This window comes from Lycorma delicatula, chromosome 2 (genome assembly GCF_047948215.1).
Source record: "Lycorma delicatula isolate Av1 chromosome 2, ASM4794821v1, whole genome shotgun sequence".
NCBI classification, from domain to species: Eukaryota; Metazoa; Arthropoda; class Insecta; order Hemiptera; family Fulgoridae; genus Lycorma; species Lycorma delicatula.
The window spans coordinates 15,223,577-15,467,651 of NC_134456.1; the positions used below are offsets into that span (position 1 = coordinate 15,223,577).

Here is a 244,075-nt window from a genome sequence, read left to right on the forward strand (position 1 = left end):
TGAAAGTGTATGTTTGGAGTGTCGCTTTATATGGAAGTGAAACTTGGACAATCGAAGTATCTGAGAAGAAAAGATTAGAAGCTTTTGAAATGTGGTGCTATAGGAGAGTGTTAAAAATCAGATGGGTGGATAAAGTGACAAATGAAGAGGTATTGCGGCAAATAGATGAAGAAAGAAGCATTTGGAAAAATATAGTTAAAAGAAGAGACAGACTTATAGGCCACATACTAAGGCATCCTGGAATAGTCGCTTTAATATTGGAAGGACAGGTAGAAGGGAAAAATTGTGTAGGCAGGCCACGTTTGGAAGATGTAAAACAAATTGTTAGGGATGTAGGATGTAGAGGGTATACTGAAATGAAATGACTAGCACTAGATAGGGAATCTGGGAGAGCTGCATCAAACCAGTCAAATGACTCAAGACAAAAAAAAAAAAATGCAGAAAACCTTCAAGTAGAAGATTTTCATAAAGATTTTGATTGCAGAATGACCACTTACAATACATTGTAGTAATTTACTTAGATTTGATGTAAAGTTTTACAAATTTTTCAGCTTTAAAGTCCATATTTAAATGTTGCCATTACATTTCCATATTTTTGAACATGTGGGAAAATTAGGAAAATTTTTACGTGAAATCAAAAGTTTCAGATGTGAGGTAGTAACTTCTTATGCACGCCAGAGTTATGCAATAACAATAAATATTTAAGGCAAGTTGACAAAACATTGATCTCTAAAGAGAAAACGTACAATTCAGTATTGTATTATTACCGTGGTCTAGGGGGAATGTATTTCCCCTTCCCTTATGTAGTGGAAGGGAATAAGCATGTGACCTTCACCTGCAAGATAATTTTAAATCTATAATAATATACCGTGTAATATCCAATAAGTGCTTTAATATACTTTACCCCCATCTATACTCAGTAATTAAAATTCCTTATTTGCAAAGCTACTTCTACATAGGCATAGATATGACTAATTTTTCCCATTATCTCCCATCTAACTGATTGTTAACTTCCTCCTCTTCTTCCATAATTTCTTTCTCCAACTTGATCTTACATATACTATTAAAATTTAGACACCCTCCCAGAAAACATATAATGGTACTTATTAACTCTCAAATTGCCATAAAGAGCACAACCATGACCATTCTTCTCTTCCATAATTCAGATATTAGTTCTGATATTCATTTGATAAATATCAAACTAATTTTATTCCTTCTAGACCTAGGTTTAAATACTCCCTATCTGTATCCGTATTCACTGACATATCTTCTGTGAAAACTGAACTCAATAGCTTTTCACATACCCTCCTCTTTATTCTTCTCTCTTGTATCAACTATCTCACACTCATTACCATTAATGTCAATAAATCAATAATCATTTAGCTCATTTATGCAAAATTTTTAGCTTAGAAGCAAATGAAATCAGATCATCCACATTTAACATAATATTAATATTCATATCATCCTGTTACTCCCATCCCCTGTATACTTATTAATATCATTTATAAGCAATAAAAACAGTAATAGTAAGCAAGCGATTAGCAAACATCTCCGTTTCAGACCACTTATCATTTTTTTTTTTTTTTAATTGTTATCATATTACCCCAAACCCTAGCTATAGTATCTCCATACAATTCTACAACACAGATAAAATAGTTAGACAACCCCAAGTCATAAAGTTTGTAAAAAGTCACATTTCTATTGATTTTTTTAAATGCAACTCAGATCTACAGAAAAACCTTTTTATTCCATCCCTTAATTTTTATTTTTGAATATTATATAAATTAAATATAATGTCATTAGTCAAGTGCCCTTTCTAAATCCAGCCTATAGGCTGGATTATTTCGTATAGGAAATAATGGAATTAAGCACGCAATGCATATTACCTTTACTTATGTGATTTTTCTCAACAATTCTTCCGGAAATAATCTTTCTAATGCAGAAATATTTCAATAATTTTTCACATCACGACACATTACCTTATTTTACGTATTGGGAATATCCTGGACCTTTTAAAATTCTTAAGCACTACTCCTATTACAGGTCTATTTACCACATTATATACCTACCACCTCACCACTACGTATTAAGCAGGCCGCAATCACATTTGGGGCAAGAATACAATAAGCCCCAGGTTTTGAAGATAGATGGTATTTTGTGCAAAATGCTATTTTGTTTCTCTATATAGTTCAAAAATGTTAAAAAACAAACTAAAATCACATGAAATTTAAAGCATGCGAACAAATGAATCCATTGTTGTCAAAATGGAAAAAAGTAACTTTAATGCCGATAACTCGCAACCGTTATGTTGGAGGTCCAAAAAAATTAGCCTATGTTCACTGCAGGGCTTCAAAGTTTAGATGTGCAAAATTTTAGACAAATCTGTTTGGTAGATCTCGAGTTAAGTTGGAACAGATAGACAAAGAAACATTGATTTTTATATATATATATATATATATAGATTAAATATATGACCCACTGAAACAATATGATTCTTCAAAAGAGAAATGGTTTTTATAAAATAAAAAAATAACAGTTTTTTGTTTTATTTTAGATGTTGCAGTGCATTTATAGCAGATACATTAAAATGCTGTTAGAAGGATGGGAGGACATGATGAATCCTTCTTCATTATTACAGCTTGCAGTGTGTGAAGGCCAATTGGATACTGTTCACTTGGCACTCAATCTTCATTCTCATTGTAAGGATTTTGTTTCTTTTATTATGTAATAGTTATTTATAATAATTACATTATCACAGTCACTTCCTCTAGGAAAAATTGACCAGTACAACATGTATTAAGCTTGTAAAATTATATTATGAGAAAAATTTTATAATATTGTAAACAGTATGATTCCTGATGCTATAGTTTATATGGACAGCTCTAAAAACATTAATTCTGTTGATTGTGCTTTTGTGGTTGACAGTAGAACATACATGTTTGAACTTCCCAGCATCATCAGTGTTTTCATTGTGGACCTGTATGCTATTAATAAGGCCTTAAATGTAATTAGCCAAATATTTTGACACATACTGTCTGTTCATAGTATGATTGTGTATACTTTATGGAATCTGTTCAGATTCCATGAATGCCTTAGAAGCAATTCGAGACATATACACCAGACACCCTGTTGTCTGTGAGATTCAGTGTGTTATTTCTCAAATTACTCAATGTAACACAACTGTGAGCTTCTGCTAGATGTCCAGCCATATTGGAATTTCAGATCAACAAGTGTGTTGATAGTGCGACAAAAGAGGCTTGTTCCCAGCCTCCTTTCAATAATGCTGTTTCTGCTATATTTGCTATATTGTTAGTGTTCAGTTTTATTTTGCCTTCTTGGCTTGTTTTAATAAATTTTTATTATATGATTAATATTACATTTACACCTTATAAACTTTATTATTTTGGGGTTATTATACCCTTTTATTAATAAAATTCCGGGCGATGATAACGTCCAGGCATTTTTCGCCCACAAACAAAAAAAAAAAAAAACATTTAGTTTGTTAATTCAGTCATAAATATTTAATTATGGCAGAATAAAATTTAGATGTTAATTTATGTCTTCCATTATTGGCAATATTTTTATCACCAATGTCTGGGATGTTAATCAACAACTTACTTTAAACTATAGCTCCTTTTATAGGTTTTTTGTTGTATTCTTACTGATTTAAAGAAAAGTATATGTATATGTGTATGTTTACACACACACACACACACGCGCACGCGTGCGCGAGGCATTTAATAATTAATGAGACAGATTAATGTAGAGAAAAAATGATTTATTCAATGACAGTGAGATCTTTTGAACGTCAAGTTGGCAACCTTGGGAACACATTTAATGCTGATTAAATGTGTTTCCAAGGTTGCCAACAATTAATTATAATAATGTCAACGTAATAATACCAACAGTTAATATAATTATGATCAAACAGCTGTGTTTGATCATAATTAATGTAAATATAACCTCTTTAGTAGATTTCAGAATGTCATCTTTGCACGATGTGGAATAGCAATGTTCAATTATAAGATTTTTGCCAACAATTAATTATAATAATGTCAACGTAATAATACCAACAGTTAATATAATTATGATCAAACAGCTGTGTTTCATCATAATTAATGTAAATATAACCTCTTTAGTAGATTTCAGAATGTCATCTTTGCACGATGTGGAATAGCAATGTTCAATTATAAGATTTTTGCTATCAGAAGTTGTGAAACTGGTGGAAATTTACCCAAGATTTTGAAACAGTATGGTGAAAAGTGTTTAAACCGCAGTAATGTGTATAAGTGGGTGGAACAGTTTAATTCAGACAGAACAAGTTTGACTGATCTCCATTGTTCTGGAAGATCAGCTTAAGTTTCGACTACTGCGCTGCAGAATTGCTTTAATGATCTTATGTCTCTTTTGAAGAATCATATTGTTTCAGTGGGTCATATATTTAATCTATATATATATATATATATATATATATATATAAAAATCAATGTTTCTTTGTCTATCTGTTCCAACTTAACTCGAGATCTACCAAACAGATTTGTCTAAAATTTTGCACATCTAAACTTTGAAGCCCTGCAGTGAACATAGGCTAATTTTTTTGGACCTCCAACATAACGGTTGCGAGTTATCGGCATTAAAGTTACTTTTTTCCATTTTGACAACAATGGATTCATTTGTTCGCATGCTTTAAATTTCATGTGATTTTAGTTTGTTTTTTCAATTCGAGTTCCAATTTTGATGACACTTAACGATTATGATAATAGCAAAGTACTTGAAATTTAAAACACTTTATTTCTTCCTTAAAGCTGCTTATTTAATTTTCAAAATGACTTTGATTTTCAAGAAAAATTTAATTTTTAGCTAACATTTTTTTCAACATTGAATTGATTAATTTTGAAAAGGGTTGAAGTTTTAACGTACAGTTATTTCTAAGTTTCAATTGATTTACCGCACATACATATGTAATTTTTACGATTCATTCATTTACAATTTTTTACAGCTGTTTAAAAACATGAATAGCTGCTTTTGTTTATCATGTGTGTGTTACTAATTTAAAGTGTGTAAAGTATTTAACTGCAATCCTTTAAATTCTGTGATCTTTTTTCAAAACATCATACCATGCCTAAAAGACATTCTTCAATTGGGAGAAATACAAAAAATAGCACGTATGATGAAAACTGTTCGTGCAGCAGAGACTGAAGATAAAAGACAGTCAAGATTGGAAAGTGACCGAATACGCACAGATCAATCCCGCTCGACTGAAACAGCTGAAGAACGGGAAATGCGATTAGAAGGCGATTAGAAATGCGATCTGAAATCGCGCAGTTAAACCCCGATTAACAGAAACAATGATAAAACAATGAGAGGAGCGACTACGATTGACACGATTACAAACTGCTCAATCTAGGTGGGCATCAGGCATTGAATTGAAAGAATGCGCCTATCATTACGATGCCAACTATGATTATGCCGCTCATTCAAGTGTCGCAATTGGAAAAATGGACAAAGAGTGCCCATATTGTTCTTGCAAAATTATCATATGGGATGAATGCACCATGTCTCACAAAAAGGCTTTGGAGGCACTTGATTGAACACTCAAAGACATCAGAGGCAATAACAAACATTTCGGTGGTGCTCTTATACTTTTGTCTGGTGATTTCCGTCAAACGTTGCCAGGTCATACAGCACTCAACATCATACAGTCATACAGCAATCAACAGCCGCTGATGAACTCAATGCATGTTTAAAATCATTGTATTTGTGGCAACATGTTACAAAGTTAACATTAACAACAAATATGCAAGTTAAGTTACGGAACGACCCATTAGCTGAATGTTTTGCACAACAGCTATTAGACATGATGGTTATTAGACATGATGATTAGAGATGGAAAAACGATAGTTGATGAAAGCACTAAGTGTATTGCTCTACCGTCAAAAAAAGAACTTTGGAAACCTGGAAAACCAAAGCACAAAGCGAAGCGAGGCCTGGCTGGGAGGTCCGGCAAAGCCGGGCCGAGCTTCTAGTAAACTAAAATATTAAAAGAAAAGACTAATAAAAAAAACCCACATTAACAAAAATATCAAGAAATACTTAACCATTACATATGGATGGCCAATACTATTGGAAAATGTCATTAGCCACCTAAAGAAACACATCTTCACAAACACATTATAATAAGGAGGGTAAAATAAGTTTTATTATGTTATGGGAGATTATGTTCATTCAATTCAGTAGAACTTTGAAACAAGAATAAAGCAACAAAATTCAGCATGTTCAGAATATTTAAATTTCCCTATCTGAGGACCTCCCTCCAATTCACTGGTATTCAGTGTTGAGAACTCTCCTCAACTCCTTCAGAATAATAGAGAGTAAAAAAAACAAAGCAAATAATTTTTTATAAATGATTTTTTATATGAGCAACTCATATCCATCAGATACCATATATATTTCAATTGCTATTACATTGTGTATTTATAATTTTTATCTTCTTTTCAAATCTTTATGTTAATTTATTGGATCTGCAAAATTTGTACCAAGGTTCCTACAGTTTGCTCAATCATGAGAAATTCGTCAGCCACTAAGACTCTTGAAGCTTAATTTCCTGTTCTATATAAGGACATTTTAAGAAAAATGAAAAGATCTCAACCTATGTCTTCTCAGAGTAATTCGTCTACTTTTCTTTCTACTAACCATCATGTGAACAAACACTGATATCTATGTACACATACCCAGTCTACCAGCATTCTGAATGGTCATTGTACTTAGTTGAAAATCTCCAAGTGAAAGGGACTCTGAAAATTTTACTTCAGCTGTTTTTTAGCTCATAATTTTGGAACTGACATCAGTGAAAGGTGTTTGGAAAAAAATGACTCAAAAATACACAATCACATTTAAAAATTGGAGTCATAAATGTTTCTAAACTTTTGACTGCCTTATCATATAAAGTTGGAGTTTGAAAATAAGCTTTAATTATTGACTGCTTTGTATGCTATATTCCAGAATTTGTGGATATATCGTATAACTTTCTTGAATCAGGGCTTCTAGACAGATGGATATCTTGTTAATGTTGCGAGTGTACCTGTTGTGAATGCATCTGTGTCACTCCAATGCGTAATCAACTAGATATAAAAAAAATATTTATAAATTATATATAAAGTAGTAATACAGTTAGCATACATCATTAAAATAAAATTATAGCTACCATACAGTTTATTTTATTGTAGTGATACTAATTTGAGTTTTAACTAGATTTTAGTCTGTAAATATAAGGCTTAGTTCTGGGTTAATTTGTGCAAATCTTTATAAATTTGCACTAGGTAAAATTACTCTATTTTCATACTTACAAACTTTTTATACTAATATACTTTTTTATACTTATATAATTTAATAAACAATTACATTTTACTTATGGTTGTAAGGATAAAAGAATTAATCATTGGGGAAAGGACTGAGAAACAAGAAAAAGGTCAAAAAATGTCGAAAAGAAATTTTACTTAAAATCTAAAAGTAGACAGCCACTTCAATTGTTAAACAATCATCATCAGTAAATATTGAAGAAATAGTGATTTCGAGTTTGTTTACATATATAAATTAATTATTACTAAAAAGATAAATGAAGAAATAGTATAATTAAGAAATAAGCAATACTTTACAAAACACTAAAAAGTGAGTACTTATGACTGCGTTTATAAAATAAAATTAAAAATTATAATATCTTATTTTATGAATTTATAATGTATTACATTTGTTTTATTTAAAAAAGTAAACTACAAATAAAGGAAGAAAAAATGTATTTTTATATATTAAATGAACACAATAGTAGAATATGTTTTAAAATATTCAATAATTATTGCTTATCTGTTAATTAATGCTTATTATTACTTCATTATCTTTTTATTTATTTCTTTAATAATCTTTGTATACATTATTTCCTAGTATCTGCTGATTATAATTGTGAGAATTTGATGGATTATAAAACTTTTTTGAGAATTTTCTTGTTTTCCAATTCGAATGTAAGATCGCTACGGTGAGTATGGTACCTTATGTAATAATAATTAAAAAAAAATAACTTGATATTTCACCCCTTCATTGCAAATTTAAACTGTAATAATGTAATTTGTTATTAGATATAAAATTTTAATGATCATTTTTACTTATTAACTTATTAAGGGTTTCAATGTAAAGGACCAAATTAAAAGGAGAATTTGATGAAAAAGAGATGTTTATCTTGCAATGTTTTGGCATAATCCAGTCCAAAAACATTAAAGTTTATGCTAATGTCTGCAAAGCCAAAAATGAAACGTGCTGCTAAACAAACATTGCCACCAGTCACAAGCAGGCTGGGATAAAAATAGAAAAAGACCTGTTTTGGATTGCCAATTTATTAGGGAATAACTTATAAAAAAATTAAAAAAAAATGATGAAGTAACCAAAAATATTTTGGTTGAATGACTTCATATGGATTGATTCATTATAGTAATTTGCCATAACAGTATTTCTGACTGAAAATACTACTTTATTTCTCATCAACATGTTCTACACGATACACTGATTATAATGGAAAACTAACAGAACTCATTTTTATAGTTACAATATCCTGAAACAGTAACATTTCTGCAAAGTCAATAATAACAAAACTACTTGCTTTATAAAAAAAAAAAAAAAAATTATATTGATATAACTATCTTTTTATAGTGACTTAATATATTTTTAGTAATATTTAACAAATACGCTTGTTTTTTTCTCAGTTCACTCCCCATCCTAAATCTGCATTAAGAAGCTTCGCTTCAAAAAATTATTTTTGATGTAAAATAATACGCAGTGTAATAACAAACTAAAATCATTTTATGTAAATAACATATCTAAATTGTTATTACTCTATTATTATATGTTATAAAAGCCTGTTTTACAATACTGAAAAGAAATCAAAACTACTTACCCTTTAATGAAACAGTTTTTATAAATTACGTGTTAATTTTACAACCATGAAGTATTGTATAATGAACATATCTTTTTAAAAGTATTATAAGTGGTGATTTTGTTTTTTGATGAGAAAAAAATTGTAAATTACCTCATATGTTAAAAAGTAAAATTGATGCAAATGTAAAAAAACATTCAATATACCATTAAATTACTCAGTAACTCTGAATATAATTTCCCACGATGCTCTTGGCATATTTCAGTGGCTAAGGATCTTAGCGGACAATATCATCAAAAACAAAGAAGATACTTATAAATTATAAATAAAAAAAACAAACTTATTTTAGAGTAAGTAAATACATTTTGCAAATAACATTTTTCATGGTTAATAATATTAAATGAGGGAATGGATCGGGAGACCACAGAAAACTATAAATAAAGATATAATAAATGCATACAAAAAATAACTTTACTAAAAATTACCAAATAAATCAGAAATTAAATGTTTTTGGCTAAGTATAATTATATACCAAACAAAAATTATCTGTTAAACAATAAACCATATTCAGTAATTAAATAAGAAAATTCAAATACATAAAAACAATGGAACCTGTACAGGAGTTGAAGGGAATCTTTGACATAAAATAAAAACCAAACAAAAAAGCCAATAGCTTAACAAAAATACTAATTCTAATTATTAATACTACTGTTTTGTGAAAAAGCATTTGAGAAAAACAGTATCAAAGACAACTCTCATTTGTGAACTTTACATATCTACACCGCTTTTGCTGAATCGGTGGAATTCCTAAGGATCTACCAAAATATCTGATCGGCATGGTTCTCGGCTTAATATGTTCATAAATGTTATTCACATATTATAAACCAGAGTAATAGAAAAATCTAAATTTTTTTTTTAAAGAAGTTTATAACCTAGGCTGGCCTCTGTGGTGAGAGTTCTAGTATCTCACTCTTTAATCCCAATGTCCTGGGTTCAAATTCAGTCAGGTGAGGTATAGTATTTTTAACAGTATAAAAATTGCTATTTCATCTCATCCTCTGAGGTGGTATTAATATATCAATCTTAATCAATCTTAATATATGATTTTTAATGGTCAAAACCATTCTCTAATATTGATATTTCTTTTTAAAGTGTAGCTCTCGTTAAACATTTTTGACAAACGTTACAAACAATTTTTCTCTTGGTGTGTAAATTAATATGCCTCTTTAAATTACAAAGATCTTTCAAGGTTGGTAAAAAACCTTTTGAGAGAAGTTACAGACATAATTTTTCTTTTTCATATGAAACTTATTTTTTCCTTTTTTGTATGGGTATTAAGAAGTGTCTAAAGTGTCTTTGAAGTAATGTAATTTTAAAGTAGATTAAAACTTTTCTGACAAAATTTTCATTATGAGTAGTAGGTGGGTTTTTAAATCATTATCATGAATGAGAGACTTTATTTTTTCTTTAAATAAAATTTACATCTGAATCTTTTCATCGCAACATTCACAAACCAATTTCTTTCCTTTCTGAATACGTAACTACTTATATTTTCGACTAAATTTTCTTCTGTTGTTACATCATCACCATATGCACACTTACATTTTTTTTTTTATAATTCCATCACGCACAGAATTATTTATGGATTGCAACGCTTGGTACTTCCCTTGATAGTAACCTGTAAAATTAAAAATAATTAATAATTACCAAAGGTCAATTATTAAGAAATCTGTAATAATACAGATTTTTTAATGTCTGACGGAACAATAATGGCATCATCATGGAGCTCGCTGTTACAAGGCACACGTAACATTTTCGACATTTGAAAACTTTGCTGTTCCTCAGATTCCTGCAGGATACAGTTTCCAACACCAGGGCACTGGGGCGCACAGTATGGGAATCAGTGTATTAGAGAATAATAATACATTAGCAAGACATCTTTTCATCGATATTAAAAACCTTTTAAAAGAAGGCTGTGTTCATCCTTAGCCAGATTATGAAACTCAGATTTTTAACACCAGATTATTTGACTGACTAATCCTTCCTTTTTTAATTTTTATTTATTTTTATTAAAACGTTTTATATATATATATATATATATATTTGCATACATTATCAGTCGTGTATGTTATTAATCTAATCAGTTAATAATATTACGGCTGTAAGTGTCGTTCCTCAAAGCCCTGATGGATCGACAAATGGGTTACTACAATGGAAACTAAAATCGGTATTCTGGAATCCTTTGTATGATTACTTTAGCATTGATGCATCGGCTCAACAAATGAAAAAAGGATTAAAGCGATTAAAGTCGACATTAATTGTTTATAAGAAACAAATGAAATAATGTTAATGTAAATATATAAATATACAAAAATCATCATTAAATAATTCACAATTCAGAGGGTGCTAATGAAAATTATTTTAAGCATATATTTGTGTATATTTTGTTCAGAATGCGGTTCAATTGAATCGTTAAAAACGATTCAGCAATTCAGGCCCTTACTTGTAAAATGAAGATTGTGTTGAGTTATACAAAAACAGCAGAACTGCTGTCGGGTTCAATTTAGATGGGATATTGTTATTTTATTTAAAATGTGACATTTTTTTTTGCAAAGAATTGCATATTCATAAATAAACACAAGATAAAAATAAGATATTTAATTTTCTAAATATAGGTCTACACGCATACTTATAAACACCAGAGAATGATATGAACCCTAACAGGCTAAGAACATTTCATAGCAAAGAACATTTTCTATGAGAAAGAATTTCAAAATATCTGTTTCCAAGAAAAACAAAAGAAATAACAGGACTAGGCTGAAGAATTACAGCAGACTTTTTTTAACGATAAGAAATGAATTTTGTACTGTATTATGAAATCATGCCAACCGTGATCAGGATTCAAACCTTCTCGATAAAGTTCATGATCGCTGTCACAGATGACAACTTCGATGAACTGTAGTAATACCGATAAAATCTTAGCTACTATCGTGAAAAAAAATTTTTTACATTAAAATAGAAACAGTAGTAAGTTAATAAACATAAACTTTAGAAATTATATAAATAAGAAATTTCCTGTTACCTGTTATTTGCTACAGTACAAACTAAAACTTTGCTTCATTAACATGCCAGCAAAATTTTTTAACCAGTGCTCAACAGTTTTCCATTCTTTACAATTAAAGAAAAAAAGAAACCTATACTTTGTTCATAACCACATTTATGAACAAACGAACGTATACCTTGATAAAAATTGGAGTGTGAATTTTGCTTCTATAAGTAGGAGCTTAATAAAATACATTTTTTTTAAATACAGGTTTATAAGTTAAAATTCTACTTTCAAACTATACAACAAAACTGTTTTAGGTATACAACAAAACTTTAGGATTTAGGTAGGTAAGACAGAAATCTACCTCCATATACAACACTTTGGACTGAAGAGCAATAAATAAGGATCCAATTATATTCAATTATTGGCATAATATACATTTAATCTATTTCACCTAAAGACCATAAAGTAGAACACCTTTCTCCAAATAAAATTCCATAACATTTTTGAAATACAACATAATTTTTAAATTACTTATATCAATAAATATATTACTTATAATCAATTACTTATATTTTCTATATATTACTTTTTTCTATTTCTGGAAGTAAATAATAACAGGAAAAATTTAATCGTTAATTAAAATAAAAGACCTGAATTCATTATAGAGACAGACCCTTTCACAATAAATCTAAGCAAATTTTGAAACTTTTTATTTTATTTTATAATTATATTTATATTTCATGATAACTAAGAGATCCTGTTACTACGTAAAAGTTGTAAAGCTGTAAAATAGAACACGTTCAAAATTGATTTCTCATTTGATACTGGAACTTTTTTTTTTGTAACATTTTTAACTGCTTAGAGGAACTGGTAATTTTGCCTTGCAGACATTGCCTCAGTCGACCCTAAGTGACATGGCTGTAACATTTCTCAATGTTAATTTTCTATATATTTTCAGTTAATACAACGGTAAAAGTATTATTCAGATTTGCCTGGCGGTTCATAAGTTTTATTAGAACCCGATCAATAATTAGAAACAAACACATAGGCACTGTGATTTACAAATAAATAAATAAACACTCTACAGATATATTAAAACATACCGGCAGTGAATAATCTCTCCACGATTGTTTTAAACACTCTATATAAATAAAAATGATCTGAAGAAAACTTCCAATAACTCAGAAACATCACGGTGTAATTCAATTTTCAAAATTTCCTTCTAACTGTCTGAAATATAATACAAAATATAAAAATATTTTATTGTTTTATTTTATAAAAAATATTTATAAATATGAAAAAAAAAATGTTTATACATACATCAAATAGCAAAGGAAAGTAATAGCGTTATATTTTAGAAAGCCTTTCTACAATCAACAGGTGCTTTAACCATTAGGCTTGCGTAAATACTGTATAAAATACACAATTCTTAAATTCACAAACAATATTTGCCTACAAGATTAACTTTAAACTTTAAAAACATCAGCGAAACAACAATTCCAAAAGAAGGTTAAAGAAAAGAGGGCAGTGAGAAACCATTGATGGAGAAACCACATTATGAAGTAAACACTCTAATGATAAATGTAAATAATAAATGATTTTACACTGACCGGTCATAAAATTGTACAAATGCTGCGACTAAAAAATTAAAAAATTCCAGCACTATAAAATAAAATCCTTGAGTTTTGACTGCAATGAAAAGACAAAGCATCATTTCTCTATACAGTCAAAACTCAAGGATTTTATTTTATTTCTACAAACACTTTAAAGGTTGTCTCTTGTTTTTACTATTATACTGATTATACTAAATCATGGATAGCGGTGCTCTTTGGTAGTTGGGTTACAATTAATTTGGTAGTTGGCATCTCAGGAATGTATTCACCTCATTCATACGCTTTTTTTTTAAATTTCAAGTTTTTTAATAAAAGTTTTGTATAGACTCATATAAATAAAAGGGCAGCATGGATCCCTATCCAACACAATGTTAACTAACATTGGTACACTTACCTCTTGAACGAAATAAGGTATACCTTCTTTTTTTTCATTTTATACGTTGGTATGTTTTACAAATTCTGAACGTACAAGTCTTTTGTATATTAAAATGTTTCATTTTTTCCTCAAAAAATATTTAACAATTTTAAAAACTATACATTCAGTTGAAAGAGCAAAGTCAGTTGTAGATTCACAAAAAATTTCAAGTTTTTTTATAGTAGCTGAGAAAAGTGTACCTAAATACAAAAAAAATCAATTTTTTGGTCATGCGGTCTACGTGAAAGAAATATATGAAACTGTGGAATCGATATTAAAAGCGATAAAATACAAAGTGCATATTTGCAAGTTTGCAGTCGTTTGAAAGTTGTCGCGGCACAAAAAGTCATTATTAAGTAAAGAGCCGGCCATTTTGGCAGAACTTTATGACCGGTGAAAAAAATTTAAAGCATTTATCGTTAATTATGAGCGGTAAAATCATACCGTAGCCTTTTCGCATAAAACTTGGACCGATGAAAAATTTTGTAAAGCCGCTAGACAAAATGGACGAGGATTTAATCGTTTAACAATAAGTTTTCCTAAATTGAGCGGTTGTAAGTTCACGGAGAGTACATTTATCGGTCCCCAAATCAAAACTATGCTTAAGGATATAACTTTTCAGGATAAATTTAGGGAATGTGAATTAGCTGCATGGAAGTCCTTCAAAGACATTGTTTAGGCATTTTTTTGGCAACAGAAAACATGAAAACTATGTTTTTATGGTTAATAAGCGGTTAAAAACCTACAAACATTTAGCATGTAGGATGTTATTAAAAATTCATTTCCTACACTCCCACGTAGACTTTTATCCTGAAAATTTGAGCTTTGTCAGTGATGAGAGCGTTTCCGGCAGGATATTCTGACTGTGGAGCATCATTACCAAGGAAGATGGGATCCTGAAATGACGGTTGACTATTGTTAGGTTTTATTTAGAGAAACCGATCAAACATCGTAAAAGCGAAAACATTTGTCAACGTATTTTAAAAATTCGGTTCCGATGATGTAAATGTTTAAAAACTGTATCGAATATATTTCAATTCATCTGTATTTCAATAAACAGAAATTTAGCCGATTTAAACAAATTATAAATGAATAAACACAAATAATAACTTTTTTGAAATATTGTTATCACACTGATTATGCATTAATCGGTAAATAAATAGTATGTATCTAAAAATGCGATGTATTACACAAAATTTTATTATTTTTGAATTCAGCACCCAAAATTTGTTAAAATCACCATGTACAATTCTAGATATACATATTTTTTTTTTTATGTTTTGCTGCGTTTTAAAAATTCTGTTAGACATTTACTGTACTTACTTTTGATTCAATCCGGATTTGAAACTACGGTTGATAGTCACTTTAACTAAAATTTTCTTTATCTTTCATAGTCATTTTCCACTTTCAATATTACATTTGAGAATCGGTAACCTTTTTTTTGTCACAGCTTCCGTGAGTTTGAAAGTACCTCCAGTACGGAACCTACAACTCAAAATCACTTGGCAAAATGATTAGTAATGTACATAATATGAATAGTTAATTTTTTTTTTTTTTTTTTTTTTTTTTGTTTTGCGTAGGAGGAGGGAAAAGCTCTAACAGCCACCGTCTGCGCCCGCAACAGACGGTAGTGTCGGGCTCGCACCGACTAAAAACCCTCCCCCTTTATGAAATAGGAACTGGACCTAACCACAAGGCACACGGTTGTGTGCCAAATACATTGAAAAAATTATATTCTATCGATGGGGAAACCTACTGGGACCCTATTAGGGATTGGGATCGCGGACGCGACTTAAGTAATAATAAAATAATATCTACGTTGAACCTGAAAAAACATACACAACATATACAAAATTTTACATCTATTTTCATAAAACTTAATTTATACTACTTGTCTAAGTAATTCTAATGTAAAATTTATGTCGAACCTGAAACAGAAACATACACAAAAATACACATAAAAACTTCCTACAGATAAGTTCCTATCAGGGAACCCTACTGGGACTTGGACCTACCGCGATTTTATATTAATATTATACTATCAACTTAAAAACTACACAACTTAATTGTAACATGCAAATTTATAATATTAAACAATAATAACAAAATGTAAAATTTATGATGAACCTGAAACAGAAACACATACACAAAAAATACACATAAAAAATTCCTACAGATAAGTTCCTATCAGGGAACCCTACTGGGACTTGGGACCTACCGCAATTTTATATGAATATTATACTATCAACTTAAAAACTACACAACTTATTTTTAACATGCAAATTTATAATATTAAACAATAATAACAAAAGTAAATACCTTTAGTAGAAAATTATCCTACAGTAAAAGGGAGTACCGCAATGTAAGGAGGGCCACTTACATGGCAGCTCTCCCTTAGAATATTAAATGAACCGTTGAGTTACCTGAAACAAAAGAAAATAAGACAAATTCAATTAGCGGTTGTGAAATTAATATAGTTTAAATTTAATATAGAAATAGAATCGCTAGCTAGGTAGGTACATAAGATAAGCTATACCCTCTTCCACTAGATAGATACCGAGAACACTGAATTTTTTACATCTCCGACATCGTTAGATATCCTGTGAGAAATCATTGAAAAACACCATTTTAATAGATCAAGGTGGAAGAAAATAAAGGAATAAAGTGGATGTTAGAAAGGCGTAATCCACAAGGATCGCTAAACAAGACAACTCGCTCAAAGAAATTCTAAGCCGCTTTTAAGGCAGCAGGGATTCCTCTCTTACAAGAATAGAGCGCTTTTACCAAGAATAGAAGCAAAAAAATTATTCTGAATTAAGATTCACTGATATAGATGGTAGCAGATCTATATCGCATCCAGGAATGTGTGTTATATGAACCTATTTGGACGAGCTAAAATTTTCAGCTAAGAATAATGTCGAATGGTAACAAAAATCGACACAGGATGTCGGTTCAGTACACCATCTGATCCTTTTACTAATTTTTATATATATATTATTTTTTTAAATTATACTTAATATTTTTATAGAATGAACTGCATCATTTATTTTCTTATTATTTTTACAATTTTATATAGGTTTCCACTTGTTTTGATCGCTCTGGTATTTAAAATTCATGAAATATTTATTTATGTACCGTCTAATTTGCAAGTATATTCTACAACAAGTTTTGACAATGAGGTGCGAGCACGGTTTCATTCAATTTTCAACCCGCTGCCAGGCAAGAGATTCATCGCCAAAGCAAGCAAAACAATAAAGGACTAAACAAAATTTCTATGTCAAAAAAGAAAAAAAAACTTGTGAAACCACTTCTAAATTTTCACACAGTATATTTTCTATTAAAATAATACGTTAAATGAAAATATCGCTTTGTTTCATCTATCAAAACCCCGTTCTCTATCTGTAAACGTACATAAAATTCATTTTTATTATAATTAAAAGTTTGGGGGTATCCAAGTGAAAAGATGACTGTCACGACAATAGTTTGATAATTATTTCATTCATTTTACACGATGAAATCTCTCAATATCAATGGTTTTTCATGACTATTCTTTACATTAGAAACAAATAATTGTTGTCAACAAAAAGAATAATTTAGTTAAATTATATATTGCATTTCAATTTTATTAACAACGATGAAAAAATCAAGTGATTTACTGCTAACCGATAAATACTCAAAATATTATTAGGAAGGTTAAAAATATGAATAACAGTCCCTTGAAATATAAGCCAACAAATGTACAAGATAATCTTATGAAGTTTCATTGCAGTAACTAACAAAATTCATAAAAATTTGTGTAAACACCACCTAAACACAGTAATTACATTACTTATACTTACCTTATTTATTTCCAATAACTAGTTTGTGCAGTCAGTACCTTAAACCTTCAGTTTGTATTAAATTGTAACTTATTCTTTTTAATTGAATGTATTTTTTTTTCATTATAAATATTTCCACAGCTACATTTATGTTCATAATATAATTTAAAATTTCACAAGTAACATTATAATTTATGTTAAAAAAGAGAACTCATTAAAAAGAATAAGTTTTAATGCGATAAAAACAGAATTTAATACAGACTGAAGATGCAGGGGTACTGCGAAAAACAGGCAGTGCAAACTTATATGGCAAGTTTATTTGATATAATTACTGTGTTTTGGTGGTTTATATTTCAAATAAAATATATATGAGAGACAAATTAGGCATTGACCGGATACTGGCACTTCTCTATATGTAATGCTATTAAGTTTCGTCTCTTTATTATACTGATGTTTCCTTTATTGCATTTATATTATAATTTGCCACACAAAATTTCTGTGTCCCAAATTACATTTAATATCAGATCTACCTAAAATTTTTTAAAAAAGTTAGAAATAAAAATAACTGCAGTATCACTAATGTCCTGACCTTCTCTTTTTCTGTTTAGCCTCTGGAACCACCGTAAGATATTACTTCAGAGGATGATATGTATGAAAATTTAAATGAAGTGCAGTCTTGTTCAGTCTCAGGTCAACCATTCCTGAAATGTATGGTTAATTGAAACCCTACCGTGAAAGAACACAGATATCCACAATCTAGTATTCAAATCCATTTAAAATCTTTACTAGGATTTGAACCTTACAACTCTCGACTTTGAAATCATTTGACTTGCAATGACGAGTTAACAACTAGACTAGACCGGTCGGGTAATGCCCTAACCCTGGCCCCTGGTACAAGTTAAGTGATAATGGCTGGTTGAAGCCACAGAGAAGCTCCATTACTTGGTCGTTCTAACTGAAGCTAAACATTACATAAACGGATGGAATCTTTTAATAAATACTAGTATTATTGTGAAATATATATAATGTAGTAAAGAATTAATAGTACCTTAATATTATACCATTTGGCTACACAGCTTTACATTCATCACCACGGCTAATCCAAGGATCAAATCCATCGAGCAGCTGAAAGAATCGATCGATCTGGTACTGTGAAGATGTAGGACGCAAGATGAAGTGAAATGAAGGATGAAGTGACGAAATGTTGAATATAACCTGGTAATCTGTATTATTTCAAGTCTCATTTTTATTTATAGTTTGTAAATTTTTATAGTGAGGAAGATAACGTTCACGCTTTGATCTTGATCGCACTTTAATTTCACACTTTATTTACACCAATCACTTTATTTACCCCACAATTTCAGAATATGAAAAAGATAAAATAATTACATACTAAAAACCGGGGTCAGTTCACGCCTTTTTAATATGCAAGGCAAATATATTACATATAAAAATTATTAAATTTTGAAGTAATTTGGATTACTGTTATGCTAGATGGATTTTTTCAAATAATCATTCTCCTTAGGTGTTTACCACAAAAAAATGGTAAATTTTGCAACTAAGTTAATTTTTTAAATAAAAAAATAAGCAAATAAAGTTAAATAATTTATTATGGCACCTCTAAAATCGGCTGACCCTGGTTTGAAAAAATTAAACTAACATGCAAGCATGCATCTTCTTTGAAGCAGGTGGCTGGCTGAACGCTGATTGGGGAAAGCAAAGGGGTATTCAAAATTTAAAATACTTCAAATAAAAAAAAAAATTCTTAAAATTGTAATTAGATATAAATATGCTAACCTTCAATTTGATTAACACCTACCAAAAAAATTTAAGAAAAAGCTTATGTAATATAATAAATATAAAATATATATATATATATAAATAAATATATATTATATCCTACGTGAACCAGATTTAAAAGCTACAATTAATTAAGAAATTGCTTCTATATCTTTACTTATTTTTTAAATTTCTTGAACTAAATGATTAATTTTGTCAATGAAATGAATAAAATTTAAATAATTTATAAAAAGGGTAATTTTAAAAACCTACTAATTAATATTTCAAATAAAATTTTATAAAGCAATTAAAACTACAAAAGGAATTTTTACGTGATGTAATACTAAAAAAAAAATGTAAATTGATTTATAAGGAGGACTTCAGCCACTGGTCTGGTAGTGAAGTGATGAGCTGAAAAGACAAAGAAACATAATAAACATAGAGCAAATATAAATAAACTATATCACCCCCCCAATATATAGACACATTTATATACACAGCACCCCCCAACCGAAACCCGATGAACGATATCGGGATGATGAAATACGGTCGCGACGCGGTTGACGCGGTACGAATATTTTATGTACCCAGCACTCGCGAGACCTATTCATTGCATACAACATAGATATTTAAAATGTCAATATGTAATCAAGAATAATAATTAAAAATAATTCTGTATCATATTAGGTACCTGATAAGCTAAGATGCGAATAATAGGTACCTGATAAGCTAAGATGCGAATAATACACCCGGAACTGTGCAAGAGCACATCGAATCTCCTACCCGTTAAGGAAAAAGTTGAAATAATACACCCCGAACTGTGTCAGAGCATATCAGATTTGCTATCTGTTGAGGAAAAATCTAAAATAATACACCCTGAACTGTGTCACAGCATATCAGATTTGTTATCTGTAGAGGAAAAATCTAAAATAATACACCCTGAACTGTTTCAGAGCATATCAGCTTTGCTATGTGTTGATAAAAAATTTAGAATAATACACCCTGAACTTTGTCAGAGCATACCAGATTTGCTATCTGTAGAGGAAAAATCTAAAATAATACACCCCGAACTGTGTCAGAGCATATCAGATTTGCTATCTGTAGAGAAAAATCTAAAATAATACACCCTGAACTGTGTCAGAGCATATCAGATTTGCTATCTGTAGAGGAAAAATCTAAAATAATACACCCTGAACTGTTTCAGAGCATATCAGCTTTGCTATGTGTTGATCAAAAATTTAGAATAATACACCCTGAACTTTGTCAGAGCATACCAGATTTGCTATCTGTAGAGGAAAAATCTAAAATAATACACCCCGAACTGTGTCAGAGCATATCAGATTTGTAGAGGAAAAATCTAAAATAATACACCCTGAACTGTTTCAGAGCATATCAGCTTTGCTATGTGTTGATCAAAAATTTAGAATAATACACCCCGAACTGTGTCAGAGCATATCAGATTTGCTATCTGTAGAGGAAAAATCTAAAATAATACACCCTGAACTGTTTCAGAGCATATCAGCTTTGCTATGTGTTGATCAAAAATCTAGAATAATACACCCTGAACTTTGTCAGAGCATACCAGATTTGCTATCTGTAGAGGAAAAATCTAAAATAACACACCCCGAACTGTGTCAGAGCATATCAGATTTGCTATCTGTAGAGGAAAAATCTAAAATAATACACCCCGAAGTGTGTCAGAGCATATCAGATTTGCTATGTGTTGATCAAAAATCTAAAATAATACATCCTGAACTTTGTCAGAGCACATCAGGTTTGCTGTATGTATAACACACTCTAATCTGTGTGTTTTTACAATTTCATAATTTAAAACTATTTCTGAAAATGAAACCGAATTAGAAGATTGAACTAGTGAAATATATGAGTTAACCAGAAGATTTTAGTTTTATAATTTCAACAAGAAAATATTATTGATTTGAAGAAATATAACTTAAGGGATTTTTGTATTATTTTCAATATTAAAAATAGAAGATTTTTCAAAGAAATCAATTACTCAGAGAGTTTTCAATCAATGAATTTACTTGTATTTTCCATATTTCTTTTTTCCCCTTTTGTACTTGTGTAGATGTTGCATTACTATCCAGACCTCTTAATTACCCCTTTTAAGATTCTCTTAAGAATGCATTTGCACAGCATAATATGGCCAATCCCGGTTGTAATTAAAAAAAGTCGATTTATATTATTGAAAAAAAGGTGAAGTTGCTAATGAATAGCAAATGGAATCAAATTGTGATCGATGACAATCCAAGTGAAAAGGGGGTATTAAATAATGCAAATACTAAATGTAATATTGAAGTTACCTTTATCTGTAGGATTATAGAAAAAAATTAAAACTTTATATTAAGTAATCCATAAGGAGGTCTTTTTTCATCAACGATGTAATATAAGTACAAAGGAATTCTATATGTGAACACCGGGTGGTGCAGGATTAATAGCAGGTGACAGGTACCGATTAAATCACAAATTCTAATCTTGTATAAGAAAAGAGAAGGTGCTCGATTTCAGTTTTACACGGTTTGGAAAAATGGTTTATAAAAAATATACATTTATAGAAATAAACGAATAATTTCAGTGGATCGGGCAAGATATGGCATATACTCTAGAAGACTAAAACCAGCGGGTTTATATATTTAGTTTGCTCATACAAAAGGTTTAATGTAGTGTATTTTTAGGTTTAATATTCCCGTAAAATTATCAAAGGTAATAATGATGGGTCTTTTAAATAGAACTAAAATGATTCCTGACTGATATACTGTAATAGTTCCTTGATGTTTCTGGGCCGAAGACTAGTATATGTTCAAATACTGTGTGACGGTGTCAAAAATAGATTTATGTAATGTTAGATGCTTTTAGAATAGTTAGGGCTTTTAGAATACTTAGAAGATGTTTTTAAATGAAAGCTAAAAAAATCTGATGTGTTGTATCCTTAAATTTATTTATATATAGATAATCAAAGGGCCTCCTCTATGAATCATGAGACCTTGCCGTTGGTGAGGGGGCTTGAGTGCTCAGGGATACAGAGTAGCTGGACCGAAGGTGCAACCATATCGGAGAGGTATCTGTTGAGAGCCAGACTAAGGAATGATTCCTGAAAGAGGGCAGCAGCTCTTTCAGTAGTTGTTAGGGGCGTGAGTCACAATGACTTAAACGGCCGTATCAACATCACTCAGTCCTCTGAGTACTGCGCAGCTGAAAGCAATGGAAAACTACAGCTGCTTTTTTTCCAAGAAAATGTGGCTCTCTGCATTTTCACATAGCAACAATGGAGGCGCCTTCCTTGGTAAAATATTCCGGAGGTAAAATAGTCCCCCGTTCGGATCTCCGGGTGGGGACTACTAAGGAAGGGGTCACCAGAAAATTAAAAAATAACATTCTACGAGTCGGAGCGTGGAATGTTAGAAGCTTAAAAAAGGTTGGTAGGCTAGAAAATTTAAAAAGGGAAATGGATAGGGTGAATGTGGATATAGTAGGAATTAGTGAGGTTCGGTGGGAAGAGGAAGGCGACTTTTGGTCAGGTGATTTTAGAGTAATTAACTCAGCGTCAAATAATGGGCAGGCAGGAGTAGGTTTCGTGATGAACAAGAAGATAGGGAGGAGAGTGGAGTATTTCAAAACGCATAGCGATAGAATCATTGTAATAAGGATAAAATCAAAACCTAAACCGACAACGATTGTTAACGTTTATATGCCTACAAGCGCCCATGATGATGATGAGGTAGAGTGTGTATACGAAGAGATTGATGAAGCAATTAAACACGTAAAGGGAGATGAAAATTTAATAATAGTTGGAGATTGGAATGCAAGCATTGGAAAAGGCAAGGAAGGAAATATAGTGGGTGAATATGGGCTGGGCAAAAGGAATGAAAGAGGGGACCGACTTATAGAATTTTGCACGAAGTATAATTTAGTAATTGCCAACACCCAATTTAAAAATCATAATAGAAGAATATACACTTGGAAAAAGCCAGGCGATACTGGAAGGTATCAGATAGATTATATCATGGTTAAGCAAAGATTTAGAAATCAACTCGTTGACTGCAAAACTTACCCTGGAGCAGACATTGATAGCGACCATAATTTGGTGATAATGAAATGTAGATTGGGGTTTAAAAACCTGAAGAAAAGTTGTCAGATGAATCGGTGGAATTTAGAGAAGCTTGAGGAAGAGGAGGTAAAGAAGATTTTTGAGGAGGACATCGCAAGAGGTCTGAGTAAAAAAGATATGGTAGAAAATGTAGAAGAAGAATGGGAGAATGTTAAAAAGGAAATTCTTAAATCAGCTGAAGCAAACTTAGGCGGAATAAAGAGAACTGGTAGAAAACCTTGGGTTTCAGACGATATATTGCAGCTGATGGATGAACGTAGAAAATATAAGAATGCTAATGATGAAGAAAGTAAAAGGAACTATCGGCAATTAAGAAATGCTATAAATAGGAAATGCAAACTGGCGAAAGAAGAGTGGATTAAAGAAAAGTGTTCAGAAGTGGAAAGAGAAATGAACATTGGTAAAATTGACGGAGCATACAGGAAAGTTAAGGAAAATTTTAGGGTACATAAATTAAAATCTAATAATGTGTTAAACAAAGATGGTACACCAATATATAATACGAAAGGTAAAGTCGATAGATGGGTGGAATATATTGAAGAGTTATACGGAGGAAATGAATTAGAAAATGGTGTTATAGAGGAAGAAGAGGAAGTTGAGGAGGATGAAATGGGAGAAACAATACTGAGATCTGAATTTAAGAGAGCATTAAAAGATTTAAATGGCAGAAAGGCTCCTGGAATAGACGGAATACCTGTAGAATTACTGCGCAGTGCAGGTGAGGAAGCGATTGATAGATTATACAAACTGGTGTGTAATATTTATGAAAAAGGGGAATTTCCGTCAGACTTCAAAAAAAGTGTTATAGTTATGATACCAAAGAAAGCAGGGGCAGATAAATGTGAAGAATACAGAACAATTAGTTTAACTAGTCATGCATCAAAAATCTTAACTAGAATTTTATACAGAAGAATTGAGAGGAGATTGGAAGAAGTGTTAGGAGAAGACCAATTTGGTTTCAGGAAAAGTATAGGGACAAGGGAAGCAATTTTAGGCCTCAGATTAATAGTAGAAGGAAGATTAAAGAAAAACAAACCAACATACTTGGCGTTTATAGACCTAGAAAAGGCTTTCGATAACGTAGATTGGAATAAAATGTTCAGCATTTTAAAAAAATTAGGGTTCAAATACAGAGATAGAAGAACAATTGCTAACATGTACAGGAACCAAACAGCAACAATAACAATTGAAGAACATAAGAAAGAAGCCCTAATAAGAAAGGGAGTCCGACAAGGATGTTCCCTATCTCCGTTACTTTTTAATCTTTACATGGAACTAGCAGTTAATGATATTAAAGAACAATTTAGATTCGGAGTAACAGTACAAGGTGAAAAGATAAAGATGCTACGATTTGCTGATGATATAGTAATTCTAGCCGAGAGTAAAAAGGATTTAGAAGAAACAATGAATGGCATAGATGAAGTCCTACGCAAGAACTATCGCATGAAAATAAACAAGAACAAAACAAAAGTAATGAAATGTAGTAGAAATAACAAAGATGGACCCCTGAATGTGAAAATAGGAGGAGAAAAGATTATGGAGGTAGAAGAATTTTGTTATTTGGGAAGTAAAATTACTAAAGATGGACGAAGCAGGAGCGATATAAAATGCCGAATAGCACAAGCTAAACGAGCCTTCAGTAAGAAATATAATTTGTTTACATCAAAAATGAATTTAAATGTCAGGAAAAGATTTTTGAAAGTGTATGTTTGGAGTGTCGCTTTATATGGAAGTGAAACTTGGACAATCGGAGTATCTGAGAAGAAAAGATTAGAAGCTTTTGAAATGTGGTGCTATAGGAGAATGTTAAAAATCAGATGGGTGGATAAAGTGACAAATGAAGAGGTATTGCGGCAAATAGATGAAGAAAGAAGCATTTGGAAGAATATAGTTAAAAGAAGAGACAGACTTATAGGCCACATACTAAGGCATCCTGGAATAGTCGCTTTAATATTGGAAGGACAGGTAGAAGGGAAAAATTGTGTAGGCAGGCCACGTTTGGAGTATGTAAAACAAATTGTTGGGGATGTAGGATGTAGAGGGTATACTGAAATGAAACGACTAGCACTAGATAGGGAATCTTGGAGAGCTGCATCAAACCAGTCAAATGACTGAAGACAAAAAAAAAAAAAAAAAAATCAAAGGGACATTTCGGATTTAATTTTGTTGTTAAATATGATTATTTATTTAAGAAATTACTTCATATAATTATAAAAATAAAGGCGAATCCAGAAAGAAAAATAAAATGAGAGACTGTTTTACATAAACAGATCTAATACGATTGAAAAAAGCCAATACTATGAATTAACAAATCATAAATTTCTATTTATTTTAAAAAAAATGGTAAAGTTGTATAAACAGTCTTAAGTGGTTTATAATACCCTCTTACTTAAGATCAATCATATTATAATTTAACCTCTTTGAAGACACATTTCTAATTTAATACTTGAAAATCAAATTATATTACTTTTAAACTTAGATATTCGACTCAAATACAGCAGAATGAATGATATACATAAAATACCCATCATCTAAACTTAAATTAGTGTAATTAATGTTAGTAAGTTAGTCGATGTTACCAAAACAATTTTTTATGATAAAACAGTTATATTTGTAAGCTACATAAAAAGAACATGCAATTACAAGCTATATAAAGAAACATGAAATTACTCTCTACATAACAAGTACATGCAATTACAAGCTACCTAATTATTTTATGTATATTATTAAAATTACTGTATTTGGCCAACAAAACCTGTAAACATAATTTGTATATGAAATAGTAAAAACATTTATCTCTCTCCAAAGAGGTTAAAGTTAAATATTTAATTAAAAGGTTAGGAAAATAATGCTTATTGACATTTTTGAAAAATTGTACTATTTGCATTACATTAAAAAACAGAGAATTCACATAAAGAACAAAATTACAGTGTACTACTTGTTATTATGAAAATAAATAAAACCTTTGCAGTATATGATCATTTGACTACTTGCTTAAAGCACGAATATAAACCGGGATTGTATTTTTCTTCCTGTATGAAGTTTTTCAAACAGCTATACATAATTAAATAAATTGAGTAAAACAATTGTAACTGAAAAGAAAAAGCAGAATAAAAAATTGTAAATGATTTCAACGAAGAAATTATTTGAAATAATCGGCTAACGTTTCGATATAAATGTAGCGACAAGGGAGGTACCATCAGCATCTTAACCACCAAAGTACCTGACCTAAGAGAGTTAAGAATTACATAAAAAATATATTAAAGCGTAGACAAAAATTCATTTAGAAGAATAAGTAATTAAAAAAATTATGCCCTTATTTTTTCTTTCTACCTAGTCACCTGTATAAACAGAAAAATAAAAAATTTGCACCTGCTTGAAAATAATTAAAGAATACGATTAAACTTTTTCATTGTATTACATACAGTATTCAGAAATTTGCGTGCCTGTTGGCAATTCACTAAACACGGTAATAGATCAAATGAAAATGGACGGGGAAAATATTGAAAATGGATTAGAGCAAGTTTTGTTTGGATTAGTGTATTCTGTTGGTATTTATTTGTGAACTGAAGGAATTAGAATAAATTTTGGCAAAAAATCTGAAACAGTATTGGTTGATTACACTGTGAAACAGCTTTACAAAAGATTTCTTTATCAGGTTACAATCAAGAGACCCAGAAATGAATGCGGTTAACTACAACTGACGTCCAGGAAAAATTTAGAAATATAGGAAACAAAAATAAATTTAAAACTATGTTTAATTAACATAAAAGATAATTTCTTATTAATATAAACTCTTGAGAAATAAATGAAGAATACCTCTGCAATAATGGAAAATATTTGTAGATGTGATAATTGGCTTTTATTTCTAGAGAATTACAGAAAAAATAAATTGAACATCGTAGATGTGAAAATGTGTGGATGTCCGATAAGATTTAGTTCAATGATTTTGTATGAAAGAAGATTCTGATCGTTCTAACGGGAAGATAACACAATTATTATCGTCTGAAAAAACTAAAAAAGAATAACTGCATTTTAAATATGATATAAAACTGCACATTGTTATTTTCCTAATTCAAAATACAAACTGTTTCTTAATATAGTTTCTAAACAATATTTCCTGTTTCAGCAATAATAATTAAAGTGTTCGATACATCAAACAATAAAATTTGATAGTTCCTTCAAGATATTCATCGTACTAAGGTATTTGTACTTATTTTCAGTACACATTAAAGGTAGCCAATCGCAATAAAAAACATGTCTATTCAGTTCATATAAATTACACTTAACTATTTATACAAGTAATGTATCCAGATGTAATATAAAAATTAGGCAATTCCTATAAAATTATTTAAAATATTAATACATTTTATAGCATTTTCTTGAATAAAATTCATTTTAGTTCCTACATAAAATTCATCGGTAATTAATTTTATAAAAATTTTGCCACGTTGATGTATCCATTTCAAAAAAAGGTTACATCACCCCTGTTTTTTTTAATAAAACAAATTTTGTAAAATGGAAGATAATTATTAATCTAGAATAGATTTTAAATTAAAAAACAAAATTTCATGTAAATAAGATCATCATATAAACTGTAGCAACGTGCTTTAAAAAATCTACGTTAAATTTGAATCATCATTAAACTGTAAATTAAGAAAAAAAAATGTTTAATTTAAAACAGATATATTAAAAAAAAATAATAAATCTATGTTGCATACAATAAAATAAATGTCCCTCACTTTAAAATAATGTCCTAAATTGTATGGTTTTTCTTTCTAGAAGATTGTTCATAGTTACCATACGAGATGTTCACTTTTAGACGGTAACGACGCAACTAAAATATGTCTTACTTCGTATAAGGTTACAAGATTGAAAAACAAGTTTCTGCGTCTCTGATTGGTCAATGATATCGGAGTGTTTCGTTATAGACCCGAGCGACTACCTCGTGACATCTCTTAATCCGTTCAACGTTAAAAGAATAGACCAACTCTGTGATAAGAATTGAAAAACAAGTTAATTACATTTCTGCGTCTCTGATTGGTCAATAATATCGGAGTGTTTCGTTACAGACCCGAGCGACGTCTCTTAATCCGTTCAACGTTAAAAGAATAGACCAACTCTGTTATAAGAATTGAAAAACAAGTTAATTACTTTTCTGCGTCTCTGATTGGTGAATAGTATTAAAAATTGTTTAATCGTTCTAATGAATCCATCCTGTCGTAACTTGTAATCTTCAACACATAATAGCATTAAAATATATATTTGAATTTAAAATAAAAAGAAGGAACTAATTTCAAAATGATTTTTTTACTTTAACCTGTATTAATATATTTATTAATAAAAACAAATTACGTCATCAAAATTACCGATCTAATTGAAAATTAAACAGACATTTTTTTGAATAGTAATTTACAGAACTGAACTTTTGTTTTTTGCATCGGTATTTATTTTTTCAGTTAAGAAAAAAAAATTTTTTTAATTAATTTGTTTAATTTAATTAACAAATTAATACCGATGAAATTTGATAAATAAAAAATGAATTTGGTTATAAATTAATTTCCAGACATAATATTTTTTATTAAAAGGGATATATTAGGTTTGCGCCTTTCCTAACACTGAAGTTTCACATAAAATTCTCCCTATATCTAACTTCAATTAGACTATGCGCCAAATCGTTTTTGATTACGTCTTTAAACGCCAAAAATACTATGCTAAGAAAGCAAGTGTTGATTTCAACAACGACAGTTTTGTTGTACAATTCAATTTACTCAGAGTCCTCTTGGTTTACTTAAAAATCAAGAAACAGATTTACAAATTTAATAAGCCTGTAATAAAAACATACCCTTCTCTCTTTGCTTTGATCCGCTTTCGGGAGCGAGGTCAACACCTCATCATAGTTACTCGAGGCCTCCTTTTACGTTTCTGAAGCACTTTGACCTCCAGCCTTTTACTAACGACAGATTCTGAAATGACTCTAACTGTCTCTTTATCATCCGCTAAGACAACCAGACCTTTCCTACTGTGTTTTATGTTCCTAATTTTCAAATTTCCTTGAAATATAGCTTTCAAATTTCCTTAATAGTTTTGTGGAGCTTTCCTTCCTGTTTATGAATGTGACTTCTGGTTGCTTGTGGGTTAAGCTGGCCTCTCGCTTGCCTTTAAGCACCTAGGCGTAGAGTTTCCGCTTCGCCCTAATAAGTACAGGCGCTGGGCGCTGGTACCGGGACGGAATTTGCCTCTTTTCTTTAACTATAACCTCCTTGACTTCAGTTGGCTTAGAGACAAGCGCCTCAAATCCGTTCGCCAAAGCACAGTTCCCTAAACTCATGTTTAGGAAACATTTATGTTAAGAGAACATTTCCCTAAACTCATTATGCCTAGGGATCACTCGTCTTCAAGAAATCCAACAACTGCTCACATAGTTACTCAAATTGTGTACCAGAGATACAGAACTACCAGCCTTAACTAAATCACTATTCAGACTAATTTTTGGTATCCCTAATTAGTCTCTGTCATCTACTACTTTGTCGGGCAAGCCGACATATTTGAAATACGAGCAGCCGGTGGCCTGATTCCCTCACGTCACTTTTTGCACGTCTTAACCGCTGCTGAATAGTTTAAGCGAGTGCAAGCAATTACGAAAATACTAATTTCGGTCCCTGCTCTGAAAAGAGCGTATACAGGAGTAATCGCCTTAATTCGCCCAGGTAGACTGTCCGCCCTACCTGGGCGAACCTTTGCTCGTTACAGGGTATTTATACCAAAACCCACCGGGTTGGTCTAGTGGTTAACGCGTCTTCCCAAATCAGCTGATTTGGAAGTCGAGAGTTACAGCGTTCAAGTCCTAGTAAAGCCAGTTATTTTTACACGGATTTGAATACTAGATCGCGGATACCGGTGTTCTTTGGCGGTTGGGTTTCAATTAACCACACATCTCAGGAACGGTCGAACTGAGAATGTACAAGACTACACTTCATTTACACTCATACCCTTCTCATTCATCCTCTGAAGAATTATCTAAACGGTAGTTACCGGAGGCTAAACAGGAAAAAGAAAGACATAAAAAGGGTATTTACACCAGCAGTCGTTGCCACTTCTTCGCCACGTGCCTTGTAAAACAAAAAGTCGATCGCTTTACAAGGCTCTCTTGAGGCAGATGCATGTCTAAATCAAACACCAGATACCAAAAAGGAACTCGGTGAAAACGGTCAAATCATGAACGATCCACCCCTTTTTATGCAGATGCTGTTAAAACATTAGTCAGTAAGAATTAAAAACCCGGGGAACGTAACCGCTTGACACCGGTTTAAAAAAACACCAAAGCTAACCTAAGTCACGGTAACAACTTTGATTATACGCATCAGAAGGACCAAAGTATAGGATAAGGTTGCGACAATATTTTAAAGGTGATTGCAGAACAACAATTTTTTCATTAAAAAAATTCAGGTTATGTTACCCCTTACTATTCCAGCTATTAACCATTTTTTACATTACGTAGTATTTTACAGCTGTTTAGTATTTTTTACCACTAGTTTCAAAGATTGTCACAGGACTTCTGAAGTAGTTCTGTACCGTCATATAAAATAAATGTTGTTTTTCGGTGTTTAATGATAGAAAAATTATTTAACATTCCCCGTACTTTATTAACATTTTTTCTGATGTCTTTCATTTAAAACCAAATGAAAGATATGCAGCTTAAAAATAATTTTACTGCACTTTAATTAAGAAAGTAAACTATTTTCATTGCCTACTAATTTAATTTATAATATTGCCGTGATTGGTTAGGTTATTTTTTTTATTTTTTTTTTTTTTTGTCTTCAGTCATTTGACTGGTTTGATGCAGCTCTCCAAGATTCCCTATCTAGTGCTAGTCGTTTCATTTCAGTATACCCTCTACATCCTACATCCCCAACAATTTGTTTTACATACTCCAAACGTGGCCTGCCTACACAATTTTTCCCTTCTACCTGTCCTTCCAATATTAAAGCGACTATTCCAGGATGCCTTAGTATGTGGCCTATAAGTCTGTCTCTTCTTTTAACTATATTTTTCCAAATGCTTCTTTCTTCATCTATTTGCCGCAATACCTCTTCATTTGTCGCTTTATCCACCCATCTGATTTTTAACATTCTCCTATAGCACCGCATTTCAAAAGCTTCTAATCTTTTCTTCTCAGATACTCCGATCGTCCAAGTTTCACTTCCATATAAAGCGACACTCCAAACATACACTTTCAAAAATCTTTTCCTGACATTTAAATTCATTTTTGATGTAAACAAATTATATTTCTTACTGAAGGCTCGTTTAGCTTGTGCTATTCGGCATTTTATATCGCTCCTGCTTCGTCCATCTTTAGTAATTTTACTTCCCAAATAACAAAATTCTTCTACCTCCATAATCTTTTCTCCTCCTATTTTCACATTCAGCGGTCCATCTTTGTTATTTCTACTACATTTCATTAATTTTGTTTTGTTCTGGTTTATTTTCACGCGATAGTTCTTGCGTAGGACTTCATCTATGCCGTTCATTGTTTCTTCTAAATCCTTTTTACTCTCGGCTACAATTACTATATCATCGGCATATCGTAGCATCTTTATCTTTTCACCTTGTACTGTTACTCCGAATCTAAATTGTTCTTTAACATCATTAACTGCTAGTTCCATGTAAAAATTAAAAAGTAACGGGGATTGGGAACTTCCTCGTCGTAGTCCCTTTCTTATTACGGCTTCTTTCTTATGTTCTTCAATTGTTACTGTTGCTGTTTGGTTCCTGTAAATGTCAGCAATTATTCTTCTATCTCTATTCTTGAACCGTAAACTTTTTAAAATGCTGAACATAGCAATTATACCTGGCGATAATGTTGAGTACTCTTTCGTTATATGTTACCCAAAAATTCTTGCCCAAATCACTCAAAAATAATTATCATGTTAAAAAACCAATTTTAGATCGACAAAAAATGGGAAAAATGTTTTTCAATTTTTGCAAAAAATTTTTTCGATTTTTTCTATATATTTTTTTTTAAATTATCGGAACGTAAAATTATAATTTTACATTTAGACCGTATATTGTAAAAATCGGTGGGGCTCTGCCCCCCCCCCAAATCCCCTTCAACAATCATTATACAGAGTGATTCAGGAGGATAGGGCAATACTTTGACAACACATTCTAGAGGCTAAAAATAAGAAAAAAGTTCATATAAACATAGGTCCGAAAACGCGTCGTTAGCGAGTTATACAGGGTGAAAGATTTCACCCGACTTTCAGTTGCTCCGGTAAATTAAGGCTTTCTGAAAAACTGGGAAGGTCAATTAAGGGGAAAATTGTTTCTTACGGTTTTTGAGCTGGGAAATCGAAAAAAATAGGTCCCAGAACTGTATCTCTCTTAGTTTCCATGATATCCCGTGTAAAAAGCCAAAAATAGGGTCAAAAAACACATTTTTTGCGTTTGACGAACAATAACGTTTTTAAATTGGCGATAAATCATACATTTTTAAAACGTAAATTGTAGAGAATTTAATTATAAGAAGATTGAGATGTAAATAATGTCGACAGAAAACAAATAAAATTTTAAACACGTCGACTCTTATTAACAACAAAACTGATTAATTTTTAACAGATTAAAAAACTTTTTCGTTTTACAGTAAAAAATAACTGGAGGAAGAAAGAATACTTACTGTTTTTTTTTATGATAATGATAAAATGCTGCTTATAAGTAGTATTTCATGTGGTTTAATAATTTTCAAAAATGTCACCGTTGTGTTCAATCCACTTTTCAACGCGTTGTACTAGATTTTGTGTTGCCAGTCTAACGGTATCTTTGCGTTCTTTGATTATAGTTGCAGCGTTGAGAACGGGAGCGATCAGTTCATCGCGTGCGTCTGCTTTTTGCTTGTAAACTTCATTTTTCAACCGTCCCCACAAACAATAATCCAACGGACTTTACTTTTCGATTTGGTACAACACGACCAGGATACCTATTTCGATATTCCGTAACCGCTGCCGCAGCACTTCCATTGCAAAATCCATAGATGAAAATCACGTCGGAATATTCGGCATTAGTGAAGATAGGCAGCATTTTTCAAAACAAAAATGAACAGAATTTCCCTTTTTTTAACAGACTGGATTTTTATGCGCTGTAAAACGAATACAATATTACACTTCTTAACAGTTTCTGAAAATTTTACGATACGAATTAAATATTTTTTGGCGTTTTACACGGGATATCATAGAAACTAAGATAGATACAGTTCTGGGAGTTACTTTTTTCGATTTCCCAGCTCAAAAACCATAAGAAACAATTGAATTTGTCCCTTAATTGATCTTCCCAGAATTTCAGAAAGTCTTAATTTACCCGGAGGAACTGAAACTCGGGCGTAATCTTTCATCCTGTATAACTCGCTAACGAAGCATTTTCGGACCTATGTTTACGTGAACTTGTTTCTTATTTTTAGCCTTAAGAATGAGTTGTCAAAGTTTGCCCTGTATTTCCTTGATTTTGGGCATAAAAATAATTTTAAAATGAAAAAAACATATTTTTCCTCGCTAATCAAGTATGAACATATTAGGAATTCACTCGATATAACCATTTATAGTTATTTATTTTATAAATATAATTTAATCAAACTTAACCTACGCTCGCTAACGTTCCCTAATTAACACGGTAATGGTTTGAGTATTTAAATAATAAATTCAGTAATTCTAACAATTATTTATTATTTAAATAATGAAAACATTATTGTTAATTTGTCGATGTCAACGAGCGTAGGTAAAAAAATATTTTTTTTCCTTAATTCTCGCCTAAAAATTGTTATTTGTAACAAAAAAAAAAAAAAAAAAAAAAAAAGGTGCTTAGGACCGCACGGCCGAAGTGAAAACTTGTATGGGATCGCAATCGTTTCGAATTAATATATATATATTACAAGTAGCGTATAACGATTACATTCAATAGCCGCTTTAACCTTTCACCCCTAGAACCAATTTAAACGTGTTTTTTCCACGATTATCCCGTGTTTGTAGTAAAATTTTCCCGCTGGAAGACTGGATTTGCTGCAAAATACATAATAAAACACTGGTTTCAGACGCCCAGAAAATAGTATATTACTATACTTACAGTGTATTAATATACGTTTAATTTTTCTTCTGCGCAACTTATATACAACATTTTTCACCCGATGCCTCAAATTGCCGTTGTAGCCGATTGGTATAACGCGTCTTTCCGCTGTGTTGCTCGTAACACAGTTGGAGTCTTAGGGGGCTAGATTTTTTTTCACTTTAAATATTATTTATTTATTTAATTCAAACCAACCTTTATAATTAATTATTATAAATAATATTTAAAACGAAAATATTAACCAAATTGACGCCCCTGCGTAATTTCAAACATCCAGCTGGGATTAAGGGAATTTCCCACCGGGACTTCCTATTAAATTACATATATACATTTTTAAAAGTACATAAAATTTTGTTTCATTATTAACTTGACTTATTATTTAGTATTTACAATCAGAGGTTAATAATTATTAATAAATCAATATATTTAAATTGAAAAAAAAGGAGATGAAGTCTGATTCGAACCGATATCCCTTCCTCTTGTAAGGTCCAAATATTTCATTAATTAAAATTTTATTGAGCTATAACACTGGAACCGATGAAAATAAGTACAGCTTATAATATATAGTCGAAAAGCTCTCGATAAAATTGATCGTGGATCGTGTTTTATTACCGACATGATTTTTCCATCGTTCCAAATTTGAACGTTTAAAACTCGATAACGAAGGCGTTAACAGAAAAACGGCGTTCACCGTTGTTTTTATCATAAAATTTTAAACCGAAATCACGTATCGTACGTCAACCTTTCTATTTAAAAAATTAAATTTGATTCAATACGGCGGAAAAAATTAAAAGCCCACCGTAATGCCGATTTTTGAACTTTCCTGAACCCCATTTCTTTCTGCGCCCGTACCCGCTTTTTTCGAATTACAATATATTTACACGTTTTTTTTTTTATGAAGGATTCGGCGATTATATTTCTTCTTAGCTTCCGTCGCCCTATTTTGCGCATATACTAACTGCAGAGGCGTGCCTGTGGCACGCCCTCCGCAGCTAGACCCTGTAGACCGGCAATTGCTAGCGCACAGATTTCAGCGTATTTAGCGAAAGATCAGATCTGTAGGTATTACGTCGGGTGAGTGCGATCAAAACAGAGGGCTAAACGAATTAATTTCCGGATAACCGAGATCCGGTCGATCGAGAGTGTACCAGATGAGTTAAACGATTAGCGCTCGACCTGCCGATACTTACGCCGTTTGAATAGTAAAAATCGGACGACCGGTTGCCGAGATATCACGGCGGCACCCCCTCCCCAATTTCCGAACGGCACCCCGGGGGCGCTTGAAAACATTATCGTCTGTCGGGAAACGCTGGGAGGGGATGGGGTTGCGTCGAGGTGAGTTGAGAAAATTTTTCAGAGCGCTAGGACCGACCGTTTTCGAGATATTTGCGATTTTCTTTCAAAAATTCGGATCCTATTAAAAAGTACTACATTTTTCCCAAGCCACGATATATATATATATATATGTGTGTGTGTGTGTGTTCGGTATATAGATATATAATAATAATATAACAATAAATGTTTATAATAATAAAAGCATAGATATATAATAATAATATAACAATAAATGTTTATAATAATAAAAGCAATTGTAAAAATTAAAAAAAAAAGGAAAAATTAAAAATATCTTTTTAAAAGAATTAAATCTGACTAAAGAAAATAATAAATTAAAAAAAAAAGAAATCAAGGTAATTAAATGAAGGATTAAACATAGTTACGAGGGATTTAAATATTAAATCAACTTTGAGAGAGATTTAATTTTTAAATGGATTATGACGTTGTAGAAATAGCAGAGGTATTTAAAAATTAAAAGTTCTCACCTGTCTTATATCGATTTATCCTCCAACGAAAATTTTTAAAATTTAAAGAGTTCTTTAATTCGATTAATCGAAAAAATCGATTTTCAGAGAGGTTTAATTTTTAAATGAATTATGTCGTTGTAGAAATAGTAGACATTTAAAGATAGTAATTTAAAATTTAAAGAGATCTTTAATACGATTAATCCAAACATTCAATTTTCATAGATATTCAATTTTTAAATAGGCACGATTACGTATGTGTATACAGAGTGTTTCTAAAGTACTGGGCTGGCAATATTTTTTCGAATTCTACTTGTAAAACTAAACAAAAAATATCCCAAACGAATAAACCATAGAGCTTTAATTTTTAAATTGCACGATTACGTATGTGTATACAGAATGTTTCTAAAATACTGGGCTGGCAATACTTTTTCGGATTCTACTGGTAAAACTAAACGAAAAATATCCTTAGTTACAGCAATTTCTCCTTTGTTCTCCCCCTGTCCGCCATTTTCTTATTTTTATATAAAACTTTATATCTCGAGATCGGATAGAGGAATAAGATTAATATTTGGTAAGCGTCTCGGTAATAAAGTTTTAAAATCAGGAATTAAATACCTTCCTAAATTACAAAACATCGGCGATGTTTATTTTTCAATCCGTTATATCTCCGTAAATGTTGGTTTTATCTTTGCTAAAATATTACGCCTTTAATTTTGAACAAAATGTCATTTTATTTTTTAAATCGGGTAACAAATAGTCGAGTTACAGGAAAAAATCGACGTTGTAATTTTATGATGTAATTACTACGCGAGTAAATTATTACTTAATTTGATACATACTACAATCGACTGTAAATAAAAACAGTTAATTGAACTGAATGTAAAGTGGAGGATATAAAAATTAGATATCCGTGTTTTAATTACATGTGCTGATGAAACACAGTCGTGCTGTCCCAGATTAAAATAACGGCGAAATTCTCTATGCGCTCCCTCCACACTGTCATTGATTTTGTAAAACGCTTTGATAGCAAATGCACGTTGCACACCACTCCAAGGATCCATGACAACTAAATGGCAGGTTAGGTTAGAGAGACTCACCGGGTTGGTCTAGTGGTGTTCGCGTCTTCCCAAATCAGATGATTTGGAAGCCGAGAGTTCTAGCATTGAAGTCCTAGTAAAGCTAGTTATTTTTACACGGATTTGAATACTAGGTCATGGATATCGGTGTTCTTTGGTGGTTGGGTTTCAATTAACCTCACATCTAAGGAATAGTCGAACTGAGAATGTACAAGACTACACTTCATTTACTCTCATACATATCATCCTCTGAAGTATTATCTAAACGATAGTTTCCGGAGGCTAAACAGGAAAAGAGAGGTTAGGTTAGAGAGGCTGGCGCCACTTATCAAGTGGTAATCGCCCACGGCTACCAACACAACTTTCAAAATTTCCCGTTTCTTTGAATCACCTGTATATATACAAATATATATATTTGTGTAGAGAGAGAGAGAGTGAGGGGGGAGAGAGATAGATAGATAGATAGACAGACAGATAGATATAGAGAAGGGGAGAGGGGGGATAATACGTGAGTAAGCAAGCTCTGTAATATAAATGATTTATTAGAAATAATGAACAAATCTGTTCATCTTTTATCTCACTTTTGGTTTTTTGTCTAAGCGATCTAAGTGTGCGTCCATTATGTTTCAATAAACATGCACGCAATGATATTTGGAATGATTCAAATCCCATATTTGGGGGGGGGGGGGAGTAAAATCCATTTTCCTTTTTATTGTTTCTGTATTGAAACTCCAATACATTCTTGTACTAATTAGATGACTCCACTACGTCACCATAGTTAAGTATTTGGGCAATTTCATGCAGGGAAGAAAGATAATAAGCCTAAATTTTCTTCATTTTTTTGTCAATTATCATTTTAATTTATATATTCAGAATGGATTAACCTTTTTCCATCACGATGATCCGCGGTTGATTAGCGCTCCGTGAAAATATGTTGGTATTTAATTGCCTCCCTTCATAGTCTTATGCTGCTACCCTCTTGTGAAAAAAATTTTTAAAAATTAAGTATATTAAAGAGATTTAACAGATTCTGACAAAAAAAAACCGTTACGATTGGATATTTTTTATGCCTGTAACAACAAAAAATTTGTCAGAAAAGATATTTATAGACCTCAAGTAAAAGTGACGTATTTATGATCACAAGTCCTTTTTTTTTTTTGTGTGCCGTATAACATAATTTATTATGTGTTTCAATACATCGATATATTGCTAATATAATAAGCTATTTTTGTAAATAATAAATAAATCAGTAATCCTCATAGCAATTATAATACACAAGTCATAGACACACGCACAAGCACATTTCTGATAAAAAAATGGTCATATTCTTTCTAGTCTAAATAAAACATTTTACATCGTATAAAAGTCGTTCAAATTGTGTAATAAAACAGATTCCTTTGTGAAAAAAAAAACCGACTTAGATGCCATATAAAATGATTTTGTAACAGCGTTTTAAAACTGACGCCGTGCGTCACCAGTTCCAAGGCTACATGATCGAAAAAGGTTAATAGATTATGAAATTTTGTAAAATTATTTCAGATTATAATTGACCGATGCTAAAAATACTGCTTATAATTCATCAAGAAGGTAGTAAGAAAACGGTCACCGTGGATGCTGTATCTGAAATTTTTACTCGAAGACTACAATAATTTTTTTAACATAATACTTTATTTGAATACTTTAAAATTCTCTTTCTAAGTAGTAGTCTGTTGAGGGCAAAGAAACCTAAAACCACAACGTAACTTTCCTAGCTTTGATGGAAAAAATTATATAAACCATTTTTTTTTCAGAAGTCAATGTGACATTTCAGAATGTTAAATTGCTCCATCGGGTTTCAAAATTTAGTAAAATAACAATTTTTTTTTATCAACTGTTTTAATGGATTTTCAATAAACCACATAATACACTATCCAAAATGTAAACACAATATTCCACTTACTGAATCCAGATACATAATCAGGATCGCATCAAAACTAAAAAAAAATATTAACAAAGCAAAAAAAAAATAAATTTCACAAAAAAGAAACATATATATAAAACTCCACAATAATGATCATAATAATAAAAAATAATAACAATGTAACAAAACAGAACAATACGACGAGGTTACTGTACACATTTATTTAATAATCAGTTCCACGGCTAATAACCTCTTTGCATGTAGGTCGTAACACGATTGTATGTTCAAACTGAGCAGTATAACAACCCTTTATGTCGCACAATGGCGGATACGCTTCAACAATATCTGAAAAAATAAATAAAATTTATAAACAACACAATAACACACTTGCAAAGAAATATTCAACAGGGGAGAGATCAATTTAAAATCTTTCTGTTTTTTAATTCCACAGTCAAACCAGGTTTCAGTTTACATCATCCTCTGAAAAGATTTTTTCACACGCTTTCTTATGAAGGGTGTCTGATTACTTCCATGCACACTACATTACTGAAGTTGTTCTTTGTTCTTAGTTTACCGCATCTCCACTAGAGCATACACCGACTTTCTGGCAGGTACATTCATAAATCTGTTGCTGGCAATCATTTGAGTCGATTGAGTATTTTAATTTGTAAAAAACGAATGAAAGAGAATTATGTGTGGTGATCAATCATTACTTTTTGAAAGTGAAAACCACAAAGAAATTAAAACCGGGGGAGATAATTATTGCGAGTTAGCTTTATCGATTAGAACCGGTTTTGAATATTCTGGATAACGATCTATAGAGATTAAACAGCAAAATATTAAATAAAAATTCATATGATGACTGAGAATAGAAATAGAAACCGATCACAAAGACTAATGACATCTTAAATGATTAAGTACATCATATTTTGGATAAATATCCAAAATAGTTTTCAAGATGGATGCCATAATTATATCACAATCTATCAAAAGTGTCAGCGAGTAAACATTTTAAAACACAGTTTAGAGCTGTTTCAACATATTCAAGAGGAAATTTTGTGCAATTTCATATTGGGAAACACTCGTATATTGCTACTGACCTGCTGAAAACAAACAGTCAAAAACAGCAGTCAAAGTACAGGAATTCATTCCACAGAAGAGAAAAACCATTGACATCAACAGCAAAGATAATCGATGGCCACTATCTTTTGGAATGCTCACGGATCTTAATTGACTTTCTGAAAAAGCTCTCCTAGTTTCTGAAAAAACTAGGCGATCGTGTCATCTTTTCTGTATAGTGTAAATGCGAAAGTAAAGGAAAAAATCTGCTGTGCACACCAGATGACTTCCTCCTTGTACGCCTATTAAATTACATATACATTTTAAATAGTAAGATAATGTTTAAAGTAATGTTTCTTTCTGTCACACTTCATTTCCTTTTTTTACCCTATTTATTTTCAGACAGAAATTCTCTCCTAGGAATAAATACATGACATCTAGTATTTCTTCTAATTTATCTTTGATTTTCTTTTGAAAAGATAACATCACAGGATAATTTTTACATTTTAAGTTTTTCCTTGAATAGTTGTTACTTCAATGTCAAATTTCAATGTATTACTTCTTCTGTACCAGATTTTGAATGATGGACATAGATTGCCCGTACTTTATAAATATTATCTCCTGGTACAAATATCACAGTATTATGATATATTACTGAACTGATATATCACAGAACTGTGATATATTGTCATAATATGGCTGTAGTGTAGAATGCTATTTCTATCGATAAACAAAAAGGAACGATTCATCAGAATGATAATTAGCAGGAAAGTTATTGTCCAACCCAAATAAAAACAGATCATTTTACACGCTTCAAATTACTTCTCTGATACTTTTAATTTCAATCAAAACTTTAAAGTTATAAATATGTATACTGCATAAATAAATTTTTGAAAATTCAAATAATTCATTAACATATTGACCACTCCATAATAAAATTTAATATTATACAAAATATAAATCACCAAAACACAGTATCAGAAAAATTATACTTACCATGTTAATTCCAATAATTGATTTTCACAGGATCCCACATCTTCAGTCGGTATTGAATTCTATTCCACAAAAATTAATTCTTGGAATTAATATTCTAAGTATAACTTATCTAATTATTGTGTTTTGGTTGTTTATATTTCATATATTAAATAATATATAATAAAGGAAAAACGTATAACTTAGCTTTCTACCAAGAGTACAAAATCTAATGATGTTGCTTACCTTATCTTATTGCTCTTTCAATTTTTATCATAAAAGCGCTGTCAAGAGTTTTCCTCATCATCAGTTAATAAAAATGTTTTTGAAAATTACACGTTAAAATTAAAACATTAAAAATTGTTGCATATTGTAAAATATGTAGTCAAGAAATAAAGACAAACGTCAGTTCTTGTATTGTTGTTGCGATGAGTTTAGCGAGTTACTACGTTCTCAGATAAAGACAAAGCAAAGTGTGTTTTATTGATGGCCGAATTAAAATCTGTAATTTTAGTTCAACGTGTGTTTTGACGTGATTTCGGAAGAGATCCACCGCACAAAAATAACATAACGCGTCGGTTCAAACGATTCGAAGAAACCGGATCGGTTAAGAAACAGAAATCAACCGGCAGACCGAGTGTACCGGACGAAACGGGTGAATAATTAGACGATCGGCAATTAGAAGTGCTGGGAAGTCCATCCCCCGTTGAAGCGTCGAATTAGGTATTCCAAAATCAACAGTTCACAAAGTTTTAAGTAAAAAACAAAATTTACATGGTTATAAAATCCAGATACTGCAGGAATTGAAACCCGATAATGGTGTAAAACGTTCCAATTTCGCTGTTCAAATGTCGTACAAGAATGATTGAAAACGAACCATTTTTAGACGATATAATTTTTACAGACGAAGCTACATTCCACGTGAATGGATGTGTTAACAGACACAATCCACAAATACGAAGCTCTGAAAACCCACACGCAATTATCGAGAAACAACGTGATTTGCCTAAAGTTAATGTTTGGTGTGGTGTGATGAAAATCATGTAATAGGGCCTTTCTTCTTTGCCGAAAAAACAGTTAATGGAGTCGTGTACCATGACATGTTAACAGATTATTGCTTTCCTCAGCCGGGTGAACTCGAAAACATTCATCGACTTCATTTCCAACAAGATGGTGCTTCCCCCGCACTTCAATGCACCGGTTATGGACACTTTGAACGAAAGAGATCGATGGATAGGCTGGCAAGGACCCGTACTTTGGCTTCCAGACCTGACACCTTGCGATTTTCTCTTGCGGGGGTACATCTTGCGTTGTTTATACACAAAAAAATTTGCGACCTAAACCGCTTAAAAAACAGGATTAATGAAGCGATGACAACCGTTAACGAAGAAATGTTAACTAATGTTTGGAGAGAAGTCGAGTATAGTTTGGACATTTGTCAAGCGACTAAGGGTGCACATATTGAAATTTATTAATTATGTAAAAAAATGTTTGAGACGACAAATTTGAAAAATAAAAAACAAACTGTAATTTAGTTTTAATTTAAACCATGTTCAAAACTGCACCATTCTTTTATGATAACCCTGTATAAAAAAAAAGAAATACCTTTTTCGCAAAGATATTTAAGTGCCATCTGATATTTAGTACATCCGACTCTGTCCAACCATCTTTTACAAAATGCTAAAGTACCAAAATGAGTATTGATGGTATTCAGTAAACTTCTTGATGATCCCAATCTAGAACAAATAAAAAAAAAGTAACGATAAATAAATTAAGTCCCTAAATACAAAAAATGGAAAAATCAACAAAGTCAATAAACTTAAATATCTTGGGGAAATAATCTAAATCATGGTTTAGAGAAAGAAGCTGAACAAAGAATGAGAAAAAAGAATTTGGCCTACCAACAAAAGATATTTACATAAAAAAGGCATCTCAATAAAAACCGATATCAGGCATTGCAATATAATAATCAAGCTGGAAGGCCTAAAACACATAAGAACATACCTTTAGTTTGAAATCAGGTGAAATAAATCCAATATTAATAAAGAAAGGAAAATCTTGGGACCAATAAAAATAGATGAAAACAAATATTTAGAAGTAATAAATATGAGTATTTACACGTATTTATGCATTTACAAATACAATCAAACTGAGAAAACATCAGATTCCATCAGAAAAAAAGAACCAAATTCTTTGGCCACTTAATAAGAACGAATAGCAGGTTCACAAAACAAATCTTCAATCATATTTACAACAAAAAGAACAGAATTCAATAAACTTCAGTGCAAAAAGGCCTAAAAGAAATGAAAAAACCTGAAGAAATAGTATAAGATTACGATCAGAAAACTGTTACAATATTTCGAGGATTTCCAAGAGGAAAAAAGAAAACGTCTGATCAGAAAAAAGAATGCAAAATGTTGCTTCATGTGGTTGTCGGCCAAATTCATTAAAAAAAAGAAGTTAAATAAATAAATAAAAATATGCAAAACTATAAAATGAAATAAAGAATAACATAAATTTTCTTAATTTATTGGAACAACAGAATTAAGTTGTTTTTAACAGAATTTAAATTCTGATAAAAGACATATACAAACAATGAAATTAATTTCACAAGAACTACCGGTGAAATATACAAATAGATATTTTATTCTGATGTTTACATAATAATATATTATTTAGCTCACATTAGGAATGAGTATACGAGATCCGTTCAGAAAATAACCAACCATTTTAATTATGCGCCAACAGATATTTAGTGACTGTGGTTGGCAGCATTGTTATTCTGCATAACCTCCTCTGCAACCACATGTTCTTGGATTATTGGTGTCTCATTTAATTTTCACGTTATTATTATTTGAGTGCAACGTGTTTAAGTGTTAGTAAAACGATTTTTGTAATGTGCAATTTTTGGGAGCAATGGATACAATATAAAATTTTGCATGAAACTGGGGAAAACTTTTACAGAAAAGTTTCAACTTTCGAAACAAGCTTACAGAGATGACACTTTGGGTGTACACAATGTTACGAACAGTTTTCACGATTAAAAATGGTCATCAGTCAATTGAAGGTGGTCATCGACCAAGAAGGCCTTGGACTTCAACTGATGATGACACCTGCATTCAGAAAATCAACTACCTGGTGCGTGCAAATCGCCGATTGACTGTCAGAGAACTTGCACAAGAGGTTAAAGCATCTTGATTGGATAATGCCATAACATTATGAGTGAAAAATTTAACACCCATCGAGTTGCAGTACAGTTTGTTCATTTGATGACAACAAAAAAGGACATCGAGTAGATGTTTGGCAGCAACTTCTTGAACAAGCAGATGACGATGAAATATTCATGCAATGGATCATAACAGGAGATGAAAGCTGGGTTTACAGCTACGATATTGAGACAAAAAGTTCAATCATCACAATGGATTGACAAAGAATCTCCACGCCCTAAGAAAGCATGTCAATTTCGATCCAATGTCAAAGTAATGCTCTCTGTTTTTTTGATTTTAACGGAACTGTGCATTTTGAATTCTTGCCTCAAGGTGAAACAGTGAACCGGGCATGGGCATACTATCAAAGTGTTTTACAATGGTTACGTGAAAAAAATCCGCAGAAAGGGACCAGAGCTGTGGTAAGACAACTCATGGTTCCTTCAACACAATGCGCGCCCGCACACTCAGTTTTGTGCCAAAAATCAGACAACTGTCCTCCATCTGCCTCCCTGCTGGTCAAATTATTTTTCTCTTATTTCTGAAATTAAAATCGGCGAAAGGTTTAAGACTATTGATGACATTACAGCAAATTCGTCATGGACCTTAAAGGCCAATTAAAATGAAGCTATCCAGAACTGCTTGGCGAAGTGGAAACACCGCTGGAAAAAGTGTATTAGTAAGAGAGATGAATACTTTGAAGAAGACAAAAACCAATCATCTGTAAAATTAATAATAAAGATTAAAAACATTAAATTGGGTTACTTTCTGAACAGACCTCGTAGAAATACTACTCCACAGATAAAAAAAGAAACCTTGATTTATTCGGCATTTGCTTGATATATATATATATCTTTATATATATAAAAATGTTAAGTTCATTTGTGTACGCTTCAAAAACTCAAAATGTTCTGCACCGATTGAGCTCAAATTTTATCACAATATATAACCCACATCAAAGATTGTTTTCATCTATTTTTAATTTGGAAATGTAAACAAAGGAAAACCAATCAGATCAATGCAAGATGGCCGATGTCAAACACAACGACCAATCACAAAGAGCCCGCATGGTCGTTGCCAATGTAAACAAAATCACAACTGATTAAGTATCAAATTTCTTTGAATTATTGTTTTAGCTGTTAAATAAAGCTAAAACATCAGTATTTTATTAAAAAAAAAAAAAACACCAAAACAAAAAGAAAAAGCCACCAAGAAGGATGACTTACAGTAAATAAATTAAAACGCCCAACTTTCTTCATCCTGTATGGGAAAAGATCTGCGTCCGTATTGAATACTCAAAAAATACTTATCATTTTTCAACTCAAGTCACATTCTCAAACTGATTAGTTGATTTCATTACATTACTATTTCTCTTCAATTGTGCATTTGGGCAATTTCATTTAGTTCTGAGGGCCAGTATAAAATATCTATTATAAATATCTGATTTTTTTGCTTGATTCTGATTACATATCATTGATGTTTATTAATTTTGGTTACAATGTATGGGTTTACAACTGCCATGGGTCATTCCATACTTCAAACTTTTACTCAAAGAGTACAATGATTTACTTACATAATTCTTTACTTGCATGCTTGCATTCTCTAATGTTCTATTTAATTTTCTCAGGAAAGTTATGAAGCTCTGCTAGCTTTTTTTAAAGATTCTCATATCTCCAATTTTCATTTTAGATCATCAATATAATTTTTACTTTTTTTTACACTACCGATTCTATTTTAATCAATCTTCCTCTCATAATTTGTCTCAGCCAGTTTTTTCTGAATTGCTTTGAATGAGTTTCTACTCTTGTTAATTCTTCACGTTACCTTTTCATTTTGTCTGCCCATTTGTTAATTTTCTTTTCACCTCTTCCTGGCCCATATTAAAATCGTTCAATTTTTTTTCTTAGTGTCCATATTTCACATCCATTTAGAAGTACATTTCTTCTTATTTTGAAATGTTAACTCCATTTTATGGTGTGATAACCATTTCTTTCTATCAAATGCTTTAGGCACTACTATTCTTTGATTCGTTCTCTCTTTTTTCCTTTTTTCACTGTTGTAATTTTCTATTAACAGTATATGTATGTTTTATTTATTCAATTTACCATTTTTTGTCCTGAGATTCATCGTCTTATTATTGCCTTTTATTTTTCATTAATTTTCTTTTCTCGATATTATTTTTATTCCTTATTATATTATAAATCTTGTAATTTTAAAATCATGTGTTTGAATATTTTTGATCATATCTTTAACAATGTGTGTATCAAATAAAATCTGTTACAGGCAGTACTATTTCTTACTCTTTTTCATTTGTTAAACCATTCAGTTTGAGCTGCTTTTTTCCTTTGTCAAACCACTTGGTTTGAGCATCCTTTACTCTTATTACTTTCTTATTCGGGTATAATCTGTAAATAATCTTCACAACAGTTCTGTTTTTTCGGTGTGAAATGCTTTAATAAAATTCTAAGCTTGTCACCATTTTTAAATACATAACATTATTATGCTTATGTACATTCCCTTCTTAAGTGTATCATCCCTTGAGTCTTTCTCAAAAGGTAGAACAAGTTTTCAAAATACAAAAATTGGCTGTTTGGTGCCCATAAATCTTTGAATTATGTAGACTGTATTTTGTAAAATGGTAATTTATCTGTTTTTTTACGTTCATGAATGTGCAATTTTTGCTAAAAAGAATAGTCGTAGCTGGGAAAGTCATGCAACACTTTGCCATCTTTTATATATATACTAGCTGTACCCGCCACGCTTCGCTGTGGCACATTGTGGTTGCATGGATGAGAAATGAGAAACAAAAAAAGCATACGTTTCCTAGAAGTTAAATTTTGCAATACTTGTGGATATACAATATTTTTTTGTTTTTCCACTGTCTGCGTAGATATAAAGGTTATCTGGTTTGCCGACTCAAGAACACGCACATACAGTTGTCCATGTGAGAAGCAATCCGCATCTAAATTTAAACCACACAATTCTAAAGATTGACCTTGAGCTTTATTGATTGTGATTGCAAATGCCAATCGAATTGGGAATTGCAATCTTTTAAATTCAAATGGTGTATCGGTCGGGATCATGGGTATTTGAGGAATGAGGACATCTTCACCTTTGAAAGGTCCCGTTAAAATCGTTGCTTCCACTACGTTATTCATCAATTTCTTAACTGCAAGTCGCGTGCCGTTGCAGAGTTTTGGCTGATTAATATTCCGCAACAGGATAATTGGTACACCTATTTTCAATTTTAATATGTGTGGTGGCATCCCTGGCAGATCAAGTGAGTTTAAAAGTTCCGTTAGATAATTAACTACTTCATCTGCTTCCACAACGATGTCTATCGACTTATATGCAATTTCCTCACTTTGAATGCTGGATTGAAAAACATTATTAAGTTGATAGACATCTTTATTCTTTGCGGCAAGGATAGCTCGTTCACTGAGCCGATCGTGATTTCTATGATTAGTTTGAATATCAGGAAATACTTTTTCGATCAGTTCTTCTTTCGATGTTACTAAATTACAAAAATTATCAGGAAATGATATTCGTCTAGACGTCTCATCGACTGGCAGTTGTCCGTTTCCAATGCCCAGTAACTGTCGTGAGAATACCTCAGCTGATGGATCGTTCTGCAACTGGACACGCATATTCGTTGTTGACTGCAATGTACATACGTGTCGCCACAGTGTTGAATATTTCAGGCAAGCATTTATTTCGTCTACTGGTGTCGATCGAGAAATTACAGGCAATCTTTGCCTAAAATCTCCTGTGAGCAATATCAAAGCATTCCCGAACGGTTGAACGATTCCACACAAATCTCGTAACGATCAAGAGCTTTAAGCGATTTTTTATGTGCCATCGTGCATTCATCCCAAACAGTGAGTTTACATTTTTGTAATACTTTTCCCATACAGGATGCTTTGGAAATATTGCATGCAGGAGTCTCGATGATTTGCATGTTTAATGGCAACTTCAGAGCTGAATGCGCAGTCCTTCCACCTGGTAACAATGTTGCAGCTATTCCAGACGAAGCAAGAGCTAAGGCTATGCCATTTTTTGATCGAACCATTGCTAGAATCAATCTAATGAGGAATGATTTCCCAGTTCCTCCTGGCGCATCCAAGAAGAAGGTCCCCCCAGCTCCGTCATTTATCATTTGCATTATGCGATCGTAAATGCCTATCTGTTCACGCGTTAATTTGGGAATGTTTGATCGGACATATGACTGAAGATCACCGATGTTGTAACTCTGTTCACGGCGTAAATCCACATCAAATGAAGCAATCTCAGCTCGGGTGGGTGCTGGCATTCCCATTGACTAAGAACTTTATTTGCATTAGCTAAGCACTTGTCTTCAATATTTATCAATGCTTTGTTGTAAGTGCCTTCTGTAAATTCAGACAAAAGTGAATATTTAACCTAACAAAGGATTTTTTGGTCATTATGTAGGGATATTATTTTCTGTGTATTAGGTTATTTTGACTTTTTTTGTTTGCATAGTCCTTAGTCTATCTGGGCTATAAGAAAGTTGGGCGTTTTAATTTATTTACTGTAAGTCATCCTTCTTGGTGGCTTTTTCTTTTTGTTTTGGTGTTTTTTTTTTTTTTAATAAAATACTGATGTTTCAGCTTTATTTAACAGCTAAAACAATAATTCAAAGAAATTTGATACTTAATCAGTTGTGATTTTGTTTACATTGGCAACGACCATGCGGGCTTTTGTGATTGGTCGTTGTGTTTGACATCGGCCATCTTGCATTGATCTGATTGGTTTTCCTTTGTTTACATTTCCAAATTAAAAATAGATGAAAACAATCTTTGATGTGGGTTATATATTGTGATAAAATTTGAGCTCAATCGTGCAGAACATTTTCAGTTTTTGAAGCGTACACAAATGAACTTAACATTTTTATATATATAAAGATATATATATATATATCAAGCAAATGCCGAATAAATCAAGGTTTCTTTTTTTATCTGTGGAGTAGTATTTCTACGAGGTCTGTTCAGAAAGTAACCCAATTTAATGTTTTTAATCTTTATTATTAATTTTACAGATGATTGGTTTTTGTCTTCTTCAAAGTATTCATCTCTCTTACTAATACACTTTTTCCAGCGGTGTTTCCACTTCGCCAAGCAGTTCTGGATAGCTTCATTTTAATTGGCCTTTAAGGTCCATGACGAATTTGCTGTAATGTCATCAATAGTCTTAAACCTTTCGCCGATTTTAATTTCAGAAATAAGAGAAAAATAATTTGACCAGCAGGGAGGCAGATGGAGGACAGTTGTCTGATTTTTGGCACAAAACTGAGTGTGCGGGCGCGCATTGTGTTGAAGGAACCATGAGTTGTCTTACCACAGCTCTGGTCCCTTTCTGCGGATTTTTTTCACGTAACCATTGTAAAACACTTTGATAGTATGCCCATGCCCGGTTCACTGTTTCACCTTGAGGCAAGAATTCAAAATGCACAGTTCCGTTAAAATCAAAAAAACAGAGAGCATTACTTTGACATTGGATCGAAATTGACATGCTTTCTTAGGGCGTGGAGATTCTTTGTCAATCCATTGTGATGATTGAACTTTTTGTCTCAATATCGTAGCTGTAAACCCAGCTTTCATCTCCTGTTATGATCCATTGCATGAATATTTCATCGTCATCTGCTTGTTCAAGAAGTTGCTGCCAAACATCTACTCGATGTCCTTTTTTGTTGTCATCAAATGAACAAACTGTACTGCAACTCGATGGGTGTTAAATTTTTCACTCATAATGTTATGGCATTATCCAATCAAGATGCTTTAACCTCTTGTGCAAGTTCTCTGACAGTCAATCGGCGATTTGCACGCACCAGGTAGTTGATTTTCTGAATGCAGGTGTCATCATCAGTTGAAGTCCAAGGCCTTCTTGGTCGATGACCACCTTCAATTGACTGATGACCATTTTTAATCGTGAAAACTGTTCGTAACATTGTGTACACCCAAAGTGTCATCTCTGTAAGCTTGTTTCGAAAGTTGAAACTTTTCTGTAAAAGTTTTCCCCAGTTTCATGCAAAATTTTATATTGTATCCATTGCTCCCAAAAATTGCACATTACAAAAATTGTTTTACTAACACTTAAACACGTTGCACTCAAATAATAATAACGTGAAAATTAAATGAGACACCAATAATCCAAGAACATGTGGTTGCAGAGGTGGAATAAGCATGTCACATTAAAGCTTAATATTGTCATGGAAACCATTAGTGTGAGACAAACTATGAAGTATTACTATATTATATAAACTGTGTGTTGGGACACTAAATATTCATATGGATTCCTTATATCATCTGGTAATGCTTCCCTATGTTCATTAGATAACCAACTGCCATATGACAATTCATATCATTCTTATTGAATGTGTTTACTTATAAGGCATTACATCATGATATTATGGATTCTAAATAGCACACTGACTCAGTGATAATATTTCAAATAATGATGTGACTAAAATTTATATATCTTTTAGATTCCTTGAATGAACAATGTATGTGGTTATTTGTCTTTATAAAACATATCTCACAATCTGCAATTATATTTTTGTTATATTATTTGTAATTGGGAAAAGAGTTATGTAAAACATTGAAAGTTTTAAGTAATACTTAAATATTTATATAAAATAAAATTTAAATAAATATTATTTATGATTATATATATATTACTTATTTCAGTTGCCAGAAGGTACACTAGTACATTTGTAGGTACACATACACTAGTCGATTATGTGGGATATATTAGATCATTACCTGTAAATGACTCACCCAGTTTGTTTGGTTTACATCCAAATGCTGATATAACATGTGCTCAATCAGAAACTTTTTCATGTCTAAGTGTTTTATTATCACTGCAGCCACGTAGTGTAGGTTCTGCAGCAGCCAGTCAAGAAGATGTCACCTTCCACTTGGCAGAAAATATTATCAGTCAGGTTCCTAAACCAAAAGGAAAAGAAGCCATTGAACAAATACAAAACAAGTATGAAATTCAAACTAATTTTTATCTACTTATATTTATGTTAGCTAGATAAATAGTGTTTATTATATTTTTATATTTTATATTTATTATATCAACACATTTAATCATAAAATTTCAGATCACTCTGCTAATAAGGAGCAATAGGTGTTTTTAATAAATCATTATATTAATTTTCAGTAATCTTATTAAAATAATTCTCTGAGAATACTTTTACAGAAGAAATTTAAAAAAAAAGTTGTTTACAAATTTATATTTATTAACTTGGATGCTTTGTTAATAGAGTAAAATTAATGAAATCAGAGTCATTTAAAAAACTTTTAGTTTTTTAAACTAAGCTAACTTATTATATATTATACTTATTATTATATAACTTATTATATTAATAGCATTCTGATGAAGAAAATACAGATCACTCCAAATTATAAAAATACTAATTCTTTTATATTTTCATAATCCATTTATAATTAAAATAATTTTATTTCCTTAAAAATGTATCATTTTTATCTAATTTATTAAATATAAAGTATAACACTATATTTTTATGTGATTTGTGTATAATATATACCTACTTTGATTTATTTTGTAATGTTTAATTATAGAAAATTAATATTTGGTTGAAATTTTTTTTGAAAATTATTTGCCACCACTATCAAGTAATTTGTAACTGCAATTTATTGCAATTACTATTAAATGAATCATTAAGTATTTATGTTTTTTTAAAAGCAGAGCATTTATTGCTTCAAATTTAGTTGGTTATTGCCTTAGACTGTAAATATTTACAGACTGTAATTTATATTACTACAAAATGTACTTGATTCACTCCTTCATGTGAACAATCATTAGAATGTAAACAAAAACTTTCTTTTTGAGTTTATTGATAAATATGATTCCGATTTCACAAAGAACTAATTCTTGCATTTCTACTTTAACTATTTATGTCAAAAGATCTGCAAATCGATACAATTTTTTTAAAAGACCCACTGTAACTGAAATAATCACTGAGATGAACTCAAATTTTCTGTGAGTGCGGTATAAGTCCATATTTTAATATTTATTGTCTACATATTATACTGATTTTTTTTTTGTCAGTGTTATGATACTAAAAAATTGATATATATATGTAAAACAAATAAAATGAATCGTATTTTTTCATGAGATATTTCTATCTCATGGATCTCAATATATGAGATGTTTCTTGTTATTTAAATGAGTTGTTAAAAATATAATGAGCAAACTTTAGTTTCGTATATGTTATGTCTTTTATGAGCTTGGTTACCAGATTATATCAACTAAAATTTCAAGTGCCTACTCTCATTAACCACTCTATCATGACAGAGATGCTTATAAGATAATCTGTGGTTTTGTACTCCAGCTATAACTTAAAGAACTATAAATAGAAAGACTTCTATTTAAAATGGAAAAATTGGAAACAACTGTTTATCAGTTTCAAAATTTTAAAAATATTTTTACCTGTTGTTATACGGTGGATAAGAGTGTACATCTATTCAGAAAATAACTGAACATTTTTAATTACGCGCCAACAGAAATATTCAGTGATGTACAATTGGCAGCATTATGTTCTGCATAACTTCCTTTCTAACCACATGTTCTTGAATTGTTGGTATTTCGTCAAGTTTTCATGTTATTGTCATTTAAGTGTAATGTGTTTAAGTATTAGTAGCGATTTTTGTAATGTGCAATTTTTGGATGCTTGAACTTTTCTCTCAATGTATAGCCATAAACTCAGTTTTCGTCTCCCTATATGATCCTTTGCATGAATGTTTCATCATTATTGACTTGTTCAAGAAGTTGCCGATAAATACTCACTCGATGTTCTTTCTGCTGTTAGTTTAATAATCATTTCATCAAACGGGGAACAAACTTTGCTTCAACTTGATGCATGTTCAATTTTTCAGTCAAAATGTCAGGGTATTATCTAATTGAGATGCTAATCTCATCTGCATGTTCTCTGACAGTCAATTTGAGATTTGCACACACCAGATTGTTGATTTTTTGAATGCGGGTGTCATCAGTTGAAGTCAAGGCCTTCCTGGAGGAGGGTCATCTTCAATGGACTGATGATCACTTTTAAGTCGTGAAAACTATTCGTAACATTGCACATGACCCAGAGGATCATCTCTGTAAGCTTGTTTCAAAAGTTGAAATGCTTCACGCAAAATTTTACGTTGTATCATCATTTCTCCTGAAAATCGAACATTATGAAAATCGCTACTAACACTTGAATATATTGCACGCAAATAACAATAACATGAAAACTAAAAATCAACAATCCAAGAAATGTGGTTACAGAGGAGGTTATGAGGAACACAATGTTGCCATCCATACTTCATTGAATATCTTCATTGGTGCGTAATTAAAAATGTTTGGTTATTTTCTGAACAAACCTCATATATCATTTAAAATAGTTTTTTTTTTTTTAAATTTAAACCACTCAATTACAATCAGAATAGTGTATCAGAATGTGTACATACATTAGTGATGTTGAACCTCTGTATAATAAGGAAAATAAATAAATACATATAAATTGAAAACAGCCAGTTATTAGTTAGTCCAGGACAAACTACTTCCAGCAAAACCATACCACTACTTCTAAAATACTACTACTACTAAATAAAATTAAGTGGTACATTCAAGTATACAAGTAAAAAAATTACTCTACTCTTCCAGTAAAATTTTACAATACATGATCCTAGATGACTCTATCTCCCTACCCCCTGGAATAATTTTAACCAAAATTAAATGGGATCAATGATCCATATTCAGAAGTCAATCTACAAAATTTCATAAATATTATTTAATTCAGTCTAAAGTTATTAGAAAAACAATAACTGATGGATACAAAATTGGGCTGTTATCCTTTCCCCTAAATGAAATTGCTTGAATACACAACCAACACACATATTAGTGTAATGGAATCATCTAATTAGAACAAGAATGTAATTTTGAATCCAAAAATGACAAAAGAGAAAAACATTTTTTCGCCTCTGCCCCTTTAATGGGGGTTTGAATAAGATCAGGTATCTTAGATACTTAAGAGACATTTAAATTATATGAAAAAAATTATCTATCTTTTCAGTAAAATTTTGAGTTAGAGACCCATAAGGTTTATATTTCCAACTTAACAGATTGTGAGCAAAATTCAATGGCATCAATGCTGCTATACAGAAAATGTGCCTCATCCAAGGCACAATTGATAATAAATTAGGTAAGTGTAGCAGTACTGTTATGACCAACTGACAAAGAAAAGAACTGCTAAAATTTTACACACAAAGAAACAAGGGCAGCAAAGAGTAGCATTAAAATATGACAACAAAAAAATTAATACTTAACTTTATTAAAGAATAATTTATTGATTATCATTATAGCAGTAGAATTATTATAACTATTAATTAGAAAAAAATGCTTTTTCCCTAAAAAAAGGTAAAAAACAAAGCCTTTTTCTTTAATGTTAAATACAATTATCTTTTAATTGCATATTTTTGTATGTTTGAACATTATTCTCTGTATATGTTGAGTGTTTCAAAAATTTTCAGGTTGCAATTATGTTGTTTAATTAATAAAATTCTAGATCAGCTGTTCAATTATTATTCTCTCAATGTCTAATGTTAATTTATTAATAATGGTGTAACATAAAGGTTTAGAAAAACATGAAAATTTTTAATGGCTGAATTATAAAAAAATAATTACAAATTTATAAAAAATATTTTAAAATAAACAGATTTTATAAACTGACTGGCAATTCGTTAACTATTTAATGACAATCAACTGCAGCCAAGACCAAACTTTGCAAGAAGTAGCAGTTTAATGTGTTTACCTTAGGCAGCTGTATATAATATCTTATCTAATAGTGTGTCTTGAATATACAATAACGGACATAACAACAAAAAAAATATTTAAAAATAGTTCCTCTTTCCGAGTATACCAGTATCACACATGACAAATAGCTTCTGCGAGTGGTGTTGGACTAGTGACAGTGAATGGTAATTTAAAACAATTTAAAGAAATTGGTTTTCTAAAGAAATTGGTTTTCTCACCTCAAAGGAAAGGTAAATGTGGCTGTAAAAGAAAAACTAATCCAACAGAAAATTGGTTATTAGTAAGAAAAATAAAAATTGATCCAAAATTGCCTGCTGTGGACTTAAATCGAGAACTAGTTGTCAGTGGAACAGATTTACAAGTGACAACTTAGACACCAATTTCTTGCAGCTGGAAGAAAAGCTCGTAGCCAGCTAAAAAACAGTTTTTAACACCAGCAACTTGAAAAAAAAAAGACTCTTGTGGATCAAAGAAGACTACAAATGTTTTCAGATGAGTCACATTTTTATGATCAGAGAAAAACGGTTCCATATGTTAGAACATCAGATAGCATCACTGGCTCATATCCAACAATCAGTTAAACATCGCCAGAAAAAAATTTTTGGGTTGTTTCAAATTTGAAGGCCCACAGCAGTAGATGAACCAGCAGTGGATATATAAGATTCTGAAGGAAAGTCTTATGAAATACCTTCAAAACAAATTTAAACAAAACAATGGAGTGTTTCAACAAGATTTGCGCCGTGCCATACTGCCAAAAAAGTGGATAAACATTTTGAAGAATGAAATTAAAAGTTCTTCCACAGCCACTTAACTCCCCAAACTTAAATCCAATTGAAAATCCTTGGGCAATTGTCAAAGAATGACTCTCAAAAATGGATTGTCACAAAAATCAATTTCATTAAAGCAATATTGTTGGTATCGTTAAATAATGAAGAAATTAAAAAAAAATGTGTTGTACACTTGAACTGATGCTAAATCGTGTATGTGAAGTGATTAAGAATTAAGGACATATGAATTACTAGATATTTATAAATTGTAATTGTTCATGTAAATATCTTTTATCTAAATAAAGTTACTTTTTATTAAATAACATCTGTAATCAGATTAATTTTCATGCTACTGTAGCAAGTTAACAAATTAAAAAATGTAAAAGTTAAAAATTCAAAAAAACAAATAATATGCAGAAAAACAAAGTATTTTTAACTGAACAATGAAATTGAAACTAACTATTATTAAAATATTTTTTATAACCACGATTGTAAAATAATTCTCTTTTTCTTTTGGCTTGATAATATTGCAACATAAGCTTGAAGCTTGTGTGTGGAATATGGAAATTTTGAAACATATGAAAAATTCCATGCCTGACCGGGATAATATTATTTGTTAATAAGAGATGGAAAAATTTCACTCTTCTTTTGATTATATTTTTTTAGATCTTGCTGCATTTTATTTTTTCTTTTTCTCTTCTTTCCATTGCTTCCAGTACTTTCTAATTCTTTCCAAGAGTGCTTGTTTTTGCTCTTCTATAAATTTTCTAGAGGCGTTCTTTAGTTTTTCTTGTTCATTTAGTTAGAAAAACTCAGTTGTTTTACAAATTCTAATCTACCTTTTATTATTTTTTTCAAATCTTTATTTAGTTTTTCTAGGTCTTGGTTTACTTCCTGATGCCAGCTATTTTTTTTTCTGTAAAAGTTAAATAATTGTTTCGTAAATCTATTGTCACTCATTCTATAAATATGGCCAAAAACCTCATTCTTCTTTTCTGTATTTCCATTTATAAATCTTTTATTTCTCGGTAAATTTCTTTGTTAAATTTTAGCCTATAACCTTCATTAGTTCTTTTGGGTTCAAAAATATTCCTTAAGATTCTTCTTTTTTCTTATAAAAGATTTCTTACATTAAACTTTCCAATCACTTGCATATAAGGCTTCTGGACAAATTACTGTTTTTTTAGTATCACAATTTGGATTTATAGCTTAAAGATTTCTTATTATAAATATCCACTGTCAGTCTATAAGTTGTTTCAATTTTACGAATTCTACTTTTCTTTCTTTTCAAGTACAGTCGGTGTGTTACTATCTCCCAAAGATACCTAAATTTGCCTACTTCGTGTATTTTTTGTCTCTTTTCGAAGATTACTTCATCTACATAGTTCTTATCATAGGTTATAAATTCTGTTTTTTCTTAAGATGTATCTAAACTGATTTTTTTTTCTTTTTTTTTTACTCTTTTTAATAAAAATAAATAAAAAAAATTTCATTCAGTTTGTTGCTCGATTCCTTTTTAAATTTCACTAACATACTATTATTTTACTGCTAAAAGTAGGTCAAAAAAGATTAAACAGATGGATCATTAATGAAAATGAAGACCTATTCACATTTTAAAAATACATTGGTAAATAGATGATTGACCACTTTTTACATAACATTAATACTGTGAATGAAGAAATTTTTAAAAGGGATTTTATTGTATATTTTCTCTTAATACCATCATTACTTGGGTTAAATCAGGTATTGTCACTATTGCAAAACATTCAAAATTCTAAATAGAACAGTGAAATAATTTATTCTGTAGTTTCATTTTTTTTAGAGTTAACTCTTTTATTACATATCTCTATACCCATACAGCCTCATGACATCAAAGTGTTTTTACATCAAATTTGTTAAAGAACTTTTTGTAAAAAATTATATATTCGTGTATTATGCAGGTCATACTTGGTCACAGTGGCTTACACTGTTTCTCCCCATTCCATTTCTTATTTTTATAAAAAAGTAGTAAAAAAATAAGACTTATTCCTGTATTGCTGAGAGCCTTAGCATATGATTTGTAGTGTACTACAAATTTCTTCGAGTTCCTTTTTAAGTTTTTGAAATATAAAAATATTTTATCTAAATTTTCTAGTATTAGATAATTATCAAAATTATCTAATACAAATAATTATAAAAATAAACTTTCCATTTTTAATAAGAGAGTCAATTTTACACTGAGATTGTTAAATTATTCTTTTAGTTTGAATAAATAATGATAATAATAAAAAAAGTGCCTTTTTTGTTTGAAAAAGATTAAAAAAATAAAAATTGAAAAAATTAGAATTATTTTATAAAATGTTATAAAGGAAACAGTGTTATTTTCTAGCCTTTTATTTCATTATATATCATTATTTATTATTTTATTCATATTTTACTACTTTCTCGCTACTTCTAATGTTTACATTTCTTGTCATTAGCTTTTTTCATGTAAAATATATTTTTTTTATAACTATGTAAACATTTTTAATAAAAAAACAATTTAATGTATAATAAATTTAAAACTAATAAATAATATAAATTTCAAAATTATATTAAGATGTAAAATGTAACAAGTTTTAATTCTTTTAAAATTTTAACTTTTTTAGTCAATGCTAAATTAAATTTTATTTATGCTTAGTTCAGAATAGTTATTACAGTAAATTTTTACTATTAATTTTGTGATTAGTAATATTAGTTATTAATTTCAAATTAGTAAAAGTTTTTATTTAAAATTACTTTTCCCCAAATGAACAAATATCTCTTGAAATAGAAGTTCTCTTTAAACATTCTCTTGAGAACAGAAGTTTGTACTTTTCTTCTTTTTAATGAAACTCCTGTATTACAGTTGTCCAGTTTTTACAAAAATGTGAATCCATCACTCTGTTTTTCTATTTGGAATCAATATTCTCCTTAATTATTTAAGTTATTCATTTATTTTATTAAACACCATTTTGTAAAGAGTTGTATATTAATAACAATAAACTAAAAGTAATTTTAATTAAGATTTAAAAAAAAAATTAAAATTACCTTAAATGGAACATCAGAATATTCTGTTAAGAACATATGAAGCTGTGATATACATATACGTAAATCACCATCTGTAAATTCATACGGTATGTTAAATCCAAGAGGTCAAAACTTACGCCTTTCAAGACAAACACCATGGAACAGAGATAATGAAAATAACAGCCATTTAAATTCAGATACTTTTGGTTTTTCAGAAGATATGAAATCAGAATACTCAACAACTTGACCAGTAAATGCGCGTAGCATGTTTGCCTTTATTTAGAAAAAAAAAACATAAATAAATATAAGTAAGAATTTCTTTAATATTAATCTATTTATAATCATAATTAAATTATAATTAGGATCCATGTCTGTCACTAGATACAATTATCACTCCATTTCCTGATTCTGAGATCTATCTAAATGTTCTTTACATCCTTTTCTCGCTTATATATTATTATCATTTTTCATAATTTTTTAAAATGGTATTTTGCAGTTTTGCAGTTACCGGTTTATGTTTTATACAGAACTGAAAAAACCTTTATAGTTTCCTTTGCAGTTTCTCGGTCGATCAACTTTCCTTACCTTCTTTCATTAATATAGTAGTTGGGTTTATTATTATTATTATGTCAGTATTATTATTAACCTGTTATTATTAAAACAGTATAATAAGGTGGCACAGTCTCAACGCTTGCCTTTCAGTAAAAAAAAGAAGTAAACAGATAAAGGTCCAGTGAGGTTTGTAAATTTTAATATATCTCAGATAGTGTCTTCTGACCACAATTCTGTCATCGGTTTTTAATCTCACTTCTTGGTCTCACAATCCAGAGATATAAATCCAAATGATTAAAAATTGACATAAAGTGTATTTTGACAACTTACTATCGCTTTTGTATGGCTTCTTTCCACGATCACCTAATTAAATGCAAGTGTTATTGCATCTGAACAGCAATAAACATTTAAATAAGTGAATGGAATAGTGCATGTAAATCATTTATAACAATGTCTTATAAATTTTCCAAAGAAATCTGGCGAATCTTTTCGTCAGACTTCACGCATATTGAAGCACTTGTGAACCTATTTTTATATGGACTTCTTCTCTATTTTCATCAGTAGAACATGTCCTGAAAGTCTGTTACATCCTTCATGAATCATTCTGAATATTATACAGATATAGTGTTTAAGTGAATCAATAATACTTTAAGCAATGGTACAACACTGATACAATCCATTGCTAAATACTTGCTAAATTAATTGCAATAAATGCTTTTATAAACACAAGCCAGCTATTCATCATCTCATTTGGTACAATTTAATATAGTAATGATAAACAAATGATAATAAATCTAATTTTAATAGTAAATAGGAAGATAATATTAATAGTAGGTAATAGTGCTACAGAACAGACATAAATAATAAAGTTCTTATATAAAATAGTTTATCATCATAACCTCTCTTCAAATGACTATATACAATTATATTTTTAAAAAATAGGCTAAAATATTTTTATTCTAGGAATAATTATCTAGGTTTGGTAATGATAAACTGATTAGAGAAGTTTATTATGCATAGATAATCTCTTATATATAATAATCAACAGAATTTAGGATTACATAAATAAAATTCTGAGGTAGTTTTTAGGCAACAAATGAATAAATATTAAAACTGTAGACAATCTTTTATTAATTTAAATTAATGGTTGTTCCACCATTCCTTCATTATTTACTTATGAAATAATAAATTGTAGATATACAGATTTTTAAAAGAATTTCAGACAATTATAATTACAATGGAAGATATGGAACAAATAGGTTTGTGAAAGTCCATAAAATACTGTTAGAATACAACAGTTATGTCAAGCTAAAGTTCATGGGAAATTATTATATTACATTGATACTTATAATCATAAAAAAATTTATCAAAAGACTAGAGCAGTTTTTAATAAAAAAAAAGAGTTTACTCAACTGAAGAATTTTTTCCTTCCTAATCAGAAGTCAATTAGTTGTATATTTAACATTAGGGGATTTAACTTTAGAACCCTATACTTAGTTATTAAGAGATGGTATTAAAAAAAAAACAAAACTGTATTATATAAAATAAATACTCGTGTAATAGGTAAGAGGTCAAAAAGTTAATCTTCAGTCTAAAATGTTTTTTTTTTTTAATTTTGTGACAAGATATTAATAACAACAACTTTCCTACACACAACTTCAAAATACATCGAGTTTGATATTAAAGTCAATGAAATTTTAATAATTAATTTAAGAATTTAAATTTGTACATCACGGTGGCAGAGTGGTAGCGTCTCACCCTTTCATCTGGGAGTCCTGAGTTTGAACTCTGATCAGGCATGGAATTACTCATATGCTGCAAAACTCCATGTCTATATTCCCACAAGCTTCTCTATAAGCTTCTGGTGGATTAATTCATTAAATAAAAAACAATTCATATTTGTTCTGGTGTGACAATTTTAATAACATAAATGAACAAAACAAGTCTTTGTTTAAAATATAATTGGTTTCCAATTTTATTTTAAACAAATTAAGGTATATTAATACCTTAATTCCACGAGGTGGCTCAACAATCATTTTGCTACCATTTTGTAATATTGATGCTGGGAATGATGGTGTAGGTGAAGAAGTCAACCAGATTCTAAAATCACGATGTGTTACATCAAGATCAATGTTGTCAATAAGAAATTCCAACCTTGGCATCCAACTAGGTGCTAAATGACAATTCTATAAAAATAAAAATGCAAAAAATAATCACATATTTAAATATTCAATTTAATCATCAGTATTAATAAATTTAGAAATAAAAATCCTAAAAATAGAATTAAAACCTAAAACTAAGTTCTCATCTCAATTGTTTAACAATTATCTTCTAGCTTACTCTATATATCTAAACTGTTACTATTCTAAATAAAAATCAATTTATTTTATTAAAAGTTATTTTAATAGCCATTAAAATGAAATTCATAGCTCTTTCTCTGCTCAATAATAGTCTTTCATCTTTTCTACTTTCATTAGAATTTTTTATTGAGAATTTTATAATGTGGCTCTGATCGAGATTCTACCTCAATTTCCTTTGATCCATTTTGCAGTTCCTTTTATTCTGTTCAGTAACAAATAAAATATTTATTCTTTGTTCCGATTGCATTTATAATTGTGAAAATATATTAAAACATTTCTGAGGAGGCTTATTATTATCTTTAAATAGAAAACATAGTAAAACAATTGAATGATAATTTGAAGATTCTAATTCAACAGTTAATTTAACTTGAGATGGGATTATTTCAATCAAAATTTCATCTAAAATAAAAAAAGAACCATTCTAATATTAACAAATGTAATTCAGAAACAAAAAAAATCCTAGATGCTAACCCCAAGGCTATCCAATGATGCATGTTTGTATTATTACTTAACTATAAGCAGACTGTCTTTAATGGGTCAATAGTTAAAGACTTAGCAAAAGGCAATGAATTTATATAGTTGGTAGTCACATCTTTATACATACCCATGTATGTATGCCCATGTATGTATGTGCATGTGTCAGTGGTAAGTGTGTTTAGGGCACGTTCTTTGAACGTTTATACCATAACTACCAATGTCTATAAATTATATGTAACTGCTAAAATTGTATATAACTATTAATGAAAAAAGTATAAAAAAGAAACAGCTGGTCAGATTTAAAAAAAAACTTCAAATGTTTTTTCTATGAATGAAGATAAATTCATTGGATAAGAAAACTGTTCAATATGTAATATACTGGAAAATAAAAATTTATAAACTTCTTGACTGGAAGTTAATCTAAAAACATTTCTTAAAGAATGAATGTTAGCATTTTATTGTAGGTAAAATATGTTGGTCCACTTTATTTTCCAAAATTTAAATAATACATTTTTTTTTTTTAATGTAATTGGAGTGGTTTTTTGTTTTGTCGAAAAAACTGAAGAATATAAAATAATACAATTCTTATCCATAAATAATAGAACTATTCTTCTGGATATTTTTTTTTTTTTTTGTCTTCAGTCATTTGACTGGTTTGATGCAGTTCTCCAAGATTCCCTATCTAGTGCTAGTCGTTTCATTTCAGTATACCCTATACATCCTACATCCCCAACAATTTGTTTTAAATACTCCAAACGTGGCCTGCCTACACAATTTTTCCCTTCTACCTGTCCTTCCAATATTAAAGCGACTATTCCAGGATGCCTTAGTATGTGGCCTATAAGTCTGTCTCTTCTTTTAACTATATTTTTCCAAATGCTTCTTTCTTCATCTATTTGCCGCAATACCTCTTCATTTGTCACTTTATCCACCCATCTGATTTTTAACATTCTCCTATAGCACCACATTTCAAAAGCTTCTAATCTTTTCTTCTCAGATACTCCGATTGTCCAAGTTTCACTTCCATATAAAGCGACACTCCAAACATACACTTTCAAAAATCTTTTCCTGACATTTAAATTAATTTTTGAAGTAAACAAATTATATTTCTTACTGAAGGCTCGTTTAGCTTGTGCTATTCGGCATTTTATATCGCTCCTGCTTCGTCCATCTTTAGTAATTTTACTTCCCAAATAACAAAATTCTTCTACCTCCATAATCTTTTCTCCTCCTATTTTCACATTCAGCGGTCCATCTTTGTTATTTCTACTACATTTCATTACTTTTGTTTTGTTCTTGTTTATTTTCATGCGATAGTTCTTGCGTAGGACTTCATCTATGCCGTTCATTGTTTCTTCTAAATCCTTTTTACTCTCGGCTAGAATTACTATATCATCAGCAAATCGTAGCATCTTTATCTTTTCACCTTGTACTGTTACTCCGAATCTAAATTGTTCTTTAACATCATTAACTGCTAGTTCCATGTAAAGATTAAAAAGTAACGGAGATAGGGAACATCCTTGTCGGACTCCCTTTCTTATTAGGGCTTCTTTCTTATGTTCTTCAATTGTTATTGTTGCTGTTTGGTTCCTGTACATGTTAGCAATTGTTCTTCTATCTCTGTATTTGAACCCTAATTTTTTTAAAATGCTGAACATTTTATTCCAGTCTACGTTATCGAAAGCCTTTTCTAGGTCTATAAACGCCAAGTATGTTGGTTTGTTTTTCTTTAATCTTCCTTCTACTATTAATCTGAGGCCTAAAATTGCTTCCCTTGTCCCTATACTTTTCCTGAAACCAAATTGGTCTTCTCCTAACACTTCTTCCACTCTCCTCTCAATTCTTCTGTATAAAATTCTAGTTAACATTTTTTATATTCTTCTGGATATAAATTAAGGTAATTCTAAGTATTTGCATTTCTTTAACAACTATGTAATCAGATACTGATCAAGAAATCATATCTAATTTTGATAAAGATCTATTAGAATATTAAATTATCTAATATTGATTTTAGATCTGATAATGAAATAAATCATATGCTAATTGACAGTTTTTTTAATCAGATTACTGTTTATGAAGCATAGTTATACAAACTATCATTCAGAGATCAAACACCAGCCTTTGTGATGGTGTAGCAAAAAATGTTTCACAGCTAAAAAATTGAAAACACTAAATTTAGGAAGAAAGGACTGACTAGAGTTAACTTCAGATATAATGAACAATTAATCTAAAATTCAATTTTAACTTCTTATATTGATTAAAAGATATATAAAAAAAATGGCAAAGGAAGCTGAGGAAAGTTGCCCTCTATTTGGAGGAATTTAACTGAAAAAAAAGTATTTTGAAAAATTTGGAGTTTCATGCACAGATAATCAATATTAATCATTAGGTCTTGCCCTTGACTTTCCTACTTACAAAAATTAAAGACAGTTTGAAAGGAAGGTCATTTTTGAATGACTGGAAAAGACAGTAGCAAGTAGGGAAAAATTACAGTTGGCAGGCATCAAAATTTTCTTTTTGGATGTTAAAAGAGACTATTAAGAAATGATGTGTCAGCTATGTATACTTCAGATGAATTTTTTGAACAGCATGTCAGTCAGATGGCTGAAGGTTATTCTGGAGTAAGGGTATAATCAGTTTTAATTGAGATAAGAATATTTTTAACACCTTTACTAAGACTTTTATTGGTAATTCAAAAAACATATAAAAATATAAAGCAGTATAAAATTGGAATTTTTTCAAACAAAATAATTTATGTTATGTGTCATTTATTTATGAAATAAAGTAAAGTAATTAACAGAACTACAATAAATAAAAAAAAAACTTACCTGAAAGAAAACCCAACTGCCCATTTCTATTGCTTCAATGAACATTTTTTCAGCAACTGGTCCTTCGCCTTGCCCAAGTGATATTGATAACATTCTTTTAGTCATTCTCATCTACAAAAAATATTAAATGATAAATAAAATTAATTACATTTACAAGTAAAAAAAACTCTCCACAGCCACATAAGAGACAACATTAATAATGTTCTTATAACTGTGTGTGTGTGCATGCGCGCACACACACATCTTTAATCACTTGTACAATATGAAATATGCAAACACACAATAAATTAACAAATACAATGCACCTTCAATTATGTACTAAATGTGTGTAAGTAGAAAAAAAATACCAGTAACAACTGATAATATTAAGATAAGAGTATCAGTCACTGAACATGGCTACGAAGTGATTGAAAGCATTATGACATGAAAGCTACATTTTGAAAAACTATATGATTATTTTGAATACTACAATATTTATTACACTTAGTTCAATTAATCTTAACTGTAGTGGGATAATGTTTTGCTACAATTATTTGCTTCAAAATTTTAATTTTGTTTAAAATATGATATATTATAAACCTTTGCTTGTAATCTATCAACTTATTTTCAACTTTTTTCTCAATATGATATTTTAGAAATTTGTATTTTATATACTACAATAATACTAATAAATATCTGATTAAATATTCACATAATACATAAATCCAAAGGATTCACAGAAATACAATAATCCTACAAAAAAAGTTTAAGACTGGTTTCTACCTTTTTGTAATAGCTTAATTATATCCGACAAGGACTTAAATTAAATCCTACTCCTGAGAATATGTAACACCAAAATTTTTTTATGAAGAAAGTGTTATGTCTGAAATTTTATTACTGTAATGAACTTTACAATGATATACACTTTTAATCTGTATCCTAATGCTTTAAATTGCTTTTGCAACCTAAAAATACTCTTATAAAAATATATCCATTTCAAAGAAAATTTGATTCTATATGTCATTAAAGATTTTGTATAATTAATTCTGCCCAAAGACTGTCACGGACAGTAATATAAAAAAATATATTAGATAACTGAATAAAACGGAAGAGTACTTGTATTTATGAAAAAAAAAAATGTTTCACTTAAAGATTTCTAATGAATAAAAAGGTATGAAAACAGACATTACTGATTAAAAAAAAGAAACCATTGAAAATATGCAGATAAATATGGCATCAGTATAGATTTATAAAAATTTGGAGTTGAAAAACTGTGGAGACTATAATAATTATAAAGGTAAAAAAAAAGTAGAAAATAAAATCTAAAATGTACATTATTACATACCTTATCAGCAAATTTATATAAATCAGCAGCTGGATCTGTACCAGGAGATAAAACAAAAATTAATGGTACGTTAGGTCAAGATTCTTGATACATTGCAATTAAATCTGATGTTTGTGGTTCAATAAATCTAGAACCAAGATGTTTAGTTAGGAAATCTTGCATAGCATTAGTAATTTTATCCGGTCTGAGACATTTTAATACAATAAGAAATTGAAAAGAATCTAATTTCTTATCCCAAGGCTGTGGTAAACGTTTCCTGTTTATAAACATAAAAAAAAATATTATTGGTTTTTCTTAAGTTCTAGTAATAATGATTTGTGATGAAAATACATTTTCCAGCATATATTATTATCTTGTTTGATCTCAATTAAAAACTTTCAAATTAATTCAGTTTATAATCAAAAAATATTAGAATTCTTTTCTAGTATTCAGAACTTGTATAAAATCTCCTATCATTAGCCATGAAGAGTTTAGAAAAGAATTAAATTAAACTGAGAAGATATCTTTATTGAATGAATATCAGACAAACTAACTTAAGGTTTTAAAAAAAATTAAAACATTAAAAATATTTTAGTAGTAATAAGAGTATGGTAAGATTTAGATCAATAAACAAATCTTATTTTTATATTTATACATGCAATATTTTCTCAAAAATTTATTTTATTAATGATCTAAAAACTCTCTAAAATTTTCAAATTAGTTTCTGAGTCAGGGTTGAATATGATAATCGATTTGCATCCCTTACAATCTGACAATTCGATAACAACTGGAAAATCTCAGAAAACCATGTTCAATAACCTATTCCCATAGTTTACCCAATGTTGGGAAACACAGTTTCACTCCATAACGTTGGCATTTATTAATAACTGTTTAACAAATCAATCGATGTGAATTTTTGTATTTTATGCGTTCTCCAAATTGATCACATCAATAATTAATTTTAATTAATTACTTTGCAAAAATCTCAAATACTACAAAACACTTTGTTATAATTAATTCATTTAGCCAACCCAAGAAATATTTGATTTTGATGACATCATTTTAATCTGTGGTAAATCAAACACATTTGTTCTTTAAAAAAAGTCTATTTAGATGTCTTTTGTTGTCTTTTAATAAACTGGTATACAAATAAAGAATAGACATGTTTAACATAACAAAGTGAACTGATTATTCATATGAGGAACTAAACCTGTCAGTTAATGTATATAAAAAGTGAATTGTAAAAAGGACTACAGTTCTTTTTGTTGCATTGTATATGATAGGTTATAACTATAAATCATTATTACATACTACAGATAGAGAATAATTGCAAAAAACAAAACCTTAATTTTTTACTGAAATATATTGAAAAATTATTTTTTATTTAGCTGAATTAATGATCAATAAATTGCAGTTGTTATTACTTTGTAATGAAATAAGTATACTTTTTATATAACATAGCAGTTTTAAATTAATACAGTAATAAATGCCTACATTTGACAATACAACAATCAAATTAATATGTAGTTATTCTCAAAATAACAAATATTACATAATAAATAGTAAATAAGAAATAATGAATACAAAATGAAAATAATTCTTTTGAAAGACATCACTTTTTTTATAAAAAATTCTCCAGTGGTGTACTTATTAGAATTCATTACACTAGTATTTGTACTAGCTAGTTGGCTTTGTCGAATAATGAATATATTCAACTACTTCTAATTATCATAACCCAATGTCACTGCTAAAAAACATGATGCATGTTATCTATCCTTTTATACAATGTTTATTCCTTTTATTTCATGTTTCCTCTTATTCGATTTATAGATTCCCCTTAACAAATAACAAAAAAACTGTTAGATTTTGTTGACTGTTATGCATAATTAAATATTTTCATTAATTACAGATTACAATTGTAACATTTTTAACCATGTAATACCTAGTTTTCTTGTATTATTTGTAGAAGCAGATGCATTATTTTATTTCTACCTGAATGGTTGATTTGAAAATTATTTGTAGTAATCTATATAAATGTAAGTAAAATGTCACTCATTTAAAAAATTATTCTTCTGTGTAGTGAATCTTAAAATAGTCATTAGACTAATATAATACAAAAAAAAATTGTCTACTATTATGAAAATTGATCTGTATTTACAGAAGTAATTTTGTTTAGTTTTTGCATCATATCTAAGCATGAAAAACAAGTTTCATAGAAAAAATAATTAAATAATAAAAAACTCAGAAAGTAATAAACTTCTGAACTCTCACTAAGTTTGAAATTTTTAATAATGAAATGCAAACATTTAAACAGAGAAATAAAATAATTTTAAATGCATAAATAAAAAAAAACTTAAATGACCTATGAGGCTCTTCAGAATCAAAAATTTCTTTGTAATATTCAACATTATTTTTAAATCTTTCAGAAAAACCTTGAAAGATTTCAAGTATTTCTAATGAAAGAATCTCTCTCCAAGAACGAACAGACAGCCATGTTGGAGCAGGATTTTCGAGTGCCTTAAAAAAAAAAAAAAAAAAAAAAATATTGATAAATATATATAAATAATTATACATATTAAAATTAACTAACTTTTTTAAACAAAAATTTATCTAGAAAAAAATATTACTCATTTGAACAACATTTATTCATAGGACATAACTAAATAAATAACAAATATTAAAAATGTCATCGATGCTAATAGTTTTAGAAGTAGTGAATAATATTTTTTAAATTTTCTATATCCCAAACTGTTATGGATCATTGGTAATTTATTCACTTTCTAGGGAATAATTCATGAAACTATTCACATTAATTTTGATGTCTACTTATTAATTGTTAAATGTTCTTCACATTATTTATGTTAATATTTTCGTAACAATTTAAAAAAAAAGTAATATTAATCTTAAGTTTATAATTAGTCATGTATAACATTGTTTTATCTGTTTTTAAGATAATTTTGTTTTATATTTATCTATGAATTATAAGCATATAAGTTTTTGTTTTCCAAAATTCCGTCATATTTCCAATGTTATTCCAAAGATTAAGACATGTCCTTTTTATATCCATTTTATGAAAATCAGTTCAGCTCTTCTGAAATTGTACAGGGATACCAACAAATATAACATTCTAACATGTTTATCATCTTTGGAGAATTAATTACTCTACAGCATATCCATTCCCTGGTGGAAAACAACAAAAATGTAACAAAAAAATACACTGAGAAAGCTAGAGTTTGATACCAATGCAAAGATATTGTAAAATCAATAAACGTAGTTTTTTTTAATTTACACATACATTATCTTTAGATTTACTAGTTGGTAATAATATTCCAAATATTTTTACTCCATCATTTTATACACACAAGTATAAAAGATTTCTTTAAGTCATCACATGCATATTTTAGAATTTGCAAAAAAATTTTAATCATTTTTTTCGGGGAAAAAATTTTTGCCAATTTATTAATACTGTACCAGGGCTCTCATATTTTTGTGAACCTAATATATATATATATTTTTTTGAGTGCCACTCTTTTATAGAGATGAATGTATAGAGAATAAGGAAGAGATGAGCTAACTTTAAACATTGTTGCTAGTCTTTATACATGTAATACCTCTTTCTTTCCTCCTTTCATACTGTGAAAGCAGCAAGTAACAAACAGTTTCCAAGTGATTGACAAAACAGATTGTGGTAAGTTACGATTGTGAGTGTGATGATCCAGTTCAGTGTGTGAATTCAATTGAACAGTAATGGTAGCTTGTTGTTATGACCTAGCCAATGCTATGAGGAAGATAGGTTCCCTCCCATGAAAATCTAGTATATAATTCTGAAAAATGTAGGAATAACAGCAGATAATAATTAGAATTTTTACTGCTGTACTCTAAATTACTGAACTTAAATATATTTTAAGTCGCTTAAATGAGATATTGGGCTTCAAATATTGAAACTTTTCAATTTTTATATGAGACTAATTTCTTTAGATTGACAAATAAAGATATTGACAAATAAAATTAGTTTTTATAGTCTAAAGATATAACTGCAGGTAGTGACTTACAAAATTTGCTCTATTTATAAAACTGAATGTAAAAATTGGAATATTTTAATACTTTGATATTAATTTTTTGATAATTAATTATCTCTAACTGCCAAAAGATCAGGTAATGAATATGCAAACTTAAAAAAAAAAGTCAAGTAATGGATGTCAGGCCATTTGAAATGGACTGACTTAACATGTATTTCTAAGGATAAAATATTTTCTCGTTGGACTAATATGGATATTAAAAAAAACCATAGAGGTGGGGATGATTTGCAAGTTCATCCAATCTATAGTAGGAAAAAAAAAAATTTTTATTCTGGTTGGTACATAAAAATACATTATAAAAATCACTTCAATGTGCAATAAATTGTGTTTAAAGTCTAAATTATTTATTTAAACCCAAACAATAGAAATAAAGTTGAGGTAAATACATTAGATTTAAAAGATTACTACAAAATAATTCAAAATTCAGCTGTTATTGAAAATTATTTTGAGCACTTATTTATGTACATATTGAACAGGATACATATAAAGTGAGTTTTCTGTTTTGTTTTTAATTAGTATAATTTAAAAATTCATCGACAGAATAATATTGTTCCCATAAAAGAAAATTGTTTGATTCTATTTTAAATAAATTGGTGGGAAAATTTTTCAAATGGTTCAGAAATTTATTAAAAATGGCAACACAAGCACATCAATATCCTTCCTAATAAGTCAAATTATTATGTTTAATTATATAAAAACAGTTCTATTGACTGGTTTTGGTGCTTCCGAGCAAAACAGTATGCCTTGATTTTTGTTACAAACGAAATCTATTCAATTATCCCAAGAGAACTTGTCATCTAATAACACCCGAATTCAAGTTTTACTTTGTGGGCAACAAAAATACCAGCGTTATCATTAATGGGAATTCTATCCAACTAATTAGCAATTTTATGTCTGCCTAAATGCAATGATTCTATCAGTATTTAGAGTTAGATGGTTACAGTCTATCCAGTCAATAATTTTTTGAGCTGCTATCATACAATTTTAATCCCTTTTAAATAATTATCTTCAGATATAGATACAGTTGTATTGTACATGAAAAAGAGTTACAATGAATGGCTCACTAATAAATAAATATACTAATACATAATAAAAAAAGCAAGAGATTGACATTCCCCTGAAGCATTTAAAAAAGTGCCTCTTGAAAGTGAGGACCTAAATTTTACAAGTGCAATTATTTATCAAAAGATGAAATTTCAGCTACTTAGTTTACAGTTGGTAAGGAATGACTTTAACCTATTTTAAGCAGCTTGTCTGATACCATAGTTACTAAGTCTTTTCATTAGAGAAATGTAATGTAGGAGAGGAATGCTCGATAATTCATATAATCAGTACTGTTGCATTTACGTTATTTACAAAGATATACATAGTTTCTTTAAAAAAGTAAAATACTCATTAGCAGGTGAAATATGGTTTGAACCTCATAAATGTAAAAATTAGCAACTAAAATACAAAGTCTAATCAAACTAGGATTTAATTTAAGTCCTTGTCGGATATAATTAAGCTATTACAAAAAGGTAGAAACCAGTCTTAAACTTTTTTTGTAGGATTATTGTATTTCTGTGAATCCTTTGGATTTATGTATTATGTGAATATTTAATCAGATATTTATTAGTATTATTGTAGTATATAAAATACAAATTTCTAAAATATCATATTGAGAAAAAAGTTGAAAATAAGTTGATAGATTACAAGCAAAGGTTTATAATATATCATATTTTAAACAAAATTAAAATTTTGAAGCAAATAATTGTAGCAAAACATTATCCCACTACAGTTAAGATTAATTGAACTAAGTGTAATAAATATTGTAGTATTCAAAATAATCATATAGTTTTTCAAAATGTAGCTTTCATGTCATAATGCTTTCAATCACTTCGTAGCCATGTTCAGTGACTGATACTCTTATCTTAATATTATCAGTTGTTACTGGTATTTTTTTTCTACTTACACACATTTAGTACATAATTGAAGGTGCATTGTATTTGTTAATTTATTGTGTGTTTGCATATTTCATATTGTACAAGTGATTAAAGATGTGTGTGTGCGCGCATGCACACACACACAGTTATAAGAACATTATTAATGTTGTCTCTTATGTGGCTGTGGAGAGTTTTTTTTACTTGTAAATGTAATTAATTTTATTTATCATTTAATATTTTTTGTAGATGAGAATGACTAAAAGAATGTTATCAATATCACTTGGGCAAGGCGAAGGACCAGTTGCTGAAAAAATGTTCATTGAAGCAATAGAAATGGGCAGTTGGGTTTTCTTTCAGGTAAGTTTTTTTTTTATTTATTGTAGTTCTGTTAATTACTTTACTTTATTTCATAAATAAATGACACATAACATAAATTATTTTGTTTGAAAAAATTCCAATTTTATACTGCTTTATATTTTTATATGTTTTTTGAATTACCAATAAAAGTCTTAGTAAAGGTGTTAAAAATATTCTTATCTCAATTAAAACTGATTATACCCTTACTCCAGAATAACCTTCAGCCATCTGACTGACATGCTGTTCAAAAAATTCATCTGAAGTATACATAGCTGACACATCATTTCTTAATAGTCTCTTTTAACATCCAAAAAGAAAATTTTGATGCCTGCCAACTGTAATTTTTCCCTACTTGCTACTGTCTTTTCCAGTCATTCAAAAATGACCTTCCTTTCAAACTGTCTTTAATTTTTGTAAGTAGGAAAGTCAAGGGCAAGACCTAATGATTAATATTGATTATCTGTGCATGAAACTCCAAATTTTTCAAAATACTTTTTTTTCAGTTAAATTCCTCCAAATAGAGGGCAACTTTCCTCAGCTTCCTTTGCCATTTTTTTTATATATCTTTTAATCAATATAAGAAGTTAAAATTGAATTTTAGATTAATTGTTCATTATATCTGAAGTTAACTCTAGTCAGTCCTTTCTTCCTAAATTTAGTGTTTTCAATTTTTTAGCTGTGAAACATTTTTTGCTACACCATCACAAAGGCTGGTGTTTGATCTCTGAATGATAGTTTGTATAACTATGCTTCATAAACAGTAATCTGATTAAAAAAACTGTCAATTAGCATATGATTTATTTCATTATCAGATCTAAAATCAATATTAGATAATTTAATATTCTAATAGATCTTTATCAAAATTAGATATGATTTCTTGATCAGTATCTGATTACATAGTTGTTAAAGAAATGCAAATACTTAGAATTACCTTAATTTATATCCAGAAGAATATAAAAAATGTTAACTAGAATTTTATATAGAAGAATTGAGAGGAGAGTGGAAGAAGTGTTAGGAGAAGACCAATTTGGTTTCAGGAAAAGTATAGGGACAAGGGAAGCAATTTTAGGCCTCAGATTAATAGTAGAAGGAAGATTAAAGAAAAACAAACCAACATACTTGGCGTTTATAGACCTAGAAAAGGCTTTCGATAACGTAGACTGGAATAAAATGTTCAGCATTTTAAAAAAATTAGGGTTCAAATACAGAGATAGAAGAACAATTGCTAACATGTACAGGAACCAAACAGCAACAATAACAATTGAAGAACATAAGAAAGAAGCCCTAATAAGAAAGGGAGTCCGACAAGGATGTTCCCTATCTCCGTTACTTTTTAATCTTTACATGGAACTAGCAGTTAATGATGTTAAAGAACAATTTAGATTCGGAGTAACAGTACAAGGTGAAAAGATAAAGATGCTACGATTTGCTGATGATATAGTAATTCTAGCCGAGAGTAAAAAGGATTTAGAAGAAACAATGAACGGCATAGATGAAGTCCTACGCAAGAACTATCGCATGAAAATAAACAAGAACAAAACAAAAGTAATGAAATGTAGTAGAAATAACAAAGATGGACCGCTGAATGTGAAAATAGGAGGAGAAAAGATTATGGAGGTAGAAGAATTTTGTTATTTGGGAAGTAAAATTACTAAAGATGGACGAAGCAGGAGCGATATAAAATGCCGAATAGCACAAGCTAAACGAGCCTTCAGTAAGAAATATAATTTGTTTACATCAAAAATTAATTTAAATGTCAGGAAAAGATTTTTGAAAGTGTATGTTTGGAGTGTCGCTTTATATGGAAGTGAAACTTGGACAATCGGAGTATCTGAGAAGAAAAGATTAGAAGCTTTTGAAATGTGGTGCTATAGGAGAATGTTAAAAATCAGATGGGTGGATAAAGTGACAAATGAAGAGGTATTGCGGCAAATAGATGAAGAAAGAAGCATTTGGAAAAATATAGTTAAAAGAAGAGACAGACTTATAGGCCACATACTAAGGCATCCTGGAATAGTCGCTTTAATATTGGAAGGACAGGTAGAAGGGAAAAATTGTGTAGGCAGGCCACGTTTGGAGTATTTAAAACAAATTGTTGGGGATGTAGGATGTAGAGGGTATACTGAAATGAAACGACTAGCACTAGATCGGGAATCTTGGAGAACTGCATCAAACCAGTCAAATGACTGAAGACAAAAAAAAAAAAAAAAATATCCAGAAGAATAGTTCTATTATTTATGGATAAGAATTGTATTATTTTATATTCTTCAGTTTTTTCGACAAAACAAAAAACCACTCCAATTACATTAAAAAAAAAAATGTATTATTTAAATTTTGGAAAATAAAGTGGACCAACATATTTTACCTACAATAAAATGCTAACATTCATTCTTTAAGAAATGTTTTTAGATTAACTTCCAGTCAAGAAGTTTATAAATTTTTATTTTCCAGTATATTACATATTGAACAGTTTTCTTATCCAATGAATTTATCTTCATTCATAGAAAAAACATTTGAAGTTTTTTTTTAAATCTGACCAGCTGTTTCTTTTTTATACTTTTTTCATTAATAGTTATATACAATTTTAGCAGTTACATATAATTTATAGACATTGGTAGTTATGGTATAAACGTTCAAAGAACGTGCCCTAAACACACTTACCACTGACACATGCACATACATACATACATGGGCATACATACATGGGTATGTATAAAGATGTGACTACCAACTATATAAATTCATTGCCTTTTGCTAAGTCTTTAACTATTGACCCATTAAAGACAGTCTGCTTATAGTTAAGTAATAATACAAACATGCATCATTGGATAGCCTTGGGGTTAGCATCTAGGATTTTTTTTGTTTCTGAATTACATTTGTTAATATTAGAATGGTTCTTTTTTTATTTTAGATGAAATTTTGATTGAAATAATCCCATCTCAAGTTAAATTAACTGTTGAATTAGAATCTTCAAATTATCATTCAATTGTTTTACTATGTTTTCTATTTAAAGATAATAATAAGCCTCCTCAGAAATGTTTTAATATATTTTCACAATTATAAATGCAATCGGAACAAAGAATAAATATTTTATTTGTTACTGAACAGAATAAAAGGAACTGCAAAATGGATCAAAGGAAATTGAGGTAGAATCTCGATCAGAGCCACATTATAAAATTCTCAATAAAAAATTCTAATGAAAGTAGAAAAGATGAAAGACTATTATTGAGCAGAGAAAGAGCTATGAATTTCATTTTAATGGCTATTAAAATAACTTTTAATAAAATAAATTGATTTTTATTTAGAATAGTAACAGTTTAGATATATAGAGTAAGCTAGAAGATAATTGTTAAACAATTGAGATGAGAACTTAGTTTTAGGTTTTAATTCTATTTTTAGGATTTTTATTTCTAAATTTATTAATACTGATGATTAAATTGAATATTTAAATATGTGATTATTTTTTGCATTTTTATTTTTATAGAATTGTCATTTAGCACCTAGTTGGATGCCAAGGTTGGAATTTCTTATTGACAACATTGATCTTGATGTAACACATCGTGATTTTAGAATCTGGTTGACTTCTTCACCTACACCATCATTCCCAGCATCAATATTACAAAATGGTAGCAAAATGATTGTTGAGCCACCTCGTGGAATTAAGGTATTAATATACCTTAATTTGTTTAAAATAAAATTGGAAACCAATTATATTTTAAACAAAGACTTGTTTTGTTCATTTATGTTATTAAAATTGTCACACCAGAACAAATATGAATTGTTTTTTATTTAATGAATTAATCCACCAGAAGCTTATAGAGAAGCTTGTGGGAATATAGACATGGAGTTTTGCAGCATATGAGTAATTCCATGCCTGATCAGAGTTCAAACTCAGGACTCCCAGATGAAAGGGTGAGACGCTACCACTCTGCCACCGTGATGTACAAATTTAAATTCTTAAATTAATTATTAAAATTTCATTGACTTTAATATCAAACTCGATGTATTTTGAAGTTGTGTGTAGGAAAGTTGTTGTTATTAATATCTTGTCACAAAATTAAAAAAAAAAAACATTTTAGACTGAAGATTAACTTTTTGACCTCTTACCTATTACACGAGTATTTATTTTATATAATACAGTTTTGTTTTTTTTTTAATACCATCTCTTAATAACTAAGTATAGGGTTCTAAAGTTAAATCCCCTAATGTTAAATATACAACTAATTGACTTCTGATTAGGAAGGAAAAAATTCTTCAGTTGAGTAAACTCTTTTTTTTTATTAAAAACTGCTCTAGTCTTTTGATAAATTTTTTTATGATTATAAGTATCAATGTAATATAATAATTTCCCATGAACTTTAGCTTGACATAACTGTTGTATTCTAACAGTATTTTATGGACTTTCACAAACCTATTTGTTCCATATCTTCCATTGTAATTATAATTGTCTGAAATTCTTTTAAAAATCTGTATATCTACAATTTATTATTTCATAAGTAAATAATGAAGGAATGGTGGAACAACCATTAATTTAAATTAATAAAAGATTGTCTACAGTTTTAATATTTATTCATTTGTTGCCTAAAAACTACCTCAGAATTTTATTTATGTAATCCTAAATTCTGTTGATTATTATATATAAGAGATTATCTATGCATAATAAACTTCTCTAATCAGTTTATCATTACCAAACCTAGATAATTATTCCTAGAATAAAAATATTTTAGCCTATTTTTTAAAAATATAATTGTATATAGTCATTTGAAGAGAGGTTATGATGATAAACTATTTTATATAAGAACTTTATTATTTATGTCTGTTCTGTAGCACTATTACCTACTATTAATATTATCTTCCTATTTACTATTAAAATTAGATTTATTATCATTTGTTTATCATTACTATATTAAATTGTACCAAATGAGATGATGAATAGCTGGCTTGTGTTTATAAAAGCATTTATTGCAATTAATTTAGCAAGTATTTAGCAATGGATTGTATCAGTGTTGTACCATTGCTTAAAGTATTATTGATTCACTTAAACACTATATCTGTATAATATTCAGAATGATTCATGAAGGATGTAACAGACTTTCAGGACATGTTCTACTGATGAAAATAGAGAAGAAGTCCATATAAAAATAGGTTCACAAGTGCTTCAATATGCGTGAAGTCTGACGAAAAGATTCGCCAGATTTCTTTGGAAAATTTATAAGACATTGTTATAAATGATTTACATGCACTATTCCATTCACTTATTTAAATGTTTATTGCTGTTCAGATGCAATAACACTTGCATTTAATTAGGTGATCGTGGAAAGAAGCCATACAAAAGCGATAGTAAGTTGTCAAAATACACTTTATGTCAATTTTTAATCATTTGGATTTATATCTCTGGATTGTGAGACCAAGAAGTGAGATTAAAAACCGATGACAGAATTGTGGTCAGAAGACACTATCTGAGATATATTAAAATTTACAAACCTCACTGGACCTTTATCTGTTTACTTCTTTTTTTTACTGAAAGGCAAGCGTTGAGACTGTGCCACCTTATTATACTGTTTTAATAATAACAGGTTAATAATAATATTGACATAATAATAATAATAAACCCAACTACTATATTAATGAAAGAAGGTAAGGAAAGTTGATCGACCGAGAAACTGCAAAGGAAACTATAAAGGTTTTTTCAGTTCTGTATAAAACATAAACCGGTAACTGCAAAACTGCAAAATACCATTTTAAAAAATTATGAAAAATGATAATAATATATAAGCGAGAAAAGGATGTAAAGAACATTTAGATAGATCTCAGAATCAGGAAATGGAGTGATAATTGTATCTAGTGACAGACATGGATCCTAATTATAATTTAATTATGATTATAAATAGATTAATATTAAAGAAATTCAAGTAGAAACTATGACCAAAGAGATGGGACATAGATAAATAAAATGAGAACTATGTACAGACAAAATCTGAATAAATCACAGAAACGATAGAAATTACTACAGAAGGAATTACTATAAAAATATTAATATATAACCTTAATAATGGAAATAATTAAGGAGAGAGAAGACGCAACGGGTAGAAAGAATACATGGAGAATTAATTTGCACAAATGTTAATAAAATTGGACTTAAAAATTAAACTAATTAATTTAGAAAAGTTTACATTTAGACAATTCTAATAATAATTTTTAAGATGAATTATAAACAAAAGAAAAATTATGAGCAAACTATAATACAAATATTTGCATATAAATAACAAAATAAAAATAACACTGTAGAAAACATACTAGAATGTTTTGGTTAAAAATAAATCAACTATAGCTTGTGAGTGAGTGAGTAAGCGTGAGGTGTGTGTGTGTGCTTGGGTCTTAGGTGCCATAACCACGTGATTGTAGGTGATGTAAAACAAAACACCCTAAAATGATACAGTCATTTTCAGAATAACAGTTGCCCTTTGCAGGCTTACTAAGGAAAATGAGGAGTGAACTAGTTTCTTACTGTCTTTTTAGTAAGCCAAATATAACACTGCTTATCAGCACGCCAAAGCCATTGGAATGCAATTGATATTCAGCCCTACCGATGGTGCTTTCATTTTGTTCACCACAAGGACCGGCTTTATAATTATTACTTTCAGAGAGAGCAACTTTGATTACTACTACTTGTACTTCAGTTGTACAGATAGATCATGAATTAACACACCTCTTTTGTGAGAACAATGCTTTATATTGAATACAGCGATTCCACTTTGAAGGGAATACTGTACCTTGTAAATGTAATAGTACCATTTTACAAAGCGATAGACAACAAATAATGAAATTAATTTATGTGAAATTTAAAAATTACGAATAATGATTGAAACAGTGAATATAATCACTAGAAATCTGGTTCTTTTCAGATAAAAGGCAGTTTTCAGAATAATTATTAAAATGTTATCAAATTTTCTAATGTTACACATCGTTCATAATTTTTTTTTCAAAAATGATAAACAGATTAACACTCCATGAGGATAACAAATTACTAGCATTGAGGATAATATAAAAATTATTAAATAAGTTGATATTTTAGAAAAATATTATATTTAATTACAACACCTGTATAGATAAATAAAAAAACACAGGTGGAGTTTTGTAATTAAAACAGTTTGGAAAATTCTATTAAATTATTTGTTCGAAGTAATGTTTACTTTAATAATAGTTATTATTGTATAGTTATATTCCTTTATGATACCCACAGTAATCTTTAAATACCTGTTAATTCTATCTTCATCTGAGTGTTCAAGGCAAAAAACAATGATGCTTCAAAATCTAACAGATTTTAAAAAATCTTGTAAAAATGTAAAATAAAAAATCTTAAACCTCGCAAAATATTCACAAACTAATTTTTGTGAGATACAACAGAAACATCTAACACGTTTCAGGAATGTAAGACTAATTAAAAAGAACAATATTTGCAGTCCATTGTATTTTAATGCGTTTAAAAATAATTAAAATAACAAAAACGACTAAGTTTTTCACAGAATTATTTGATGAACACAGATGAATATAGAAATATTTCTTAGGACGAATAATGGGAGTTTAAGGGGAAAAAATTCATTGTATTTCATTAGCATAGTAACAAAATTAAATATAAAAACATTAATTGTTGACCTTATAAACTTAATTCATTATAACTGTTCTTTTACCCGTATTGAATTTACAAAGAAAGTTTTTTCTTTATTGTTATCTAAATAAATAAGCAGATCAATATTGATGAAAAATTATTTTCTTTTATGTTTCTACCGTTCTTCATAACCGGTTGAAAATGATGGTGAATGAAACAAAATTGTAAATTAAATAAAAACCTTACATATTTGTTATATTGTAAATATACTAGAACTCAAAAATAATATTTCATCATAAAAAGGTATTTGTAAATTTAATTTCTGTTTATTGTTAATGAGTAGAAGACATATGTTGAAACCAAAGAATTTGATAAAAGTTGTTTCATAAGAGAGTGCAAATTGTATTTTAAAATTCATTACGTGATAAGTTTGGATACAACAAGCAAACAAAAATAATGACATTTATTTTAAACTACATTAAAATAATATATATAAGAAATCCTTACCTCGATCAACAACGAGGGTCATTTGTTTAAAATAAGCAATGTATAAATATAATAATAACAGTAGTTAAACATGAGTGAACAGAGACATCAGGATCCAAACTTAACTGGCAATCAACCCGAGATGACCGCTGGATTCCATACCGTCACATACGTAATTTCTCTGTCCCCCCACCCCTGCAACAACTGTAACTTCACGATAAAAAAAACAATTCTTCCACCTTCTGAAAATAGCACACCGTCTAACTGTGCACTAAAAATACACAGCACTGTTTCATCTCGCATAACAAGCGACCGACCGACACCTACAGTTATATTAATTTAATATTAATTTTTTTAAACATTTGATAACTTATAATTATAACAAATAATTGAAACCAAATTTTAAAACGTATATATACGTTTTAGTGTATATATACACGTTAACAAAGGAACGTAACCAAGGAATCCAAACGGTAGGAAGGTTTTCAATTATTTTTTTTTTACCTAATATAATTTACTCACGCATATCCTCTATAGTAACTAATCAGAAAAACACAATAGGATCATTTGCTTTAATACAGATGATAAAAAATATTAATGAATAGTACATAAGGGGATTATGATATAAAACTATTATTTCCAAATTTCCCTCATAAGTCGACCACCGTATTTCACAGTACAACCCAGCACTTCTATAATACAATAGCGATGTATTATAACATTAGAGATGTAAGGGCAATAACAATAATGATAATGACAATAAAGTAATGATGTTTATTAATTAGACGATCCATTTAGGGATCGTAATGAACATTTTGAATCGGTATATCGATATTTAAAATATATATTCGTCTTTTGTGAAGACAGGAAACTAATTCATTTCTTATTCTATATTCCCTAGTTAAAATCCTTTTTTCAGTACCTGAAAAAAGGATTTTTTATTGAAATTTTTTTTGTATTTGTTCGGTCAAGAGTTTTGTATATACATAAAATTATTGATGAACAAGTATAGAACTGTAAGATATGTGTAGTCTAAAATTCTTTTTATAATTACACTGCCGCTTGTGCTAAAAAAAAAATCAGTTAAAACTGACAGTAGTTAAAACAAAGACACAAACGCTATTGTATGTAACCAATTCAAGGACAAGTATATAAAAAACTATGTAACAGAAAGGCTTGTTGTACATGCCACTGTTCGTGTCGGCAAGAGAGAGAATAATCATTTATTTTAAAATTAATATTTGTTTTTGTTTTATTTGAAAAAGCGTTTATAATCGTTGAAATCAGTTTATATATTTAAAATAAAGTAACAAAAGAATCTGAATTACGTCGCTAAATTTTTTTAACTAAAGTTTTTAATTTGTCGACTTTGAATATTTTTATATTTTTTTTTTACAATTAAATTTTTTAAATATTTTTGTCAAAATGGATTATTTTTTCTCTTAAATTCACAGTTCAGTAAGAACTGAATAACAAAGATGGACCACTGAATGTAAAAATAGGAGGAGAAAAGATTATGGAGGTAGAAGAATTTTGTTATTTGGGAAGTAAAATTACTAAAGATGGACGAAGCAGGAGCGATATAAAATGCCGAATAGCACAAGCTAAACGAGCCTTCAGTAAGAAATATAATTTGTTTACATCAAAAATTAATTTAAATGTCAGGAAAATATTTTTGAAAGTGTATGTTTGGAGTGTCGCTTTATATGGAAGTGAAACTTGGACGATCGGAGTATCTGAGAAGAAAAGATTAGAAGTTTTTGAAATGCGGTGCTATAGGAGAATGTTAAAAATCAGACGGGTGGATAAAGTGACAAATGAAGAGGTATTGCGGCAAATAGATGAAGAAAGAAGCATTTGGAAAAATATAGTTAAAAGAAGAGACAGACTTATAGGCCACATACTAAGGCATCCTGGAATAGTCGCTTTAATATTAGAAGGACAGGTAGAAGGGAAAAATTGTGTAGGCAGGCCACGTTTGGAGTATGTAAAACAAATTGTTGGGGATGTAGGATGTAGTCTATTTATTCAAATCTGTTTATAAGTAACAAGATTACGGAAAATTTCTTGATGTGATCGCTCTAGATTAAAAAAAATAGTTTTCATTTCCTCCCGAATAAAATTAAACAATTCGACACACGATCTCCACCGGAATAAATTTATTAATACTATCGTATAATAAGTATTATAATACTTTAATAATATTGAAAATATTACGGTAAAGTAAAATATGAAAATCATTAAAACGTTATTATAATAAACGATATTAATATTGAAATGTATCTTGCATTAAAACATACGTTTCAATTAACAAGTCATAAATGTAAATAAAAATTAATACCCGGTTCGTCTGTTGCTATTGACCGAGTGAATGCATCGATCTGTGCTGTGCGAGTTAATTAATTACATTTTTAACCGTTACCTTACTCACCACGGCCGGTAATGCGAATCATATTTATACCGACTTAGAAATTCCTGATATGCGTTTAATGTGCGTTCGTCTCGCACGTTGCAACATCCTTGACACTGGACGGCTGTATCAGGAACACATTCCCGATCGAGTGTTACCTTTTTGTACGGTGTTTTCATCCGTTCATAGACGGTTTATAGACAGAGGAAGGTTAAAACCAGAAAAACGTGGTAAATCATGACGACCCCGTTTAATATGTACATCGGAATTCAAGGAGGGTGTGTTAAAAGAAATCGGTGACGGCTCGAAGCTAAAATTAGTGGGGGTGCTGCTTCAGAAAATTTTTATTTGGGCCTTTTCAAGACCGCGGTTCGTTTTCTGCGACGTAAAAGAACCGAAAAAAAAGAATCGAATAGGATAGCTGAAAGCAGAATAATAATCTAATTCTACACTTCGTCACATTCAAGAATACGGTACGTGGTTTTTAAGCGCGTTGTATTTGGTTTTAACAGAATAAATAATAAAATGTCAATACCGATAATATGTTTCGGTATTGTTAGATAATAAACTAATAAAATGTCCGTTTAAAAACGCTTTACTCCAACAGTGTTTAATTTAAATTTCTACGAACATAGAAACAAATACAAAATTAGATTTTAATAATTACCTTCTCTTTCTCCCTTCGAGCGTGTTTTTAAACAGATTTTCATTAACACGTGAAATTAAAAACGAAAACTTCAACGAAATTGAAATTTCAGACGTTCAATAACTTCTGCAAACTAAATACGAGGAACTCCCAAGAAAAGAACTAGAAGAGCTGTTAACGAAACCGTTCACTACCCTTTTGGAAAAGGATAACGACAACGAGGTTTCAGTTACGCCTATTAACCTAAAATCGTTGAATGTAATTTTTGGTTTATGCGGACAGTTAGCGACTAAAGGTTTTGAAATTGATACTTTTCTAGAACTTTCCATGAATTTTAGAATTTAACTAGACTTGGCACCGGCATTGTACGATGAAGAGTTTAAAGAACTCGGAAAAAATTAAAACCAAACACAAATAATGAAGTTTTTTATCAAACGAGACGGTTCAGGTTTTTAGTTTTTCCGTTTTAAAATAAAACATTGTAATGTTAATGTTACTGAACATCGAATGTTTCACAATAAAGTCGGATGCAAAAATTACTTAAAATATTTATTTAACCTGGATGTACTTACTAGAAAGTATTTATCGCGTATTACCGTTTTATTTCTGTGTAACGATCCATTTGTTTGTGATTTAAGATTTTTTTTTGTTTTAACTCCGGAACCGGGACGACCGTTAAGTATCGCTTCAAAGGATGAAATTAGTGATTTGTAACGTATGTGAAAATGCCATGCCTGATCGGGATTCCAACCCGGGACCTCCGGATGAAAGGCTAGGCCGCTACCGTTCGCGTCACGGAGGCTTACGCGGTTAATAACCCGCTCTTAAGGTTTAAAGTTAGGTTTACATGTATTGCGTTTTTGGCATTCGCGAAACGTAACCCCCGCAAGTAGTGACGGATCGTTTTATTACTGATATACCCTCCATATAATTTCTGTGTCGATTAGTTTTATTGTTAACAACAAACAACGTATTATTTCTTTATTTAGATTTGTTTAATTAGTAATAAAATTTGTCGTATTATTACTGGTAAACATGTAAAATAAAATAAAATAAATAACAAAATATTATAATTACAACTCGATGTTACTTTAGGTTTGTAATTCCTTAAATTATCGCAAGAACTTTATATGTCAGTCAGCAAACTGGGAAATATCTTATAAAGCTAACCGATTTAAAACTTATGTTCTAAAACATAATTCGGTTTATTAACGTAAATATCTTTAAGGATTGGTTGTTTGAGGAATTAGATTTCAGATGAGTTATTTATGGCGCGGCGTGTCAAAAATTGTAAAAAGATATAAAATTAGAAAATGTTATGTACGCTAAAAAAACGTTTACAGTAGAACTCGAACAATTATTGTAGATTTATTGTTCGTGTTTCTGAATAAGACCGGTTGAACATTGTAATTAAAATACCCTACATTCAACATTATTTTCTTACTTGTTCCTTATGCAAATAAAAAAGAATGTTTTTTTTTTTTGTTTTTTTTTATTAAAATTGTACATCATCTTAACTAGCGCTGAGCTCCAAACTCTCACATGTTTTAAATATAAAGATGTATATAGAGGGTTTGGAAACCCTCTATTAAAAATCATTCGATAAAAAATCTTTTGCGAAACGTTTTTTGTTTAAGTTCCCCGGTAAAAATTTGAAATTATATTTCGACCGAAGCACCTCTAACCCTTTTCTCCAATCTTTGAAAAAATTTAATACATCCTTTCTCTCCGAAGGTAATACCGGTATACAAAGTTTAAATTTCAAATTTTTACCGGGGAACTTAAACAAAAAACGTTTCGCAAAAGATTTTTTATCGAGATTATAAATTAACAAAACCCAAAATATTTTCATATTTTCCACTCCCCAAAATTGAATTATTTATACGATATAAGTATGTACATTTTTTAGCTATATTTTGCTTAAAAAAAAGGGGTATAGGAGTTTGTTGCATTTGTATTTTGTACATCAATAGGGCTTTCAGACTGTACCGTAAAAAACCTTTTACCCGTACTGTGGTAAGAAAAAATAATACTATTTTAATTAAAAAAAAAAAATTAATTTAAACTCATCTTTCGAGTTACCTAAAATTAACGAGTTACGTTTTAAATTACATTTAAAACGTAAAAATCTTAAAATTTGATCTTTGTATTTTTTTTATTCTGTAATTTTGATTGTTAACGTACAACATGAAACCAAGCTTCACGGCTGAAAAACACCTTGCCTAGAACAGAAGTGACATTTCGAATGAAACTTCTAAATCGCCGGCAATACTGCATTCGTTTCTCCTTATCCGGTTGTTGGAGCCGATGACTTACGTTAATCCGGTACGGATGCGATTTTATAATTTTAGTAGCCTTATGAACACTTCCGTAAGATAGCGCGATCCGGCTAGATAGTTCTGGAAGAAACGTTTTTGGAGAACGAACAAGTGTTTCATTTATCGTCTGCAGACTGTCGTCAGTTAAAACAGTCGGACCGCTTATACGCTTACGGTCGTGCGCGCTAGCTGTATCCCGAAAACGATTAATAAACGACGTATAGAGGATCTGTTTGGCGCATTAGCACCTGGAAAAACATTTAAAAAATCTTCTTGACGCTTCGCGTATGATACCGTTTCGCAGGAACTCCCGACAATAAAGGCGCGTTGTTCTTGCGTAAAAGAGATTGCCGCTCGGACTAAACAAACTGCTTTTTGCCACACCGACTGTTGCCCGTAGGCGTAATCTACCGGTGCTACCGTACGTTATTCTGTCGCACAAAAAATTATCCAAATTAAAATATCTTTTACATTCCTACAAAGCAGAACAATTTGGGTTGCGCGACTTTACCGTCACCTGTAGATGAAAGTTTGCTCTCTGTATTCCTTTCTGCCGACCGAAACGCTCTTTGTTACTTGATCGATTACATTTGTTACTGATTACAGGTTTGACTGCCGTCCAAAAAAAGCATCATCTTCCCGCGCCGATACAATTTTTTCAGGTCTGCGTCTATACAAAGTTTCGTCTCCTTTGGGTGATACGTCGACTCTCTTGTAATCCACCTTGCGCTTTTTTTTTACAATACGGAAGCTTATCGGTGACATTGTTATGAACTTTACCGACAATTAGTGGTACACTATTTCGGCTATAATCTGAACTGTAACTCTCGGAAATCTTAGATGAAAGAATTTTTACCGTTTTGAAGGCTGAAGTTGACCCTTCAATAGGTCGCCCGCAACGGTGGCCGTCAATCATTGAGTTCGACTGTATTTAAATTTTTCTATCCGCTTGTAAAAATTTCAGCGGTTCGTACAACTTTGACTGTATTGTTTGATCGTACGAGATTAAATTTTAACTTATTTTTCACCTAAGGAAAGTAAAAAAAAACAGATCCCTGCACTCGGTTCAACTAATTCGCAAACTTCAAGAGAATTCGCCATCGTAAAATGAGATTTTGAGGTTATAAAGAAAACAATTTTATTCAAACGGTTGGCAAACGCCATCTCAGGGTTACCGACTTTTATTCTTTTTGTGTTTAGCCTCCGGAATCACCGTCAGGATTACTTCTGAGGATGATATGTACGAGTGTAAATGAAGTGTAGTGTTGTACAGTCTCGGGTCGACCGTTTCTGAGATGTGTGGTTAATTGAAACCCGACCGTCAAAGAACACCGATATTCACGATCTAGTATTCAAACCCGGATAAAAGGAACCGCCTTTACTAGAATTTGAACACTGGAACTCTCGATCCTTCGAAATCAGCTGATTTTCTAAGACGCGTTCACCACTAAACCGACCCGGTGAGTAGGGTTACCGACTTAACTGTTCTTAAGGTATCGTAACCCTCTGACACTGTTTTGTGTCCACAGCTGTTTACGTTTTTGATAATTAAATGACCCTCGATTCTATCCGTTTTTTATATTTAAAATTTCATTGAAAAAGACAAAATGGTGGACAGAGAAGAAAATATAACGAGGTAAGCGATTTTTCCGCATTTTTTTTTTTTTTTTTAATTTGTTTTGATATTCTAAATTAGTCTCTTAAGTTTGTCCAACACCTTTCTGGGACATTTTGTATTTATATTCCTAACGTAAAAACGATAAAAAAAATTCATATAAACGTAAAACGGGGGAAAGGCGTTGCTTTTTTAAGGCTAGCAAAAAATTTCGACCGATTTCTCACTTTAAAGATCAAATAATACTCCGTAGTAAAACTTAATAAATATAAATTACCGAATAAAATAATGTAATCTTAAGATGAGAAATTGAACTTCATCGGACTTTGAATGAACGATCAAAGCAGTCCGACGGACGGACGATATTACATAAGGAGTAATTCAACTAATGTTGAGAATAAACGTCGTAACCCTTATGAGCGTGAAGTAAATTTTAAAGTGTTTTATTTATAAGTAAGTTAAAAAAAAACAAGCGTGATACAAACGATATTAAGAATAATTAATCGGCATAAAATATCATAAAAAGTAAAAAATTTATCTAAAACTTTTCCACTATAATACAACATAATTATTAAAGAAATTATTTTACAATTAGTTTTTGAAAATTAAATAAAACGTTCTACCATTAAGTTTTTTAATATTTTTTAACATCACCGCCATATTTCTTTTTTCTCTTTATTTTTAAATCCTTGTTACCTGCATATTTTAACAATAATTTTAATATTTAAATCTCACCGTTATCCTAGTTTCGATTAAAACAATTTTTATGAACGATATAATAGTTATTTAACTTTCTTTCTTTCTTTTATAAATCTTTCGAAATTTTTTAATCTTTGATTAATTTATTAATTTTAATTAGTTTTCTAATGATGACCTAATACAAAAAAATTTAAGTAAAGTTTTAAGTAAATTTGTTTGGTTCACAGTACTGTTACGTTTGAATTGCGCCTCGTTAGTCCACACAAACTTCCCTGTAAATTCCTCATCCCTGTCAACCATGTGCTGAAACCACTCCATCCTTCGATCTGGGTTGTTCTCATTCATTGCATGTAGCAGTCTTGGAATGTACACTTTCCACTTTGCACTCTTCATAATTCATCTTAAACTTGACCGGCTCACCCAACTTTCACATGCTCCCTGGTTCTCTGATTTTTGCAGTGATCAGACACCACAGCAATGGATGTTGGACTTGTACCTTTTTGTGGTCGGCCGGATCTTTCCTTGTGCACATCTTTAACAGTTCCGACGGCTTCAAATTTATCACGAATGCGAGCAATTGTTCAACATGTTGGTGGCGGTACGATAAGCAAACCTCAGCCATTGTTGCTACTCAACTGTCTTCTGCTGCACTGGCTCGTTCCACCACCCACCACCGACACATGCGTGGCATAAATTGCCAGCTTTATCTACCATGACAAATCTAATACCTTACACTACACTACACATTAGATGAGTGAGTGTAATTCATTTTATTTAGATATTATGTTATTACAAACACTTGAGTACATTTTTTTTGGACCCTTCCGTATATATCAAGTTAGTCAGTGGCTGTTAATGTCGATAAGCATTGTTAATAGGAATAGTGATTGTTAATTAACATCCATAGCACAAAACATGTTAAACCTTCTTTTCTATTCTTCATAGATTTAGTTTGTTACCTTGTCAATATCAACTACTTTGTCTAACAGCCGTTATCAAAAGCTTCAATGCTCTTTGGATCCGTTATAAAAGTTAAGTTTCACTTCCAAAAGATCAGCCCACACAATTCTTCATTATTGCTTTTCCTAGCTCCTTTTTGATAAATATATCTTCAACAGAAGAGACTTTTCTCTTTATGTAGATTCAATTTAATTTGACATATTATATTTAATCAATATTGTTTTCATTTCACCTAAATATTGTCATGTTGCTACAAAGTAAATAAATAATTCAGATGATGTGCTAATAATTTTCATATTATACTCATCACTGAAAGTCATTTCTTTTTCTTCTAATGTTGGTACAAGAAATTCTTTTCATATTCAGCATGGAATCTTTGGGGACTGGATTTGATATGTTGAAAGCTAATGTTTTAGTTTTTATAGTTATATAGTTATCACTGTTTTATAAACTTATGTAGAAAAATTTGTCCAATTTTAACATTGTATGATATTGTTGCTGGTTTTATAATAATACTTATATATACATTATTACATAGTTATTTTCTAGTATATAATTATACTAAATTATTTAGTATAATAAACTGTTTTATTATACTACATAATTATTATTTATTATATTTTATATTATTAAATTTATAAATAAGTAATGCTTCTATTTTTTTATTTTTCAGTATAATGTAAAATTGGAGAAAGGTATACATTAAAGTTACAAGTACGACATGAAAGGAAAGACCTACTAGAAAAACTGAAAGATCTTCCTATGTTGCTGAGCCAGAAACTACCCTCTCAGATATCTGTGAGCATATACATTAACTTTTTTTTCTTTTATTTTTAGAAATATTATATGTATAAATATAAGAGAAAATTCAAATTTATCTACTTGCATACAGAATATGAAGATGACACTTAAAAAGTCTGCAGCGGATGGCAGCACCTATTCAAATAAAAACAATGGTAATACATAAATCCATACAGTACTGTAATATTGGCTAGCCATGACACATTTAATTTTTATTAAAAAAAAGTTCTAAATGTGATTTTTTAAATGAAAATAAGAAAAAAAATGTTTATATTTTAATTTTTAACTTTCAATTTTAATTTTATAAAAAAATGAAATTACATATATTATCAAAAAAATTTTATATATATTTTAAATGTCTTTGAGTTTAATATGTATTTTTATATAAAAATTAAAAAAAACAAAAATTATAACTGAAGATGTGGGTTGCCACAAAAACGCTATTGTAAAGTTGCAAAAAAATAAGGTAAGTGGCATCTTATTTACTTTTTACTCTCTATATCAAATTGGATTATATGTACAGTATATTAGTACAGTGGGATATGGGTCTTGAAAAGATTGACTTTAGAAAAATCATACATAATAATATGTACAACATAAACAAAACTTCTTTTTATTTGCATGGTGGTATTATTAGTAAACTGTAGTTATCTAGATTTATTTTTGTAATTTTTTTAAGATAAGGTTTACATTCATAATAATTAAAAAAATTATTTTTTAAACGTAAATCAGATTTGTTAAATATCATTGAGATAACCCATAATATTTGTAAAATGGAAATTTCATTTTGCGTAACTTTAATTACTGCAAAAACAGGTTTTATAGAAAATGAATGGGTAAAACTAAACAAGGAAATTATCAAAGCAGGAAAAAAATTACTGATGGTTAGTGATAAGTTATAAAAGCTGAAAAGCATAGTTTGAAATGTTTTATGTGAATGAAAAAGTTCTTTCAAAAAAGTTTGACGTGGGTTAAAGAAAGTTAGTGAACATTCCAGAGAGAAGTGAAACATAAGGAAGTCGTATCGTAAGTGCAGAGAGAAAGCCACTGTTATTAGAAAGTAAAGGAGCTAAAGGTGTTTAGAATAGATAGAAGAATTATGCAGAATGTAAAAGCTACTTGATAACTTGTTAAAGGAAGAAAAAAAAAACAATTGATAATTGAAAAGAGATTCAGTTGCAAGGTCTGAATTTGATGAATGATTGAATGAATTTAAATAAAGTAGTATATGCAGATTATTTTAATTACAATTCTTTATTGGCTGTATTTAGTGCAGTTTAGGTAAAACAGGATAAAACAAGCTTAAAAGTTAGTATTCAAAGTATCAAAATGTATTAATTGTAGAAGTGATCTCAAATTTAAAAAAAAGATGACGTTAAAGAAAGCAGAAAGACATTTGCAGGAGGCTGCCCTTCCTGGTCCTGACCTACTTGGCTACAGGCATGCATTGCGCATACCCATAGGCTCGCATCCTCAGTCCACCCTTGAGGGTCCCCCATGCCTCCATTGGACACACCCCAACTCCCTGCTCTTGCATGCAGGCGAGCCCGGGCGGCCTAGGCAAGAGGCCTACCTCCCGTCACTATACGTGCCAGACTTCGAGACTCCCTTATATATATATATAAAAACTACCCCCTTAGAGTTTGTTTAACACAGCTTTAAATTTTCATTTTTATAGACTTTTAAAAAGTTCACTGGCGTGTAAATAAGCAACTATTTTTTCTTCATTTACATTTTCCAAATCAGCAGCAATATCATTTCTTAGCTGGAACCTCTTTCTGAGGTCGTCATATATAGTACACTATTCCATTAGATGCATAATTGTAAGTGTTTTATTACAAACACTGCACATTGGTCTTTCTTTGCCGGTTAACAAATATGAATTTGTTATTCGCATGTGACCGATTCTAAGTCTGGTTACAGCCACTTATTCTCAGCAAGTCAACTTCACGTCGCTTTTCCATTTATACAGAGAAGTTTTGACCGAGTTTAATTTTGTATTTAAACTCCTCCAATCAGTATTCCACTTGTTTATTATTATGTTAGACAGTTTTTAACATCTGCCACCCTTACAGGAATTGCATCCAAGTTATCGCAGACTGTTGCCTTTCTGGCAGCTTCGCTGCACTTTCATTACCTGCAATACCAGCATGCCCTGAAGTCCATATAAATGTGCATCGCTGTCATCGTTGATTTAGAACGTACAAAATGGACTGGATGTTTGCAATTAGGTCATCCTTATTGCTCTTGTTCCGAATTGCAACACGTGCACTTAGAGAATTGGAACATATTAGCACTCTCTCTTTGCAATACTGTTTTGTGTACCGAAGAGCTTGGTGAATGGCAGTAAGTTCTGCCGTATAGACACTGGCCATATCTGGCAGTTTCCAAAAGTGGGCTCCATCTACATATATGGAGCATCCAACACCATATTCAGTTTGGGAACAGTCAGTATAAATTCTAATATGTTCTTCGTAACTACTGATGGTTGATAAAAATTCCTGTTGGATGATCACTGCTGGTTTTTTTTATTTCTTCTTGAGAGAGATCCAACCTTGTATTTACTGCTGGCAAAAGCCAATGCGGTATTTCTCTAGTAGAAATTGCTAATGTCCCTGGAATAGCAATTTCGTATTTTCTTGTTAATTCGTGGTACCTAATTCCGGCTGGTCTGGAATAGGTAGCACGATGTTCGTATAATGCAGCCAAAGGATGGTTGTTAAAAAGTTTGTTATTTATATGAGCAGGAAAAGCCTATATGTTTGCTACATGTCTTAACAAAAGGAGTTCTCTTCTATTATGTAGTGGCATTATTCTGGCTTTGGACATTAGACTAGTCGCTGGACTTGTGCGGAAAGCGCCTGTCGCATATCTTATTCTGCTATTATGAATTATGTCCAACTTTCTTAAATGCGACTTCCTAGCAGATGAATATACAATACATCCGTAGTCTAGTTTCGATTGAATGAATGCCTTATATAGTCTCAATAATATTTCTTTATCTGAGCCATAATTGATGTTTGATAATGTTTAGGGCGTTTTTGCATCTATCACTCAAGTCCTGTATATGAAACCCCCACATTTAGGATTGGTATTTATCCAATACCAATCCTAAAAACTCACATTAACCTTATACTGAATTGGATTGTTGCCGATTGTCAAAATAGGACTTTGGTGAGGAATTCTCTTCCTACAGAAGTGTACACAGCACATTTTTTTTTGTGAAAATTGGAATCCATTATTCCTTGCAACTTCATTTAGAGTGTTAATCGCTCATTGTAATTTATATTTCACCATAGCTGTCTTGTTGCTGACATACACAATTGCCAAATCATCAACATAGATGCCTTTGCTGATTTCTACTTATATCAATATCTGATATCAATTTATTGAAGCAATCGTAAACAAGGTACCGCTCAACGGTGAACCTTGTGGTATGCCATTTTCCAAGCTTTTTTCAGATGAATATTCATTGTTGACACGTACTTGGAAAGTACGGTCATTCATATAGTTGAGTAAAACTCGCACATTGCCACGAATGCCCCATTCATGTATCTGGAGCTTTATTCCGTGTCGCCAGGTCATATCAAAAGCCTTCTGAAGATCAAAGAAGACTCCGATATATTGTTTCCTTGTAATAAAGCTGTTATATATAATGTTCTCTAAGTTGATCATTTGATCAGTGGTAGAATGAATGGTATTGTCGAAAACCTGCTTGATATGGTGATATCAGGTTTTCTTTTTCTAAAACCCAAACGAGTCTATTATTAATAATTTTTTCAAGTATTTTCCCATAGCGCACGGCAAAAAAATAGGATGGTAGCTATTGGGATCTGTTAAATTTTTATTTTTCTTTGGTACTGGAACAACATTTTTCCACTGCTGCGGTTACATTCCATCCCGCCATATTTGTTTATATAGTTGTAGTAATCTGCGTTTTGCAGTGGTATTCAGCTGGCTGATCATGTTATAATGGATTTCAACCGGACCAGCAGCTGTGTTGCCTGCTTTCTCCAACACTTTCATGAATTCTTCCATTTTAAAGGGTACATTGTATGAGTAATTATACTCAGTTCTGAAATTTAGTAGACCTTCAAGTTCTGCTTTTTTCGTCCGAAAATGTTCAGCCGTAGTTAGCCGTTTTGCTGGCCTTCTCGAAGTGATTGGCTAATAAATCTGCAACTAGTTTGGAGTGTCCTTAGTTTCATATTCATCTGGAAGGTTATGGTAGCAAAGTTTGTACGCCCACAAGTCGCCTTCACTTTCTTCCAAACGTCTGATGCAGTAGTAGTTCTGTCAATGGATGTCACGTATTGCTGCCAGGATCGTTTCTTTGAATTTATCATAAGTAGTTTTGCATATGCCCTGTATTTTTTAAAGGCAATTAGATTATCTGTAGTGGAACGTTTTTTAAAGGCATTGTACGCCCTTTTCTTTCTTTTTATAGCTTCACTTATTTCATTGTTCCACCACGGAACGGGTCGCTTCGTACGTTTTCCAGATGTTTTGCGAATATATTTCGATGCCGAGTAAAGTATCGCATTAGTTATAGCGTCAACATCGGCTTCGATAACTCCAGTTGTTTCGGGGAGTATCATCCTAGCTGTGAAGCTCATCCAATCTGCCATATCATACAACCATCTTTTAGAAATGGGATATCTTTTTCTTGTAATGTTAGTTACAATTTGCACATTGAAATGATCGCTTCCATGCAGATCCTCTAAAACATGGAAGGTGTACCTCAGTGTTATCGATCCACTTATGAGTACAAGATCTATACAGGATGCGTCCATTTCTGGCACTGAAAAAAGTCCCTGACCCATCGTTTAAAAGAATAAAATCAGAATTCATCAGGAACCCTTCCATTTCTCTTCCGCAGGGATCTACTCGATCCGATCCCCAAAGAGAATTATGAGCATTAAAATCACCCACCAGTAAAACAGGTGGGGCAAGCTGAGAAATTAATCGTGCTGTCATCCTCCTTCCAATCAAAATTCAGCAAGTATATGCTGCAGACAGTGACCTGAAGCAGATGCTTCATTCTAATGGTGACTGCTTGTAGGTTTTTATTTAGATCAACTGCTTCGGCGATAGCTCTAGTTGATGTTAATATGGCTACTCCACCTCTAACTCTTATATTTGGCGGTTGATTTGCTGAAATATATCATATCCTCTTAATTGAAAATTTTAATTTCGGCAGAAATGTGTTTCTTGCAGACATATACAAATTGGGTCTACATCATGTACCAAGCGTTGGACCTCATGGATGTTTGAAAAACATCCATTAATGTTCCACTGTACAATCGACTCGCTAATTTTAAATTAATTAACTTATGCCACCCTTTATTATCTTTCAGCCACCCTATTTTCTCCATATTATGAACAGCTTCGTGTTCGCGGAGAAGGTTGTCGCCCATATAGCTCCCGGCCTTCAAATCGGAGACCACCGAAGCCGCAGACGATGACATATATGGATCGGCGCCGATTGAGAGGCAGAAACCTGTCCAACCCCTGACACGGGAATTGCACCAGTCACTGCTTCTGGAAGGGGGGATACTTGCTCCCCCTGTGTAGTTTTTTGTGGCCTCTGTGGTTTAGAGGCCACCTCAGTTGCAGGAGGTTTGGGAGCCTCCATAACAGATCGCGAAGAAGTCACCTTCTTCCGATCATCATCTAATAATATCTCTCCAAGACAGAATGTTGAATGCCTTCTGGCTGGCATCTGTATTCTTCTGTTCAAGAGCAATTTTCGGTTTCAAAGATGTATCTTCAGGAGGCTGTACTATTATCTTTGGCTTGACAGGTTCTTTACTACCGAAAGGCTTCATTTTGTTTTCTATAATCCTTTCAGTCATGCTAGCCAAAGTGGGTGCAAGTTTGTTGATAAGCTGACATTCATCGACAGCAGCCGCAGCCTGAGCATAAGTTGTTTCTCTAGGTTTACAGGTGTTTACTATCTTTTAGCTTCAAGATAGCTGACTTTCTGCAGGGTTTTTACTTCCTACACAGTTATTTCATCTTTGTAGACAGGACAGTTTTTGGATCTACATAAATGCTGTCCTTTGCAATTGACACATGTAGGAGGCTACTTACATGGCTCTCCTTCATGCACCTCATCACCGTACACGCATATTTGCAGTCTTTCACATCTAAGAGCAGTGTGGCCAAAGCGTTGGCACTTGAGGCACCTCATAGGCGGTAGGACAAATGCCTGCACATCCAGTCAATGAATTTCTGCTCTTATCTTCTCCGGCAAAGTTGGCCAGTTAAAGGTGAAGACATGAGAGGCTGAAGGTAAGACCTCGCCGTTCCTTCTCATGTTCAATCTGCAACATTCTGTTACTCCCTGAGGTGCCAATTCTTTAACAATTTCTTGCTCCGTGCAATTTAGGAGATCCTGCCAGACCACAACTCCCCTTAAGGTGTTGAGCGTGCCGTGAGGATCGACGCATACAACAAAATCGGCAATCTTCTTGAGCCTAGGATCGTCTGTGACTGAGCATCATTTATAGTCTCCACATGAAGTCCAGTAAAGGCTTTCCTTATTTCCTTAACAGGGCTTCCGGTATATTTAGTTATTTTTCGAGCAATGAGAAAGGGACTCACCCTTGAGAAATTACCATCTTCCTTTGTAATAACTAAATACTTTGGTTTTGGCACATCGGTTTTGAAAAAAGCAATGTCTAGAAAGCCTAGAAAGAGCTTATTGCAAGCTCTTTCTAGGCTCAACTTCTATACGATGAGATTCTGGATTGATATTCGATCAAGGTTTGCAAGCAAGTACCCAGTTAAAAAAGTTTTTATAATAACTGTAGAATATTATTTATTGCAAAATTATAATATTTAACTCGTTTCATACAGGGTGATATTAGTTGGGACCTTGTTGTTTGACTATTTATTTAATTTTGCAAAATTAGAATTTATTTTTCACCATTCTATATAAATATTAAATGAAAGTTTAATATTTATATGGAGTTTAGAGGAAAATAGCCAAGAAAATAAAGGAATGATTGTTTAAGGAAAAAAATAGAGAAAGAAATGTCATGAATTGAGATTCCATTGAGATTAAACAACAGTAATGTAGACCCTTATTAATATTCTAGTCATACAGAGAACAGGGAGTAACATGTTACTAGTGCAAGTGGTCAGTGGCTAAGGGTGTCAAGCCATTGAGTTTTTTTTTTTGTATTTTCTCTAAGATTATCATCGGATTTGGTTAAAATTTATATGGGACCATTCCAAAAATATACCCTTTCAATTAAAAAAAAAATGATTAAAATAGGTTTACTAATGTCAGAGATATTGTATAACACACAAAAAAAAAACAGTTAATTGATAACTTCCTCTTTTTTAGAAGTCTGTTAAAAATCTTGATAAAAGAAATACGTTCGATTATTAAGAACATATGTAAATGCAATAACCAGAACACATCTCAGAAATCATAAATATTAAACATTACTACATAACAATTTCTATTCCAAAATAAATATTACACACAACCCAGTAGGCTACAAACACACATATTCTCTTATAATAAGCATGCTCATAAAATAATATATGGCACACATCCATTGATGAAACCATTTTATAATATTAATTCAGTGCATGAGAATGTGAACAACCATTCACATACATAAAAAACATTTAGCGCAAACGAGACTTTATTCCCAAATACTAACACATAAGTAAATAAACATTCTTGACTTCACCATCACAGTGACAACACCCAACAAAAATACTCCTAGAAAGTAAACAGAAAACCATTAATCACAGACTTTCCCATTCACAAAACCTCAAATCATCCTTTTTTAGATAAATTAGCTTACCTTTTAGAACTGATCTACAGACTACTCAATACACCTGTGTCACCTGAAGATGACATGAAAAATTTACATTCAAAAATACTTAACTCATCATACAAATGGTTATTAGAGCACATTCAGTGATATATTTTTACACAGCATAAATGAAAATAGATATAAATAAAACTAAAAATAATCACGTTAAAAAGAAGAAATCATTATATAGAGAAAGCAATCGTCAAGCAAAACAGTGTCTCACTACAGTGTTCTACATAGATCTAACAGGATACAGTTCCAAAGGTCCTGCATACAAAATTTAAAAAAGCCCTACCTAAAAAATTTGATTCAACATTTGCCAACCAAATAGAATAAACATCCACAAACATTGATTTGATATTCTGCATGTACATAATATAACACCACATCTTCATGTTCTTGAACATTATGAAATATATAAATATTCAAAAATGCACAACAGTAATATGCTAAATGAATACATAAAGACACTGACTTATTTTTACGGTTACTTTCACAGTCTTGTACCGCTTCAAATGAAAAATAAATACATTCACCGTATTAAACTACTGACAGTTACAAACATCTTTGAGAAATAAGCTTCTCGTTTAAGTCACATTTGAGTAAAAAATAGATTTGTTCTGAAACAGTGCTCTCATATGTTTGTGTGTAGGTGTATATATTATACATTCACTTTCAATAATTGTATTTTGGAAATGAATGATACTTTTTTTTTTCAGCTTGATGTATATGCTAGCCATTCTCAAGCTTTAAAAAATGGAAAGAAAATGTCTGGTGCTATTGTACCTGTTGGAAATTTTAGTCTCCCAGTATACATTGCTCCCCTTCCAAATGATAAGTAAGTTAATTTAATACATTTTTTTTTTTTTAGTGCATAAGTCTTGTCATTTATTACTTCCTTTTATACTTCTATACTAGAAAAGATTAAATTTTTTCTAAGCCCAATGGGATGGGATATTAAATAACAGAAAATAAATTTTCTGTTATTTAATATCATTATATTCATAGTTCACAATCAATAACATTAATTATTAGTGATTGTAAGCTTAAGTTCTTATAAAAACTATCTTTGCGGGTATATGCCTAGATCAAATTTAACCATTTTTTGTTACAGCCTTCCTTTGTGTGTTACAAAATATTTTAATTTTAATTTTTGAGAATATTTAAGTGGATCAATTGTACAAGAAAGATTTTCAATCACCAGATTCTCATTTATGGGAATATTTTGTATAACTTAGATGCGTAACACTATCTGAAGTACAAGCATATTTGAGCATAAGTCTTTACTTGTACGTGCTGTAAAACTACATGCATGGGAACGAAGACAGTCACTCATTAACCAGACAGCAGAATGAAAATCGGCTAGGTAAATCTGTGGTAAAATGTGTACACTGATAATGTTATAAAGTACATACAAGCATATGGTCTTAGTTGACATGAGTATTTTCAGTAGTACGCACGCAAAAGACAACTCATGAAAATCAAGACCGCCACTCACATTATCTTAGTGAATATAACATTATCTGCAGTACAACAAAGTCCATATCAGCACACTTTCTTGATTGTCACTCAAATGACCATTAGCTAGTTTAGTAGCTGTGCTGAAGAATGAAATTTAAAATGTTTACTTCGATAGTTTTATTGGACTTAGAATGCTGATGTGTACCAGAATATTTGCTTCCATGAATAAGTCACTGAACCAAACTTCCTTAGTAAGCGTGGCAAAAACTGAAATTCTTTCTTAAGAACAGCTAAGTCATTTTGTAGGAGTAATTTGCATCTTATATCACTCACCTACAATCACAAGATTAAGCATCTCTGTACATTGAAAAAAGAAGTACAATTCTATTAGAAAAAATAAATTAGAGAACTAATACGTTATTTATAGTGTTTGTTGAAATCCAAACATTTTTATCTTCAAAATTTCAATATAGAAAATATTTGTATTGTAGAAATGTGTAATAGCTAGCTGAATATCATGCATTTTTTATTTTTTCAAGGGTATTTTTTCTATAGGGTAAGTCTCTACTAATTCTTGTTGGAGAAACTTCTTGCGGTTTGCTTTATTATAAAAGAACCACGTTAATGAACTACTTATAAGTTTACTTGCTAAGCACACTCCTGGGTTTTCACCGCTAAATTTGAGAAGGTGTAAAAAAACTTATTTTAAAAAGCTCCCGTTAATCTCTTGATTTTGGAGATGTTTCTGTGAAAACATGATACTTTCTGTAAAATCCAAGTTTTTGAAGGTATACCTTCAATCTATTAATTCTATGCTTTCTACCTTAACTTTAATAAACTGATTGTTATACTTTTGTAACAATTTTAGTTAATTCATGAGTTTCAGTGAATTTACAATAGCAAACTAAGATGTATAATCTTTTTTAACAAGAAAGAAAGGGTTTTAAGGAGGTTTTTCTATACTAAACTTTAAGAATGTAATAATACCAATCCACTGAACAAATTTATTAAATTAAATTATCTGTTAGGTAAACATAATGGATAATTGAGCCAAACTATAGCATTAAAAAAAACCTTTTTCTAAGTTTCTCAAACGTTTGTAAGTGTCTTCATTTATACTAAAATCCAGATCCAAGGGTGTCTAAACACACACACACACACACACACACACACATACATATATATATATAAATTATATTCTTATGTTATTTATGATTATCGTGTACCTTGATTATGTAATGAGGACAGTTTAAAAATGTTTGCAACAACGAAATTTATTCCTAGTTCGAAATGTTGCAGAATGAAGATGACGAATTTCTTGATTTTATTATTTTAGCGGTAAGTCAACATATCGGCTTAAAAAATAAATGAGATTTTGAATGAGCCAAACCCCATGAACTCTTCCGGTGCGAACAGGACTCCCCAAAATTAAATGTTTTCTGTGAAATATCCCGACAGCAAATTTACGGGCCGTTATTTTTCGCTGAAGCAAGCGTAACAGGAATTGCTAATTTGGGTATGTTGCATAAACTACTCTTTCCTTAACTGGAAGATCTATCAGAGGATTTTAATCGGCAACAATATTGTGCCCACTAACTTAGTACAGGATCGGTCGAATGACTAAATCAGGTAATATTTAGTTTTTAGCAGATAAACGCGTAAACTCTACTTGGTAGTTGCTGAATACTAATTAAAAAGTATTGTCGCGGGCCACAGACAAAACCTAAAAGGACATAATTACAAAAATTATATTTCCTTGTACAACTAATAATTCACCACTGAAACAATAATACAAGACCTCCTCTAATACATCCTGCTTGTAAGTCAATAAAAGTATTAAAAGCGTATAATTGTTAAATTCTTTTATATTTTAAATTAATATCTTAATCTTAATAGATAACCGAAATTGTAAAGAGTTTTGCAACGTTGAATTATGATCATTCTAAAGTATTGAAGAATTTATTTATCCTAATCTGAAACATCTTAATTTAGTAATGGCTATGAAAAATGACGTATTATGAGCGCTCGAATCATACAAATTTTTTAATATTTACATGCGTTCACGCTTATAACTCATAAAAAATGTTTTGTGGTTGGTTGAGATGTGATGTTAACACCATTTAGGAATGCGATCGGCCAAAAAATTACACAGTACGATCGGTTTAAATTTGTCTAGGTATAAGGTTTTCCGATCAATCAAATGTTTCATTTTAATGAATCGTTTAGTAAATACGGCTTTCTGACTGGCTGGAAATCTGTTTATTATGATTATGCGGAACGAAGTAACATTGTAATATTCAGATAAGATGAGGAATATTTGACATGCTTATGATGAGTGGGTGCTGTGACTGTGATCGGTTTATGTTTATCGGTTTGTCAGGATTAGAATAGTTTATCGTGGACATAGTTCATTCTGTTTACGATACTTAATTCGCTGTTATAAAGGAACAAAATTTCGGTTTATTTCTAATCAAATTCGCATCATTTCAAGAATACTGTTTGTGGTATTTTTGTTCATTTATATTTTTTACACACAACCGATATAAATTTTCAACTAAACATGTTGTTGTTTTATGTAATTTACTTTTTCCGGTGTAAATTTATATACGTCCAAGAAAATAAAGTAACGTACAGTAAAAAGGTCACATGTTCAAACATGTAAAGAAAAAATGAATCAAAGCAATGAAATTTCCTACAAGTCATAATAATCTTAATAAATACAAATTGTACTACAAAAAGCAGAAACTAAAACTCCAGAAGTTAGGTTCAAATAACAATTCACTTATGATATACAACGCCAGCTGTAATGTTACATTTTTAACAATACCTTTACATAAACTTTATAGTTTACGGTTATCAGGATACGCCAACCAATTTGATATGATAATGATACAAAATAAAAATATTGCTAATGCGATTGATTGTTTATAAATAGAAATTTTGTAAATTTACAAGTCCATTATAAGATTGTAAAACATTATTAGATTGCAAACATAGCCCTCAGTCGTGCTGTTTGCGGTCTGAATGCAGAATTTCCAGGGTCTGTCTAATTCTTTAAAAAAAAATAATCACCACTAAAACCTTTCTTATGCATTTAGCTACTAAGCTTGGTCAGAGATATCAAGTATATTTTTAGTTATTGAAGAATACACGGTTTTAGCATAAAGACTGAATTTAATTAGGAATGTATAAATCTGTTTCTGGCTACTTTTTCGGAATTCGATAGCCAATTTATTTAATTTTTTTTTTTTCAATTTAATACTTGTGAAACAACTTATTTTTTAATGCTTAATTAAAAATATGTTATAAAACTTATATTTATAACTTATATTTGACAATACAAATATGACTTTTTGATGAGTCATAGAACAACCTTTTTGCCTCAGTAGACATAACAATACAACCGACGAATACTCTTTGCACTATAATTTAATTTCATTATATGCTTCTTTTTACATAATTGCCAAAAAAGGAGTTTAATATTTTTAGGGTGTATATATATACGTTCGTTCGTTCCATCGTAACAGTTCAACGGCTGAACCGATTTAGATGTATGACGCCGCGTTGGCATCTTTACGTTACAGAGAATATCATAGACTATAGAAATATGTATATATGTATTGTAAGTAAAAGGTCCCAGGGTGTTCCTGGGAGCTCTGCGGCTATGCTGGCGGCTGCTCGACAGAGCACGGATTATCTTTTCGACTTTATTGAAGGTCCCAAGAGCGTCAGCGCTAGTGCGAGGGGCAGAATGTTGCCCCGTTTGCGGCATATTAGGGGTGTGTTATCTGCTTTGGCAGATGGTTACGAGAAGTTGGCCTCGAAGCCCGCCGAGGTCAAAGTTGTTGAGGTCCCGACGCCTGCCCCGAGACAGCAAAGGCGGTTCGCCGTTGTTGTCAAGGGGAAGCGTGAGGCTAGTCAGGCTTCCAAGCAGCCCGAGGTTTTATTCGTCACGCAGTCTGAGGGGTCTACTAAGTCTAGTAGACAACTCAAGTAGGACTTTCAGGGTGCTCTTCGTAGTAACCGGAAGGCCCTCAAAATTAGGGAAATCAAAGAGACCAGCAAGGGTCTGGTAGCGGTTGCGAATGACAAGGAGACAGTCCGAGTCATCCAGGAGTCTCATGAGGTGAAAAAGCTTGAGGTCCAGGTCGACCCCAAGCGTAAGCGTAGGCCCCGGGTCTAGACCGGCAGCTATCTGACAAGGAGGTTTTGTCTCTCGTGAGGGAGCAGAACACCGAGTTGGATGAGGCTGCTTTCGAGAAAGAGTGTAGGCTACTCTTCAAGACCGGCCGCCGTGAGGCTCAGCGGTATCACGGCGTTTTTGAACTTGGTGCTGGTCTCTTCCAGAAATTTGTGTCTGAGGGTAGATTGTACATTGATTTCGCTTCTTGCAGGGTTAGGGAGTACATAGATGTACAAAGATGCTTTAAGTGCTGTCGTTTTGGTCACAGGGCCAAATTCTGTAAGTATGCGTCAGTCTGCGCGCATTGTGGCGCGGAAGGTCACAAGCGCGACGACTGTCCGCAGAAAGCCGAGGCTCCATCTTGCGTTAACTGTAAGAGGTTGTGCAAAGAGTGCAAGCATTCGGTCAACAGTAAGGACTGTGGCTGTTACTTACGTGCGGTAGAATTGTATTTCAATTCCTTGGATAGTTAGTATCCTTCTTTTTGGCATTGTGTTTGCACACAGTTAGGATAGTTGTTGTTGGAGTCTCGGGGTTGTTTTTCAACACCGCTCATTTAGTTGGGCGATCTGCCAGGTCGTTAAGTCGCTTTTTAAAAAATGATCCACCTCATTTTCTGATGCGGAAGGCTGTGTTTTTGCTGCGAAGCCAAATCGCTTCTTTGGCAGTTCTTTCTCGACCGCGGGTTTCTGTTTGTGTTGCTCTGCTTGCAGAGCGGATTCTGCATTGGAAATGGGTGGATTTGGCGGTAGGCTTTTAAGTCCCAGACTTGTCTGGGCAGTGGTAATTTCTTTTTGATGGTGTCGGCCTGGCAGAGTGTAGATTCCTTGCAGCTTATGCTGCTGTACAACTGAATAGTCTTGGCTCCTTGTACTGTGTTGGCGCTTGCGGGGCCTTGTCCCGTAGGACTTCCGGGTGGCTAGGGCACCGCCCAGGCAGTTAACTGGCCGGATGTAGGCGCTTTGGCACCGGCCCCGGTTAGAGTAGTATTAATGGAGGTTGTGTCCGGGGGGTTCGCTCCCCGTGCACGATTATTAACTTTAGCATGGCGATTTGTCGAATTGGAGTGCACACCTAATGGGGTTATCGGGTTAAATTGGTTGCGATCGACCAGGGTGTATTCCGAGAGGCCCTCCTAACCGGAGCTGCAGTGGGAGATTAGAGGTTATACTCAGCTCCCGACAGACCAAACTTTAGGACCTCTGGGACTTGGTTTATTGTTTATCTAGCGGCTGTGTTCCAATCGCTTAAATTCTTACGATCCGTTGCGGTTACGGAATTAATTTTCGCTGATAGATACGCTGTTGTGGCGTACTTGAGGCATTTGCGGTGTGGAATAAATTTTGCTGATTGTGGTAGGGGCGGGGTCTTCTTCTCCGTGGTTTTCTTAGGCTTTTACTTAGTTCCTGAGGGCAACGTGGTAGCGTTAGGTGTCAGCCGTCTTCTTTGGAAGACGGAGCTCATACTATCTCTCGTGACGAATTACCGATGTAGATGTCCCTCGGGGCATCTGCATCGGTGGCATCTCCCCGTGGCCGTGCTGTACACTGTGGAATGTGTTACAGTTTGAGGGCAAGAAGATGTCCTTCGTTAAAGCCACTGCTGGCTAGGAACGGAGGGGGTGGTGTAGCGACCTGACACGCTACGAGGCAGGGATCTTCTCCCCTCGGGGGGGAATCGAGATGTAAGTAAAAGGCCACAAAGAATCATTTGATTTTTAAATCGATAATTTATAGTTTTTTCAGTATCAATTTATTTGTATCGAAAATAGTTGTGTTTTAAGATCTTCTACGATATTGAATGAATAAATTACAGTAGTAAAATTTATTTTATAATTATTATTATTATTGTTATTTATTGTTTATAAACATTAAAGAAAAAATCTTATGATTTTTTGACGGGCAGTATGTTTGATCATGTAAGCATGTTATTTCTTCTTACTCTTATTTGTTGTCGTTACTTCTTATTATTTGTTATTTATAAACATTTTTAAAAAATCCCTTTCGGCACACCGGAAGACGGAAGTAGATTTCACCGGTTCTAAGTACGGGATAAAAAAGAGTTCCACCTTAAAGTTAAGAAAATGTTAAATTTACTCGATACGATAACGGTTGCATGTGAAAAAGTTTCATATGTTTAGCACAAGCCCCATCTTACAATTCCAGCAACATTTTGGTCATTCCTTGCCGTAAGGGTTGGTCATATCAAAAATTGCTTCAAACAAAAGTTTTCGGTAATTTTTAGAGGCCTAAATGACCACTTTAAACCGATTCGATACTGTGGCTATTAAGGGAGGTTTGATTTTTTTTTGTCTTCGAAACTCCATTTTTTCAACCCCCTGGGCCAACGGTTGGTGATATAAAAAAACATTGCTTAGATAAGTATTAGGCCCTTATCCAAAGAATAGTAGGAACTTTAAATGAATTCAATATTTTACTTAATAAGAAATTTATAGTGATATTTTATTAATTTGGTTTTTTGTTTTGGTCATCCCTTGCCGTAATGGTTGGTCATATCAAGAATTGTTATAGACAAACATTTTAGGTAATCTTTAGAGGACTAATGACCGCTTTAAACTGATTCGATACTGTGCCTTTTGTCTTTTTTTGTCTTCAAAACATATACTAAAGTGAAAAGAATATAAAAGATTTTGAACCCTACAACAAGGAAAACAAAAAGAAAAGTTAGAGATTAAAATGGAACACTTCTTGCTCTCATACCTCTATTAGGATCATGAATCTAAAAAAAAATTCTCGGTCAAGAAGGTCAGATGCAATAGATAAAAGTCAAATAATGACATAAGTAAGTTAAAAGAGTCTCACTTCACAAGGAAAAGCTCCAAAAACTGAAAAGAGTATTCGTAGTGCTCTGGAGCATAGGCATGTCCAGGATTTTTTCGAGTACCGAGGCCACCTGAAAACATCCCCCTTCAATAAATTTAGTCTTTAATGATACGTCTGACACTGAAGCAAGCTATCAAATAGATATAAAATAAAATTTAAAATAAATAATTTATTTATAAATGTATTTACACTATTATTAATATAGCTTTTTAAATATATAATAAAAAATTTTAAATATTTAAACCATTCATGAATTATAAATAAAGGCATTGATTTACAAATACTACAGTGTCATTCTGCAGTTGAACGGGACTATTCTTTTAAATTCATCGAGATCTACATTAGCAGCAAGATCTTACTGTGCGAGTGGCACCATAAAATTTTCTAAACGGTTTTGCCCCATTGCTGAGTGAAGTTTCATTTTTATGATGCTAAGCTTAGAGAAGCTTTGCTTGTAAGAGCAACTTGTAGTCAGAATCGTGGTAAATTTTGTCATCAGATGATTAAAAGTAGAAAATATTGTCCCTCTGTTATGCTTGTATAGCCAATCTAACCATTCCTGAGCCTTGGGAGGGAGAAAACCTTTACTTTTTTTTTGTTTACAAAAGCCTTACTTTCGCCTCCAGTTCTGGAGAGTTTAGTATGAAAGACATTGAAAATCATTTTGACTGAACTCATAATTACCTAATCCCAATGTCACCAGTTTGCCTGTAGCATAAATTACTTGTTTCGTCTCTTGGCTAAATCTATCATTTAACAACTCAATAATCTTGTCTAAAATGGCAAATACAAATAGCTTAACTTCTTCTTTTCCTTAACCACAAATGCTGTATTGGGATTATCATCTATTTTACTGGAAACTTTACGCTTTTTTGGTACAGAAATATCAATGTAAAGATGATCACATGTATCTTTTGCTCTGGAATAAATATTATTAAATGCAGTTTCTTCTATTCTTAACTCTTCTAAAGCAAGAACCAAACTTTCAACTTCTTCTATACCTTAGCATAAATCTATGTCCAGTGATTGAAGAGTTTTGCTCACTTTTATGATGATCTGAAGGATGGGATGCATAATTTGTAAAGCTGTAATAAAATCAAAAGATTTAATTTGATGCAAAATTCCTTTTACTTTAGCTCTTGTTTTTGAATCAGATGCATTTTCAACCGATTTCTCAGTAGATTTTATAATAAAGTCAAGCTGCTCATGCACGATGGAGACTGCTTCCGAACAACAAACCCGATGTGTCTCAGACAATGATTTGAAGGTTTTTAATTTGCTGTATGTTAATTTCACGAATTCCTCAAATACAGCATCTCTTTTCAGACTGCCTTTGATGAAATTATAAATTAACTGTATCGCACCAAAAAAAGTAAAAAATTACAGATTGTTTTTGTGGTTTGTGTAAACACTTACAAGAGACAGAGAGATTAAGGCAATGGCCATAGCAGTGAACATATAAGATAGAATTTTTCATCTCTTTATACCTTGACTGCGCTCCAATAAAATGACCTGACATGTTCGACGCTCCATAGCAGCATACAGTCTCAATGTCCTTCCATGAAACACCCATTTCTTCAAAAGTACTGTTATAGTTTCGAAAATCGTTTCAGCATCAGAGAGCTTCAAATGTTCCAAGCAGGTAAATCTCTCAATTGGCTGTACTGAAGCACGATCTACATTTGTTCGTGATGACCTACATGATGTTAGTCGTAGATGGTGTACATTATAAAGCACCATCCTGTAATAATGACTACTTGAATGTTTTATCTTGAACATAAGATTTTTAGGTTTTGTGTCGATGGTTGATGTACAAGGATTTTCAGGATTTTAAGTGCTTTCAAATAAATAATGTATTAAACATCTTGGTAAATTATACAAAGGTAAATACAAATTTAAAAATTTTTAAATCCTGATAATGATTTTCAAACAATTATTTTGTTGTACTGCTATGCCACAAAGAAAAGGTTTTTTCCAATTACCTTGTGCTTCTTTTACATTTCCTTTACTTTTCAACTACGCAGTAAACATGCAAGAACTCTTTATCTTCTCTTTCTCTTTTTCTTGTGCTTTCTTTCTACATTCAGAACACGATGGTTTTTTTGACATATTAACGTTAATTCAATAGCTTATATAAATGCACAACATGATACGAAAAAAATATGTTATAATTTATAATATGTATTCTATTAATTCAGCTAAAAAAGTGAAACAATTGCACTTTACACTCCACCGATCATCGACTTCTACGATAAACAACTTATAGGTAATAAGAAAAAATTACTCAGTTAAAGGTTTACTCCCTTGTAGAAAAGACTCCTATGAAAAACTCCATCTACTGTCCACTGGAGGGACTGTTCACTAGAACACTTAAAATTCTTTTTGTTACATCCTGGCGTAAAGTAGATTTTTAGTATCGTTGCGTGAAACTGAAATGCCACCTTATTTTTATGCCTGATGGGGATTACAAAAAAAGTGCATACGCTGATATGCACCTTGGGTTACTTTTACTCCCGTGTTCCATTCTACAATGACTATAATGTACTATTTTTTTTTTTTTATTACTGGCATTTTTTACATATCAAAACTGCTATGTTCAATGCTCAAGTTATACCTAAAAAAATCACTACATCGATTTTAATTTATAAAACAAAGTTGTTTATAAACAATTTTTTTCTTTTCACTTTATGCATACTTTGCTTGTTTTTCTAAGAAAGTACAATGTCCATACTTTTATTGCCGTAAATATTACAGAAAAAATATGTAATTTGCCATTTTTTCAACTTTATTACTTTTTTCCTTTTTTTTCTTTTTGTCTTCAGTCATTTGATTAGTTTGATGCAGCTCCCTATCTAGTGCTAGTCGTTTCATTTCAGTATACCCTCTACATCCTACATCCCTAACAATTTGTTTTACATATTCCAAACGCGGCCTGCCTACACAATTTTTTCCTTCTACCTGTCCTTCCAATATTAAAGCTACTATTCCAGGATGCCTTAGTATGTGGCCTATAAGTCTGTCTCTTCTTTTAACTATATTTTTCCAAATGCTTCTTTCTTCATCTATTTGCCGCAATACCTCTTCATTTGTCACTTTATCCATCCATCTGATTTTTAACATTCCCCTATAGCACCGCATTTCAAAAGCTTCTAATATTTTCTTCTCAGATACTCCGATTGTCCAAGTTTCACTTCCATTTAAAGCGACACTCCAAACATACACTTTCAAAAATCTTTTCCTGACATTTAAATTAATTTTTGATGTAAACAAATTATATTTCTTACTGAAGGCTCGTTTAGCTTGTGCTATTCGGCATTTTATATCGCTCCTGCTTCGTCCATCTATAGTAATTCTACTTCCCAAATAACAAAATTCTTCTACCTCCATAATCTTTTCTCCTCCTATTTTCACATTCAGCGGTCCATCTTTGTTATTTCAACTACATTTCATTACTTTTGTTTTGTTCTTGTTTATTCTCATGCAATAGTTCTTGCGTAGGACTTCATCTATGCCGTTCATTGTTTCTTCTAAATCCTTTTTACTTTCGGCTAGAATTACTATATCATCAGCAAATCGTAGCATCTTTATCTTTTCACCTTGTACTGTTACTTCGAATCTAAATTGTTCTTTAACATCATTAACTGCTAGTTCCATGTAAAGATTAAAAAGTAACGAAGACAGGGAACATCCTTGTCGGACTCCCTTTCTTATTACGGCTTCTTTCTTATGTTCTTCAATTGTTACTGTTGCTGTTTGGTTCCTGTACATGTTAGCAATTGCTCTTCTATCTCTGTATTTGAAACCTAATTTTTTTTAAATGCTGAACATTTTATTCCAGTCTACGTTATCGAATGCCTTTTCTAGGTCTATAAACGCCAAGTATGTCGGTTTGTTTTTCTTTAATCTTCCTTCTACTATTAATCTGAGGCCTAAAATTGTTTCCCTTGTCCCTATACTTTTCCTGAAACCAAATCGGTCTTCTCCTAACACTTCCTCCACTCTCCTCTCAATTCTTCTGTATAGAATTCTAGTTAAGATTTTTGATGCATGACTAGTTAAACTAATTGTTCTGTATTCTTCACATTTATCTGCCCCTGCTTTCTTTGGTATCATTACTATAACACTTTTTTTGAAGTCTGACGGAAATTCCCCTTTTTCATAAATATTATACACCAGCTTGTATAATCTATCAATCGCTTCCTCACCTGCACTGCGCAGTAATTCTACAGGTATTCCGTCTATTCCAGGAGCCTTTCTGCCATTTAAATCTTTTAATGCTCTCTTAAATTCAGATCTCAGTATTGTTTCTCCCATTTCATCCTTCTCAACTTCCTCTTCTTCCTCTATAACACCATTTTCTAATTCATTTCCTCCGTATAACTCTTCAATATATTCCACCCATCTATCGACTTTACCTATCGTATTATATATTGGTGTACCATCTTTGTTTAACACATTATTAGATTGTAATTTATGTACCCCAAAATTTTCCTTAACTTTCCTGCATGCTCAGTCTATTTTACCAATGTTCATTTCTCTTTCCACTTCTGAACACTTTTCTTTAATCCACTCTTCTTTCGTTAGTTTACACTTCCTGTTTATAGTATTTCTTAATTGTCGATAGTTCCTTTTACTTTCTTCATCACTAGCGTTCTTATATTTTCTATGTTCATCCATCAGCTGCAATATATCGTCTGAAACCCAAGGTTTTCTACCAGTTCTCTTTATTCCACCTAAGTTTGCTTCTGCTGATTTAAGAATTTCCTTTTTAACATTCTCCCATTCTTCTTCTAAATTTCTACCTTATCTTTTTTTCTCAGACCTCTTGCGATGTCCTCCTCAAAAATCTTCTTTACCTCCTCTTCCTCAAGCTTCTCTAAATTCCACCGATTCATCTGACACCTTTTCTTCAGGTTTTTAAACCCCAATCTACATTTCATTATCACCAAATTATGGTCGCTATCAATGTCTGCTCCAGGGTAAGTTTGGCAGTCAACAAGTTGATTTCTAAATCTTTGCTTAACCATGATATAATCTATCTGATACCTTGCAGTATCGCCTGACTTTTTCCAAGTGTATATTCTTCTATTATGATTTTTAAATTGGGTGTTGGCAATTACTAAATTATACTTCGTGCAAAACTCTATAAGTCCAAGTTTTCATCTGATAAAATATTGATTCAAAATCTAGTATTCACAATTCATAAGTAAACAGAAAACAATTCTAATCTTTAAAGTGGTAGCCATTTAAAATCTCAAATTTTAACATCTGAATACCAGTAATTTACAAAATAAAGTTTATCTTATTTAGTAAGTTAAATAATGAGATCACGCTAAATGACTGAATAGACTGTATATATATATATATATATATATATATATATATATATATATATATATATAATCATTAAATAATTTATATTTTTTAAATGCTTTTTTAAATTAAATGACAATAGATATATTGATTATTAGGTCTTCTTTTTTTTTTAAAAAAAGACACATGGGTAACAAAACGTTTGTAGATTAATAGAATTGAGATTTTTTTCTTAGAGTTTGAGTAATATTGAGAATAAAAGAACTCGACGATAGGTTGTTTTGCATGAGAAAATGTACAGATGCAGGAGTAGTGTTACCTGTGCTCATAAACAAAAGTAGTTTTGTCTTATCTGTTAGTGCATTAAGAAACATATTTCTCAGTATGTGAACTCCCATCAAGGCACTACTTCACATGTAATTTGTCCAAATGAACAGCCTGACGTGTCTTGACAGTTTCTGTCTGGTGTGACTTTTTTATAAAAATTTGGGTTGTGAAATTAACCGAGATTGTAATTCTTGGGACCCAAATTAAATAATAAATTTACTGGTTTTATATGAAATTTGACCTAAAAACTTTAAGTTCTAGAACTGTATTTCTACTAGTTTTCAAAAAATTTAGGGTAAAAGACAGAAGATTGATTTCAAAAACCACACTGCATTATGTTTGGCATAAAATAAATTTGTTAAATGGGTAATAAAAATGTAGAAGTTTTAAACAAAATTTATAGAGAATTTGATTCTGAGTAGAATGATATGAATAAATTCACAGAAACTTTAAGCTTATAAGATATTTTATGAACAAAATTGTTTGTCAGGTGGAGTGCTGTGCATTCTCTGTGGCGAAGGACATTTTCAATAGTTTATTTAATTATTTGTAAGTTAATACTGTAAAATATTGTTTCTAAAATATTTATTTTTTTGATTTGTAATATTGAAAATTATTTCAATTTTTCAGGTCAGATTTCATATAAAACCTCTCAATTTACCCTTTAATTTAGGTCTCAAGAATTACAGTCTGGATTTAATACAGAAGGTGCACAAAACAGAAAAAATCTTTTGCCAGATGACACTCTAACGAAGTGTTTCCAAACCTATTGTTAAGACTCACTCTCTTTTTCTTTTTATTAATTTATAAATGCACAAACTGTCTCGTTCTTCTTACACTTTTGTAAAAGTAAATAAATTTGTATATTCAGCTAGCCTATTTTATAGCCGATATTTATATTACTAATTTATTATTATTAATGCATTGTTCGGTCTAAATTTAGAGCTCTTACTGTCAACATTCACAGATTCATTATCTATTTCAACAATGTAGTGTAAAATTATATTTAAATGTTAACATATAATGATCATTATAACTTGTTAAAATTAATACTTAATCATCAACTGGACAATGTCTTTTAATTATTACAAAATATGAACCGGCAAAGTTAATATTTAGTTAATATTAAGAACGTGACGACGGCTAATGACCTTAGTAGTCGATGCCCGTAAAGATTCAAGAAAAAAAATATATTTAGAGTAATTACACCTAACTGAGGTATTACATTGAAGCGGTTAGTTATTTGAACACCTACGTTTGTTTACATGAACTTTCTTCTTTATTTTCACCAGTAGAACATGTCCTAAAAGTATTTATGTGTGTGTGTGTGTGTTCTTATTAACCTAAGCCTCAATTTAATTGACAGAAGTCTACAATGTATTATTTGTAATTTAAACCAACAACACTTGTTTTATGTCTGACAGGTTAACAATTAAGGCAAAGTGTCCAATGGAGTTAAGAAATTTTCCAATGGATCGACAGTCATGTCCTTTGATACTTGGCAGCTGTCAGTAAATAATCATAATCGATTAAGTATAATAGATAGTATTAACATGAATATGGTTGTAATTGATAGTGAATGTAAATATTATGTTTGTATAATAATTTTGTAAAATTAACTTAAAAATTTATCATTCTAACTTTCTTTTATATTTTTAATGATACTTGCTGAATACATTGGCTTACAGTCTAATATGTAATGATGCATAATCTTTAATAAAAATTGTATGAAAATAATAATAATAAACCTAACAAAGATTGTATTATTTTACAAAAGTACAAGAAATGTAATGTATAAATTTGATAAATAGGGTAATTAGAGATTTTTTAATTTTTATTAATGATGAAATTACTTTGAAAATTCTATTGTGAAAAGAATTACTCAACATTTAATAAGATAAATATTACAAAAAAATTGAAAATAAATACAATACTCAAACTTAATTTATTCTTAAATAATAAAAAAAATTACATGAACATTAATTTTTCTAAAATAAGAAAAATAATTTCAATATGATGACTTATTACGCCGGCATGGTTTAGAATCAATAATGTACCACAAAAATAGATTATATAAAGAAATTATTAAAAAGGTTTATTATAAAATACAAAATTATCAAAAGTTGGTAAGATTTTAGTTTTCTTGACACTGATGTCATATATACGTGTCAGAAATGCCTAGTTGTAAACAACCAACGGTGGTTTAGGTCATAATAATTAGAATTCACAGTTTGAATTTTGATATCCATGATGCATTATGATTGAAAAATTTCAACAGTTTTTAAAATCAATTACTGCATAATATTTCAGGAGTAAGTTATAAAAAAATTACCTCACAACTAGATTTTACTGTATGTAAATTTCTTTTGAAAAATCAGTCTCTGTATATATATTAAAAATCAACAACAGAGACTGATTTTTTAAATTGTATATATATATATATATATATATATATATATATATATATATGATTCCAAATTGCACAGCAATCTCTCAGGAGATAATTCTATTGCCAAAAATAAGACACATGTTCATATAAACATAGGTCAGAAAATGATTGATTAGCGAGTTTCGGCTCGCAAAAATTTAACATTGTTTTCTACTCCCTCTGTGAAATTAAACTGTACTAGAATTCTTGGGGTACAAATCGAGTGGTAAATTTGGTACTTACTAAATCGAATAAAAGTGGTCCCAGACCTCTATCTCAGTTAGGTTTTATGAAACCTAACTGAGATAGTTTTTTTTTTTTTAATTAAAAAACTTTTAATAAAATTTGAACTTCTAAAATTTGTGTTTAATTTTAATAGACATTATTTACATCAATTTTCCCAGAATTAAATTCTCTCAAAATCAACTAGAATTTATTTACTTATTGGTAAATTAACAAAGTTTTTTATTTCAAACCTAAAAAGGTTTATTTTCCAATAAACCTTTTCATGTTTACCCTATTATTCTCTATATATGTATATATATATATATATAGAAAAAGAACAGTTATTACATTTACTCCAAAAAGAACTATTTCAAACATTATAGACAAAAAATTACATCACTGATTAAGTTCTGTGCTACGATTTTGCTAAAATTTATGATTACATTATATTATTAAAATTGATGTATAAATTATGAAGTGTATGAAACTTATATTATTATAATTAATTTTAGATAACTGATGAGATTAAAATATTAGATGGAAAATATTAGGATTTTTATTTTTGTTAAAATTCAATAAAAAAAAATAAAAATAAAAAAAAAATAAAATATTAATATATAAAAAATATATGTAACTTAATAGGTGTACAAGGAAGTTATGTGGTGTCCAGGTCAGATTTTTCTTTTAGATCCTCTGTCCACTTAACATGGTTTAATACTATTAAATTATTTTACTCTACTAATCTCAACATATGTATTAAACAAAAAAATTCAGTTACCAGTTTGTAAATATTCCAGTTATCTTTCTTCTAAATTTTGTCTTCTACAAGTGTTGTCTAGAGGAAAAAATTAATTCAGAAATACTTTGTAATTTACTCATTATTCTGGCTTATCTCTTATAAAGTATTTTCCTGCACTGTTACTGCATTACTCCAAGCATTTATCACTGTCAGCAAGCTTCCTGAAACAGTAACAGAACATTAGATGCATTAGCAATTTTTTTTTTGTTTTAAAACAGCAGTATTAAAAGTTAAGTATGGTTTTGCAAGATGAAAGTATATTTTTTTTATAAGAGATAGGAGGACTGAGGAACAAAAGTTACAGCACATCTCAACAAAAATTCATTTATAAGTTAATACATGAGCATGTGAAGCATCCTTGAATTACTGACCAATGCCTCCAACAATTTCTTTTCACCCGTTCTCAAATTACTACATATTACAGATTCTCATGTTAATTACATAAAATTCATTTTTTTCTAGATCCTAGAGGACAAACTCCAGACTAAGATGATTTTTCTCAATCTCTTTGATGTTTTGGTTTCCAAATCTTGGTTATACTTTTGGACAATTACACCTTTTGAAGTATTTAAAAAAAATATACTACAAAATTTTTTTTTACTGTTTTTACCCTCAAAGTACTCAAACAGAAATGTTTCTGTTCGAGAAAAGAAACTGTTTAAGAAAAGAAAATGTTTCTATACACAGAGAACATGTTGATGTTGATGTTTCTATATAACAGAGAAGTACTCAAGATGGAAATGTTTCTTTCTTGTTTAAAAGCATAATACAAATTTTGCTTTAACATGATACACATATTCCAGTTTTTTAATTCAAGTTAGTTAAAAGTTTTACAAATTTCCATTTCTAATACTTCACAGACAGCTGAACAATATTTTTTCCTATTAATAGCAGATGTTTTTATTATTTTTTGTAAATCTTTATTATTCAATTTTTTTAATACACCTTTTTCTTTTGTAAACCTTAATGGTTCAAAAGTTTGATATCATTTAATTCTTGGTACAATCCCAAACAATGTGTTCTTACTAGCACAAAGTGATCTCAAAATGAATACAGTTTTTGTAACTGATTTGATAAAAAATATTTTATCTCGTATTGTTTACTCAGTTGGAACATGTTTCATAAAATAATATTAATTTGTAACTCATTATTAAAAGTTTAAAGCCTTTTTTATTTGAATCAATCAAATTAAAATTTTAGATTTTCCTACAACCACTTTCGACTACTTCTTTACTGATTTAATTTAAAGTTTAAATAAGTGTGTTTACTAACTGTAAGAGTATGCCAACTGCAAAAGTATTTTTGGAATACTTACAATATGTTCAACTCATTTTCAAAAGAAACCCCCCTTTATTAAATGGTAGAACAATATTGTTGCTTCTATGCCAAGTCAAAATTTAAAAAATTCAGTATTTTATTCAGAAAATTTTTCATGTAATTTTTTTGCATATCATCATTAGAATATGAGAAAATCTTTAAGTGTAAAAATAATGTAATTTGATTCGTGTAAGAAGTCAATATCAGTGAGTTTTGGTATAATAATAATACCATCATCAATGCAGTTGGTAGTACCACTGATCAGTCGACATCATAGTTGGAGGGAAACGTTTTCTATGTTCACTCTATTTTTAACCCGTGCAATGAGTATCTTGTTACTGTGAGTGTCTTCTTGTTACTATATTGCATGCTAGTATTCTGTAAATCTTGTCATCCAAAAAAACTTGTGTAACTTTAGAGGTTATCATTTTAATTTTTTTTAATGTACTTTTAATTTTTGTTTATTACTTAAGTGAAAAAAGGAATTTGTATTATGATGACAGGAAGGTTTATGATGGATAACAGTAAAGATGTGGAAGATTTACTTAAAGAACTTGCTAGTAATGTTGAAAATAGCACTTATTTATTCAATGATGATACAGATAAAGATCCAAATTTCTTACAAACTGTGAAGAAAACAGCAAAGTAAGCAGCAGTACATTTTCAAGTAATTCATATGGATATTGCATAGGGAAAGTGTTTCAAATGTTAGTTCTCATCATAAACATGATAATGCTTCTGAAAAAAACTGCACCACTTGAAAACAAAGCTACATTTAGTGACAAAGAGACTTATTCAGAAAATGGTTCATTCATCCCTTTGTATCAATGAAAACTCTGACCCTGGGATTAGTGATTTAACCCTAAATAAAAACCCAAATAATGTTAATCAAAAGAAACTCAAAGCAGTCTAAAAAGATGGAGAAAAGAAGATAAATCAAAATGGAAAAAGAATCTTATAAAAAACATGATATTCCTGTGAACCTTATAAAACCATGAACAAAGTTCTCATGCCGACCTAAGTTTTCAGAAAAAGAGAGACTATGTAACCATTTTCTTCATGTCAAAATCTTTATTTTTTTAATAAAATGGATACTAGATTTAGGGTGTGTCAAAGGTTTTTTGAAAAAACTTTGTCTATTCCTAATGGACCAATTCTGAAAGCTTTAGAAGGGAAGAATGATTGTGGGATCTTTGTGGGCAGGGATAAGAGGGGTACATTCACTCTTGGAAACAAACACTCTGAAGACCAAATGAATTATCTTAACAGTACAATGAGAGTTTCCCTACAATGGAGTCACATTATTGTAGGAAGTCTAGCAGCAGAAGATACTTGGATAAAAATCTGTCTATTTTAAAAATGTATTTTCTTTATAAAGAAATTTGTAAAAATAAACAAATAAAACCAGTCTGCCAGTCTGTGTACCGCACATACTTTTGCAAAAAATATAATTTATCTTTTTTCAAACCAAAGGAAAAAATGTGCACTATACAAAAAATATAAAGAAATGAAAGATGAAGTTAAGAAAAGTGAACTGAAACAGTATTATAGTCACCAGCAGAGAAAAACAGACGGTAATAAAGCAAAAGAAAATGATAATCATAGAGCAAATACAGACACTGAAGTTATAGAGCACAAGTATCTTGAATCCAGCCACAGTCATAGGGAATGTAACTAACTCCATGCATACGACTATTGAGTCAGACAAGTCAGTTGGTATTTTAATTTACCAATTGTAGCAAAGAAATATGGCAATAATATTCTACCAGAACCACATTTGTCAGAAGAAAGTGAGGTAGATAGTTAATAGAACTTAAAAACTGAATCTTTTTTTAAAAAAGTAAAGATTTTTATCTTTTGTTTTATTAAATTAGCAGTAATTCTTAGTTGTATTAATTAATTATTGTTATATATTATTATTAGCTCTGCTTATTTCTGTATTATTTTTCCAGCTGTTTTAATGAAATAACATTACTGTTATAATTATTAGCAGTAGCTTGTTGATGTATCAATTGGTTAAATTGCATTAGACAAATTTAAAAAAAAAAGATATGAGCACTAGTTCCAATATGAGCGAGTTTTTGTTAATATTTTTCTATTCTGATATTGTAATTTGTATTTTAATTTCTGTGATCACAAAATAAAGTTGAGAAATCATTAATATTAAAAAAGACCTAAGTGCAAAAACATTTTTTTTTAAATTATTTTAAAACCCATAACTGCTATAATTCAATGTAGTATATAAAATTAGTTATGTTTTTGTTTTAAAAAGTACTGCAACATTCATTTTAATAAGAATTTATTTTTAAAATTCATTAGTAACTTTTGGCAGGACAGTGACGATATGTTCATTTAAAAAAGTATTTCTTAAAACTCAACGCTGATCGATTGTAGCATTTGGTCAAATATTAAAGTTGTTTTTTGAACACTTCAAGGAGGATATTTATTTGAACTACTTCAAGACTTCCTGAAAGTATGATTTTTAGTAATTTGAAAGAGTTGTTAAAATTTTGTATTGTTTTAGGAAGGTTTATAAAGTTTTTATTTTACTGATCAGCAACCACTTTTGGCTTGAAAAAGGTATGAGAAGCTAGTGGTTAGTTAAGTACCCATTATTTATGGAGGTAGTAGTTAATATCTAGGACATTTTTCATTTTACATTAGCATAATTTGTTTACATTTTTTTTGTTTTTTTTTATTACTGAGATCATGTGGTAATAAAGATGTACAATATCTGTTATCTACAGATGCATACCCAAGTCATCAACTTGTATATCAATGGCAGTCTGGAGCAAGTGTAAGTTTTGAACCAGGAATGACACTATCACAATTTGACTTGATGGGAAGTCCACAACGCAATCTTACATTTCAACGAAGAGAAGGTAAATGTCAGTAATCCTAAATAAACTATTTATATTATTACTATTTCTTATTATTAGAAAATATACCAGTTTCTATGGTAAACAGAATAAAGGTGTGATTTTTAGGGTTGATTATCACTTGTATCTTGGTGGGCTCGATAATATGCACAGTAGATTCTGAACAGTGAAGAAATCAGCCATTTAAACTAATCCTGGTGTTTGATACATGTTCTGTACTATAAGTGGCTTTGTTGTTTTCAGCAATGATTTGAAACTTGTGTTAAGTTACTTACTATTTTAAGTTACTTACTATTTTATGATTATGCCAGTTAATATTTACTACATTAAATGAGTTTCACAAGGGAAGGTAATGCAAGTGTAAAATGTTACCAAGTATTATTTCATTCACTCTATCTTCCACATTATCCTCTTCAGTTTCTCAGAATCTTCTAATGAAAGATGAGTAGTCAATCATGCTTTCAAAAAAAGAAGGTTGAAGTCAACATGTTAAGCTGGTTATTAACAGTTAAGGTTTTCAGCCAGGATGTAAACTAATCTCGTTCTTGTATTATTGGATTTCTGAGATTAAGAAAGGGCTGAACACCAATTACAAATGTCAGTTTCGGATGAAATGTTGAAACTTGGATTGGCTAGAAATAAATTCTGGGGCAGGATAAAATGGCTTACGTCATGTCAGAAGATAGGTTTTCAGTAAAGATTTAATTCTGTGTGTTAAACTGCACTGTGTCATATCTCTGAAACAATTCTAAATTTCTTAATGGTCCTAGTGAATATTTGTCATCAGTTTTCAGACGAAAACTGTTGGCAATCGTTTGTATTATAGTTATAGATGATTTTATACAGTACATTTCCCTTCAATGTCAAACGCAAATATTTATCTCCTGAATCCATATTCGTGTTTAAAATAGTATTAGATAATTATCTATTATCTTATAAGATATTGTCATAAGATGATGTGTAGATATAATAAAAGTTATGAGCTGCGACATTCATTATAATTTAAACATAAGAGTTAATTCCAATTTATGGTCAATTATGTTCAGTCTGTTATTATCTGACCTGGAATACCAGAATTCAATGTGTGAATCTTGCCTCTCAATATGTTGGTGGCTAATTCATCACACCACAGAGTGCCATATTCAACAATAAAGGTACAATAATATTATACAATAATCAGTATTATTAGATGTTTATTTTCATATTATTAGTTTACTGTTTATATTTGTATCTAAGATAGATATTTTACAATGACTGTCTGAATGTTCACATTAATTTATATTACATTTTAAGTTTGAGTTCACTCTTTTAAAATTATATTATTAACAAAACAACAATGTGTTCTTGAGAAAGAATCAGTCAATAAGAAGAACTAATTTACATATGACAACTAGTTAAAAAGAAGAAATAATACACATACTTCCATGATCAGAGTATATTGAAAAGTTTTATCAATTTCAGAAAAACAGGCTACTTTTGAAATATGTTAATTTGAAAACTATATAGGTACAGTTTGAAAACTATGAGACTGTACAAGACTACACTTCATTTACTTTCTTACATATCATCCTCATTTATCATCTGAAGTAATACCTTAATGACGGTTCTGGAGACAAATAATATTATTTTCTACATTGAAGTAATCGAAATATATTTTTGTGGGTAGTTATTTTTTTTTACGCTCTAATTCAGGCGGCTTTGCCGCCGTAGGCATCGCCTACCTTGCCTACCGCCGGCCCCGAAACGTGAAAAAATATTAATTTTACCGTTTATCGAAGAACAGAATGAATTTTTCCAAACATAGTTTACAGAAGTATACTTCTGTAAAAAAAAAACAACTTTTTTTCAAAACTTTGAACGTTTGTTTAGTGATATTACAGATATTACTATTGAAAATAACTCTCACTGTTTGAAAACCTACTTAAATATACGCTATCACAAATTTGAGTATACAATTAAATTGTAGTCTGTTCTACATTTCACTGTATCAAGAAAGTTGGACAGTTCAACAAACAAAAACAACAGAATAAACCTTTGTAAACCATCTCGTGGAAACTGAATTCTTACATAAAATTACCGACACGCCGTGCAAATCCTAACTTTTTTAAATATGGATAAAGTTTGCGTGATCCACTTCTCAGTAAGAAATATATAAATATAAATGTCATAAATAGTAAAATTTCTGTTATACATAATGTAAAATGTTTGGACCGTCTAATTAGATAATAAAGTTTCATCAGAATAATAACCCGATTTCATTTACAGTGGGTTAAATCACACTGTGTTGCTTTGAAGTATTTTATTAAACGCTAACGATGATAGGGTATACATAAACGTAATTTATACTATTATGTTTTGTGATTACTTGAAAAAGTAAAAAAAATACATATACTAAAATAGACTATCAGAACTTCGTTTTGTACCGGTAAATATGATTCGTGTAAATTATTTCGTAAATTATAAATTCTCATGTTTCCGTGCATTTATATTTATGAATGTATAAAATTTGCTAAGAAGTAAATGCTATTTATTATTTTAATAAAAATTAAAAAGCGAAAATTGTAATTAACTGGTAACAGATTAACAAGCGATTTTCCCTTTGCAAGCGTGCATGTACGTGTGAATTCTTGTATTACTGATGAACCTATGTTGTACACATGTAGTTCTATCAAGACGGAACATTAGATTTGATTAAATTAAATAAAAAGCTTTATCAACCCCTCCTGTACCGTCGGTATATTAATTTAATCTAGTTTTGAAGGTACAGTTTTATTTAATTTATTGTAAATACATCGCTTGCGATATATTATTAAAATACATTTTAAAAAATCCAGATTGCGATTAAAACAAAATGTTTATAAATAAATGTAATAAAATATTTTTTTATACTAATAAATAAAAAAACAAAATAGTTCAATAGTCGATGACAAATATAATTTATACAATTCTATCGGTCTATTTTACAAAGACGAATTTTACAGATAATTATTTTTTCGTTTAATTTTTTTGATGATGCGTCAAAAGAAAAGAATTGTCAGTCGGTTACTAAGGGAGGGTGGAGTGAGATAGTGAGGGGAATCACCCCCCTCACTGACCCGCTGCGCCACTGTCGCGCTGTCCCTCTGTTAAACACGAACAGAACGGCCAGCTGTCTTCCTTCGCGTCTGATTGGCTACCGTCGGACAGTACTGATCACGCCACAATTCAAATACAACCGTTAACGTAACGGTCATCACTTCTAAACGAGTAACAAAGTTAATAGCAATCACTATTTCTTATATAGACGTTCGATATAATTAAATTAAATCAAGATTAGTCCATTATTTTATATCGATTTAAAATAATAATTAATTTCCTTTAATTTTAATAAATACATTAAAAATATTACGATAAAGTATATTCGTTTTGTAAAGTAAAAAAAAATTTAACAATAAATTATAACAGATCAAATTTCTCCTGTTTTATTTACAATACGACCTCGAAATATCCTACACGTGTAGTTTAACGAGCGAGGAATAATAGAATCAAACCCGAGCCCAGCTTTTTTAGAAGTTAACAATCGACTGATCGGCCAGTTTTTAATATGATTGTTATAAACTTACTTTGAAATAAAGCATTAAAGGATAAAAAAAAATAATCAGTAAAACTTATAATTAAATCGATTATTTATGTTTCTAATAAATAACGTAACAGACGGCCAGATAAATACAATGTTGCGTTACACGCTATAAACAACCTACATACCTACATTTATGCAATTCTTTAATGTTTATAAGAACATAAAATATAATGTTATTTAATAGATCAACAAACATCAACTAAACCGTTTGCCGACCGACCTCCTAAGTAATAAGCTTCGTCCGGAGATCCCGGGTTCGAATCTTAGACACGGTTGGAATTTTTAATTTAATTTATATTATTGACTCGTTTAATTATTTATCAAAATATTACAGAATATAAGGTATATGTTTAGTGAAGGCTGTTAGTTCAGTTTTTAGTCAAGGTCGCAGACACAACGTTGTTCGAAAAAAACAACGGTTTTTCCGATTTCGCATTAAACGGACTAGGTTTTGTCAACAAATCAGGGAATGGTGTTATAAACAACATAACCCAAGCTTGTTTATTATTACAATTCTGACCTGTGTGCGATGCCGTTACCAGCTGTCGCCTCTGTCTGCTCTCTGTGTGCGTTGGGTGTGTTAGTGGGCGCGATGAAAATTATGATTGAAAATCGGGTCGCAAATACTGAAAGATTGATAAACGCTATATTAACCCACTATATTATACCCTCCATCGCATTATTTAATCGCGTACTATTTTTCTTAATATTTAATTCATTAATTAAAATTTTATTTGGCTATAACTCTGGAACCGATGAAAATAATTATCACTTATATCGTTGAAAAACTCTCGATGAGGATTTATTATTGCGATTAAGAAAAAGTCCAGGATCCAAATTTTTTTGGATTTTGGGCTGTTTTGGACACTTTTAGCCCGGTCGATTGCAATCAAAAGGGAGGTGCAAAACTAGATGTTATAACAGTCTTAAATCCAAAATTTCAACATGCTACGGCTAATCGTTATTAAGTTATGCGAGATATATACGTACGTAAAGACGTCATGCCGAAACTATTCAAAATGGATTCAGGAACGTTCAAGATGGATATTTCCGTTGAAATTTGAAAAACGAAATTTTTCGCGATCACAATACTTACTTTACTTCGTACAATTAAGTTAACAAAAAAAAAAAAAAAAAAAAATTTGTTGTGCTATATGACAGCTAATTGGTATATAAGAAAAAAGTCTAACTTAAAATGTCTAAACGAAGGTAGATTAGTTCACACATTACTTAATCTTAGTATTATTAATAAATAAATAGATCTCATCTCTCTCTCACTGTGTGTGTGTTTGTTTGGGCGCGTGCGTATTTGTATTGTAGATTTGCTTACAGTAAACGTTGTAATCGGCTAAGTTAGATAAATTTATAATTAGTGTAATCGTATCATTACCCCCTTACATACTACTTGTTAATCTTTTTTATAATCTATAATAATTTGCGGTTCAGTTTAGTTGTGGAAAATTTTTCAAATACTAATCTGGTATCGAACCCAACACTTTGGTTTAAGATTTAGTAAGCAAAGCACGTTTTCTGTGGCACTGAAGCGGCAACATTACATTTTTTATTGTTAATTATATTTACCCAAAAAAAAGTATAAAAGCAAGCACGCGAATGTGCTTTTGTATACGTGCAATCATTATGTGTACGTGCGCGGTTGTAATTATATATAATAAATTGAATATTAGATAAAATTAAATAATTGAAAGCCTCATAATTACCCGTTTATGTACCGTTAGCTATGTTTTTTAGCTAACACATACAGGCGAATTTTAAAAGTCGTTTTCATTTATTATGTTGTACAATTTGTAAGTTATCACGGTGAAAAAAAAGTCAGAACAAACATTTTGGCTAAATTTTGTCGAATAAAAAAATTAATAATAAATCTGACCGTCTAACGTAAAAACCGACCGTTTCGAACTGCAGAACACATCAATATAAATTTCAAGAAAAGTGTGAAAATATTTGTAAAGTATTTCACGATGACAATAAAAGGAAATTTACCTTCCTAAAATAGATAGCTAAATTATTAATCACCAAATGCAGACACAGGTAAAACGTAAATTTTTTAAAACAAAAACAGAACTTCAATAAAATATTGATATCCGAAATAATAAGTAGCAATTATTAGAGCACATTTAAATAAAAATAAATTTAGTATACAAAAAAATGAGCAACCCCTTTTCTAGTGTAACGGTACTTACTTGAAAGCAAATTATTTTATAAAGTAATCTACGTATATATATTTTATTTAATTTAAATTAAAATAACAAGAATAAAAATATATTTCGCTAAGCTAAAAATAATCATTTTTGCCAAACAAAATTTGCAAATGATGAAACGTTCATTAAATTCCCATAATTCCTGCTAATGAGTTAACCTTTTGTAATTAATCACATTATTTGTGTACTATTTTGCTTATTACATAATATTTTATTGAAAGAACTTACCTAATTTACATGTAGAATTCTTCTCTAAATGGTCGTTTAGATTCGTGTAAAACACTACTATATATACCGAAAACAAATAACGTATAAGTAAACAAAATTTGATACGGTTTTAAAAACACCATTAGATCGGAAAGAAATAAATATCATTTATTGTACATGACAACGTTAATCGTTCGTTAATACTACTTATATTAGATTAATAAGTTATCAGAAAGAAAATATTAGATAATATTACAATCTAAGTTTTCTTTATTTTTACTCCATCGCTGTATATAATGGAAGAAGCTAATAAATAATATAAACAAATATAATTTTTCATGAACGTAATAAATATTTTGACACACGCAGTTGTTTTGACTAATTGTAGCCGAACCAAGTTGAAGGACGAAATAGTCGGATACAGTCACAGCAATTACGCTTCCTGATCAATTCTATCTGTACACTCCCTTTTACTTACACCAACACGTACAAGTTACCGCAGTTAGTAAATTTTTTTCTCCGCTCTATCCGTAGTTCAGAACCCATCTTTTTATTTTATTCTGTTAGGTTTTTTTTACTATTATTTTCTTATTAATCTGCATAATTAATTTTAATTTTCTAATTAATGTTTTTATATTAAAATATTTTTAAACTTTTTTTAATATAATATATTTTAAAATGTATTTTTTAAATGTAATTAATAATTTTTTCACAAAAAAAACCAAAAGGATTGATTTCTAACAGACATTCGATTTGGTTTGCTTTAATTCTTATTTTCAATTAGAATCGCATTCTCTTAACTGAATTTCAATGGTTTTCTGAGAAAAAGAAATTTTGACTATAAAAAAGTAATCGGGTTTATTTAACTATGTTGCTTTCCAACCTGTTAACTGCCATCTGTGATCGGAATTAAGTAACGTTTAATGATTTTACAGTCTAGGAACTCTTTATAACCGAATTTAAAATTATATAAAGTTTCATATCATTAGTAAATATCCTCGATGAATCGGGAGCTAAATTAGACGGTTCTGAAACTTCTTCAAGGTTTGTTATTTCAAAAACAAAACGTTAAATTTTTCAACGAATAAAACCTATCTATATTTAATTTATTCTGTAGTAAAAAGATTACGTACATATGACAATCTGCCATCGTTTAAAACACACACATACACGCACACACACACAGACAAGAGTTTATTAACCTCCCCTTAGAGACTATTGAGTGCGATATTAAACTCGAAAATCTTCTTTTTCCTTTCCTTATTTATACAAAATAAACAAACTACGTATCATTGTATTTAATAAATCATTGTCTAAACAAATATTCAATTTTAACAAATACAATTGTTACATTTTAAAATGCGTACAATAAGATAGATTAATAAATAAATTACACTGTTGATTCTTGTATTAAAAAAACCGTTTGAAAATAAAGATATGTTGCAAAAGGTTCTGGTTTCGAATTCCTAATCTCAGACAGGCTCAATATTCTTACACCCTAAAAATTCATTTCATAATTAAAGAGAAAAAAATAACCGGATATTATTAATTTGTTGGCAGTTTAGATTAATAAATTGTTTAATATAAAATAGATTATGAATATTTGTTTTAATAATGCGTATTAAGATCACGACAAGTTCCTTCCCGCGCTGTCTGGCCAGCGCCCGTTGTTGAACACAGTTATGTAATATTACTCAATCCACTCGACAACAAAGGTTCAAGTTTAACAGTCTGACGCGCTTTAATAAAATCCCTTACGCGATAGAGCTGAACTGTAGGAAGAATAAATCGATTCCGTATCTAATATTTATATGAATATAAGCGAACTGAGACAGAAGCATTACGCAAGTAATTCTGTGCGGCAACTAACAATCAACTAGTGTCTTAACGTTATGAATAATTTTTTTTTTTTTTTTTAATTATAAGCATATTACGCTGCTGCAAACCCTCTCCAAGCTGAGAAAAAACCTTAGATCTTCAGACTACGAGTAACGTTCTTTTAATTGGCAATACCCAGAGTCTTAAGTCCAAGCCAAGAATCGAACCCAAAACCCTCAGTATATCATTCGGTTGTTCTATTACGGAGGTGACAAAATAGATTACAAAAATCCGACATCCGACAAAATTTAATTCCATGTCACTCAAAGAAATTTCAATATAATTTTTGATCAAACTGTTTCGTTCATTGAGAGCCAGGTATTAGTTAAAAACGACGAAATATATTTTAAAAGATCTAAATAAAATAAAATTAGGCTTTATACGTATAATAAAGTGAACTAATAAATAGATCTACGGGTGTATGTACGCTCTTACACACCCATTCGATTTGGATATTGTAGACAGGCCGAACCGTGAAATTTAGAGATAATACTAATCATTCATTACCTCCTTGCGTACTGTTCGTGGTTTCTATAATCTACATCGTAAAAGATGCGGTTCTGTTATTTTTCTTTTTGAGAAGATGACTGTTCGTCTTCTCAAAAAGAAGCAAATCTTTTGATCATCTTCTCAAAAAAAAACTGCAGTTCCAGATATCGATCGAATCTGGAACTTTTAGTCTAGCAGGTAGCTTGGCGCTACCTCTTCTCTAATAGCATGTAGATCATGTTACATCTAAAAAAGAAAAGATTAATAATACAATTTTTTTATTTCCTGATTGATATTTAAAAAAATATAATAACACTTAATAACAAAATTGTACGTGCGCGCGCGTGGGGGTCCGTATTTACATGTAGTATATATATATATTTTTTTTTTTTTTTGAGGACGAAAAACGGTTGAACGTTGTCATCGCCCGGATGTACTATATATTGAGCTTGATTACGTATATAAATTGATTATACGTATTTAAATAATAAGTAAAAATCTCGTTATAACCCCTTTGTGTACGGTTGGCTGTTGTTGTAATATGTCCATTTATAGTTTTAAGCGAAAATTTATTCTCTTTAATATTTTATCTAATTATAAGTTGGTCAAGACCGATAGTCAATTTTAAAAACAATTTAATATTAGACGACATGTAATGGATGCTCTAATGTTGAAAAAAATTGATGGTGATGACAGTTTGCGAACCAAATTTTAGATATAATAATTTTGTTGTTAAACTAGCGAATGTCTTTCGATGACGTCGATTCCGTAGTGGGGGGAAGATGAGTCTAACTAAAGAAATTCACCGAGATGCTTTGTTTTGTGGTTAGTTATTGGCGGGAATTATCGGTAGATAGCCGACTGAATACGTAATGCTTCCAGTTAACATTGACGTCATCCAATTTACATCTTTTTACTGAGATATTTCTTATTACTGATTAAGGTGAGTTGTATTTATTTTTTTAATATTATTGGCCAATTATTATTGGCAGTTGTTTTATTCTGTGTATGTGTTACTCAAATTATTTATTAGATTAAAAATGTTAGAACCTAATTTACTCTCGTCTATTTTTACAAAATAAATTTAATAATAATAAATTTGTTTATTTATCTCTTAATAGCGGCTAAACAGTATCGAAAAAATAAACAAGTTATATGTTTGTAAGAGTATTTCGTGAGTAATATATTAGATGTATTTCGTGTTAAATATATTATGTTTTAAGTCGGGTAACGAGAATGAAGCTAAGAAAATAATTCGCATCTGTATCGTTATAAAGAATATACCGATTTACTAGAGTCCTGGGTTCGACACCTAAATAGCTTACCGTTTGTTCACCGATCTCAATTAATATCGTTAAATATTCAAATAAATGAATAATACTCGGGAATAACACAAAAATTTGAAGAAACTATTTTTTGATAGGAAAGAAAGTAACAAATAATCGTTTTAATAAATTTGTAAAAATATTTTTAGAAATTTATCGGCGTAGTTTTTATTTAACATATATATATTTAATAATATAAGTAAGAAAGGAAAAAAACATAGGTAGTGAGTTTGTAGAAGGCAACCAATATTTTATAATATGAGTTCGACACCCAGTAAGGACTCTGTATAATCTTAATAATTATGCATACATATTATTTAAAGCAGAAATTATTCGTAAACAGTACAACGAGATATATACAACAAATAGTTCATTACAGATTTTTATATTTAACATTTCCCGTGTTTACTTTATATTTTTTAAGCTAAATTAAAAAAAAATCACAACATTGTTGAAAATGTATAGTCGATCGTTCTTTTAGAGGAAAACTATTTTTAAGAAAGATATAACGACCCTCCTTAGATCGATCGGTTGATAAATTAAGCGACTGATATACCGATATTCCTAGGTTCGAATCTCGGCATCGTTTGGCATTCCTTATCGGTTACAGTTCATCTAATTCTTTACGTACAATTATAAACGACGCAAAATAAAGAAATTACAAAAAAACTATGTTTATTTGCTGATCAAAGGAGCACTGAAATTAAAAAAAAATTGAAGTAACATAATTTAACGATGTACTCGTATTTTCGAAATAAAATTCTATACGCGTAATTTTTTATTACTACAAACGACGTTGTAACTTTTCTTCTCGTCGGGAAAAATCTTTGGATCAGAGGTTAAATTTTACGTAAATTTTTCATTTACAGTTACCGTTTTTTTGTTATAATTCCGACGAGAAATTTTTTAAAGCTTTTTCACGAACGGAAAGGCATTAATAAATTTAAAAAGTGTCGAAAACCTTAACGGTCAATTTTTTTATTACAAAGTTTTTGTAAAAATGCACTTTGAGTGAGAAAATTGAAAAAATACAAACATGTTTAAGTAGCCCACCGCATACAGCGAGAGAGATTGACGGAGGGGGAGAGTGAGAGAGAGGGGTCGAGTGAGAGACAGAGTGGGTAGTGTGAGAGAGCGAGGGTGATGGAGAGAAATTGAGAGAGGGTTTGGTAGGGGGATCAATGATGGAGAGGAAGCGAGACAGAGGGTCTCTCTCTCTCTTACTTCTCTTCTCTTCTAATACTATTCTTAATACGGAGTGGTATATAATCGCAGCTCTAACATTGTGACTACAACAGGTGCCATGTTGCCAATTAACCTGAGTTTTCCTTCCCCCCTCACCCTTTGGCAGCCAAGATCGGCATGAGGTAATTCACTGCGTTGCGTTTGAGTTATTCAACACTTTTACATAGAATAAATACATCATCCAAGCTAACCAGTAAGGAAGATGAATGAAAAAAATAATTTTTAATATTTTTGTAAAATTTTTATTATTTATTTTTTTTTTTTTAATTTAATAATTAATCATATTATTATTTTACTATTATTTATATCTATATATTAAAAAAAAAAAATCGTGTTAAATTCTTTGTTTGACAATAAGGTCAATGAACTTTGATATTTATCGTTTATGTATTAGTGTTAAAAACTTAAAAATCATACTTGATAACTTTTTTGTTTATTTTTTTTATGTTGTTATAATACAATTAGTAAAATAATCACTGATTTTATACATCCGGCTCTCGTTTAACCGGACTTACATATTTTATTTATCCGTAAAATTTACATAAACTATTGCTTGTTTAAGTACTCGAATTATCAGAGATTTTCTTGTTACAAAATTGTGATTCAAATTAAATATAATCTGAGATTAATGTTTGTTAAAACGTCGATTATTCGGACCTCCATATCTCAAACATTTTTCGACTAATTGCGGGGCCTTTTATCCGGAGGTCCCGGGTTCGAATAAAAGGAAATAACTGAAAACCTTAACATTACAGTTTAACGTTGGTTACGTTCCTTTGTTAACTTTGTATACATAGGTTTAAGCGAAAATTTGGTTTCAGTTATTATTTTGTCAAATTAAAAGTTTTCAAATCTGTAAAACATTAATGCTATACTGTCGGTTGTTATTATGAGAGGAGAAACAGTACAGTGTAGGTAATACATTTTAGTTGGCGCGCCAATTTTCATAATTTATTTTGCAGATTTGTTCGGACGTTGTTTGAAGCGACAGAGAAATAACGTGCGTGGCAGAGAACGAAAGCTTATGGAATCTAGCGACATTACACATGGCGCTAGATATGCAGTTCAATTTGGATCCTCGTGTCTGCGGTCATTCTTGTTTAACTATTTCTTATACGTTGTTTATTTTGTTTTGGTGTTTAATGACCTTCATTATTAATCGAGGTAAGTTTCTTTATATTAATATTATTTTAATATAGCTTAAAATAAGTGTTATTATTTTTGTTTTCACGTACTGCATTTTCTATTTATAACACCGGCTACATAGTATCCCCCAAAAATAAACAAAAGTTACACGCTTGTTTATAAATTTTAGGTTAATCGGCCGATAAATAATTAACCAAATAAAATGCCAAATAACCAAATAAATAATTAACCAAATGCACAATCTAAACGTACCGTACTCGTGGGTTAAGCAAAGTACGGTTAATGTGTAAAAACGCGCTCACACGCACCCACAGAGAGAATGTTAGAGAATTTTCGCGCTGTCTGGGACAGAGTGAGGTTTAAGAGACGGGGTGATGATAGTGATTGTGATGTTTTATTACTTTCCAAGAGCGACTCTTATTTTGATAATCGTATTCTCTAAATAAGTATATAATTTCGTACCAAATTCTTACGGTATTTTGTATTTCACTTTTATTCGTTTCTGGAATATTAAATTTCGTATTTTAAAATGCTTGAAATTTATCGGTGATAAATTACAATTTTAAACTTGTATTTAAGAGAATAGAAAGTAAAAACAAAAATAATAGTAATGAAAACATTGGCAAAAGATACCAGAATTACAGGTAGACAGAAAGTTCTGTGTTCAAATTTCGGTCAGAATTGGCTTTTTTATACGCTTTATTAAAATTTGAAATAAAAGTAAGTGACGAACTGAATGTCGGTCTATTGCCCGTACAAATAAATAAATAGAAAAATGTATTAGGTATTAATACGTGTTAGGAATACCATTAATAAAGATAACTAGGTCGAATTGTAAATAAAACTGGAAAAATTTTATCTGTTATTATGTAATATTAGAATTTTTTTTTTGTAAATTACTTTACAAAACTGATAAATTTAATCGTAATATTTTTAAAAAAATTATTAAAATTAAGGGAGATAAATTATTATTTTAAATAAAATGTAATAATAGAGATATAAAATAATCGACAAATCTTGATTTAATTTAATTATATCGAACGTCTATATAAGAAATATAATAGGGATATTAACTTTGTTATTCGACAGAAATACACACACACGTACGCACATTTACGGTTGTATTTGAATTGTTGTACCATCGCGTGACCAGTACTGTCCGAGGGTAGCCAATCAGAGTGAAGTTAGCCACCTGCATTGTTTGACCACCCCTCTCCCCGCTCCTGTCTACGCATTAGTCAGACTGACAGTTGGTTTTACTTATGCGTCATCCCAAAAAAATTAAACAAAAAATAATTACCTCTCACAGCGTATGAACGATACAATTTTATTAAATTATTGTTTTATTTTTTATCATTGCCTATCGAAGTATTGTTTTTCTATTAAAGCATTTATTATTATAAAAAATTTACTTATTACATTTATTTTATTTATATTTAATTTTTTTTAAACACTTCGCTTTTATTATAATCTGAATTTTTTTAAATCTAGCACAAATTATGTATTACAGTAAATAAATTTGTACCTTCAAAACTTGATTGTATGTTAGTTCAATCTAGTTTTGAAGGTACAAATTTATTTACAAGAGGTTGTTGATGAAGCTTTCTATTATTTAATAAAATTTAATGTTACAGCTTGATAAAACTATATGTGTATATGTCTTTATCAGTAATGCAAGAGTTCGCACGCACGCACACCCTCGCGCGCAAATGAAGAAATACGTTACTACATAATTACAATTTTTAATTTTTATTAAATATTAAATACGTTTACTTCTTAACAAATGTTACCGTTCGTAAATGTAGATGTGGGGATACATCAGAATTTTTAATTTACTAAATCACACGAATCATTTACCGGTACAAAACAAAAATTCACATATTGCTATATAAATTCATATTTTGATTTAAGCAAGTTTTTAAAAAAAAAGGCCTAAAGGATTAATATTTGAATAGATGTATAAATAAATATACACTTATACAGACTTTTGAGAAAAATACAAGGTCTTCTGAAGCAGCTTTTTCAATATTGTAATACCGGGCGAGCGACTTAAAATCAAACCTAATCAGCTCGAACTGCAGTTATTTTAGCGTCGCGTTTAATACTGCTATTACTAATAGTCTATTTTTGTCGGTTGTAAACTGTTCCAGCTACAGTGCGATATAGTTTCGTTCTTTACGATTATGTTTATTCTAAAATACAGTATTCCATCGAGGAAAGGGCTGCTATCGAGGAAGCTTTGGATCCTTTCAAGAGAAACGTAAAATATTTTCGCTAAGTTTTCGAACGTCAGTATCCCGATAAATAGTAGTAGTACACGATTCGGTTAAAAAACGGCGCACAACGGAGTCCGTTTCAAACTAAAAAACGAAATAGGCGACCTTTCGTCAGGACTCCGTAGGCCATAGCCCGTATTCAAAAAACAATATCTGCCGGTCCGAAAAAATCTATAGGGTAAATTATCGCACCAAGATCGTGTAAAGTACACATCTTGTAAGATTCTTCACGACTTAAATCTCGGAAACCTTATCGTGTAAAAACTAAGCAAAACAGATTAACCGAAACGTCTTAATTTTTAAGGGGGTCATAAAAGGAGTAAACTTGACGGGTTCTTATGATTTTCACCTGAAAACTCGAATAAAGCAGGTCCCAATATTGTATCTCCCATAGATTTTACGATAACCGCCGTAAAACACGTTTTTTTTAGGTTTGAAGTACAATAATTTTGTTAAACGACTGAAAAATGCGTAAATTTTATTAAGAAAACATGTAGAGAACTTAATTTTGAGAAAATTGATGAAATGAAGTTACGAAAAACAAAAAAATATCAACTTTTATTATTAAAAACAAAACGGAACAAAATTTAACAGAAAACAGCGAATGAATTTATGAAAATTAAAAACAACTTTTTAGCGTAATAAATTTAGATCGCAAACAACAAATTTATTTGTAGAATTTAATAATCTTCGTGAGAATAGCACACTTCACAGCACTCGTGTTTCATTTGAACGCCAACCGGTACAGCCGATGAAAAGAAAAATTTCTTCAAGTAGTACAGTTTAGTTCCAAAACGATCACGCGAAGAATTTCTACGTTACTCGACATTCTACAAAGTACAGTACGGAGGACATTACACGCTCAAGGACTGAATCCTTGTCACGTCCAGAAAATAAAACACCTCAAGCTTGGTGATCGTGCCGGACGGGTTTTTTCAGCGGGTTAACATAATTACTTTTAAATCTCGTTCGTACTATTTTTGGACGAAGCTACTTGTACCCGTAACGGCGTAAACAACACGTGAAATTCACATAGGTGGTGTGAAGAAAACCACACGCTCCAGTCGGATCAAATTTCCAGCCGTAATTTTCGGTGAACGTTTGATGCGGCACGATCGGCAACAAATTAGGCCCTTTCTTACTAAAACGTGTCACGGGGAGAAATTTTTAAACGATGTATTTTTTTGCTTGAAAATTTGTCATCGTAGAAACAAATCGAAATGTATTATCGACTTGATGGAATACCGACACGTTTGCCGAATAAAGTAAGACGGTTTTTAGATGAAAAATGTACCGGTATTTACGTAAACTCTACGTCCAGCCCTCTACGACTGGACGTAGAGGGCTGGTAAATTGTCCGAGTAGATAGCTGAACCTTAAATCCCTTAGATTATTGTTTACGGGAACGGATGAAATGAGAGGTGTACAAGTAAAGAGTAGACGCACGTGACGAACTGATCGCTTGCATTCTCAGTGCTGTTGCCCCTCATCAAGGAACGCAAGGAAACGAGTTGAAAAGTGCATCGATGTTAACGGTGGAATTTTCCAACGTTTATTTTAAATTTAAAAAAATATAAACCACAGTGAGTATTTTTTTTAAAAAGTGAATTAAAATTATTTTAATTTTTCAAAGGTTAAACATATTTTACTAAATAAAAAAAAGAAAACTGTTGTTTTTACTTTTACAAATCCTTAAAGTTTTTTTCTCCATACAGTATATTACAACGATTTTCTCAGAATTAAACTCTCTACAAGTTTGTTTAACAAAGTTATTCTACTTCAAACCTAAAAAAACGTTTTTCGTTACTGAACTTTTCTGTTCTACGCTGGATATCGTGAAAATAAGGGATGATAGTTCTGGGTTTTATTATTCTATTTTTCGGGTCAAAAAACATAAGAAACCATCAATTTTACCCCTTATATATATAACGCCTTAAAAATTTCAGTATGACTTATTTCACCGGGGAACTGAAATCCGAGCGACATCTATGCTAGTTAACGGTAACTGATAGTTACCGTTTATTTAATGTTCCATTTCTGACAAATCTCAAATCAGGTGACTTTATTATTAATATAAAAGTACACGTTAAAACAATCGCACGCGTGCGCATAGAAATTTCATATCAAATATCGCTAAATATTTAAAATTAAATAAATAAAACGAATGAAGGTTGTAACAACGGAAAAAGAACTGCTCCCACTGTTACACTAAAAGTCGTGGGTTGAATTGGCGCCTAGTTATGGTAAACGTATAACAAAACAATCAAAACGTAGTTAATAGCTGAACCGACTTAAAAGTGAAAAATAAAATTAATTACTCGATTTCCGTAGCCGAGCGGTAGCGTCTCGGCCGTTCATTCAGAGTACCGGGTTCTAATCTCGGCCAGACACGGTATTCTTCATACGCTAAAAATTCCATTTTCACGTTCTCGCTTTAGAAGTGTCTTTGTAAGCTTCTGCGGTGAATTAATTCATCGATCGAAAAAAATAAATAATAAATGAACGATAAACATCGTATAGATAGATGGTAACAGCGACCGATTCAGTCATCGTGGACGGCTATCAGGAAGTTGTTATTACGTCTAATGTTTGAGATAGCAGAACTGCGGTTCAAATTCAGTTTCTCTAGAGAGATATTCAACATTTATAGTGAATCGATATAGATGATGAGGATCATATGATAAAAAATGTCACACCCTTACCGTGAATCAAACCGACTATCGATAAAATAAAAGATACACACACCACCGCATTACACTATCTGATTGTTCTGTCGCCTAAAGTTATTCATCTACTTTCAATCGAGACGTGAAAGTAAAAGATACCTTTATAAATTTTTCTTTTGGGGTTTAATTAAGTTAATAAATAATTTTTTTTATTCCGATTAGTGTAGAATAATATATTATATAAGAGTATATAATACTCCGGAACGCGTAAATACGCTATTTCATTAATAAAAAAAAAGCAACTGTCCCGGCATTTGTGCGGATGGATCAAGGGAAACCGTGGTAAAAACTTAATCAGATCGGCATGAAAAATTTCACTATCGATTACAAAATAAAATTAGGTTCGATTAAAGTCCATAAATATAAAAACAGATGAAATAATATCGAGATAACTAAATTAAGCGACTAAATATATAATAATTCACAATTCAGAAGGCGTTAATGAAAATTATTTGTATTTGTTTACACGGTGAACAGGATACGGGAAATTGAGGTTTTTTTTTATAATTTAAAAATTATCGACACAGTAATATTGTTTATGTAGAATGAAATAATTTAATTGTTTTTTAAATAAACAACCGATGTTAAATTTTTTTTTGAAACGGTTCAGTAACGGAAGCATAATGCGGGCGATGTACACATAGTTTGTCTTTTAACCAGTGATTTCTCAGAGACTACTAAAAATACAGTTCTCAAACCAATTTCTTTCGATTTTTCACTTCAGATTTCATAAAGAAAAAAAAAACATAGCATTTACTCTTTTATTTAGATCTACAATCTGGCTTAATTTTACCAAACTGGCAAGAATTAAGGTAAAACTTTTATCAGACAAGAATCGCTAACCAAGAAAATGTAATTTTTAAAACTATTTGAATGTAAGCGTATGTAAATTTTTAATTGAAGAAACATATTTTCTTTTTGAGGGGTTCATGATTGCTTTTTTATCTTTTTTTATAATTTCAAGTAATCCTCATTACAGCTTTTTTGTAATAGATCTATATCTACACACACACATATGTATATATATATATATATATATATATATATATATATATATATATATATATAAATAATTTGATGAAGGGGAGAACGACTAGGAAACAAAATGTTTTACTAAGAAATTTGATTTTTTCCTCGATATAATTTCAATACTGCATAATTTTTATACTAAAAACGTCATTTGACAAAAGGGTTCAAATCTGACTCGAATTCTATTACTCGATATTTAAAAATATTTCGAGATTGTATTCTAAATATCAATGGCGTATTTGAAATAAAAATCAGTCAAGAGGAAATCTGGGGAAGTTATGCAACCGTGTACTAGTTTTGATTTTACTAAAAAAAAAAAAAATTACAAAAATATATAAATAAAATGTAATTTTTTATAGAAATAGAATAAAGTAAGTGGACTGTGAATTTTTTATTCTGTAGTCTTATTCAATTAGCCATTATTTCTAATTCTGATGCACGGCTTACACACACAACTTAATTTAAAATATTTATTATTTTATTTAAGTATATTTATTCGTTTACTTAATTCAATGATTCTAACTAAAGCGCGCGCGCATACCGTATTTAATTCGCATACCGTCATGTGTGACGGGACTAGCGACAACAGTCGGCATTAACTAATGTAATTTCACAAGTTGCACAGAACAAATTTCGCTTACACCGTCGGCAGATTGTTGCAGCTGTGAGGCTTACCGCACCGGCCAGTCCGAACTATTTTTTTACACTTTAAATATTATTAATTTATTTAATTTTACCGCTCACCTGTGACGTCACAATATACTCGTATAACAGTAGTTTACAGCATTTTTTGGGGTGGAGGTGCGATTTCGCAAATATTTTTATTTTTAAGAAAAATACGACTTTAATTAGGTGAAATCTCGAGATACCGAGGGTGCCCTTGTCCTACAGCCTCGCCCCATTGAGTTTTTAAGTTGAAAATTTAACGCATCAATGCCCCGTATATAGAAGTAATCTGACCGTGTTTGGTCAAAATCGGTCCGGTTGATCTGGTGATATAAGCCGATTTAGAGGCTCACACCGAACTCGCACACTCGTACATACGAACATTAACATTCGGAAAATTTCCATCCGGTTTTTTGGGTTCCGTAGAGGCGAAAACCGCGTATGCCCAAATTGGACAGATTACGGATACTTTTTCCTTCTAGAGCTACAGCTGTACTATAGCGTTATTTAGACGGGAAAATAAAAGAACCGCTCCACATTTTTCTGGATGGATCAAGGGAAATCATGATAAATACATAACCGTGATAAATTCATGACAATGAGTGTCACAAAATATTTAATTAAATGAAAAAAAAAATTAAAATCAGTTAAAAATTGTATTAATACTAAAAAAAACACAACCACAGGCGATAAAGTACAATTAACAACTCGGCATCGAATTGAATTTACTATACATAACCTATCGGAAAAATGTTCCGTTGAATCGCTTAAAACTTTACTTTAAATTTACTATAGAGATATCCTTCGTAAGTTAGATCCACGTGTGGATGTCTGTTGCGTATGGAAAAATTATGCAAACCATAGAAATATGATTTTACTCTCAAATAAATATACATACAGAGTTTTTATATAACAACTGTTTGATTTCAAGTACGATTTAAACGGCATTATATTTAAGGTAGTATAGCTTACTTACTGTACATTAGTGTCTATCCTTAACGGGTAGATTTTGAAGTTTTTCTTGGTGTACTTCGATATATGTACCGTTCGCTGCCCTGCAAATGTCCAGACGGTAATCCGGCTCTTCCCACGTACTCGTCAGGATGTCGAGTGTAATGTATGCTACCGTCGCACTGCAACAACCCTCTCCTGTAGATAGCTGATGTCGGGGATTTTCTCCGAATAATGATTTTTATATGCCTCCCAAAAAGAAATCTAATGGCGTTTAGGTTCCTTGGTGGCCTTGCGATCAGCCCTCCTCTTCCATTCCGCTTGTTTTGAAACCGATGTATAATGCAGCACGGACACGGTTGCTGTAACACGGCGAAGCGCCATCTAGCCGATAGAAAATTATGTATTTGAGCTAAATTTCAACTTTTAGTGGTTAATGGGGGTCACATTAATTCGGCATTAAGCAGGCGATGAAAAAAACTACAAAAAATAAAATTATAAATAAATATTTATTTTCATTATTTTAGGTAAGAATAAGGATATCAAAGATTAAATTCCACGGAAAACTAAACCAACTGTTCCGGCATTTGCCCTATTGTATCGAGGGAAACCGTGGCAAAACCTTGATAAGAACAGCCTAACAATATTTATGTCTACGATACATTTCACATTACAGGCTTATAACATAGTAAAAAAAAAATTTATACATTACGATAATATTACAATTTTAATTATAATAAATCTTTATGATTTATAAATTTCTTCCACATCTGATGATATCCTCCATCCTTTTTCCCTGCAAAAAGAAATAAAAATTATATAATAATAACAATCTACAATCTCTTATCAATAAAATGTATCGAAAGGTTTTCACCTGTTACACCAGTCTTCAGGAGAATATAGAAAGAATGGGTTAAAAAAAACACATTATGTGTTACGGTGGTTCATTACAAGTAATGAGTATATTCCTTCAATTCTAACGATCGATTATGAATACATTTTTGATAAAATATTAAAAAAGTCTTATATAATATAAGGAAAATTACAATGAATGTAATCGATATGTGGATTAACAGAATAAAAGTTCTTTGAACAATGAACTCAAACCTAGAAATTTACAATTATGTAATCTATTCTGATCGGTTCCAGATAAAAATCTAAACAGTATTTTGATCCTGTGTACTGATATTTGTCATATATATATATATATATGTATTTCTGGGTTTTGAACAAAAAAAAAACACATCAGTTATTTTCCAGTTATAAATAAATCAAAAAATTATTGTGCTTTAATGAGCAAATATCGTTTACTATGCTTAATTTACAAAATGTATGAACAGAATATTGCCTTTCATACGAGTGACGTAAAGAAACAAATCGTTTTCAACTCTAGATGAGGGAGATTAAAATTTAATGAATCAATTTTTATTTTTTAACTAATTTTTCTTCTGCTACCTCTTTAGGCTACCTAATGATGGCATAGAGACCTGCAGTCTGGTCTTTGGAACTGTTGCTAATTGTAATCTTAGTTAGCAGTCAATTTACTGTTAAAGCTAAATATTTAAAACTTATATTTAGGTATAAAATAGATAATAGCGTAGATAGGGCTATTAGTCCCTTAGTCAAATGTACGTAGACTATTCTCGCATCGATTTAAAATACCAAATTTGGCCTTATAATTGGAAAAATAAAATAAAGTTAAACAAAGTCAGGGACGGACTCCCCTTTTATGACTAGACTAATTTACTGTAACAACTCTTCTTTTAGCTGCGCGATTACAATTGCGGTCGATGTCTATACACAGTTATGGTCACAAGCAAGAATTTAGCCATCGAAAGTATCTACCTTCACAAAAAATAGACTTGTTGGCTGTAGTTGAATGAATCGACAGATTCTTGTACATTCAATCCACCAGTATGGCTTACGCCATAATGGTTCACCGTTAATGACAGATCATTTTTCCTCTTGGCTTTGAAGTTTCAAGATGTTACTTTAGCATCCAAGAAAGTTTATTTAAATGAGTTAATTAAATCTTGTATTCTGATGAGTAAATAATAATAATATATTATATACATCGCATCTCTTTTCCGTTAGATTCCAAAATGTGTGTTATAGTTATGATACCGAAGAAAGCAGGAGCAGATAAACGTGAAGAATACAGTAAAATTAGCTTAACTAGTCATGCATCAAAAATCTTAACTAGAATTCTGTGCATAAGAATTGAAAGGAGAGTGGAAGCAGTGTTAGCAGAAAACCAGTTTGGTTTCAGGAAAAGTATAGGGACAAGGGAAGCAATTTTAGCATTCAGATTAACAGTAGAAGGAAGATTAAAGAAAAACAAACCTGCATACGTGGCATTTATAGACTTGGAAAACGCATTTGATAACGTAAACTGGAATAAAAAGTTTGCATTTTAAAAAATTTAGGTTTCAATTACAGAGATAGAAGAAAAATTGCTAACATTTATAGGAACCAAACAACAACAGTAATAATTGAAGAACATAAGAAAGAAGCTGTAATAAAAAAGGGAGTTCGACAAGGATGTTCCCTATTCCTGTTACTTTTTAATCTTTACATACAACTAGCAGTAAATAATATTAAAGAACAATTTAGATCCGGAGTAACAGTACAAGGTGAAAACATAAAGATGCTACGATTTGTTGATGACATGGTAATTATGGCCGAGAGTAAAAAAGATTTAGAAGAAACAATGAACGATTTGGAAGAAGTTTTACACATGAACATAACAAGAACAAAACAAAAGTAATGAAATGTAGTAGAAATATTGTAGACGGACCACTGAATATGGAAGAGAAAAGATTATGGACGTAGAAGAATTTTGTTATCTGGGAAGTAGAATTACTAAAGATGGGCAAAGCAGGAGCGATATAAAATGCCGAATAGCACAGATTTCGAATCCCCGTCAGCCATGGGATTTTTCACACATGCTGCAAAGCATTCATCTCATCCCCTGCGGATAAAAATTGCTTAACTGCGGACCCGGAGGGTAAAAAAAAAAAAAAAATTCTGTCTACCTAGATTTAGTATAATGTTATCTCTTCAACATTTTAAAGGAAACTAAAGATTCATACATTAATAATTTTAACAATAATTAAGATCAGCTGGTTCATTAACAATTAAAAAGAAAATGAGATGTTTACATTTAAGCGAGAAGACAAAGAAAACAATTGAATCTGAACATACTGCTCGTCAAAAAAGAAGTTCTTTTTTCTTGTAATATCATATCAAATCAATATAAGGTAGATAAATGTTATATTAATACAAATTTCATTAATATAATTCAGTGATACAAGATAAACCAGGTATATTTATTTTACATTTTTTTATCAATATAATGTATAATAGTGATCACAAATCAATGATAATGTATACAAATAATAGTAATAAGAATAATCAATAATGCTCATAATATTAATAATAAATGTAAATATATATTCTTGGAAAATTGTACCTGTAATCGTATAGAGAGTAAGATTTCTATAAATATGTTATTCATGACACAAGAGATGTATCCAATGGTCTGAATAACCATGTGCCATTAGAAAGTGTAAATAATGAAGACATTGCACATTTAGTGACTTATCACATCTAACATATAATATCTATGTGTGTGTGTACTTATGTTGTATGTGTATGTGCATGGGTGTAGTATATATGAACATGCAAATATAGTATAATAGTCCGTACAGTAGAGAGTTAGAAGAGCATATCAGTATGATATAATTATACAGAATATTACATTATATATCAATATATAACATTTATGATCGTAATATAAAGTATAATATCAATCAAAATTATTATTTTAACAATATTCTCAATTAGTAACATGTGAAGTATTTTTTTTAAATAAATAATTTTAAATTATCAGACACTGGCAGCAAACACAACTTATGCACAGGTCTTTGAAGCTGACCATTCGTAGTCTTTAAATCAACGACTCTAACTAATTGGTCAGGACCTCTTCTTTTTCCTGTTTAGCCTCCGGTAACTACCGTTTAGATAATACTTCAGAGGATGAAATGTAATGAGTGTAAATGAAGTCATGTAAATTCAGTACAAAAAGGATTGAATGTTTGATTTTAGATTTTCCGAATTTAAATAAGTCATACAAAATATTCTTGGCAGAACGGAAGTTGGAACAATTATCTGAAAATATTTAGGTAGGAATACCTCTTTGTGAAATAAATCTTTTGAGCGTTGCTATGAATGACTGTGTAGTCAGAGAATTGACGAGAAGGTACTACTATGAAAGAGAGTAACTGACCTAGTTGTTGCATTTGAGTTTTCATGTGAAAGCAAGAACAATTCAAACATTTATTAATGACTGATGCGTCAATTACTAGAATGTAAAAGATGTAAATGCTCAGCAGTAAATAAATAATTTAATTATATTTGCCTTTGAGTGTACAATAATAGGATGTTTAGTTTGATAATAAAATAAAGAGTGTTGTAATCTACCTCCCACTTGTAATAATCCTAAATCATCCAGAAACAGGTCAAGCGAAATGATTTTATTTTGGTTAGAAATAATTTGATGGTTCTTAAGTTTATTTAATTCATTACTTTTTTTTTCCTGTTCAGCCTCTGGTAACTACAGTTTAGATAATTCTTCAGAGGATGAATGAGGATGATATGTATGAGTGTAAATGAAGTGTAGTCTTGTACATTCTCAGTTCGACCATTCCTGAGATGTGTGGTTAATTGAAACCCGACCACCAAAGAACACCGGTATCCACGATCTAGTATTCAAATCCGTGTAAAAATAACTGGCTTTACTAAGACTTGAACGCTGTAACTCTCGACTTTCCAAATCAGCTGATTTGGGAAGACACGTTAACCACTAGACCAACCCGATGGGTAGATATAAGAACCTATTTTAGTGTTAATGAAAGAGTCACCTAACAGGAGTTTATCGGATTTACATGGTAATTAAACGATAAATCTACCTTGATTGTTTCTAGTGGTATTAAGTTTGAAGTGTGTTTCACATGTAAGAAGATTCATTAACTGAAACATCAGAATCAGCTTCATAAATTTTCCAAACGTTTTCAAGTATAGTTCAATGATCTAAGGTATTATTGCTTGTAAAAAGGAATGTAACAGTATTCTTATGTTTAAAGTTAGATCTAGAATAGTAACTAACATTATATAGTTTATAAATCTTGCTAACCTTGGAAGTAGGATGTTTGCGATAAGATTTAAATGCATTGTTGTACTTAACATTTGCATTTCCAATACTGAATTCCATAATTTGGCAGTATTATAATCTAGCTTTGTTGTTAGAAATTGAATTACAATAAATTCAAATATGTTAACTGGAAGTTGTATTCCTTCAAGCGAGTTGACAAATGAAGAAATGTCATTAATGAATTTAGATAGAAGATCTAACGATTCTCTTTTCACAGAAATTAATTTTAAAATGCAATCTACATTAAAATATTCAATCATAAATTTATTATCAAGTTGTATTATCAATAAATCTAATGCGATTTTATAATTTTCATCAATATTTTTATAATTGTTGAATGTCAATAATGTAATTTTTGAATATTTGTTAAATCTTGTGGATTAAATCATTAAATATATTAAAAAAGTGAGACCATTCAAGAATTTCACCTTTGAACGATGGTAAATTATGGTAAGTTGCAATTGTAATTGTTTAATAGTTGTGCCTACAGAATGTTTTTGATTATTTACTCTATGCTGACTATTTATCTGCGAATAATCCAATTCTTGTAATACAGTCCTTAATTGATTTTCTTTAACATAATTTTGTTCTTTATCCATAATGATTACAATAACGAATATGGCCAAAAAACAAAGTAAAACTAAATTACACAAATATTATATAGATATTAATGTAAATTACGAATCCAGTTTCAATATAGTGAAGAAAGCACCAAAATAATATTTTTGTTCATTCATAATTTAATTATTATTGAAGATCGGCAATGGAAATTGAATTTTCCAAGCTGCAATTTATTTTTATATATATATATATATATATATATATATATATATATATATATGTATATAAAACAATATTAGAACTTCACATATAGCAGATATTTCACATAATTATTTAATTATCTGGTCTTATCCATTTTTTTGGTCTGTCAGGCTGGATCATTTAATCGGAGCCCAATTTTATTTAGATCTTATTTTATCTTGTTAATTTATTCAAGATACAAGATATCCTATTATTCATGAGACTAAGCTAGAATATACTCTCACCGGTTATCTTCCTATTATTTAAACATAAAAATACTGTTCCGTCCCCTTTTACAAGCAACAATAACTTAGATCATTGAACTATATTTGAAAATTTTTGGAAACTTCATGCAACTGATTCTGATGTTTCAGTTAATGAAAGTTCTACATGTGAAACACACTTCTAATTTCATACCACTAGGAACAATCAAGGCAGATTTATTGTTTCACTACCACGTAAATCTGATAAAATCCAGCCCGGAGGACGAAAAATAATGCACAACAATTCCAGCCATGGAGTAATTTGTTGGTTGTGTAAACTGTATATATTAAGTAATTGGTTATCTGACAATTACTTTATTTCAATTACAGTTAAGCACTTCCTTTATTTATTTTAAACTTACATTGAATTAATCATTACACTGTGTTTCAATAGTTTCATGCTTTTAATTAAGTTCACATTTTTAAATATATATTAAATATGCTGTCTAACTAGAACAGATATAGAATTTAGTAATGTTATCTGTTCAACATTTTAAAGGAAAGGTGAAAATTCAGACATTAATAGTTCTGAGCTGGTTCATTAACAAATAAGAAGAGAAGAAAATGACAGATGTTTACATTCAGCAAAATGGCAAAGAAAACAGATGAATCTGAACAATACTGAGCATTATTACCATCAAAGAAAGTAATTCTTATTAGTACTACCTACACTGCAGATGGTTTACAATTATCACAATCATAAGAAAGAATAATTATCACAATCATAAGAAAGAATGCAACAAATTAATGAGCTTTTTCATTCAGGAAACTATGTATTACACACAGTTTCCAGTCTGTGTGGAATGTACAGTAATTAAGACTATACCAGACTCTTAACAGTTTTACCACTTTTAACATTTAACCTAAAATTTACAACCATGCATGTAACTTGTTTCATATCTATTTGTATATGTTTGGGATACCATTTCGCCCGGTATTATAAATAGAAAACAATGTTAGAAATGTTTGGATATGATATTAAGAAATAGTTATGTATTTTGTAAAAATAGGACAGTGCACATTGTATTCTAAAATGCATTACGTAAGTATGGATACACCAGGAAAAGCAATAATTTTAAATTCTATTAAAATAATAATATAAAAAAACTTACCTCAATCAATGAGGGTCGTTATATAAAATGAACAATGCATAAGAAATAGTAATAGTTAATAATATATCAAGTGTGATCACAGACGCAAAGATCCAAATTGAACAGCGTATCGCAGGCCATCAATAGCCATTTTACAATCAACCCGAGTCTGACCGCTGGGTTTTATATTCTGCCTACGTAATTCACTGTCGTTCCCCACCCTGCAACTTCTGTCGCGTTAAGAGAAACAAATCTCTTTAACCGCCAGAGCAAAATAAATTATGAAAATTTATTTCCTGCACCGCACTGTTTCACCTCTGATAATAACAACCGACCGTTCTCAAAGTTCTCTTATATTTGTCATCGCTTTTAAGTCGATATACAAATATCATTAATAGTACAACCAACCGTATTGTCCATTGGAGAATTTAACACGATTTTAAATATTTTAGGAAATTTTTTTTTTATATATATATAGATAGATAATTCATTTATACACACATGCACACACACACACACACACACACACACATACAGTGGATCCTTGAATCTCTCTTTCAAGTTCTCTAACTACTCTCTAATTTGGTACGTTCAGCCTCATACCAGGAATCAAAGTTCTTCTTTAAAAACACATAAATATTCATACTAAGAAGAAAAGTTATATTTGTGACTTTTGTGAAAAGACATATTATTCTAAAAAGAGTTTAAAGACACATATTAATAATATTCACACAAAAGACAAAAATTATGTTTGTACCTTTTGTCAGAAGACTTTTAATCGAAGTTATACTTTAAAATTACATTTAAATACTCATACCAAGGAAAAAAAAATTAATTTGTAACTTTTGTTAAAATCATTTAATTATAAAAAGAGTTCAATGATACATATTAATATTCGTGCAAAAGAGAGAAAATTATGTTTCCAACTTTTGTCAAAAGACTTTTAATCAAAGTTCTTCTTTAAAAATAATTTAAATACTCATACTAAGAAGAAAAGTTATATTTGTAACTTTTATCAAAAGACATATTCTAAAAACAGTTTAAAGACTTTTGAAAATAAACAAAAATTAACAAAAATTTTGAAATAGACGTCTGAAATCATATTAGTCCTATTACATTCCCAAATATATGCTCTGTTCACAATTGAAAAGGAGCTGCAAACCTAAATAATAGAGTGCAGAGACTTTGATGCCATGTCACTCGCCGTTCTCTGAATTGATACTTGAAAATTTACAGAGAAATTTTTGTAAGTATATACTGTCTAAATATGTATTTTAAAATGTTTTTTTTTTTTTTACTCTACAAGTTACAATTTCCCTAATAAAATTAAGAATTAAAATAAAATTGTTACATTTCTTAAAGAAATTTTTTGTTGTATATTAAGAGATTTATATTAAAGAATTTTTTTTTTTGACTGATGAATAATTCATTTAATTCTCTTATGATAGATTATTTTTAATATTTATAATTGTTTTTCGCAGGAAATATATAATCCTGTTTTTTCACAATTACTTTTAACACTTCTATTTGAATTTTTGCTGGATTATCCTTTTTGTAACCTAAACTTATTGTATAGGGACAAGGGAAGCAATTTTAGGCCTCAGATTAATAGTAGAAGGAAGATTAAAGAAAAACAAACCGACATACTTGGCGTTTATAGACCTAGAAAAGGCATTTGATAACGTAGACTGGAATAAAATGTTCAGCATTTTAAAAAAATTAGGGTTCAAATACAGAGATAGAAGAACAATTGCTAACATGTACAGGAACCAAACAGCAACAGTAACAATTGAAGAACATACGAAAGAAGCCGTAATAAGAAAGGGAGTCCGACAAGGATGTTCCCTATCTCCGTTACTTTTTAATCTTTACATGAACTAGCAGTTAATGATGTTAAAGAACAATTTAGATTCGGAGTAACAGTACAAGGTGAAAAGATAAAGATACTACGATTTGCTGATGATATAGTAATTCTAGCAGAGAGTTAAAAGTATTTAGAAGAAACAATGAACGGCATAGATGAAGTCCTACGCAAGAACTATCGCGTGAAAATAAACAAAACAAAAGTAATGAAATGTAGAAGAAATAACAAAGATGGACCGCTGAATGTAAAAATAGGAGGAGAAAAGATTACGGAGGTAGAAGAATTTTGTTATTTGGGAAGTATAATTACTAAAGATGGACGAAGCAGGAGCGATATAAAATGCTGAATAGCACAAGCTAAACGAGCCTTCAGTAAGAAATATAATTTGTTTACATCAAAAATTAATTTAAATGCCAGGAAAAGATTTTTGAAAGTGTATGTTTGGAGTGTCGCTTTATATGGAAGTGAAACATGGACGATCGGAGTATCTGAGAAGAAAAGATTAGAAGCTTTTGAAATGCGGTGCTATAGGAGAATGTTAAAATTCAGACGGGTGGATAAAGTGACAAATGAAGAGGTATTGCGGCAAATAGATGAAGAAAGAAGCATTTGGAAAAATATAGTTAAAAGAAGAGACAGACTTATAGGCCACATACTAAGGCATCCTGGAATAGTCGCTTTAATGTTGGAAGGACAGGTAGAAGGAAAAAATTGTGTAGGCAGGCCACGTTTGGAATATGTAAAACAAATTGTTACGGATGTAGGATGTAGAGGGTATACTGAAATGAAACGACTAGATAGGGAATCTTGGAGAGCTGCATCAAACCAGTCAAATGACTGAAGACAAAAAAAAAAACTTATTGTTTCTACCACATTGAGTTTCAGTGTTTTCCTCCATTCTTTTATGACTATCTAGGAAACAATTAAAAGTGATCAGAGTCAACGTAATCCGAGAATACCAAGAATGATGTATACATCCAAGAATACCTAGAAATAAAATCATTCATCAAAAGTAAAATTGTAAAAGCACATTAAGAAATTACTATTTCAACAACTGTTCAAAATGTCCTCCTTCATTGTTAACAGTACTCTGCTCATTTTAAAATTCCTTTGGTGGCTCTTTCACCGAATCTGGATTATTTCGTAGAATTTCAAATGCATTGAAAATTCTTGCCATCAATTCTTTTTGTAGTTATCTTTTCAGCATATACTATCGATTTCGTATGTCCACACGTATAATAGGCCATTGGAGTCAGATCAGGTAATCTAGGACCAATTAATTGGCCCTTCTCGCCTGATCCAGATGCTCCTAAATGTTACGTTCAAATAATTTCTAACTACTTCACAAAAATGTATAACAAACCCATAGTGTTGAAAAATAATTTCTTGCCTTGTTATTAGTGGAATGTCTTCTTAAAACTAGGGCAGGTTATTTTCTAAAAGAAAATACTAGTTTCCTGTAAGGCTACCATCAAAAATAAATGGTGCAATCATATGCTTATCAATAATGCCACACCAAACATTAACAGAAAACCTGTGTTGAAAACTGTATCTACTAGCACGTGGATTTTCAAAATTCCATTGATGTTTATTTTGAGAGTTATTAACTCCATCTCTTATAAATGTTACCTCATCAGGGAATAAAATAGAACATACTTAATGACAGTTTTCTTGAAGCCAATGACAATACTTTAGATGCAATGCAAAGTAGCCAAGCAGTAAATTTTGAACCTCCTGATAGTGGTACAGGTAAGAGATTTTCTTTAAGTATTCGCCATACTGTGCTATGTGGCAAACCAATGCAATTTGAAATTTGTCTAGTATTAAGTCCCGGGCTACATTGAACTTGCTATATCACGTTCTCCTTGTAAGCGACACGACATTGTTCTTGTCTTTCAACAGAATAAGAATGTGTAGGTAAAGAACCAGTTCTGCGTAAACAATGGAAAGCTGAAATTAAGGTTTTGATTTGGAACCCTTATATTAGGAAATCTTTTTTGATATTGCATTTTTGCAGCCAAGGAGTTACCATTGCAATAACCATAAATAAAAATTGTTAGCATATTCCTCATTTGAAAACTGAAATGAAATTTTGAGATCGCGGAACACAAAACACTCACCTTCACACACACTGCACAATTGAATACAACTTTTAAAAATGTACAAAACTACTCACATTCTGTAGACAAATTATGATTGTTTATCAGCTGTTAAAACCAGCTTATGAAATTAAAAATAACAAATTTACCTTCACAAAAAATCTACTTGGTTGGCTATAGTTGAATGAGTCGACTGATTCCCATACAAAATCCATCACAAAATCATATTTTTATAAAATAAAAAAATTATGTAATTAAACATACATATATATATATTTATACAAAATAAATTACAATTCAAAAATTATTTGATTACATATTTTTATATATATCTTTGAGATAAAAAAACCCAGGGTTGTTTTTTAATTTTTTTATTAGTATTGTTTAGAAATCTACAGTTAGTTATATTGTTAAATTTATAATTGTATTTTTAATTTTAAAAAAATGTTAATTGTATTTTAAATAAATTGTTAAAAAGGATATTTTTAAATGTTAGGTAATCTATTAAAAATAGCAAAGAAAACACAATAAAGTCCCTCCTCTTAAGCCAAAATATCATTGAGTTACAAGATTAAATATATTTATTATGTTTGTTCAACCCTTTATAGGTCCTTCGTACCTATTTGTACCACCAGACATTAGAGGTCATATTGTATACAAAATTATTTATAAATTAATTATTATTGTTAATTTAGATTGTATAAACGCCCTTTGGTACAGTCACATACCAGATTTTAATTTTCCCGCTTCTATGGTTACAGATCGCTGTTGACTTAAAAGCGGTTTGCGACTACAGCACCAGCGGTTTGTTGGAGGGAGAATTACGTCCGTTTTGTGGGACAGTTTTATTTTTGATTTTACGTCTACAATATCTTCTATTTTAACAAAGTAAGTTACTAGATGATAAGAAAAATAATATATTTTAATTATTGTGTATTACTTTTTAAGGATTCAAGACATTATTTTAATTACGGATGAATAAATATAGCATCATCAGATAACCTATAAATAAGGTATTGCTTACATGCGTTTGAAATGCAATTTACAGAAAGTACTAACAATTTGAGTGTTGTAAATTAGTTCCAAAGAATCCTTGAATATTCTAGTTTGAAGTGATATAAGCAAATATATGGAGTTTTTTGTTGAGAAGATGTTATAAAACTTAAATCATGAATCTGTACAAAACTTAGATTATGTTACTTCTTTTATGACTGTCAATAAAATCAGTGCTTCTGCGTTTTGCGATTACTGAAAGAATTTGTAGAAACTTAATAAAGTGGAACCTATATTGTAATATTCTTTTTTAATTTGATCTGATTCAGGTTTAAAAATTTATCATATTAAATTATATCCATAAATTAAATCATTACATGATGCTTATAGGCCTTCAAAAAATTATACCTCTATTTTGTTCTTATTGTAAGTGAAATGTTACTAGCAACTGTTTATGTTAATAAAAAGCTATTTTATTTTATTTTAATATACAAAAATTCAAAATGTAATTTTGTAAAATATGAAATCAAAAATATACTACTTATTTCTTAATGAATGATGAAGTTTAAGGAGAGAAGCTTCTTGTAACAATACATGCCAATGAAGCTGATAAAAAGGAGGTTCAAGATGTGGGTTATAGCCTCTGGCACAACCAGTATTAACTATTATGTTATTTCATAATAATATACTGTACTTTCAAAAATTTGAATGTATTAAGAATTGAAATTATCTACGTCCCGATTTGTTTGAATTTGTAATGTTCAATTATATATAATTTTTTGTTTTTAATTAAATGTGAATGTATTCTTTTTTTGAAAGTATTATTTTTGATTATTATTATGTATTATTATTATGTAATTATTATTAATTATTATTATTATTATTATTATTAATATTATTTTTATGTATTATTTTTTAAATTTATCCATTAGGTTGAATGGATTACATTTATTACCAAATTACAGTTGATTGCAAACATATTTGAGGTGATGGGTTACTGCCTCTTTGACAATTTCTTTTCAAATATTGAAATGATTAAACAATTATTACAAAAAATATATTTATCTGCGCTACAATTAGACAGATTAGAAAACTATTCCCTAAAAATCTTGTAAAAGTTGATAGAAAAATGAAAATGGGTGGGATGTACTTTGCTATGTGGGGACATTGTGGTTTCAAAATGGAAAGATGGAGGAACAAAATTTGTATGTGTTTTTTGCACAATGCCTATGAGAAAAATCAAGTGTTATGTATAAACAAACAGGGAGTACGAGTCAACAGATATGTGGCTGACATTGATCAGTTTGTTCAGCTTCACTCCGCGTTTAATATAGGTTGGGTTGTAAATCTCATTGATGATGGATGAATCATTTATTTTAAAATCAGTTATTTTACTACTTTAATTTATCATAGCCCACCGAGCTGGTCTAGTGGTTAACTTGTTATTGCAAATCAGCTGATTTCAAAGTCGAGAATTCTAAGATTCAAATCCTAGTAACTTTTATATGGATTTGAATACTAGATTGTGGATACCAGTGTTTGGTGGTTAGGTCTCAATTAACCATACATCTTAGGAATGGTTGATGTGAGACTGTACCAGACTACAATACTTCATTTACATTCATACATGTCATCCTCATTCATCCTCTAAAGTAATACCTCAAAGTGGTTCCGAAAGCTAAATAGAAAAAGTGAGTGCCTATCTTTAATGTGATGTAAAATAAAACTGCAAGTGAAGATTTATAATGCTTACATGATTAATATAATGTGTCTGTAGTGAATGCAGAAGTTCTTTTATTGTTAAAAATAAGGTAACAGCAACAACATCTTAAAACTATTTAAACTCAAATGCAGCATTCCATGAAATGTTTTACCATTTATGGAGTCAAAAATTAAAACTTTCTTTTACAAAAAAAAAACTTTTCAATTATTTTATAAAAGAAATTAGATCATGAGGTTTTACATTGTTTTCCTATAATCTAATTAAATTTAAAATTATACTCACTTATGCCATCTAGATGTTGACTGTCTTCTTCTTAATCTGATCATTATTTGAACTCTTTTCAAATTGGCCTTTTCATCTTATATTTTGTTATACATTCATCATCACATGTTCAATTTTCTAAGCATCACTTTAGTGTGTTGTTCCAGCATTAGTTAGTTAAAATATCACAATTTTCTGTACCTAAAACACACTTGAAATACGCTGGAGAAAAATTAGTATAAAAATAGTAAAATAAATTAATACAAATTAACAAGTTATTAATATTTAAATTCTTTTGGAATCCATTTTTCCTTTTTTATTCTTTATCAGACTATTTTTTTCACCATCGATTAGTTAAAATATTACAATCATCTATTCCTGAAACAAACTTAAATTTTCTGAAACAAAATTAGTAAAAATATCAAGACGATTAATAGAAATACAGTTTGATGTACTTGAAATATATATATACATAATAAATAAAACAGTACTTAGGGAAAATTCCCTTCAGGTTAACATGGCTTAACAGCATGCACTTAATCTAATCTTAAATAAATATAACAAAGCATTTTTAAAATGATATCTCACTTCATAATTGGTCCTACTGTGGATGGGGTATGGAACGCGAACGCGACTTAACATAATTAATTCTAACTTAAAATACACTAAACTGTAAAAAAAATACAACATATATAACATAATTAAAAAACAATTATAACCTACTGAGGGGTCTACTGGGGAAACACAATTTTTCCTTAATTCTAACATGCAAATTTACTCTAACATGCAGTTGTTTACAAAACAAAACAAAAATATATAATTACCTAAAAAAAACTTAATCCTACTGGGAAAGAAGCACCAGTTACAAAGTAAGTAGTCCTCCCTTTAATTGTTATTATAAAACTAATTAGTTAAGCCACATTAAGGCTGTTCACTCTTAACCTATGTAAGTAATCGTTGTCGTACCTGCAGCAAAAGATAAAAAGAACAATGTTAGTATTATATATGTACTCTTAGTAACAAAAATTTATTTATTTACTCGCATTAAGAAAAAAACACTATCTAATTCATAGCTGTTCTATAACAGTGTTATAATTCAGTTTTATGATTTAAAAGAGTGGATAGGAGTGACTTAAAAGAGCTTGTGTATCTATTTATTTATTGATCTAAGAAAACAAGACCATTTATCAAAAATACTTAATTAAAAAGAACATTGTTAATCGTTATAATAGAACTATTAGTTAAACTGTAACTTAACAGTTTAAGAAACTCATTATATAAAGAACTCAAACTAACTTATTGACAAAATTAGCAAGTAAATTTTCAGATAAAAGTTTACATTTGCTCACTAAATACTATCAGAGAGATTTATAAGCAGCCCATGAATGCCTAAGTAAATGTGGATTAGAATTAAATAATGTGCCAGAGCGGTGCATATAGTTAATGATATCTTTTCATACAGAAGGTGTGAGATATGCATCATAGGATAAATATGTTGACAACTTAGACAGTAATGTAGTAGTATGTTGTATGGTTTAACGTTTGCCAGAATGATGAATAAAAAAAATCAAATATTGCGTTCAGTTTATCATTTTCTAATTACACTAATAAACACAGTTTCATTAAATGAAAGTTTTATTGTTTTTGTGATTTAACTTTTTATGCTGAATTAAAAAAATGCAGTCAGGATTTTTCCATAATCTACATGTGATAACATATTTTGAAGTACATTTTTTATGTATTTTTAAATAATATATTTCTACATATTTTTAAGTGGAATTCGATGTATTTTTTTAGGGATAACTTACGTACATAAAAGAATATTTAAAATGATTTCTAATTGAGAGTGGATACAATTATAATATTATGTAGCCAACATCTGCAATTGTATGATTGATTCATGTACAGTAGGTTCTAACACGTCAGTACTGAGCAGAGTGATTCAATGAACACACCAATATTGTATAAAAATTCACTGTGTATGCACATACAGTGGTTTCATTCTGTTTTGTGATATACAGTTACTGTGTCAGGTTTGTTGGGTTAAGAGAATAAATTTGCCAAGAAATGCGTAATTGAGCCAAACTTCTGTTACAAGTGTGGGGATTCGATGCTTGAAGAACAACTATTAAGTTTGACTGCACTAATTAAAAAATGCTTTGAAGTAAATTCCGGCATTAAGGTTTGAGATCAAAGTTAGAATTGATCCCATCACATCTACTGTTCAACCTGTGTGAAACATCTCACTGTCTGGGCTAGGGATAATTAGCATATGAGTTTTACCATATCAATATGTGGCATGAACTACAAGATCATTGAACTATTATTTCTGTATTACAGAAACAAAAGAATAGCTAATATCCAAACGTACACCATCTGCTATTAGGAGAGTGCCTCGTGGCGAGGATTTAACTTTAGAAAATTAATCAGAATATGAGGTAGCCATTGAATTCTGACAAGAAGAGCAAGAAGGTCCTACTTTTGAAGCAGAATCCTCTTCCCATGAATCTTATTAGGTAATTCAAAGTGAATTATGACCTTGTTCAGGATTTGAATTTGTGAAAGGCTGGAAACTACTCCAAACTGATATGAAATATATTTCTTTCATTATTATCAGGAAGAGTTTCAAGATTGATATTCTGAAAAAAATAATTTAGTGTTTTGTAACAATATTTGTGCTGTGATGGATTCACTGCATAATGAACATAACTTTAAAGAAAGAAGATTGCTCATCGATTCTTTGAAAATTAGTTTAAAGATTGTCCTTTTGCACAACGGAAAAAAATTTTCTTCTGTGCCATTAGCAAATGCAACTAACATAAAAGAAAAATATGAAAATCCGATTAGAAAAAATTCAGTACAAGTACTAGTGAACTGCCGTTTACACAGAGGTAGCAGATTACAATTACCATTGAACTATATGTTGTAGTTTATTGCCTTTTTAATGGTTTGCAATTCAGCTGCATTAAATTTTGTTACTTTCTGTGCAAATGGGGCAGCAGGGGCAAAACAAATCATTATAAATAAGGAATTAATAACCAAAGCATGAAACATTTATGCCTTTTCATGTTAGGAACAGATATACTTAGAATTTGATCAAATACTGTATTGTATTTAATTGTGCTTATTCATTTAATATGTCATTTTGTGTTCTACTGAACACAATTCCTTACAGTGTGTATACAATATCAACACTATTTTCTATTTTGGTGGATTTATAACTCATATTTACGAGATGCTTGGAGAGTATTGAATATATTCCTACAGAGAGATTTTAGTTGTTCAGTTGTTGAGAATTTATTTGTATTTCTTAAAAACTATAAACAAAGTTCCAAGCAACTCACATTGTTATCAAGATGATTATGCGTATTATATGTAAAGTTAATTAATTGCCTGTATGATAAACAATTTGTTATTATTTATTTTATTTTTTTCTATTATTATTAAATTATTTTTATTATTCAGTTAAATCTGATATTCCAATTTTTTTATTTCGTATGTTAAACATTTTTTCTCTTAAGAAAAATATCGATGAAGCAATATATAATGGAGCTGCTTCCTGCTGTAGAGCTTTTAGTTTTTCATTAAGTCACTGATGTCTAGAGATTACCACAATTATTGCTGTAGAGTTTAAAAGGGTAATGCAGCAACAATGATATTCCTTTTTTATTTAGCTGTCAATTCTGCATTCTAATTTGAATAATACCTACATATTTATATTTTTCCATTTGGTCTTAAGTTTTGCTTGAAATTATATAAATTTGTCCAAAGTACAAGAGGAGAGATCATGCCAGAAATCAAGTTCAAGAAATTTGGACATAACAGATAGAACAGATTGTAGTTAGGAAGCAAGAAAATAATAAGCAAAGAAAATAAGCAAGAAGGAATCCGGTTGTATAAAACTTGCCATAAATAAAGAGCTTGATTATCTACAGCAATACATGTACGGAACAGAATAAAAACAAAAAGAAGCTTCATTATCACAACCGGAAACAAGTATGGAAGTGACAACTAATCTTCAGGTTCACAGTATCTTAATGGCTCTAATTTCTGCCATTCAGCCATGAAACAAGATCACCTAAGTTCATTTAGAGAACTGATACAAAGAGGTAAGAAGAAGAAGTACTAGACAAGAAAACAAATTTTTATGAGACACGCAAGGATGATTTTTCTTTTTTTTTGAAAATGAATGCCAATAAAAATACTATAAAAATACAAAATATGATTATATAAACTGGTTAAATCACAACCGATGAAGACTTTTCATTCACTCAGATTGATATTAAACTAAGAAAGCAGGATCGACCAAAGAAATTAGAAAAATAATACATGAATCGAGTGTAATAAACTATTTAAAGAAAGAAATGTTTTAGCGTATATCCTTTGTTGTAATCTACAGGTTGGATTCCAAATTTAAAAAGAAAATAAAATTATTGATAGATTTATTAGGAAGATTTGCCGATTGGCCATGCATTTTTAAAAAAAATAATGCCACAAAAATTAAAATAATAAATAATTCACTATCTGATGAGCAAAGGAAAGAAGACTGAATATTAAAATGGACATTTTTTAATAAAAATAAATAAAATAGTATTCTTTATCACGTCATTTTATGTTTATTGTTTTGAATCGAACAGAATAGAATTTTCATATTTTAATATTTAATTATGCTTATTGATAACTTTTCATACACTTTTTGTTCAATCTTAATAAATTTAAAAAAAATGTCATAACTAAAAGATAAATTAATTAATTTGGTTCTTTATATTTTGAGTATTTTTTTATGAATACTTTTAATAATAATGATAAACACTAAAATATTTTTATAATAAAAAAATGTAACAACAAATTAATAAATGTTAAAAATTTTTGTTAAAAAATAAAAATTATTTAATTACTCATTTACATTAATAAATATTATTAATTTAATAATTATATATATATTCACACACGATTATCAGTGGCGGATTGTAGCTAAAATTAGTGGGGGTGCTGCTCCAGAAAACGTTTTTCTGGGCCTTTTCAAGGTAGGATTAAACTTTTCTGTAAAATAACAGAACTGAAAAAAAAATTAATCAAATGGAATAGCTGGAAGCAAGGTAATAATTTATTTCTACACTTGTATCATATTCAAGAATATGGTACACAGTTTTTGAGCACATTGTGCTTAAAAACCGTATTCACTTTAATCGAATAAATAATAAAATGTCAATATTTTTTATTTTCATTTTTTTTCGCTAATATTTTTTAGTATCATTTGATAATAACTTATTAAAATATTCGCTTAAAAACACTACAGTGCAACGGTGCTTAATTTAAATTTCTATGTATACAGAAACAAATACATAATTTGTTTTTACTAATTATCTTCTCTTTCCAGCTTGTTTTTGGACAGATTTGGCAATCAAAGAGCCCTTGCTTTCCGCCATCTTCTGATAACTACTGAAAAAACAACTAAACCGCTTTCATATTCCTTCTACCGACTAAACTAGAAAAGGGAACGAACAAGGAATATTCCATACACTTGCGAAGTAAAAAAAAAAACTACCTTCTACCAGATGCCAGGGTCAGCACTGCGAGAGCAACAGTGCTCTCTCTCTCTCTCTCCCTCGCAGTCTTGTGTGCAGCTTCCTTTGTGTGTACGCACATAGGAAGATGGTGTTTGATCTGTGAAGCGCCACAGTTCCATACAAAGATTTTTGTATGAAAAAAAGATCATTTTCATAAACTGTGGGTGGGAGATAGCTATTGACATTAAGCTAAGGATTATATATTGTACAAGTTTAAAGAAAGAAGGACTCATTATATTAAATGCTTTCAATAATATGAAGTAGAAATAGCGGGTGCCCCACATTTCATTAATATGTAACTTTAATGTCATTTTTATTGATATAGTTTTGAAGTTTGCTTTGTTATTACAAAATGCAAATCTATGTAAACTGCAATCTAGTGGTAGAAATATATATATATATATATATATATATATATATATATATAGGTTACCCTAGTTGAATTTTAATTTTATAATTTTTACCGTAATCTTCTTTTGTATTATAATATACTTTTTTTTGTTTAGCTTATTGTTTTTCAGTTTTCAATACAAGCCAGTTTTGGTTAATTAATTCGTGTAGGATGTTTGTATATTTTTTAACTTCATCATTGTAATTTAAAATACAATATCTTTTATTAAAATGGGAATGCAAGGAAATCTCATTTTTACTTCCTTGTACAAAGTAAAGGAAATATTGTGATCATAAAAAATTTCGGTTTTAAGACTTTAACGGAAATATCCATTTTGACCATCCCTGGATCCATTTTGATTAGTTTTGGTGTGACATTGTATGTTTTTACATACATATGTATGTAAAATACATAACTCAAAACAATTAGCCATAGGATGTTGAAATTTTGGATTTACGATTGTTATAAGATCTAGTTGCGCACTACCCCTTTTGATTGCAATTGACTGGACCAAAAGTATCTAAAAAAGCCCAAAATACAAAAAATCTGGAGTTTGGGTATTTTCTTAACTGCAATAATAAGCTCTCATTTAGAGCTTTTCAATGATATGCCATAAGTGGTATTTACTTTCATCGGTTCCAGAGTTATAGCCAAATAAAATTTTAATTAATGAAATATTTGAATCTTACAAGGGGAAGGCACATCGGTTTAAATCCGACTTCATCTTTTGTTTTTTTTTTTAATTTTTTTTCAATATATTAATTAAAAAAAAAAAAGTGTATGTAATTTAATATGCGTGCAAGGAAGTCATGTGATGTTCACTTAAGATTTTTTGTTTTAATAGGAAGACAAAAATAAACACAAAACAAATTTATAAATTGATTGATTTATAAATCAATCGGTCTGTAAAGTTTATTGTTACACAATGTAACATTTAATCTATACAAATCACCTCGATAAAGTTATACATTTCTCACTAAAGTACTTTTTTCATGAACTGCTTTGTATCCTAACCAGTATTATTTTTCAATAATTTAAATTTTTTTATAAATTAACAAAAAAAATGTTACATTCTAAATTTAGATTAGTCTGAAAAAATCGTGACGGAGGAAGTAGGAAGTTAAATCCTACTGGAAGAGAATTTGTTTGTCTTAACATATAGGTTGTTTAATATTTAAAATTTGGGATAACAGAATGGTAGAACACTGGTTTTCTAATCAAAGGATTACTAATTATTTCAAATAAAATTATTTATTAACCGCAGCTATGTGTACTTCCTGATTTTCAATCGCTATGTATTTCTTTGTGAGAAAAGTCTGAGTGCTGTCGAATGTAATCAAATAATATTTGGTCTTTTTTACTTGTCTGGTATGTTGGGGAACTTTATCTCCCAAAATTGCTGAATTTCTGGTGACATATAAGCAATAGAAATTTTGCTACCCATTTTAGATCTTACAAGATGTTCACGAAGTACAGCATCGTACTTTGTGATTAAGTGCAGCAATTCTAAAACGTTGCCTCGATTAACGCTGATATTGTTTACTCTGTGACCACCTTGTTTGGATTCACATGTTTTCTTCATACTTTTGCTTGATGTAAACATGGCCTATCATTTTCTATTTTTTATTAATGAACCAGCTGAGCTTAGGTATTGTTAAGCAATTATTAACTATAATTTCACTTTTCTTTACAATGTCATTCAATTATGAATGAACAAAAATATTACATTGTAGTTTTTTTCACTACATTGAAACTGGGTTCGTAACTTATGTTAACACCTTTATTTACATAATATTAGTGTAATTTAGTTTTACTTTGTTTTTTGGCCATATTAGTTAATTGTAATCATTGTGGATAAAGTACAATTAAGACAAATAAAATAAATTAAGGCTTTCATTGCAAGAATTAGAACACTCAAAAAGATTTAACACATTCAAAAATTACAGTATTTACATATGGCACTAAGAGACGAAGCCTTAGCCATTATTAAAAATCTTCCAATAAACAATGAAAATTAAATCGCATTAGATTTATTGATAAAACAATTTGATAACAAATGTATGATTGCATATTATTTTAATACAGATCGCATTTTTAAAAGATAATCATTAGATCCTATTGACATTTCATTTGTCAACTCATTTGAGGCATTGAAACTCCCAGTTAACAAGGTTAGAATATAATACTGCCAGATTGTGGAACAAAAGATTATCAAATAAGGGGTTTTCAAAAAGTATTACAACTCAGTTCAGTATTGGAAATGTTAAAGGACAAGATTACAACAATGCATTTAAGTCTCATCGCAAACATCCTACTTCAAACATTAACAAGATTCATAAACAACATAATGTTATTATTCTAGATCTAACTTTAAGCATTGTTTATTTTGAAAGTTCAGTCATCAGTTACAAAAATGCTATAAGTTTTTCCAATGATGAATGAAGATACTTTTTAAAAAATAACTGTCTCATATGTTTTCACAGAGGTCATAGTAACAATCAGTGTTGCTCAAATAACTTATGTGATTTATGTGAACGACACTACACACTCGTTCATACTGATAAGATAAGTAATGATAAATTTAATAATAATGACTATTGTTTACAATTAAACAAAAATGTAATTTTGTATACTGCTGTATGTAATGTAGACAATGTTTTTGGTCATTCTTATTTGTGTAGTCTTGTTAGACTTAGGCATATACGTTTGTTTGCAAATTGGGATTTCAATTCAATAAACATTTGCCTATTTCAGGCATAAATAATGCATTAGTCAAATCTGATTATGGTGTGGTACTTCATTGCATTCACGATAAAAAAACGTTTCATTCAAGGTGTATTGTGCTGTTTTGCCAGACATAAACTAACCTTCCATTACATAGAGTTGAAACTTCTTATCTTAATCTACCTTATATTAACTAATATCGATATTTTAATTGAGCCCAATTTTATTTAGATATTATATTACCTTGTCCTAATTTATTCGAAATTTAAGATATCCTGTTATTCAAGAGAGATTTTCTTCCTCACACAAATGATTTAAATGTAAACCTCAAAAATGTATGCTTATAAACCCACATTTATAATAATGCTATTGTGAAATGAATAATGGATTTATTTATTGAACATTATTACAAAAAAATGACAAAACTACTAAAGTTATTAATAATTGAGTTTCAGATTAACGTAATTTTTCTTATTGGCTCCTTCCTGTAGTAAATAGGAATGAAATAAAATTAGCTGTATATGGCATTTTGGAAGAAACAGTTTCATTAATCTGAGACTGGTAGTCAAACTTTAAACCTAATATGGATTCAATTAAAAGTAAAACAAATGAATTTAGAGAATTAAAACTACATTCAGATTTTTAAAGGAAGACAAAATGGAAGAAGTTAATGAATAAATTTTTCTCCAAGGGAAGTAATTTCGTTAAATCATTTTAAAACAAATTTTAACTTTTCCCTTTTACTAAACAATTCAAAATTTATTTTTATTTGTTATTATAAGCTCAAGTTATGTCACTTGAACATTCTCCAAAATTCTACTTATCTTTTGATCTCAATATGTTTAATAAGTACTACAGGTTAATTAATTCTTCTTAACATTATATCTTCTCATATTTTTTATAGAAGATCGGTGCTTTGGCACCGTTGTTGTCTGTTACTACCTTGGGTTTCATGTTGTCCTTCCGTCTCTTCTATTTTGTTACCGTTTCATCTCTGTGTTTTGTTGAAAGCATTAACACATCCCTGTTATATTTCCATTTCAATATTTCTTTTTTTGTACCTGAACATTGGGGTATAGACTATATCACCTTTTTTCAATTTGATTTCTGTTAATTGTTTTGGATTTCTATTTTCATTAACCCTTAAGGTACTAACAAGATGTGTATAACAATCGAGTAACTGAGAAACCAACGATACACTTTTGTATCAACTGTCACAATAAAATGATCGTCCAGCATCAAGTAATGGTCCAGAAAGCTCCAACAAATATGTTTCTGGAACTGCTCTATTCTTTTCCAGCATATATAATGAGATTCCTTGTGAAGCCAAAGACAAGGAATTAATTTGGAATGTTTCATCCCATGCTGTTTTTTTTTTTGTTTGAACAGTATTGATGAAAGACAAGCCATACTCTGAAAGGCATTATTTTTTATTGATACACCTTTCTTAATGGGAAGCAAGTCGATGAGTTGTTGAACTTTGTACAGTGTGTCACCTTCTGATGCATTTCCATTATTTGAACCATGGAACATTCTCAAAAGAATCTGAAATCTCTTTACTAACATGGTTAGAATACAACAGACTTGCTTTATACTCACCATTGTATAAAGACCAATCCACAAAATATCCCAAAGAAATTTTCATTTTATTTGTACTGGTTGGATGAATCTTTTATTCTGCATAATGATTTGTCTCGTCGACTAATAAATTAAAAATGGCATCATTGATGAACAGTACATAAATAGCTTTCTTGGGAGTTGGTGCCTGTACCTTCACTATTATTTCATCATTAACTAATAGGGAAAAACTGGTCTTCACTGGAAGGTCCCCATAAGATATCATCTTGTATCTAAGTTATTAATGCGGTTAGGTTAGATTCAGTATCTCCATTGTTTTCATGTCCTAGAGCCTTGTTGAATACCTGGAGCGTTGGAGGCTCCAGTGATGCACACTTCATAACACTGAGATCAGAAATACAAGAAATCGGAGTATTGTTGCCGTTACTTATATCAGCTGAATTACTAGCAGAATCATACAAATTCATAGTTCCATCTTAACTTTCCTCAATCGCTTTCTATAAACCTCTGATTTTTGTCCTGTTATTTAGAACTGCTTTGTTAAATTCTGATTTGTATTCAGGGTTTTCATCAGAATCTGTGCTAAAATCAGCATTATCAGTAGAACCATTTAAAAATACATCATTCAATATACAAGAGATTCCAAATTGCACGGCAATCTCTGGAGAGATGATTCTATTGCCTAATATAAGAAAAAAAGTTCATATAAACATAAGTCAGAAAATGGTTAGTTAGCAAAAGCAAAACATTTAGCCCTGGATTCTGCTCCCTTTGTGAAATTAAACAGTTTCAATATTCTTGTGTGTAAATTGAGGGGTAAATTTGGTGCTTCCTTGTGGTGTTTCATCTAAGAAATTGAATAAAAATGGACCTCACTTAGTTTTTAAGAAAACCTTTCGGAGAGATGGGTTCGAGAAACAAGTTTTGCTTAAACCACAATAATTTTATTTTGTAAAAAATGCTAACGCTGAAGAAGCAGTATTGAATGTTGTGGAAGTATCTCCCACCTCAAGCACCAGAAGGTTGTAACATCGCTTTCATGTTTCACATCCAAGCGTGTGACATGAGCAATCAAGCAATAGCACCAATTATACCCTTAAAATGCAACATGTGTACAAGAGTTATTACCACTTGATTTTGATAAAATGGATGAAATTTTGTCAACGGTTGATTAGAAATTGTGAACATCATCCCAATTTCCTAAATAATATTCTAATTACTGATGAATCCTGTTTTACAAGAAATGTCATTGTAAATTATCATAATACTGTCACTTTGACAAAAAAAAATTCCCATCAGTCTGCTGCAAGTAATTTCCTATGCACGTTTATTTGGTTAATGTGTGCTGTGGTCTTGATGATAATTTCATAGGCCCCTTTTTTTATCACTAAGCTTCAAAGGAGTTTGGTACTTGCATTTTTTTAAGACAATACTAATGTAACTTTTGGAAGATATTTCACTTGCAGAAAGAGTGCAGATATGGTTTTTCAATGATGGCACAACTTTTAACGCACCGAGTTGGTCTAGTGGTGAACTCGTTTTCACAAATCAGCTGTTTTTAAAGTCGAGAGTTCTAAGATTCAAATCATAGTAAAGGCACTTTTCTACAAATTTGAGCACTAAATCATCGATATGGGTGTTATTTGGTGGTTGGGCTTCAATTAACCACACATCTCAGAAATGGTCGACCTGAGACTGTACAAGACTACACTTCATTTATATTCACACATATCAACCTCATTCATCCTCTCAAGTAATCGTAACTGTGGTTCCAGTGGCTAAACACAAAAAGGAAAAAAAAAGCGCACCTGCTCACTACTGTCGTGATGTGATGAATCATTTAAATAACACATTTAGTAAGCAATGGATTGGTCAAAACGGACCAGTAAAATTGGTTATCTTGATCTTCTGATCCCATGTCATCGGACTTTTTCTTTGGGGTTGGATGAAGTCGTTAGTCTATTCGCTTATGTTGGCATACAAGAATTGAAACATCGTATGGTAGTAGCTGCAGCTACTACTATTAGGAATAATAATGATGCTATTAGACATCCCCAGCTAGCACTGATTTGCTGAGCTGAAATATACATTGAACAGAATGGCGACCACATTGAGCAACTGCTTTGAAGAAATGTTTGTAGATTTATCAAGAACAGTTTTGATATTTGATAATTTTTAGAAAAAAACAAAAAGTATGTAATTTTTGTTTTTTAAAATGTATTACTTTCCCGTTTAGTGCTACAGCTGTAGGAGGGAAAGTATTGTAATGGTCAAATTTGGGCAATATGTTAACTATTAAAAAAAATATTCCCTAAAATTTTTTTTTTGAAATGGCTCCCTACCCCAAAAAATGCCCTAAATTAGTGGCTAAGTGGTTATACTGGATCTGTAGTACCCCCCTGTCACCACAAGGAGTGGTTGTGTAGCACTGATGTAAAGCAGTAAGTGTGTGAATTGTAATTAGAGTTAATAAATTAAATAAACAAAAGAATATTGTATTTAAATAAAATTATAAATATTTTAAATTCAGTTGTGTGTTAGTGTGTGTAAGTTGCATATCATAAAAAAGGCATATGATGTGAAAGTCCTACAACTATGTTATCAGCTTTTTTATTCATTTCTTTGTTTTGTTATGTTTTTTATTTGTTTTCATTTACATTAAATTGTTCATACATTGATGAGAATTGTTCTATTTAAAATCTTATCACATTTCTGATCCAGATTGTGCATTATGTTTTTTAAAGTTCCAGAATTTGTGTGTAATTTTAAAAGATGTTATTTATATTAATTTTCTTAGAAGTAGATTCTCTGTAAAGTTAAGTAGATTTTTTCATATGAGGTTATATCAAATATAACCTCATTCAGGCCACCATTAAATATTAAACCAAGAATAATCATTAAGGAATTGCAAGAGACGTGTCATGAAGTCTTTTTATATAGTTTTTTTTATTTTATTAAGATAATTTATTTTTATTTTAGTTTGTTTTTTTTTTTTACAGATAATGAACGAGCCTGTAAATAATTCTTTTAATAATGAAGCTCTGCCTCTTAGTAAAAGTATTAAATTAGAGAATGAACCGGATAATGTAGGAAACATGATATGCATTTTTTTACCAAATCACAGGACGGGAACGAATACATCATTTGATCATGTAAGTTTTTAATTTTTTGTTTATTTGACTGTCTGAGGATTATGAAGCAATATTTTGCATTCATTCCTCATATTTCTGTGTTTTCTTTACTGATTTTCCATCAATTTTTCATTCTTTTACTTTGTTTTTGGCTTCTCTCTTTTGACCAAATGTTGTTGTTTTTTGTTTCTCCTTCTCTTTGAAATCTATGAAATCTTGTAGTGATTTTCTGAAGATTGTTCTATATTGCACGATCTCCTTCAGATATCTTCATTTCATTTAGAAACACCGAAATTTATTGATTTGCATTGTTTTTGCTGTAAATATAGTTGAAGATCTTTTTTCTGAGCTTGAAAAAAAGATTTGGCTCTTCATTTTTTGATGTAATCTGACATTTTCAATTTCATTGTGTTTGTAAATATCTTTATTACTTCTTAATTTGCATCCATTTCTTGTATTTTTAGTAGTTGTAGCATTTTTCTCAAGTTTTTACTTGCCTTTTTTTTTTTTATTTGACTTATTTCATCTGATTTCAAACTAAAGATGCATCTGATGCAAACGGGTCCTCCCCAGTTTTATTTAGTGGTGTGTTCAAATTTGTTTCATCTTCCCATTCTCTTATTGCTTTCGCTAGGACACAGATAAAATATTTTTAAGCTAATTCATTCCCTTGTCTTATTAATGTTTTAATTTCTAATTCTTCTGACACCTCTAATTTTATATTTGTCAGAGTCTGTTTAATAATGTAAAATTGTTTCGGGATTTATACCAAATAATAAGGTTGTTAAATGAAGAATAAATTCTGTAGATTGAGTTGTAACTCTTTTTGAAATCTATGAAGACAATTACTTAGTTTTTATACCTTGTCATTTTTCCCTTATTTTTTTAAGGTTCAAGATTTGTTCTGCACTTCTGTTTCTGAATCCTTCTTGGTATTCTCCCAGTTAGCGTTTAAAATTAATTTCATCTATTTGGAAGTGCTTGGATGTTTATCAGATGTAAGAGGGAAATCCTTTTGTTGTTATTTATTCTGTTTTATCTTTTTATTTGTGTAGTGGATGTATTAATGCATTTTTCAGTCTTGTGAAGTTTTTTTCAGTTTTTCATATCTTTTCTTAGAAGAAGTTCTTCACTTTTTCTTGGCTGTTTTCATGATTCTTTCTCTAATTTTGTTGCACTCAAGCATTCACCTTGTTTAATTTCTGGCTAATCTTTCAAAGTACTTACTACAATTTTGCAATTGTCTTTGTTGTTAAGACCTAACTTTCCATTTTTATCCAAAGAAATGGCTGGATGATTAACAGCAATTTACCTCTTTATTTATTCAAATAAACAGGCATGAAATCCATTAATACAAAATCATATAAAAAAAAACAATAACAAAAGATTAATAGTTAACAAAATTAACATTCATAAGATAGAATAGGTCTTGATTTATTGGCAAATATTAAATCTATCCTCATCAGATGTGATTCAATACTTGCTACTTTTAACAAATTTGAAATATGAATTATTAAGTTATGATGAGCAAAGTGTATAGAATCACTGATTTTATAGGCAGCACATTTAAGAAAGATTGTATGAGGTATGTCTGATAAATTTAATTGCAAATCAGTAAAAGGTCACCAGAAAACAGAGCAATAATTTAGTACTGGATAAAAAAAAGCATAACCGTAAAGTTCTGAAGAGTTAATATTTCTAAAATTTGTAAAGAATAACGTTTAAAATTTTGAATGATTTAGATAAGTATAACCAATCTATTTACTTAGGATAACTTGATATCAATAATTCAGGGTCATTCATGGGAACTGGATGTTTTTGAAGTGGGTTGTACTCGGGCGTTTGTGGTGGGAGGGGCACGTCTTTAACAGTAGCTATCTTTTGTGTTGTAATATTATTCAGTAAATAATTATGTCAACATTAGCAGACTTTCCAAATTGAATATGAAAACATTCTTTTTAAGTTACAAGAAATAACATTTGTCGCATCACTTTTGCATAGATGCAAGTCAATTTGAAGTAATTGAATATCAACTATATTTGTAATAGGCTTAAACAATTTCATATCATTTGCAAATAAAAAAAAAAAAAAAATGGGAATAGTATATTATTAAACTAATGTCATTTATAAATATTGTGAAAATTGGAGATCCCAGATGCATGCCTTGTCACACTCCACATGTAACGTAAAAGGCTTAGAGGTAAAATTACCAATTTTAACACAGGGAATTCAGTTTGTAAAATAAATATACTCAAGACAACAATTTATTATTAAATCCACATAAAACAAGCATTCTAATAAGTAATTTTATATTGAGTATATCAAATGCACCATGAAAATATTTAAAAATTGCTTCTAGATATCTTCCATATGTGCACATAAGTTAATTTGTGTAATTTACTTTCAAAAAACCAAGTTGTTCAGAAATATAAATTACCGTATGCATGTTCTAATTTTCATACAAACTAAATTATCTAAGAGTTCGGCAGAAACATTGCATTTGCTGATAGGACAATAATTATTGATATCTGAGTGTTACGACTAGTAAAAACACCAGAATTCAAATAACTATTGAAGAGTTTAGTTAAGAACTGTACAAAAAAGCAGAGCATTTCTTAACTAAAAGAGGATGAATATTTTCTGGGTCCATCAAAGAATTATCATTAAATTGACAAATGGTCTCATCAGCACCATTCTTAGTTAAAGTAATTTGACTGAATTAATTAATCATATTAGTTAAATGTAATATCAGTCTAGGAAAAATCATTGTTAATATAGACAGTGTCACATTTTTAGCAAAACGTCTACAATACCATCGCCCTCAGCATATTCATTTTAAAAACAAATATGAAATGGATGAGATGTATTGTTGTCTATTTTATTAGCAAATTTAAAAAAATATTTGGGAACAGTATATAAAAATTTCTCAACTTTAACAATGTAATTTAATAATAAATCTCTATGACTCAGAGTATTACATTCAATTTGTTTTTAAATAATTCTTAATAATAAGTAGATATGTGTTGTATTTGAAGCCTATACAACTTTTCCTTATTAATATTTGCGATAATAAGTTCACTACAGAAATGCTTCAGAAAATTAATTTTTTTTATAACTACTTTTGTTGTATATGTATCAACAATGTTAATATATAATCAGGTCAATCCATTTAAAGTGACCCAAAGGTGGTTGCTTGACCAATTCAAATAAGAATGAAACTTACCCACTTGTTTTCTACGTATCTCAGGACCTTAAAACTAATTTCTCTAAATTTTTTATTTAAGCAGTTTATCTATGGCGGCCATTTTTGTTACGGTGCGCCCACCTATTCTTGTGATTGCAAGGGTGTATGGCAAACATTGTAACTAAAAACCTATTGATCCTGGAAGGTTAAAACAAAAAGCAATTTATTCATATTTTCTCAAGGTAAAAGGTTGCTCTAGTGATTTTTTTACCTATCTCTCTTCTTTCTATGAGAAAATTACCCTCAAATAAAGCTGAACATGAAAAACTGTGAAATTTCACTTTTGGTAATTGTTTTCGAGAGGCAGGGATGGCTTACACAGTTTTTTGAATTATTTTTTTATGTATAAGTATATGTAGTAGTTTTACCGTAAATCATATTAATGATGATACACTTACCCCTAAATTTTTATGAATTTTTGAAAACTAATTTTTATTTAAAAATTCAGATTTTGGCTTCAAATAACTCTGATGAGGCTGATGATAAAAATGTCAAATTTGTACAACTTAGTGTTTTTGTAGATGTTTATGGCAAATTAGAAAAGTTTCTTGTGTATTGTACTAATAAAGAAGTTTAACTTCTCAAAAATCATGAAAAACCTGTTAAAAGCAATACTGTTTTGAGTCAAAAAAGAGGTGCTCCAAGGGAGTTTCTTGTCTTCTTGGCACTTCAATATTTTTATACAAATTACTATAGTTGAACTAGACTTGTTCGAGCCATTCAACTGCAGTGTTCATGTTATAACAGGCGCTTGAAGTTATTTCCAGTTGTCAGGAAAATTAATATTGTTGCAACATGCTCATTTATGCTTGTTGCATCATTTAGCTTTGCAGTTACAGACTGGTCAGTCTGATATTAGTCAAGGACCTGCTCACATCTTTATAGAGTGTCACAAATTTCATCTTGTGTTCAGGAGTTTTTTAAAATAAGTTTTACTTAATAATATTATATTTGCAAATTTTAAATCAGTTAAATTTTTACATTATTTTCTAGTAATTTCGCATAAAACAATGTTCTGTAGGAATTTATGTGAATGAAGAGTGTCGTAAAACAGTGTATGGAACCAAAAGAACTCACTAAAATTTGTAAATTTAATGTGAAAACAACTTATTTTTTATTTGTTAATTCAGATGTTGTCACTAATGTTTGTAAATGTCTTCAAAAAGAGTTAAAATTTCAAAATTCAGTCACCTGTATGGACAGCTCTGTTGTGACCCTTTGAGAACTCATAAAAAAAAACAGTTAAGAATAACTTAATACAAATAACATTAGAGCAAGCTCTTAAAGAACACATTTTTCCAAATGTAATTTTAGTTCCTGGAAATTATCTTTCTGTAAACTATTTCAAAATTATTTTTTCTCGGCAGAACAAAAAACTATATGAATTCAAAAACCAAGAGCAATACATTGCTCCACATCACAATATTGAACAATTTGATGCTGCTTGTAGCATTTTGGGTGTATCAACTCCATCAAAACTGAAAACATTCAGTATGGATCAAAGGCCATCAGCATTCAAATTTAAAATAAATACGGTACCACAATAAATAAAACTTTCATTGTTACAAAAACGCTATTTCATTGAAGTACAATTTAATTTTTGCTACAATTTATTTTTTATTCCATAGTGTTTACAAAAATGAACCAATACAAAAACAAAAATGAATTCTTGAAAAATCATTTAGGCTACTTATTGAAATTTCAGTTTTGATAAGTTTTGCTAAAGTTTTTGTATCAAAATTGTATTTGGATACTGGTATTGGTTAAGTTATTAAATTAGATGTATCATTAATAATTAAAAAAACCTATTTTAAAAATACTGAAAACATCAACTTCAACACAAGAAACTTTTTATTTGCCATAAACATCTACAAAAACAGTCCAACAATTGTGCAAAATTGAGATTTTTATCACCAGCCCCATCAGAGTTATTTGAAGCAAAAATTTTAATTTAAAAAAATAATTAGTTTTCAGAAATAGATAAAATTTTAGGGGTAAGAATATCACCATTAATATTATTTATGGCAAAACTACTAACATATACCTACATAAAAAAAATTATTCAAACTGTATATGCCATCCCTGCCACTTGAAAAAAATTACCAAAAGTGAAATTTCACACAGTTTTTCATGTTCAATGTTATTTGTAATTTTCTCATAGAAAGAAAAGAGATAGGTAAATAAGTCACTAAACCAGTCCTTTACTTTGAGAAAATATGAATAAATCGCTTTTTGTTTCACCTTTCTAGGACCAGTAGTTTTTTAGATACGATTTTTTCCGTAAACCTTTACAATTACAGAAATGTGTGTGCACACCGAAACAAAAATGGTTGCCACAGGTACTGTGCTTAAATAAAACATAAATAAAAAAATAGTGAAACAAGTTGGTAAGTTTCATTCTTTTTTGAATTTTTCAAGCAACCAGTTTATGTTTTTCTAGGACATTTCAAAAGGATTGACTCAGTTGCATTTCCTCTGCAAAAATTTCTATATCATGATCAATATTAAATCCTGGTCAGCATGGCATTTTTTCATACACTACAAAATTTGATTCCCATGTTCTATGCACATGGGTCAAACCTCGCACATTAAAGTCACTTAATAATAATAATAATAATAATAATTGAACTATGACTGCACTGTTAATGTGTGTGGTAAGTGAATTAAAGATACAATTTATCTTTAACCATTCATGGGGCTCATCATGTTCTTCCCAAGGCAGTGTGGTTGATCAACTGAGGCAGAACTTAGATTTCTGCTTATGGAACGATGAATCTTACATGTTTGTATCATCTTCATCAGGTACATTTTCGTGCATTGATCTGTCGTGTTCAGCATCCCTACTTCCTTGTCTTAACTGGCGTGTTTCCAAAAACATTTTGTAAGCGATCATAGACCAGTTGTTATCTCAATCGATAGTAAGGGTTTGTCTCAGTCAGCTATGCAGAAGGATGGTTGGGAAAGCAGACTGGATCAGCTACAAAGCTTCAATTATCCAATACAACAAAAGTGGTGATGTGATCTACCAAATTTCCAATTTTTCACCGCTGATACTTGATAGTGCAAGTGAATATATCCCTCTAACATCTGGAAAATCAAGGCACCTGCTGTTCTGAAAAACAGAAATTGATAGAATGAAGAATGCAGAAGTGCATTAAGGGATCGTTGCAGTGCTTTGTGTCCTTTCAATCGGCCTATGATAGAATGCTTTGCGCCTACTGCAATGTGAAAGCTGTGTGCAATCGAGTGTTTCAGTGTGCTAAACAGAAATCATGGCTAAATTATGTCAGTACCATTTCTCAGACAATTGCATCATCTGTTGTTTGGAGAAAAGTACAGGCCATGTGCGGGTCAGGACAGTCACCACCGTCAATTGGACTGAAAAGCAACGGCATCCTCGTTACCTTACCAATTGGTGTGGTGAACGTGCTTAGTTACTCTTTTAGGTCAGTTTCACTTATCATCATACTGTCCTGAGTTTATGAATTATAAGTTGCAGTTAAAAAGTGTGCCTTTTATTAGCGAAGAATTGCATAATGAATTAAAAGTTGCTTTTTCTTCTCATTACGGGAGGTGTGCCTTGAATATTTCCCATGATATTTCCACTGGAAATGCTATATGATATCGATCATATAGTTGCCTTGGAATCTGCTATTCAAAACACCTTTCTACTTTGCCAATGCCTGGTTGCTGTATTTTTTGATGTCCAAAAGAAGTATGTCACGGCTTGGAGGAGAGGAATCCTAAATACACTGTGTGAATGCAGTATTCTAGAAAATCTTGCATTTATCAGGGGTTTCATCCTGTCAGCCGTTTTGAGTAGTCGGCCCTTTTGAGTTTGAGTTGGAAAGATGATATCTGAAAATTTCACACTAGAAAACTGAATGCTTCAGGGAATTGTCCTAAGTGTTACTTTATTTGCCGTAGCTATAAATATTAAAACTAACTAACTCTTTATTTGTTGATGATTTTTCAATTTACGTAGCATCTAGAACTTTGTAACTACTAGCGAGAGACTGCTCCAAAATAAAACAACCCATTTAGAATTGTGGTGTAAAATGACTGAATTTGCATTTTCTCCAGGGAATATGCAAATGAAATAACATCTACTTTTAATTTTGAGGGAAGATACTGACCCTCAATTGTTTTTGCATGGTGAACCAGTTGAACTATATACAGTGGTTAGATTTTTAATAATGTTGTTTGATCAATGACTAATGTCTGTAACATTTTTAAAGGAGCTGAAAGTAAAATTTTAAAAACGATAGACATGCAGAGAGAGTTTTATCTAATAATCGATGAGGAGCTGATTGAGTATGCATGTTGCACTTTTACTGAGTTCTAGTCCATTCTTACATGGAGTACAACTGTGTAGCTTATTCATTCAGTTAGTCCACCATTCTTAGAATGCTAGCTAGATGTAGTTTATCATTCATTCATCCATCTTACTACAGGTGCATTTCATTCAAGCCCTGTTGAAAGTGGCGAAATGCCATTAGAATAGACAAAACCAAATAATCTGTACTTAGCTCTTATTAAAGTGCAACAAAATCATCCAATTTTTGATGTAGAGTTCTCTAACGCATATGAATCAATATGAGGAACAGTCGAGATCTACTGCTGGTTTTATTTCATTTTTTGGGTTCTTAGTTTTTAATTTTTGATATTTATTTACATACTATATGATTATCCTTTCTCGCTGATGAAAACGACACTTCCTTGTGCACCCATGAAAAAAGAAAACTGAAAGGATTCAGAACACAGATTATTTTTCACTATAGTAACTCATTTCTTGATTCACTAAGGCATTTTAGAAAAACACAACTCACGGAACAAAACTTGCTGAATTGAAGGATGAACAGTTTAAAACTGACAATAGTAGATTCATGTAGTAATATACACAACCAGTAATGGTGCTAATCGAAGCAGTGTTTAAGGTAACACTCAAATAACAAATTCAAACTTGCTCAGTTTGGTTTGTAAGTTGCTCACCGTATGTGTGTTATTTGTTATTGTTCGTCTAGAAATAATCTAACAGAGATTATTTCTACAATCAAGTAGCTGGGAACAATTGTGTACAAATTGTCACAATAAAATGTTCATCCAGCATCAAGTAATGGTCCAGCAAGCTCAGACACATAATTTTCTGCAACCCCTTTGCCTGAAACTGCTTCTTTTCCAGCATTTATCATGAGATTCCATGTGTGGCCATAGTAGATAAGGCATAATTTGAAAAGTTTCACCCCGTACTGATGTCATTTGTTTGCAGTAACAAAAAACAAGCCCTACTGTGAAAGCAATTATTTTTAATTGATTCATATTTTTTGTTGGGGATTCATTGCATATTGAATGTTTGGGAGAAGCAAGTCGATGAGTTGTCGAACATTGTACGCTTCTTGGAGGTTGGTGTCTGTACCTTTGCTGTTATTTAATCATTAACTAACTGTGGAAAAGGCATTGGGAAAAATAACTGGTTTTCACCAGAGGGTCCCCATATCTAAATTATTAACTGCAGTGAAGATTAGATTTATTGTTTCTTTCCCTGTTACCATTGTGTTGTGCATTGTTGAAAACATTGGACCGTTGGAGGCACCAATAGTGCATACTTCAAAATACTCTGTTTCATCAGGAATTCAAGAAATCGGAGTAGTGTTGCTATTACTTGTATCAGCGGAATTACTAACAGAATCAGACAAATTCATAGTTCCATAACCTTTGCTTGGCCCACTCTCTATAAACCTTTTGATTTTTTGTTGTGTCATTTACAGCTGGTTTGTCAAATTTTGATCTGTATTCAGGATTTTCATCAAAATAGTTGCCAAAATCAGCATTATCACTAGAATCATTTAAAAATAAATTATCATTCAATATACAAATTGCATGGCAGTCTCTCGGGAGATGATTTTATTGCCAAACGTATGAAAAAATGTTCATAAAAACATAGGTCAGAAAACTGTTTACTTGTGAGATTTGCTTCGCAAAACATTTAGCTCTGCTTTCTACTGCCTTTGTGAAATTAAACTATACAAAAACTTCAGTGTATAATCGTTTTTGGTGCTTCCTTATGGTGTTTGATCTAAGAAATTGAATTGACCTCTCTTTCACTTAGTTTTTAATAAGAGTGTGGTAAAAAAGAAACATTTTTATTAGAAAATATACTTTTTTTTTAAATTTGGAATAAAATAACTTTACCAAGAAACAAAGAAAAATTTCTTGTTAACTTAGCAGAGAATTTACTTCTGAGAAAATTTTTGTAAATATGTCTTAAATTTAAACACAAATCTGAAAAGTTCAACTTTAATTAGAAACAGAACGCACAATCTGGATTGGAAAATGGATGTGATTTTAAACTGAACAATTTTCAGCAGTGTTTGGGCAAATAATGTAAATGATAAAAAAGAAGAAAACATATCAATAACAGAAAAAGAATAAAAAATATATTTCAAAAAATACCAGCCACATACCTTTTGGTTTTTTCTAAAAATTATTAAACATCAAAACTCTTCTTACTTGATAAATTTGCAAATATTTCTTCAAAGCAGTACCTCAGTGTGGCTGTCATTCTGTTCAATGCATAGTTCAGCTCGGCAAATCCATGCTAGTCAGGCACGTCTGATATCAAAATTATTATTCCCAATAGTAGCTCCTGCTTTTATCTCTAAGCACAGAGCTCAACTCTTTGAAGTAACTGAATATCAGCTACAATTGTAATGGACATAAACTATTTCATATCATTGGCAAATAAAAAAAAATGCAAATAACTTATTAAACTGTCATTTATAAGTAGTAGGAAAATTGTTGAACCAAAATGCATGCCGTGTCTTACTCCAGATCCAACATAAATAGGCTTAGAGATAAAATTATCGTTTTTAACACAGAGAATTCTGTTTGAGTGAAATTAATGTATCCAAGAGAATTTATTAAATCCACACGCAGCACGTTTTCTAATAAGTAATTTTATGTTAACTACATCAAACGCACAACGAAAATCTTTGTAAATTGCATCAAGATAATAACTGTCATTTAGCACATCAACAATATCTTCCAAATATGCACTTAAGTTCATTTGTCTAATTTACTTTCCAAAAAAACCATGTTGTTCAGAACTATAAGTTACTGTATTCAAGGTCTAATTTTTTCAAACAAACTAACTTATCCAAGAGTTTAGCGAAAAAATTGCATTTGCTGATAGGACAATCATTATTGATATCTGAATGTCACAACTAGGAAAAACATCAGTATTTAAATAACGATTGAAGAGCTTAGTTAAAAGTGAAGCGATCATTATTGTTAAATCTAATTTCAGTCTAGGAAAAATCAGTGTAGATACTTCCAAATTTTTTAGCAAAAACTTCTGCAATATAAGCACCTTTATCAGCATACTTATTTTCAAAACTAATAAGAGATGGATAAGATCTACTGTTGTCATTTTTATTAGCAAATTTTAAAAAATCTTTGGGATCAGTATATAAAGATTCCTCAAGTTTAACAATATAACTTAATAATAAATCTTTACGACTAAGAGTATTACGTACAATTTGTTCTTAAATAATTCATAATAAGTAGATCTACATTGTTTTTGAAGCTTATTAATAATTCTGGTAATAAGTTCACTAGAAAATCACTTATTCTTTTATGTTTACTTATGTTTATTTATTAGTATTTTCACTAGAGAAAATTAATTTTTTTTATAAGTACTTTTGGTACATATGTATTAATATATGGTTGCAATTCCTCAGCAAAAATTTCTATATCATGATCAATATAAATCCCAGTCAGCATGGTATTTTTTCATACACTACAAAATCAATTTCCATGTTCCACACACAAGCTTCAGACTTATATGTTGATATATAAAAAATAAAATAATAAATAAATATTGTTTAGAATCAAACTCTCATTTAGTAAATGTTGAATCTTACAAAATTAATATTTTTATAATCTGATATGTATTTATCACTTATAAGTAGAATTCAAAATTTTAGGTTAGATTATCTCTAAAATATTATCATATGAAATATGAATGCTGTCTGTAAAATTGGAAAAACTAAATGAAGTGAATTACCGCAGCAGTTTATCAGTTTATTTGATTGTAAATGATTAGATTTTGTTGAAGAATCTGTAAGGTGAAGAGCTAAATTTGGATGAAACCTGGCACATTAAAGTCACTTAATAATAATAATAATAATAATAATAATAATTGAACTATGGCTGCACTGTTAATGTATCTGGTAAGTGAATTAGAGATAGTTTTCTCTTCATAATAAAAATGATGAATTATTAATCATAATTATAATAATTATTTTTTTTTTTAATTTTAATTATAATAATTATTCAGAACAAAATATCATAAATATACTTACTTTGTAGCATTAATTTTTTATTTTGTGTTACAGCAGAAAGATTTAATGAGACTGAAGGAGGAACCGCTTGATATTAATAGTGATATTCCAAAAGATCCTTTAGCAATTGAAGATACAAACTTAGTTAAATCAGAAAATGTAAAAGTTGAAAATGAAGAGGTAAGGATGTTAGATTTTTCATACAGGGAACACCAATTTTCCAGATTTAGCCCTCTAATTACTCCAGCCCATAGCTCAGTCCCATAAAGCAGTGTGGTGTACGTCACTCCCATAAGTAACCTTCTATGATGCAGGGTCGGTCTGCCACTGTTTGGGAGGAGGCGAGTAGTCAGTCTCGCAGTCCTCTCAGATTTTTTAGCCACTCTATGGCTTGTATTCCAAATCTTAGCCTAGTGTCTATCCATATGATATCCACATCACTTCTATCATCAATCCCTAGCTCCTGTCTGAGAGGAAACAGCTTGTTTATATTGCGAACCTTCTGCACATCCTATCCTGAATGACATGGGCTCTGGGCTTTATGGCTATCCTTTCCAGTATGTTGTAAGGCCTGTCCTAAGGATCAATTTCTACATCTGTAATTAGCTTCTTCCAGGATCTCTTTTTAGCTTTGCGAATGCATGTAACTAGATCCTTACATTCGCGATATCTGTCTGCCATCCCAATCTCTTGTCTGCAATCGCGATATCTCTTTAAGGGCATCCCAACCCCATAGGGGAAGACATCCACCTTGTAACATTACGAGTTGTCACACCACCTCCTCTGTTCCGAGCCTTGAGGGGCCTTACTGGAGGTTGTCTTTAGACCCTCTAACTGATTACATCTCACAGTCATCAGCCAGGTCTCGTTCAGGATGCCACTAATGTAAATGCCTCGGCAGACGTTTGCATCAGTAAAGTACAAGTCAGATTTTGCCGGAAGCACAGACCCCACGCTTAGTCCAAATTTGACAACACCGTTTGTGACTGTGAATGCCTCAGAAAATGAACGAGTTATAAGTTAAATCATTGCTACACTCACACCAATCAAATTTATATTTTACGTAAGGTAGAAATTTAGACCTACATCCAAATAAGCCAACCAAATAAGTTAGGTGACTTAGCTAGATGAACTATACCCAATAAATTAGGTGACTTTGTTAGGTCACCTAACAAGGGAATGTAACCTCGTTTTTGTCCGCACAGTAGCCGGGGACAAACCCTGCATTTCCACCTGGTCCCATCATATGGAGTCTGTTCAGACAAACAAGATCCAGCGCCACAGCTGTCTGCATTAATAACCTTGCCTTGACTGTGAGTCCTAGTGGAGCCCCAATCTGTGGACCACACATTGAAATCAGCTGCAAGGAGTGCAGGGCAATTTACAGGAAGATCCCTTGCAATAGCGGCAAATTTCTCTCATACCTCTCAGTTGGGATATTCGGTGATATATAACAAAAGTAGAGGTAAATAACCCCGACTTGCCCTGATGAAGCTCTCCTGCAGGCGCACATCCTGGATGGGTGAAGTCCCACATGTCCAGATGGCGGCACCCTGTCTCCTGACAATACCACTTTGGTGGTGGGTGAGTGACATATGGCCCTGAGATGAGTATGATATTTGCTCCCATCTCTAAGGCATATCTGGCCAGTAGATCATGAGCCAATACAGCATGATTCAAGTTAACTTGAATTATCCTCATTTCCGTACTTTAATCTGGCCAGTCCTCATTAGCAGTCTCCCTTCCAGTTCCTCTAGGGCATGCAGTAGATCCTGTACATTGTCCTTTGATGCCACAGGACAGACATTTGGAAGTCTCCATAGAGTCTGCTGCCCTGTGGCCCTCACCACCACAGTTACAACATGCTCCAGTCCTTTTGTTTCAGCAGCTACTTCTTGCCGTATGGCCTGCCACAAAACATCTGAAGCACCTCAGGGGCTGCTCCATTATATCGACATGACAGAAGACCAAACTAATTCATATGCAGCCTTCTGCACGATTGACGCAGACAATGTTGCAGGGAACCAGCATGTGGCAACCTTATTGTCACTGTAACCAGTTCTGATGGTATAGCGCACATTTTCAGGCAGATGTGGACCAGCAGTTTCCATGAGTTTTTCATCTATGTCTTCCATTCTTATGTTACATTCAAGATCCTGGATGCTGAGTGCAGCAGTTATGGTTCTCTTGCACACTGATACTTCTTTAAGGGCGGTAGTAACCACCTGTTTAAATGCTCCAGCATTATTTTTATCTCTAATCTCATTTTGTCACCAGATTTCTGAATGAAAAGTATTTCAGCCTTGTCAGGGACTGTAACACCCATCCTGATGGTTCTCAGAAGGTCAGCATATGAAGTTTTTGTCTTCAATATGAGTGTCTATATTTAATGATTAGGCTGATCTTGCTGCTCGCTTCGCCAAGCAGAGGGGGATTTGCTGCCTGGTACAGCCACATAATAGTTCTGCTTACTCATCCTCCTGTCACATTCTAATATTTTATTTTACGCACGAAGGTAGCACACTTCATGCCTTAAATCTCTTGTCTGTACGGGTTCTATGTTTCTGCCGTTAATCCTTATTTTACTGAGGATGCCAACTAATGCCTGGGCCAGGTTGGAACTGTCGCCAGAATTTATGTAGGCTATATGGAATGTATCTTTACTGGAACCTGCTCTCCTATTTTCTCACCGACTAGTTTAGTCTCTATAGCAGCTGTCAAAACATTACTTGCCTGGATCCGTGAAGCATTCAATAACCACATCACCTGTGAGTGCCTCATTGTTAGAGCTTTTAATATTCTGCTCTTGGCAATCTCGCTATCTATTACTGTGACTGTATTCACTGTGGATACACTGCCGGAGAGGACTGTGTCCTCCGGCAGCCTGGTGTATGCATTACGATATGCCTTCACAGGTCATTTTTTCTTAATAAAATTGGTCGTGAGCTTGGTTGGAACTCCATCTCCAGGCCATCCAAGTTAAGACGATTTCAAAACAAAGAGCTGGTTGCGAAGGACACAATGAACAATAATATTGGGATTCTCTTCTAACTTTTTTTTTTTTTGAGTGCACACTCAGCATTTCCTCTGTGGTTTTCTAACAGATTCATTCTTTTCCATTTTCCGTGGAATACGAATTTGGGTCTTGCCAATGCCTCTAAAACTGCTGGTTCTGATCTTATTTTCTGTTGGTTACTATAGATTAATTTTTCAATAATACGTCCTGAAATTTTAACAATGTCATTTTCTTGTTAGGCCTATATATTTTATACAGTAAATATGCGTTATTCATCTGGCATTGTCAAACCACTTAAATACACAAATACCTTTTGTGGTATAACCTTGCTCAATTTCTCCGCTTGAAATTCTTTTATTAATATGGACTGGATTTTTTTTATGGTTTGCTTTCAGGGTCCCCGTTACATAAGTTTTTCTTTCCAACAATTCATCGGTCAAGAGGTGCATTACTGTAAAAATTATCCACATAAACACCGTGTCCTACATCTAAATAATCCTGGAGCAAGTGTTTTACAACCTCTTCTACTTGGATCGTACCACCCATTTGATTATCTTCAATATCTGAATTCATTAGGAAATTAAACACTTCTTCCAATGACAAGATTCTTTCTTCTGCAGTAACGAAGAGGTTTCTTTTATTTATTCCTGAAGGGCATGGTAGCTAAATTTTTATAAGTATATGTAAAAGTATATGAATCAATTAAGGTAAAGCAATATTTTCAAAGAAATTGAAATCATGTACACGATTATGTGACATAAAATAAGAACTACTCTCATTATGTGACCGATTTTTTAAATTTAATTTTTTATAAATTTTTAAACAGTATGCGCTAAAAAATGTTTTGTATTAAAAGTATTTAGTATTAATACTAAAGTAATCATCTGTAATAGTTTCAGCCAAGTGTATAAACATAATACAAGATAAGTAGAGTTTCTTATAATGACTAATTAATAATCAAAACCATATTGATTATGAATATATGTTTAAAAGTATTCAATTTTTTGTACATATTTAGTGGCTTTTTACAAGATATAATTAATTTAATGTTGTAATTGATACAGATTTCTGCAATTTACTTTTCCACGCAACTGATTTATCACAGTATTTAAGTAGAGTTTCACAGTTTATGTTTGAGTGACTTTGTCACAAAGGTAATTGGCATCACTGTATGCCTCAATTTGTCTAACAGTTGTTTTACTATAACTAATGCCATCTTCAGGAATAGATTTACAAATGTCTGAAATCTCTTTTACCAAATTAAAATGATGGTTGAATTTGTGCTCCAGATGCATTATTCAAGGCAAAACTTAAGTCTGGTGTTTTGCCTGAAGCTAAATAATTTAAGCTTCCATTTCCCTGTAATTTTCATCATTGGAGATTAGAGGAGAATTACCAGGTTACCAATCAAGTTCAGTTGGAAAGATTAAGGTTTACAGTCACTAAACCCATATTTTGGTCGAATTAACTTTGCATATACTGATTGGACCATCTCCATAAATTTGTCCATTACAATGTTTATCCCAAGATAATTTTCCACTTCATTTATTTTTAATTCAAATCAAGGATTTAACTTTGTGATTCAAAGGAAGATACTCATGATCATTGAAGAAGGCCCTGTAATAAGAACTGTCGTCAACATGAAAAAACACTACAATTTCTTTACTGTAAACAGCAGAGATCTGTCTTGCCATCTTCTAGACCAGACTGCTATAAGAAGTGTTAGGTATTTATACAAACACTTAGAAACTTGTTTAAGGCCATACAAATGTTTTAGTAATTCATACTCATTTTGTTTTCCATCTCATTTCCTTGAGGTTATTGCATGAACACATTCTTGTTTAGTTTGCCATTAAGGAAAGTGTTCACATCATGAGTAAGCTAAAATTGTCCTGACTGTCTTTAAGTGGGTAACAGGGCTGAAATTGTCAAAATAATCAATCCCTGGATGTTTGATGATAGCCCTTAGCAACTAGTCTTGCTTTATAGTTTATGATGTCATCTGAATCAGTCCCGACAGCACATACCCACTGGTTATCCACCACTCCACAATCTGGAGGTTTCTTCTCTAGCCTGCCGTATTTGATTCTGATGAAGAGAACTTATTTTTTCATCTATCACTTTCTTCCATTTAGACGCTCTGTCACTCTGCATAGCCTCATGATAATTTGAAGGTGATAGATGAAGAAAAAAATATTCCTCCTCTTGATAGCTGGAATGTCTATTTGTCCCTGGTTAATTAAATAGTATATGTCCTCATTGTTACCTGTTGATTTTTCTAAAGAAATCAAACTCATAGCTTCTTAGACATATCAGTAAGGTCTTTACTCTGTATGGAAGAAAAATTATGAATTTTTGATTCTTGTAATGTTTCTGGTCTGAATTTAAGATCCCTGCAGACAACCTTTTACTTGTCTAGAAAATAAACTCTATAACCGCAGTCTACATAACCAAACTGTAATGATTTTAAATCAAATTTTCATCTTTTATTGTCCAGAATCCAAGCAAAAAATTCTGTGACAATTGATATTCACTTACCTTTTCGGAAACAACTCAAAAGAGGTTTTTACTTTCACCTTCATTGGTGCTGTTCTATGTAATGTATATGAAGCAGAAAGGACTGCTTCATAACGTCACCCCTAAGCGATTTGGGTAAGTGGAGTGCAGAATGCAACCAGGATTTTGCCATCTCGCAAATGATTCTGTTTTCTGTGTCAGCTACTTCAGATTGTTGTGGAGTATAAGATAGTCAGAATGTTAACACTAGCATTAATTTTTCCAAGCCTGTTTTAACTATAACAGAATGTTTGTTATTACATGGACATTCATTTGATTTATGGCTCTTTAATTTGCATTTATAAGAAATAAGTCCCACTCACCAGTTTTTAGATGATGGCCTAATTTTCCACAAGAAAAACATTTCTTGTCATAGAGATTGGCCGTAGTGTGACTCCCCTTTATAGAATTAGATCTAGAAGCACACTTCTTGGGTTGAGAAACGCCCTTGAGTTAAAGATTTTTCTTGTCCTTTTAACCTCAATTCATAGTTTAAAAGTCGTTACTGCAATTTAGACCTTGTCTTCTGTTCTGTTGGCAAGTCATGCCATGTGATATAGATGGGGTAAAATTCTTAAGGCAATATTTGTAAAAGATCTGCAGATGTCATCCTCATATATTGTTTTGCCTAAGAGTGTCATCTCATTTGAAGTTCATCATATTTGGCTAGTGGAATGTCAGATTTTGTTTTAGTTTCAACCTTACTTCGTGGGCAGTGATGCAACTAGCTTCCCTAAAAAAATGTCTGTCTAGAAAAAGAATAATTCTTTTATTGGTCTCTACATTTGCTATGTTACATTAACAAGTATCTTCTGATAATAAGCACTTCCTGTCTCAGGCCTTACAAAGGTTGCATTAACAACTTGAAAAAATTATCTTTGCTTAAACATGTCTGCACAATAATATGCCTTATAAGGTTTTTAATTTTGTTTTTTTCCAACTTCAACAAATATTCCACAGATTGCCAACTAGACCAAAATCGGTTGATAATTATATTTAAATTTAAGTGTTGGAAATACTTATCTTTCCAATTGTATATTAGAAAACCACTACTTACTATGTCCAGTAAAACTCACTAAAATAAACTGAGATTGGTTACAAAAAACTATTTGAACACTCAACAAAATAACAAAAAACACAGACAGAATAAAAACATCATAACTAACTAATACATGTCTACTAAATAATATCGCAAATTATCGATTCTATTAAAAAGCCTCGGAAAATAAATAGAATCTCACAAAAATTAGAATTAAAAGTAATATTTGAAAGTGATGTTTATAAAACGTATGAACATTGTACATAAATATTAATACCCCTTTATAATTAGTTCTTCCTCTTGCTTATTAACATTTAATATTCAATATAAAATTTGTTGTTAGGAATGATTATGAATTGAATAAATCTATTATTGCTAAAGTGAATGTGCTAGTATTTCCTGAAGGGTGTTAGGAGACTTATGGTCATCTGGCTTTAGTTAAAGTTTAATAATTTATTTATTGAATTAAACATTTTATTTGTACATAATTTGAATTGTATGACAATGATGGTTAGCAAAGTATAACCTAATGTCAAACTAAGATATGAATAAAGAAAGATGTACAGACCAATATTATGAATCTGTTTCACAAACATGACAATAATATAATAAATAAGAGTTACATAAACTTGTGCTTATTGACATTTTTATATCTAAACAAGTTTGCATTGTTAATTTTTTTGAATTCTGCTTAATCTGATTAATATAGACGTTCTTTTTATCACAACTTATTTTAGTGATATTTAAATGTAATATTAATTAAAAGTATAACATGCTTATTTATACAAAAACTTGTTTGAGCCACATGCAGCTTACACAGCTTCTTGATGTGAGCCTTAGAGGGATCACATGATTAATTTTAATATTGTTTACAAAGTATTCTTTATAAATTTTCTTGTAAAGGAAAGTTATGTTTATAACTCTAAGGAAACTACCTATTTCTGTCTCCTAGTACTATTATTATTATTATATTACTTACATAAAACTAAGTTACAAAAACAATATTATATAGAAAACAATAACATTACATCATTCTCTTCATCATTTCTGTTATTTAATTATCAATTTTGTTATAATTCAATTCAGAACATTTTTACACAAAATCATGATCAACAAACTTTCTATTGAAGGTTTTATGAGATAACAAAACCAGTCAACAGTTGAAGTAATAGAGACAAAAGAAGGCATCACACAAAGTACATTTTGTCATCACCCTTTTGATAGTTTTTCTGAGGTTTCTCTGTCTTCTGTTAGCTTTATTTTGTGGCAGCCACTGCACCTCTGCCTTGCTGTTGACTTCTTACCTTCAGTGTTAATCAGCCTATTTACTGTTGCAGTCTCTTCTGTAGATCCATCTTGACTGACTTAAGTTTGCACATTATTGTCAAACGCCTGTAAAAAATATAAAAGCAATTCTTCCTAAATATTAGGATTTTCATTGGAAGTTGTTGTTTGATAACAAGGTCCTTCCCTCTTTTCTGTTTTGTTACCATTTTGTCTGTGTTTTGTTGAAAACATCAACACATCCTGTTAATTTTCAATTTCAATATATTTTTTTTACCTGTACATAGGGCTGTAACTACTTCACCTTTTTTCAGTTCGGTTTCTGTTAATTATTTAGTATTTCCTTTTTGATTAGCCATTTATGTACCAACAAGATTTGTATAACAATCATGTAACTGAGAAGCCAGTGATACACTATACCAATTTTCATGATAGTATTCATTCAGCTTCGAGTAATGGTCCAGCAAGCTCCAACACGTATTTTCCTGGAACCACTTTGCCTGAAATTGCTTCTTTTCCAGCATATGTCATGAGATTTCATGTGTAGCCACAGACAAGACATAATTTGAAGTTTCACCACGTGCTGGTGTCTTTCTTCTGGGAGAGTATCGATGAAAGACAAACTGTTCCCTAAAACGAATTATTTTTTATCGATTCACATCTCTTCCTGGAGGATTCATTGCATCTTGAAAATTTGAGAGAAGCTAGTCGATGAGTTGTTGAACTTTGTACAGTCTCATTATTTGGTGCATTTCCATTATTTGAAGCATGGAACATTTTCAGAAGAATCTCAAATATTGTACAACAAGTTAACTTACTAACCTGGTTAGAATACACTTGCTATATACTCTGCATTTTACCAAGACCCATCCACGAAATTATTCTACAGAATCTTTCCATTTCATTTATATCAGGTATATTCCGTTTCTTCAATCTAGAGCTTTTTTATAATTATCGATTGCTCTTTTTCTCCTTCGAAATTCAATCTTTTGTTTTCCATAATGATTTGTCATTATGTCATTAAATTTGTCATTACCTTAAGAAATTGAAAATGCATGATTGATGAAAAGTGCATAATACACTTCTGGGAGGTTGGCGTCTGTACCTTTGCTGTTATTTTTCATCATTAACTAATAGTGGAAAAACATTGGGATAAAATATCATGTGTATCTAAGCAGTTAGATTTAGTTACATTAGAGTCATTATCTCCTTCATTGTTATCATTGTATAGGTGCACTGTTGAAAACATTGGAGCATTGGAGGCTCTAACGGTGAACACTCCAAGATAATCTCAGTTTACCATTAATAAAAGAAATCTGATTATCAGGAAGACTGATTATCAGTCAACGTTATCGAATGCCTTTTCTAGGTCTATAAGCGCCAAGTATGTTGGTTTGTTTTTCTTTAATCTTCCTTCTACTATTAATCTGAGGCCTAAAATTGCTTCGCTTGTCCCTATACTTTTTTTAACTCATACATATTATTATTGTTATTTCCAATTATTCCCCTTTAGGAGAGCACGTGACCTTGAGCCAGTCATGGCTTTACTCCCTTCTTCTCTTTCTAAAACCTTTTTATCTCTTCACTATGTTTCTTTTTCCTCTCCAATATCAATCTTCTTCCTATTGTTTGCCATTTTTGTTCTTGTTCAATTTTCTTATTTCTAATTTCATCCCTAAATTGTCTTTTGTGCTTGATTTCTTCTCCTGAGATGTTGAGTTGTTCCAGGTTGTCTTGTGTTTTTCTCATCCTAATGGACTTTAATTTACTTGCCTTGACGATGTTGAAAACTTTCTTATTGAATCTATCTTCACTCATCCTGCTGAAGTGTCATATGTGTTTTTGGTAAATGAATTGCAAAAAAGTCAATTGAAAAACCCTGTAAAATAAAGATCAATAAATTGATTAAAGCAAAGATTTATTTTTTGAATTAATGTATTAGTTTTTCTAAATTGCCTAGTTTTGATTTGAGCAGTCCAATTAGTTGGACATCTAGAAAATTAGCACCCTACTGTATTATTATTTTTCATTATTACCTTATATGTAAATTTTGGATTACATGCAGTTCATTTTTCATTTATTAACCCATTTCTATATATGTGTGTATATATATATATATATATATATATATAGATAGATAATTCATTTATACACACATGCATGCACACACACACACACACACACACACACACACACACACACAGTGGATCCTTGAATCTCTCTTTCAAGTTCTCTAACTACTCTCTAATTTGGTACGTTCAGCCTCATACCAGGAACAGACGTGGAGGACATGGTCCACCATGTCAGCAACCCTGCAATCCAGGCATAGACTTGAATTTACTAAATGAAACCTAGCCAAACTCATAAAAATAAAGACAACATGGAAATCCTAGCCAAATATTTCAACAAACTCCTAAGTTGTAAAGAACAAACATAATTCTTACACTTTAATACCAACACCCCAATGATAACACCAGCAGAAAACATCAACCCTCCCACAATAAAAGAAGTTTACCAAGCCCTGGGTGAAATGAAGAATTACAAAGCAGCTGGAGAAGATCAGACTTTTGTAGAGATCTGGAAACATGCAGGAAGATAAGCGAGTTTCCCTTCAACATCTGGATCAAAGAAGAACTAGTAGAACACTGGACGACAGTCCTCATCCATCTGATACACAGAAAAGGGGGCAAAACAGACACTAACAATTACAGGGGAATCATTCCTAGACGCAGCATACAAAATTCTTTCAATAATCATCTTCAACAGGATCGGTCCTCAACTCTAGAAAGAACTAGGAGAATACCAGGGAGGTTTCAGAGCCTGGATGAGCTGTCCAGACCAGATCATGAGTCTCAAGCTAATAATGAATTACAACAGGAGAAGAAACAGAGATATGGTCATAACACTTGTAGATTTCAAGAAAGCTTATTACTGCATCCACAGAGAATCCCTACTAAAAATTCTGAGACACATTGGACTACTTATAAACTTAAAACATGATAAAAATGACCCTTACAAACAAACTGTCCTGGTTTCACCGACAACTTGGCACTACTAGCAAACATCATTGAAGAAACAACTAAATTACAGGTATTAGAACTAATAATCATTGCATATAAAATTGGCCTCAAAATTTCATTCAAAAAAGACAAGATATTTTGCCCTAAATACAAACACGATTAAAAGGAGTAAACATAAATGGTAATAAAATCAAAATAGTAACCCATTTAAATACCTCGGAGAAATAGTAACAGACAACCTAAACTCCTCTGTACCTACTTTAAAATTACATTTAAATATTCATACCAAGGAAAAAGATTATATATGTAACTTTTGTCAAAGATCTTTTAATCACAGTTCTACTTTAAAATCGCATTAAATATGCATACAAAAGAGAAAAAGTATGTTTGTAACTTTTGTCAAAAGTCATTTAATCATAGAAACAGTTTATATACACATCTTAATATTCATACAAAACAGAAAAATTATGTTTGTACCTTTTGTCAGAAGACTTTTAATCAAAGTTCTCATTTAAAATCACATTTAAATATTCATACAAAAGAGAAAAATTATGTTTGTAACTTTTGTCAGAAGACTTTTTAATCAAAGTTCTTCTTTAAAAACACATTTAAATATTCATACTAGGAAGAAAAGTTATATTTGTAACTTTTGTGGAAAGACATATTATTCTAAAAAGAGTTTAAAGACACATATTAATAATATTCACACAAAAGACAAAAATTATGTTTGTACCTTTTGTCAGAAGACTTTTAATCAAAGTTATGCTTTAAAATTACATTTAAATATTCATACCAAGGAAAAAAAATTTATTTGTAACTTTTGTCATAAATCTTTTAATCAGAGTTCTACTTTAAAATTACATTTAAATATTCATACTAAGAAGAAAAGTTATATTTGTACCTTTTGTCCGAAGACTTTTAATCGAAGTTATACTTTAAAATTACATTTAAATACTCATACCAAGGAAAAAAAAATTAATTTGTAACTTTTGTTAAAATCATTTAATTATAAAAAGAGTTCAAAGATACATATTAATATTCGTGCAAAAGAGAAAATTATGTTTCCAACTTTTGTCAAAAGACTTTTAATCAAAGTTCTTCTTTAAAAATAATTTAAATACTCATACTAAGAAGAAAAGTTATATTTGTAACTTTTATCAAAAGACATATTCTAAAAACAGTTTAAAGACATTTGAAAATAAACAAAAATTAACAAAATTTTGAAATAGACGTCTGAAATCATATTAGTCCTATTACATTCCCAAATATATGCTCTGTTCACAATTGAAAAGGAGCTGCAAACCTAAATAATAGAGTGCAGAGACTTTGATGCCATGTCACTCGCCGTTCTCTGAATTGATACTTGAAAATTTACAGAGAAATTTTTGTAAGTATATACTGTCTAAATATGTATTTTAAAATGTTTTTTTTTTTTTACTCTACAAGTTACAATTTCCCTAATAAAATTAAGAATTAAAATAAAATTGTTACATTTCTTAAAGAAATTTTTTGTTGTATATTAAGAGATTTATATTAAAGATTTTTTTTTTTTTTGACTGATGAATAATTCATTTAATTCTCTTATGATAGATTATTTTTAATATTTATAATTGTTTTTCGCAGGAAATATATAATCCTGTTTTTTCACAATTACTTTTAACACTTCTATTTGAATTTTTGCTGGATTATCCTTTTTGTAACCTAAACTTATTGTATAGGGACAAGGGAAGCAATTTTAGGCCTCAGATTAATAGTAGAAGGAAGATTAAAGAAAAACAAACCGACATACTTGGCGTTTATAGACCTAGAAAAGGCATTTGATAACGTAGACTGGAATAAAATGTTCAGCATTTTAAAAAAATTAGGGTTCAAATACAGAGATAGAAGAACAATTGCTAACATGTACAGGAACCAAACAGCAACAGTAACAATTGAAGAACATACGAAAGAAGCCGTAATAAGAAAGGGAGTCCGACAAGGATGTTCCCTATCTCCGTTACTTTTTAATCTTTACATGAACTAGCAGTTAATGATGTTAAAGAACAATTTAGATTCGGAGTAACAGTACAAGGTGAAAAGATAAAGATACTACGATTTGCTGATGATATAGTAATTCTAGCAGAGAGTTAAAAGTATTTAGAAGAAACAATGAACGGCATAGATGAAGTCCTACGCAAGAACTATCGCGTGAAAATAAACAAAACAAAAGTAATGAAATGTAGAAGAAATAACAAAGATGGACCGCTGAATGTAAAAATAGGAGGAGAAAAGATTACGGAGGTAGAAGAATTTTGTTATTTGGGAAGTATAATTACTAAAGATGGACGAAGCAGGAGCGATATAAAATGCTGAATAGCACAAGCTAAACGAGCCTTCAGTAAGAAATATAATTTGTTTACATCAAAAATTAATTTAAATGCCAGGAAAAGATTTTTGAAAGTGTATGTTTGGAGTGTCGCTTTATATGGAAGTGAAACATGGACGATCGGAGTATTTGAGAAGAAAAGATTAGAAGCTTTTGAAATGCGGTGCTATAGGAGAATGTTAAAATTCAGACGGGTGGATAAAGTGACAAATGAAGAGGTATTGCGGCAAATAGATGAAGAAAGAAGCATTTGGAAAAATATAGTTAAAAGAAGAGACAGACTTATAGGCCACATACTAAGGCATCCTGGAATAGTCGCTTTAATGTTGGAAGGACAGGTAGAAGGAAAAAATTGTGTAGGCAGGCCACGTTTGGAATATGTAAAACAAATTGTTACGGATGTAGGATGTAGAGGGTATACTGAAATGAAACGACTAGATAGGGAATCTTGGAGAGCTGCATCAAACCAGTCAAATGACTGAAGACAAAAAAAAAAACCTATTGTTTCTACCACATTGAGTTTCAGTGTTTTCCTCCATTCTTTTATGACTATCTAGGAAACAATTAAAAGTGATCAGAGTCAACGTAATCCGAGAATACCAAGAATGATGTATACATCCAAGAATACCTAGAAATAAAATCATTCATCAAAAGTAAAATTGTAAAAGCACATTAAGAAATTACTATTTCAACAACTGTTCAAAATGTCCTCCTTCATTGTTAACAGTACTCTGCTCATTTTAAAATTCCTTTGGTGGCTCTTTCACCGAATCTGGATTATTTAGTAGAATTTCAAATGCATTGAAAATTCTTGCCATCAATTCTTTTTGTAGTTATCTTTTCAGCATATACTATCGATTTCGTATGTCCACATGTATAATAGGCCATTGGAGTCAGATCAGGTAATCTAGGACCAATTAATTGGTCCTTCTCGCCTGATCCAGATGCTCCTAAATGTTACGTTCAAATAATTTCTAACTACTTCACAAAAATGTATAACAAACCCATAGTGTTGAAAAATAATTTCTTGCCTTGTTATTAGTGGAATGTCTTCTTAAAACTAGGGCAGGTTATTTTCTAAAAGAAAATACTAGTTTCCTGTAAGGCTACCATCAAAAATAAATGGTGCAATCATATGCTTATCAACAATGCCACACCAAACATTAACAGAAAACCTGTGTTGAAAACTGTATCTACTAGCACGTGGATTTTCAAAATTCCATTGATGTTTATTTTGAGAGTTATTAACTCCATCTCTTATAAATGTTACCTCATCAGGGAATAAAATAGAACATACTTAATGACAGTTTTCTTGAAGCCAATGACAATACTTTAGATGCAATGCAAAGTCGCCAAGCAGTAAATTTTGAACCTCCTGATAGTGGTACAGGTAAGAGATTTTCTTTAAGTATTCGCCATACTGTGCTATGTGGCAAACCAATGCAATTTGAAATTTGTCTAGTATTAAGTCCCGGGCTACATTGAACTTGCTATATCACGTTCTCCTTGTAAGCGACACGACATTGTTCTTGTCTTTCAACAGAATAAGAATGTGTAGGTAAAGAACCAGTTCTGCATAAACAATGGAAAGCTGAAATTAAGGTTTTGATTTGGAACCCTTATATTAGGAAATCTTTTTTGATATTGCATTTTTGCAGCCAAGGAGTTACCATTGCAATAACCATAAATAAAAATTGTTAGCATATTCCTCATTTGAAAACTGAAATGAAATTTTGAGATCGCAGAACACAAAACACTCACCTTCACACACACTGCACAATTGAATACAACTTTTAAAAATGTACAAAACTACTCACATTCTGTAGACAAATTATGATTGTTTATCAGCTGTTAAAACCAGCTTATGAAATTAAAAATAAAAAATTTATTGTACCATTAAAATTTTTTTTTGACAATTGTGGATAAAGTTATTAAAATGGTGTTTTATCTTACTTTTTTCTGTTGATCTTATTTTTGTTAAATAATTTTATTTTTAGATGTTCTCAGATGTTAAAAGTATTATTCTTTCTGTTTGAAAATTAATGTATTTTTTCAGCCACATTTAGGATATTTTGATGTTAATAAAATTAATTTTTTGTAGCTTTGTTTTGCTTGCTAATGGTTTATTTACATCATTTTGTTCAGAATTAAATTCTCTACAAGTTTTGTGTAACATTTTTTACTTATTTATTACCCATGTAACAAAGTTATTGCACATTATGTGCCATAGAGTAACCATAATGAAATTCAAGGAATGCAAAAAAAAAGGGGTAAGCTTGATTGTTTCTTATGTTTTTTGATCTGACAAATTGAATAAAACAGGTTTCAGAACTCTATCTGGAGTGGTTTATGAAAAAACTGGGCTAGAACACAAAACATTGTGGTGAAAATCCCATTTTGTTAAATTTTATGTAACCCATGTAACAAAGTTATTGCACATAATGTGCAATAACTTTGTTACATGGGTTTGCTGGAAAATTAATTATCCCCAATAATTCCACCAATTAGTAAAATATTGTATCGATGCTTTATTAATATTTTTATAATCTGTACAATCTAATAGATCAGAATAATAAAAGGGAGGTTGATTTTTTTATTTTTTCAGAAAAATGGATGATGGACTTAAGCAAAAATGGATTCATTTTGATGATAATTATTTAGAAAGATGATGTGCATTCAAAATTCATTAATTTTTGCATGTTGTTTTCTCCATGCTGATTATAATTATACTAAAAAATCACTTTATTTTAGTTTTTGACTTATAAAGATTTTAAAATCAAAAAGTAGTGACAGGAGTAGTGTTTTGAATTTGTATGAGCATTTACATTTTTTCTTTTTCAAATGATCTGTATATAATTTTTTTGCTATTTGTTCTTAAATAAATTTCATTGAAATTTGTATCAACCAATAAGATTGTAAAGAATGTTATTAAATTAGTTTGAGGAATTTTATTTCATATTTCTGCAAAGATTATCATAACTGATTTGAGTTATTTTCAGCCCTTCATTCTCAAAACTACTTTTAGCACTCCACAAACGCTAAACCCAAAAATTTACTACATTAGAGTGACACTTTTTTCTTGTTTGTTGATGATTAACACGATGACCACAACAGCATATGCCAAGATTATTCTCTTTTGAATGCACATCATCTATCTAAAAAGTTTCTTCATTTTTCTTTAAAAAAAAAAAAAAACAGTAGTTGCCATTCATCTGTCTCATATTATGTATAAAGATACACATGAGAACTATTGTACTGTAAATATAAACATATTTTACACCAAATTAATATGCAGTTTAAACAGTATTATAGGGTGGGTGGTTTTATTTGTATAGTGTAATAAAATTATTATAAGTGTATATTCAGAAGTTTTATTAATTTAAAACTTTAAACTTTTTTTATGCACATATCGCTTGCCAAAGGGATATCTACTTAATCCCTTAAGAGAGATTGGAAGTGTCAAAAACAAGTATCGCTTTGTTGAGGTGAAGCTTAATTCCAAGAATATGCGTTAAATTAATTTCAAAAAGACTTTAATTCAAAAAAAGTTGTTTTAAAAAATTTACAGATAATTGGCATGGAGAGTAAAAAATAGAACTGAAAAATCGCAAACCCAACCCAACATCGTGATATTATTTTATTCTGTTTTTAACATATAAATAGATGTTTTTGCTTTTGTAAAATTAATTACTAATTTTCTTATCATTAAACTATTAAAATCCTGTATTTTCATCTTTCACATACCATTTAATTCATAAACTATCTACAATGTCGCTCATCATAGAGTTCTTAGTTTGCTAGTTATAATTATTATTACATTATACACTTTCTCATAATTGAATACTTTCTGGATCTATGGAAAATAGCTGAAACCAGGCAAACCACCTAATGACATAATATCATATCAGCCGATTAGCATGTTACCTGCACTTAAAAAGTTTTCAAGAAATCTACTTAGATGATTAAAACCTTTTTAGAACAAAGCAAACTAATATCTGATTCCAGATTGGCTTTCAAACAGATCATATTACCATCGAAGATTCATAGTCATTGCTAATATTCAGTTAGCTTTATACAAAAAACAGCTGTTCTACTGGTTTTCTTGATATCTGCTAAGCCTTTAGATTAACGGTGGTACACTGGTCTTTTTGAAATTAATCAGCATCTACCTTTTCAGTATTTAACATTTTCATTTCTTTTTTAAGTAAATGATATTTCAAGGTTAAATTCCAGACTGAAGTGTCTCTACTATTTTCCATAAATACAGGCATTCCTCAATGAAGTGTATTCCTCACACACTTCCAGTTTACCAAATTCTCCCAACACTAAAATAGCAGCTTGTACTGTGTAAAAGTAATTCACACGTCACCAGACATCATGTTACAGCACCTTCAAGAATAGTTAAACAGCATTGAGCATGGTGAAAAATGTGGCAAATAGTCTAATGAAAATAAAAGTATGCATGTTAGTTTTATTCTCTGAACAAATGTCCATTTGTTATACTCGATGACATTCAGCTACCACAATCAAATTCTAGAAATACTTTGGTATTCACCTTGACAAAAGGAAAATTTGGAAAAACGAGAATAACTGATTACTAAATTTTTTCAGTTGTACTGGATTCTAAATTGAAACTCAAAATTATCTCTGAACAAGTTAATTATTTACAAAGTCATATGGCAGCCGGTTACTGAGAATATTAACAGAATCTGATGCAATTATATTATTTTTTAATCCAAAGTTTATCACAACTCACAGATTTACATTTTTTTAATAAATAATAATATAAATGACTCCATATACCTACAATTCCAGAAGAAATCTCACCTTATTAATCAAAACTCAACAATCATCCAAATGTTCTGATAATTAATCTTCAAACTGCATTTGACACTTATATCCTTTTTTAAAATTCAAGATTTTTAAGAAGTAAATCCTTCTAAGAGAAGTATGAAGGAATTATTTTTTTAACCTTTGCTGTTAAGCTTTTCTCCTTCAAGACATTTGCAAACATACATTCACCTCATCTGTACATTGTCCCGAATGAACAAATTTTTTTATATCAGCTGATGCTTATTTCAACTACATTCTTAAGTAGGTTTAAACTGATTTAAAAAATAAACCATCCAATAATGTCATCTGACACCAGTGTGAAACAGCTGTGAGGTAGACTGTTTCCTTATTTGAATACTAGATCGTGGATACTGGTGTTCTTTGGTGGTTGGGTTTCAATTAACCACACATCTCAGGAATGGTCGAACTGATGATGTACAAGACTACACGCTTCATTTACACTCATACATACCATCCTCATTCATCCTCTGAAGAATTATCTAAACGGTAGTTACCGGAGGCTAAACAGGAAAAAGAAGGACGGTTTCCTTAACCCATCAGGTTGGTCTAGTAGTGAACACATCTTCCCAAATCAGCTGATTTGGAAGTTGAGAGTTTCAGCATTCAAATCCTAGTAAAGTCAGTTATTTTTACACAGATTTGAATACTAGATCGTGGATACCGGTGTTCTTTGGTGGTTGGGTTTCAATTAATCACACATCTCAGGAATGGGTGAACTGAGACTCGACAAGACTATACTTCATTTACACTCATACATATCATCCTCTGAAGTATTATCTGAATGGTAATTACCGGAGGCTAAACAGGAAAAAAGAAGACTATTTCCTTGCTCAATTCCTGTCGTGTCATGGCTGCTTCAGGCCATACCTGTAGCGCAGCGAGTACGATTTGTGGTTTTATTGTGGCACCTTCAATGGTGTTGAAAACGTGATCTTCGTGTACGTCACGTAGCCGAATCCAAGGGCAAGCTATGTGGCGGTAATGGACCCCCTAGACACAAACAACATAATTGAATGCGATTTTCAAGTTAGTGAGAAGCATCAGTGTAAGGTGGCTGAGGAATAGAATGGTGGCCAGCCTGCTGGAGTGGTGGGCATCCATCTGCGTCAGTTAAATTTGGTTAACCACGTTCCAGAGGCTAAACAGAAAAAGAGAGAGAGGTAGCTAGTAGTGCCCACCGGGTTGGCCTAGTTTAATTCTTCATCACAAATCATCTGATTTTGTCGAGAGTTCTAAGGTTCAAATCATAGTAAGTAACTGCCTTTACTAGGAATTGAACCTTAGAACTCTCGACTTCAAAATCAGGTGCTGTGTTTAATCGGCCACTTTTTTACACGTCCATTTCAATTGAGGAAATGGAATTCTATTATTTGTTTTTCAAACTACAGATAAGTTTGTTATATTTTTAATAATTCAAAAATTTTTTTTAATGTTTCGTTCATTTTTTTACTCATTTTCAATTTTTTTTCATTCTTTTTTTTATTGTTTAAATCTGGTTATGGTTATTTTTTTATTACTTTTCATTTGCTGTATTAAACAAACAATAGAATTTTGTCCTAATTTTTATCCCTTAATATTAATATTATTTAATAATAAATCCGATTGCTTGATATGTTCATGCATCCTCGGGCGTTCAAATAACGCGCCAAGAGTAGTGTGTGGCGCGTGACTACAATCGGCCTGTTTCGTTGAAGTTAGGCATCCTCACTTGCCTGTCGCGAGACACAAGTTGCTGGGCCGGCTCCTTCAGCTGAGTCCGCCGGCCAGGGTGATTGAAGCCCGTCGCGCTGGAGCTGGAGCGGGAAGGTAACGTCCACGTCCAGGGGCTACCTCGGCGGTCCGGCCAAACCTGCTGCTCCGGCGGGGATGTTGGCATCCGCCGATATTAAATTAGGCATGTGGCAACAACACTAAAAAAAGACAGCTAATATCTTATAAAATATTTGAAGTATATTTTTATACAAAATTATATATAATTTTGCTTCGGTTTGTCGTTACAGAATTATGTATTTTTAAATTGATATCATCTCCGACCGTCATGGACAAAAATCTATACAGAAATTAAAAATAATTACTAGTTTAATTTATTAATGAAAATGATTTTTTGATGTTTAACTATTACGCTTTTGTGTTGCATTATTTTTATGTTTAACAAAAAGAACATTATTATTATTAAATGCTGACCTATTATTATTATTGTTTTTTTTATAAATTAATAAATCTCAATCGCTTCTAAGAATTTTCTGAAAATTTCAGTAAATTTTTACTTTTATTTTAAACTTGTTTAACTGTTACGTGAATGAAAAATTACGAATTAAGTCTGTTGTGCAAATCATATGTATTTATATATTTTTTCCAACATTATAACGAGATATCGTATGTATTGAAGTGTACAATTGCGTGTGTTGGCATTATTTATCAATAATTCTTGACCTGTTAGTGTGAAAGTGTTGTAAAGAAAAGATTTATATCCTAATTTCAGTATTACTTATTTATTGGTTTTCATTTTTGTTTATCTGACTAAGTGAGTAATTTTATACCATTCTTATATAAATTAATAAAATTTAAGTTGAGTTTTTGTATTGATGGATTGGTGGTGTGGGCTTTAACTTGTGATAAAAACTCATTTGAGAGCGTCGTAAAATGGTTTTTTTAAGCAAAAATTCATATATCGTGGGCATATTATTATCATTATTAGTTATTTTGGCACACGAAGTTTGTTCCACCCTAATGGTTTTTAACGTATACGCCATTACTGACATGGTGTAAATGAAGGTTAGCGAGCATATGTTAAGTTTCGTTAAATTATATTTATAAAATAAAAAATTGTTATATCAGGTAATTAGTTTTGATTATTTAAGTAGTAAATAATTGCAATAATTACTGAATTTACTACTTAAATACTCAAAATATTAACAGTAATGACTGAAACGTAAGGGGTGGAACAAACTGCAAAAGTGCCGTAATTTTCTTTCTATTTATTGGAAATTATAATACTTACTTTCTTATCCGTTATTCCCCGATACTAATAAATAAAAAAAAAAAAAAACAGTTGATAGTTGACCAGTTTTGTAATAGACTGTTTAAGCTTTCCATTATATTACAATTAATGGAAAACAGATCTGTTTCATGATAACTCCTAGCAAACGTCAATGGTTTTTAGTTTGTCAAGTAGAACTCGCTAAAATAAACTGAGGTAGGTTGCAAAGAACTATTGTGTCCCTGAACCAACCGTGAAAACCATCTTCACAATTAATTACATACACCTGCATAATAATTTCGCAAAACTGTCGATTCTATCAAAAAGTCTCAGAAATTAACATTTCACAAAAACAAAAATTATAAGTAATTTATGAAACAAATAAAACACGATTATTGTACGAAAGTATTAATGATCCTTAACTTTAGGCTCTCAGAAATCGATAATTAACATTGAATTTTCATACGCATGACTGTTTTCATACCTTTAAGCAGATGAGTCCTTTCGTAAATATATCGGTTGCCTGTTTTTCAGATTGAATGCTTCCTTCTTTCTCCATCTTTCTCACATAATGGCATCTAGTTTTCTTTATTGTAGAACATCGCTTTATTTTTAAGTTTAATGGCAATCTGATTATCTATTAAGAGAGTTTGCTTTGGATTGACATTAAGTGTAACAACTTTCTTTTAGATGTCAAGCCAAACCAACTATTTGGTTGCCTCTATTGTACAAATATATGCAGCTTTCGTAGAAGAGAATGATATAAATTTCTGCAATTTACTTTTCCACACAACTGATCTACCATTGGATTTAAGGAGAGTTTCGCCAGTCTTCCTTCAAATGATTGTCACCAACATAATTGGCATCACTGTACATCTCAATTTGCCCACTGGCTTTTTTTATTATATGTAATGCCATTTTCAGGAATAGATTAGAAATATCTGAAATTTCTTTTTACCAAATTAAAATGGGCCTTTATTGGTTGAATCTTTGCTCCAGTTGCAATATTGAAGGCAAAGCTTAAGTCTGTTGTTTTGCCTGATGCTAAATAATTTAAGCTTCCAACAATTTCCCTATCATGTTCACCGTTGGATATTAGAGGAGAGGTTCCAGGTTCCCAACCAAGTTCAGTTGGAAAGATTAAGATTTGCAGTCACTAAACCCATTTTGTTTTGTAGAATTATCTTTGCATGTACTGACTGGTCCATCTATAAATTTTTCAGTGCCTGCATTATGGCAACGTGAGAAATACAGTTAAATGCATTTCTCATGTCTAGGGTAATGAGAGCACAAATACCCCGCCGACTGCCTCTCATAATTCTCCTAGCCACCGCTAGCACAACAGTATTGAGAGCAGACGTTCCCACTCCCTCCTATACTATTGTGGTGCTGGAGCATGTGCTCCAGTACACAACACAGCAGTGGCCATTCCGTGTATCATAACCTGTGGCCGGTAAGAGGAAGGAAGCGCGGGAATCACAAATGATTCTGTTTTCTGTTTCAGCTACTGCAGATTGTTGTGGCGTATAAGATACTGTCATAGAGTGTTAACACTTACATTATAATTTTTCCAAGCCTGATACAACTGTATCACAGTGCTATTAGATGGCCATTCACTTGATTTATGATCCTTTAACTTGCACTTACAACAGATAGGTCTCACTTAACAGTTTTTAGAGATTGCCTAATTTTCCACAAGAAAAACATTTCGTACCATTGTGATTAGCATTAGCATGACTTCCTTTGTAGAATTAGATCTTGAAGCACACTTCTTGGGTTGAGAATCGACCTTGAGTTAAAGATGTATCGTTCATTTTAACCTCAATTCATAGTTTAAAAGTCGTTCCTGCAATTTTAGACCATGTCTTTTGGCAAGTCATGCCATGTGATATAGATGGGGTAAAATTCTTAAGGCTATATTTGTAAAAGCTCTGCACATGTCATTATGATGTATTGTTTTGCCTAAGAATGTCATTGCATTTGAAGTTCATCATATTTGGCTAGTGGAATGTCAGATTTTGTTTTAGTTTCAACCTTACTTCGTGGGCAGTGATGCAACTAGCTTCCCTAAAAAAATTTCTGTCTAGAAAAAGAATAATTCTTTTCTTGGTCTCTACATTTGCTATGTTACATTAACAAGTATCTTCTGATAATAAGCACTTCCTGTCTCAGGCCTTACAAAGGTTGCATTAACAACTTGAAAAAATTATCTTTGCTTAAACATGTCTGCACAATAATATGCCTTATAAGGTTTTTAATTTTGTTTTTTTCCAACTTCAACAAATATTCCACAGATTGCCAACTAGACCAAATCGGTTGATAATTATATTTAAATTTAAGTGTTGGAAATACTTATCTTTCCAATGGTATATTAGAAAACCCACGTGGTCTATTCTCCATATCTAATTTGTTAATAACCAAAAACTGCCCACTACTTACTATGTCCAGTAAAACTCACTAAAATAAACTGAGATTGGTTACAAAAAACTATTTGAACACTCAACAAAATAACAAAAAACACAGACAGAATAAAAACATCATAACTAACTAATACATGTCTACTAAATAATATCGCAAATTATCGATTCTATTAAAAAGCCTCGGAAAATAAATAGAATCTCACAAAAATTAGAATTAAAAGTAATATTTGAAAGTGATGTTTATAAAACGTATGAACATTGTACATAAATATTAATACCCCTTTATAATTAGTTCTTCATGGTTATTAACTTTTAATATGTAACATAAAATTTGTTGTTAGAAATGAAGATGAATTGAATAAATATGTTATCACTAAAGTGAGTGCTACCATTTCCGGATGAATGCTAAGAGACTTAGGGTCACGTGGCCTTAATTAAAGTTTAATTATTTATTTATTAAATTAAACATTTTTATAAAATTATGTATACATGATTTAAAATTTATGACATGGTGATAAGCAAGGTAATAATGTAAGGTAAGGTCATAATGTCGAACCAAGATATGAATAAACAAAGATGTACACACCAATATAATGAATCTGTTTCACAAACATGATAATAATATTATAAATAAAGGTTCCATAAATATGTTTATTGATACTCATATCTAAACAAGCTTGTGTTGTTCATTTTTTTGAATTCTGTTAAATCTGATTAATTATCATTTAGTATTTACCCCATTTTTGGTAAAAGATTTTGAACCTTTATTAGTGTGGACATGTTAAAAAATACATTTATGCTAAAATCACGCTCATTTTTTAACAAATTGTAATCGGTTGAAACTGACCTGTCTGCTAATATTTTATTGTATTCTGTTACAAGGTTTTTATCTTAATTTATATGATTAAATCGTTTATAACATTAGTTATACCGCATCTAAGTTGCTTCCGCATAATTTTGCTGTTTTATTTTTAATTATTAAAATTCGATGTAACTTTCATTGACGGCAGAAGTTATTAGTTGTGCTCTCTTAAGCATCGGGCATATGCATAAAACTGACATCAGGGGAATGAGACGTTATCTTTTTTCAAAAGTCATTTAAATGTAATATTTATTAAAAGTGTAATAGAGATGCACATTTATACTGGTTTGAGCCACATGCGGCTCACAGATGCCTCCCAATGTTCTTCAGTTTGTGGCATGAGATCGGTGTAAGCCTTAGAAGGGCCACATGATTAATTTCAATATTATTTACAAAGTATTCTTGTATAAAAAAAAGTTATATTTATAACTCTTAAAGAGTTTCTTTAAGATATGTACCTATTTACATATCTTAACTGCTGTTATTACTTACATCATACTGTGTTATAAAAAACTATTTACAGAAAACACATTACATCATTTACATTTAACATTGTCAATTCTGTTCATCATTCTGTTATTTCATTATCAATTTTGTTCTAATAATTAAATACAGAACATTTTTACTCAAAATTATGAACAACAAAGTTTCTATTGAAAGTTTTATAAGAAAACAAAATCAGTCAACAGCTGAAGCAATCGAGACAAAAGAAGGCATCACACACATAACTTTTTGTCGTTGCCCTTTTGGTAGTTTTTTCTGAGGTTCCTCTGTCTTCTGTCAGCTTCCTCATTTTGTAGCAACCACTGCACCTCTGTCTTGCTGTTGACTTCTTACCTTCAATGTTGATCAGTCTATGTACTGTTGTAGTCTCTTTTGTAAATTCATCTTGACTGACTTCAGTTTATGCATCATTGTCAAACGTCTGTAAAAAAAGGTAAAATCAATTCTTCCCTAAATATTAGGATTTTCATTGGAAGTTTTTGTTGTTTGATAACAAGGTTGTATGAAAACCATTGACAATTGAAGTTCCAAACAGTATTTCAAAAATGATTTTGATACCACTTTATTGAATGTAGATGGCTGGTATATGCTCATTTGGTCAGATAAATCAATAAATTCTTTTGCAGAGTTGTAGTCTGTTACCACCTTGGGTTTCATGATGTCCTTCCCTCTCTTCTGTTTTGTTACCATTTCGTCTCTGTGTTTTGTTGAAATCATCAACACATTTCCGTTATTCTTCTATTTCAATATATATATATATATATTTTTTTTTTACCTGAATATTGGGCTGTAACTACTTCACCTTTTTTCAGTTTGGTTTCTGTTAATTATGTTGATTTTTTCCTTTTTGATTAGCCATTAATGTACCAAAAAGATTTGTATAAAAATCATGTAACTGAGAAGCCAACAATACACTTGTATACCAATTTTCACAATCCAGCTTCAAGTAATGGTCCAGCAAGCTCCAACACATATTTTTCTGGAACCCCTTTGCCGGAAATTGGTTCTTTTCCAGCATATATCATGAGATTCCATGTGTAGCCACAGACAAGACATAATTTGAAGTTTCACCCCGTGCTGGTGTCTTTCTTTTGGGAGAGTATTGATGAAAGACAAGCTGTCCCCTGAAAAGAATTATTTTTCATCGATTCACATCTCTTCGTGGAGGATTGATTGCATTTTGAAACTTTGGGAGAAGCTAGTCGATGAGTTGTTGAACTTTGTACAGTTTCTTCATTGTATGGTGCATTTCCATTATGGAACATTCTCAGAAGAATCTCAAAAATGTTGGCTTAGAATCTCAGTAAGTTAGCTTACTAACCCGGTTAGAATACAACAGATTTACTATATACTCGGCATTTTACCAAGACCCCATCCACAAAATTTTCCACAAATCTTTCTGTTTCATTTATATCAGGTGTATTCTATTTTTTCAATCTAGAGCTTTATTATAATTATCGATTGCTCTTGTTCTCATTTGAAATTCAATCTTTTGTTATGCATAATGATTTGTCTCATTACCTTAAGAAATTGAAAATGCATGATCGATGAAAAGTGCATAATACACTTCTTGGGGATTGGCATCTGTACCTTTGCTATTATTTATCATCATTAAGTAATAGTGCAAAGGCATTGGAATAAAATATCACGTATATCAAATTTATTAGATTAAGTTAGATTTTAGATTCATTATCTCCTTCATTGTTATCACTGTATAATGCATTGTTGTAAACATTGGAGCATTGTAGGTTCAAACAGTGTACACTCTCAGTTTGATCTGGAATAAAAGAAATTCGAATATCGCTGCTGCTACTTACGCCAGCCGAATTACTGACAGAATCAGACATTCATAATTCTATCATAACTTTCCTCTGAATCGCTCTACAAACCTCTAATTTTTTGTCTTGTCATTTACAACTGGTTTGTCAAATTCTGATCTGTATTGAGAGTTTTCATGAGAATCTGTGCAAAAATCAGCATTATTACTATAACTCATTTAAAAATAAATCAAAACACGAAAACGTTGTGCTGGAAAATACTAGAATTAGGTTAGGAATAAAATATCTTTTTTAGGCTTTGAATATAAATTTGTTAATTTACCAATAAACAATTACAACTTTCTAGTTTGTAGAGAATTTACTTCTGACGAAATGAATGTGAAATAACATTTATTAAAATTAAACAGAAATTTAGTTTAATAAAAAACAAAACACACAAACTGAATCTGGAGCTAAATGAAAACAAATAGAAAACTTAGCAGTGGCAGAAAATAATTGTTAAAAAATATATTTAAAGAATAAAAATCACATACATTACCACAAATCAAAGAATCAGTGAGCCAAGGGTCATTTCACATGGCCTCTTAGAGAGATTAATTTGAGCCATGTATATAGCATCATCTGTTAATATCATTGGTCTGTTCTTGTGTTCTTAAGTTTTTCATTGAGAAAGCTTGCATCAGCATCAAATATAACCTCACTTAAGCCACCATAAAACATAGACAAACAAAAATCATTAAGGAATTATAAGAGAGCTGTTTATGACAGGTGTAAAAGAGTCAAAGGTATTTTTATTAAGGTCTATTTTTATTATGGTTATTTATTTTAATTTTGTTTTTCTTTACAGATAATGAATGTGCCTGTAAATAATACTTTTACTAATGAAGCTCTGCTTCTTAATAAAAATATTAAATTGGTGACTGAACAGGATAATGCGGCACAAATGATATGGCTTCTGTTACCAGTGACTGAAACTAACACATCGCATGAGCATGTAAGCTCTTTTCTTTTCATTTTTATTTCTCTTCTGCATATCTTCTTTCCTGGTTTTCCAACAGTTCTTCATTCTTTTCTTTATTTTTCCCTTCTTTTTTCTAGCTTTCTGTGAAATCTTTACTGGTTTTCTGAACATTGTTCTGTATTGAAAAAATATTTTTATTTTCATTTACAACCACTGAACTGTATTGATATTTCCATTCTTTTTTTCGTTAAATGTGGTTGAAAATCTGTTTTGTGAGACTGAAAAAAGATTTGGCCCTCTTTTTTCTGATGAAATTGACCTTTTCTCGGTTTCATTGTATATGTAAATGTTTTTGTTACTTTGGTTCTAGAATCTTTCTCAAGTTTTTACTGTATTTTTCTATTTGATTTATTTTATCTGATTTCAAACTGAAGATGCGTCTGATGATGCAAACAGGGTCCTCCGGTTTGATTAATGTATGATTTTGTGTCTGATTTTGGCACCGAGATGTTCTTGTTGAAAATATCCTTTGTTGGTAGGCTAATTTTATTTTTCTCTTTCTTGTTTGATTGGCTTTTTTATCCAAATCAATAATTTGGATTATTTCTCCCATATTTTTAAATTTGTTAACTTGATTGATTTTCCATATTTCGTTTTTAGGGACTCGGAAGAATCTTGGTTGGTCATGAATTCAGCATTTTTCAAAGAAATTTTTAACCTTATTTCCCTTGCAAATTATTTTAGTTGGTTTACTTGTTCTGCTGCCTTTTCAAGGTTCTGTAAGAAAATTGTAATATTTTCAGCAAAGGCTAAGCAGTTATTACAATTCCTTTCAGTTTCAGACTCAATTTTATTTAGTGGTGTGTTCCAACTTTTTTCATCTTATTTTCCCAATTTTAGTTCTAACTTTGTGATTGGAAGAGTCTGTTCAGTAATGTTAATTGCGTTGGGATCCACACCAAATTCTTCTAGGAACTTTGAATAAGGAAGTTCTGTAGATTGAGTTGTATACCTTTTTGAATCTACGAAGACAATTACTTAGTTTTATGGCTTGTAATTTTTCCCTTATTGTTTAAAGGTTCAAGATTTGCTCTACACATGATCTTACTTTTCTGAATCCTTCTTCATATTCTCCCAGTTGTTAAGTCTATATTAATTCAATTATATTTCGAAGTGCATTTCAAAGGATTTTATTTGTCACAGGTAAGAAGGAAATTCATTTGTTGTTGTTTACTTACGTTTCATCTTCTTATTTGTGTAGTTTATGTATTAATGCATTTTTCCAGTCTTGTGAGATTTTGTTCAGTTTTCTATATCTCTTCTAGCAAGTTCTTCAGTTTTCTCTTGTTTTTTTCATGATTCTTCCTGTAATTCTGCTGCAGTTAAGTTATCATCTGCTTCCTTATAATTTAATTTCTGGGTGATTTTGTCTATTTTCATTTAATTATGTATTTTGGGTTTTTCAGTTCATGTTGCTAGATTTTGGAATTGAAATATTACCTCAGGTTCTTGGTAGTTTAGTAATTTTTCAAAGTACTTGCCGAAAATTTGCAGTTGTCTTTGTTGTTATGGCCTAATTTTCTCTTTTTACCCTAAAGCAAAGGCTGGGTGATTGATATTTGGTAAGTGTGGTAAATTTTAATGTACTTATTTATTTAATTGAAATAGACAGGCATGAAACCCATGAATACAATATCATATTAAAAAAAAAAACATAAGTACTTAACAAAATTATCATTCATAAGTTAGAATAGCTCTTGATAAGGTATTAACTGTACTGTAAGTGTACTTTACACAGTAAAGGTAGTCTAGTAATAGATGATATATGAGATTTGATTGAACCAAGAAAATATTGAAAATTATGCCTAAGCAGTCTAGTCATTATTATATGTAAGTCAAAACTGAAATAATTTAGGATAGTCAAAATAACTACTAAAAATTTTATTAGCAAATATTAATCTGTCCTTGTCATAGGTGATTCAATTCTTGGTATTTTTAACAAATTAAAAATATTAATAAAGTTAATGATCGGTAAAGTGCATAGAATCACAGATTTTATAGGCTGCATATCTAAGAAAAATTCTCTGTGGTATTTCTAGTAATTTTAATTGCAAGTCGGCAAAAGGTCACTAGACAACAGAGCCATAATTTAGTACTACAGTATATAAAATGCATAACCAAAAAAATTCTCCCGAGTTGATATTTCTAAAATTTGTAGAGAATCTTAATTAAATTTACAATTTTTAGTGTCTTACAGTATAATCTTCGTATTGACTGAAGGATAACTTTGTATCAAAACCTACACCTAAGTCTTTAATAGAAGATAGCTTTTGTATTATTCAGTTACACAGTTATATCAACATTTGCAAACCTTCTAAATTGAGTATGAAATCAATTTTTTTAAGTTGGAAGAAATAATATATAAGTTAATTTTTATACAAAGTTCAAGTCAACGAAGTAATTGAATATCAGCTAGATTTATAATAATAGGCTTAAACAATTTCATATCTGCAAAAAATAAAAAAAAAAAAATATGAGTAGTGTGTAATGAAACTGATGTCATATATAAATACTATGAAAATTGTAGAACCTAAATGTATGCCTTGTCTTAGGAAAAGAAGAGCATTTCAAGAATGATTGAAGAGCTTAGTTAAAAACTGTATAAAAAAGGCAGAGCATTTCTTCACTAAAAGAGGATGAATATATTCTGGGCCTGTCAAAGAATTATTAGATCAAATGGCCCCTTTCAACATCATTCTCAGTTAATGTTTAACTGCAGCAGTTAAATGTAATTTTAGCTGAGGAAAAATCATTGCTAGTATTCACTCCCAAATTTTTTTTAGCAAAAACGTACAATACCAGTGCCCTTATTAGCATACTCATTTCAAAAAGCATACAAGGTAGATAGATCTATTGTTGTCATTATTATTAGCAAATTTAAAAAAATCTTTGGAATCATCAGATAAAGATTCCTAAACTTTAAAAATATAAATTTTCTATGTTTGAAAGTTTCTTAATAATTTTAATTAAGATTTAGCCCAAAACTAGTATTATTTAAACATACAGTGTTTCTTATGAGACAACCTATCTTTAGTTTCAATGATTATTTTTTTGGGGGGGAAACACATCATTATAATCATGGAAACAATTTGAATAAGTTGACGATATTTTGAAAATAAAGTATTTAATATTAAGCTTTTAATTGAGTTTGGAAAGGTTTGAAAAGATCATTCAAAAAGTACAGTCGCAGCTAATAGTTGAGCATGTATCCTGTTTGTTGCTATTATGACCAGCGACATGCAGGCATGGTTAATATTGTCTTTCACACAGTTTTATCAGATACTTTATACTTTGTTAATATTATGAAGTATAATTTTTGCATTATTATTATACTGTTGGTGTTGTTATTTTCATTTATTTTTGCAACTGTTTGCAATATTTCTATCAAAGACTCATCTGTATAAAAAGAACAACAGATTACATAAAGGTATTAAAAAATCATATCAGTTAACATTATACATTTATTTTAACTATGAAACTTAAAAAGTGTAAAAGCAGTTGCAAGCAACCATTTTTTCTGGAAACCACTACTGGATTTCAGCTTTCCTCCAGTTGTTGGTAGTAACTTTATTTACCGCAAACGGGTGATAAGTTGCGTTTCCATTCTTATTACACTTCCTTGTAAATAATTTAAAAATTCATTTGTAAACCAATTTTTAAAACTGTCCCTATTCATTTCTGAATGATAATCTGAAGAACAGGCTTTCAATTTACTGCTGTAAACCTTACGTTGTTTAAGAATCCTGTTTTAGCTGAACCTGCATGGCATACTATTAGACTGCCTTTCTGATGAACATTTTAGTTTTAATGTGTAATTTTCTTTGAATCTTTCCATATGCATTTATGAAAATGATTTTCATTAAGCCATGTCTTATCTATGTAAAATATATGATCATCAAATATATTTGATCATCACATGACACTTTTAATTTGTGAAATATATTTAAAATTCAATTCTTTTTAATGCAATATCTGGTTTTTCCATCAAGAAATGTTGACCATCTTCAGTTTTTTTTTTTTAATAACAAAAACCAATTTTTTTCACAATACGGCGAACGGTCGTAGACGATAGATTTACATCCAGTTTTCCCGTACTTCCTCTTTGAAGTTCTTAATGGTAGGGATTTCATTCTGAACGGTAGGGGTAGTACTGGTATAAGATTGTGCACAATGCACGACTGTTGAAATATTCCAGTAACAGATTTGCATTCCGTGTCCTATTTTCCTTGGCATTTCAAACTGAATGCAACTGTCATTACAATAGCACTCCTACATATCCTTTGTAGTGACCTTCATCTAATGTTCATGTTTCGGTGATGGGTTCATGAACTTTATCAAAGTAAATTGCACTACGGAATTCAAAGTCTTATAGCTTTTGAAAAAATGTTTATTTATTGCAGATTGCTTTTTTCAAACCACTCTTAATTGTACAGCCTTGTTGACCAGTAAACAAAGGTGTCTCCATCTCATTCATATTACACTTAAGATAGTTACAGAGAAATTACAAAAAAATCTTTAACTTATTACCCAATAAAAAAATGCTTAACTTACTATTCTAAACTGTCTTTGACATAGGGCGATACTGTTAAATAAACTTGCTAAGAAACCAGCACGAACTGAACATATCAAAATAAAATATTCGTATGATTTATTAGATATCATAGCTAAGGGCTTAATGAACCCATCAGACTGAAGACTGGCATTGCAATTGATTTTTACTAATATACAATGACATAATATTAATATACTGTAATCAATATTGAGACTGTACTGCCTACTGAGAATGCTTCTTCAGCCCTTCACATATTTCCAATTTCCACAATTTTAAATCTATTATTATGATCCTCACCATAAAACAGGAATGTTTATTAATCCAACTCAACAAATAAAAATTCTACAAAATTAATGCCTGATATTAATGGAAATTTATTTTTTTTACACCTAATGTTAACCGAAATGTGATGATTTTACCTGAAAACAACCTGTATGCTTAAATAGTAGTAGTTTTTGGCTAAATCTTAATTACAATTATTGAGAAACAATTGTTTAATCTAATTTTAAAAATAGAAGCTTTTTATTATTGGTTTGGATTTTATAGCAATTTAAAGTTCATGTTTTCAAAAAAAACTGCAAGAAATTCACCTTTCACGCCCCTAATTTTCAAACGAATGACTAACTAAAATCGGCTGAATCCAGTTAGTGCAAAAATAATTGGAGTTTCTGATACCTTCATTTTTATTGTGTGATTTTTTTTTTTTAAACTAAGATGCAATAGTTTAAACACAAGCGCCATCTTTCATAGTGACCACTGTAATACGTAGCTGCAACTCTTCAGCAAAGATTTTTATATCATGATCAATATAAAATTCCGGTGAGGCACGACATGTTTCATACGCTATAAAATTCCATTTCCATATTCAACACACAAGCTTTAAGCTTATGTGACAACAAAAAATAAATAGATATTTAGGGTCAAACTATCATTCATTAAATGTTGAATCTTACATAATTTATATTTTTATAATCTGGTATGTATTCATTAGATATAAGATTAGAATTTAAAATCGTAGGTAACATTATCTTTAAAGGTAAATTATATTTGTCACAGAAATTTCACCATAAAAACAATATTAACACTAATGTTTGTAAGATTATAAAAACCGAATCGATAGAATTACTGCAACAGTTGAAAAAATTATTTGATTGTAAAAGATTACAATATGTAGAAAAAATCTGTAAGGTGAGTGCATTTTTAACGTTTGAATTTGGATGATTAAATTTGGCCTAACAAACATTTTCTAGGTTTTCTCATACAAAGCCTGGGCCATTAAAGTCACCAAATAATAATAATAATAATTTGACTGTGGCTACATAGTTAATGTGCATGTGTGTGTGGAGGGGGGAGTGAATTAGAGGTATAGTTTATTTTTATTTTATGAATTATACAAAAAATCATAAACATTTACTTTGTAGCATTCATTTTTTGTTCTGTGTTGCAGCAAGTAGATTTAGTACAACTGAAACAGGAACCGGTTGATACGATTAATGGTGATATTCCAAAAGATCCTTTAGCAATTGAAGAGACAAACTCAGTTAAATCAAAAACTGTAAAAGTTGAAAATGAAGTGGTAAGGGTGTTAGATTTTGCATACATTGGAACACCAATTATCTAGATGAACCTTTGCAAGGCCAGATCTGGATAACTGGAAAAGATAATTTAAAAAATTTAATATATATAGTAAAATTAAAAATAAATTTTTAACATATGTACAATGTAAAAAAAAATTAATATGGTACAGTAATGTGGTGCAAAAAATGCAATGTGTAGAAATTTGCTTTTGTAATTACTTAAGGAAAGTCCTATATATATATAGTATACTATAGCATATATAGTTTATCTATATATAGTTTTTTCTATATGAATTGCCAAAAAGGCAGTAAAAAAAAACCCTTAAAATAAAGATAGAAAAAAGAATTCTTGTTGAAACAAAGATTTGAGTGTACAAGACTACACATTTTTTTACATGTCATACATATCCTCATGTCATTGAGCCATGGTGGGGTAGCTTTATTGTTCACACTAGTTGAACAAATTGCAGTTATTTAAGAGACTAATATATATATATATATATATATATATATATATATATATATATATATATACAGGTCATAACCTTCATAATATAATAACCTTTGATAACATCTGGATCCATTGCCTTCTTTCTTTCCATACTACTTCTACACAATCCAATTTGTGTTTAGTTGTCAAACCTAAAACATCTCGTTTATCTTGCCGCTTCAACAACATTTTTTCCACCTTATCACACTCTGCATGAATTTCATTGTTGTTTAATTTCTTTTGCAATTTATGTTTTGGAATACTATGCCTGTATTTTCTTACATTACCCGTAAGTCCGTATTTCATTCGCTCAAAGCCAAAGCAAGTTCAGAGGCAATAATAATTATCAGAATAAAAACAGTAACCTTTCTCTGACAGGTTATATTTATTAAATATTAGTTTGTTTTCACAGTTTATAAGGGTTTTTCTTTATCTTCTTTTTAAAGGAATCTGAGAAAGTTTTACCGCAGCTTAATCTTAACATGAAAACCGATGAACTTGAAATAAATTATTTACACACTGTGAAGACAGAAGAAGAGGTAGAATTTTATCCAGATCATGTAAGTATTTATTATTATTGGATATTGTAACAAATATGATTGATTTGTCTCCTGTTAATTTTATTACTGTATTTCCTTGTTAATTAATGTATTTTTTTCATTTCTGTGAGTTCTGTTTTAAAAAGATTGTTTTTAATTTTATTTATTTCTATTTAATTAATACGGATGTATTAAGTTGTGTGTAAATGATAAATTGTTAATGCGTGAGGGCAAAAATGTTGTTTTTAAACTTCAGTGATGTCTAAAATGTGTGTATTTTAACTTGTTGATAGAGTTCTCATTTTAATAAGCTCTGGGTAATCGGTTGTTAATTGAAATCATTTGTCATATTTGAATATTTATTAGGTTAGTAATTAAACCTTACCCGATACAGATTAAACAGTCATGACATATAATTTTATTAATGAAATAAAAATAAAATAAAATTTAATTCTGTATTTACATTAGGAAAACTAACACATTTTCATATTATTACAAAAGATATTTGAAGTTATTACCCTGCAGACAGGTTGCAGAAATGCTAAAGTAATCATACTGACAGTCATCTGATGCAAAATGTTATCAATGACTTCACTTTTTTTGTGAACTTTCACCTTCAGTTATTGTTAGTGCAATTTTAAAAATACGGTAGTGTACAGGGTTTTATATTTGTACAGCATTATAACGTTATAAAAAATGTATGTTCAAAAATGTTCATTTAAAGGTTTTTTTAATTTCTGTATAAAAAACCCATGATCCTCTCTAACTTGGTTGCCTAAATAGGGATTAAGCACATGTTAGGTCTCGTATAAAATACCAAGCTGTCTAACCAGAATCTAGACCCTTCAGGGCTCAGATAAACCCAGGTGAATCTTAGCCTACCCCATGGCTGCAGATGTCGCTTCGCTAGCCATTCCCAATTTACCTGGACTGGCACCCTGGACACCGCAAAGTTTGCTTAGGTTGCCATCCACTCAGAGGGCTCCACCTTCTAGTCCTTCGCATTGTATGTTATCCTCATGGTTGTGAGAATAATACTGATAAATAATAATTATATTATTCTGGCTTTACAGAAACCTGAAAAAGAAACTAAATTACAAAATAAAGAATAATAAAAACTGTGGTAACTAAAGTACTCATACCTTTGATGACAAAAAATTCATAACATTTCTTTGCAATAGTAGCAGAAATATAGTAATGAAGTAAAAGGATTAATCTATATTTTCCTTAATGAATATCTTTAATCCACAACTTCACCCACCCTGGGAGCTACGGACTCGGTTGAAGGATTAAAACCTTCTCTGGGATAACACGAGTTTATCCTGCAAATTCGAAAATAATTGGTCATTTGGTTCTTGCATGATGCGTTTACAAACAGACTATATATATATATATATACATTTCCAAATTATTATGATCTGGAGAGTGTACCTGATTCATGCAAAAGTTAGCTTTTAACCTACTAAAAAATACCCTGTTCGAATTTTGAAAATTTGACAATTGTTTGCAGAGATGTTACAAGAGCACCATTTGCACCTCCCAAAACAACGCCCTAGGGGCATCCTGATTGTTACCCGTTGATGTTAATGATTGGTCTAGTTTCCCATGAGATGCACGTATATCTCACCACTCTAGCCTCATACGCAGTCTCCACAGGAAGCCTTATGTTAAACAGAAATCTTTTAAATTATTTAATATTACTCGTACTTGTAATATTATTCAATTGACTGATACGCATCATCAGCTCAAACAGTGATACAGACTCACAGTTCATTTATTCAATTCATTAAAGTTTTTGCTTCAACTGGCAAATCTCCACTACTACATACATATATTTTTTTCTGCATCAGAAAGATATCAAAAAACCTCAATATGCTGAGAAACACGGGTAAAAATTTGGTTGCGATTGATAGAGTAGTTTTTCTGTTTATCCCTAACAAACAAAAGTGCTCTTCCTCTTTGTATAACAGTATTGATATAGATAGGAAGTGTTATCAACAAGTACTGCTTTGTTGAGGTGAATTAATTTGAAGTTCTTCCAAAAATATTTTAATTTGAAAGTTGTTTAAAAAAAATTACAGATTGCTTGCATGATTATATAAATGTAAATGTAAATATATAAATAAAAAATATGAGTGGAAATCTCATACACAACCCAACAGCTGTTTTTAATGAAAACTTTATGTTTTCATGCAGAACAAACATATTTTGCTGCTTTTGTAAAATTAGATGCTAATATTTTTATAATTAAACTATTAAAATCCCCCAATATCTTCATTGTTCGCATACCATCTAATTCATAAACTATATACAATGGTGACTTCACTTGTCATAAAGTACTTGTGTAGCTATTTATAATTATTATTGCTTTACATCTATTCTCAAACTTGAATATTTTCTGGATCTATGGAAAATAGCTGAAACCAACAGAACTAGGTAAATCACCTAATATAACATCATATCGGCCAATTAGCATGCGAGTTGTGTGGTGGTAACAGGCCCACTAGACACAAACAACATAGTGCTTGCTAGAGTAGTGAAGTAGACTATCATCGTGAAGGCGATCATCTGTCCAGCTGGGTGGTTGTTTTTTTTTTCATGTTGCTGGATTTTGGAATCGAAATCTTTCCTCGAGTTCAAGGTAGTTTAATAATCTTTTGAAGTACTTCTATAATTTTTCAATTTTCTTTGGCGTTGAGGCCTAATTTTTTTCATTTTTATCCTCAAGCAAAGGGGTGGGTAATTTGTATTTTGAATCGTTGGATAAAGATTTCTCAACGAAACAGTATAATTAAAAAATAAATCTTTGTGACTAACAATATTACATATACTTTGTTCTTAAATAATTCTTAATTATAAGTAGATCTATATTGTTTTTGAATCTTTGGAAGTTTTTATTATTAATAATTGTGATAATAAGTTATCAGCTGTGATAACCACTTTGAAAATTAAGTTTTTTTATAAATATTTTTGGTACATGATAATCAACAATATTGTTAATACATAACTGCAATTCCTTAAAAAAATTTGTTTATCTGTGGTTAATATCTAATCCCTTTCAGGCATGGCATTTCTTTTATGCTATAAAATTCAGTTTCCATGTTCCATGTACAAACTTCAAGGTTACTAATATAAAAGAATAAGTATTATTTACAATCAAACTCTCATTTAGTGAATGTTACAAAATTAATATTTTTATTTCTGGTAAGATTTTATGAGGTATAAAATTAGAATTCAAAATCTTAGATAACGTTATCTCTAAGGTAAATGATATTTATCCTGATAAAAAAATTTCAGCATAAGCAATATTAACATTAATGTGAGTAAGATTAGAAAAAACAAAATCATGAGAATTTACCTCAAGAGTTTTAACAATTATTTGATTGTAAAAGATTACAATTTTTAAAGAATATGTAAGGTGAGTAGCAGTATTTTTTGATAACACGTAGCAAAACCCGGCATCTTAAAGTCACCTAATAATAATAGTAATAATGTAACTGTGGCTGCACTATTTATGTAAGTGTTAAGCGATTTAAAGATGCGATTTATTTTTATTTCATAAATTATACAAAGTCATAAACATATTTACTTTCAAGCATTCATATTTTGCTTTTTGTTACAGCAAGTAGATTTACTGCAGCTGGAAGAGGAACTGCTTGATGTTAGTAACAGTGATATTGAGAAAGATCCTTTAGCAATTGAAGAGACTGACTTAGTTAAATCAGAAAATTTAAAAGTTGAAAATAAAGCGGTAAGAGTGTAAGATTTTGCGTACAGTGGAACACCAATTATCCAGATAGACCTGGCAAAGCCAAATGTGGATAATTGAAAAGAATAATTTTAAAAAGTTTTATCTTATAAACTGCACTTATAATTTTATATTTAATGGGTAAGACATAAGCAAAAAAAAATTAAATGGAAAAAGTAAACATATTTAAGAAGAAATTTGAAAATGAAAATACAATGTTCAACGTAACAAAAAAGATATATAGTAATATGATACAAAAAATAAGTATAAAAATTTACTTTTATATTTAGTTCTACAAAGGCCAGTTATATATTTTTGCTAAAAAAGTATATATAAGTATACAATAGCAAAAAAGGCAGTTCCAGTATAAAATCCAGTATAAAAAATATTGATAAAAATAAGTGGTATTGAAGCAAGGATTTGTTTGAATACTAATTAATTTTTTTAAATAATGTACTAGTTTTTTTTTAAGTTCTTTGTCTGGATTTTAAGCAGTCCAGTTATCATCTGGAAAATTGGTGTCCCAGTGTATTATCTTTTCATTACTATTATTATTATTATCTAGTTTGTAAATTTTGGATTACATCCGATCCATTTCTAAACTCATATGTAGTATTATTTCTGATTATTACCTTTTAGGAGAGCATGTGAACTTAACCATCATGGCTCTACTTCCTTCTCTTTTTAAAACCTCTTCATCTGTTCACTATATGTTTCTTCTTCCTCTCCTCAGTTCATCTTCTTTCTATTGTTTGTCGTTTTTGCTCTTGTTCAATTTTCCTATTTCTAATTTCATCCATAAATTTTCTTCTGTGCTTGATTTCTTCTTCTGAGATTTGCAGTCGTTCCAGGTTGTCTTGTGTTTCTTTCATCCAAATGGACTTTAATTTACTTGGCTTGATGATGTTGAAAATTTTCTTAGCGAGTTTATCATATTCAGTCATCCTGCTTAAGTGTCATATGTGTTTTTGTTAAATGAATTGCAGAAAAGTCAGTTGAAAAACCCAGTAAAATAAAGATCAATAAAAAATTTCTTATTGAACCAAAGATTTATTTCAATAGTGTTTAAATTTTTCAAATAATGTATTGCTTTTTTTTAAGTTGCCTAGTCTGGATTCAATTAATCACCAACATACTTACCGCTGTGCCAAATAACCTCAAATAACAAAAAAATAATCACCAAACATAATAACAGAACCCTAAAAACCTAATATGAAAATTTGACTTTCATGGGATGCTGCATTGTCAGTCTGTACAAAATCCTATAACAGAGCTAATCAAAACTAAGGAAGGCAAACTTAAGGGTAAATTTATAATTATAGTCATAACATTAATACTAAGATTATTTAACATGTTTTTGTATTATTTAAGTTGTTACAAAATAGTGTTAACAACATAACAGATATAAAAGTATTTTTTTACTCCAATTTATACCATATTGTAACAAGACCGGTATAGTGAGGCTGAGTAAAGGATTGCTACCGATTATAAAAGTAATGTTAAGTACAATTGCAGGAATCCAGAAAGGGACAAAAAGGAGAAACTTTTTGTAAAGTATGGTCGTTTAACAATTATCCTTTGTTATACTGCCTGTTAACATGCAGTGAACACCTGTTTTATGGTGAGAAGAGGCCAGGTTTGGAATTCATGGGAACAAAAGCCTTGAACGAACAAAAGTTTTCACACTATGAGTTGGGTCCAGTCTGGTAGGTAAAGAGGCTAGAAGTATAAATAGCTCAGTAAGACCGGCTAAAAGAGAGTTCTATTAGAACCAGTCTGCAAGGTGTTACGACGTCAGTCCCACAAGGGCAGTTCAGCAAGGAGAGGCTGCGAGTTGTGTGAGTTCGGTGGAGTTTTGCAAACCAGTCCAGCGAATGAGAGTCACAGGTGTGTCTGCGAGATGGGAGTGCAAGACGTCAGTCCACCAAGGAGAGTCTTGAATCCAGTTCGATAAGACTAAGATGATGCCACGAGTAATTCCAGTAAACAAGAAATACTATCGGTGAGTTATAGTAAAACTATAAGTGTATAAGTGGAAGAAATAATGCGATAAACTTTAGGTAGATAGCAAGGGTATTTGCAAGTGAAATTTATAAGATCGTTTGTTAATATAAGACAAAGTGTTTAAAAAGGGTTAAAACTAGCAGTTTCTTTTGTTAATGAGTTGATTCTAGTTTTGTTTTTTCTACCTGGAATAAATTCTGAATGATTTTTTGAAATCTGTCCTATGTATATAATCTGTATTTACTATTGACACTTATGACTATTTGATGTGTAATATTTTGATTGTTATTCTTTGTTGATTACATTATTTATTTGGATTTGTTATTGACACGTACTATTATCATTTACTACTATTATCCTGATTATTATTGTGGTTGTAATTACTATATTAATAATTGTGTTCACTATTTGTTTTATTATTGTCACTTATTATTATTAATTTGTCTGGTTATAATTATGACATTTTAAACCAGTAAGTTGTAATTATATAAACATTCTAAATTGTCCACCTCTCAATATTCTGATCGAGCCACGAAACATGCGACAATATACTAAGCATAAAGGTGTACAACAATATAAATATTATTTATTTACATCATCTTCATATTCTTGTATCTTCTTCACATTACTAAATCTAGAATGTTGAATCTTAATGATGAGTATGGGCAGTCATTTGTTATAGTATTATTATGTTTAATTATTTTTATTCTTTTTCTAAGATAATAAATTTAAATTTTAATTCATCTCAGTCTTTAACAATATTTTTTTTGTTTATAAGAATTGATGAATTTTAGTAATTTGCTGTATGAATTGAAGAGAATTGTACTTGCCACCGCTTTTCTTTTGTAAAACAAAGCATTGAACATAGTGATATTTAAAAGTTGGCAGAACTGCTTTTATATCAACCATTATTGTCTTTTCTTTCGAGTGGGAATGCGCTCAGCATTTGATCCATCCTATCAACTCTGTCCATAAATATATAATCATTGACAACGTTTGGAAGCATTACCTTCTTTCCTTTCCTTACTACTTCTATGCATTCTAATTTGTGTTTAGTTGTCTAACCCAAGACATCTCATTTATCTTGCCGCTTCACCGACATCATTTATGACACACTGAATTCAATTTCATTATTTAATTTTAAAGTAGATTTATGTTGTTTTTGAAGCTTATGGAACTTTGTAATTGTGATAAAAGCATTTATGTTTTGCTTTTTGTTACAGCAAGAAGATTTACTACAACTGGAAGAGGAACTACTTGATATTAGTAATGGTGACATCGAAAAAGATATTTTAGCAATTGAAGAGACCAATTTAGTTGATAATGAAGTGGTAAGGGTATATTAGATTTTTCATACAGTGAAACACCAATTATCCAGATGAATCTTTGCTAGGCCAAATCTGGATGATTGAAAAGGATAATTTAAAAAAGGTTTATCATATATACTGTACATATCATTCTAATGTTAAATGGGTAAGACACTAAGTAAAAAAATTAAAGTTAAAAAGTAAATGTATTTTAGTAAAATTAAGAAGAAATTTGGAACGTATGTACAATAAAAGAAAAAGAGATATAGTAATATGGTACAAAAAGTACATTATGTAGAAATTTGCTTGTATAATTAGTTTTACAGAAGTCTGTGTAAAAAGCTACCACATTATTATTCAATAGCTATCAGTTCCATCATATTTCTGTTTGCCATTCTCGGAGGGAACCTTTTTAAAATTATTTTCAAAGGGGTGGAACTCGCCCTCTCCACTATACCTATTTCAATTCAAAAATCTTAAATGGCAATAGTAACATTTAATTACATTAATCGACAAACCGAAAAAAATAATGAATTTTGGTGAAAAGAAAATTAAAATCCACCCTCCCATTCGCTCAGTAGGTGTGAAAACCATTTAGGTTGTACTTTATTAAAATCCAGTCCAACAAACTAACTATAAAGTTATTGATATTACTTCTTAAACCATTTGGAATAATCATAATCTGTAGATTAAAACTTTGAAAATTATTTTTCAAATTACAAACACAAAATTTTGCTCTTAAGTATTCTCAAAATTTTTAGCAGTTGAAAACTTATTTTTTTTAAATGAGACAATGTAGGTTGTGATACCTCATTGGAAGCCCCTTTGCATGACAAGTAATTTTGTACAAATAAAATAAAAATTGGTTCACTGGTATTTATATTATGATTAAAAATGTGTTTTTTTTTTATGTTATGTTGAGATACAGTGTTACTGACCCAAAGCATTAGGTCTGAAGTCATCCATTCTTGTTAAAAATATGGGTTTTAGGTTTCTCCATTATTGATAAAACATACCAGTAATCACAGCATTAAAACAAAAGTTAAACATAAAAAAACCAATAATAAGGTACCTTATCTTTGCTAGTAACATGCTAAACAATCTATTACCAGATAAACTTAATAAATAATTAAAAACTAATTCATAAATGAATAATAGTTAATCAAAAAATAATGTTTTAATTATTCTTTACTTAATTATATATATATATATATTGCCTACAGCAATTTTTTGTTTTAAATTGTACAAATCTCAAACTTTTCTTTGTTACAACTTGTAATAAAATCCCAAACAAAAAAGTCCAAAAGACTGATGATATGTGGGAGATCTAGTTGGATATGCAGTTGGACCTCTCATCTGATCCAACATCCAGGGAAGCCTTGTTCAAAAACATGGTAACATCTCAATAAAAATGTGTGAAGCACTATCTTGTTGGAAACTGTATCCTGCAGGAATCTGAGGAACAACAAAGTTTTCAAGCAGTTGAGGTACGTTTGCCTTCAAACAGTGGGCTCCATGAAAAAACAGACTGATGGTGCCATTTTTATTCCGTCATAATCGGACATTGATTTTTGATTTTTCTCTTTCATTTGCGATTGTAATTATTAGTTATTTTTAATTTTACAGGTTACTATCGATAAAGGAAACATCAAGGGAAGTACCAACGTATCCAATGAATGTAAGTGTGCATATGGTGATATAACGACAGAAGAAAATTTAGTGCAGAATTTAAGTAGTGAAAACATGTTATTTTTCCAGAAGGGAAAGAATTTGGTTTGTGAATATTGCGATGAAGGATTCCAATGTAAATGTTATTTAAAGAGACACATTAACTTTCATTGTAAAAACAAAAAAATAGTAATTTTTGTGAAAAGTCTCTTATTCATGATAACGATTTAAAAACCCACCTTATGCATAATGAAGAGAAAAATTATATTTGTAACTTTTGTCAGAAATCTTTTAATCGGAGTTCTGCTTTAAAATTGCATTTAAATGTTCATACCAAGGAAAAAAATTATATTTGTAATTTTTGTCAAAAGTCATTTAATCGTAAAGACACTTTAGACGCGCATATTAATATTCATACAAAAGAGAAAAATTATGTTTGTACCTTTTGTCAAAAATCATTTCATAATAAAAACAGTTTTCGGACACATATGGATACTCATGATAAAGAAAAAAATTATGTTTGTACTGTTTGTCAGAAGACTTTTAATCGAAGATCTGCTTTAAAATTACATTTAAATATTCATACCAAGGAAAACAATTATATTTGTCATGTTTGTCAGAAGACTTATAGTCAAAGATATTCTTTAAAAGTACATTTAAATACTCATACTAAGGAAGAAAGTTTTATTTGTAACTTTTGTCAAAAGTCATTTAATCGTAAAAACAGTTTAAGGACACATATTAGTAGATCTCATGCAAAAGAGAAAAATTGTTTGTAACTTCTTCCAAAAAGTTTTTAATCATCTTTCTAATTTAAAGGTATATTAATTTGCAATCAAGGAGAAAAATTGTTTGTAATGTTTGTCAAACATCTTTAATGAGAGTTGTACTTTAAAAACAAATCTCAATAATATGAACCATTATGACCATTAAAAATCTTATGTTAAGAAATTTGATTAAGGAGAAAAAACGAAAAGCATTCTTTCAAGAGTACATAATTTATAAAACAAGTACAACAAAATTTATTTAATCTTTATAATTTAACATTATATTTTTCTTATTTTTTACCACCCAGGACATCCTGATTAAAACCCTAGACACTAGAACTCTCACCACAGAGGCCAGCCTTTGCTATAAAACTACTTACAGAGAAAAAAAAGTAGATTTATATATTACTCTAGTTTATATGCAGATGATGTTATGCAGATTGTTCAGCTCAGAACCATGCCAATCAGATAATTTGTGGTACTGACAAATTCATAAAGGTGGTCTAGACCAGTTTTATGAATTTTTTAGTATTAAAAACAATACTAAAATTACGTTTTAAATATGTTATCAATGTTGACCTTAAAATCTTTATTAGTTTTTAATCTTTTACCAATATATATATATATATATATATATATATATATATGTAAAAAAATGACTGCTTCTTTTGTATATCAACTTTAAAAATTGATTTTATTGTTATATCCCGGTTGTGAATAATTTTCCTTTTTTCTTTCACATTAACAAACATGATTCAAAATGTTTGATAACCTTGAAAATAAACAAAAATAACATTTTAAAATAAACGTCTCAAATCACAATAGTTCTTATTACATTCTCAAACATATTCTGTTTACAGTAGAAAAATATTTTAGAACGGATAGGAGCTGCAAACCTAAACAATAGACTTGATGCCAGGTCATTCACTCTGAAATTCTATCTGCATCTCTACTATAAGTTAACTTTAACTCCGCAAATATGATTGATATTAGAAAATTTATCAAAATGTTTTTGAAGTGTAAAAGATTTCAGAATGATGTAATTTGATTTTATAATCTGTCTGTGAAAACTTTAACGTTCAGTTAAATATTAGTATTGTCAATTAATTTACAGGTTTACTTTCTATGTTATTTATTTTTTTAAATTTAATAAATAGTGTTCCACAGAAAATAGGTTGATTTTTATTTAAAACATACACCATTTTTTTGTAAAAACTAATTGTGATTTTTATTTTAGTGTGATCAGATGAAAATTTATTGTTTATCTTGTATTAGTTATAATGAATAAAACTAAATTAAAGCTCCCCACTTTGTCCAACCTAAATGGTGGGAGTGGTAGATATGTGTCTACATTCAGGTTTTAAGTTTGAATCGTGGTTTTGAATCTTTTAACACATTAAATAAATAAAATATGGTTTATCACTATCTTTTTGTATTTAAAAAAGTTTTTTGATCAATGTGTTTTAAAAATGATGTGTAATCTTATCCTTTTCATTTAATATTTTTAGTGTGTCAACCGTTGGGATTTGAGTGTGGCGACCTCATATAAAAAAATAGATAGTTTTGAGGTTGTATCATTTAAAAAAATGTCATTTTTCTATGTTTAATGGTCAAATAGTTATTTAAGTGTGTGTTTATACAGTGCCTATACTTCTTATTCTTTTATATGTCATTATTGTAATGACATAAAAGAATGCTTTATTTTCTTGTTTACGGAAAGTGTTAAAGATAATTTGTATCAGCATTTTTTTTTTGTTTTATGTTTTGACTAGTTTTCTTTCTTTTCTTCAGTCCATTTCTTTCCACAACCATCTTATTTTTCTATTTCTTAACTCATAATTGAAAATTAATATTCTAAGGACATCCTGATTTCTCATGGTTCCTATAGGCAAGAAAAGCCAGGAAATACAAATTTAGTTAGGAAATTTTAGGGGAAAAAATCAGAAAAAACTTTTAAAAATTGCATTTTTGTTACCAAATATTATATTAGTTATTAAATCAGTATTTTTTAAGTAATGCCAAATTATATGTGATATACTTTCCCTTTATATATTTGATATAGATGTCCTGTTCTCATTTACGTTAACTCAATTATTCTTTTATAATAAAGTGAGGAATATTCCAAATTGCAGTTAATTTTTTCACTGGTGAAATTTTTAAAAAAATTTGCCATTGAAAAATTTAAAGTTGTTAACTGTTCTTGGATTTATTTCAAACTACCGTGATTTTTTTGTTGTATTCTAGATAATTAATAATTACTTTTAAATGGTGTATAAAAAGACTTTAATGACAAGTGGTTAGATATAAACTTACACCCAGAATTCAGTCAGTCGAGAAGAGGTTCCTACCTCTTCTCACGCTGTTATCATACTTTTTGTTATTTGTGTAAAATAATTTTACACCGAGCAATATGGATCGAAAGGAAATGATTTCACATAGTTTACTTTGTGAAGTTTGCTGCTTTTCTTGATTAAGATAGCAACCATTGAAAAATCTTTTTATCTGCCGACAGTACTTCAACTCAGAAGACTAAAACTTTGATCTACAGTTGTGAGAACAGTGGTTGTGATATATATGTATATTCTTTGCCCGGACTCTCCCCCTCACCCCTTCTAATCAGAGTAATAGCATTTCAGCAGCAAATGATACATTTGAATCCTGCAAAATGACAATACAATTACTTCTTTTTGTTGTAATGATTATGTTTCTAAGGAGGAGATTATGTGAGTTCTCAATATTGTACAAAATAAGTTATACTTAAGTTTACGTGAAGATATTGGTGCAACTTTTAAAATTACTTTTCCTGATAGTTGTATAGTGTCAAAATTCCAGCTTGGAGCTATTAAATGCTCTTGTCATCAATTATGTTCCTGTAATGTACTTTGATGGCATTCTGCAAATACACTGGACTAATAATGACAAAATATTTTCAAGTAAATATTAGTAACGTTTGTTTTCTGTTCTAGTTTTCTTATCTGTATTACTTTTAGTTTTCCTTTAAGTTTTAATCATTATTTTCCTTATTAAATTGAAATCTATGTATCTTAATGTTTTTAAACAAACCAAGTTATGAAATATAGTTTTCTTTTTACTTGACAAAATAATGTAGGCTAGTTTTTGTGAAAAAGTTAAGCAATTCCTTGTGTGCCAGTTATTTTAAAATGTTTAAAAATGCTTTAGTTAGCTTTTATTTCTTATCTGTAACTTTTAGTTACCATGATGTTCATCAGCAAAAAACTTATTATAATTTTGTTATTTTTTGTTTTGTACTTTACAGTGTAAATTACTGAAACAATTTATCACAAAAATTAGCCCAATTTTAAATGTATATTGAAAAAATCATTAAAAAATGAATTTATTAATAGAATAAAAAGTATGAGTTGGGCAGCTATGGGTACGGTAGAGACTGCAAACAAAAATATTTATGCACTTTGTGGAGTAAACGGCAATAGCATATCATTATGAGAGTCAGGAAATTTTAATGAATTGGTCAGTAAAGTCAGGAAAAACGAACCTTAAAATTCAGTGAAAATCCTGTTTATAAAAATTTCTTCAAGTCATACTTATTGGAGATCCTTTGTAATTGTTTCAATTTAATTTATTTTGATTTTTATTTCAGCAGAAATATGTTAATTTTTAAAGCTCAAAATAATAATATTTAAAAGTTGTTGCCATCAGTTTCATAGGTATATAATTTACAATACTAGGTACTATTGTTAACGAAAGGGAGGGCGGTGCACTCTATTTTTATTTGTGGATTTTCGCTTTCTGCTACAAAGTAAAAATAGCTGGTTTAACTGAGATTTAATTGATTTTAGTTAGGTTAGGTGAGGAAATATAACTGACAATTCAGAGTATTGAAGTTTGTATTGTATTACCATAACTTTTTTTCCCCACCATACTCCCCTCAGCAATACAATATAATTAAAGCTCAACCCAGGGAAGTGTCCCTTTACTCTAAGGGAGCCTTCTCGCTCACCAGCATTAAATCCAGCATGGCAGTTTGGCCACCCCGATCGGATCTTTGATCTTTATTTTGCCTGCCTCTAATCCCCGTGAGGGGGTAACCAGGTTCGACTATGTCGTTCCCGGGCCCTGCACGACGGCCGGGTCTCTGTCTTGATTTTATCTCTGACCTACGCTAGTCCTGGCGCCCACTGCTGCTCATCGGAACCGGCTCACCTAAGCATACTGGCACTCAAATGGGGCTGTCCACCCTTCCCTACACCAAAGTCTACGGCATCTCCCTTCAGCGCCCTTGCCGTGTAACACCTTCATAGCATACGTGTCAAGGGCCCTTCAGTTCTCTTCTGAGGACAGCATGAAGGACACCAGGTTTTCAGGTCTTAATCTGTCTAGGTCCGCCAAAGGTGCCATTGTGCACACATAAATATGGTGTGCTCCGCTGTGTCCTCTCTGTTGCAAAACATGCAGCACGGAGTGTCCCGTCTGCCAAATCGATTGAAGTAATGTTGAAACATTTCTTGGCCGGAGAGCAATTGTGACATATAAAAATCTATATCGCCATGTTTCCTTTTCGTCCATATGTCTAAGTCTGTGATTAATCTCCTTGTCCAGGCTGCTTCATTTCCAGTCATCTATCTTTCATGCCATGTCTCCATTACATTAGCCTTGTCCTCACGCTTCCCCATACCATCGTAGCAAAGCTCTTGCACTCTAACTTGAAGGTCAATTGGCAAAGCTGATGCCAACATGCTCACTGCACTGTATGACATAGTTGTATAACACACCCAACAATGTTCACCTGTGGACTGTATAAACATGCCCAGTTCCTGATGACTCTCATTGCTCCACTCCAAACCGAGGCAGCATACAATAACACTGAAATTATCATTGACATGATTAATCGGCGTTTGGAAGCCCTTGGAGCCGACTGAGTAGTGATCAACACATTCAGTGATTTCAAGATTTTTTAGGTCCTTGTACAACTGTCTACTATGTGTTGACTAAATTTACATGATTTGTTGATCTGTACCCCCCAGGTACATTATCATGTCTCTCGTAGCAACTGTCAACCTAGCATTAGGTTTATTCTTCCCATCATTCTTCTGCCTGTTAGTGTAATGTAATTTATAATGTGTATTAAATTTTATTATATATAAATTTTTTTTTTTTTAAATGTTCATGTGTTACCAGTTTAATTGACTTTGTAGATGTGTTTCACTTAAATAAAAATACATCTTCATTAAAAAAATATTTTTGGATGTACTTTTTTTAATAAAGAATGCTGCTCTTAGTTTTTTAGCGAATAAAACATGTAATGACATAAGATATTTATTGAATAAGTTATTAAATTTATATTTGCATTTGTTAATATTGTTTAATGCAGGGAATCTACATTTGATCGCATTAATGTTTAATAAACAAAATTATTTTTGCAGCACCTTTTAAAACAATAAAAAAGTAATTATATTTGACTTTATCTGTTTTACTGATAATTTACATCCTTGGTTCAGAACATCAAGCATTTGTATCTAATTCAAAGAAATTAGGGCTTGATACAGCTACCCTTTTTACTGGATTTCCATAACAGTCCTATGTTAAAGAACAATTGCCATGAGAGCTTGAGCGTTACAAATAATCCAGTCTACAATAATTACATTAACATTATTAAAAATATCAGCCATTAAAAAATACCAACACCTTACATTACAGTTATATTCAGCTTCTCGCATTCAGTCTATGAGAACCTATTTATTAAATATCTCTGCCATTACCATATATCTTGACTAAAGTTTATGTACTTTTCAAACTTGAGTAATTTTTAATAAAACTTTTAATTAATAATATAGTAGTAATCGATCTAAGAAATTGTGAGTAGTCCACGGTACGAAGTAGTAGAGGAGTTAGTTTTTGAGATAGTCATTAATAGGTTTTAGGCAGAGCTTACCAAAAAAATAAGAAAATGTTTCAGATCGTCGATGACAGAAAACATGTTCCTAATATGTTAGATTTTGTAGATTAATAATCGACAAAAATTTAAAGTTTTATATATCATTATCGCACAATAAAATTGTTTTATAATGATAATGTAATACGGGAAAACATCGACAATGAACCGACACAAATGGACACCTTATTACAAGCTTGCCATCGCAGGGAGCAGTGAGAAATGAATTGATCTCTGTTGTGTAACAGAGATCAATTCAAGCTGTAGTAGGTGTCTACTACAGCTTCAACCCTGGTCGCTATATCACCAGCACAAAAGATGATGTAAACCAGTTTCCAAAATCCGATCTGTGTATCGATCTGAAGTTGAAAGTAAGATCAGGATTATTAAAAAAGAACGAACACATTTTCGAGGAAAAGATTTGGAGTCCTGCTAGCCAGCTATATGTTTTGTACGTATAACTGTTATTGCCCCAGATGGTATATTCCAGATATGGAGATGATCTACCTCAGGGCATTCTTTTTATTATTATTTTTTTTTTATTTTAAGTGTAGAATTAACTACTGGTAATTTAAAGAGAATGAAAAGATGATTGTCATTCATCTGGTTGTCATTTTCTTTAAATTGCCCTTTAAAGAGCAATTTAAATGATTAGATGAATTGATTATCACAGATTTTACGTAGAACAAGTCAGATCACCTTAAGAATATTGGTTTCTAATGTATTTATTTTAACCTGATATTACAATCTTATTAAATTTTATCTATAATTTAATAATTCCAACAAAAAAAAAAAAAATAATAAAGATCGTTGCTGCTCAATTTTTATAATCCTAAGTATAAATAAAATCTTAAGCGTAATACCATGAAGTTTTATTACATAAAAAAATAATAAAATAAAACAATGCAATATAACCTACTTTTGTTTCTGGTATTAGCTAAATGAATGAATTTTTCACTACTTTTCAAAATTCTTTAATTCTCTGAAACAGTTAATTTCATTATGATATCAGAGGGCGGGAGAGAGAGAGAAAAGTAAAATATCTTGATTTTTGTATCAATTGAATAAAACTGTCCATATATCAATATTTCAAGTGCAATTGGTTAATTTTTTTTTTAATTTTATTTCTGTGACATTTAATTATATAAACATAACAAATTCAGTTTGCCATGTGATAACAATTTTTTATCTGAAATTTAAAGACAAGAAAAAACTTTTTTATTTGGTAAAATTGACAAAAGTAGGGATAAAGAGATACAACTCCACTAGGACCAGTATTATTAATTTATCATATAAAGCACAAAATAAACCTATAAAAACCATTTGTCCAAGTGTGCCTCCATAAAGTTCTCTTGCATGGACTTGATACAACTCGATCTTTGATGTGAACTGTTACTACATTAACTCACAAATTCAATAGTATGTAGTTATCTAACTAAATAGAAATAGCATACATCATTATTTTTATAGATCACCACAGGTGATCGATAAAAATATATCAAACTTGGTTTTAATTATTAAATAATTCATACTTAACACCTTTTATGTCCGAGATGCTAATTTATAAGACATGCCACTTGCACTGGAACCATCAGGTTGTGAAGTATGAATGTATGTACTAATTCTTTAATTAACTTTCATATTTAATTGAAAGTTATTTTTGTATTTTTATAGAGATATCGAAGCTTTATTACATGTAGTCAAATCAAGCCTTGGTTCAGGAGTACTAGCGATGCCGGTTGCATTTAAAAATGTTGGCCTTCTGCAAGGGTTTTTGGGAACTATATTTGTCCGTTTACTTTGCACACGTATAAATTATCATTTTATCGTTCCCGATTCATTAAAACTTGGTTTAAACTTCATCCTTCATTTTCTATAAAAGTGTCTCTTCCATTCAAAATATGTGGTAGGGTTAATATCATAAAATAATTCAGCAGTATGTTGAATATTTACAGTTTATATACAAATACAATATACAGCAATATATAGAACTGTGTAGAAAAGAAAGTAATTTACGAGCAATCTGGTAATAGCTGTAATTATTAAAGAGAATGAATTAATAATTATTTAATTAATTACTTCCTGGTACCATTGTTTTTATTATATGGAACACAGTTAATACAGTGAAACTCCGTACAAGAATAGCAATCACAGAGACAAAAGATATTCCATCAAGTGAATCATTTCAATCTCTGGTGTAGGGCGATGCCGAACTCAATATAAATGTGTTCACATAATTATATAATGAATTTATTTTTAACGTTTCTTATTTGCGATTAAAAAAATATTTTAGCTCAGCAAAGATAGAAAAACAGTAAAAATAAATAAAAAATGTTAATTTATTAACCGCTTCAGAATTATCAGTTTTAATTATTTTGAGAAAAGGTGAAACCACAAACAGATTAATTTAATTAATAACTTGAATTCTTGAAACAAGCAGACCCCTCTTTTTTACTGGCCACAGGTCATAATTAGAGGCAAGTGTTAATAAGTTGTTTTAAGTGGAGTTAAATAAAATTTAGTTCTAATCATAAAATGTGTGTTCTGTGTTAATATATTTACTACAATTTTCACCTGTTAAAACTTATCCACAACTTAATTTACTGTTGTAGGAATAATACTTTAGTATCTATAATTCAGCCTACTTCATTTTAATTGTATATACGATTCATTATATCCCTTACAGAATTGAGGTAATGTGTATAACATATTGTTTCAATACAGAAAGACCTATGTTAATTTGTTGTTATACACTATCTAACCCGGTCTTTATCGTGGTTATAGCGCTTGTAACATAAGTTGCAACATAAACATAAGTTTGACAGATTACGGTTGTTTTCTCTGAGATAATGATTTCTATATAGCGTTAATTCCTGTGGTGGATAGATCAATAAATAGGGTTGTCTGTAGGGCTGAATATCATCTGCATTTTGGTAAGTTTAGCAGAATGATATGATAACAACATATTTGACCGATGAAGAAGACAACATGAAGTCTCTTCACTCATGATTTTAAAGGTAAGCCTTAATTGAATTATATTTTTTCTAAAATTTGGTAGATTTATAATTTACGCTAATAAAAGTATTATAATAATTTTTAAGTCAGTTTTACAGAATATTTTGTCTATTGAATTCAAATTGATCGCTCAATAAAAGGTGTTTGCTCATTAATACAATCAGCTGTCAAGTCAATTTTTTCAACAATAAATCTTGTACATGAGCAGCCATTAACCATTAAAGTTTGTTCAAGCAGATCGTGGTAATAATTAAGTTAAATATTATATTGTAGTATCTTTGTCTAGAAGTCTGGTTATATGTTATGCGTGAAGTGTTTTGTCGGTTTGAAACTGAAACAGTAGAAAGAGATTAATTCTTCTTTACTGCCTCCTATATTAAAAATTACGTGTAGTTTTGGCATCAATTAAGACATTGCAGTGGTATTTTTCTAATGCATGTAATCTTCGTGCATTACACTAAGATTGTGTCCATTTTTTTTCTTTTTCTAATGCTATTTGTCAGTCATTTATATAAATATGTGTGTTAGTTATTAGTGTTAGGAGCTGTGCAAATGTCTATGTTGTAAGATCCAACTTCGTCGCTTCTAGTGACGGCTTAGTACCTCTACCATACAGAAAGGGAAACCAACAGAGAACATAGAATAAAATACCTTACCGTAAATATACAAATAGGACATACTTGACTCGTACCTTATCTTCCTTACATGTTTCATTTGATTATCTCTTTTCATTTGCAAGTAATGAACAATTTCATATTGTATTTTATCCACAAATTTAATTTTTTTATTCGTAAATATTAATATTTTGATAAAAAGAAAAAATCATTTATGAATTAAATTTTGGCCGTCCAAGTTATATACATTATAAAAGTCTACTTTGACAAGCTATAAAAAAACATTATCGTTTAACACACACACACACTATGAAGTGTGTGTGTGTGTGTGTTTTATTTAAATAAACTAATTAGTTTGCAAAATTTACATTAATGCGACAAATTTATTTATATGATTACCATTGACGGTTCTTTAGTAATTTTATGTATATTTCATAAGAAAGTGACCTATTGTAATAGATACCATGATTTGACTTCGGGATTTCAAATCCCCCATACCACATAAGTTCAAAATTTTACATGTATATTTATATATATACACGAGGAGTATATATTTCACTTTCTTGTGTACACGATAACTGCCATAATTTTAAATTAATTTATGAAATATAATGAACCAAAATCTCGGTTGAGTTTGTTAAAAGGAAAAATCAAACCATGCGGTTAAAATGGGGGGGAGTTTCGAAAAAAAAAATATCTCTAAGTTTCTTATTAGCTAAAATATCGAATTCGTTTAAAGTCCTTACTATTGTTTTTGGATAAAGGTCTAAAACCTATCTAAATAAAGTTTTTTGATATCGCCAACCATTGGTCCAAGGGATGGAAAGAATGGGGTTTTGAAGACAAAGAAAAACATACCTTCCTTAATAGATACAGTATCGAATCTGTTTAGAATGGTTGTTAGTCCACCAAACAATACCTAAAACTTTTATCTGTAACAATTTTTGATATGATCAACCCTTGCTGCAAGGGATGACCAAAATTTTGCTGCAATGTAAGAAGATTGGGCTTATAGTTTGCTAAACATGTGAAATTTTTTTTCACATGCAACCATTATCATATTGAGTAAATATGAAGTTTTTTTTAACTTTAAGGTGGAAATCTTTTTTATCTCCTACTTGGAGATAAACTACTTTACTTATCTACCTCCACCTTCCGGCGTACCGAAAAGGATTTTTGTTTTTAACTTCCGATAGAAATGTATATACATACATATGATTTGGAAAATAACAATTTTTAATAAAGGGGAAAAAGTTTAGCCTGTTTTTAAAAAACCGTTGGGGTTCTCAGCTGGTTTTAACTCTATTTACAAAGAAATAAATATTTTATTTAATCGATACATTATACATATATATATACACACACACTATTATATAAAGAAAAAAGTACTTATTGGGTTGGGATAAACATAAAAAAACTACTCGATCAATTGTAACCAAATTTTTACTCATTTTTCTCGGATAACTGAGAAGTTGTTTAGATATATTTCATCTAGAAAATATATATATTATTTTCCCGTCTAGCACTGTAACAGAGCTACAGTTTTAAAAGGGAAAGTACTGTAATCTGTCCAATTTGGGTATATGGGGTTTTCACAGGATCTCAACGGTTTGACACCTAAGGAACCCAAAAACCGGATGGAAATTTTCCGGATGTTCGTATGTAAGTTCGGTCTTGTACTCCTGATCATGGTCACTAATGACCATCATTAAATTTCTAAGAAAAAATTTACACTTCTGTAAAATAAACTAATATTTTATTTTTCAAAATTATTCATTTTATCTTTTTTCACAAATTAAAAAAAAATATATATGTTTTCTTATCACAATAAAGTATTTCAAAACATAATATTACTGCATTAATATTGTTGAGAGAAAGTATAACCTCAAAAAATCTTCAGCCGTAGGTTTCTAATTATGAACATATTTAATAACAAATAAAGAGTCCAAACACAGACCACCCCAAGTGGTGATGGAATCAACAAGTTCTAGGATCAAAATTTACTTCAACATAAAAAAAAAGAGATCATAAATAATGAAAAGCACATTCCTAATATTCCACAAGGGATACAAATTAATTATTTCAAAAAGATCATAGCATCACATTACAATTCATAAAAAAAAATATGTAATTTTTCATATTTAATAAAATTTGGTTAATGTAACAGTTAAATGAAAAAATAAGCGTAGAAAAATAATCTATTTTTTAAACTAAGAAAACACTTTTTAATATAAACGATACAATATACAAGAGTTACAAATTAGACATAGCTTATGAATTATACAAATACTTCTGTAGAACTATAATTTTCTAATTTAAAACTGATGCAATGATTTTAGATGAAATAAGTTTTGTGATTTAATAATCGTTTGGAAAACTAAGTACTCCAGTTTAAGGAAATGATTAAAACATTGAAGAATATTAAAAATATATAAATGAGAGCAGAAGTGGCCGAGTAGAAATTTAACAATTACTATAAATTGTAGAAATATTAAAGACGGGAAAATCATTCAGTTTGCCATTAGAAGTCAAAAGTTGGTTCACGAAAGCTTTATGGTTCCCTAGGAAAACCTATCAATTTTGTCACTATTGAATAAAAAAAGAAGTTTTCATACTGAATGACCCAGCACTCAAGAGAAATTCTGAACGAATTTATACCTAGACTATCTTTCACACAATTTGGCAAAAAATTAAAAAATCTCTGTTGTCATACAAGTGAAAAATAAAAAAAAGCACTCCTTCCAGGGTCTGAGAAGTACAAAATTGATTCGCCTATCTTGGTCAATTAGTCTATATTTAAGTCTCCACTCCTAAGAAAGAAAAGTTTAAGTACCTAAAACCAAGTATAAATTTCTCAAAGGAAGCAAGTTCAAGATACAAAAAAACAGGAATGAATATGTCCTAGCAGGTGTTCTACATATTACATGTATAAAATGTTTCAGGCCTATCATTATAGGTTGGATTTTATTAAAATACGCACCATCCCGACACTCAATTCCATATCTTTAAACGAGATTCAACCAAAGTCAAGTAAAGCATGTTTAAAACACCAGTCGGGCAAAAATCCCGAAGATAACACTTTCTCACATAACATTTCAATCTTTAGATTAAAAATATGTTTTTCCCCATGAAAGATTACAATCGATAGTTACCCCTACATATTTCATACTATCGACTTATTTCATACTACCGCAACTACACTTAGCTATTCTAGAGCGGGAGATTATAATATCTAACATGCTAGTTGCTACTTTTCTCACCCTTTAACTGGAAGATTATGTATTTGGATTTATATACATTTAACGTAATTCTGTTTTTGGTTAACCACAACCTAGAGGTTTAGTCGGTAGTGCACAGAATACATACGCATTTTCTGAATCGGCTTGCGGAACCTGTTAGCGAGTCCGACATTGCTTCGGCACTCGTAAATGGGGTTTCTCCACCAAAAAAAAAAAACATATATATATATATATATAAAAATTTTAATGTATACGTTGGTAATGCTAACAGCTGGTCAACAGTGAAAACTGTGTACATCGTTTGAATCTGTTGTCATAAATTATCGTACAGAAAAAGGAAATTTGTTAATCATATCGTAATGTAAAAATTTTGTTTCAATTTACTATGCCGATGTAATTTTTGTTCATGGATTTTGTAATGGAAATTCTGAAGCTGCTCGTTGTGAATATCAGGAGAAATTTCCTGGAAGGCGGATTCCAAATATGAAAAAATGTTCTTCGAACGAGAGGATCATTTAAAAAGAGATAGTTTTCTGTTGAACACAAAGTAAATCATCGTGTTAATGAGGAACATCGTGTGATTCAGCATATTCAGCGTAGGTCAGGCACAAGTACACGGCGAATTTCATGTCGGACTGGTTTGTCAAAAAACAAAGTGTGGCGCAGCCTACAGGAAGAAAATCTTTATTTTTTCCGCCTGCAGAAGGTTCAAAATTTGCGACCGAAAGATTATTCCGGCGATTAAACTTGTTTCATCGCCTTCTAGATAACACTGAATATGGTAAATTTAATTTTATTTACTGAAGCCACTTTTACGAGAAACCGAATCATCAATTCTAAAAATGGTTATTCATGCGACGAAGACAATCGACATTGTACAATGGAACTTTTCAACATAGATTCATATTAATGTTCGGTGTGGTATTTATGACAAAATTCTGGGACCGTTTAATTTCAATGAAAACGTTAAGGCACATGCATACGTTCATTTCTTGAAAAATAATTTACAGGCTCTTCTGGAGCATGTACCTTTACAAAATAAATTGAATTTGTTTTCCAGCACGATAGTGCAACGCCACATTTTTCTTTAGCTGCTAGAAATCACTAATATGCTATTTTTGTGAACCGGATTCGACGTGGTGAACCGATCGATTGGCTACCAGGATCACCTGACTTAATGTTAGATTACTTCATTTGGGGCCATATGAAAACGATAGTAAACAGACAAAAAGTTAATACTAAAAAAGAGTTACTCATTAAAATACGAAATACACTGAATTTATATGAAAAGATCCTGAGATGATACGGAAAGCCACCGTAAATATTTTACGTCGGGCAGAGTGTTGTGTACATTGTGAAAGAGGGAATTTTGAACAATTAATGTAACTTTGTTATTCTTTCACCATTTATCATTTCATGTATTTTATTTTTCTTACGTTTTACTATATCAAGAATAATGTTTATTAAATACAGAAAGAATAGTACGATTTTCATTCTGTTTTTTGTTTGTTCTGTTTCAACAAAAAACCGATTTTAAAAGCTTTTATTTACTTTTTATTGGTTGTGTTTAGTTTAATTTTAACAAATTATTTGTCATTTAACAAATCTATTCTACTACAAACCTAAAAAAAACTTATTTTTTGACACCGAATTTTGTGTTTTACGTCGGATATCTTAAAAGACAACTGTAGTTTACCAACTTTACTGTTTAATTTGGGTCCCAAAAATTACAGTAGGGTTGCTTTTTATTAGAAGAGCTGAATTCAGGTGAAATCTTTCGCTAGCCGTAATTCGAAAATAAAGCATTCCAGACCAATGTTTATTTGTACTTTTTTCATTATTTTAACTGTAGAACACATCCTGAAAGCATTTCCTTTTTGTCATAGGATATTCTGTATATAAAAGGAAACTGATATATAAAGAAAATTGATTTTGACCATCCAATCCCACCCACTATATGACTGAATGTAATATCTCAAATTGATTTTTTTTTTTTAGCATCTACTGCTACGGTCATTAGCCTGATGGAAATTTGTAGTGTATGAAAAATGGCATGCCTGACCGGGATTCGAACCCAGATGTTTTCACACCTATGTTTATACACGTATGATTGTTTTCACCAGCAAAACTATTCTGAAATTTCACAGTTTCTTCATGGGACAATCTGTGTGTGTGTGTGTGTGTGTGTGTGTGTGTGTGTGTGTGTGTGTATATATATGTGTATATATACATTTTAAGTAATTAAACTAAGTTTTTACATTTAGTTGTTTCAAATCTTTAGCAAACAAAAGAATATTTATGTGCAGTTTTATTCTATATTATAACCTGGTGAATTAGTTTTCATTAATATAAATGATACTTAGTGGAGGTGCTGCTCCAGAAAATTTTTTCTGGGCCTTTTCAAGGTAATGGTTAAAGTTTTACAGAAAAATGGTTAAAGTTTTCTGTAAAACTTTAACCATTAAACATAAAACCATTACCATAAAACAAAAAAAAAATGAATCAGAATAACTGGAAGCAGGATAATAATCTAATTCTACACTTTATCACATTCAAGAATACGATACACGGTTTAACCGAATAAGTAATAAAATATCAATACAGATATTACTTTTTTTAGAATTATTGGATAGTAACTTAATAAACTGCAGAAAAATGACTCAAAAAGAGTTAAAATCCATTACTGATACCATACGTAAGAGGAGACTAGGATTCTTTGGACAATCATGATAATGCAAGATTCAAGACTTCTGAAACAGCTAGTATAGTATAATCTTGACTTTAGAGGGTGCAGATGGATCAGAGAAATAAGAGAGGAACTGAAGGAAAGAAAATCAAGAACAAAAACATTAGCTTCACACTAACAAGAAAGAACTAACAACAACATGAAAATTTTCAACACTAGAAAGGGCACAAAAAGCGTAATGTATGAAAAAGTATTGGGATGACCACAAGGCCCAAATAGCCCCATAAAAGAGACTTGTATTATGGACAGATTAAAGTGATCCTATGCGGTCATAAAAGATTATAATTCCTTACAAGGTTTTGGGAAAGGCTATGCACTGTTGATATCTCCCCATACATATCAATCTTGTTTTAAAGCATTCATATTAATACAATAAGATTTTTAATATATATAAAAACCTCAAATTGCAACTCTGAGATCTTGTTTATTTTAAATACTTGTGTGATCATTATATTAGGTAGTAAAGATTGATGCAATTTTTAGTTAAAAATTTCAAACATAATAATAACATAATCTACTGAAAATAGAAATATTTAAAAAAGTAATAGACGAGTCTAAATTTCCAGGAAGCTGAAAACTAGAAATGAAATTGAAGTAAAATGAGAAGAGAAAAACGCAGGGAAAGAATAAAACAATTTTGGAAAAGGAGAAAGAAGTCTAAGCTGTGTAACGTGATCCTTAGATGGTCCAATCAAAAAAAAAAAAAACAAAAATAAGTATAATAATACAAAATTTTATACATATAAACCTCAAATAAGAACTACTTCAAGACCAATTATAACAATCATTCAAGTCAAATAGCTGGTATATAAGGTAATTAAATATAGATAAAAACGTAGATTAAGAATCATCATTAACATTTGAGAGTTCAGTGATAGTAAGCACTATGGTAAATGCCATCATGTGATCAATAAATTATGTTTTTTATTAAGTGATTATTTCAACTACTTTTTTCCAATCTATATATTCTCATATAAAGATAGGAGGAAAGAGTAGATGAGAAAAATACCCTAACCAGGATTCAAAGAATCTTTCCCAAAAAAGACACATACATTACCATTCCACCAACAGAAAAAGTTCAAGCATCTAGAAGCATATTTTCATTTTTAAACAGCACAGAGACAAAGAAATTAATAATAATATATACAAATATGAAAATTGAACTTAAAATAAAAAAATAATGGAAAGTACTGTAAATGCAGTGAAAATAATTTTTTATAGAACAAGTTCTTTTGTTTTTGGTTTATATGTAGAAAAAAAAAAAAATATATATATATATATAAAATGTAATTTCACGTTTTTTTGGATTCAATTATCACACATAATTAATAAAATCCATCACATGAGAGCTTTTATTTATCATTCAATTTAAAACTTTTCAGCAATTTAAGTTTGTAAATAAAATTAGTTTGAACCATAATTTAGTAAATAGCTTAGCAAATATTACAAAAAATAAAATGTTTATAATTCACATTTCTTTTGGAAAATTACATACATTCCTACACATATGGAAAATTTGTAAAACTCAAAGACAAGATAGAAAAACCACTTACTGAAATGTCTAATGATACATATACCTCTACACATAGCTCCAGACAAGTTTATTCATTAACAAAGGTAAAAAGACTTGCATGTTATTGTAGGAATGCTGACATATTACATAGAAGTAACCTACAGTCCAAAATGCACAAGCACATTGTGAAAATGGGCATTAATTAATAGTATTGTGAATTATTTTACTAATGGTATTCCATTTAACATTTATTTCTCCAAATATTATCTGTCCTAAAATTATTAAAAGGATCTTGTTAAATGCTTTTGTTAAATAATGATACAAAAGTATGTGAACTTCCAACGATCAAACAGATGCTGTAAGACCAGGCCCATAGGGAGAGCATATCTACTGAATCTCTTGGAAAGAATAAAGCAGCATATGAATAATTTTTTCCTTATCATAATCATTTCATGTACCAGTTGCAACATAACACCACAGAATACATTTTGTTCTGAAGGAAAGGAAACAAATTATGCCAGAATTAAAATCATAACAATTCTGGATTCCTTCTTTTCAATGCCGTGAATAAGTCTTTATAAGACGGACATTGCAATCAAAATCCTACAATCTACCTGATGAATAACATTTGCAAGGCAATCTTTGTTTATAAATTAAAAAAAAAACTAAACCCATTCACAAATGTAGCAACCTAATTCTTAATCTTTTTATTGAATGAACTACTTTGTTGGTTTTAAAAGATTATTTACAAAGCTCAAATATGACTCCCATAAACTTTAAACTTAACAGCATAGAAATTAAAGAATAGTTTTAGACAAAAAATTGACATTTAAACTGTATTAGCAGTGATTTCTACAAGGATGCAGGTGTACTTTTACACAAACATACTTAGAGTGCTATGGTAACAGATACTTGCATCATCTGATTCCATTGATTTCTCAGAAATTATCCAAAAGTTCATTTCCACAGACCATTACACAGAACAAAAAATTTGGAACTGAGATAAGTGAAAAAATTTCAGTTTATAGAAATCAAAATGAAAATTTGATGAAATACCTTAGAAGAGATGGTTTAATTTGTTACTGCCATGATGTTAGGGGGGCTAATGTCTGAACTGGCCATTGATAATGTTATTCATGATTTGTATTTATTTATAGATTCATTAAAAAGAAGTTTAATGGCAGTGTTGTTGCATAACTTGAATAAGTTTTCTTTTGTACAGGTAGCACATGCTGTAGAAATGAAAGAAACATATGAAAGTATGTCAAAAAGTTTAAAAGCTATTAAGTATGATGAACACTCATGGTGAATCATTGCTGACCTGAAAGTGATAAGGCCTCATCTGAGTCTTTCTTTTTCTGTTTAGCCTTCAGAACCACTGTAGGGTATTACTTCAGAGGATGATATGTATGATTGTAAATGAAGTGTAATATTGTAGTCTCAGGTCAACCATTCGTCATTGCTGAAATTGAAACCCAGCCACCAAAGAACATCGGTAACAATGATTTAGTATTCAAATCTGTATAAAAGTAACCGCCTTTACAAGGATTTGAACCTAAGAACTCTTGATTTCAAAACTTCTTTTTGTCTCCAGAGTGGCTTTACAAAATATATGTGTATCTTGTGTTTGCGTTATAGTTAGGCTACAGGTAAAAACTATGCAGTTAAAGACTGGCCAAAAAGAAAAAGGTTACCTCAAGAAAGGAAAATATTGTCAATAGTCCCATTGTCGAAGCAGACCATATTAAAACTAAAAAAAAAAACTAAACCCATTCACAAATGTAGCAACCTAATTCTTAATCTTTTTATTGAATGAACTACTTTGTTGGTTTTAAAAGATTATTTACAAAGCTCAAATATGACTCCCATAAACTTTAAACTTAACAGCATAGAAATTAAAGAATAGTTTTAGACAAAAAATTGACATTTAAACTGTATTAGCAGTGATTTCTACAAGGATGCAGGTGTACTTTTACACAAACATACTTAGAGTGCTATGGTAACAGATACTTGCATCATCTGATTCCATTGATTTCTCAGAAATTATCCAAAAGTTCATTTCCACAGACCATTACACAGAACAAAAAATTTGGAACTGAGATAAGTGAAAAAATTTCAGTTTATAGAAATCAAAATGAAAATTTGATGAAATACCTTAGAAGAGATGGTTTAATTTGTTACTGCCATGATGTTAGGGGGGCTAATGTCTGAACTGGCCATTGATAATGTTATTCATGATTTGTATTTATTTATAGATTCATTAAAAAGAAGTTTAATGGCAGTGTTGTTGCATAACTTGAATAAGTTTTCTTTTGTACAGGTAGCACATGCTGTAGAAATGAAAGAAACATATGAAAGTATGTCAAAAAGTTTAAAAGCTATTAAGTATGATGAACACTCATGGTGAATCATTGCTGACCTGAAAGTGATAAGGCCTCATCTGAGTCTTTCTTTTTCTGTTTAGCCTTCAGAACCACTGTAGGGTATTACTTCAGAGGATGATATGTATGATTGTAAATGAAGTGTAATATTGTAGTCTCAGGTCAACCATTCGTCATTGCTGAAATTGAAACCCAGCCACCAAAGAACATCGGTAACAATGATTTAGTATTCAAATCTGTATAAAAGTAACCGCCTTTACAAGGATTTGAACCTAAGAACTCTTGATTTCAAAACTTCTTTTTGTCTCCAGAGTGGCTTTACAAAATATATGTGTATCTTGTGTTTGCGTTATAGTTAGGCTACAGGTAAAAACTATGCAGTTAAAGACTGGCCAAAAAGAAAAAGGTTACCTCAAGAAAGGAAAATATTGTCAATAGTCCCATTGTCGAAGCAGACCATATTATTTTACCACTTCTATACATAAAACTAGGCCTGATGAAGAATTTTGTAAAAGAATTAGATAAAGATGGAGACGGCTATAAATATTTAGCTGAGATTTTTTCACAGTTAGTGAAGCCAAATTAAAAGAGGAAATATTCATTGAGCCTCAGATAAGAAAATTAATTCTTGAAAATATATTTGACAGCAAACTGAACCCTACCTAAAGAACTAGCAGCATGGAAGCCATTCAAAGATGTTGTTACTGGTTTTCTTGGTAACAAA

At 30.5% G+C, this 244,075-nt stretch overlaps 3 protein-coding genes across 12 annotated transcripts; 2 read left to right on the top strand and 1 right to left on the bottom strand.

The window, feature by feature from the left end:
- Window positions 1-39,612: 39,612 nt before the first annotated feature.
- Window positions 39,613-147,953, bottom strand: LOC142320491 (dynein axonemal heavy chain 1-like). 6 transcript variants are annotated; one of them, XM_075358339.1, is made up of 11 exons: window positions 147,683-147,950; window positions 140,320-141,090; window positions 116,302-116,483; window positions 69,366-69,520; window positions 67,025-67,280; window positions 65,701-65,811; window positions 62,042-62,221; window positions 59,505-59,756; window positions 51,642-51,809; window positions 43,247-43,377; window positions 39,613-39,955 (listed from the first exon to the last, which is right to left on the bottom strand). In XM_075358339.1, the coding sequence occupies exons 6-8, from the start codon at window positions 65,809-65,811 to the stop codon at window positions 59,610-59,612; spliced, it is 438 nt and encodes a 145-aa protein (XP_075214454.1). In that variant the 5' UTR covers window positions 67,025-67,280; window positions 69,366-69,520; window positions 116,302-116,483; window positions 140,320-141,090; window positions 147,683-147,950; the 3' UTR covers window positions 39,613-39,955; window positions 43,247-43,377; window positions 51,642-51,809; window positions 59,505-59,609. The 6 variants fall into 6 exon arrangements, with proteins under 6 accessions (XP_075214454.1, XP_075214458.1, XP_075214456.1 ...); XM_075358343.1 differs by having other exon boundaries at window positions 51,627-51,809; XM_075358341.1 differs by lacking the exons at window positions 140,320-141,090; window positions 147,683-147,950 and adding an exon at window positions 126,585-127,201.
- On the top strand, window positions 73,255-165,599 carry LOC142319839 (uncharacterized). Its single transcript, XM_075357510.1, has 7 exons — window positions 73,255-73,361; window positions 76,846-77,045; window positions 90,800-90,902; window positions 99,463-99,581; window positions 114,295-114,377; window positions 120,387-120,521; window positions 165,427-165,599. Exons 1-7 carry the CDS (start codon window positions 73,257-73,259, stop codon window positions 165,597-165,599), a joined length of 918 nt encoding a protein of 305 aa, XP_075213625.1. The 5' UTR covers window positions 73,255-73,256.
- On the top strand, window positions 129,720-225,302 carry LOC142320490 (uncharacterized). Of its 5 annotated transcripts, XM_075358334.1 has the most exons (11): window positions 129,741-129,873; window positions 132,463-132,664; window positions 152,386-152,512; window positions 167,864-168,016; window positions 179,636-179,761; window positions 207,107-207,253; window positions 213,280-213,408; window positions 214,346-214,459; window positions 218,061-218,189; window positions 221,414-221,521; window positions 223,124-225,295. In XM_075358334.1, exons 4-11 carry the CDS (start codon window positions 167,867-167,869, stop codon window positions 223,394-223,396), a joined length of 1,176 nt encoding a protein of 391 aa, XP_075214449.1. In that variant the 5' UTR covers window positions 129,741-129,873; window positions 132,463-132,664; window positions 152,386-152,512; window positions 167,864-167,866; the 3' UTR covers window positions 223,397-225,295. The 5 variants fall into 5 exon arrangements, with proteins under 5 accessions (XP_075214450.1, XP_075214452.1, XP_075214451.1 ...); XM_075358335.1 differs by lacking the exon at window positions 132,463-132,664 and having other exon boundaries at window positions 129,720-129,873; XM_075358337.1 differs by lacking the exon at window positions 213,280-213,408 and having other exon boundaries at window positions 129,734-129,873; window positions 223,124-225,302.
- Window positions 225,303-244,075: the final 18,773 nt, after the last annotated feature.

Bases quoted from the DNA above. Each gene is read 5' to 3' on its own strand.
- LOC142320491 (XM_075358344.1), bottom strand. From the start codon at position 65,811: ATGAGAATGACTAAAAGAATGTTATCAATATCACTTGGGCAAGGCGAA. The intron at 62,222-65,700 runs GTAAGTTTTTTT...TTATTTTTATAG, and splicing joins GCAGTTGGGTTTTCTTTCAG to AATTGTCATTTAGCACCTAG. The intron at 59,757-62,041 runs GTATTAATATAC...TTCTAAATAAAG, and splicing joins AGCCACCTCGTGGAATTAAG to GCAAACATGCTACGCGCATT.
- LOC142319839 (XM_075357510.1), top strand. From the start codon at position 73,257: ATGACTAAAAGAATGTTATCAATATCACTTGGGCAAGGCGAAGGACCA. The intron at 73,362-76,845 runs GTAAGTTTTTTT...TTATTTTTATAG, and splicing joins GCAGTTGGGTTTTCTTTCAG to AATTGTCATTTAGCACCTAG. The intron at 120,522-165,426 runs GTAAATGTCAGT...ATTTGTATTCAG, and splicing joins TACATTTCAACGAAGAGAAG to GGTTTTCATCAGAATCTGTG.
- LOC142320490 (XM_075358335.1), top strand. From the start codon at position 167,867: ATGAACGAGCCTGTAAATAATTCTTTTAATAATGAAGCTCTGCCTCTT. The intron at 168,017-179,635 runs GTAAGTTTTTAA...TTTGTGTTACAG, and splicing joins CGAATACATCATTTGATCAT to CAGAAAGATTTAATGAGACT. The intron at 218,190-221,413 runs GTAAGAGTGTAA...TTTTTGTTACAG, and splicing joins TAAAAGTTGAAAATAAAGCG to CAAGAAGATTTACTACAACT.